Consider the following 288,358-nt stretch of genomic DNA (forward strand, 5'->3'; position numbering starts at 1 on the left):
TACTTTACAAGAGCTCATCCTTGCTTGTGGAACCAGATTCTCAGTCTGGGATGGCTAGATGACATGAAAGGAAGTCAAAGCCAGACTAAGTGTGAGTCAAAGCAGGTATCTGTAAGTCAGCACCGTTGAAGGCAGATAAGGGTGTGGTCAATGTAAGAGAATGCACAGAGACTTACTGAGATGAAGAGGATACTGGTTAGAAGAAACAACAGGTGCTGGGGGCACTCCAGTTCAGGAAAGCAAATCTCAAGCATAATGATGCTGTAGACTCACCCTTCTCAGAATTTAATGTGCATAAGAATCACCTGGAGATTTCGTTAAGATGCAGATTTGGTTCAGTAGGCTTGAATTCTTCATTTCTAATAATTTCCCAGGGACGTGCGTGCTCTTGGTCTGTAGATCATGCTTGAATAACAAAGCTGCAGAACAAACAGAAAGATAGGTCTTTGTAGCACTGGGTAGGAGAAACTGGGAGGCACACCAATTCCCTAGCAGTAATTAAAAGGGCAAATGCTCAGCTAACTTTTGAAGGGAACACACTCATAGGATTTTATCCTCAAAGCCAAAGTATATATTCAGCTGGCTGTAGGTAGTCACCCAATCTTGTGCAGCAGAGCGTCAACCCTCCGCCCTCTATATAGAAGGGATGTTGTGGAGAATAGTAAGAGCACGGGCTCTAGAGTTACATAACATGCATTCAAGTGCAGTTTCTATTCTATCTACTTGCCATTTTGCCTTGGTCAAAGTTTCCTTTCTATGAATCATTCTTTCTTTAGTTGTAAATCTGGGAAAATAATACCTCTTCGGCTATATTAATCAAGGAAGGCTAATCACTTTAAGAAACAACCCCCAAGATTAATGGCTTAACATGATAAAACTTTATTTCTTATTTCCATAACAGTTTGATAATGGTATTTGGTTTTCTGACACTGCAGTTTAGGAGTTCAGGATCCTTCCACCTTGTGGCTCCGTTCGAACTTCTCTATATCTTCAGAGTTCAGCCCAGTGGACAGGGAAAGCATATGGAAAAGCACACAGGAGGATTTTATGAGGCTGGTTGAGAAGTGGCACATGTCAATTCTACACATGCTCTATTGACTAGAACTTAGTCACTTAGTCCCACTTCATTTCTGGGGAGGCTGAAAAACATAGTCTATCTTTGCGGTCAGGACAAAGAGGAGATGAGTTTGGAGAATGTCTATCCTATGCTTTCTCAACCAGAGGATTAATGCCCTATGACACCCATGACACGTAATGAATTAACTTTTCTCCTATGCATGTAGAATGGAGGTTTCTATGTATTCTCCTTGGAAAACTTGAGAAAATCATCACTCAGATGATTTTCTGCAGTGCTTGGTCAATCTTTGCTATACCTGCATACCACTGAAGGTGGCTAGAAGATCAAATGAGAAAATATATGTTTATCTTCTTAAGCTACATGGCACTATATGAATGAAAGCTGCTACAGAAGAGAAAAATACATGGATCAGGCTGGGGTGGGGAGAATTAGAAGTAGCAGTGGTAGGAGAGGTACCAGGTGCTGTGCAAAATGATTTCCTTTTTCTGCATTTCTTTTGTAATATTTTAAACTTCCTGGTCTACCTGATGACCTCTCAATCCTTCTAGAAGTCTCCCCCTAGAATTTCTTTCTCCATAAAGCTTTATTGAACCTTTCCCTCAAGCCCAATATGTTATCAATTCCTCTATAAAATCCAAGCAACATAATGCATTCCTCAACTGGCATATTGCATGTGTGCAGTTATTTATTTATACACTCGCCTCCAACTAGGAACAGAAGTCACTTTATATTCCTCCTTATTTGCTTGGCACATATAGTATTAGGCATTTAATTCACATATTCTGAAAAGCTTTAGATTTTTTGTCAGAGCAGAGAGTCCTGTTTTCTGTTTGGACTAACTGGAGGCTACATAAGCATGCTCAGATCCCCTGAGTTTCCAGGGTAGTGTCTCCCGGAGCTATATCATATTTCTTATCCAGATACAGTTCATTTTTATTGGTGCAATCCTTAAACTAGTCCTTAAACATCCTTAAATTGAACCTGGAGAAAAAGCAATCCATGGAATTTGGGTTCCTGTAATTGTCAAGCATAGTGATGATGATTTCAGAAACTGGGCTAAGCTGGTGCAAATGATCCCTGGGGACTAAGAAAGTTTTCTTAATGCTCCCCAAATCATACTTCATACACATCTACCTACAGCAATAAATATGAGTACATTATGGCTTGGATATGATGGAGAAGAACATTCTTTCATCACTCTTCTTGTCTGAGGAAACAATTTTGTTTCCCAGAATGGTTTGGAACTACAGTTTGTGTCTCTAGAAAAGCTCTGTTGAAAAGATGAAGATAAAGGACTGCTTTCTCTATCGCTCACTGCTGAGCAAAAGAGATGAGAAATCTGTCTTGCAAACCACCTTTCCCAATTTAGTTACCCCAGAGAATCAAATAAATGTGTGTTTTATCTACTTAATCTCATGAATTCTATGCAAGCCTAGCCCAGTGGCTGACTGTGACAAGCCATCAGAAATCTCTTTTTAATTTTATATTTTCCCATTTCACAATTGCTTGATAAAATGATTATATCTGACAGCGTTTAATCCATGTAAGAGTCATCACTGGCGATGAGGGCTTTGGAAGAATTGTATGTATATTGCCCTTCTCCTTGTGTATCCCTTTACCTGCTTTTTAATCAACAGATATGCCACACACTGACAGAGTCTTTCATTACGTGCTCTATTCAGGGCTTTGGTACTCTTTACGGCTGGTACATGATAAACAGTAAAGATGCGCCCCCTACTACAAAAACAGATTTATTAATAAATAGCTGACATTTTGTACTTCTGCAGAATATCAAAGCAATTAGTGACAATAGTAGAATGATTTTCAATGCCTAGAGAGCACAATATCATATTGATTCAAGCTCAAAGCATTCTCTAAATAACAGCTAAGGAATTGTCTACTGCATTTGATCAATTTTTTAAGTAACAGGTGGTAAAAAAGAAAACACATCAGTAAAACTGCTTTGAATTGTTCAACTAGATATATTAGCCAATTTGCAAATATAGAAAAACTGGTAGACTAATGGCATAAAAAATAATTTTGGTTTCTTTTTTATGTTTGTATATATGTGTATTATATTTATGTTTATACATATGCATTTTTAGTAACATGTTTATATAGGCATATGTATATGTATGTTACTAACATATATATATCATCAATAAAGTTCATCATCTTCGGATTTCATGTAAAATTGAGATATTCATTTGATTTAAAAGCAAAGGGTTTGGGATGACCTTCAAGATGGCGGAGGAGTAAGACGTGGAGATCGCCTTCCTCCCCACAAATACATCAAAAATACATCTATATGTAGAACAACTCCTACAAACACTTACTGAATGCTGGCAGAAGACCTCAGATTTCCCCAAAGGCAAGAAACTCCCCACGTACCTGGGTAGGGCAAAAGAAAATAGAAAAACCAGAGACAAAAGAATAGAGACAGGACCTGCACCTCTGGGAGGGAGCTGTGAAGGAGGAAAAGTCTCCACACACTAGGAAGCCCCTTCACTGGTGGAGATGGGGGGTGGAAGGGGGTAAGCTTCGGAGCCACGGAGAAGAGCACAGCAACAGGGATGCAGAGGGCAAAGCGGAGAGATTCCCGCACAGATGATGGGTGCCGACCAGCACTCACCAGCCCAAGAGGTTTGTCTGCTCACCCGCCGGGGCGGGCGGGGCTGGGAGCTGAGGTTCGAACTTCAGAGGTCAGATCCCAGGGAGAGGACTGGGGTTGGCTGCATGAACACAGCCTGAAGGGGGCTACTGCTCCATAGCTAGCTGGGAGGGAGTCTGGGAAAAAGTCTGGACCTGCCTACGAGGCAAGAGACCATTGTTTTGGGGTGCACGAGGAGAGGGGATTCTTTCCCTGTCTGCCCACAGAGGGCAGAGCACCGCCTAAATAAGCTCAAGTGATGGGCGCGAGCTGTGGCTATCAGCCAGGACCCCAGAGGCGAGCATGAAGCGCTAATGCTGCTGCTGCAGCCACCAAGAATCCTGTGCACAAAAAGAGGTCACTATCCACACGCCCCTGGGAGCCTGTGCAGCCCGCCACTGACAGGGACCCGTGATCCAGGGACAAGTTCCCTGGGAGAACACACGGTACGTGTCAGGCTGTTGCAACATCACACCAGCCTTTGCTGCCACAGGCTGGCACTGCATTCCAATTATAACTACCATAGCCCTCCCTCCCCTCGCCCTGAATGAGCAAGAGCCCCCTAATCAGCCGCTGCTTTAACCTCATCCTGTCTGGGCAGGAACAGATGCCTGAGGGCAACCTACAGGCAGAGGTGGGGCCAAAACCAAAGCTGAACCCCAGGAGCTGTGCGAACAAAGCAGAGAAAGGGAAATCTCTCCCAGCAGCCTCAGGAGCAGCGGATTAAATCTCTACCATCAACTTGATGCACCCTGCATCTGTGGAATAGCTGAACAGACAACAAATCATCCCAAAATTGAGGTGGTGGACTTTGGGAGCAACTGAAGACTTGGGGTCAGCTGTCTGCGATTTGTTTCTGATATTTATGTTTATCTTAGTTTAGTTTTTAGCACTTGTTATCACTGGTGGATTTGTTTATTGGTTTGGTTGCTCTATTTTCTTTTTTAAATTATTTTTTATGTTAATAATCTTTTTTCTTTATTATTTTTTAATTTTTATTTATTTTCTTTCTTCTTTTCTCCCTTTACTTCTGAGCCATATGGCTGACAGGGTCTTGGTGCTCTGGTCTGGTGTCAGGCCTGAGCCTCTGAGGTGGGAGAGCTGAATTCAGGACACTGGACCAACAGAGACCGCCCAGCCCCACATAATATCAGTCGGCAAGAGCTCTCCCAGAGATCTCTGTCTCAACACTAAGACGCAGCTCCACCCAACGGCCAGCAAACTCCAGTGCTGGATTCCCCATGCTAAACAACTAGCAAGACAGGAACACAACACCACCGATTAGCAGAGAGGCTGCCCAAAATCATAATAAGGTCACAGACACCCCAAAACACACCACCAGACGTGACCTTGCCTAAAAAGACAAGATCCAGCCTCATCCACCAGAACACAGGCACCAGTCCCCTCCATCAGGAAGCCTACACAAGCCACTGAACCAACCATACCCACTGCGGGCAGACACCAAAATCATCAGGAACTACGAACCTGCAGCCTGCAAAAAGGAGACCCCAAACACAGTAAGGTAAGTAAAATGAGAAGACAGAGAAACACACAGCAGATGAAGGAGCAAGGCAGAAACCCACCAGACCTAACAAATGAAGAGGAAACAGGCAGTCTACCTGGAAAAGAATTCAGAGTAATGATAGTAAAGATGATCCAGAATCTTGGAAACAGAATGGAGAAAATACAAGAAACGTTTAACAAGGACGTAGAAGAACTAAAGAGCAAGCAAACAATGATGAAAAACACGATAAATGAAATCAAAAATTCTCTAGAAGGGATCAATAGCAGAATAACTGAGGCAGAAGAACGGATAAGTAACCTGGAAGATAAAATAGTTGAAATAACTACTGCAGAGAAGAATAAAGAAAAAAGAATGAAAAGGATTGAGGACAGTCTCAGAGACATCTGGGACAACATTAAATGCATCAACATTCGAATTATAGGGGTCCCAGAAGAAGAAGAGGAAAAAAAAGGGTCTGAGAAAATATTTGAAACAATGCAAAAATAGATGCAAAAATCTTCAACAAAATACTAGCAAACAGAATAAAACAGCACATTAAAAGGGTCATACACCATGATCAAGTGGGGTTTATCCCAGGAATGCAAGGGTTCTTCAATATATGCAAATAAATCAATGTGACAAATCATATTAACAAATTAAAGGATAAAAGCCATGATCAACTCAACAGATGCAGAAAAAGCTTTCAGCAAAACTCAACACCCATTTATGATAAAAACTCTCTGGAAAGTAGGCATAGAGGGAACTTACCTCAACATAATAAAGGCCATGTATGACAAACCCACAGCCAGCATCATTCTCAACGGTGAAAAACTGAAACCACTTCTTCTACAATCAGGAAGAAGACAAGGTTGCCCACTCTCACCACTATTATTCAACGTAGTTTTGGAAATTTTAGCCACAGCAATCAGAAGAAAAAGAAATAAAAGGAATCCAAATCAGAAAAGAAGTAAAACTGTCACTGTTTGCAGATGACATGACACTCTACATAGAGAATCCTAAAGATGCTACCAGAAAACTACGAGAGCTAATCAATGAATCTGGTAAAGTAGCAGGATGCAAAATTAATGCACAGAAATCTCTCGCATTCGTATAGAATAACGATGAAAAATCTGAAAGAGAAATGAAGGAAACACTCCCATTTACCACTGCAACAAAAAGAACAAAATACCTAGGAATAAACCTACCTAAGGACACAAAAGACCTGTCTGTATGCACAAAACTATAACACACTGATGAAAGAAATCAAAGATGACAGAAACAGATGGAGAGATATACCATGTTCTTGGATTGGAAGAATCAACATTGTGAAAATGACTCTACTACCCAAAGCAATCTACAGATTCAATGCAATCCCTATGAAACTACCAATGGCATTTTTCACAGAACTAGACCAAAAAATTTCACAATTTGTATGGAAACACAGAAGACCCCGAATAGCCAAAACAATCTTGAGAAAGAAAAATGGAGCTGGAGGATCAGGCTCCCTGAATTCAGACTATACTACAAAGCTACAGTAATCAAGACAGTATGGTACTGGCAAAAAAACAAAAATATAGGTCAACAGAACTGGATAGAAAGCCCAGAGATAAACCCATGCACATATGGTCACCTTATCTTTTTTTTTTTTTTTTTTTTTAATGCTGTACGCGGGCCTCTCACCGTTGTGGCCTCTCCCGTTGCAGAGTACAGGCTCCGGACGTGCAGGCTCAGCGGCCATGGCTCACGGGCCCAGCCACTCCGCGGCATGTGGGATCTTCCCGGACCGGGGCACAAACCCACGTCCCCTGCATCAGCAGGCGGACTCTCAACCACTGCGCCACCAGGGAAGCCCTGGTCACCTTATCTTTGATAAAGGAGGCAAGAATATACAATGGAGAAAAGACAGCCTCTTCAATAGTGGTGCTGGGAAAACTGTACAGCTACATGTAAAAGAATGAAATTAGAACACTTCCTAACACCATACACAAAAATAAACTCAAAATGGATTAAAGACCTAAATGTAAGGCCAGAAACTATAAAACTCTTAGAGGAAAACATAGGCAGAACACTCTATGACATAAATCATAGCAAGATCCTTTTTGACCCACCTCCTAAAGAAATGGAAATAAAAACATAAACATACAAATAGGACCTAATGCAACTTAAAAGCTTTTGCACAGCAAAGGAAACCATAAACAAGATGAAAAGACGACCCTCAGAATGGGAGAAAATATTTTCAAATGGGGCAACTGACAAAGGATTAATCTCCAAAATATACAAGCAGCTCATGCAGCTCAATATCAAAAAAACAAACACATGAAAGGATGCTCTAACATCACTAATCATTAGAGAAATGCAAATCAAAACTACAGTGAGGTATCACCTCACACCAGTCAGAATGGCCATTATCACAATATCTACAAACAATAAATGCTGGAGAGGTGTGGAGAAAAGGGAATCCTCTTGCACTGCTGGTGGGAATGTAAATTGATACAGCCACGATGGAGAACAGTATTCAGGTTCCTTAAAAAACTACAAATAGAATTACCATATGACCCAGCAATCCCACTACTGGGCATATACCCTGAGAAAACCATAATTCAAAAAGAGTCATGTACCACAATATTCATTGCAGCACTATTTACAATAGCCAGGACATGGAAGCAACCTAAGTGTCCATCAACACATGAATGGATAAAGAAGATGTGGCACATATATACAATGGAATATTACTCAGCCATGAAAATAAATGAAATTGAGTTATTTGTAGTAAGGTGGATGGACTTAGAGTCTGTCATACAGAGTGAAGTACGTCAGAAAGAGAAAAACAAATACCATATGCTAACACATATATATGGAATCTAAAAAAAACAAAAAAATTTTTCTGACGAAACTAGGGGCAGGACAGGAATAAAGACGCAGACATAGAGAATGTACTTGAAGACACATGGAGGGGGAAGGGTGAGCTGTGACAAAGCGAGAGAGAGGCATGGACATATATACACTACTAAACGTAAAAATAGATAGCTAGTGGGCAGCAGCTGCATAGCACAGGGAGATCAGCTCGGTGCTTTGTGACCACCTAGAGGGGTGGGATAGGGAGGGTGGGAGGGAGATGCAAAAGGGACGGGATATGGGGATATATGTATACATATAGCTGATTCACTTTGTTATACAGCAGAAACTAACACAACATTGTAAAGCAACAATACTCCAATAAAGATGTTAAAAAAACAAAAAACCTAAGGGCAAGAAATATACACAAATGTCAAAAAAAAAAAAGAGTAAAGAGATGGCTGTCTGGGACGTGGGGGTGAGGGAAATGTGGAGATATTGGTCAAAGAGTGCGAACTTCCAGTTATAAAGTGTAGAAGTTCTGTGGTTCTAATGTAGAGCATGGGGACTAGAGTTAACCATACTGTATTATATATTTGAAAATAGCTAGGAAACTATATTTTAAATGTTCTTACCACAAAAAGGTAATTATATGAAATGCTGGATATGTTAACTAATCCTAGTGTGGTAATAATTTTATAATATATATCTGTATCAAATCATCATGCTGTGTGCTTTAAAATCACACACTGTTATATGTCAATTATATATCAATAAAGCTGGAAAAAGTTTATTTGAAGTCTCAAAAAAAAAGTAAAGCGTTCGCTGTAGGAGAAAATGGAACATTTAGATCATGAAATCTTAGATTCACAAAGTCATAGGACTATGAACCAGAAGAAATTCAAAGAAATGGACTAGTCTATCGTCTTCCCTGGGGAAATATGATGTTATTCCTACTCCCAACCTGTCCTGACCCAGACAATATTACAGATGACACATTGAAGTCAGTGAAGAGAACCTGATTATCCAGCAAATAAGAATTTGTGATGGATGAAGAATTCTGCCCTCCCCAGTTCTCAGTGCTTTCCCCCAGGAAGTTTGCCTTCATTCATTCAGTGCCTACTAAGTCCTGGGCACTATTCTAAGCACTGGGAGGCAGCAGAGAACAAAGCGAGACAACATTCCTGCCTTCATGGCCCTTTTGTTCTACTCAAAAGAGACAGACCATAAATAAGGAAATGGTATTTTGGGAAATGATAAATGTTATGTAGAAAAGCAGGGCAAGCAGATTAGAGTATACAGAGGGATGGGGAAATGGACCGCTATGCTTTGAATATGATGGTGAAGGAAAACCTCACTGATAAAGTGATGAATGAGTAAGGACATGAAGGAAGGAAAGATGGGAGTCACGGGGTTCTCTGGAGAGTGAGCAGTCTGGACAGTGACCCCAAGGTGGAAGCACACTTACTATGCTCGCATGTGCAAGCTGTACACTTATTTTTCCTCAGATTTATTTTATCACATTCTGTCCCTTTCAACTTCTTCATAGAAACTGTCTTTTCTTATTTCTGTCGGAGACCAAGATAGAGCCACACATCATCACCTGCTTCCACCATGGCTCCCAAATCTTGGAACTGTGCCATTTTCGAGTCACTGCCTCTACTTCTATTCCAGCCTCTCAGCATAATTTTCAACCTCCCTCTCCCCTACGCCTGGTTCATCCCAGGACACTTCACAGTTCCTTAGCTCAGGGGAGTCAAATATATTCGCTGCTGTCACATTCAACACCTGAGGCTTATTTGACCCAATTTCTTCTCTCAAATTTTAGTTCCACCTTATGCCTAATCATCCTTTAAGAGAACAATGAGGTGAAAGGACCATAGAGATGCAAGTTACAAAGTGGGTCTATACCTTAAATAGAATTGCAAATAAAACAGGCCTCTATATTTGCCAATTACCGGTACCCACTTTGTGCTAGGTTTCATGCTAGATGCTGGGAATCCTGAGATGCCCCTGTCCTCAAAGTGTTGGCAAGAGATTTTTTTTTGCCATAGACACCACGTGTCTAAAGGCAGCACTGCAGGGCTGCCCACCACCCAGCTCCAATCCAGTCCCTCCACATATGAGTGGGGGGTGTATCTTGTGTATGTGTGTGTGTTTTAATGTGGCCAGCACTGTGCTAGGTGCTATACAACACAATAAAAAGTAAAAGGCATGATTTCTCCTAAGGAGTTTGCTGCTTAGTTGGTACGACAAATTATAAATATATACCTGGAAAGTTATTTAGCAATGCACCATGAAAACCATAGTTCAAAATCACACTAAGAGTATTATAAAACAAAAATTACTGATTCTCGTCCTCCAGCCATTTCCTAACATTACACTAATCTACTTTCAGGTAAATCAGTAACATGCAAAAGGATCAGCAACAGTACTGCTCACATGGATTCATATATCCTATCAGTGATTCTTTTGTTGTTAAAAAATAAATGCTATTTTTGGAAATATCCTTCTTTATAAATCTAGACTCTAACTATATGTCCTTAAAGCGTAGGAATCCATTAGCCAATTTTCATTTCTACTAATAATCTTAGCATTTCACCTACATTTGTGTCTTTTCTTTTTTAATCCTACATGCTCACTATTTGGTAAAGGTTGTGGAAAATGTCTGCTGTTGAACTTCCTGCTATTTTTTAAAAAATTCTTCTCAAAATACTTAGCTTCTGACCAGCTTTCCTATCTGAGAATCTTGCTCTGCCTTTTACATTGCTCTTGTATAAGGAACACTGTCACTCTCCATCTTATTTCTGTTTCTTTCCTTCCACTGCTCTGCTCATTCCTGTTAGTATTCCGTACATGCGAACTTCTCCACCAAGCTTCAGTCCTGTTAAGTTTGAGGGAAATATGCAGAATAATAAATTCAGGTATTAGCTTTTCTGGTTGAAAAGCTCTAATGAAAAAGAATACCTGTGCCAAAGCAGGAACATTAAAGTCAGAAATGGAGAAGCAGCTCAGCCTATATGGTGGGCCCAATTTTGCTCAAAAAGATCGGATTCAAATAGGTGCAGTTTCCAAGAGTCATCATTTATTTGCAGGCTAACTAGCAAATGTATTATTTATTTATCCTCATGACAAATTATTCTCTCTGATGTGATTTTGAACATCCTAGGCAATATTAAGTTTGAATTCTTATCTGCTAAAACCCAGGATTCTGTGTGCATAGCCATTATTAGCTTGTCCCCAAAGCAGCAGATATGGTCTAGGATCTTCAGGGGACCAGATCTTTCTAATGCTCATTCCATGCAAATCCCAGTGATTGGCCCTGGATAAGTCAGATCCTGGAGCAGATGATAACAAGTTTCCTTTAGAATGTGGAAAAATCCTGATTCCCCTTGCTCACGATGCTACATGAACAGACACTGCAGCTCACAGGAGGAACAAGTAGGGGTTCTGGACCTCTACTTATGGGTAAAGATAATCCATTTAATGTTTTAGTGCCTAAAAATCACTCAGTGCTTATTAAGTGAGTAGTTTAGCACCCTTTTATTTATACCTTTATGTACCTTAAAAAAAAAAGTCAGCTTTCCCAGATTTTACTTCACTAGATACATTTCAAAGTTTTAGCGAAGTCCAACATAAATTTGGAGTTCATATGCTGGCCCTACGACCTCCGTGTGCCTGTGTTGCCCTAGTGTGGGTATGAGGCCCGTTTACGTGCTATGAAACACGCTATCTCTGTTTCAAGTGTTCCTGTCTACATCACCAAGACTATGTTTTCCTCAGGTCCTAAGAAGCAGAGAAGAACCCCTTGACTTTTGAGAAGTGTAGGACAGCTACCAGTCTTGCAGGTCATGCATTCTGCTGGGGCATTGTCTGTCCTCTCCACTTTCCACAGTTTTCTCTCTCAACACACTTTAATCTTGGGGGTTAAGGAGACCCATGGTTAACCAAATGGTGAATTTTGATGACTCAAAGGAGGAAGTAGAGGTGGAGATATTCTTTGCCTGCCTGTAAATATCTTCTATTAATTAGGTTGACAAATTTTAACTGAGAATGTACTCTTGGCCATGCCCTGTGCTAATAAGCTCCATGGGTATCTTCAAAAAGCTTTCGATCTGTTACAGAAATATGCATGTGAATTTGACAAACAAGCTCATCCACGTCCACTGTTATTCCAGGCGTTTAATCACTTTTCAGCCACTTCATCATAATTACCACTCCTTTTTATATCCTCTTGTATCTCCTAAACTGTGGTGTTTCCAATTTGATGTAGTATGCCTACAGATGGCTGACAAATGTAACTTAAGATCTGTTTGTTTAGATTCTACTATTCATCCAAGAAACATGTATTAAGTACCTAGTAGGTACTAGGCTTTTGCTCCAGGTGTTCATAACTAGTTGTGGGGACAAAAGAGATAAGTATGAAACATGGTGTAGACATGAACACAGTGTAATAATAGAGGTGAGTCTCATCTGAGGCCAGACGAGGTAGAACAGGTATGCGTGTTGCAGAGGCAGAGAAGGCTGCATGGCAGATCTGCAAACTGAAATGTTCCTTGAAGAAATCTGCAGAACAGAAGAGAGGCTGTAAACTTTACTGCCTCAAATAACATTAGGCCCTAGTGTGGTGGTATTTATTGTTGTTGTTTAGTGAGGTATACACTGATGGTATTCTCCTGTGATTTCTCACATCTACCTCAAAATGTGTTATATATAACAAGGTATCAACATTGGGGATATTTAAAATGACAGTTTTATCTTCTAAGTTGTAGCCCTTTCTCTTGGCATTTTTCAAGATATTATAGTTGGGCTAACAGATGAGACCACTAAGCATACTTGATTTGGGAATACTATGTGATCTCTAAGGAAGAAGCCTTCATCAATTTAACAAGTATTAGCTTAAACTCTGAGCTTTATCCAAGGCTGTGGTAGGTGCTGTTAGACATACAAGAGAGGAAGACATAGGCCCGGTGGTATCAGAAGAAACACCAAACTAGGGTCCTTGAGGTTGAGTTCAGCAGTGGGTCTTGCATGACTAGCGTTATCACTTTGTACAGATCATTTCAACCCCCTCAGCCTCAGTCTTTTCATCTATAAATTAGGGACTATTACACTGGCCTACCTTCAAAAACATAAGATCTATCACAGACATTAAAAGTGTTGTAATTACTGAAGTGTTCTCAAAATTTTTTTCTGATTTAAAAACCTACTTCCATGAGACTGGAAAAAACTTCATTATCCTTATGGATGAACTTTTCAGTTGGAATACACACACATATACACATACATATATTGTATATATGTGTATACATATATTTTGTTTTATATGTATTCATATATATTCTCAATTCTCTATAATATACATGCATATATTATATATACATATATATATATATGTATATATATGAATGAAATGACTGGGACTCAATTCTAGGTTTAAATTTAATTAATATGCCAAAGCAATGACAGATATAAAACAGATATAAAAGTACAAGAATGAAATGTGTGGGGAGAATGATGCCCAGAATCCTTCCTGGCAGAGATACAAATCCATTCAGGCCTCACAGGAAGGGAAAGGAGATGGCTCACCCCACCCAGCTGGGAATACATCCTACTTGAACCTTAGTCACTGGACTATGGTTATGTGTCCCCAAAATAGTGTCTTAATGCCCTTTCATAAGATCTATTTTTCAACCTCCATTTGGATAAAGAAGTCAGCAGCCTTCTAAGAGGCATCTGTTTCATGTGTTCAAGATGGCTATATTCTTAGATAAACAGGGAGGAAAAAGGCTTATGACAGAGTGATTTTATAAGGGCAGAGTCGCCTCAGTTACAGACTTAAGATTTAACTATCTGAAGTGAATTCATTATAACTCTATTCACCTAGAAACAAAATGCCATTTCCCATGACCCAATAAATGAAGTGTAATTACTGAAAGTACATAAATGATAGAACTGAAAATGTCCTCCTCCTGATCATGCTCATGACAAGAAGCAAAAACTGATAACTGGGAGAAACACCCTGAGACAGACCAAACACTATGGATAGAACGTCGACAATAAAGATCATGCTAAATAATCAGTCTTTTGAGAGATAATTGGGCTTTTGGACAACTGCTAAAATCCTAATGTGAGTTTCACTGCCCTTAGGAAATATTTAACTCACTTTGAAATTTATTTGCAGAGACAGGAACCTGGGAATATGACTGAAAATGTCTAGGATGGCACCTTGCCTTCTAAGCTGAGCTTTGACCCTTTTAAACTTTACCAGTGGTCCCCTACTGTTCCTTCCTTTCAGGGATTCCAATCCTCTGTGGTGCAAAGATTATAAACAAACAATCCTCTGATTGCTTCTAATGAAAACATTTATAAAATTCTTCATATGATAGTCAAGTGGAGTCAAGTATGCCATTCTGGGGACTTCCCTGGTGGCACAGTGGTTAAGAATCCACCTGCCAATGCAGGGGACACGGGTTCGAGCCCTGGTCCAGGAATATCCCACATGCCGTGGAGCAACTAAGCTCGTGTGCCACAACTACTGAGCCTGCGCTCTAGAGCCACAACTACTGAGCCTGCAAGCCACAACTACTAAAGTCCGTGCGCCTAGAGCCTGTGCTCCGCAACAAGAGAAACCACCGCAATGAGAAGACCGTGCACCGCAACGAAGAGCAGCCCCTGCTTGCCGCAACTAGAGAAAGCCCATGTGCAGCAACGAAGACCCAATGCAGCCACAAATTAATTAATTAATTAAAAAAAGAAAAGTATGCCATTCTGTGCTTATCCAGGAACCACCAAATCAGTCCTTTACCTCCTTCAGGTTTGGACTACTGGATGCTCAATTTTTAAGCATTATTAGAAAAAAGATTATTTCTGTGAAGCACTTCTCCCAGAGAAAATCTGCCTAAATGACTTCTAATTCTTAAAATGATGCCAATTCCTTTCCTAAACCTGTGTGCACCACTCAATGATATATAATTAGAAATTATGAGGCCAATTTTCCAAAGGTGTTTCTTCATTTGCATAAGCAAGAAAAAGAGTACTTATAATTGTCCATGCAAATCAAGGACTTTCATATGCAGATGCTTATATGTGAATGTAATTATGCTGCTCCAACATACAGATTAAGGTCTTAATCTATTATACAAGTAAGTGTGTAAATATGCATTTGTATATATTTTTAGTTAGAAAAAAAATAGTGTCCATATGTGTAACTATTGATAGGAACAGAAATGAAAGAGCCAGTAAGAGCAAGAGTCACCTGTTGTATTCCAGGTGACATTATTCCCACCAGCTAACACATTACAAACAGAATTGTTTCTTTCTTCTCACCCTCATGCTCTCCTGCAGAATCTTGATCATTGAGCCAAACTTCATCTTTTATTATGATCAATTCATTCTGTGGAACATATTTACCCTGGCTTTGCATTTTGGCTACCAGTGAGTCTACCCATCCTCCAGCCTTCTAGATGTACCTGAACTCCACTGTTGTTTGAGTTGGATTCCCAGTGGGTGCCTCAACCTCATATAAATCAAACTATGCAACTGATGCTAGGGAATGGGTGTTACTTGCTCTACTAGCCCAGTTACAGTCCAGCTGAAATGCATTATATAAATGTTTACCAAAAGCTGCCTCATCTGCCATATACTTTTGAGAAATTACAGTTACCCCAGGGGGAAGAGATTTTAAAGGGACAATCTTTTTTTCTAGAAATCGAAGCCATGTGGCCAACACAGAACTAAAGACTTGTGTACCACAATAAACTAACAACTCTCACTTTGGGGAACCTTTTTCTCCACACAATGGAGCAGTACAAAGAGACAGACCTATTTACTGGAGAGGACGCCAGTACTGACAAGGTGGCTCATTTCAGTTTGACCCAGACAGGATATTTCACTGGATGGGTAAATTATGCAGGGTTGTCAAACCAGGAACATTTTTCCTACTCCCTATTCTTCCAACAGACAGTGAAAATTAATGAATGGAATAGATTTGCCTCATTTGACTACAGATCATATCCTATTTTATAAAAAATCTGAAAAAGAGAAAGATTTACAAGTAACAACTAGTGATCCTCTTACTGGAAAACATGATGATATAAGCTGTGACAATATTTTCAATCTGAAAGTGTAGCTCATGGTCTGAATAATTATATTTATCTTGCTTTCAGGGGCAAGAAGAAGCTGGGATGATGTGACCTAGATGAAAGATACTAAAATTACTAGAACATTTAAATGGTTTAATGGGGACAGCAAGACAGAATATTGAAATAGCAGACATCATTAGAGCAAGCCATAGCATAAGAGGAGAAAAATGGCTAATTCTTTTGAAGTTGCTAAGAATACTAACTGGTCCATGGGTTACATAAAAGATTCTGGAGTTTCCCAGAAATGTTGGGGGAAAGGGAGAGGAAGGACTGGTGAATGTACAATTGCTTTTGTAAATTTATTGCAGCATTATCCTTACCTGCACACGGGTGTAGCCTGAAGTATGTGAATTACAGTAATAGCAATATTCCCAATTTCTACCCAATCAGTAAAATTAAACCTTTCAAGGCATTTTCACTGGTAAAGCAACATTATTAATTTTGCTGAAATCTGAAAATGGTCATTGGACATTCAGACCTGGTCCTACTTCAATCAAATTTAACCCTGGGCAACAGGACAAAGAGTCGTGATTGGTTGTTGCTGGAAGAGCCACAGGGTTTCACAAAACTCAGTAAATGTAAAGTGCATAAAAAATACTGCGGAAAGACAGCAAAAATATCATTTAAAAATGTTACTGAACTCAAAACTTTCACTGTTGCTTCTGATCCCTGAGGCAGCAGCACTAGTCCATTATCTCATAAATCTGGGCTGGAAGCTACAGAGCCCTGTATGGACGGTGAAGAGAGGGTTAGAATAAAATAAAGATCAGATGGTAAAGGAAATGCATGTGTTTGTCCTTTCAGAGGGACATAGTGGATAAATACAAACACAGCGCTGAATCAGATATCATTCTGTGTAGGCATGTGCATTTTTCTTCACAGTGAGGAACATTTGTAATATGGTATCTTGCAGATGATATAAACAAAACAGAAGGAGAATTCTGACTTCCTTATAGTGTGATATGCTTGCTCTCCAAGGAACTAGGGAAAACCATTGGCTCGACTTCACTAATTTAAGATGGGGAAATAATATAATTGCAAAAGTACAGAGCAAAGCCTAATCCCCAGTGTGAATCTTCCCCTCTTTTCACGGACAGCTATGGAGATATAATTTATCATCCATTCTTGTCATTTAAGTAGATGCATTCAGATAATTTCCCAAGATTATTCTTAATGGAACTATATGAGTGTCAGTCAAAAATATCACAAAATCTAATGTTAATCCCTTGTCTGATACAAGTTAAAAGAGAGTTTGATCTTGCATGCTGCCAACTAGCCCCCAGCCCTGCATTGTGCTCTCCCCTCCGATTTCCATCATAGACAATTTTATGTCTCAGAAGAGCCTGAAGTATAATCACATTGCAATACAACAGGGGTTGTGTGCACTTGTAAGCAAATACTTCTCCTTGGGAAAAACCTCTCTTGGTCTTATACCCAACTGGGACTGGCAGGCCCACTAGCTCCTGCCACTCAGCACAAATACATCTCAGCATCAAGCAGTCAATAGATACTGACACATGAAGCACTTTGCCTTAATAGATCTGTATTTATATCTAGCTTGTTTCAAGTTCAATTTGCAAGGGAGCCTTATCTTAGTTGCTATCAAATATGCTACTTACCCTGCTGTTTCCACCTGATAGCACCTGATGGTACAGATTTCATTTCAGTGAAATCCACAGCTGCCTTTCCCACTTGCACAAGCCTTCTGGGTTATAATATTAGCATGTCTATACTTACACTGTTTTCTGTTCCCTTCCCCTCATCTCCCTGGCCAAACTTATTTATCTTCAATGCTCAACTCAAAGGTTACCTTCTCTGCCAACCCTTCCTTGACCTCATGACTGATTGTGTAATTGACCACATCCTCCCTTGGAGAACTACCTTGAACACATTTCAAACACAACACCTGTGACACATTTTGCCTTTATTTATTTATGACCTTGTCTCTCTCTAACTAGTATTTAAGATGTTTGAAGACAGGAAGTGGCTGCATCTATGTTTGTACTCCTAGCACAAAGGACTATGCCTGCACATAGTGCTCAATACATGCATTTCCATGGATTCTTTGCAGAAATAAGTTATATTTTTGCTCTATTAGAATTTAGTTTTAAAAGAAACACCTAGACTAAAATCTGTTCACACTGACCATTTTCCTGTACCTTTTCTATCTGCATTTTTTTTTTTTTTTTTTTTTTGCGGTACGCAGGCCTCTCACTGTTGTGGCCTCTCCCACTGCAGAGCACAGGCTCTGGACGCACAGGCTCAGCGAGCCTGCTCCGCGGCATGTGGGATCTTCCCGGCCGGGGTACAAACCCGTATCCCCTGCATCGGCAGGCGGACTCTCAACCACTGCGCCACCAGGGAAGCCCTATCTGCATTTTTTGTACTGTCTAAACTTTCATAATATCTGTTCATAAGGTTTTTCAAAATACTTAATTGGTTCCAAATAGCACAGTCAACTTAGCAGGGCAATATGGTAAACTGTGTAATCACAGATTTAGTCCCAATAACAAATACTACAAACCTTGTAGTAAAAGTCACTCATCACTTATCCAAAAAGTACAATTTATCAGTCCTGTCTCTCCACCAAGTGTATCACTGTGAACTGAGTATGAATGAGCACATGATCTCATTTCCCTTCCTCTCCCCTCTGCACATTAAGTCAGCAAACAATTGAGAGCCTACTGCGTTTCATACACAATTAAATTAGAGATCCAAAAACCACAGATTCAAAAACTAACAAAACAGAGTCCCTGTCCTAAAGGAGCTCATTTTTTAAAAAGTGAGTTTTATCACTAAATTATTGATATGTATAGTAAGAGTAGTCCCTATTCTAAAGGAGCTCATTGTCTAGAAAAGGAGTTCATTGACACAAAAACCCATTATGATATCTATGGTGAGAGTTACGATGAAGATAAACACAGAAACCAAAGGGCAAGGAGCAAGGGTACTTCAGGGCTGCCTTGCAATTACAATCCCCTGTAGAGTTCCTAGAATAATATCTGTGTGAACAACAGTAACTATTTTCTTTGGTTCTTAAATCCAATTCACACCAAAAGGTCTCTTATTTTCACTAAAATGCTAGTGGACCTATCCAAATGATAAAATAAACAGGAATTCTCTATTCTGTGGGGTATCAAGGTATTTTCTGCACCTTAATTAAATCTATGAGTTTTCTTAGCCCATGTTATTTTACTTAATCTAAATACTCTTATATTATTTGCATTGGTTGTCACATTGGATTGATAATGAATCCAGATACTCCACTCGATTTAATTTCATTGTCAGATTGGAAGAGTTCAGCTGAATTGTTTGATGATCAGCTACAACACGAATGACTGTTTGTCCAATATTTCTCTTAGGAAGCCTAGCAGTAGGGACACTATCACTATACTAGTGGCATCCAAAGTTATAAAGCTGATTACTGCCTCAGTCTACTCTGGTGCTGAGTCTTGGGCCAGCTCCACCAGTTGGCTATGCAGGTATAAGACTTGCATATGGAGGGATCTTACCCAAGTACACTTATACTCGGGGAAAAACAAATGCAGCAGTCAATGGAAATGTGTATGTGAGCACTTGTAGTGTGTATGGATGTGTGTGTACAGATGGGTTTAAGTACAGAAAGAGATATTTGGAGTCTAACTAACACCAGAGGTTTGAAGATTTTGGAAAGAGAGCAGAACATGCCATATGGTGGTATAAATGAACCACTGACAATGCTTGGATTTTATGTTCTCTCTAAAGCTTGAAATGTGGGAAGGATAACTATGGTTAAATGGCTATGCAGACAATTTTAGTGACAGCTTCTAAAACTGGTAACTCAGCGTCTGTTCCATGCTTTCTTGCAAATCTTAAGCATTTTTATTTCAGAAAAAAAAATCCATAAAACTTCAGCTGTCAGTGTGGGTAAGCTAAACCCAAGTGTAACCATTTTATTTCATGTATTTGACCTTTTATGAGGCCAGTTATTTATTTCAATATTCTTTCTTGTTCAGAGACATAAGCATATTAAACTGGTCTGGCTGTGTTTGAGTTCCTGGTATGAAATAAGAGATTTTGGTATTCAATAAAAATTTTGAATTAGTAATCCTTCTTCAACCAACAACTAGTACTGGGAGCAGAAGTCAAAATGGAAATGCTGCCTAAAGCACTAACCACAATTCCCTTACTTTGAATAATAGCTGGAGTCTGTCTTAACGAACATGAGGTCTATAGATGTATCTAAGAACTGTCAGAAACTGGCATGTATATACAACTTGTTGCACTTTATCTCTAGGGACCGTAAGTCTTGTTAGTTAATCATTCTCAGTTGAAGACCAATTATCTCCAGATTACATCTCTTGTACACTCTTACAAAAAACACACCAAAGCCATTAACTTATATTTGGGAATCCCTGAGCTGCATGAGGTAACACTCCTTTTCCTATTACCTTAGTTAATGTATTAACTCAATAAAATTTAAGAGTCCACTACAAGCCAGAAATTGTGTTAGGCATGAAGAAAACAAAAATGTATAAAAGTCTAGCATGATGGAGTGAGGAGGTCAACACGTCTCCTCCCCAGTAAGCAACTCTGAAGGTATACAAAACCGTCAAAAGAACTTTAGCACTCTGGACATTGACCAAAAGCATAGAAAAAACCAGAAATATTTATTTATGAAAACTATCAAACTGCAATTAGGAAAATGAAATCTGTGACATTCTTCCCCAGGATTGATCTTATTCTTGGTTCCCTAGTGTGACTGTTCAACCAGAGAGGAGAAGGCCATGAAAACCAGCAGCATCATGGCCACTGTAAGGGGTGTGGGTGATCGCTTGCTTTGGAGTGCTGTTGCTATGGGCTCACAAACTAGCTGAGGGTGTTAACAGAGGTTTCTACAAGATTAGGTGGTTATGTTAAGCTTGATAATTTCTCCACATATCCTGGAAAGACCCAAGGCTCTGTGCACATGCACTACAGTTTAGAGTGGGTGCAAGCCACTAAAATATCGCTAGCTGATAGAACCTAAATGCATGAACAGAGGAGACATGAGAGAAACTATCATAAAATAAAAGCAGGAGAGAGTTGAAATCAGTCTAAATCTATGAATGTACTCCCCAATCCACACACAGATCCATTAGGAAAAAAAAAAAAAAAAAAGGAAGACACTGGCTTGAGGTAGTTGAGCATAACCTCTTAAAATCTGTCTCTGAAGACACAGGGCAATGCCTTTCAATCTTAACTTAAAACTACGAAAAGGAAAAAGAAAACTGATCAGAGACATCAATGACTACACATTGCAGGGGAGTGAGATTTCACAGATTTAGTCCAAGCAAGTTATGTTTATTAACATAAAAGTAAACAGAAACAACAATCCTCAAGGAGAAAGATGGATCAGAACCCAGAGTTACTACAATGTAGCATCTAAATGTCTAGTATTAAACAAAATGTTATGATATGTGCAAAGAAAAAGAAAGCATGATCCATGCTTAAGAAATAAAAACAAAACAAAACATTCAATACATAATGTTTCTGAGTGTTCCCAGATGTTGGATGTAGCAAAGGGGGCTGAAGTAACTATGATCAGTTACTTCAAAGAACAACAGGAAATCATGTTTAAAGAATTAAAGAAAAGTATGTCAAAAAATTGACAAATGGAAAATCTCAACAAAAAAATGGAAATTATTTAAAAAATGAAAATTCTGGAATTGAAAAAATCAATAACTGAAATTTAAAATTTACTGAAGTAGCTTAAGAGTATATTTGATATGGCATAAGAAAGAATCACTGAGCCTAAATATAGAGAACTAGAAATTATCCAACCTGAAGAACTGAGTGCAGAAAGATGAAAAATGAATAGAGTTTCAGAGATAAATGGGATAATAGGAAGTAAACCAAGAGATGTATAACGGGAGTCACAGAAGAAGCAGAGAGAGAGAGATGGGGTGAAAAAAAAAGGGACACAATAATAACAAAAATATACTAAATTTGATGAAAACTATTAGTCTACAAATCGGAGAAGCTCAACAAAACTCAAGTAGGATAAATGCAAAAGAGTCATACCTACACATGCTATATTCAAATTACTGAAAGACAAGGACAAAGAGTGACCTTGAAAGCAGAAAGAGAAAAACAACTCATCACATACAGATGCACAATGAAAGGATGAACAGCTGATTTCTCCTCCAAAACTATGGAGTTCAGAAGACATTACAATGACATATTCAAAGTGCTAAAAGAGAAAAAATATAGACATACTTTGGCGATACTTCTGGTTTTGTTTGAGAATAAGACAATAGAGCAAATATCACGGTAAAGCAAGTCATACAGTTTTTTTAGTTTCCTAGTGCACATAAAGGTTATGTTACACTATACTAGTTTATTAAGTGTGCAATAGCATTATGTCAAAAAATGTACATACCATAAATAAAAAACACTTTACTGCTAAAAAAATGTTAACCATCATCTGAGCCTTCAGAGAGTTATCTTTTTTGCTAGGGGAGTGTCTTTCCTCCATATTGATGGCTGCTAACTGGTCAGGGTGGTAGTACCTGAAGGTCGAGATGGCTGTGGTAATTTCTTAAAATAAGACAAAAAATCAATTGACTCTTGCCAACTGATTGACTCTTCCAAATCAATTGACTCTTCCTTTCACAAATAATTTCTCTATAGCATACAATACTGTTTGATAGCATTTTACCCACAGTAGAGCTTCTTTCAAAATTGGATTCAGACATCTCAAACCCTGCCACTGTTTAATAAACTAAGTTTATATAATATTCTAAATCCTTTGTCATCATTTCAACAATTTTCATAGCATCTTCACTGCAATACATTCTTTCTCCAGAATACACTTTCTTGATCAGGAAACTTACACAAGCCTCTTAGATAGCCTCATCCATCAAGGGCATACAGAAAAAGCAAGAAGAATTACAATCCTGCAGCCTGTGGGGAAAAAAAACACATTCACAGAAAGACAGACAAGATGAAAAGGCATAGGGCTATGTACCAGATGAAGGAACAAGATAAAACCCCAGAAAAACAACTAAATGAAGTGGAGATAGGCAACCGTCCAAAAAAGAATTCAGAATAATGATAGTGAAGATGATCCAGGACCTCGGGAAAAGAATGGAGGCAAAGATCGAGAAGATGGAAGAAATGTTTAACAAAGACCTAGAAGAATTAAAGAACAAACAAACAGAGATGAACAATACAATAACTGAAATGAAAACTACACTAGAAGGAATCAATAGCAGAATAACTGAGGCAGAAGAACGTATAAGTGACCTGGAAGACAGAATGGTGGAATTCACTGCTGAGGAACGGAATAAAGAAAAAAGGATGAAAAGAAGTGAAGACAGCTTAAGAGACCTCTGGGGAAACATTAAACGCAACAACATTCACATTATAGGGGTCCCAGAAGGAGAAGAGAGAGAGAAAGGACCTGAGAAAATATTTGAAGAGATTATAGTCAAAAACTTCCCTAACATGGGAAAGGAAATAGCCACCCAGGTCCAGGAAGCACAGCGAGTCTCATACAGGATAAACCCAACAGAAACACACCGAGACATATAGTAATCAAATTGGCAAAAATTAAAGACAAAGAACAATTATTGAAAACAGCAAGGGAAAAATGACAAAAAACATACAAGGGAACTCCCATAAGGTTATCAGCTGATTTCTCAGCAGAAACTCTACAAGCCAGAAAGGAGTGGCATGATATACTTAAAGTGATGAAAGGGAAGAACCTACAACCAAGGTTACTCTACCCGGCAAGATCTCATTCAGATTCGATGGAGAAATCAAAAGATTTACAGACAAGCACAAGCTAAGAGAATTCAGCACCACCAAAGCAGCTCTACAACAAATGCTAAAGGAACTTCTCTAAGTGGGAAACACAAGAGAAGAAAAGGACCTACAAAAACAAACCCAAAACAATTAAGAAAATGGTCATAGGAACATACATATCGATAATTACCTTAAACGTGAATGGAATAAATCCTCCAACCTAAAGACACAGGCTTGCTGAATGGATACAAAAACAAGACCCATGTATATGCTGTCTACAGGAGACCTAGTTCAGACCTAGGGACACATTCAGACTGAAAGTGAGGGGACGGAAAAAGATATTCCATACAAATGGAAATCAAAAGAAAGCTGGAGTAGCAATTCTCATATCAGATAAAATAGACTTTAAAATAAAGAATGTTACAAGAGACAAGGAAGGACACTATATAATGATCAAGGGATCAATCCAAGAAGAAGATATAACAATTATAAATATATATGCACCCAGCATAGGAGCACCTCAATACACATGGCAACTGCTAACAGCTATAAAAGAGGAAATCAACAGTAACACAATAATAGTGGGGGACTCAACCACCTCACACCAATGGCAGATCATCCAAAATGAAAATAAATAAGGAAACAGAAGCTCTAAATGACGCAACAGACCAGACAGATTTAATTGATATTTATAGGACATTCCATCCAAAAACAGCAGATTACACTTTCTTCTCAAGTGCGCATGGAAAATTCTCCAGGATAGATCACATCTTGGGTCACAAATTGAGCCTCAGTAAATTTAAGAAAATTGAAATCATATCAAGCATCTTTTCTGACCACAATGCTATGAGATTAAATGAATTACAGGGAAGAAAACGTAAAAAACACAAACACATGGAGGGTAAACAATACGTTACTAAATAACCAAGAGATCACTGAAGACATCAAAGAGGAAATCAAAAAATACCTAAAGACAAATGACAATGAAAACACGATGATCCAAAACCTATGGGATGCAGCAAAAGCAGTTCAAAGAGGGAAGTTTATAGCTATACAAGCCTACCTCAAAAAACAAGAAAAATCTTAAATAAACAATCTAACCTTACACTTGAAGGAACCAGAGAAAGAAGAACAAACAAAATCCAAAGTTAGTAGAAGGAAAGAAATCATAAAGATCAGAGGAGAAATAAATGAAATAGAAACAAAGAAAACAATAGCAAAGATCAATAAAACTAAAAGCTGGTTCTCTGAGAAGATAAAATTGATAAACCCTTAGCCAGACTCATCAAGAAAAAGAGGGAGAGGATTCAAATCAATAAAATTAGAAGTGAAAAAGAAGTTACAACTGACACCGCAGAACTACAAAGCATCCTAAGAGACTACTACAAGCAACTCTATGCCAATAAATTGGACAACCTGGAAGAAATGGAAAATTCTTAGAAAGGTATAACCTTCCAAGACTGAACCAGGAAGAAATAGAAAATATGAACAGACCAATCACAAATAATGAAATTGAAACTGTGATTAAAAATCTTCCAACAAACAAAAGTCCAGGACCAGATGGCTTCACAGGTGAATTCTATCAAACAGTTAGAGAAGAGCTAGCACCCATCCTTCTCAAACTCTTCCAAAAAACTGCAGAGGAAGGAACACTCCCAAGCTCATTCTATGAGGCCACCATCACCCTGATACCAAAACCAGACAAAGATACTACAAAAAAAGAAAATTACGGACCAATATCACTGATGAATATAGATGCAAAAATCCTCAACAAAATACTAGCAAACAGAATCCAACAACACATTAAAAAGATCATACACCACGATCAAGTGGGATTTATCCGAGGGATGCGGGGATTCTTCAATATACAAAAATCAATCAATGTGATACACCATATTAACAAATCGAAGAAAAAAACCATATGATCATCTCAATAGATGCAGAAAAAGCTTTTGACAAAATTCAACACCCATTTATGATAAAAACTCTCCAGAAAGTGGGCATAGAGGGAACCTACCGCAACATAATAAAGGCCATATACGACAAACCCACAGCAAACATTCTTCTCAATGGTGAAAAACTGAAAGCATTTTCTCTAAGATCAGGAACAAGACAAGGATGTCCACTCTCACCACTATCATTCAACATAGTTTTGGGGGCTTCCCTGGTGGCGTAGTGGTTGAGAGTCCGCCTGCCGATGCAGGGGACACGGGTTCGTGCCCCAGTCCGGGAAGAGCCCACATGCCGCGGAGCGGCTGGGCCCGTGAGCCATGGCTGCTGAGCCTGCCCGTCCGGAGCCTGTGCTCTGCAACGGGAGAGGCCACAACGGTGAGAGGCCCGCGTACCGCAAAAAAAAACCAAAAAAAAACCCCATAGTTTTGGAAGTTTTAACCACAGCAATCAGAGAAGAAAAGGAAAGAAAAGGAATACAAATTGGAAAACAAGAAGTAAAAGTGTCTCTGTTTGCACATGACATGATACTATACATAGCAAATCCTGAAAATGCCATCAGAAAACTACTAGAGCTAATCAGTGAATGTGGTAAAATTGCCGGATACAAAATTAATGCACAGAAATCTCTTGCATTCCTATACAGTAACAATGAACAATCAGAAAGAGAAATTAAGGAAACAATCTCATTCACCACTTCAACAAAAAGAATGAAATACTTAGGAATAAACCTACCTAAGGAGGTAAAAGTCCTGTACTCAGAAAGATGACACAAACAGATGGAGAGGGATACCATGTTCTTGGATTGGAAGAATCAATTTTGTGAAAATGACTATACTACCCAAAGCAACCTACAGATTCAATGCAATCCCTATCAAATTACCAATGGCATTTTTTACGGAACTAGAACAAAAATCTTAAAATTTGTATGGAGACACAAAAGACCCCGAATAGCCAAAGCAGTCTTGAGGGAATAAAACGAAGATGGAGGAATCAGACTCCCTGACTTCAGAATATACTACAAAGCTACAATAATCAAGACAATATAGTACTGGCACAGAAACAGAAACATAGATCAATGGAACAAGATATAAAGCCCAGAGATAAACCCATGCACCTATGGTCAACTAATCTATGACAAAGCAGGCAAGGATATACAATGGAGAAAAGACAGTCTCTTCAATAAGTGATACCGGGAAAACTGGACAGCTACACGTAAAAGAATGAAATTAGAACACTCCCTCACATCATACACAAAAATAAACTCAAAATGGGTTCGAGACCTAAATGTAAGACTGGACACTATAAAACTCTTAGAGGAAAACAGGAAGAACACTCTTTGACATAAATCACAGCAAGATCTTTTTTGATCCACCTCCTACAGTAATGGAAATAAAAACGAAAATAAACAAATGGGACCTAATGAAACTTCAAAGCTTTTGCACAGCAAAGGAAACCATAAACAAGATGAAAAGACAACCCTCGGAATGGGAGAAAATATTTGCAAACGAATCAACGGACAAAGGATTAATCTCCAAAATATATAGACAGCTCATGCAGCTCAATATTAAAAAAAAAACAACAACCCAATCCAAAAATGGGCAGAAGACCTAAATAGTAGACATTCCTCCAAAGAAGACATACAGATGGCCAAGAAGCACATGAAAAGCTGCTCAATATCACTAATTATTAGAGAAATGCAAATCAAAACTACAATGAGGTATCACCTCACACCAGTTAGAATGGGCATTATCAGAAAATCTACAAACAACAAATGCTGGAGGGAACCCTCTTGCACTGTTGGTGGGAATGTAAATTGATACAGCCACTATGGAGAACAGTATGCAGGTTCCTTAAAAATCTAAAAATAGAATTACCATATGACCCAGCAATCCCACTACTGGCCATATACCCAGAGAAAACCATAATTCAAAAAGACACATCCACCCCAATGTTCATTGCAGCACTATTTACAATAGCCAGGTCATAGAAGCAACCTAAATGCCCATCAACAGACGAATGGATAAAGAAGATGTGTTACATATATACAATGGAATATTACTCAGCCATAAAAAGGAACGAAATTGAGTCATTTGTTGAGACGTGGATGGATCTAGAGACTGTTATACAGAGTGAAGTAAGTCAGAAAGAGAAAAACAAATATTGTATATTAACACATGTATGTGGAACCTAGAAAAATGGTACAGATGAACCGGTTTACAGGGCAGAAGTTGAGACACAGATGTAGAGAACAAACATATGGACACCAAGAGGGGAAAGCCACGGGGGGGGGGGGGGGTGTGGCGATGGTGGTGTGTTGAATTGGGCGATTGTGATTGACATGTATACACTGATGAGTATAAAATTGATGACTAATAAAAACCTGCTGTATAAAAAAATAAATTAAATTAAATTAAAAAAAAAAAGGAATGGGGCAAAGCCGTTTCATTTCCCCCCCCCCTCAACTGCTACCATAAATGAAAGCAATCACCTAATTAGTCCTGAATTACAAACTGGCAGGGTAAAGATCTGCTGGAAATCAAGCTGAAGTGCGGAGTCTGAAGAAAGGGATGTGATTTCTGTGGGAGGAGGGGAGGGGTAGGGTGGGGTGGGAGGGGCGGGGAGGGGAGCTGAAGGCCTGAAGCCCATTATGGGGAAAAAAAGAAAACACTTTCTTTGCTCATCCATAAGAAGCAACTCCTCACCCATTCAAGTTTTATCATGAGATTGCAACAATCCAGTCACATTTTCAGGTTCCACTTTTAATTCTAGTTCTCTTGCTATTTCCACTATTTCTGCAGTTGCTTCCTCCACTGAGTCTTGAACCCCTCAAAGTCATTCATGAGGGTTGGAAACAACTACTTCCAAATTCCTGATAATGTTAACATTTTGACCTCTTCCCTTGAATCACAAATGTTCTTAATGGCATCTAAAGTGGTGAATCCTTTCCAGAAGGTTTTCAATTTACTCTGCCCAGATCCATCAGAGGAACCACACTCTATGGCAGCTATATCTTTATAAAATGTATTTCTTAAATAATAATACCAGAAAGTTGAAATGACTCTTGATCCATGGGCTGCAGAATGGATGTTGTGTTAGCAAGCATGAAAACAGCATGAATCTCTTACATCTCCATCAGAGCTCTTGGGTAACTAGGTGCATTGCCAATGAACAGTAATAGTTCAAAAGGAACCTTCTTTCTCTAAGCAGTAGGTCTCAACAGTGAGCTTAGAATATCAGTAAACCATGCTGTGAACAGGTGTGCTGTCACCTAAGTTTTGTTGTTCTATTTATAGAACACAGGCAGAGGAGAGTTAGCATAATTCTTAAGGGCACTAGTAATTTTAGAATGGTAAATGAGCACTGGCTTCAATTATAGTCACCAGCTGCATTAGCCCCTAACGAGACAGTCAGGGGCTATCCGGAAGCTTTGAAGTCAGGCACTGAATTCTCTCTAGTTATGAAAGTCCTAGATGGTATCCTCTTCCAGTATAAGGTTGTTTCATTTACACTGAACATCTGTTGTTTAGTGGAGCCACCTTCATTCATTACCTAAGCTAGGTCTTCTGGATAACTTGTTGCAGCTTCTACATCAGCACTTGCTGCTTCACCTTACGTTTTATGTTATCAGAACAGCTTCTTTCCTTAAACCTCATGAACTAACCTCTGCTGGCTTCTAACTTCTCTTCTGCAGGTTCCTCACCTCTATCAGCCTTCACAGAATTGCAGACAGTTAGGACCTTGCTCTGGATTAGGCTTTGGCTTAAGGGAATATTGTGGCTGGTTTGATCTTCTATCCAGACCACTAAAACTTTCTCTGTATCAGCAATAAGGTTGTTTCTTATCATTACTCTGTTCACTGGAGTAGCATGTTTAATTTCCCTTAAGAACTTTTCCTGTGCATTCACAACCTGTCTAACTGTTTGGCACAAGAGGCCTACCTTTTGGCCTATCTCAGCTTTTGACCTTCCTTCCTCACTAAGCTTAATCATTTCTAGCATTTGATTTAAAGTGAGACACATACAACTCCTCCTTTCACTTGAACACTTAGAGGCCATTCACTGTAGGGTTATTAACTGGTCTAATTTCAATAATGTTGGGCCTCAGGTATTAGAGGCCTGAGGAGAGGGAGCAAGATGGGGATACAACTGGTCAGTGGAGCAGGCAGAACACAAACAATATTTACTGACTATGTTTGCCATCTTATGCTAGTATGGTTCATGGCTCCCCAAACAATTATAAAAGTAACATGAAAGATCACTGATCACAGATTACCATAACACATTTAACAATAACGAAAAAGTTTGAAATATTGCAAGAATTACCAAAATGTGACACAGAGACATGAAGTGAACAAATGCTGTTGGAAAAATAGTGCCAACAGACTTGCCCATAACAGGGTTGCCACAAACCTTCAATTTGTAAAAAGCAAAGAAAAAAATGTTATGAAGCAAAAACCAATAAAACGATGTATGCCTGTATATTAAGCAAATATTCTATATGAAGCAAAATTATCATTCAAATATGAAGCTGAAATAAATATATTCAGAGACATACAACATCTGAGAGAAAAATCCATTTCTAGCAGACTTAAATCACCAAAAATACAAAAGGAAATCTTTCAAGCTGAAAGGAAGTGACATCAGAGTGTAGCTCAAATCTGAAAGAAGAAGAGCACTGGAAATGGTAAATGTTTTGCTCTACAAATATATGTTTTAGCATTTTTTCTCTTAAAATTTTAAAAAAGATTGAATAAAAGAAAAAAATATAACAGTGTTTTTTGTGTTTATAATATATGACAACATATATTTTTGTGTGCTATATAACATAACATATATAGAAATATTAGCACAAAAGAGGGATGAAAGGAGACATATTATAGCAGACATTCTATATTTTACTACAATTAAGTTACTATTATTGGAGAAGGACCTTCAAGACGGCAGAGGAGTAAGACATGAAGATCACCTTCCTCCCCACAAATACATCAAAAATACATCTACACGTGGAACAACCTCCACAGAACACCTACTGAATGCTGGCAGAAGACCTCAGACTTCCCAAAAGGCAAGAAACTCCCCACGTACCTGGGTAGTGGAAAAGGAAAAAAGAAACCACAGAGACAAAAGACTAGGGACGGGACCTGCACCTCTGGGAGGGAGCTGTGAAGGAGGAAAAGTCTCTACACACTAGGAAGCCCCTTCACTGGTGGAGAAGAGTGGGGGCGGGGGGGGGGAAGCTTTGGAGCCACGGAGGAGAGTGCAGCAACAGTGGAACAGTGGTGCGGAGGGCAAAGCAGAGAGATTCCCACACAGAGGGCCAGTGCTGACCAGCACTCACTAGCCCTAGAGGCTTGTCTGCTCACCCGCTGGGACAGGTGGGGGCTGGGAGCTGAGGCTCAGGCTTTGGAGTTCAGACCCCAGGGAGAAGACTGGGGTTGGCTGCGTGAACACAGCCTGAAGGGGCTAGTGCATGACAGCTAGCCGGAGGGAGTCCGGGAATAAGTCTGGAACTGCCTAAGAGGCAAGAGACCATTGTTTTGGGGTGCGCTAGGAGAGGAGGTTCACAGCACGGCCTAAACAAGCTCCAGAGACCTGAGAGAGCAGCGGCTATCAGTGTGGACACCAGAGATGGGCATGAAATGCTAACACTGCTGCTGCAGCCACCAAGAAGCCTGTGTGTAAGCACAGGTCACTAACCACACCTCCCCTCCCAGGAGCCTGTGAGGCCCGCCACAGCCAGGGTCCCGTGATCCAGGGACAACTTCTCCGGGGGAACGCATAGCGTGCCTCAGGCTTTTGCAACATCATGCTGGCCTCTGCCATCGCAGGCTCACCCCGCGCTCCATATCCCTCCCTCCCTCCAGCCTTAGTGAGCCAGAGCACCCCAATCAGCCGCTGCTTTAACCCCCTCTTTCTGGGAAGGGAATAGACACCCTCAGGTGACCTACACACAGAAGCAGGGTCAAAACCAAAGCTGAACTCCAGAAGCTTTGTGAAAAAAGAAGAGAAACGGAAACTTCTCTGTGCAGCCTCAGGAGCAGTAGACTACATCTCCACAATCAACTTGATGTACCCTGCACCTGTGGAATACCTGAATAGACAAGGAATCAACCCAAAATTGAGGCAGTGGATTTTCGGTACAATGCAGATGTGGGGTTTGCTGTATGTGACTGATTAATTTCTGATTTTTAACTTTATCTTAGTTTAATTTTTAGCATTTGCTATCATTGGTGGATTTGTGTATTGGTTTGGTTGCTCCCTTTTTTATTACTTTTTTATCATTTTTATTTTAACAATTTTTTTTATTTTAATAACTTTATTTATTTTTCTCCTTTTTTTTTTCTCCCTTTTCTTCTGAGCCATGTGGCTGACAGGGTCTTGGTGCTCCAGCTGGCTGTCAGGCCTGAGTCTCTGAGGTGGGAGAGCAGAGTTCAGGATATTAGACCACCAGATACCTCCCGGCCCCACGTAATATCAATCAGGGAGAGCTGTCTAAGAGATCTCCACTTCAATGCTAAGACCAAGCTCCACTCAATGACCAGCAAGCTCCAGTGCTGGACACCCCAAGCCAAACTACTAGCAAGAGAGGAACACAACCCCACCCGTTAGCAGAGAGGCTGCATAAAATCATAATAAGTTCACAGACACCCCCAAACACACCACCGGACGCAGTCCTGCACACCAGAAGGACAAGATCCAGCCTCATCCACTAGAACACAGGAACCACTGCCCTCCATTAGGAAGCCTACACAAGCCACTGAACCAACCTCACCCACTAGGGGCAGACACCAAAAATAGCAGGAACTATGAACCTTCAGCCTGCAAAAAGGAGATCCCAAACACAGTAAGTTAAACAAAATGAGAAGACAGAGAAATACGCAGCAGATGAAGGAGCAAAGTAAAAACCCACCAGACCAAAAAATAAAGAGGAAATACGCAGTCTACCTGAAAAAGAATTCAGAGTAATGATAATAAAGATGATCCAAAATCTTGGAAATAGAATGGGGAAATACAAGAAATGTTTAACAAGGACCTAGAAGAATTAAAGAGCAAACAAACAGTGAAAAACAACACAATAAATGAAATTAAATATTCTCTAGAAGGAATCAATAGCAGAATAACTGAGGCAGAAAAAAGGATAAGTGACCTGGAAGATAAAATAGTGGAAATAACTACCGCAGAGCAGAATAAAGAAAAAAGAATGAAAAGAATTGAGGACAGTCTCAGAGAGCTCTGGGACAATAATAAATGCACCAACATTCGAATTATAGGGGTCCCAGAAGAAGAAGCGAAAAGGAAACGGGCTGAGAAATCATCTGAAGAGATTATAGTTGAAAACTTCCCTAATATGGGGAAGAAAATAGTCAATCAAGTCCAGGAAGTGCAGAGAGTCCCATACAGGATAAATCCAAGGAGAAACACACCAAGACACATATTAATCAAACTATCAAAAATAAAATTCAAAGAAAAAAATTAAAAGCAGCAAGATTAAAGCAACAAATAACATACAGGAAAATCCCCAAAAGGTTAAGAGCTCAGGTTAACAGCTGATCTTTCAGCAGAAACTCTGCAAGCCAGAAGGGAGTGGCAGGATATATTTACAGTGATGAAAGGGAAAAAACGACAACCAAGATTACTCTACCCAGCAAGGATCTCATTCAGATTTGACAGAGAAACTAAAACTTTACAGACAAGCAAAAGTTAAGAGAATTCTCCACCACCAAACCAGCTTTACAACAAATGCTAAAGGAACTTCTCTAGGCAGGAAACACAAGAGAAGGAAAAGACCTACAAAAGCAAGCCCAAAACCATTAAGAAAATGGTAATAGGAACATACGTATCGATAATTACCTTAAACGTGAATGGATTCAATGCTGCAACCAAAAGACATAGACAGGCTGAATGGATACAAAAACAAGACCATATATATGCTGTCTACAAGAGACCCACTTCAGACATCGGGATACATACAGAATGAAAGTGAGAGGATGGAAAAAGATATTCCATGGAAATGGAAATCAAAAGAAAGCTGGAGTAGCAATTCTCATATCAGACAAAACAGACCTTAAAATAAAGACAATTACAAGAGTCACAGAAGGATACCACATAATGATCAAGGGATTAATCCAACAAGAAGATATAACAATTGTAAATCTTTGTGCACCCAGCATAGGAGGACCTCAATACATAAGGCAAATGCTAACACCCATAATAGGGGAAATAGACAGTAACACAATCCTAGTAGGGGACTTTAACACCCCACTTTCACCAATGGACAGATCATCCAAAATGGAAACAAATAAGGAGGCACAAGTTTTAAGTGACACATTAAACAAGATGGACTTAATTGATATTTATAGGACATTCCATCCAAAAACAACAGAATACCCTTTCTTCTTAAGTGCTCATGGAACATTTTCCAGGATAGATCACACCTTGGGCCACAAATCAAGCCTTGGTAAACTTAAGAAAATTGAATTCATATCAAGTATCTTTTCCAAGCACAACACTATGAGACTAGATATCAATTACAGAAAAAAAAAAAACTTTAAAAAATACAAACACATGGAGGCTAAACAGTACACTACTAAATAACCAAAATATCACTGAAGAAATCAAAGAGGCAATCAAAAAATACCTAGAAACAAATGACAATGAAAACATGACAACCCAAAACCTATGGGATGCAGCAAAAGCAGTCCAAATAGGGACGTTTATAGCAATACAATCCTACCTCAAGAAACAAGGAAAATCTCAAATAAACAACCTAACTTTACACCTAAAGTAATTAGAGAAAGAAGAACAAAAAATCACCAAAGTTAGCAAAAAGAAAGAAATCATAAAGATCAGATCAGAAATAAATGAAAAATAAATGAAGGAAACGATAGCAAAGATCAATAAAACTAAAAGCTGGTTCTTTGAGAAGATAAACAAAATCGATAAACCATTAGCAAGACTCATCAAGAAAAAAGGGAGAAGACTCAAATCAACAGACTTAGAAATGAAAAAGGGGACGTAACAACTGACACTGCAGAAATACAAAGGATCATGAGAGATTACTAAAAGCAACTATATGCTAATAAAATGGACAACCTGGAAGAAATGGACAAATTGTTAGAAAAGCACAACCTTCCGAAACTGAACCAGGAGGAAAGAGAAAATATAAACAGACCAATCGCAAGCACTGAAATTGAGACTGTGATTAAAAATCTTCCAACAAACAAAAGCCCAGGACCAGATGGCTTCACAGGTGAATTCTATCAAACATTTAGAGAAGAGCTAACACCTATCATTCTCAAACTCTTCCAAAATATAGCAGAGGGAGGAACACTCCCAAACTCATTCTGTGAGGCCTCCATCATGCTGATACCAAAACCAGACAAAGATGTCACAAAAAAAGAAAACTACACGCCAATACCACTGATGAACATGGATGCAAAAATCCTCAACAAAATACTAGCAAACAGAATCCAACAGCACATTAAAAGGATCATAGACCATGATCAAGTGGGGTTTATCCCAGGAATGCAAGAATTCTTCAGTATATGCAAATACATCCATGTGATACACCATATTAACAAATTGAAGGATAAACACCATATGATCATCTCAACAGACGCAGAGAAAGCTTTTGACAAAATTCAACACCAATTTATAATAAAACTCTCCAGAAAGTAGGCATAGAGGGAACTTACCTCAACATAATAAAGGCCATATATGACAAACCCACAGCCGACATCATTCTCAATAGTGAAAAACTGAAACCATTTCCACTCAGATCAGGAACAAGACAAGGCTGCCCACTCTCACCACCATCATTCAGCATAGTTTTCGAAGTTTTAACCACAGCAATCAGAGAAGAAAAAGAAATAAAAGGAATCCAAATCAGAAAAGAAGTAGTAAAACTGTCACTGTTTGCAGATGACATGATACTATGCATAGGGAATCTTAAAGATGCTACCAGAAAACTACTAGAGCTAATCAGGGAATCTGGTAAAGTAGCATGATACAAAATTAATGCACAGAAATCTCTTGCATTCCTATACACTGATGATGAAAAATCTGAAAGAGAAATTAAGGAAACACTCCCATTTACCACTGCAACAAAAAGAATAAAATACCTAGGAATAAACCTACCTAAGGAGACCAAAGACCTGTATGCACAAAAGTATAAGACACTGATGAAAGAAATTAAAGACGACACAAACAGATGGAGAGATATACCATGTTCTTGGATTGGGAGAATCAACATTGTGAAAATGACTGTACTACCCAAAGCAATCTACAGATTCAATTCAATCCCTATCAATCTACCAATGGCATTTTCCACAGAACTAGAACAAAAAGTTTCACAATTTGTATGGAAACACAAAAGATCCCAAATAGCAAAAGCAATCTTGAGAAAGAAAAATGGAGCTGGAGGAATCAGGCTCCCTGAGTTCAGACTATACTACAAATCTACAGTAATCAAGACAGTATAGTACTGGAACAAAAACAGAAATATCGATCAATGGAACAGGATAGAAAGCCCAGAGGTTAACCCATGCACATATGGTCACCTTATCTTTCGTAAAGAAGGCAAGAATATACAATGGAGAAAAGACAACCTCTTCAATAAGTGGTGCTGGAAAAACTGGACAGCTACATATAAAAGAATAAAATTATAACACTCCCTAACACCACACACAAAAATAAACTCAAAATGGATTATAGACCTAAATGTAACGCCAGACACTATAAAACTCTTAGAGGAAAACATAGGCAGAACACTTTATGACATAAATTACAGCAAGATCCTTTTTGATCCACGTCCTAGAGAAATGGAAATAAAAACAAAAATAAACAACTGGGACCTAATGAAACTTAAAAGCTTTTGCACAGCAAAGGAAACCATAAACAAGATGAAAAGACAACCCTCAGAATGGGAGAGAATATTTGCAAACAAAGCAACTGAGTAAGGATTAATCTCTAAAATATACAAGCAGCTTATGCAGCTCAATATAAAAAAAATAGACAACCCAATCTAGAAATGGGCAGAAGACCTAAATAGATATTTCTCCAAAGAAGATATACAGATTGCCAACAAACACATGAAAGGATGCTCTAACATCACTAATCATTAGAGAAATGCAAATCAAAACTACAGTGAGGTATCACCTCACACCAGTCAGAATGGCCATTATCACAATATCTACAAACAATAAATGCTGGAGAGGTGTGGAGAAAAGGGAATCCTCTTGCACTGCTGGTGGGAATGTAAATTGATACAGCCACGATGGAGAACAGTATTCAGGTTCCTTAAAAAACTACAAATAGAATTACCATATGACCCAGCAATCCCACTACTGGGCATATACCCTGAGAAAACAATAATTCAAAAAGAGTCATGTACCAAAATGTTCATTGCAGCTCTATTTACAATAGCCATGACATGGAAGCAACCTAGGTGTCCATCGACAGATGAATGGATAAAGAAGATATGGCATATATATACAATGGAGTATTACTCAAAAAAGAAAAGAAACTGAGTTATTTTTAGTGAGGTGGATGGACCTAGGTCATACAGTGTGAAGTAATTCAGAAAGAGAAAAACAAATATCCTATGCTAACACATACATATGGAATCTAAATAGAAAAAAAATAAAAAAGGTTCTGAAGAACCTAGGGGCAGGATAGGAATAAAGACGCAGATGTAGAGAATGAACTTGAGGACACAGGGAGGGGGAAGGGTAAGCTGGGATGAAGTGACAGAGTGGCATGGACTTATATATACTACCTAAATAGATAGCTAGTGGGAAGCAGCCACATAGCACAGGGAGATCAGCTCAGTGCTTTGTGACCACCTAGAGGGGTGGGATAGGGAGGGAGACACAAGAGGGAGGAGATATGGGGATATATGTGTACATATAGCTGATTCTCTTTGTTATACAGCAGAAACTAACACAAAAGATTGACAAATATACACTAATATGTATAAAATAGATAACTAATAAGCACCTGCTCTATATAAAAAATAAAGTAAAATTCAAAAACTCAAAATAAAGGAAACTAACACAATATTTTAATGCAATTATACTCCAATAAAAATGTTTTTAAAAAGTTAGTATTATTTTGAAGTAGACTGGGATATGTTCAAAATATATATTGTAATTCTGAGAGCAATTACTAACTGAATAATTTAAAATGTATAGTAAAACATCAACATAGGAATTAAAATGACAGTTGTAAAATATTCACTTTAGAAAAAGATAGTAAACAATCCTGAGGGAAAAGAAGAAAGCTGGAGGCATAACCCTCCCAAACTTCAGACAATACTACAAAGCTACAGTAACCAAAACAGCATGGGATTGGCACAAAAATAGACATATGGATCAATGGTACAGAATACAGAGCCCAGAAATAAAGCCACACACCTACTGTCAATTAATCTTTGACAGAGGAGTTAAGAATATACAACAGAGAAAAGGCAGCCTCTTCAGCAAGTGGTGTTGGGAATGCTGGACAGCCCACAAGTAAATCAGTGAAGTCAGAACACTCCCTCACACCATTACAAAAATAAACTCAAAATGGCTTAAGTACTTACATATAAGAAATGACACCATAAAACTCCTAGAAGAGAACATAGGCAAAACATTCTCTGAGATAAACCATACCAATGTTTCTGCAGGTCAGTCTCCAAAGGCAATAGAAATAAAAGCAAAAATAAACAAATGGGACCTAATTAAACTTAAAAGCTTTTGCACAGCAAAAGAAACCATAAACAAAACAAAAAGATAACATATGGACTGGGAGAAAATATTTGCAAACGATGCAACTGACAAGGGTTTAATCTCCAAAATATACAAACAGCTCAGGTAACTCAATATCAAAAATACAAATAACCCAATCAAAAAATCGGGGGAAGATCTAAATAGACATTTCTCCAAAGAAGACATACAGATGGCCAAAAAGTACATGAAAAGATGCTCAGCATCACTAATTATTAGAGAAATGAAAATCAAAACTACAATGAGGTATCATCTCACACTGGTCAGAATGGCCATCATCATAAAATCTACAAAGAATAAATGCTGGAGAGGGTGTGGAGAAAAAGGAACCCTCTTGCACTGTTGGTGGGAATGTAAATTGATACAGCCACTATGGAGAACAGTATGGAGGTTCCTTAGAAAACTAAAAATAAGGTTACCATAGGATCTAGAAATCCCATTCCTAGGCATATAACTGGAGAAAACTCTAATTTGAAAAGATACATGCACCCCAATGTTCATAGCAGTACTATTTATAATAGTCAAGACATGGAAGCAACCTAAATGTCCATCAACAGATGAATGGATAAAGAAGATGTGGTACACACACACACACACACACACACACACTGGAGTATTACTCAGCCAACAAAAGAATGAAATAATGCCATTTGCAGCAACGTGGATGGACCTAGAGATTATCATGTTTAGTGAAGTAAGTCAGACAGAGAAAGACAAATATCATATGATATCACTTATATGTGGAATCTAAAATATGATACAAATAAACTTATTTACAAAACAAAAATAGACTCACAGACTTAGAAAACAAACTCATGGTTACCGCAGGGGAAAGGGGTTGGGGAAGGGATAACTTAGGAGTTTGAGATTTAGCAGACTATTGTACCCTTAGGTAGACTAAGAAGAAAATTAAACAAAAGTAAAGTATCAAAATTAGTAATGAAAAAAGAGCATCATTACCTTCCCTACAGAAATTAAGAGGTTTATAAGGAAATATTAGCTTAATTGAATGCCAACAAATTAGACAAATCAGAAAATAAGGACAAATTTCTTAAAAGATACACATTACCAAAATTCACTCAGAAAAAGAAGAAATAGAATATAAATAGACCTATAAAATGTAAGGAAATTGAAACAGTAATTTAAAATATTCTCAGAGAAAATTTTAGGCATGAGTGGTTTAACTGATGAATTATACCAAATGTTTAAAGAAGAAATAATACCATTCCTTCACAAGTTTTTCCATAAAATATAATGGAAAGTAATACTTCTAAAGTCATTACATAAGACCAGTATTACCATGACAACATAAACTTACAAAGACATCAAGAAAGGAATACTACAGACCAATAGCCATCATGAATAAACATGCATACACATCCTTAACAAAATATTAAACACTGAATTCAGCAGCATTTAGTAAAGATTATACATCATGACCAAGTATAATTTATACCAGGAATGAAAGGTTGGTTAAATATCTGAAACTCAATTATGGTAATATACCACATTAATGAAAGAAAGGACAAAATCCACATGAGAATCCCGTTAGATGCAAAGAGCTTGTGAAAAAATTTCAACACCCTTTCACAGTAATATTTCATTACAAACTAGGAATAGATGGTATCTTTCTTAAAATACAAAAGAAACCCAAAAAAGAACAAAAAAAACTTAACATCTAAAATTATACTTAATGGTGGAAGACTAAATGTTTTCCCCCAGATATGAGGAAAAAGACAAATGTGTTCTGCTCTGTTCTCTTCATCTCTTTTGAACATTGTACTGGTGACTTTAGCTAATACATTAAGGTGAGAAGAAAGAGGAGGGGGAGGGGGAGGGGAAGGGGGAGAGGAAAAGGGGAGAAGGAAATGGGGAGAGGAAAGGAAATCAAATCTGAGGAAATAAAACTATTTGCAGATGATATAATCCATATAGTAAAGGATCCTAAGGAATGCCCTTCCCCACCACACAAAACTTACTAGAATGAATAAATGAGTTTAGCAAGGTCATAAGATACAAGATTAATACCTAAAATTAACTGAATTCTATATACTAGCAATGAGCAATCAAAACATAAAATCAAGAAAACAATTCTACTCAGAATAGCATCAAAAAGAATAATATGCATTGAAAAAAAAATTAACACAAGATGTACAAGATTTTATGTTGAATACCACAAAACATTGCTGGAACAAATTTTAATGAGGACACATACCATGTTCATGGATTGAAATATTTTTCCCCAAATTGATGCAGTTCCCCCACCATTGATCTATAAATTTAACAAAACCTTGTCCAAATCCCTCCAAGATTTTTTATATAAAATATCAAGCTAAATTTAAAATGCAAAGACAGAATAGCCAAAACAATTTTTGAAAAGAACAACAAATTTGAAGGGCATAAACTACTATATTTCAATATTTACTATAAACCAACAGTAAAGCGGACAGTGTAGTTTTGTCATAAGAATAAGCAAATAGATCAATGAAACTGAAATGAGAGCCCCAAAGTAAATCTTTATGTTTATGGTCAATTTTTTTGACAAAGGCAATTCAATTCTCTTTTAAACAAATTATACTAGTATACTTAGTTAGCCACATGCAAAAGGATGAATTTAGATGCTTACCAAAAAGGTACTCAGAATCAGTCAGGGACTTAAATGTAAGTGTTAAAACCATTAAAACTCTTCAAAGAGAACATAAGAGTAAAATTTCAAGATTTTAGGTTAGGCAAAGAGTTATTAGATACAAAACCAAAGGCTAGAGACCTAAATATACATGCATGTAAAGTAAAAATAATTTATAATATATAATATTATATATCCATTATTTTATTATATAACTAATATAATTTATGATTTTATATATCATGTAATTCATTATTTTATTATATAAAATAAATACAATATAATAAATATTATATATAAGTTATAATATATAAATATGTGTAATAAATTATACTTCATTAAAATGAGAAACATTAACATTTCAAAAGACACCATTAAGAAAATGAAATGACAAGGCACAGACTGGGAGAAAATATTTGGGAAATACGTATCTGATAAAGGACTTCAATCCATAATAGGAATTATATAACATAGTGTAAAATACAGAATTTAATAATAGCATAATATTGTATAGCATAATGCTATATGACAACTCAAAAATAAAAAAAAGTTATCTAAAATTGATAAAAACTTGTACTTTATAAACCAGAGAACACATGCAAAAGGCTAATAAGTACATTAAAAGTTGCTACACATTCCTTAGGAACTAAGTTAAACCTACAGTCAAATACCACTACACACCTACAAGAGTGATTATAATCAAAAATGTCTGACCATACTAAGTTTTAAAAAAGTTGTAGAGAAACTTTCTACCTCACACATTGCTGGTAGGAATGTACAATGGCATAGCTAGTTTGGAAATCCGTTTGGCAATTTCTTAAAAAACGAAACACAAACTTACCATATGACCCAGCAATTCCACTCTTAGTAATCTACCATAGAAAAATGAAAACATACCTAAAATGATTTTATACACAAATGTTCATAGAAGTTTTTATAATGGCCCAAAACTGAACAATCCAAGTATCCATCAAATGTTAAATGGATAGTATAATAAAATGTGGTATATATCCATACAATAAATTATTTAGTAATATAAAGGAATGAAATACTGATATATGTTGTGACATGTATAAACTTTAAAAGCATTACAGTAAGTGAAAGGAGCCAGGCACCAAAGACTACAAATTGTAGGGTTTCATTTACATGAAATGTCTAAAAAAGGTAACTTTACAGAGACAGAAAGCAGATCAATGTTTGCCTCTGACAGGGATACTCTTTGCAGGGGAGAATGACTGCAAATGAGCTCATGGAGAATTTTTAGAGTGATGCAATGTTATATAACTGGATCAAAGTGACAGTTGCACAACTCCATAAATTCAATAAATATCACTGACTTGTATACTTACAAAAAATGAATAAGCAACAGTGGTTTCTGCCCTCAAACCCCACCATTAACCTATTTTGATGAATGCAGAATGAGGTACCCAGATACAATCTTGCACAAAGACAAGGAGCTGTATTTTTTACAGAATACCACTAACACTGGAATTTAAATTCAATATTGAAAATGGCAAATTAGCATGTGCAAATCCAATCAACATTATTTGAAGCCATGCAAATAAGAGTCTTAGAGATGCCCCCAAATATTTAAGTGGCATGCTACTTCTCTCTGAAAGGATATAGTGTAATAGAAGGTAGCTACATTTTGAAGTTAGGTTAGCTCAGTTTAGCATCATTCAGGTTAGCATCATTCATTGAGAACCAAATGAATGACAAGGACTAAGGACATTCTAAGCATTTGAACATGACAAAGTTCAGCCTCCTTTACAAGTCCTGTTCTGCTAAATACTCCTTATGGACCTCGGGCAAAATACTTGACCCCTCTGAGTACCAGTTCCTTTCTCTGTAAAATAGGAATTCAATGAGAAAACATGTGAACTGTATAGTAAGCACTTAGGAAATGTTTCATGCTAACTATGTTTCCAAAGTAAGTGCTAAGTGGAGGAGGTATATGCTTGTGATTTTAATAATTGTGGGGTTTTCAGGGAGTTGCAACTAAATGCTGGCTTCATTACAGGAATTTAGAAAAAGTAACAGATGTTCTTTGAACAGAAACCTGCTGAGATAAGCCATCCAAAGTGTCCAACCAGGTAAATGAAATGAGTCATGATTGACATTATTTCTTACATATGGAGTTTCACTGGTGTTTTACAAATCTGATGCCTTGTTTCTGAAAAGAAGCACAACAGAATGTCAAGGAGCTAGTTCTCTCAAAGCCACAAAGCTGTCTGGGCTTCCTGGAAATTTCTGAGAGTCAAAGCTCCCAGGTTGGGAATCAGAACACTAAGGAGGAACTTCAGTGACATTAGAAGTGAGAGATCCTAGGAAAGGGAAAGAGACAGATGCCTGGCAATTCAGTCAAGGCACAATGCAAAATCCTGAGGAGACACTAGTGCTCAATTAAACCCAACTGAACAAATATTTCTGAAGCTTAAGTTGCACCTAAAACTGTTCTAGGATCTGAAGCTACAGAGTCAAAAATAAGACCTGGTCCCTCCCTTTACGAAGCTCACAGATATGTAGGAGAGGTAGATGTTAACAAATAATTATGTGTGCTATAAATGCAATAATTGGAATATGTACAAGGAACGAACAATCATTCTGTTTAGGCCACCCACCCAATTTTACAAAGTCCAGCAATCGAAAAGGATTTTTATGCATCAAGAAAAATTCTCAAAACCTTGCAATATGACAAAAACTGAGAGTTGATTTAACAATTCAGTTTCCAGAGAAAATTTCCTTTTTTGCTATTAGTCAGGACTTTGGGGCTGAGTGCTAGAAATACAAATACAAATTAGTTTCAACAAAACAGACAAGCTTTGAGAAAGGCAGGGGGTGTCTCTGGGCCTCAGAGATAAGCAGATGACTGAGTGGTCTCAAATACCACCCAGGATTTCTTTCCATCTCCCCTTCTCTCTGTATGTCAGTTTCTTTCTCTCCTGTGGGCTTCCTCCATGCAAACAAAACCATGCCTACTGATACCTCCAAAATGTATGCTTCAAATTCTCCACGGAGAGAAGGTCTGACACTTGCACTTTCTAAATTGAGTGAAGAATCTGGAGAAACATGATTCCAACGTGAGTGGGGTTACCACCCTTATGGCCCAAAATGTGAGGTCATTAAAAATGTAGTCTTCACACCGGAACTACATGATGGGCCAGGAAGAAGAAAATTTCTTAGAAGGAAGAAGGTACATTTTCCAGAAGAAAGGCCAGCTGTGTACAAGCAGAAAAAGTAACACTTTCCCACTACATTGTTTTGCTTTAAGTTCTGATCCATCCTTTTTTACATTTCTTGAATCTTGCTCTCAGCCCAGGCCCCATTCAATCCTACTGCAAATTTCCCCTCTCCAGCTCCACCCACACAACATGAGTCTGTTTTAAAAGTCAGGTTGTGGAGGGAGATGGCAACATGCCTTCTAGATTCTGTGCACCTTTGGGAGTGTTAATTAAGAAAGAGATCACGGGCTTCTCTGGTGGTGTGGTAGTTAAGAATCTGCCTGCCAATGCAGAGGACACGGGTTCAAGCCCTGGTCAGGGAAGATTCCACATGCCGCAGAGCAACTAAGCCCGCGAGCCACAACTACTGAAACCTGCGTGACTAGAGTCTGTGCTCTGCAACAAGAGAAGCCATCACAATGAGAAGCTGGCGCACTGCAACGAAGAGCAGCCCCCACTCACCACAACTAGAGAAAGCCCACGCACAGCAATGAAGACCCAACACAGCCAATACAAATAAAATAAATTAATTTATTAAAAAAAAAAGAAAGAGATCACAAAGGACTGAATTGCACCAGAGAGGGAGGTTAAGGAGCCAATACTTGAGAAGCTAGTCAAACATGGAGGAAATGGAGTACAAGGACACATCCAGTAATTAAAGAGGCATGTTAAGTGATCTAGAGAACACAAAACCCTCTTGACAGATATTTTGAATAATCAACTTTCTTTACCAAGTATAACCTCTGAGTGCTTCTGATAAAATACATTACATTTAATCATTTTTCCCTTTCACACATAATGGCACATTAACCACAAATAAAGAATAGTAGTAATTATCTTCCCAATGAAATATGGAGTAAAAACAATTTCTGCAATCCCAATGTCTTGTTTATCTATAATAAGACAAGTGCATGTGGATGCATGTGTGTTGAGGAGGGGCGATAGGCAATGTCAATCAATTGTATTCATAAACACAGCTCAGAGGCAGACCCTGCATAATTTAGACTCTCGCCTGGCTTGCTGCATCTGCAAGCAGGCATGCTTATGTTGCATTACCATTTTGATTGAATGAACAGGGTCAATAACGTCACTTTTTCTCTTCCAAGGAAAGAAAATTATTCTGAATCCAATCATCAATCAATGGATGTAATCAGTCTGTTTAAAACACCCTGGTTTCTCACACAACTGGCTATTCCTAGGAACACATTGTAAAAGACATAGTTTGGGCTGACTTATTAATACTACTACAGCTGACTAACATGTTAAAAGGCCACCTAGGATTCAACATGTGCTCTGCTATTAACAAGATTATGGCAAGGGATTCATTTGAGAAGTTACAGTCTGCACTCTGAGACCTCTAGTATCTGCATTCATTTGCATATAATTGCTTATCCATTACTTTGCCATACCATACAGCTACACTATTTTTCTATAATTTCTGGAGGTTAATGGCTTTTTTTCCCCCTCTAAATTTAAAGTCAACACAAACTGACACTAAAGTCAAGCAAATGTGCTTTTCAGACTGCTGTAACAACAGCTGGCAGTCTGTACATTGTGAAAAATGTAACTGATCAAGGAACTTTTGCTAGCAGCATGCCAACGGATCCACACTGATTTCCTTGAGAAATAAAGAAATTAATCCTCATCTTCCATTTAGGGATAGAAAACAGACTGAGACATCTTGCACCATACAAATCTCTGACTTAGGCTTCACTCAGTCTTTTGTGCAAGTAAATATAATTACTGAGTAAAAGAGAGGAACAAAAGAGTGGATTTTCAATCTCTCTCTGAAGGGCCAGAATAACCAGCATGCAGCTGGAGATGAGTGGGTGTCAACTGCAGCTGTCATGCTCGTGAATCCTGACTAGGCACAAGGGTTGGGGCATGATTCAATGATGCGGCTAGGCAAACTCACCCAACACTATTTGGATGTCTGCTCCTGGTATAAACAATAGATACTTCCTTCCCTTCCCTTCAACCATTGCTTGTGTGCTTTCTGATTCTTAAATATCTCCAGAGAAAGAGTATTTCTAAATATGTTTCAACTGAGTGCCTCAATATTGGATAAAACAGATATATATATATATACTAAAACTTATTTTTAAAACATACTGAGGCAGAGGTAAAGAGGGCAAAACTCAGAGGCCAGAAATGCTGAAAGCCATTTATGAACTAGCACTGGAGTCAGAGAATGCGCTGAGGACCTCTGCTAACATGTGAGGGCCAGATTCAGCTTTTAATAAATTATTTAATTAAAAATATGCCATTTTAACCAGTTTTAAGTGTACAATCCAGTGGCATTAATTACATTCACACTGTTGTACAACCATAATCAGTATCTGTTTCCAAATCTTTTCCATCATACCAAACAGAAACTCTTTTAGCCATTAAGCAACCACTCCTCATTACTCCCTTCTCCAGCTCCTGGTAACCTATAATCTACTTCTTGTTTCTATGAATTCACCCATTCTAGATATTTCCTGTACATGGACTCAAACAATGTTTGTCCTTCTGTGACTGACTTACTACACTTAGCACATAGTTTTCAAGGATCATCCATGTTGTAGCATATGTCAGAACCTCATTCCTTTTTAAAGCTAAGTAACATTCCATGTATATGTATGTACCACATTTTGTTTATCCGTGTATGTGCTGATGGATACTTGGGTTGTTTCTATCTTTTAGCTGTTGTGAATAATGCTCCAGTGAATGCTGGTGTACAAATACCTGTTCCAATCTCTGTCTTCAAGTTTTCTGGATCTACTTCTACAATAGATTCAGAATATTAATGAGCCACATCAAATAAGAGAAAGGAGGCATAGCCTGGAGCCCCAGTACCTGGAAAGAGCTTATATTAGGGAGTCCCTAATAAATCTGAGACCACCAAAGGGCAATACCCTCAGTAAGTGAAATGGAAACAAAAAAATTCCTCCTGCAAAAAGCTTGCTTCATAGATCTTGGTTGTGAAAATATGGAACAGAGAGAAAAAGAAAAAGTAATTCAGAGAATTCCTAAACCAGAGACCTGGGTCACATGGGTATGTGTGGCTGCTAGTCACACTCCCCATGTGGCCTGAAAAACCGTAAGGCAAATGATCTGGGGTTTTTTTGCTTTTTTTTGCAGTAACGCGGGCCTCTCACTGTTGCGGCCTCTCCCGTTGCGGAGCACAGGCTCCGGATGCACAGGCTCAGCGGCCATGGCTCACAGGCCCAGCCGCTCCGCGGCATGTGGGATCTTCCCGGACCGGGGCACAAACCCGTGTCCCCTGCATTGGCAGGCGGACTCTCAACCACTGCGCCCCAGGGAAGCCCCAAGCCAAATGATCTTGACTTGGTTGGGCCACTGAGTAACTAGCAAAAACAAACAGATTTTCTTTGTTAACCATAACTTTTCAAGAAATGTGAACTAACAATAAGAAATCATTGGGACTTCCCTGACGGTCCAGTGGTTAAGATTCTGCGCTTCCACTGCAGGGGGCACAGGTTCGATCCCTGGTCAGGGAACTAAGATCTCGCATGCTGTGCAGTACGGCAAAAAAAAAAAAAAAAAAAAAAAAAGAATCATTAAACAAGTGTACAAAAAATTCACATACAAATAAAGTCAGCAGAAAAACATGAACAAACTATAAAATCAACCCCAAATGGCTGCAGATATTAGAAGTATCACATATTTTCCAGATCACCTAAAAAGTAGAACTGAAAGAATTATCCAAAAACCAAGCTGAGAAAAATGAAGAAAGAAAAAATATAAAATTGAGGTGAAGATATAGAGTAATAAGGCCCAACATATCATATGAGAGAACAAGGAGAGAACACCAAAAAAAAAAAAAAAGTGAGTAGCAATACTTAAAGATATTGTAGTTACGAATTTTCTGGAGTAGACTAAAGACAATAATTCTTAAATTCTAGACAATCAACAAATCCCAAACAGAATAAAGAACAAGAAATCAATATCAAATTAAATCAGGATATATCTTAATGAAGCTGTAGAACCTCAAATAGATAAAGGATAAAAAATGAAATATACATAGTTTACTTTTAGAAAAAGGACAATCAGATTGACAGCCAACTTTTAAACAGCAAAAAAATTAAAGCTAGAGTTGCTGTGAGAAAGTAACCTAAATCTAGACTTATGTAACCAGAAATAATGTCTAAAAATATAGAGTGAAGTACATACCTTCAAACAAAAACTGAGAGGTCACTAACAATAAACCTTCATTAACAGAACATGTAAAGGAGAAAACAAAGGGAGGAACAACATGATACCAGAAGAAAGATCTAAGACGCAAGAAGGGATTGTGAAGAATGAATGCCACATATTATAGGCACATCCAAATGATGATTTTCTTTAGAAAACAACAACAACGACTTCTAATTTGGGTGTAGAAAAATCAAGATAGAACTAACGTCTTGAATAATAATTGTATGTAAAGAGGGTATGGATAAAAGTTTACAAATTGTTAAGTACCTTGTCTTATTTGGGAGAAAGAGATTAATATTAAATTTAAGTCAAATATGCATACTGAAATTTCTAAGGTGATGGTGGTAGGCAGAATAATGGCCTTCCAAAGATGTCCATGTTCTAATCCCAGGAACCTGTAAATATGTTACATATGAAAGAGGAATTGATGCAGCAGATGGAGTTAAGATTGCTAATCAGCTGAGCTTAATATAGGACATTATCCTGGATTACCCAGGTGGACACAATGTAAACACATGCATCCTCAAAGGTGGAAGAGGTGAATAGAAGAGCTGGTGTTAGAGTGATGTAATGTGGGAAAGACTACCAGCCATGTCTGTCTTTAAAGATGGAAGTGGGCCATAAGTCAAGGAATGCAGGCTATCTCTAGAAGCCAGAAAAGGCAAGGAAGCAGATTTGTCCCTAAAGCATACAAAAGGAAGCTCAGACCTGCTGACATGTTGATTTTAACCCAGTGAGATTCATTTCAGACTTCTGACCTCCAGAACTGTAAAATAATAAATTTATATTGTTTTAAGCCACTGTGTGTGGTAATTTGTTATAGCAGCAGTAGGACACTAATACAGAGACCACTTGAAAAATATAGTGTTTATTAATCTCAAATTTGTAAAATATAGAAAAAATATATGATACAATATATATAATACAAGATATACAGGAAAAAGAATAAAATTCAATGCCCTATGATATATACCATAAAGCATACACAGAAAAAATAATAAAATCAGAAGGAAAATAATTTAATGTAAAAAAAAAAAAGCCATGAAATAAGAGAGAGAGAGAAGAGAAACAGCAAAAGCAGGACAGAGAGATCCCAAAATAACATGGCAGATATAAATCCACACATATGAAATTAATGCTCAATGTTTATATGTAAGACACAAAATTCATCAAACTGGACTTGAAGAAGTCCCTCCATATGTTGTTTGCAAGAGACACATTTAAAATTAAAGTTCTTTGGATAAAAAAAATTGATAAACCTCTGTCAAAACTGATCATAAAACAAAAGGAAAGAAGACCCAAATAACTAATATTAGAATTGAAATTACAGATGCAACAAGAGATTTTAAAAGGTAACAGTCTATTATGAAACCTGTGTGCCAAAGAAATTGAAAATATAGGTTCAGTGAAGTCATTCTAAGGAAAAAACAAATTACAAAATCCTACTGAAAAGGAAATTTAAAATACTAAAGGTTCCTTAAACATTAACAAACTTCAATCAAGTAAATAAAAAATTTTCCCACAAAATAAAACCATCAGGCCTCCATGGGTTTAGAGAAAAGTTCTAATAAAATTTCAAAGAACAGATGAGAAAGAAAGATGCCTTTGTGACTCTGCACATTTTTAAAGAACAGAAAAATACTACTACCCAACTTTTTTTTTGAGGGTAGTAGAACCTTGACATCAAAACCAGACAAGGACAATGAAAGAAAGAAAATCTACAAGTTAATCTCATTCACATAACTAGATGCAAGTTTCTAAATATATACCAAATTCAGCAATAGATTAAAAAATATAACACATCATGATCAAATTGGGAGTATCCAGGAATATACTTTTTAAAAAACTATTAATGTAATTACCTCACAATCATATTAAAGAAAAAAAAACCATATATAATCATCTCAGTTGCAGAAAATATATTCAAAAAATTTAATACTCAGACTTCATAGTTAAACATAGTTAGCAAACTATGAATAAAAGAAAACTTCCATATCCTTACTATCTTAAAAACCATTGCATATACATAATTCTTAACAGTGAAATATTAAAGCATTTCTTTTAAAAAGTAGGAGAAAAACAAGAAGAAAATACCCACTACTGTCAACCGACAAGTTTTTTAACTTTGCAGTAAGACATATATAAACTGAAAGTATAAGAATTTGAGAAGGGAAAAAAATTATATTATTATCACAGATCATATGGCTACCTACATAGAAAACCCCAAAGAATCTATAGATAAACCATTAGTGTTAATACGAGAAAACATTAATTACTTATGTTTCTAGATGCACTTTTATAAACCAGCAACAAACAAAAATGTAAATTTTGAAAAGATCCCCTTTTAAAATTGCAACAAAACTATAAGGTACATAAGCATAAATCCAACAAAAGATTATGAATCCTTTATGTCAAAATTTATAAAAATTAATTTAAAAAATTATAAAAGACCTATGTAAGTAAGGAAGAATGACATATTCATGAATAGAAAGACTAAATAGTGCAAAGATTCTGTCCAAATTGATCTATAGCTCCACTGCAATTCTAATCAAATGCTCAGCAGAGACCCAGAAACAAAATAGACACACATATGAAGAGGACATATGAAAGAGCTGGCATTGCCCTTCAATAGATTTTTCAAGTAATTTTGTTGGGAAAATTGTATTCCATATTTAAAAAAAGAAAGTGAATCCACACTTTCAGTTGTACCTTGATGAGTTAGAAACTTAAATGTAAATGACAAAACTTCAGAATATTTAGCAGAAAATCACTGAAAATGTCTTTGTGACTTTAGAATGTCTCAAACAATACACAGAAAAGCATTAGGCCAAAAGCAAAACATAATTAAAGAAAAAAAAAAAGATTTGGGCTTCCCTGTTGGCGCAGTGGTTGAGAGTCCGCCTGCCGATGCAGGGGACACGGGTTCGTGCCCCGGTCCGGGAAGATCCCACATGCCGCGGAGCGGCTGGGCCCGTGAGCCATGGCCCCCAAGCCTGCGCGTCCGGAGCCTATGCTCCGCAACAGGAGAGGCCACAACAGTGAGAGGCCCGCGTACAAAAAAAAAAAAAAAAAAAAAAACAGATTTGATTACATTAAAATTAGTAACCTGGGGCATGTGAATTAAATCCACACAAGATGTCATTTCACATATTCCTTGGCACCTTCAGATTCAACCTAGTCCACTTGCTCATTCTTCTTGCTTGTTACCACAAGAGACGATTTCCTAGGTCCCAGGATATGCACACACTGGCACCTTCTATCCGTGCCTGGCCTCGAGTTTGGAGAGTATGGCAAGATCCTGACTACTGCTTGGATTTTCTAACTATTAAACAGTGGAAGGTGACTCATCACTAGCAACAGTCCTTAAGAGAAGGGAGTCAATTTTTTTCTTCCATTCTCCCTTTCCCCTACATGTTGTCCTCACACTCCTCTTCATCCCACTCCACCTCTTTTAGGTAACCAGTGCATGGATGCCCTCTTCTCTTGTCTTGAAAAGTTTACTATCAGGAAGGAGTATGTTTTCAGACCTCTGTACCACAGGGTAGTTGTGAGCCTGAATGTTGTACTCTCTAGTTGGATGCAGACAGTTAGCTAGGAAGACAATGAACAAGATGTTAGACCTTTTCCAAAGAGCAACTTGCCCACAGCAGAGGGAAAGGTACCCGATTCTCTGCTTGGGGCACAACTTACTATTCTGAATCCAGGTACAAAGAGTGGGAAAGATTGAAGAGGCTTTATATCTACTACTTTAAGCAAAATCAGCATGTAGTTGAATCAGGGTTTCCATCTCACAGTCTGGTTTTACATACCACAGAGTGAAAACCTTCTCCTAGATTCCAACAACAGGTCAACTGTCACTATTTGTTGACTAAGTGTTTCCATGAGTAATTTATCTTTGTTGGTATCTTCCTATGTATTTTACTGTAAAATCAAAAGAGGCAGAGGTAGTGCATCAGAACCTACAGCCATACTCTGCATACTCACTTTTGAAAGTAAACTGTCAACTCACAGAGATGACTCCTGGGCCATACAGATTAATCCTAGTCCTGAAACCGGTCTTGGAGAAGAGCAAAGCCTCAGGGCCACCTGCCAGCCTCCTCCTCTCTCATTACTCTTGCTAACAACATGACATTAGTTACATGGCCTTGTCACCAGGCCACAGATGCCCCTGATTCGTGGTCTTCACACTCTAAAGAACTTTAAATGTTTGGTAGACATTGATAAACAGAGCACCCTGCTCTGTTTTCCTCATCAGATGAATACCAAAACCCTTGTCAAGGTGACAGAGCTATTAAGTGTCTATTCACACAGCAATCAGAAATTGGAGCATCAGTCAGTAATCATAAAGTCAGGGGCATTTTCTGACAAAGTCAGGAATTCAGAGGGCTTTCATAAGCTAATCAGCAGGCATCAAATAGACAATCAATCTAATTAGCTGCTCACATTCGGATGACAATCAAAGCAAGACAGTGTGCTTCATTAGTAATGATACCGAAAATTGTGATCTGTGCCGTATTCAGCTAGGAAATGAATATCCTTTTTTGTAAATAGGTAAGGAGGATATAGCTGTACTGTGTGTACCATGTGCCAATTCAAAGATGCAGGCACCTGAAACTCAACTGATGCCTACTTTTGCTTTTCTGTCGGCCTAAAAGTGAGGGAGGTGGGTAGGGTCATTTATCAATAAGTCTGACAATAGCAAATCAGTAAACTGGGTGACATGACCCACCTTAGAGGAAAAGCGAGGTTGATGGAGGTGATGAGGATGTCAATAAGCATGGAAATGTACTGTTTTTATGAAAATGCCATTGTTTAGCTCTAAGTTCAACCCCTCTTTACTTTCAAAACCTGCAACATTTCTACTCTGTATGCCTTCTTTGGATAAAATGGGCACCAAAGCACTCCATTGTAGGGATCTTGAGAATCATCTTTCTTAAAGTTAAGAGCACTCCTCTCCTTCCACAGTAAGCACCAGCCAAAGAGCTGTTGGCCACACTGCTGGTAAAGGCCTTCTAAGACAGAGGCTGTGTCCTCTTCCTAACCCAGAATGACAGCTGTGTATCACATATTTTGCCAGGCATTTTGAAGGTAATTAAAGGGATAGACACGGTCACTGTTCTCCAGGAGCTCTTCTTATCTTTGGGTAACACTAATAAAAACAAACAAACTTTAGAAAACAGTATGTCGTTAACAGCTAACTGCTATGTTACAAATCTGCATATTTTAGAATTTAAGAATTGAACAGAAGGAAGAACACTGATAATATTGAATGTCAGAAGAGTCTTCCGGAAAAAGCTAGAGGCCAGGAGCTGGTTGCTTTCAAACTGGTATATTTCTGGGATTCCCTGGTGGCGCAGTGGTTGAGAGTCTGCCTGCTGATGCAGGGGACACAGGTTCATGCCCCGGTCCGGGAAGATCCCACATGCCGCGGAGCGGCTGCGCCCATGAGCCGTGGCCGCTGGGCCTGTGCGTCCGGAGCCTGTGCTCCGCAACGGGAGAGGCCACAACAGTGAGAGGACTGCGTACCGCAAAAAAAAAAAAAAAAAAAAAAAAGGTATATTTCTAAATTGTCAGTGTCTGAAGAGAATTGATAGCCAATTGCAGTGAAGGTTAGAATATGCTTCAGAAAGCTGGTATAACATGGTCACATAATAGAACTTAAAAAAAATAAAAAATAAACCACACATTTTGCTCAGTTTAGCACACTGTCACTCTCAAAGCTCTGGTCAATACATGTTCATGAGTGAGCAATATTAACAATATTCAGACACCATGTCATAGTATGTGCCCAGGTGGGCCCTAAGTAAGTTCCTTAAAAGGAAAATCTCCTAAAAAAAGGAAGAAAAATCTCCAATGTCCCACATGTCTTGATGCATCTACATCAGAGTTAGGGGTGGAGGAGGGTCTGCATTTAAACACCCTTGTATTTCAAGTCTCTGCTCCACGGTCGCTTCCTCTAAAACGGCCCCCTGACCCTGTTCCACCTCTCCTGGTGGCTATCTAATACCTCATCCATACTTCCAATTTCTATCTTCTACCTTCTACCTTCTACCCCAGACCTACAATGCTTTCTTACACATATTTATTTACATTTTTGAGCCCCTTTATTAGATTGAAAACCCGTTTAGAGCAAACAATGCTTTTGATTCAACTTTATAACCCCATCCACTAATATGTGTCTGATGAATAAATTTATGATTTTTTTCCAATTAGTTTTGGTTTACGTGAAAACTTGGAAGTTCTATGGAAGGAAAGTCATTACAGGGATATAGCAAGAACACCTAGTGCCCAGATGCTGTGTGAGATATAAAACCTCACGTCTCTGTCTCTGAGGAGTTTCTGTGCCTATGTACGACAGATCACTCATGGAGTCACACTGCAGGCAGTTTAATATGAGGGTTGGAGAGAACAAACGTTCAAAGGATGAAAAATCTGGTTGATGATCAAGAAAACTCGTAAGGGGTGTTCAAGGGACTTGTTATAAAGAAAGAGAAGTTTAAAAGGCAGGGAAATAAATGAGGACATGGTATCTTCAGGTAGAGAGCAGGAACAGGTCTTTCTTTTTACAAAGGAGAACACCAGAGTCTTAGAAAATGCATAGTAATTCCATTGAAGATATTTAAGCTTCTACATTCCAAGATAAAATTTTTCAGATGAAAAGTGCCATAAACGAACTAGGAAATAAAATCCCTGTGAGTAATCGGTGAGTTTCATTGGGTTTTTTTTTTCCTTTTTGGTGTCTTACTGCACAGAGCACTTGATTATATAAGCCTCTGCTGCACCTGACAGTGGTACTAAGCAGTAGGAATCTGGAGTCCAGAGCCCATGGGCACTGCAGCTGCAAACCCCAGTGGGTACCCCCCACTGGTGGGCACTGAAGGAGGTGCTGCAGGGTCTGCGTCTGGTTTGTGTTTAGATGCTTGTCATTACAATGTGCCCTGAGATGAGTGACACTTCACTGCTGCTCTGCACAGGAAAACCTGGATGCCCTACAGAGGCCTGTTGATTAGTAGTTGCCCTGGCAGATATGGAAGGGCTACGGCAAGAGGCTTTTTGTATGGGGTGCATATTAGTTTGCTAGGGCCGCCATGACCAAGTATCACAGACTGGGCAGCTCAAACAACAGAAGCTTGTTTTCTCACAGTTCCAGAAGCTAGAAATCCAAGATCAAGGTACTGAAAGGTTGGTTTCTTCCAAGGCCTTATCTTCTTGGCTTGCAGATGGCCGAATTCTTTGTCCTCATATGGCCTTTCCTCTATGCATGCACACTCCTGGTGTCTCTCTGTGTCTGAATCCCATCTTATGAGGACACCAGTCCTATTAGACTAACGACCAACAATTTTAACTTAATTAAAGTTAAAGGTCCTCTTTAAAGGTCCCATCTTCAAATACAGTCACATTCTGAGGTAGTAGAGGTTAAGAATTCAACACTGAGTTTTGAGAGGACACAATTCAGTCTATAACAAGGAGTAGCAGCCACCCCTCAATCGTCACCTGCAAAATTTATTCAGAAAGTACCCTCTCTATTCTTCTCAGAGATATATTCTTTCGTTGATCCAATACTAACAAAAAAAGTTGCTAATATTTTAAGAGGGTTACTACTGCCAGGAATAATTCTAAGCACTCTATATGGGTTACTTGTTTCATAACTGCAATAATCTTTTGAAAGAGGTATGGTTATTGGTCTCATTTTCCTTGGGGGTTCCAAAGTGGTTTGTTTTTCTTTTTTTAATGTTGCCCACTTTTTAAAAAAGCTTTTTGAGGTATAATTGATGTAAAATAAACTGCCCATAGATAAGTTTTGCCATATGTTTTGCCATATGTTCACACTTGTGAATTCATCATGCAGTGAAAAGTTTCTTCCTGCCCCTTTGTAATCCTTACCCCCTGTTCCTTTCCACAATCCACCCACCTCACCTCCAGGCAACCATGGTTCACTTTCTATCACTATAGAGTTGCTTGCATTTCACAGCATTTTATATGGATGGAATGGACAGTATGTACTCTTTCCTATCTGCCTTCTTCCCCTCAACATAATTACTTATAGAGTCATCCATATTGTTGGGTGTATCAATAGTTTATTCCTTTTATTGCTGAATCATTACAACCAGTGCCACCATCTTCCTACTATAAGATTGCTGGGCTTCCCTGGTGGCGCAGTGGTTGAGAGTCCGCCTGCCAATGCAGGGGACACGGGTTCGTGCCCCCAGTCCGGGAAGATCCCACATGCTGCAGAGCGGCTGGGCCTGTGAGCCATGGCAGCTGAGCCTGCGTGTCCGGAGCCTGTGCTCCACAACAGGAGAGGCCACAACAGTGAGAGGCCCGTGTACCACAAAAAAAACGAAAAAAAAAAAAGGATTGGCAATGCTCTTGTCTTGGTATTAAGAAACGCCCTTTATCTTGTTTGGAATCTGTTCTATGTTATCTTCAAGTTTTATCTCATTGTCCCTTAGAAATTCTAAAGAGTTATTCCTATTCCCAATAATTACACCACAAATCAAAAACTGTTAGATCCACTCCTATTAGTAAACGTAATAAATAGGAGCCAAGAGCACTTACAATATTACTGGGAAAAAGTGTATTTTCAGTTTTCAAATACCATGCATGAGCTACGGAGCTAAAGGACTTGGTGTAGGGTTTTTATATCTGCACATCCTTATTAATGACATAAAATCCTCTTCCTCTTCCCCAACTCTGTTTAAAATCACTGTACTTTTTCTGTCTGCAGTGTAATTTAACCTCCTACTTGAATATAGAACATAATTCAATTGAGAGGTGTGTTTATCACATGAAACACAATAAAGCATGATGAAGTACTTCTTAAATTGCTTGCAAATGAATGGCTGCAATATTCCCACAGTGCTCTTTCCTGCAAACTCAAAGCAACTGTGGCTATTTATTAATATATGGATCCCAAATGCCTTTTTGAGACATTTAAAAGCTGGATGATATGAGAGTGACCTAATGGAAAATTCACAGAGAAAAATATTGAATGGAAGATGTGTCCTGAGACTGGGAGAGAATTTTCTGATGGAGAATAGCAGAGACACAAACTGTTATCTAATGCCATGATACAAACTAGATTAACAGCCAGATAAAGTGAGAAGAAATGACCCAGGAACCTCAGAGAGGGCCAATGCCATGACCAAAGTTAGAGGCAAAATAATACCCAGGTCTCCTAACTCCAAAGTCTATGCAGCATGGCGGGTGGGACCAAGAGAGAAAGAGAAATCAACCGAAGCTGTGCATCTGCTCCCTTGGTTCAGCTACAACTAGGAGCCCACCACTCCTTAGTTCTTTGTTATGAGAAACTATTGTTCTGCCACATTAGTTATCTCAGTGCTTCAAGTATTGTATTTTTCCCTCAGTAGCTATTTTTTCTAAATCAAAATACATTATTTCATTTTTCAGTGCAAAGTTACTCATGTTTGTAATAATGGTAAAATACTGTTTCAAGACATCCATGTAAGTAATTCTTTAAAAATCACCTTAAACGCAGCAAAGGCCTGAAAAGATAGTAAGAAACTATTAGGCCAAAGTGTAGGAGAAACAGCAACCCTGAGTGGTAATCAAGAATTGCAACTCTGGCTTCCACCCGTCAACTGCAAAGACACCCCTCCTACCTCATTAGCAAAGTAAGGGTAAAGATAATTTTATAACCTCATATGGCACAAGAAAAAGTATTTGACAAAATTCAGCATCCATTATAATAAAAATAAAGACTTTTTAGCAAGCTAGAAAAAGAAGTGAACTTGTAAATCTATTAAAAATAATGTCTGTACACAAAAAACTTGCAGCAAAATGAGGAACAAAACAAGGCTTTACTCTCCCACCTTCTATTCCATATTGTAATAGAGATTCTGACCACGACAAGAAGTTAAGAAACAGAAATGTAAGGCCGAAGGATAAGAAAGGAAGAAACAAATCCTTCCTGATTGGCAGATGATTTAATTTTGTTAAAAGTCCTAAGTGAGTTTAACAGGTTTTCTATATATGAAATCAATATACAAAAATCATTTTTACTTCAATAAATCAACAATTAAAAGGAATCAAAAACATTATATATAGTATTACTAAAAATGTAAAATAGCAAATAGTAATTATATGACCAATGTGCAAGATTTCTACAAATCAAATGATAAAACTTTACCGATACGCATTAATGAGAGTTAAACAGAGAAGATACACGTTGACAGGCAGGGAGATTCCATATCTAAAGCTGTCAGTTCTCAGGAATAAAGATGCAGACATAGAGAATGTACTTGAGGACAGGGGGAGGGGGAAGGGTAAGCTGGGAAGAAGTGAGAGAGTGGCATGGACATATATACACTACTAAATGTAAAATAGATAGCTAGTGGGAAGCAGCCGCATAGCACAGGGAGATCAGCTCAGTGCTTTGTGACCGCCTGGAGGGGTGGGATAGGGAGGGTGGGAGGGAGACTCAAGAGGGAGGAGATATGGGGATGTATGCATATGTATAGCTGATTCACTTTGTTATACAGCAGAAACTAACACACAATTGTAAAGCAATTATACTCCAATAAAGATGTCAAAAAAAAACCCCAAAAACAAAAAACTGTCTGCTCTTCCCAAATCAGTCTATAGATTCAATGTATTACCAGGAAGTCAGTCCAAGTATGTAACTTGACAAGTTGCTTGTACAACTTCTGCAGAAATGAAAAGAAATAGCCAAGACTCACTTAAAGAAGAACAAAGTGGGAAGATTTGCTTCTCAGGGATCATGCCATATTATAAAGCTCTGATAATGAGAAAAGGCAAATAGACAAATGTCAAAGAGTAGAGAGCCTAGAAGGAGACCCATCTACATGTGAACATTTGATTTATACAGGGCGAAATTGCAGAGCTGTAGGGCAGGGACAGATTTTCAATAAATGTTTCTGGGGTAACTGAATAATCTATAAGGAAAATAAAATAAAATTAGAACCTGCTGCATACCATATAGAAGATATTAACTTTAGGTAGATCACGAACCTAAATAAATGTTAAAGGAAAAGCAGTAAAACTTCCTCAAGTCAATAGAGAAGAACATATTTATAAATTTGGATATAAATTGATTTCTTAAATAAAACAAAAATGTAGTAACTATAAATAATGACAAATGCCAATGTATTAACATTAAAACGATCTGTTCCTTAAAATATATTTTAAAAAGAGAGAAAACAAAACAGAGACTAAATTTGTTACACATATAAACAAAGGACTGCTATTCAAAATACATAAAGATTTCCTACAAAGACAAGACAAATAGGCAAGAGTTCTGAAAAGAAACTATTAAAGAGGAAAGCTAAATGGCCAATAAAGATATGAAAGTGTGTTCAACCTTATTAATTATTAAGGAAATAAAAATTAAAACTAAAATGTGGTACCACTTTACATACAGCAGGTCAGCTAAAATGTAAACTGCTGATAATACCAAGTGTTGGTGATGATGGAGAAAATGGAACTCATACACAGCTCAGAATATTGATTATTTTAACCAATTTGGGAAACTGTTTAATGGTATTTTATGGCTAAGCCTGTGCATCCCCTGTGATCTTATAATTCTATTCTTAAGTATATAACCAACAAACTTATGTGTGTGTGTGTGTATATATATATATATATATATATATATATATATATTCACCAAAAAATAGGTAAAACAATTTTATAACAGCATTATTTGCCAGAGTCAAAAACTAGAATACATAGGAACTGTAGTGTCTTCATTAAAAGAACACAAAATAGCAGTGAAAATGAAAGATCCATAGCTACACATAACCAGCATGGATAAATCTCATAAACATAATGTTAAATGAAGGAGTGAAGACAGAAAATAACATGCACAATATAACTGCATTTATATAAAACTCAAAAACAGACTACATTGTTTAGCAATGCAGACTATATTGTTTGGTGATATATGGTAAAGAAAAGGTCATTCTTATTCTAAATGGGGGAGGGGAAGGAATACTGACTCTGAAGGGGCATGAGGGCTTCAGGGGAGCTGACATTGTTATTTCTTGATCCACATAGTGTTTACAAGAGAGTATACTCTATGATGTGTTTGTATAATATTAAACAACATTTTTCAAAAGTTTTAAAAATCCTATTTAATCCCCATCAACAACCACTTTCAACACTTTATATATTGAATTTAACTGCCACACAACTTGTTTTGGTTATCTACTTTGAAAGATCTGGATCATCTGACCTTCTGCATGATGTATCTTGCAACTCATGTTGGCATGATATTTATTTCTATGAGTTCTTGGGTGAAACTGCTAATTAAGCTTCATGTTTCATTCATTCATGTAATTAAATTTCACCCAATGGGATGCAAACTTTTGTTCATATTACACAGAGCCTAGTGACTCTTTTGATCTGCCTTCTCGGGTGGTTTACCTTATTTTATTTTGTAGTTCAGGAAATAATTTCTTTCTCAATCTTTTGATTTGTTCCAAATGTCTTGAGTTCTGTAGAAATAATGATCATGTTAATCATAGATCCTGGATCACTCCTTTCTCTTCCATCTTCTCTCACAATATTGTCATTTATTCATAAATTTCCATCTACTATAATGGAGTTTCTCAAATGTATGCTCCACATTATTATATGTTTCTACAGTATCAGTTCTTTTCTTTACTGCCTCCGTTGTGAACTTTGTTTCTGCCATTTTCCTTTTAATTTTCTCAAAATCATTCCTTGCTCTCCCACCTTTTAAAACAAATCTCATTTCTTGTCATTTTCTGTCCGTATGTTACCTCTTGGTTGTCTTCAAATACGGGAGCAAGAATGACAGGTTTTGAGGCATTTGATTTAAACATTTTAAACTATTTTCCTTCTGTTTCTTCTCATAAATGATCTTTATAAGTTAAGTTCTTCTCAATCTTCAGGACGACCTTTCCTTCCTGGGCTATGTAGTACATTGTCATAGACTCCACGTGATATTCTTCTGTGTCCTCATCCTTGGGTGAGGAACTATCTTTCTAGGTTTAACATTCCCTAAAAAATCACGATATGTGAAGTTTCCCTCACTATATTGCTGGATGTCCAGTTGGATGGCAGTTTTATGTAAACATCTCAAGACTTTTCCTAACCCCACTGGTTTGGTATTTGTATATTATGCTATATATTGACTCAGTATAGAGCAAACTGAAATCCCCCAAATGTACTGCTATCAATGTTTTTCTTAATTCAATCCTGTATATACTGCTTTTCTTGAAGGTTCATGACTCTCAAAATTCAGCATGCTTTCCCTTCTCCACATACTTCATGCAGTTGTATTTTGATGATTTCATTTCTTTACTAGGTGCTGAAAGAGAAGCAATACACGTGTGGGTTGGAGATGAAGTTGGGATATGGAGGAAAGTGGGAAGCAAGAGAGAATAGCTTCTTACCTAACAAACACACACACACACGCACACACACACACAAACAAAAAGCTGTCATGCAGTAGAGAAAGAGACTTCCGGTTAGTAGAGAGCTTGTGTTTCTAATCAGGAGTACAGAGAATGTAAGAAGGAGGAGGCACGGATTTTCTAACTACGCTGGAATGGGCAGATTTCTCACGAGTGTAGAAAATGGACCATCAATTACACTTTTCAATCCAGTTCAATCAACCTAATAGTAGAAATTACTTCTAGATTTGGCAATAGACTTACTGTCAGTCTTAATTTATCCTGTTGTGAGTTAATATTAATTCAGATAGAAACTGGAAGTCTCGTGGCTTAAATACTGGTTTTTAATAAAACATTCATTTTTTTTAAATGTCAACTGACTTTATAGGATATGATGTTCCAAGAAGATGGTGGACTCAGCCAATAATGAAAGAGTTCTGCTTACACACAGAGTTTGGTTACATATATTTTATAACGTAACTTATACTTGAGCTCAAAGGAAAGAAAGGGAAATTCCTAAGTATCATAAAAGAGAGGAAACTTAAAGAAAGTATAGTAAATAAGAAATCAAAACTATAGTGACCCAAGTAATACTGTATGGTACAATGGACTAGTGGATGTAGGAGTTACAGGGCTGGGTCTTAGAACCCACATAAAAAGAGGATAGGTGATATTTCGCACATGTGAAGTAGGATGCTAAAAATAAGAAACCTCAGTGATAGTGAGAACAGAAGGAGAACACCCACTAGCCTAGACACCGAAAAGAGAAAATGCACCTTAGGAACAGTGTGTGAAAATATAAAGGATTGAAAAAAAAAACAAACATATAAACCAAAAAGTAATTTTACAAGATCTGTAATTAAAAGACTAACTTTTTGTTTGGTAACATAACTTGTGTCACGTCAAGTTGTAAAGCCTAAATTTTTTTCTACCAATATGAAATGAATATCTCCTGAGTAATAAATGAATCAAAAAATTGGTTCTAGACCTATAAAGCCCCTGGATAACCTGGAAGTTAAAACAAAAGAAAATAAACACACTTCATGGCAATATGTCTATAACCAAGGGTTTATGGAACCAGATACCCTGAGAATAAGACAACACATGTAAACATAAGCTTACAGTTTAAAAAAAAAGCACAGGAGGAAGTGATCATAAGGGAAATATTGACAAACAGGCATACTCAATCCCAAAGAACCTGAGAGAGTAGAAAAACTAGACTCCAAAAACAGTATGATCAAAGTGAACACAGAGGCAAAAGAAAAAAGAAGTATAAGGGAAAACTGTTTTACAGGACCTTATGGAAAAGAACTAGCAGCTCTGAAAGTAAAAGTTAAATGTAATGTCTAGGGATTAAACACAGAAACACATACACAGTGTTTGTTAGAGAAATTAAACATTCAGTGGATAAGCAGAGCTGAAAATTGAATTAGGGAACTAGAAGTTCCCCACACTGATTAAAATATGGAAAATATTAAATAAAGCTTAAGAAATATGGATGATAGGAGACATCCAATTTATACTTAATGAATGCTCTACCAAGGTTAGAGAGAACATTGAAAGTCAGTATTTAATATAATAATGTCCTAGGAGTTTCCAGAATTGGTGAAAGGCGTAAATCTACTGTACCCCAACATAGTCAGCATACTTTTTAAAAATCCATACCTAGACACATTGCTATAAAATTGCAAAACCCCAAAGACAAGAAGAGAATCTTAGGAGCGACCAAAGAAGAAAGGCAGAATATTTACAAAAAATTAACAATAAGACCTTTCATTAGCAAAAACAGAGATCAAAAGAAACTGAATTCATATCATCAAAATACTACAGGAAAATAACTAATTTAGGGTAATTAATCATTCAAGAGAGAACAGTAGAGGCATTTCAGACAAACTTAACAATTCATAGAATCTTACGGAAAGAAACAATAAAGGATGTACTTCAGTAGGAATGAGACTGAATTCAGAAGGAAGAGTTTGATATATATATATATATATATTCCTCCATATTTTCTTTCCCATTCACATACTAACATATATACTGGTATCAAGCAATATATGCAGAGTACTTAGGTGCATAATAAGCATTCAATTAATGTGAGTTTTTAGGAGGAATACTTTTAAATTGTGTTTTCTAGTCTTTAATTTTAGGAAGTATAAAAACACAGGGGATTTGCATATTGATCTTGGCGCTGGCCATACTGTTAAACTCTCTTATTATTTCTAGTAATTTACCTGCAGATCCTGATAAACTTTTCTGAGTTATGAATTGATATAACTTGAAAATTAAAGGGATATGGTTACTAAAAGGTAGAGATGTCTAGTATGATTTCAAGATTTCTGAATTGATTCAATAAATAGCAACTATGTCAAAAGTGGAAATAGGGTAATTCTGAAAGGAGCTGACATCACAGGACACTTTCAAAAAATATCTTTATTCTCTGTGCTTTAGTATCCTCTTCTGAAATAGGGATATGATAATTTTATCTACCACATGGATTTGCAATTCTCTCTAGCCCTTTCATTGTCATCAGAGTGCCTAAGATTTAAATGTATTGTGTCACATGGTACCAAGTACAGCACCAGCTCTTTATCAAACAGACCATTTGAGGAGAGCCATTAGAAGGATTCTGTATTTCAAGTGTCAACCACGAGGGCCATGATTTGAGTTCAGATTTAACCAGCTTTCCTTGCAAATAGGTTAAAGCTTTCCTCATTCGTTTACTATGTTCCTTTGTAGGATGTTCCTATGACCACAATTAGCAAGCAACCCTTAGCCCTACATCATAGATAGCAAAGCAAAATGTCTCCAATGTAAGACCATTAGGGTGGATCCTAAGGAGTCAATATTATTTCTACCAGACTAACATTTCACCCCTATACCTGTTTTATTTCAAACATGCAGCCTCTAAATAACAAATGGGCAGAGACAGCTGAATTCAATTATTCACATTCAGCCCATTTCTCTCTTTTTCTTCTAGATCAACTTTCGACTTCATATCCTGTAGGATGGGAGGCTGGGAGCTGGTATAAAGTTCCAAAAGCATCCTAAGTTTCCTTATGAGTTGAGATCTAAAGGCTTGCTAAGGTCAATTAACTGTCCCTCCCCACACCATCCATGGTGGCTCCAGGCCCCACATTTCCTTGGGTAAAATCCTCGGGCCTACACATGGTGATCCCTACCGGCTTCCACTCACACTGCTGGCTGTCTCCATGACAAGACCTTTTCAGAAAACTTAACCCTTAGGCCAGGTCTGAGTGCCATAGTGACTAAATTTTTCCCATCTATTTCCTGCGGGATGAGTGCCCCAGCACAACAGAAGCAGGTCCCTGTGCCATTTCTATTTTGCAGCAGGAAGCTATGGGAGGTCTCTGGCTTTGTGTTTTCCATTTTAATGGTTTTAGCCATGGCATCCGAAAAGAGAAGAGGCTTGAGGAAAGTAGGTGACGTAAGTGAAATTCTTTAATTTTCTATGCTAGAGACTCTTCCAAACTGTCAACTGGGACCCAGTTCCCAGAGGGAGCTGTGGGAGCGGAATCAACCAACTAATCAGTCTCTGTCGCGAAGGTGCTCCCTCCTGGTGCTCCTCCCCAACCCTCTCAGCAGGATTTTCAGAGGCTTTTATCACTGTCTTTCATTGTCTGAAAATCCTATAGCCCCTGTAGCCTGGCACCTCACAGTTAACAATTATATTTTCTATAGATATAGGTAATCCTTTCCAGATATGATATCTTGTTCCCTTAATGCTATTCCAGGTAGGGTGTGGTCAGACCAACTCAGCTTCCCTTTCTCTATGTTGCCAAGTTAGTATAATAACAATTCTCATTTATCTAATGATTTGCTTCTCTGGAAATCCCTTTCACCTCTATGTTTTAATTCTCACAACAGGTGTGCAAAACAAGTCACATTCTAATTGTAAAGAAGAGGAAATTGGAACACATAAATTTTGGTGGCCCATCCACAGATCCTCATCAAGTTAAATACTAGGAGCACTAGACCCCAAAACCCCTTTTGTTCATTCAACAGTGTTTTCACTATAACATGCTGCCTCTCTGTCTACTGATTGATTTGGCTGACAAACCCCAGACCCTGGAAGAGTGATAAGGACCAAAAAGCAAATTACTGAGAGTCATGCATCTGGCCCTGACTAAGCCCAGCAGAGCAGATGCTGATTTGCTGGAGACAGAGTGTCATTAAGGAAACAAGATTTCACATCTGGAGCCACCAGAGAATCACATATAACCACAGACAATATAATTATTCATTGTGTGGTACCAGCTATAGGGGCTGTAGGATTTTCAGACAATGAAAGACAGTGGTAAAAGATGTCTAAAAATGTTTCAAATTGATCTTAACAGATGGAAACACACAGAAAGTCTGAGGTGACGTAGGAGGGCAAGGGGATGGCAAAATGCGCAAAGGAGAATCATCTTGTGGCTAGAGATTGGTCCTTCCTGCTACTTCTCCCAGAGTGTTACCCTCAGGGCCTCCTGGGGGCTGAAGGAAAGAGCAGGAGATGCCCATCACCCTCAAGGGATGCTCCCACCAGGCAGTCCACCTGCCATGCACCGTTCTACACTGGGCACTCAGCCAGGTGAAGCAGAGCCCAAGGATGTTGTGAGGAGTCACACCATGAAAACATCTGGCCTCAGGGACTGCTCGCCTGTGTTCTGCCCAGCACACCTAACAGTTTAAAGTGATCGTTATCTCCTTCAAATATGCCACATATATACTTCTACAGAAGTGAGTCTGCAGTGGAAAATCATCTTCTCATCCTGTAGCTTTGCATTAAAATTGTTACTTAGGGACTTTCCTGGTGACGCAGTGGTTAAGGATACACCTGCCAATGCAGGGGACACAGGTTCGATCCCTGATCCGGGAAGATCCCATATGCTGCGGAGCAGCTAAGCCCGTGTGCCACAACTACTGAGCCTGCACTCTAGAGCCCGCGAGCCACAACTACTGAGTCCACATGCCACAACTACTGAAGCCCATGTGCCTGGAGCCTGTGCTCCCCAACAAGAGAAGCCACTGGAATGAGAAGCCCGCACACCACAACGAAAGAGTAGCCCCCACTTGCCGCAACTAGAGAAAGCCCGCATGCAGCAGCAAAAAGACCCAACGCAGCCAAAAAAAAAATTGTTACTTAGAACCACCATGAACTGGGGTCTCAAAATATCAATCTAAGCATCTTTACCTCTCTTCAAGGATGTCTCTACATAGACATTTTGGAGAGGGAATTTATGGAGGCAAAGATACCTCTCACCTGTCGACAGCCTGTTTAAACCGCCCTGCTCTTTGTGCCGAATCGCTCAGAGACGGCTGTGGGGCAGAGAATCAAATCAGAGCAACTGCACAGACTGAAACTGCTCATAGGATCGGCCCTATCTCAGAGGTTTTCTCCATCTCCTTTGAGGGGTTCTCATGCCCATGCTCTTCTCTGCCCTCTAGTGGTCATTCTTCTCTTGCCTGCTCCTCTTGCTCTTTCTCTTCGTTCTTGGATGACCCGAGGTGGGGCACCAGCCAGGATACAGACCCATGTTCTCCTACAGGCCCTACTGCTAAAACTCCTAGAAAGATACACACTAGCTTCTTTCCAGACCCCAATTTGACACTGCACATTGCTTTGAAATTTCTCACGCTTCTAAATCATCTGTTAAACGGTAGGTTTTATAAGGCACCTTGAACAGTGTTTCATAAGGCACTTTGTAGGCACTGCCTTTAAAGTTAATTGTTTGAATTATCATTAAAAGGGATACCTCTGAAACAAAAGTCATTCTCATCATCTCTTCACTCCAGAGCAGCCTATCATCTACTGGCTTAGCATCTGCTTTAGAGCCAGGGCTCTCACTGTAGCCAACGCCTCCTTCCTGTAGCAAAGTGACTCTGTTTAGCACAGCATCTGATGTGCATTCTTGGCCCATTGAGATTTTTACATACGTATGCTGTCCCAGATTTATATGAGAAGACTGAAACTAGATTTAGATGGGGACTTTTCTTCTAGACTCTCTTTTCTCTTGTTATTACTGACAGCAAGAGGCACTGTGATTTAGGGGGTTGGATGGCTTCCAAATCTTTTATACCAGCCAATTTCTGGGATTCTTTTGGAAGCCATTGTTTCATTTTGTGTCTCTTAATCACTCTAAGAAGTGAGTCCCTTTCAGAGGGAAGCCCTAGGAATCAGGATGAACTTGAGTTGAAAAGGTACAGGGTACCTTTCTATGGAAGGACGGGGAATGGTGTGACAGAGCAGGCTTAGGCGCTGGGGGGCGGGGGGTGGGGGAGGGGATGGAAGGAGAGGAGAGAAGTGGCCAAGGGACACTAAGTGAGGAAGAAAACTTGGGTTAACCAAGACCAAATATTGACCTCAAGACTTTGCACTGGGCCAGTTCTGACTCCTAAGTCTTCGATTAGTAGTGTAAAATTTGTTTTCTTCTAGGCCCACCTTCTCAAAGAGATTCAGTCCCCAGGTTTACCTTTGGCACTCAGAAGTGACGCTGCTTCCAGAACACACATTCTGTTCTGGTTTAATGGCTACGGTGTGTGACCTCAGCCATGTCACTCAACCTTCCCAAATCAGTATTTCATTAAGTGTTGCTGAGAGACTACCTGCATCAGATCTTTGCTAAAATGCAGATTCCTGGACCCTGCCACAGTCAGAATCTTCAAAGGCAGTGCTCAGGGAATCTGCATTTGTTTTAAAACTCCCTAGGTAATTCTCAGAAACAATGAAATTGTCAAACCGCTCACCTAGCTTACAAGAACACTGCCACTTATGGCGTCCAAATGATTTCAAAGCACTGGTTTCAACTGAGACATCAGACAAAGCACCATCTTGCCATTTCACTAAAAGCCCTTCTTCCCAGGTGAACTTTGTCAGAACAACCTTGAAATGCTGACATGAAAAATGAAAATGCCATTAGGCCCCCATTTAGTAACTGTGGAGTTACTGGGTAGTTTTATAGGTTTTTTTCAAGCCATTGGGTACAAATTGTATTTTCTACCATGTCAGCATTTTTCTAATTCAAGTTTCCACTAGTAATCTGTTTTGCTGTGAATACTGGGTAAACTTCATGCCCAGCAGCTAAAATTTTTGGATGCAACAACTCATTTACTGAATTCTTATATACTCATCAAGGAATGAAAGCATGATTTTGTAGAATTGAATTTTAGAGCTCTCATGCAACTGAAAATTATATGGACCAATTTCCTCATTTTAAATTAGAAGCATTAACATCCCTTCCCCATCTCGGTCCCCAAATCATCATAGCTTGCCTTATTCTAAATATCCTTCAGCTCCAATGCCACATTCTTAGCCTTGCCAGTTCTGCTTTTTCTCTCTTCCGTGCTGCCTCAACACTTTGTCTCAATCTCTTTAAAGCATGTACCACATCAGTCTGATATTAGTTTCATTTATATATTTTTTTTATAGTGAATCATTGAAAACAGAAACTGCCTCTTATTCATCCCTATAACTTGCAGGCAGTGCAGGGTCCTCAGTAAGTATTTGATAAATTTTAATTGGAAAAACCTGGCACAGAGCATGCTGGGAGGTAGCAGAATAAATGATATTCCTATTATTACTATTAATTGCAGATATTTATTTAGTTCTTGCCATGCACAGTTCTAAGTGCTTTATGAAGGCATCAACAGACCAAATAACTTGCCCTCAATTATATGACTAGAAAGGGAGTTTGTCTCTGTTCCCATAATCTGCACAGAGAAGTCTGAATCCAGAGACTCTTCTCGTTACCATGCTACACTGACGCTCATACTGGCACATGAGGATTCTCCTTCCACAGCCATCGTTTCACACTACGCACATAATCACAGTCAACGATGGGAAACTTGAGGTCACAAAAGCCCAGTGCCCAAGGAATCGCATTCTGTTACAGATTAGAGTGACTGAATTTCACAACAAGGCCACAGAATCATGCAATGCCAAAAACAGGACATAATGGATGTATTTTTAACATCTTTAGAGATTTCTCATGACATGAGCATATGAAGCTTGAGATAGACAAAATCAGCCCATCAATAACTGTTAAAGGTATACAAAGTACATAAATACTCATTTTGGTATCACTCCAGCAACTAATTTGGAAGGAAAAGGCTATGAGAGAACCATATGGGAATGCCAAAGTCTTTCTGGGGATATGACAAAGCAAATGTGTATGGAGAGGACAGGATACCAATGCATAAGGTAGGTATGTGATCGCCATCTACATAAACCATCATAGTTCCATGATTTAACCCCAAAACTATTAACTACTCTCTAGTAAGGATTTCAGTTGTATTTACTAGGTTTTCAGCTACCAGTGGCCTTTTCTCTACCTCCATCTGAGTTGTTATCCAGTTTTATTGCTTCTTGTCCTGCAATCTATTAAATCCATCTCACCACCAAGTGGGTGGTTGGTAGATTAATCTAACTGATCGGAAACCTGTTCTCACCTGCTTTCTCTGTGACCCTCTAAGATGCTAAAAAACATTTACATCTACCTGCTTGCTTCTGACATCTCACCCTCACCAGACGGATGCCCACGTTTCAGGTTTCCTGACTCTCTACCTTAGCACAACTCAACCCACCTGGTACAGTAAATGCCACACTGTTCTTGTCCAGTTCTTAGAGCAACATGTACGTCATCCCACAAGCCCTACAGGCATCATTATCTAAACTCTCCCTTTTTCATACTCTTTATTGTAGAACATCACAATATTGGTGATGTTAAAGACAGTATGTAATAACTGTCTGTATGTCTGTCTTTCCCACTACAGTGTGAGCTCCTAGAAATCAGGAGCAATAACTTGTTTTGTAAACTGGTCTTCCCCACAAACTGCCCAACAGTACCTTGCTTATAGAACTTGTTTAATAAACATATTTAATTGAACAGAAAATATAGAATAAAGATCCTTGATGTGAATACTCAGTTTACTTCTTCTAGCACCTGCATGACATCTGGTAGGTTTGCGGATTCAGGGTTTTACTGTAGATTTTTTTAAAAGCCCACTGTCCTTCATTGCTCCTTATGCCATTTGTGATGTATTATAATGTGATGCTGCAGCTCCTTTCATCAAGAAATGGAGTTTATTTCCCCTCCACTTGATTCTGGGCTAGCTTTGTAACTTGCTTTGACAACAGAATTTAGTGGAAATGATGGTGTGCCAGTCCTGAACTAGCCCTCCCAAGGCCTTGCATGCTCTGCTCGCTTTTTTGGAATCCTGGAACCACCATGAGGACAAGCCTGGCTTAGGCTGCTGGAGGACTGGAGACATTTGTCCTAATCATCCTGCTTTGCCAGCCAACAGCCAACCAACCTCAGAAGTATTGCTGCCTGGCTGACCTGCAGTTGACCTGAAGACACTTGAGAGGGCCAAAATGAAACAAAGCTGCCCAGCTGAACCCAGCCTAAGTTATAAATAAATAAATGCTTGCTATTTAAAACTGCTAAATGTGGAGTGATTTGTTACACATTAGTTAGATAACTGATACAAGTTCTAAGTTTTGACACCCAGTAATATTAATCCCTATTTGCAGTAAACAAGAAAATACAGCTGAGTCCTCAGAGGCCCTAAACTGCAGGCTGGACCCTACCCTGGCTCTTTATCAGCTCTGGTGTTGGGTGTCAGACAGATTACCAATGCTCCTCACTGCTTTGGCTTCTGCTGCTACTCTCCGGGTTTGCTCAAAGTTGAGAGTTTTAATCTCATGTTAATAAATATGTGTCTGTTCAGGCAATTTGTTTGGGTGTAATTATGCCAGTCTCCTAGGAAATTACTGCCACCTAGGTTATTACAGATTCACCTTGGAGACGCTGCATCTGGCTGGTTCTTGTTCAGTCAAGTGATCCCTTGCCAGAGACCAACACATAATGCTCTAAAGCTCTCTGTTTAAAATCCTCTGCCTTTTTGGCATGACTCTTGCCAGCAACACCCAGCATAAACACAGCTCTGGAGAATCAAAAGGAGCTGATATGTCCAGAGGCACATTGCAGCAAGAGGCTCACAAACCTAAAAAGACAATACTAGCTTGAACTCCAGTTTTAATTTTTCTTGTCTTCTTACTGTCTTGAGAAAATGAGGCTATTCTTGCTTCCGTGGAATGGCTTGCCTCATAGAAGAATTGACAGAATGTCCAGAAATTAGACATCTTGAATCCCCAGGGACTTTGTGGAAATTCCTTCACTGGAAAGTCTACTTCTATTGGGTCCTTTGAAGAATAGTGATCTGTGGCCATAATAAAGTGGATAACATAAAAAAAAGACCTTTGTGCCTTCAAGCAGTGTGGCATACCAAGGCCAGAGTATTGGTAGATGTCCACCCCAGATGCAAGTAATAAAAGGGAATATTGCTTGTAGAGAATTTTAAAACAATAATAAAATGGCCAAAAAGTCAGTGTGCTTTAGTTATTACTGTGGACCAGCACTTCTAAACAGTGTGAGTGATAAGATACTGTTTTCTGCTGGGAGTCTATCACTCTGACCTTACTGCACCCCATCTCCCAATGTGTGTTCTTCTCTTCAGAGAAGCCCTTAAAGGAGCCTGCAGACTTAACCTAATGATTTTGCAAAATGAAACCATTTCAGTAACCTCCCTACAGGAGCTGCCTTCAGTCATTCTTCTCAATTAACAGTCTCAATAGGAAGAAATATGTATTCTTTGAGGTTGGAAACAGTAACTCAGCATGTAGCCAGCAGGGATTGTGAGGGTTCTTGGCTCTCCCATGAGTGGAGAAGCAAAGATGGGGAACTTAGCCACCCAAAGTTCCATGTTCCAAATCTATAACTGCATACGTAATGATGCGAGGAATCTCAGCAGAGAGACAGAAAATTCAAAAGACAAAAGGAATTAAATAAGTAAACTGGAAATGAAAAGAGATACAATATTAAAAATTAATAATCCATCTGATGATATTAACAGTAAATTGACACAACAGAAAAGAACCAAAGAATATAATATTGGAACATATGAGTAATCCAAACTAAAATACAAAGAATAGTGGAAAAAATTCAACAGAGCCTCAGAGATCTGTAGGACAATATCGAATAGCCTAACATATGTGTAATTCGAGCCCTGGAAAGAGAGTGAACATAGGTCAGCAGAAATATTTGAAGAGCTACTGGCTGAGAATTTTCAAAAATTGTTGAAAAATTTCAAGCCATAGATTAAAGAAGCTCACTGAAACGTAAGCAGGATAAATGAAAAGAAAAACAGAACAATACATACCATAGTCACACTTCTATAAACCAAAGATAAGGAAAAATTATTAAAAGCAGCCAGTGGAAAAAAGATTATAGACAAGGGAAAACTGGTATTAAAACAAACAAATAACTAGCTTGTCACCAAAAACAATGGAGGCCAGAAGTAAAAGAAACAGCATCTGTAAGAGGTTGAAAGAAAAAAATCTCGTCAACCTAGAATTTTATCTTAAAAAAATGAAAGCAACATAATGACATTCTAGACAGAAAAAAAATTGAAATAATTTTTAAATTTTCAAATTGATTTCAAAAGGTCTGAGCTACAAGAACTAGTAGGAGAATTTTTTCAGGCTGAAGGGAAGTGATAATGGATGGAAACACAGATGAGCAAAAGGCATGATAAAACTTGAATAAGAGGGCTTCCCTGGTGGCACAGTGGTTGAAAGTCTGCCTGCCGATGCAGGAGACACGGGTTCGTGCCCCGGTCCAGGAAGATTCTACATGCCACGGAGCGGCTAGACCCGTGAGCCATGGCTGCTGAGCCTGCACGTCCGGAGCCTGTGTTCCGCAACGGGAGAGGCCACAACAGTGAGAGGCCCGCATACCACCAAAAAAAAAAAAAAAAAAAAAAAAAAAACTTGAATAAGATTTGTATATTATGTATTTTAGACAGCAATATTGTATCAGTGTTTGTTTTTTTCAGTTTCATATTGTACTGTGGTTGTATAAGACTTTAACATTTGGGAAACTGAAGCATATTCTTTGTATTGGTTTTATAATTTTTTTGTAAGTCTGATAAAATTTTAAAGTTAAAAAACAGATTAAAAGAAGGAACAAAGTTGGCACCTGATTTCAAAACTTACTACAAAAATACTTTCAAAACTTAAAGCTACAGTAATCAGACCCTGGTATCAATGTCTTATAGACAGATCATGTCTATAAATGATACAGATCAACAAAACAAAATAGAGAGTCCAGAAAGAGGCAGCCACATACGTTAGATTAATTTATGTTCAAGGTGTCAAGGTAATTCAACAGTGAAAGGATCATCTTTTCAATAAATGGTATCAGAACAACTGGATATCTGTATGAAAAAGAAATTAGCTAAAACCTTTACCTCACACCATACATAAAAGTCCATTTGAAATGGATCATAAATCTAAATTTAAAAACAAAATCTATGAAACTTCTAGAAGGAAACAGGAGAATTTTGCAAATTCAGTGAAAGGAAAAATTATTATATAGGATACCAAAAGCATAAATCTTAAAAGAAAACAATTCATAAATTGGATTTTACCAAAATAAAAACTGTGAGGAAATGTAAAAGCAAGCCCCAGACTGACTGAAATATTATATATGAAAATATTAAATTTATCTGGCAAATAATTTACATCCAAAATGTAGAAAACACTGCTACAAATCAGTAATAAAAATAGAAACAATGCAATAAAAATTTGGGCAAAATACTTGAACAGACATTTCATAAATAGAAGATGCACAAATGGCCAATAAACACGTGAAGAGATACTGAACATCATCAGGGAAATGCAAATTTTAAACATTTAAAAAATCATTTCACAGTCAATAGAATGGCTAAAGTTTAAAAAAAAAAAGACTGAAAATACCAAATATTGGTGAAGATTTGGAGCACCTGGAGTTCTCGCACTAGTGAGAACAGAAAATCATTCAACATTTTTGAAGAACTGTTTGGCAGCGCCTGCAAAAGTTAAACATACACGGACCCTGTGACCCAGTAATTATATCTCCAGGTTTTTATCCAGGAGAAATGAAAATACATGTCTACAGAAGACCTATAATAGCCTTATTCATAACAGTCAAAAACTACAAACAGGCCAAAGGTTCCTCAACAAGAATATTGATAAATTCTGGTATACTCCTACAATGCAATACTACTCAGCAACAAAAAGGTACAAACCAGTACATCAACATGAATGAATTTCAAAAACATTATGTTAAGAGAGAGAAGTCAATAACAAAAGGTACATGCCATATATGTAGATGAAATCAAAGAATAAGCAACACTAAAATGATGGAAATCAGGACACTGGGAGCACTGGGAGCCTTCTGGATTGGAAAGGAGAACAAAAGAGCTTTCCGAGGTGAAGACGATATTGTATATCTTATTTTGGGTACTGGTTACATGGGTATATGTGAATGTCAAAATTATTCAAATTGACCACTTTAGATCAATGCATTTTTTATAAATAATTAATAAATTTATTTATTTTTAACAACTTTATTAGAGTATAATTGCTTTACAATGGTGTGTTAGTTTCTGCTTTATGACAAAGTAAATCAGCTATACATATACATATATCTCCATATCTCCTCCCTCTTGTGTCTCCCTCCCACCCTCCCTATCTCACCCCTCTAGGTGGTCACAGAGCACCGAGCTGATCTCCCTGTGCTATGCGGCTGCTTCCCACTAGCTAGCTATTTTACATTTGGCAGTATATATAAGTTCATGCCACTCTCTCACTTCGTCCCAGTTTACCCTTCCCCCTCCCCGTGTCCTCAAGTCCATTCTCTACAACTGCATCTTTATTCCTGTCCTGCCCCTAGGTTCTTCAGAACCTTTTTTTTTTTTTTTAGATTCCATATACATGTGTTAGCACACGGTATGTGTTTTTCTCCTTCTAACTTACTTCACTCTGTATGACAGACTCTAGGTCCATCCACCTCACTACAAATAACTCAATTTCATTTCTTTTTATGGCTGAGTAATATTCCATTGTATATATGTGCCACACATATATACTTTATCCATTCATCTGTGGATGGACACTTAGGTTGCTTCCATGTCCTGGCTACTGTAAATAGAGCTGCAATGAACATTGTGGTACATGACTCTTTGAATTATGGCTTTCTCAGGGTATATGCCCAGTAGTGGGATTGCTGGGTCATATGGTAGTTCTCTTTGTAGTTTTTTAAGGAACCTCCATACTGTTCTCCACAGTGGCTGTATCAATTTACATTCTCACCAACAGTGCAAGAGGGTTACCTTTTCTCCACACCCTCTCCAGCATTTACTGTTTGTAGATTTTTTGATGATGGCCATTCTGACTGGTGTGAGGTGATACCTCACTATAGTTTTTTTTTTTTCTTTGCGGTACGTGGGTCTCTCACTGTTGTGGCCTCTCACATTGCGGAGCACAGGCTCCGGACGCGCAGGCCCAGTGGCCATGGCTCACAGGCCCAGCCGCTCCATGGCATGTGGGATCTTCCCGGACCGGGGCACAAACCCGTGTCACCTGCATCGGCAGGCGGACTGTCAACCACTGCGCCACCAGGGAAGCCCCTCACTATAGTTTTGATTTGCATTTCTCTAATGATTAGTGAGCATTCTTTCATGTGTTTGTTGGCTACCTGTATTAGATCAATGCATTTTATTATATGCAAATCTTATCTCCAAAAATGAAAGCAAGAGGGAGGAGGATGAGGAAGGGAAGAGGGAGAGATGGAAGAAAGGAGGTAGAGCTGGAGGGAGGGAGGAAGAAAGGATGGCAGCACAGTGAACACAGAGCATCTGAACACAAATGTGCCAAATTAATTAAAAACACACTCTTCAAAATTCATGTATTTTGAAAAGTATTGGATTTTTCAAAGAACAAACATTGTTACATATTTTTCAAGTTAACTCACCATTACATCTCCAAGAAAATCAACAATCCAACTTTCAAATGCGTTCTCTGGGGCTTCCTGGGTGGCCAGCGCAGGGGACACGGGTTCAAGCCCTGGTCCGGGAAGATCCCACATGCTGCGGAGCAACTAAGCCAGTGCCACAACTATTAAAGCCCACGTGCCTAGAGCCCATGCTCCACAGCAAGAGAAGCCACTGCAGTGAGAAGCCTGCACACCACAACCGTAGCCCCCATTCACCACAACCAGAGAAAGCCTGCGTGTAGCAATGAAAACCCAACACAGCCAAAAATAAATAAATAAATAAATGTGTTCTCTTCACGTGTGGACAGAGTATCCACATAGAAGCTGATTTTCTTTTTTTAATGTTGAGGTCTTAAAAATCAGATTGCTGGCTGAATTTCATGACAAAATGAGTGATTATTTCAAGGTTTGAGATTGCTCATAGCAGGGCCTCTGCCCTCTCTGTCGGGTACCCAATAGCTAACAAAGCTTCTTTCTAACCCCCAGCAGGATGTAGAAAGTTTCCTCAAGAACATGAATTCAAAAGTCCTATTAAGAAGTTTCTGGAAACATCCTAGTCTAAAAATTAAAATTTCAGCCTCAGCAGGCTCTTCTCTCTCATCCTTTCCCCTCTTAAGAAAAAAATTCAACAGTGAGGACTCTGTGCTCTTAGAGAGGTTCCATTTTTGAAAGTAAATACCAGGTTTAATTACTTGGAGGTCACCTATTTTAGCCTCATCTTTCACCCTTTAGCAGATAATATAGGGAAATTACAAGATTTGCTTGAAAAGAACATGTGTATTAGTAATGTTAAAGTGTTCTTCTTCATTCTAACAGAAGTAGCCACTTATTTCTCTAAGCTGTTTTTTTTTTAATTTAAGTTTCCCAAAAATGACCATGATCAGTTTCTGATAATTAGATCTGGAGATTCAAGCACTTCTGTTATTTTTCCCTAAATTTGTTTATTCCTCTTTCAATCTCCCAGGAAGAAGGAGCAGGAAACTTTTTTTGGAAATGTTCAATTGAATATGACATTGCATTGATTTATTTATTTTTGGTCTTTTTGGAGAAACAGTGTCAATTGAGTCCTTTCCCTCCTCACTTCTTCCCTGGGGTGACAGCTAAATTCTAGGGGACTTTTTCAGGGCCCAGAAATCATCAGGGAGATGAACTCTCATCTAAGACTATCCCATCAACTTAACTGGTATCCCCTGAGATGCAAACTGTCCCATCGGTCTTTGGCTGTAGACGCATCTTGTTCTCAGGGATTGGCATGCCCTCAAAGACATTTTCTGAGCCAGACGCTTCCTGCCTCTACACTCACTGTCACTGCCAGTCTTTGGCTCCGTCCCTCACCCAGCTGCTAAACTCCTAGACCACCAGATCTCTCCCTCAGCTAACTTCTACCCCTGCTCAGGGGTGAACATAACTGGTTTGGCTGCGTTGCTTTTCTTTTTCCTTTTTCTTTGAGGGAGAAGAAGGATCTTCGTAGCTGTGTAAGCCCTGTGCCTTGATAATGGGTAAACTAATGTAATGTAAAAATAGGATAGAGATTTAAAGTCCGGCTCTCAAGAGAAACAGTCATTGTGATTATAGGATTCAGCAAACGAAGGTTACTGACTGAGACCAGAAGTGCCAAATGTGTGACCTTTCAAATATTATTTATTCACGCAACACATTCTAACCGGATGTGTATTATGTGACAGGCACCATTCTAGAAGCTGGGGCCACACAGACCAGTGATAAGACAGACATAATCTTTGCCCTCTTAGAACTCACCAACCAGAAGGGAAGCCAAAGAGTGGACAAGTAATTCCAGGTTTTGCATTGATTCAGGGAAGAGCACATGAAATGGGCTTAATTAACTCTTGGGGGAAAGGGGAACATTCAACAGTGTTCTTTCCTCGCTTTTATTAATTGATTAATCACTAAATAGTTTTACACTCCATATAATGTGTCCAGAATTGCACTAGGCATTGAGATCCTTAGATTTGAAACTCAGAAGGCCTACCTTAGAAAATAGAAATGGTGATCCTAATTACATTATAAGTGTCAATAAGACTTTAATTCATAAATTTGCTAACGGTTATCCCTGCTGCTCAAAAACAAATATAAATGTGATTTTCTCTCTGCTCAATTGCCCTCTGTTCCGCCTTTCCACTGAGACTTCTCGGCAGCATCTACCTGTGACACTCACTCTATAAAGAGTCGACAGCAGTAAGAAGTTGGACTAAACTCCTAATCATTTCGTAGCTAGGCACACTCGCCCTCCTGCTTCAGAGTTAACCAGTGCCCAGACAAGAGTGAGCTGCAGATCAAAATGCAGCAATTCCAAAGGTACAGTGACCCCCAGCCCTTTGAGATGGTAGTCTGCTTCCTCAACATAGGGTCAAGATCATTTTCCCATCCTAAGACCAAGGCAACTCCTTTTTGGTGCTCACACTATTCACAGCTGCCGTTGACATCCCGTGGTGCCTGCTCCAGAGGTCTGGCTGCAACTTTCGATTCACACCATTTGATTAAAAAAAATCAGAGATGTGTTGCCCTTGGAAATAGGCTGCAGTGAAAATAGATCAAAATATCCAGTGTCTCCAGGAAAGCTTGGGTTATTGTCTCTTTATCCAATTTCTTTAAATTTGTAAAGGCAGGAAGAGCTCTAGGTCTCTGAAGAAATTGTACAGCTAAGAGTAAATTTAATAATATAAATTTTTCTTCTGCACAAAAATCTGAACTCACTGAACATTTAGGGTTGTGACATCCTGGGGAAAAGCAAGAAGTTGGAACGCATATTTATCTCTCCATAATTAGACTCTGCTCTAGCTGTCACAAGGAACATCGCGGTGCTCTGCGATACCAGCAGCATTCAAATCTGGAGTGATGCTAAAAGTGAAGGCAGATTCCGCTTTCAAGCAAGCTCATCAGTTTGGAGAACTATCCGCAAAGAAGGCATGCCATTCAGAGTGCTCTTTAAACTCAGTGGTTTCTTTGGAGTTACTTCCACCTCTCAGGCAAACCCATCAACTTGAAAGAGACACAGGCTGCACATTAAATATCTCCAAAGACCTTTTTGGAAAGAGAGATTAATGTGAGTGGTCATTAAAAGCTGTGTCAGGGCCTCGTAAACACAGGCATCATGCAGAGTTTACAGAGCAATCCATCAATCAGCAACTATCCTTGAGGGCCTGTTCCAAAGGCAGTGGGAGCCATGGAAGGACCTTGACCAGATGACTGGCATATGGAAAAGGCTGTCTGTCTTATGGAGATGATGAGCTGGCAATGAGGGCAGCTGGAGGGGAAAGCCAGTTAGAAGACAGAGTGAAGGGGAGGGGCGGTTTGAAGCTAAACTAGGCAGGTGACAGTGGATGAGGAATGGACGACTATTAGAGTCCTTGGAAACAGAAAGAACAATCCGATTAGTGTTAAGTACAGGGCCCAGAGCAGGTGGAGGTAGGTCTGGAATCCAGACCACCATGTCCAGGAAATGAGGGAGCCTATGCAAGCAGCAGATGTAGAAAAGTTAGGACTTAGAGCAGCCCTGGGGGGGAAGATGGTGCAGAGGTTTAGGTAATTTCAGAGCAATCTGAAAAGTAAGGAGTCTTCAGGAGTCTTGGGGAATGAGTAACAGCTGGGTGGCCCAGAGACCACATTTTGACGGTCCCACCCCACTCCCCCATTCCACACTTCCCACCCTCCCCTGAATTGCTTAGTAACCACAGGTCCCAGAGAAGCTTCTGCGAGCCTTATTCTAATTTTTGCCTGCTCCTGCGTTGAATCTAAGGCAGGGCAGAGGAAGTCGTCTGTGCACAGAGCCATCCCTATCTACGTATCCCAGGCACTCCCAAGGGAGGAAAAGCAAAAAGTGTTTCAGAAATGTAAACATGTTCATGGAACAGTCATCTATCAAGGCCACAAGAAGTACTGCGGATCCATGAAGGCACAATTAGCAGCTGCAGAGATTACTGCACCAGCAGTGTAGCACAAAGACAATTACAAAGACACAGGGACATGGGAAGAAAGTAAATCAGGGAGGCAAAGAGCAAACTTTAACCTTTCATAGTGAAGCTCTTTTCCTACAGAGTTGGGCAGAGCAGATCAAAAAGGTGCTTCAGTTAATTTTGTGTTGCTACTAGGATCCATCTTATCCTCTGCGCTAACACTTATTTTCATTATACTTATTCCGTCTGTGTCAAGTCATTGCTGTTGTTTAATCTAACAAATGTTTATTGAATGCTTTGTGTTACACAGTACGCTGCTAGGTGCTAAGTGGGGCCAGGTAAGGGCTGAGGTAAGGGAAGTTGGAGGACAGTATAAAGGAGGAGGCCTGGTGCTAAGGAGGGAAGCTTGGTTCAAGGTTCCAGGTTGAGTCCTTAATGTCAGGGTTTGAAAGAACTCAATTCTTAAAGTCCATCGCAGCAATCAAATGGATGATAGAGAAACAAGTGATAACTGAAGGTGGGAGAACAAGCTAGATGAAGTCCCACTGGAAAATACTGCAGAATCAAGTGATGGACATGTCCTGAGGATCCTCAGAGATGAGTGAAAGTTCTCAGATCAAGTAATGCAGATCACAGGTAACAAAGCCCTCTCACAGTGGAAAGGGCAATGAACTGGGCCAGACACTAACCCTGGTCCTCGCATCAGCTCATAAAGGACCTTATAGCAAAGCCTCCTGGGCTTTAGTATTCCCAAATGTCCAAGAAGGGAGGTGAGTTGCATATTTCCAGTCACTCCAGACTAGCTCTGCCTTTTATCACTCTGTTTTGCAACAAAACAGGGCTCTGCTCTTCCTGACAACATTCTTAGTGACATTCATTCTCTGCTCCCAAAGGACACTTTCCACTTCATCTTTGCCATAAAGCTTTTTTTTTTTTCTGATAAGTGAAAATAACATATGATTATCCAACTACTCCAAATCCTACCTGATCTCACCCATAAGCAAAATCATAAATTAAATCCACCCTAAAACTTGCCTCCATTGTCCTTCAAAAAGAGAGTCATTGCTAGAGTGAGTCATCTATAGGCATTCATCACTTCACAGTGCAAACTTTCTTGGTGGTCCCTGGGGAAAGAGGAAGCAGAGGAAACAAGGCAAAGGCTGATTCCTTAGGTGAAACCCAGAACATCTTAAATCAGATATGATCTACCTTTGCAATATGTCATTTCCGAATCTGTTTGCACAGATTTTCCTGATGTTATTTCATCATGGGCCTGATCATAGAAACCTTAGAAACAAAACAAATACAGTTCAGTGATTCAAAGGGCTCTCTGACTCTCTAAAGCCCATTTGGTGGGGCTCAATCTTTCTCTAGGCTACCTTAGAGGTACTTCTGATGTTAACCTTATCAGTCAAATGCAGTTACTTCTCTGTGAGACTATTCTAAAGACAGAGACCACATCCAAATTGCCTCTGTATTGCCTGTGCCTAGCACAGTATGTGGCACTGAGTAGGCACCCAATAAAACTTGTGTAGCAAGTGAACAAGCAAATGAGTAAACAAGCAAATGAGTAAACACAGCAAGTGGGTAATGTCCTAGTTTAATAAGTCACCAATGGCTACTTTAGAAATTCAACAACATGTGCTATTGGATTGTTCTCTGCCAAAGAACTCATCTGTGTGCTTCACAATTATTTCTAAATGGTGTATGTATGATAGTAAGAGCCATGATTTGAGCCTCACAGGATGCCAGATTGCAGGCCGTTAGCTCACTTAATTTGCACAACAGCCCTGTAGTCACTATCATTATCTTCATTTTATAGAGGAAGAGGAAGGAATATAACTGGCTGAAGGTTATTTCCTGAGCCTGATTTTGAAAATCCAGAGTCATCAAACTCCAAATCTTGTGCTCTAAACCTCTATGACATATGCCTCTCCAGAGGCAGCTTAACAGAATAGGTCAATGTTCCAGCATGTGTTACCTCACAGAGAATTTTATGTTGATGAATCAGAGTAGCCAGTCAAAAGGTCACCAACCCAGAGTGTTCTCCAAAGTTGCCTAATGACTTTCTAGGTGACCAGGATAAAATGCTTACTTTTTGGATTTCAGGCCCCTTGTTGGCAAATAATGGGTATTAAACTCTGAAATCTCTTCCCAGAATATATTATGACTCTAATAGGCCATGTGTTTTAACACAATTTTTTCCCTCTATCAGCTTTTTCTCACTGGCTGCATTTCCTGTCACCAGTCCTTGCAAATGCAGACATGTTTTTCAGTTTCAAAAAGGAAGACAACAGTAAAAACTTTGGGCTAAGTAGAGTATGAAAATGAACAGGAAACGACTGTTAACTGAGTTTGACGTTGGAGGTGACATTGCTAATTTCTACTGCCTCTTCTGCCTTTATGAAATGCACAGAATGACAGAATATCTGGCAAGGAGTGGCAGAATTCCCTGTCTTATCACAGATCTGTAAAAATTTAAAAGCCATGCAGAAGGTCAGTGAAAAAGAGGAAAAAGGAAGGGTAATGTATGCCAGGTAATAAATAGAGCCAAAGAAGAAGTTTTAGTGAGTTTCTGTGACATAAAAGGAAGGAATCAGAAATATGAAATAAATATTCATCTAGAAAACAAAATGCAACCTCACCCTCTGGCTTATAGGAATTTAGAAAATAATAATAAATCAGTGAATAGCACTGGGATTTACTTATGCAATTCAGTTGATACGCTACTACCATCAGTCTTCTCCTTGCAAAATACTGTGCTGGGCTATTCTAGAAAGGATGTAGGGGAACTATCAGTTGCATCCTGTCTTTTGGAAGCTCACAATCTCACAGGTAAAACAGCATTAAGACATGAAATAAACAAAAAAAAATCATAAAGTACACGATGCAGTATTCCTGGACCCAGCACTTGACCTGACAAAAAGTAAATATTCAAACAAGTGTTGAATGAAATTGAATTGAAACGGAAACCAGTGTAGTACCAATCCCAAGTGGTGAAGGTCAGAGTATGACCTTGTCCAGAAGGGTTTCACAGAGAAGATAAAGTCACCCTGGGTTTTCAAGTATGGTTAAGATTACAGATCAGTTGATTTTTAACATAGTTAGACAAATATCTCCTAGGATTTATGGCTTTTTAAAACCATGGTCGATAAAACTTAGACATGTTCATCTCTCACTTGACATCCAAATTGTACCTGACTTGGGACAGTTCAAGTGCAAAATTCTGTGAGCACGATTGGTCTATGAGAGTTGGGTGGCAAGATGCAGAGGCAGATTTCCAAGTCATCTTTTTGTTGGAAAGCTTTTAATACAGATTATTTGTAGATGCTCACTAAACAGTTGCCCCTGAATGAAGGAATGAGTGAATGATTCCATTCAAAATAGTGTACTACAGAGAGACACATAGTAGCTGATAGACACGACGGGAGCTAGTATAGCTCCTTGGGATAACCCATCCCACCTGTGACCTTCCATTGCAGCACAGGTCCAGCCAGAACTACCTGTTCAGCAGTGACTCCCACCCCTTCTAAGTGATGGAGCCCCTTCTATGAAATATACAGATCGACCCTTCAATAGCAAGTCTGATTGCTTGCAGTTTTCAGTGGCAGGAGATCATTAAGCTGCTGATATTAACTGGGAAGTGGGCTCCAAAATATTCCCTTTATTCTATCTGCCTTAGTTACTATATTTGTGAAATGGGAATAACAGAGCTGTTGGAAGAAACAATTATTAAAAGTGATTACGAAGAACTTTGTAATATAAAGTGCTTGTTAAAATTGAGAAGTACTCGATGTACCCTTCATAATTCCCCCCAGACTATGAAAACCCCACTTGTAGAAATATCATAAGCTTGCCTAGACAGCAAGTATTTTGAAGCTTATGCTTCACCATTTAAATCTGTCATCTCGCAAAGCAGCTCATTATTTCAGAAATATGAGCATTTTAAAGATGCTGCTGCAGTTCTCAATCACAAGTTTTCACTGCTTTTATTTAAAATAAGCCACCTTGAAATCTGTCTCCAAATCTACATCGTTGCATATAGGCCTTAAACAGCAGTTACGTGTGTGCATGTGTGTGTATATTTTAAATGCGATGTCTAGGGGATGTCTCCTTTAATTATCCCTGTTACAATAGTTTTTCTCCTTTAGAATTCCCATTCGGTTGAACAATAAGTGGGAGAATTCATTTTCTCTTGTACACTTCATTGAAATGAGCTTTAGTAAGAAGTTAACTTGGCTAATTTGTTTGCTTTGCATAATTATTATAATCACCTACTAAGTACTACCAGTAAGTAAGCACTAATATCCTGCAAGAACATCACAGGCACTTTTTATAAATTCTTCCTTTTAGTCCAAAGAGTGTATTTTTGCTTCCTTCCCTATCACAGGGAAACAAAAGGACTGAGAGAAAGTGAAGTCTGGTTAAAACTCTGAGCATAAATAAACTCAGATTTCCCTGTGAGAGGGTGACAGCGAGCAGAAGGGTTAGAGATAGCAACATAAAGAAAACTATAATTCAAAAAGATACATGCACTGCAATATTCATAGCAGCTCTATTTGGAAGCAACCTAAATGCCCATTGACAGATAAATGGATAAAGAAGATGTGATATATATATATATATATACACACACACACACACACACACACACACACACAATGGTATACTACTGAGCCATAAAAAAGAATGAAATAATGTCATTTGCAGCAAAATGAATAGACCTAGAGATTATCATACTAAGTGAAGTAAGCCATACAAAGACAAATATCATATGATATTGCTTATATGTGGAATCTAAAATTAAAAAAAAAAGCTACAAATGAACTTATTCACAAAACAGAAAGAGACTCATAGATGTAGAAAACAGATTTGTGGTTACCACAGGGGAAAGGTGGGGGGATAAATTAGGAGGTTGGGATTAACAGATACACACTACTATACAGAAAATAGATAAGCAACAAGAACCTACTGTATAGCACAGGGAACTATACTCAATATTTTGTAATAACCTATAAGGGAAAAGAATCTGAAAAAGAATGTGTGTGTGTGTGTGTGTGTGTGTGTGTGTGTGTGTATGACTTAATCACTGAACCACTGAATCCTGTGTTGCATACCTGAAACTAATGAGATACTGTAAATCAACTATACTTCAATTTAATAAATAAATAAAAAGAAAACAGACTGAATGCGGTAGAGAAGGAAGTGTTTTCTAACAGTTACGCATTAGGCAACCAGGCTCTGGAAGCAGATTGCCTGGATGTGCCACTTGGCTCTAAAACTCATCACGGAAGTTTAGGAATGTTACTTAATTTCCCTGGTTCCCAGTTTCCTCATCTGTAATGGAGGACATAATAGTTCATACTTCAAATTTATGCTGTGAGGATCAAATGAGATAATAGGTATGGAGTACTTATAAAAGTTCTTGACATATTTGAAATGCTCACAAATGGTTAGCCAGTATACATGGCACATATTTGGAGGGACTCCTGGAAGCAGGCACGAGGACCCCTTCTCAGGAGGGCACTACCCACCTATGCCAAACTCTCCTCCACCATCCCCGTACCCCCATGGAAGGCAGTGGGGGAAGGCCTGGTAGTCAGAAAACCTAGCTTTAGCTTCCAGCTCTGCTACATGCATTATGTTCTTACTGTAGTCCAGACACCATGCTAGTTGCCTTACACTGAGATTTAATTCCGTCAACATAAAAAAGGGGAAATAGTAACTCTTACCACAGATTTGTTGTAGGAATCAATGGCAAGAAGGCACATGAAAGTCATGAAAGGCCTTGTGTGCCATGACAAAGAGGTTGGCTTTAATTTTCCAGACCAGTGCTCCTCAAATTTGAGTGTTTATTCAGCTCGGTTCACCATAACAAAATGCCACAGAGTGGGTGCTTAAATGACAGAAATTTATTTCTCATGGTTCTAGAGACTGGGGAGTCCAACAATAAGGTGTCAACTGATATGGTTCCCCAGTGAGGGCTCTCTTCCTGGCTTGCAGATGACCATCTTCTCACTGTGTCTTCACATGGTGGAGAGAGACAGCTCCGAGCAACTGTCCTCTTCTTATAAGGACACTAATCCCATTGTGGGGGCCCCATCTTCATGATCTCATCTACATCTAATTGCCTTCCAAAGGCCTTACTTCCAAATACCATCGCATTGGAGATTACCACTTCATTCAACATATGAATTTTGAGGGAACACAAACATTCAGTCTGTAACAAGTACATATACAAATCACCTGGGAATCTTGTTAAAGCACACATTCTGATCCAGTAGGTCTAGGATGAGGCCTAAGATTCTGCATATAAGCTCCTAGGTGATGCCAAAGCTGCCGGTCCAAGGATCATTCTTTGAGTAACTAAGTTCAGAACCACGGCAGGAAGGAGACAGTACAAGCAGATTCAGACCTCCTCTCTTTTTTTTAAACCTTCTCTCAGAAAAAAATTAAAAATACAGAAACTCAGAGAGGATAATACAATTTAAAAGCCCATAATTAAAAATTTTTGTCTTATTTATTTCCTTTGTATTTTTGCTATAATACTTAAATGTAAATTATAGCCATCATGATATTTTAGCATGACACATACTCAGTATGTATCTTCAAAAATAAGAACATTCCCTGTATTACCACAATATCATTGTCACTGCTAACAAAATTAATAATAGTTGCTAAATATCATCAAGTAGCATGGTTGGATTTATTTGTGTTTTAGGAAGGTAATTCTGGTGACTGTGTGAAAAGTGATATTTTCCCCCTATTTTTATGAAAAGGTATATAAGAGTGTAAATATATATGTGTAGGAAAATTTGTGTATATGCACCCATCTATACATACGTTCATGTGTACACAGATGCGTTATCTGTGCTGGTGTGTGTTTGTGTTTGTGCGTGTTTAAGTATACAGAGAAGAACACATAACACCAGCGACTTCCCCATCTCCCTGGCTCTCAGGAGGCAGTTGCTTGCTCCGTGGAGCCGGCTGCTCAGGATGAGCTGGCTGCTGCTTTTCGGCGTGGAGGGGGGCTAGGTCATGTCTGGAACACCAAGCGGTCCTTTACCAGATGTCACAACTTCTGTGTGTCCAGTGCATTTTAACCTCAGCAGGAAAGGAAATGTGACAAGAGATATAAATGTGCCAAATACATGAGGGTCTGAAAATCAGGGAAACATCTGGAACCCAGCTAGTTCACGCTGAGCAGGCCATTTGCATGAGACTAGATTGTTGCAGGGAGGTTCTGCAGGTGAGTGATGTGGGTGAGACTGGCCTCCAGCTGCCCTCCTGCCTCAGGGTTCTATGAGATGCTCAGGGTCCACAGAGACAAGACCTCTAAGAGAGGGGCTCAACTTGCCTATTATCAAGAGAGACCCCTTGGAGAAGGGACTGGTGTATCTTCCTTCTCCCCATGCCTCCCCCAGACTGCTTAATAGAGTCACACCTTACTGAAGTCACAGCCACTAGAACTGAGATGTTTGAGGCACTGCAGAGAAGAAATTTACTGGAAATGATGAGCAGTTGCAAGTCAGCTGATCTACCATAGCCAACAAGTATCAACTCGCCCCATGAGTGCCCAGAGAATAACTTCTTGTCTTCTCCAGAAATTGTTAGAAATGGCCACAGTCCCATAGAACCAATCCAGGAATGACTTATTGCTTTAATAATATTAGAATGAGGCTAATTCTGACCAGGTGGAAACTATGTCTAAAAGCCAATCAGCAGCATGTTTCAGGCAGTGTCCCGGCTTGGGGGGCCAGACCTCTCTCTTTCTCTTAACTGCTCACTAGAAGCAAAACCAATTCCACGCAGCACTTCATGTATTCCCACACATACTGACAACGCAGAACATGAAATTAAATACAGGCTTGCAAACCAAACAGATGCACGTTCAAGCCTCAGCTCTGCTGCTTCCAGATGAGGGGCTTCAGCAAACCACTTCACCCCTCCAAACCTCTTTGCCTCTTTGTATAAGTGGAATGTCAGTGTTGACGAGAAAATTAACTGAGTTAGTACTTACTCTTTGGGTTACAATAATTACTATTTCAAACTGAACTAAAATTCATGGAGGACACTGCCTGTAGTTAGTATTTTTCTGTATATCCATAAATCAACTCAATAAGAGTTTAATAAATGCTTGTTGATGTATTGATATGTTTACAAAATTTGCAACAATTTATTAGAAAGTCCATTTATTCATCGAACAAATGATGTTAAGTGCTTACCATGTATAAGCACACTGGGGAGGGAACCCAAGGGAAAGCCTGACGGGGAACTCCCAATCTTTGGCTCTTTCAACCAGAGCATTTCTTCCTTTACCTGTCTTATTATGTATTAGAGGTAGCGAGTATATTTTGTTTGAAAAATATTGTCCCTAAGACACGAGTTAGGGGATGAGGAGAGACGTGGTATCTGGATTACCTGACTATAGCAACTGCTTTATGTAGTTTTGGATCATCCCACAATCACACAAAGCTTAGGTCTCAGCTGCTGGGCAGGTCAACTAAGGTATCTCAATTTAGCACTATGTTTAATGGGTTGCCGTGAAATCCTGAGCACGTTTTAACCATAATATTCCCCGCCCCCTGACAAGACAGCTGCCCTAGATACACTGAACTGCCACAGGTCCCATACCCCTCCCTTACTTCCTGCTCGTGAGGGCTGTCCCACTGAGCTCTGGGCAGCTAGTGACTACGAGGCAAGGGTGCTAAGTGCCAGCACTCCCACAGGAGGGCCTGTGGATAATGGACCCCGGGAAAAGCAGAAAAGAGACTGGTGGGACCCCTGCACTTAGATATAACCACACAGCTCAGCTCTGTACAATCCAGAAGATGGAGGAGCCGCAAAAGCGCCTAGCTTGATCCTTCTCCATGAAGCACTTCACTGGCTCCTTGTGGTCTGTTTCTCCCCTGAGGGCCATGGTTGTTTTTATAAATCTCTACTCCCTACTCACCTCTCTTCAGTGTCTGCCCCCAGGAGCTGGGAGGAAGGAGATCACTTTAGTATGTCTTTTAGTTTTAATTTATTAATAAGAATCATGCAGGACACACTGGCATAGATGAGATTTTCTCCCAGAGCTACTATTGATCAGCTTATTTGGCACAAAATGTGGACATTATTAAAAGGACTACGCGAGAAATAATTGCATCCGGGGGGATTGCACATACTTTCAATTTAGCCATGACCTAATACAGAAATTGGCCTGTTTTACCATTATAATAGCCAACAGCCTTGGCTCCTTACTGAAACTGGATTTCAAATCTGCACATATGGTTATACCTTTTTTAAAGTTTTACTCTCACAAGTTGAAAAAAATCTCGAGATATTCTAAAAAAAAATGTGTACGTAACCCTTGAAATTATTCATGGGAGCAGCAACCTGCTGGGATGTTGGCAGGGAAGATGAAGCGGCAATGTACAGGGAAGGCTATTCTCTGCAGAAACTCCATGATGGATCCCCTTCCATTATCAGCACAATGCCCAAACGTGGGCCCTAAAATGTTTTAGTTCCCAGTCATGGAATAAAGAGTGCTAGGTTAGCTTTTACTCTTATATATAAAATTGCATTTGCTGCCATGTAACTGCTGAAGTCAGAGCAAGAACATTATGAGAAAGAGAGCAGATGTGACCCAAAGAACGCATGTATAAGCCATTTAGAATTTGGTGAGCATGTCATATTAGAATGGCAATTTTTTGGAAAACCCACTTGCCTCCAGATAAAGAGACTTCAAATTTATTTCCAAACCTCACTTGTAACCTGGGTTAAGACATTAACAGTAGAAATAGATAGACACTTGTTAAGACAGTGAGTATATACCTAAAATTGAAAACTAGAAATATGATTAACAGGAACCCTAAAAACCATCATTAATGTCAGAGACAGTACAAGAATGTCTACTAGTTCCATAATTATCTTTAAGCAGGGACAAGTCAAGGCAATTAGGAAAAAAAAAAAAGGAAGACAGCAATAAAGGTGTAAGATTGAAATCAAGAAATGTTTCCATTATTTTGTGGATGACTGACAGTTGTTACTTTTCAAAACTCAAGACAGTCCAGATAAAACCCATTAAAACCAAAAGGACACGGTCACAAATTTATATAATTAATATTAAGAGAAGTTTTCTTAGGACAGTAGATGGGCAGCATAGTTGCAACAAGATTCAACAGGAGTTAACAATTGCTGCATTATGAGGACATGGGAGTTCATCAGACTCTTCTCTCTTCTTTGGACTGTGCTTTTGAAGTTTTCTGTTATAAAATATTTATAATACAAAACAAACAAGAAAAAAAAGTTTTCTTATATACAAAAAAAAACCATCAGAAGATACAATGAAATAAAGGATACAATTCCTAATGCCACTCCCCAAAATGAAATAGTTTAAAATTAACTTCAGAAATTCATACAATCCATATGAAGCAAAATGTAAAACTACTCAGTAACGTGAAATAAGACTTAACTGCATGCCATGCTCTCACATAAGACTCAGTATTGAAAAAAATATGCAAATTTCCCCAAAACTTATATACAACTTGCACATGGTCCAAATTAAAATACTAATGGGATTTTTTTAGTAAAGTGACAAATAACACTAAATAGCACTAATAAATAGCACTAAATAACACTGCGCCACCAGGGAAGCCCTCGAAGAACATTTTAACAACATACATATCAATTTCAGAAGATGTGATATCTTCTTTGTCTCAGAAATTTCACTTTTTGAAATTTACTATAAATATATTTTAAGATAAAAATATCTCTAGCTATCTAAATGCTTGTTAATTATGTACTGGTTAAATTATGTTACATGTATAATAGAAGGATATGCAGTAATAAAGAAGGAAAAATATCCATATAAGCTAAAATGGGAAAAGATCACCAAGATGTATTAAGTGCAAAGAATGAAGTGAAGAGCAGTGATTACATGACTCCTGAGTGTTTGAATTTTGTAGCGAGAGTGGATGTGTGTCTCTGTATGTAAAGATGTATGTGCAAAATTTTGTAAATCTACACAAGAAACTGTTACCCATAACTACCTTTCGGTAAGGGAGCTCAAGCTAGGGAAGGCAGTCGGGCCTTTACTTTTTATTTTTGTACCATTCTATGTCTGCATTGCGTTATTTCCTTTTAAACACAGTAAAGGAGGTGGTCCTAAAATTAGGGATCATTTTATCTTCTCCCCTCTTTTTTATGGAAATAGATTTGTTTTATTCCTTTTCTGAAATTAAAAGGTAATATTCAGGGCTTCCCTGGTGGCGCAGTGGTTGAGAGTCCGCCTGCCGATGCAGGGGACACGGGTTTGCGCCCCGGTCCGAGAAGAGCCCACATGCCGCAGAGCGGCTGGGCCCGTGAGCCATGGCCGCTGAGCCTGCGCATCCGGAGCCTGTGCTTCGCAACGGGAGAGGCCACAACAGTGAGAGGCCCGCGTACCACAAAAAAAATAAAAAGAAAAAAAGAAAAAAAAGAAAATTAAAAGGTAATATTCAAGTATTTGTCAAAAAAATCATAGAAAAAATTAATATAAAAAAAGGTAGAGGGAATAAAGTTAAAATCCACCTATCATCCTCTCACCACTTAGGGCCCCTCTGCAAAGGTTAGAGCACATCTTTCCTTAATTTGCTAAGTGTACAGAGCTATATTATTTGTCAATGGGATCATATCTAACTTGCTGTTTAGTACAATTTTTATATTTGATTTATCACAAGCCTATATCTATTTCCAATATGGAGTCATTTTATCACTTTCAGTGCCTACACAGGACTACAATGTGATGGCTGTTCCATAATTTATTTAATGTATTTAATTATGGAATCCACTGTATTAGTCAGGGTTCTCCAGAGAAACAGAATCAACAGGTTAGCATACCCCCAAATATACATGATGCTCTGTCTATATATTCTGAAATTGGGAAATTCCATGAGGTTTTAACTATATTTGGTATCCTTTCCATGGTGTTTACTGGAAACACAACATTCTCTCACAGATCTTTTCCATGCCATTGTCTTCAATCATACTTTCCCCTTGTTTCTGTTCTCCCTGTTCACACTCTCTGGGATGAATTCAGTCTGTTTTCATCTCTGTCTTTTTCTCCTGATGTCCTGAATTTCTCACATTCACTCTTCTAATTCACCAGTTTGATCTGATACAGTGTCCAATTTGCTTTTCACCTGTTCCACTGTTACTCTGACTAGTCTGATTCTCATTTCCATACAATCCCCCATGATCCTCATGACTTTTTCCCTCAACATCATTATGCTTGCACCAAACCTTTGATCTTGTGGAGAACCCATATTTTCTATTTCCTGCAGTAATATATTTCAGCTGGAGGCTGTTGTTCTTGTTTTCAAGGGTGACCTGTTTTTTGTTTTGTTTCAGTTTTAAACCTATAGTATTTGCTGACAGGCCTCATTTACCCCATTTTCTCTTTTTGAGAAAGAGAGAATCTAGTGTATCCATGACTATTTTTAGCCAAATAGGAAATAGGCTGCCTTCTGTCAGACATTTGTGTCACTGCTCTAGAAAAATTAGAGAGGAAAATAATATATAAAATTATAATCTTCCAGTGCAGCTTGGGCAGCCTCTGCAGAGCAGTGGTGACAGAGCTGGGCCTGAAGGAGCTCTGACTCTCTGTGAAGGGCTGCAGCTCCATATTGAGGGAGACTGCCCCAGCAAGGCATGGAGCCCAGCATTGCTAGGCCTCTGCAGGCTTTCAACGCTAGAGACAAAACCTGGAGTCATCCCTTTGCCACTGGTGACAAATGGCCTGGAAGTCACAGAAGTGAGAAGTGGTTGTGCAGCCTTGTCTTCCAGCTCTCACCCACGTCTGCAAGGTTGTGCAGCCTTGTCTTCCAGCTCTCACCCACGTCTGCTCCCATCACCGCTACTTTCTCCCATGATATGCTTTTGTTCCCAGAGAGGAGTCACGTGCTCATCCTCTAAACTTCTTTAGTAGGGTGCCATGTTTATTTTCGCTGGCAGAAATTCCTTGAAATCCCTGCTGTGTAGTTGATACCTCTTCTTGTCTCCACAGTCGGTGAAAGATTTTGCACCATTTGTATTTTCTATTGGTTATTTCAAAAGGAGAGGGGGCGATATGCCGTCATGCCTTGAACATGAATGATTCCTCTCCATTAATTCTCAATTTTCTCTTCTCTTTCATTGCCATCAGAAATAGAACAGTTATTATTATCTTCATTCCCTCCCTCTGCCCTTCATTTATTGGCATCACTTGAAAAATCTCTTCTCTCGGTGGAAGAACTGTCATTTTTTACCTTCAATGAAAACACCCTGGGGATTTTCCTCAAATAACTGATTAAACTGTACTTAAAATAAGTTACCATTTGATTTATTTCTCACTGTTTTGATGCACCTAAATTATCTCTTAGTTCAAATTTATCTTTAGTATTTTAGTATCTTTTAGTAATTGCATCTACATTTGATGAAATGTGGAAGAAGCTTATATTTATTAGGCTGTAAATTATTACACAGTGTGCAATTTTGATTAGCAAAGTGCACCATGGTGTTTTTATGGATTAATAAGGGGGAAGATGTGTGGTATTAGCCAAGAGAGATGAGATGAAAATTTTAGTTCACAAAAATAATGGAAACAAATGACCTATCATATATGTTAAACTACAAAAAGAATTATTGCTAACATCTCTACCACCTGGCTCTTGAAACTACTTGAATGATACTTTAGTATTTTTCTCCCAGAATATGCGATTTATAGCTGACTAAACCGCCTGTACCCTTTTTTCCATTAGCTTCATGGAATGCATATTTATTCAAATATATTTTATATATATTTGGCTATGAATACAAATATATACATAAAAGAATATAAAAATAATGTTCCTAAGCATGACTTAGTATGATCTGGGTTTGGTGAGTTGGAAATGGGGTTAGGCATATTGCTATGAGTTCAGCAGGACAGTAACCGAGTTATAAGATAATTATTTCTCTTCAATGGCTCTCACCATGACAACTCAGTTCTGAAATTCAACTATTATTCAGCTCAAATTACTGTCAAAGTTTAAAGCTTGACTTTTATTGACCTCCTTCTGATGCCTATGACATCTATAATCGTCTGGGTATATGAAGTCAGATTGTTAACAACAAGAGTAGCTCAAAAGATTCTTTACTGTACACACCTGGACAGTTCCTTCCTTAAGCTCAAGTGATGATTCAGTATCTCAGCTCTGTTATACATGCATAACTACCTTGGGGCAGAAATTGAACACGGCATTCCCATCTCCCTTACTATTAAGCTGCAAATCTTTCACAGCCCAAACATCCCAGTTTGTTTTATAGTCAAATATAGGTTGTCTTAAATTGCAAACCTCTGGTCAACTCTTAGGAAAGAAAAAAAAAAAAAAAGAAGAAAGAAAAGAAAGAAAAATAATAAGAACAAGAAATATACAGAAGGAGTCACTGGATTTTAGTGCCAATGGCTCTGATAAATTCCCCTCTGGCTTAAGACTATGTGGGCAAGTATCCTCCCAGTTCAACCCATTGTCTGATTTTGACCCATCTCTAGAATTAAAAGGAAGAAAAGTATTGTTTTCAAATGCAACTCCAAAAGAAGTATTACTTCTCACCCCCAAATCTGGTCAGTAACAGTTAGTATATTAGTTTTCTAATGCTGTCATAACATTAGAAAACAGTCATAACAGTCATGATAGTATTAGAAATGCTGTCATAACATACCACAAACTGAGTGGCTTCAACAACAGAAATTTGTTTTCTCACAGTTCTGGAGGCTAGAAGTTCAAAATCACGGTGTTGGCAGGTTTGGTTTCTTCTCTCCTTGACTTGCAGAAAATTTCCTTCTTGCTGTGTGCTCACATGGTTGTCCCCTCAGTCTGTGTGTTGTCTCTGTCTTAATCTCTTTTTACAAAGACACCAGTCATACTGGATTAGGGCCCACCCATATGAGCTCATTTTATCTTAATTACCACTTTAAAGGGCTTATCTCCAAATACAGTCATATTCTGAGGTACTGGCATATGAATTTTGGCAGGACACAATCAGTCCATAACACCTAGTAAAGGAACCAGAAATAATTCTAGGCCATTTTTTTGTAACTACCATTACAAGTAAATACTACTGGTCATATAAAAAATACATAGACTGCATCTTCAATAAATTTACAGACTCCTTGGTGACATCAGACCTAAACATGAGAAGGATTAGTAATTAGAGAGTATTTAAATGAGTTATTTAGATTCTCCCAGGGTAAGATAATACCCTCTCTCTGTCCACAGAGAGCTTACTACCTAAAAAGGGGGAACAGATACATAGACAACTAATTATAACTAAGCCTGCCAGTTATTCTCAATGTCTGAGCAAAATGTTGTGGAAACTCAGAGGTGGGAGCTATTTCTTCCAAGTTGTTGAGGGAAGAAGGAAGGGTTAGAAAAGTTTTGCTGAAGAGGTGATGGGGTGAGTGACCATTAGCCAAAAGAAAGTCAAATCAGCTCCCATTTGGGGAGCAGTATGGAGACAATGATTGGGGGCATGTTCAGTGTGTGAGCATGAGTAAAGCTGCTAGTGTTTAGGCTGTTGGGAATGTAGGTCTAGAGATCAGAAGAATGATTCCTGGCATAAAAAAAAAAATGTGATCATAGAAACACAGGCATAGAACTGGATATGGGTGCAGTGGAAGCTATGGGCAAGAATGAAGCAAGTGTCAAAAAGTATAGCACTGTTGGGAATTCCCTGGTGGCGCAGTGGTTAAGAATCCGCCTGCCAATGCAGGGGACATGTGTTTAGGCCCTGGTCCGGGAGGATCCCACATGCTGCAAAGCAACTAAGCCCGTGCGCCACAACTACTGAGCCTGTGCTCTAGAGCCCGTGAGCCACAACTACGGAGCCCGTACGCCACAACTACTGAAGCCCACGCACCTAGAGCCCGTGCTCCACAACAAGAGAAGCCACCGCAATAAGAAGTCTGCACACCACAACTTAGAGTAGCCCCGGCTCGACACAACTAGAGAAAGCCCGTGCACAGCAATGAAGACCCAACGCAGCCAAAAATAAAATAAGTAAGTAAATTTATAAAGAAAAAAAAGTATAGCACTGAGAATAGAACTTTGGCGAACATTTGTATTTAGGAGTCAAGCAGAGGAAGAGAAGCCAGTGAAAGGGACTCATCAAAGGGATGGAGCAGAGGCAGGTACACAGAGCAGCGCAGATGTAAGAGGAAGCTAAAAGCAAAGAGATGAATCACATGAGAAACAGGCGGATGGCAGGCTGTGAGCAACTGTGGTTGTTTGCTATTTAGGTGTCCAGTGCTACAGAAAGAGCAAACAGGTTCCAGACCAAGAAGAGACATCAGCTTTGAGAACTCGGAAGTTATAGGTGATCATGCAGGCTGGGTTTCAAGGAATAACTGGGGTGGAAGCCAGACCAGAGAAGGTTAAGGAGCAAGTGGTCCCAGAAGACATGGAGGTAGCGGGGCCAAGTCTTACAAAACAGCAGCACTAAAAGGAAAAGCATGAATGTCCAGCTGGGGCTGGAGGACAGCAAAGCAAGAGGAGAGGGATCGGAGCAGGATTTGGTGATCTCTTAGAGTTGTGTCCTGTGCAAGGGATTTTAAATATGTCACCTCTTTCAGTCTTCTCAGTGGTACCCTGTTTAACCACGAGGAAACCAAAGCTCCGAGTGATGTCCAAGTTTGGATAATTAGTAAATAGACAAACTGAGACTCAATTCTAAGCTGCAGTTGCCAGTGTTTTGTTTCTGTCTCTACTGATGGAATTTCTAGTACTGGGAAGAAATGGACAATTAAAACAATGGGGACCAGAACCTTCTCACCTCACAGAATAGTTATAAAGGGAGCTTAGGAATAGGAAATGCCCCAACATGTGAAAGGAATTACTCTATCAAATTTAGTGTGTGAGTTTGTGAAAGTCCCCAGGAATCTGAGGTTACAACCTCCTAAATGATGTGACAAGCAGTGACCGAGACAGGCCCACCATCAGTGCTAGAGATGGGCCTCTGGGCTCCAGTGGTTGTATTCTGCTGGTCCCAGCCATCTCTTGGTGTTGCACACCCACTCTAGTGGAGAGGACCTTTTCTGGTGACTTCAGATGAAATTGAGCATCAGGAAGCCCTAGAATTCTGGAGAAAAAGGTACCTTAAACCTCACCTTGGCCAACCTTATCATTTTACAGGGAAAGAATATGAAAAATTCAGAGGATAGCAGACTTACATTAAGTCACCAAAATTTATTTTGATCTAATTCAAACATAGACATTGGTTTAAACATCATTTTATCACCTGCCCCAGGTTTGGCTTGGCAAGAAAGCATCACTAAGCCTCCCAAAGGGTTGTTCTAATGAACAGTCTTTAGACTCTGGCTCTCGTGCTTTTGGCCTGTGGAGGCAGCAGGGCAGGGACTGACTCTTGACAGCCAAGCCTAATATCTCATTCTGGTCCTCAGGCCATGAATGATTCAGAGTGATGGGCAGCCAGCTCAACAGGAGACCGCAGCTGGGAGCAGAGTAAAGCGAGGGACATGATGTTTGGCTGTAGAATTTAAGCACTGAAGAGCGAGTTCTAACTACATACAAAAAAAAAGAAACAAAAATTGTGGTTCCTAAACTTGATTTTGATTATGGTATTCATTTCAGGGTCAGCTGCTGCATGAGCTATTGGCATGGCTTAGCAATAGGAAATGGTAAGGCAACACACAGTTCTCAGCCTTCTGCCCTGGGAAGGAGCAAGCCTGTCTCTCGTTAGACATCTGACCCATAGAGAAGTGCAAGTTCAGCAGGACTGTAGAGAAGATAAGCAAGCCACTCACAAGAGTGTCTCTCCCAGTCACAGTGATGGGGAAACTGAGGCATACAGAGACCAGCTGTGTCACACCTTTCTTTATGAACCCCCACTGCCTCCTACTGACTGCAGGTTAACGTCAAAACAGACTGCTGGAGCCTTCTCAATTGGTTTTTCAGTTTTCCCTTCCCAAATTTCCTCCGTGTATCTTCCCCTCAGCTATCCTAAATGTATGACCATTCCTGAACCTCAACTCACCAGAACTTTCAACTTCCCTGGGCATTCACCCATGGTGACACACCATCCCAGAATGTCCTCCAAAGACCAGTTCCAAGCACAGGGTAGGTTCCTGATCCACGTTTACTGAACGGATAAAGGAGCAGTGGAAACTGACGTTCATTGACAACTGACTACAGTGACACACTGTGCTAAGTGCTGTGCCCACTTTCCCTCCTTCACCACACAGACACTATATCTGGGTCATTCTGAGTGCACAAGGCAGGCCTGAGCCAGCAAAGCCTCACTGCTTTTCTGTTGCTGCTTTGACAGGAGCACTCAAGAATGAGGAAGATGGTGTAACATCATTGCCCGATTCTGAGAACTCACAAGATCTCCCTGACCATCCAAGTGCACGTATTAGATTGCCGTGACCTCCTCCAGACCCCTCATTTCCCTGAGGTTTGTCTTTTATCAGTGAAAATGCATCCGTACACCACCGGAGCGAGCTAACTGCAGCTCCTGTCTCTCTCCCCGCCCTCCACAGATGCCCTCGGTTGGTTCTGGCCTGGCGCACACCCCCGGCTGCAGCCTGACCCCTGCCGTTAGCGGCACCTGCATCAGCATTTCACACCCCCGATGGTTCTCCAGGCTTCCCCCATGGTCTTTCACCCCCAGTTGCCTGGTTCTCCCTGCCCTCCTTAAGGCTTGGCATTTGTCTATTTTCAATTTGTCTACTGATCCCCCTACCTACTTAGAAGTCCAAAGTTCATGATTTCATTTATTGGGAGAATAAATAACCCAAACAGAAGCACACGTAAACATTCTAAAATATCCAAATAAGATGCCCAGCTCACATAGCACCGGAAAGACATTTCTAGAACATGTTTCCATCTTTCTGAAGGGTGAAGTAAAAGCAAAGCCTAGCCCGCGACTAGAGTGAGGTAGGAAAGTTCTCATCTTACCTTACTCATGACTCCAGGTACCACCTGGCTTACCAGTTACACTGTACTCTTATGCACCTTTGAGAAATTCAAAGAGCCTCAAAATCGCTGCTCTGAAATATCCATCATCACTTTAAGCAGGAGATTGAGAGATTTCATGTTGCTAAAACACTATAATGGACAGAATCTTGAATGACACTTTTTAAATCAGCAGAAAACTGCCTTGATTTCCATGTCCAACAACCACAGGCTTGGGGAAGCATGCAGAGACAGGCAGCCAAGGTAGAGCTGACTGACACTTGTGGCTGTATCTAAGGACAGCCAGGCGCTGCAGGCAGACACAGGGTGCCCGAGCTCATTGATTTTTGTAACAGGTCACTCCCACCCAAGCTCATTGTTCTTTCTCCTATGAACATATAGGCCCAGGGGCAAAGGGAGGTCTGCATCATGTTTCAGTAAGCACTACCTGAATCCATATAAGCATATGATTCTATCTAAAACTCAATAATTCACTGAACTGGCATCCTTTTAGCATCTCTGCAGTCAATGCCTCTCAGAGAACAGCGCTACAATTGAACTAGAAAATTAGAGCTTTTAGCTGGACTCCCTGGAGGTGCATATGTAAAACAGAATGATAAATGATTGTCATTTCCATTCAGAACATAGAATTAATCAAGGCAAAAGACGGAGTCTGAAGTCCTGTGGGAAGGGCCACGACGGGTCACTGGTCATCATCACTTGCCGGCAAAGAGGTAAGCAACGGAAGAGCCTGTCTCCTTTGTTACCTGGACTGAATGGCGTATCTATGGTTGCAGGTAACCTTTACAGAACCTACCAACAGGAAAATGATTTCCCAGTGCAGTTTTTTTTTTCCTGCTGAAAAATTCAAAAGCCCAGCCTCAGGCAGTGGAAACACAATCAGGCCACAAACATGATGAACATACTTGTTGCTCCTTCCAGGAAGGGAGGGGGCAAGAAAGGCATCCCAGAGCCCTCAGGGAGGCAAGGCAGAGGCTGTGAGAGCTTCCAGAAGCCTCTCTTTGACCAGATCAATTAGGTCACTGAAAGAGTATCAGTCCTGACTCTTTTAGACAGAGAAACCTAATAGCCAGCAGCAATAGGAATGGTGATGCATTTTGAGAGCTAGTTGGAGTATGTGTCTATGGGCCTGTCAGCTTAGGGGCTGACAGGATCCCACCCTCACTTCCCAGATCCCTCCCCCAGACCCTAGGGCTTCCCCAAGACCCAAGCTCCCACCAGCCCCACCTTCTCTGTCTGCTGATCTACTACCTACCTAGGCTCTGAAGCCTCCTTCATTTCTCAAAGCTTATCACAACCTCCACCTCCTCTCCCAAGGGACAGCACTCCTAAGTCTGGGAAGAGATATGGGGAAGGCCTATTTAAAACAAAAGAACATCTCCCAGAGGCTTCCCAAGTCTCCCCTCCCTCCCCCACCTCACCACCGCCCCCCCACCCCCCCCTTAAGCTTGTAAATGCTACCGAAGTTGAATTGAAGGAAAGGCTAGGCATGCAAAGAAGGTGGAGGATCTAGAGCTGGCTCTGCATGCTCAGACTCCACGTGAAGAGGATCCTTGGGAAGAAGAGGGTGGCCCTGCCCAGGGAACAGACTTTCTCTGGGATCCACCCACAAATGGCTTCCAGGCCCTCTTCTTAAATATTTGTATTATTGCATTCTCAGGCCTGGCAGGAAGAAGGGCTGTAGGGTTCTCATTATAGACCTGTATATAACCAGATACGCTCCTACTCTTCTAAAACCTTGCTGCTTTTGATAGCATTTGGGGTCAGATATATTGGGGTTTGAGTCCCAGCTTCACCCTCTATGAGTTTTCCGACTTCAAGCAAGTTGCTAAGCCTCACTTTGCCCTTAATTTCTCCTCTGTAAAATGGAGAATAATAACAGTGATCTTATAAGGTTACTTTTTGATGAACAAAATAACAACAGACATTCTCTGGCATATCAGAAAGTCAGTAATATTTTTATTCCATTAATTATATCCAAAGGATAACGTCTCCCAACATATTTCCTGTACATTGGAAGTCATCTCCTAACCTCAAATGGTTTTCAAATAACTAAAGGCTAAAATTTGAACTTGAAAGTTTATTGGTTGAATGGTAGGAATAAAGGCTGACATGACTTCAGACTTTGGAGACAGATTAAGATAATTTTTTACCAATACAAATTTTGATAAAAGTAGAACCGTCAGAAGAATAAACTGGTTGAGGAGAGAGAGGAGAGACAAGTAGAAGCTCTGTGACATTGTGCTTCGTAAAATGCCTCTAGTACAATAAGAACCAAAGGAAATCCAATATTAACATCATGAAATAGCAATAGCATCATTAATCTCCCTCTCTTGGTGTGTATTATCAAAGCTAGGCATCTTGCTTATAGGCAATAATTCATTAGAGCATTTGCTGATTTCAACTCCTTGGTACTAAGTGTAGTTCTTGGGTAATGCAAACATAATTTTTGAAATGCAAACATATGTTCATTTACCAGTAATCCTCAATTCGTTAAAATGGAATCTACCTGCTTTTATCGGCATCTTTGGGAATCAAATCCTACTCTTACCATTTTTAGATAAATCATCTCCCAGCTATAGTACTTAGCCTTCAGTCATGATCAATACATTGGCTAAAATATTTACAAATAAATGTATGTTTTGCTATGAATGACTGAGTCAGATCTAAAAATAAAGCATTATATTTGTGCATTCACAAAATGAATAAAATGTGACAGCTGAAAAGTGTATATAACTCAAAAACAACCCAAGGTTCAAATATCGTTCTTTACTGAGTGCAGTTCAATATCAAGAAATGCCACGCCAGAGAGTGTAATTTTGGAGTTTTCACCTGAGGGGAAACAGGGTGGGTCTGAAAAGAGCTCAGATGCATTTTCCACTACAGTGTTCACTGTTGCCAACATGACAGCAACATATTAGAATTTAAGAAGAGGAATAACACAGAGAGAGAATATGAGAACAAATGCATCTAAGGGTTTCTTCAAACCAACACTATGTCACCAGCAGCTGTTCTCTCTAGGGACACAAGAGACAGACAGATGTTCTCAACCTGGTTACTTAAAGGAAAGGACTAACAGTGGAGTTTGCTGCCTTAAACTGCTCTGTTCACACCTGCCTATCTCTAGGGGCTGAGTGACTCCTGAGGGAGGGACCCCTTCTCTTGTTAAGAACCCTGTGGTTTATTTATGAAAATCAACATCTTCCAAAGGAGGTCTTATCTATACTGTATGATGCCTAGGGCTGGAATGCTCACTACTGGATGGGAGAAAAGATACTGAAGAGTACCTCTGGGAGATTTCTGGCAACCCATTTAGAATATGCCAACCACACATATTTATTAAACACCTAGTGTCTAAAATGCGGCTCTGAGCTGCGGGGGGACAAAGAATCAGAGAGCATCCACTGCCCACGAGGAATGTGCCAAGCAGGAGCCGATGGATTCTCTCTAAATTTGTATGATCAGAGAGAATTTCTAAGTATTTCTTCAAGTGGGCTGAGTAACTGTGTCTTTGTCCAAGTGTAATAGAGACCATTCCATTAAGCCACCTCAGCAAGAAAAGTATTGCTAATCGTCACCGTTAATTAAGCCTCTGCCATCTTAGTTCCTGGAAGATAGCGTTATGACATCATGTAAATGTAATTCTGGTACTTCTTCAGAGGTTTATGGGCGTTTTGGCAGGTGAGGTGTATGCTGGCTGGATTTCGGGCAACATGAATGGGAAAACCTGAAAGAAGCTCTTCATTTCCACCAAGAAGAAGGCAAAAGGTCCAGACTGGCTTCCGCCAGCCCTGAGCAAAGCAGAGACTATGTCACCAAAGGCTCTCCACCAACAAGGTTTGGACACCCACTCTGAGCTCCTTGTCCACTGGCTGATCTGAAGGCTTCTGACCACTTCATCCACCCCACACGATTGTGTTCTAAAATCCATGTGCTGCTGTTGAAACAGGAGGGGCTTCAAAGATTATTCGTGGTCAGCATCCTTCCAGGGGCAGAGGACAGCTACTGATGAAGGCGCCAGTGGCTGCTATGCACAAAAGACTCTTTTCACTCAGAACCCCGCTGCCTCGTCTTCAGTTCTGAGCATGGGCTACCTTGGAGTAATAAGCACTGCTTGTTCTCTATTTGTATTGTCAGCATATGGATCACCTACAGGACACGTGCTCAGCACTGAAAGGAGACTCATTATGCACAGCCAGTTAAATGGAATCTCCTAGAGGCCTGATTGTGCTTCTCCACCTTGGATCCAATGATCCTTTCTTCCAATGCTCTGTCTCAAACTCTCCTAATCTTCCGCTGTGATGCGTTTGACTTGAAAGCCTAGGAAATCAAGTTTTGCCTCTGTATTAAACTGCTCTAACAATCTCTGGTAGGATTTAGTAGACATGCAATACATTTAGGATGTCACATTTTATACCACTTGGATGGATTTGCATTTTAAGTTTGAAAGAAACTTTCAAATCAACTAGTTCAACCTCTCATTTTACTTATGGGAAACTGAGACCTAGAAACAGGAAGTGACATGCCATGGTTGTCAGATCACCTGAAACCCGGAATCCTAGTCTAGGGTCCTTTCCACTATCCAGTTACTAAGAAGCCAAATGATCCATAAGGATCTGGCATAAACAATAACATGAGCAGAGTATCATGAGGAAAATAGTACCTAGAAGCCACTCTGTTTCTAATATGAATGCTTTAATTTGGACATTAGAGACTCACAGAGAGACCAACGCAACTGCCCACTACTGTCCCTGTAGAAATTTGGCCTCTCCTTCTCTGCCACCTTCCAAATGTCACGTGAATGTCACTCCTGGGCAGACTCTTCCCCAAAACCCTAGGAGCAAGAGTAGCCTGTGCAGGGTGACTCAGCTTCTTTGGAGGAAGGAAGTGGTGAAATTGTGTTGATAATAGACAACCCAGCATTGATGGATTCATCACTGTTAAAACTCTGTGACAGGACAGGAAAGCGGTGACTAGATAAGCAAAGGGGATGAGCTATTAACCAATTAACCAGAGAAGTGACTGATTAGAATGAGTCTTTTCTGAATCACTTCTCTCCCTCTCTCTCTCTCCCACTCTCTCTCTTTTCTACAATAGCTGCTTGTACCCAAATTACTTGGAAAATGTTTTCCCACCCAGTACAGACCATGTTCAAGGAAAATAAAAGTATCATTTCAGAAGTTTGAGGCTACAGTGGGTGCTTGTGCTCTGACAGGCACCCTCCTACAGGAAAAGGGCTGGGATATGGGGTGGGAATGATGAGTGGAAGGGAACACACTAGGAGAGCTAGGAGCAAACCAGGAGGAGGGGCCCATAGCTTGGATACAAACTGATCTCAAAGTTACTCAGACTAAATGGCTAACATCTGTGAATCAGTTCAGTGATGCAATATGTTGTGCCTTGTTCCTCATGAAAAACAAAACCAAATCAAAGGACAGATTTTGTTTTTTATCTCACAAATTTGCCAGATGTCAGGTTTTATATGTATCTTGTAATAACTCAGTCAATCTATATTTGTTGAGCACCTACTATATTCTAGGTCCTGCACCACTGAGTAGAAAATTCATTGATAAGTGACACAAAATCTCTGCCTTCAAGAAGCTAGTCTAGCTTGGACACAAACTTAACAGACAAACCAGTGCTATAAAGCACACTAAGTGCTATGACAGAGAAGCAAAGGACAATTGTAAACAGAAAGGAGTAAGTGTCCAACTCCCTGTCAGAGCGACAAGCTTTGCAGAGGAGGAAGTGTCTGAACTGAGTCTTGCAAAATGAATAGGCCCTCAACAGGCAGAAGAGTGTGTGCTGTGTGTGAGAGCACGGGGGTTCTAGACAATGGGAAGATATGTGCAAAAGCAGACAGACACCACGTAACATTAAATTATATGAGTCAACTGGGCCAAGCTATGGTACATCACACACTAGTCTAGATGTGGCTGTGAAGGTAGTTTGCAGATGTGTTTAACATAAAAGAGAATACCCTCCATACTGTGGGTGGGCCTCATTCAATCAGCTGAAGGCCTTAAGAGCAAAATCTGCGGTATCTGGAGAAAAAGGAATTCAGCCTCAAGACTGTAACACAGAAATCCCGCCTGAGTCTCCAGCCTGCCTTACAGATCTCAGACTTGCCAGCCCCCTCAATCACATGAGCATATTCCTTAAAATAAATCTATGAACATATATTCCATTAGTCTTATTTCTCTGGAGAATCCTGATGGACATACAGCAGATGCATGATGTTCCCAGGCAAGAAGAGGAAAGTCACCGTGGCAGATGTTCAGACAGGGACGTTGTCACAGTTATGAAGAGCCTTGTACACCAAACTCAGTAATTGCGATTTTTATCCTGAAAGTGAATAGGGGCCATTGAAGGATTTTAGGCAAGGACTGCCAAGCCTATTAGAAAAACTCTCTGGGATCCTCCAAATAGAGGATGGATGGGTTGGGGCAGAACTGGCGGCTGTGGAAGAATGGCCTTGTGGACACTCTGTCTTTGTCAGTCTGGGCCCTAGGATTTAGCACCCACTATCACTCCTTTGTATCTATTTAACCAGGTCTCTGTAGCTTCTTCACCTTGTTTTTGCAGTGTGTGCCAGGTGAGGTATACGAGCAAGACAGGCTGTGCTAGTCCCCAGAATTTCAGGTCATCCACCCCTATGAAGGGCCTCAGTGAAAGACCCATGAACACAGATACTTTGCCTGTTGCCTACCTCCCCAGATCCATCAGTACTGCAATCGTCATCATCCTGAGTGACACCCTTGGAAATTCATCACCAAGTCACATTTGGCAGCTGAATCAACAGGCACCTTTTATTTATTTATGAGCTGAGCACTGGGGAGCAGTGAAGCTCCATCTCCAGTTCTATAGGGCTGTTGATTTTGAGAGAACAGCATATTTATTCAAAACCATCCTCAGCTGCGTGAGACCTTTACACTTTTGTAAGTAAATAGACTGGGATTATTCATGCTTCCTCTGCAGACCCCCATTCATTGCCTTCCCTAAAGGCTGTGGGCAGCTCCACAAGTGAGAAGCTTCCAGCCAGACAGAAGGGTAGCATTCATCACCAGGTGATTTGTTTACCGCCTTTCCCCTAAAGGACTCCCAGCTGCATTGTAAAAGAATCTAACTGCTAATCTGCCAGAAAAAGGTGGCCACCTTCCTGCTCCTGCTCAGGAGACAACCCCCTAGCAGGTAGCACCAGGGGTTGAGCAGGGAGGGAATTCAATACCTGCCCCTGAAACAGCATCACAAAGGGCCACCCAGGCTCGACTTTACCGTCAACCCAGCTCTCAACCCAGAGAATGCACAAAATCTAAAGTGCTTCCTCTTGATTCCCAAAAGCGTAACAAGCTTCCAGGCTGTCTGTCTTCACTCTGAGGCTCTTAAAAGGGGTGCGGCCAAGCTAATCAGATTTGGGTGCATGAAATACCATGAATGGAGCCTAAAATCAGATTCTGAAGTCTGGGGATATTCAAAGTGCTTTTGGCCTGTGTTTTTCTTCACTTTATCTCTTTAGGGAGGGCTTTACAGTTCTCTTAAGGATTAGGTAATCTAGTTAAAACCTGAACCATTTTTTTCAGACAAATCAAAGCTGTAAGGAATGACTGAAATGGGTGTTTAAAAAGTCTCTTGACTGGTAGAGAAGGGGAAAATATGACAGGGTGACAGAGGTGTCCCCCAAAGATTTGGATGCCTTCAGTTTCACCCATAGATGCTTATGGGCCCACCTCCATGAGCTCCTTTAATCACTGGGAAGAGAGGTGGGGGATCTAGAGCACAGGATGGGTTTTAAATCAAACACATTTTTGCAGAGATCTAGTCTGTGGTTAACAACTTGAACCTTTGCTCTTGTCCAGCAAACGGCAAACCATGACTCAGGTCCTTTAATGGAGCACAGGGTGGAGGCCAAGTGCCCAGAACCCTGTGTGACCCTGAGAACACCGTAAAACAGAGTTAGGCCCAATATTTTTCAAAGAGAAGAGATCCGTGGGGCAGCATGAAGATCTGCAAACTCTGCCTCTTGCTCTTCAAAGCCCAAGATTTACAGCCAGTATTTCAGTCTAAGACTTCCTGGTGGGAGAGTTGTTGGCCGTTTGTGGTTGTTTTGTTTTAATGACCTTTTCTATACTGTTTGTTAGTGTGAACTAGAAGCAGCACATGAGTGATGCTGGGTGATGTCTGACAAGCATTATGCTGGCTTTCAGTACTTTGTCTTGGAGACATCATTCTCTCCTCCGCTGCAACCTCCACTGCTCCACTATTGATCTTTTCCCAGACACAGTCTCTGCTTTGACCACGAGCCCAGAGAATACAAAAGCATAATTGATACATACACCAGCTCTGCCTGGGAAGAAGAGGGACCACTTGTCCTTCCTCACCACTCAGCCCGCTACTCAATAAGCTACTTCTATGGCACTGATTTATAAGTGCCAGGGGTCAGAGGCTGTCACATAAATTTAAGTGTACAGATGCCACAATCTGCATATTCACAGAACCATTTTAAGGCCACACACAAATCTGCGAAAGCACAATATATTTTGAAGATGGGTCACCAATAATGCACATGTTAAGGCACTTTTTGGAAGCATAATTAACTCAAGGACCCTCTATAAAGTGCATGTGAGACAGACATTTGAGGGTTGTTTTTTTCTTTTCTTTTTCTTTGGTAACAGAAAGAAATGGAAACTAATTATCATGAAGTTTCCACATTTTGACATTCCCAGAGAGCAGTTAATATTACTTAAAGTTGCTTATGACCCCTACCAAAGATAAGGCCAAATGAGTTAATTCAATAAGAAAATAGTGTCAGAAGGAGTAAGTTGCCATTCCATCTTAGAATTGTTACCGTACCTAAAAATAAGTAGGAGATGGTGTGATTTAGAGGACAAAGTACTCTGAGTTGAGGCACTTTCATCCTCACCAAACCCTGGATCCACCTGACCTCAGCCACTGGGCATAGTTTACTCATCTGATGTTGAAGGAGTTGTGCCAGAAGATTCTCTGAAGAGCAGAGCATTAGGAAAAGAAATTTTCAAGAGGGTAAACTTGAAGGAATGGGCAGCAGTGGCTGGAGGAGACACTTGAGTGCGACCCATTTCTTGGCAGTCGTTGCTGAAAACTCGGAGGCTCTGACTTGACTTTAGCTAATAGTACTGGGCATAGGGGGAGCAGTGCCCCAGAGCTTCTAACAAGGGTCAGAAGTCTGAGTATGGCTGGAGATGGCCAAGTCACCGAGAGGCTCTAGCTGGCAATAGCAGTTGGGTCTTGTCACCCGCTTGGTAATCACTGCAACTGCTACAAGTTGCTCCAGGAGGGTGGCTAAAATGTAAGCAAAAGGGAAAATTTAGTGGCTGTTTTATTGAATTTTTGCTAAGCATCTGTGGAATGTTCTACCTAAGGAGGACACTGAGATGAGTAAGTTACCACCCTACCCTTGAGTTGCTCCCAGTCTACAAAGGAAGGCAGACACACGTGAGTAATTACACAGAGACAATGAAGTGTGGCAATGTCACCTGGATGGAACTTAGAGAGAGTGGTGGAAGATAAATATGGAAAGAGTTGAAGATAAATGACATTGGTATGTGTTGATGAGTCAGACTTTGATTTTGGGTAAAGCAGGGAAACACTGAATATTTTAAATGTAGAATTAGGGCTCTGCATTTATATACAATTGCTCTGGCAGTGTCTGCAATGGTTTGATACAAGGAATGAGTATTGGACAGAGGCAGGACTGATAAGAGGCTATGGCTAATACAGTAGACCAGGAAAAGGTGGTGAAAAGTGTGGCGAGAGTGAGAAAGGAGAAAAGAGGTAGGCTCCAGAATCTTTAAGAAGAAAGGTACTTCTGCACAAACTTGGTGAGTTCTGTAGGTGACCTTTAAGGAAAACTGCAATAACATTTGTTTCCAGCACATAAAAGTGACTTGGGATACTCAAGAAGAGGTATCCAGCAGGGAACTGGATCAAGGGAATGAAACTCAGGAAGATGGTCTGTTTTGAAGATCAGGATTTTGGAGCCCTCAGCCTACAGGCGTTGTTTGAAACTTTGGAAGATCAAACAACACACCGTACACAACTTTGCCCATGGCAAGTCCTAATGGCCAAGGCTGGAATAGCAGCTCTAGGGGCTCAAGTCCCTGCTCTCCCCTTTCCTTGTAATTTAAAAACTAAAAGAATATAGGCCCCCAAGCGTAGGCAGAACCATGTTCCCCTCAAAAGATATCCACATCCTAATCCCCAGAACCTGTTTTAGGTTACATGGCAAAGGGTAACTAAAGTTGCAGGTGGAATTAAGGTTGTTCGAGCTTCTAGAGGCCACTTGCATTTCTTGGCTTCTGGCCCCGTCCTCTGTGTTCAAAGCTGTCGAGTTTGGGCTAAGTCCTTACACTACCTCTCTCTGGTTCTGACCAGATCTGTTTTTCTCTTCCACTTATAAGGATCCCTGGGATTATGTTAGGCTCACCCAAATAATTCAGGATAATCTCTCTATTTTAAGGTCAGCTGACTAGCAACCTTATATAGCCACACCAATGTAGGTTTGTTTGATATCTGATTGGTGCATACAAAAGAGAAGTGGTGGTGCTGGTGAATTTAACCCCAAAACAAGGGGAATGAGAGGGGTTGCAGTACACATATTTCTGGGGTGTGATAAAATTCTCCTGCTTCCAACACCTGGACTCTAGGTAAGCTGCCGCTGCTTCTGCCCTGGGAGAGAAATCTCTACCTGGTTTTGCTGCAGAATGAACACAGCACCGCTGAATGAGCAGCAAACCCTAAAACTCATCCGGCACCAGAAGCAGAGCAGTTAAGACGTAGGACTCCCGAGTTTGCCTTTCTCCACTTCTCAGCCACGGTCCTTCCAGCTAAATTGCCTCTCAATTATATGTGACATAAACTTGCAGGTCCTTGGTTCCCTGTTTAGTAGTCAAACAAATAATGGTCTTCATTGCTCGTAAAGAGCTAGAAGATTTTAAAAAGAAAAGCTAATGAAATAGGAAAAGAGTAAAGCTGCTCTGGCTTGCCCTACCAGCATAAAGAGCTGCACTGGTTTATATCAGGTGACCCCTGATTTTTCCTTTATTTTTCTTACCTTTTCATTTTGTTGGTTATAGCTGCAGGGGTGCCAGAACAGAGAATACCACTTAGTGAGCTGTTATTGGCCTGAAACTATCTTATTGCTTTGTGGAAAGAAATTGCAGGAAGAATTTTTAGATATTGATATCTGTTTGTCAGAGAAAGTACAGTCATTCATAGAGGGTTTTTTGACAGGCCAATTTTGCAGACAGATTCAACCACCTGGAATCTGTGTTTTCTTATTTTCAAATGTCTGGCTTCACCCAGATTTATAAGATGGGCCCTGGAATCTCTGACCATCTTCTCCCCCAGACCAGCCCTGCCTCATATTTGGGGAAAATATTTCCATTGGTTTTAGATCTGTGTAATCACTCATTCTCCAATTTATTTCATTTGTAAATGGGAACTTAGCTGATTTCATTATTCTGCATCATTAAACATCATGTTTCCAGATGGTCTGCGGAGCAGGTCTGAGCTGAGAGTGTGTGTCTTTGGGCCTTTGCTAATCTATCACTGGGGGCACATGTTCTGCAGGCATCACTTTCAATAAGTGGTCTGTGTTTTTACAAATGGATTTACATTTTTATGTTCAACTGATGACTTCTCTAGAGACACATACCATGAACGTCTGGCTCACCATTATTACATGTACAAGTCATAAAGCTATGTAATAAGACTCATAAAAACATGCAAATAGTCCTTTTCCAGGGAGTAAAGGAACATGATCAGCCCTAAAATCAGAAGCTTTGCAAAGCTGATTGCTCTGCCGGGAAATGACAGAAAGGAAGATGAAACTTCCTCTGGGATGTCCATTCCTAAACAGTAGACAGATAGACAGATAGATAAATAGGGCCCAGCAGCTCCAGAATTTTGTGTGGCTGGGAAGCCACCTCCAGCGGTCAGGAGAAGAGGGGCCCTGCACTGTCCTGCCCCAGGCTGGGATGTGCCCTTGCTCCACACCATGGAGCCCTACAGGAGCCCCATCGTTCATGCTCTCCACCTCTGTGAACTCAATCTGGAGGCCCCGACTCCATTTAAAATTCTTTCTTTCACTCCTCCAGTCCACAGTGGTCCCTCTCCACTGGAGCTTTCTGACTCATCACACTCGGCTCTTGATTTTATATTCAGCCTGTGCTTTTTCTTCTCTGGGAGGTTCCATGACTATTTCCTCAAAAAGATTTCCAGCTCTTCAAGAATATACACTTCTTGGGACTTCCCTGGTGGTCCAGTGGTAAAGAATCCACCTTACAATGCAGGGGACACGGGTTCGATCCCTGGTCAGGGAACTAAGATCTCACATGCCGTGGGGCAACCAAGCCCGCGCGCCACAATTACTGAGCTCGTGTGCCTCAACTACAGAGCCCGCATGCCCTGGAGCCTACGCACCACAACTAGAGAGAAGCCCGTGTGCCGCAACAAAGAGCCCACGTGCTGCAACTAAGACCCTATGCAGCCAAAAATAAATAATAAAATAAATAAATAAATAATAAATCTTTAAAAAAAAAGAATATACACGTCTTCCTCGTCACCCCCACCCCCCACCACACGCCCTGCATCCTCTAGAGGTAATCCAATAGTTGCTACAATCAGTAGACACTCAATGAGAGCCGCACGGTTTAGGTGTTCAAAGCACGTTCACAATGGATTCTCTGCAGCCCTTCAGGCTACCTTCAATCCATTCTTCATACTGCAGACACAGTGAATTTTTAAATGCAAATCTGATCACACCACCCTCCAGTTTAACAAACCACCTGACAAAGCCCTCCTAAGTCCCGCTGAGCCTAGCTCCCGTTCCTCCCCAGCTCACCTTATATCTCTCTGTCACAGCTCTTTCTGCTCTAAACACACAGAGCTGTTTCACTTCCCCACAAGCCAGGATTCCTCCTACTTCACACAACTCAGTCAGGCTATTCCTTCTGTCTAAAGGGCTGTTCCCCCTTCCTTGAACAGTTAACATCTACTAAGTGATCTACTCATCATTCAGTTCTCAATTATTAAATATTCCTTCTCTCTGGAGTTCTTCCCTGATCCTCTAAATCACTTTAAACCCTTCTATCCTGCATTCACATAGCACCTGATACTTTTCTCCTCTGTAGTATTTTCCACAGTTACAATTAATCTGTATAATTATTGAACTAATTTCTACTGACCTCTGCAAACTGTCCCATAATGTCAGGGACTTTAGCTTTATTTACCACTGCAGCCTAGAGCTTAGCATAGATTCTGGAATACAATAGGCACTCTATAAACAGAAAGAAAAGAAAGAAAGGAAGGAAGGAAGGGAGGTAGGGAGGGAGGGAGGGAGGGAGGGAGGGAGGAAGGAAGGAAGGGAGGGAGGGAGGGAGGAAGGAAGGAAGGGAGGGAGGGAGGGAGGAAGGAAGGAAGGAAGGGAGGGAGGAAGGAAGGAAGGAAGGAAGGAAGGGAGGAAGGGAGGGAGGGAGGGAGAAAGGAAAAAAGAAACACAGTATGTGATACATTTTAATTTGTCCCTTAATCCCCCGTCTTCTTTTGGCCCAGGCATCTTGAATCTTTGGTAATATGTTGACCATAGCTACTTCAAAACAATGCCACACCTACACCAGCAAGCCCCACCATTGCCCCAGGGAGGCCCAGATCACTCTCAGTACCCCATCCTTATAACCTCCCTCAAGCTCATAACTGAGCAACAACAAGGAAGCCAGAAGACCCTAAGAGAGAGCAGCAGTGCATGGGAGGCTCGCGACACCGCTGAGAGATCTGGTCTTCCTGAAATGTCCTCTGCCCTTGGCTGCCCTGCTCCCACACTCCCCTAGACTTCCCCCTCCCCGTCTGACCTCGCCAGCTTCCTTCACAGGCTCACTGACATAGGTCTGTCTTGTGTGTTGTAATGATCTATTCTTGGACCTATTCTTAGAGCTCTCTTCTCACTTTGAGCCTCAGATCTACATGCCCACCTACCTCCTGCACACTGGCTCTCCCACAGACATCTCAGTTCATGTAAAAATAAATGTTTCCTCTTCATTTTCCACTCTCAAACAAAACAAGACAGAACAAAGACACTTCTCCTCCCCCTGGGTTCCCCATCTCTGGGAATGAAACCACTTTGGGCTCTTTGTGATTCAAGCCAGCCAACTCAGAGTCATCCTTGACTACGTCTCAATCCCTGCAACCAATTCATCACCAAGTCCTACTGATATTGCCTCCTAAATATCTCTCAAATCTGCCCCATTTCCTGCCATGCCCACTGCCACTGTTCAGTTCAGCAGCAGCATCTTTCACCTGGACAACTGAAACAGCTTCCTATCTAGCTACCCTGCCACCTTGTAATTGTTTTAAGTACAAACCAATTTCCACATTGCAGCCAGAGTGATATTTCTAAAATAAAAATTGGATCATGCCACTTCCCTGTCCAACCCATCATTGACTCTCCATTGCTCTCCACATTAAATCCAGTAACACAGCATGGCATTCTCCTTCCCCTTCCTCCCATCAGATTCTGTGGCCCAGCCATGCTGAACCACTTGCTTCCTCAGCATGACTTTTGTCCTCTCTTAGTTTTACATACATTCCTCCCTCTACCTGTTCATTCCTATTTGATCTTCAAGTGTGAACATAGATAATTACATTTTCTGTAAAGATTTCCTGATTCTGCCTGGATTAGGGCAGTTATTCCTCCTCTGTGCTCTCACAGCAACCAGCCACCTGGTTACCCCAACTCCCCAGCTCTGGGAGTTCTCACCGTTTTAATTTCTGCTTGTGATCTGCTCTCAAACCCTTCCCTTTTTGCTGATAAATATTGAGTCCATGTTGCTTTGGGCTTACACCAAAGGCAAAAAACCCTTTGCTCACAAATCTACAACCTTAAACCCATCAAGATAAAGAGGTCAAGCGAAACTGATAATAGGTAAAAGGACAAATTAAAATGTCATCTGTGCATTAATGCTTATTTAGATTTAGAACATACGAGTATGGACCTTATTTCACATGGACAAAGGGGCAAATGATAAATCATAGGTAAGACTTTGAAATGGAGACAGATGTTAAACGCAACGCCCAAGGCATGTTATGTGATCCTCGTGCCACTAGGCTGGCCAGAGACTATGTCTGCTTGCTCACCACTGCAACCCGGTGAAATAGTTGTTGAAAGAATGGATTATAATTGTAAAAGCCACGTCTAACTGGCAAAAATCAAACTGCAGAATCCATCGAGTTTGAAATATCTTTCCTCAATACCTCATTGATTACGTATATCTTTCGAAACAAGCAATTTCTGCATGAAGGGTAAACAGACGTAACTAAGGCATCTCTTACGGGTCCACCGTGTGTCTGGGTTGAGCCCCGGCAGAGTTTAGAGCTGAATAAGGAACGGCTGCAGCCCAGCAGACGAGCACTAAATTGGTCCTCCCTGTAGGACCTTCACAAGCCTCATTTCCTTTCTGCAACTTGGTTTCCTTTCCTGTAAACCTGGGATAGTCATATGTACCTTGTGAGGTTGACATGAAAATTGAAGGAAAAAACATTTCTGAAATCGCATTTCTCATAACAGATGTTCATAAATATTAGTTTTATTATTTATTTTATAAAATATGCCTCCTTTCCTTAGCTAGTTCAGCAGCTGGCAGGCGAGATAAGCACATACCTACATAGGCCAAAACGTAATGTGGGTGGGATCCGAGCCTCCAGGAAACGGAGTAGATGCTTTCACAGAGGGGGCTGTCCTGAGACTAGGAAACCGTGTGCAGCACTGCAGTGGGTGCCAGCCACCTGCCAGGTTCTCCCTTGCTCCTGTCCATCCCAGACTGAGTTGATGAGCTGCTCTCTGCTGGTGTTGCCAATTTGTTAGGCCAGAAGTATAATATATTCCATGTGAAACTAATGGAAGCCTTTCTAATGTCTCCACTTTTATTATATTAGTGAGTCTTCCTTTGAAATATAATATTATCTATAGCAATAAGGCCAAACTAAGATGTGAAGTCATAAATAAAATTTGGTTCCCTGACTCTTCAGGCGATTTCTTTTGAAAAGTTTATTTCCTTAGCAATCTATTTTTCCTCCTACACCCTTCCCCGGTGCACTCCCCCGTCAGCTTCCCCTCCCATGCCAGACGCCTGGCCTTTAGAAGAATGCGAAGCACTCCCTTCACTCCGGACAACATGCGCCTCGTCTTCCATGTGAGTAAGGCAGTAGGCGGAAGAAAGAGCTTGTGCAAAGCCGCAGCCCCACTGCAGCAGGACAAGCTGCATGCCCTTGCCTTCTCTGATCCTTTACACTGAAATGTGCTCCCCATATCCACACACCACCTCTTCCCGGCCTCCACCTACCCCAGTCCATACCCTCCCTTTGCCTAAAGGATTTCTATTCAACTTACAAGACAGAATTTGTCACCTATTCTGAGAAACCGTCCCAAATCCCTTCTGAGCCATGTTATTCACTTTGGCCAGTCTTCACCAGCCTGTGGGTACAAACTAGTGCTATTCACAGTAATGGCTAATATTTTGTTTCCTCTTACCACCATCTACGTGATGTAGAAACTTGGCCTCCTGCCAAACACTCCCACCAAGATTTTCTGGGGGTGGGATAGGGAGGGTGGGAGGGAGGGAGACGCAAGAGGGAAGAGATATGGGAACATATGTATAGCTGATTCACTTTGTTATAAAGCAGAAACTAACACACCATTGTAAAGCAATTATACTCCAAAAAAGATGTCAAAAAAAAAGAAAAAGATTTTCTGGATGTTCCCCACGCAGTGTCTCACAGTGCTTCACGTATGCTCTTTTATAAGTCTGCCCCCAATGGGAATTCCATCTCCACCTCTATCGTGGGCAGCATTTCCATCTAGCTCCACTGCTTTTCCCCTGAAAACTATGGTCTCCCCAGGCCATGTCTCGCTCCTGTGGACCCAGGGCCTCCATCCTGCTCTGGGGACACCGCGGTCTCCACCAGGACTTATTCGCTCCTCCCCTCCCCCACATATCACCATTGTTCTATTTGAGCGATGTTTCCAAAGCGTAGTCCCAGGATCAGAGTTCTGCAGAACACCAAATGTACTCTATAGATTTCTTTTTTAACACTCGATTCCATAATTAAATAAACTGAGGGATTCTAAATTGTTGTTTTTCAATGTGTGGTCCTCTTAGACCATCAGTATCAGCATTACTTGACAGCTTCTTAAAAATGCACAAACTCAGCCCCAACCCGGACCCAAATTTTAACAATATCCCAGGTGAATCATACACACATTAAAGTCTGAGAAGCACTGCTCTGAATTAAACAAAATTAAGCATGTTTCCTATGAAAAGTCTCCAGAGGCTTTAATATGTTTGTATGCATTATAAACTAAAATAGGTATATAAAGTATGCACGGGTAGTGTTCTGCAGTACACATTTTGAAAAATCATGTATTGGAACTTCACTAAACCCAAATGTATAATAGTCTGGGACTGCTTGGGAGACAAGATCTTCTCTTTCACCCTGCTGGTTAGGTTCCATTAGTGGTATGTTGGTAAATGTTTAATAAACATCTATCTGGAGACAAAATAGCCCTATTTGCTTGCCAATTTCCATGGTGTACATACTCCCACCATGGCCAATTTCAAGCTACCATTCAGCTTGAGATATGTACAGTCAGCTCTTATGGCCCAGTAAGAGTTGGTTTGAGAACTCTACTGTTTAGGAAAACACTGTAACTGTACTGCTTGCACCCCAGTGATCCATGCATGCTTAAGCTGAGTCCAGTTGTACTTCTGTCCTCCACTCACCCTTCAGTGATAGATACCAGACTATACTCAGAATTATCCTTCCTACCATGACTAAGGTTTTCTTAGTAGGACCAACCTCATCGTGCATTTCCTCATCATCCTTCTCTCAGAATGAGCTCTCCCATGAGGTTCCTTATTCTTCCAACAGACAGATTTCTGTAGTACCAACCTCATCAATTTGACAGATATGGTCTGAAAGTTTGACTCAGGCTGAGAAACACACACAGAGTTGGAGCGCCCCCTGCACTTCCTTGGGCTTCATGACAGCACAACTGTGGTATACAGTGTTACGAGTTCCTTCAGGGCAGAGACTGTATGAACCAGCTTTATATCCTTGGTGCCCAGAAACAGGCACATGGTAGGTGCTTAAGTAGTGCTAGTAAACGCAAGACTGCATGTTCATGCTATAACCTGAACTCTCACCCTCCCTAACTCTAAATCTCACCCTCACATATACAGTATTTCTGCTCTAGGTCACCATGACCCTTTAAAGAAAACAGAGGTGATGCTTCCTCACTCCTGGCTACCTGAAGAGTGACTCAGACTTTTTCCCAGCAGGTTGTGCTGGGATCAAGCACATCCATGGGACAGACATGGTAAAAACAGAAAAGTTTTTTTCCCTTTTCATCACTACCAGTTTGGAAAAGACTTCTGATTCTGGCCTGCTCGATTCTTTTTTTTCTGAAACATTTAGTATCTCCCTCTCTGGGGGCTTTTTAAGTTGCCTTCACTGAAAAGTTTGCAAATAAAGCATTGTTCCTGGACAGAGAACCAAGGAGACAAAGGATAAGTTAAACAGGGAAAAGCTTTGAAGGACTGGGATAGCTTCTATGAGGCAAATGATCTGTTTCCCAGCAGGGCTTCTTAAACTCAGTAAAGCCAGAGTGTTCCAAGGATCTGAGATCAACCAGAGAGTCTGGGGAGTCCTGGCCTATCTAGGAGGGCCACAGAAAAGCCAGTCTGCTGCAGTGACAGTGTGAGATCTCAGCAGCTGCTTCAACACCAGGACTCCTGATTCGCCTTCTGCATCTCTGAGGGCTCGGGCTTCTAGATGGAGCATTGAGGTAGACATGAGTTTCTCTGCCGAAAATAAGAATCTACGCATAAAGAACTTCCACCAGAGCCAGAAAATGATTAGATGGAGAGGGACAGGGGATCCCTGGCTATAATATTGTGTCACTAAAGATGAAGGGAGATGGTTTACCCTGCGGGCTTTATCTTCCATCCTCTAAGCCACACCCTCTCAACTTTGTGGGCCATAAGGAGTCCACTCCTAACTCCTCTTATAGCTGTCATATTTGCTGAGCCCCTACTACGGGCCAGACCCTCTGAGCTACACTGAGATAAGTAAGAGTCAGTCTCATCTCATAGGGAGCTAGAGTGGGCATGGCCAGATTCACACACTAAGTCACACGGTGGGTATAAAAATACAGACTTATGGACTCCCAGCCCAGGGTTCTTCCTTCACAAATCGCTCTTGGGAGCTGCCCTTTGTATAAGTGGTAATACTCCTCAGTTCTCTTTGCATGTACATCATTTTGGGTCTTCCATAGCCTCTCTTGTAGCCAAAATAGCTGTGAGTCAACTTACTAAATTTATTTGCTGCTTCCAGACTTTTATGAAACTAAAACTGGAATTACATTACCACCTTCTTTTTCACAAGAAGGGAACTTTCTCATTCATTCATTCAGCATATACATATTAAGTACCTACCATGTGCTCAGTACTATCCTAGGTACTTGGAAACAGTAGTACGAAAGAAAAAGGAATCTCTACCTCTTGATGTTTATACTGTAGCAAGTATAGATAGAAACAGACAATAAACTTAATTTAAAAGTAGGTTGTATATAATGTCAAAAGGGGATAAGCACTATGGTTTTAACTTTTGTCACCTGCCCATCCCATCCAATTATCCAGCAATCTGCTTTCAAAGAACTTTTGTAAAATGCAAATCTCACCATGCTACTCCTCTGATTAAAACCCTTCAATTGTTCCCACCATGCGTAGGATAAAGCCCATGACTCAGGTTCCTGTTTAACCCTCCAGCTGGGTCCTTACCACAGATCCCGTTTCCATTTAGCCTCCAAGTTTGCGATGCCCATAGACACATCATGCTGCTTTCATGTTTCAAAGGGTCTAGATGAAGAATCTGTCACCCATTCCTCTGGGTCTGCATTGTACTCTGTCCCTCATGGATCCTTCGTAATACTTAAAGAACTGTACCACCCAGACTCAACTCTCACTTCCCTATTAGCCCCTAAAAGGCATGGATGGTAGTTTATATACCTAGGATCTGTACACATAGCATGTTCAATGCACATTGGTTAATTGGGAGAACTAACAAATGGATAGGGTGCCTAACTGGCTAGTCCATGATTCCAGGCACACTTATGGAAGGTCTTTAATTCCTGGCCAAGGAGGACTAGTAGGCATCTCACTTCATAGGCTCTGGGTATTATTTAGTTCCAAATATGGCCTGTAGGCCAAATCTGACCTAACACCTGTTTTTGTAAATTAAGTTTTATTAGAACACAGATCCTTTTATTCACCCTACAATAGCAGAGTGGTGTAATTACAACAACAGAGGTCATATGGCCTGTGAACCATAAATATTTACTATACGAATCTTTACACACAAAGTTTGCTGACTTCAAATCCAGGCTATGCCAGACAGAGTAGGTTTGATCAAATTTCTAAAATGTACACAATTAGTATAACTTCTCCTCAGGTTAGTCCAGAAACAGGTACAAAGCAGGCCCATAATTACTGGTTGTTGGGCAAACGAATCACAGCACAGGCTGAAGGAGATCCATTAAAAGACCTGGTACTCTGTGCTGCTCTTTTCTAGGGAAGGCACTTTTTTTTCCCTTCTGTCAGGATGTATGTGACTCTGTTTAATATCAGAGTTTGACACCTTAAAGAATATTCTTTAAGGGCATTGTAGTAATGGGCATAAAAGACACCCTGAACATTCTTCATTGTATCCAACATGTATTTATTGAGCATCTACTACACAGTAATTATCAATATAAGATACTATTGCCTATGCCAAGCTCAAAACTTTAAAAAGTACTCTTGCAGGTCAGGTTAGCCGAGAAGCAGACCCTGAGATGGAGGTTAGCATACAGGAAATATACTAGGCAATGCTCTCAGGGCCAATATCTGTGGGGGAAGGAAAGAGAGCAGATTTGGGGAAGGGAAAAGTTGGGTTGCAGTGCAATCACAACAAAAGCCTCAGCTGGCCCCACAGGGAAATCTGAAGCCTGGAGGTTCTTTCAGAATTGCCCCAGTCAGGATGAGAGGGCTGGCCTTTATGCCTCTGCAAAGACCAGTCCTTGGAGGCACACTGCTTATGGGAAGGGGGATCTCTACAGTAGAGGGAAGTTCCTGGGAAGAGCTGACAGCTGAAGGCTAGAAGCTGTGGGAAATAAATCCTCAGTCCCGAGGGGAGGGTCTGGGCAACGCAATCCTGTGTTTACTACAGATTCCCTTCAAATGAGTTCTGAGATCAGCTCCTCCAGGCTTCTTGGGGGCCTTTATTCCTGGAGTAAACTTATAAAAGTAATGACAGTGGGACAAATTAAAGCCTCTGTTGCTGCAGCTGGTCTCCAGGTGCTACTAATCATCTCCCTCCTTTACTACACATCCTAGATGCCCTTTAGCCTCAGCTAGCACCTCGGCTATCTGCCTGGCATGACCCAGACCCCCTCTCTAAGGGGTCTGAGCTTCAGGTCACCATGCCTTTCTTAGAACATGGCTGCTATACAGGATTTGTATACAAACATACATTTACTATTAAAATTAGGCAAAGAGGTACCAAGTAGATCCAAATGCACAACATATTTTCCCTGTCCCTTCTGTGTAGCAGCAGCCCTACCTCCCTCCCCCTGATTCATCAAGTTCAAGTGCCCCTGACATGATGGTAGTTCCTCTCCTTGTCTGCTAATATTCTGGCACAGGGAGCAGAAAATGCCTGGGTAACAGCTGAAGTTCAATGTTCAACGGAACCCTTGTTAGGTCCCCCAGTGCAAGCTCATCTCCTCTGGGAATCAGGACCTCTAAACCTACAGGGCCCAGAGTTGTGAGAACGAGAGGTACTAATTCCCCCGAATAGTTTTCTGGAACTGACAGTGAGATGGGCCTTTCCTTCTCTTCTCTCTTGGTTCCCAGACCCATGTATTTTACCTACTGGAGGCAAAACATTCATTTGCCACTCTGACCTTACCCCATTACCAGAGTTTTACCCATGTCCCCTCTGAATGCTAAGCACCATGACCTGGCCTCTATGATCTGGGGATCTTTTCATCCTATTGCCATTAGTGAACCTAACTCTCTAAATTCTCCAACTGTCAGCCATTGTCTTTAGAGAGAGCTATCACTGAGTTCTGGGAGATGATGGTGCCCTTCTTTCTAGTATATCTCTTATTGCTTTGAGAAATGGAGCATACTCTGGGTCCTCCCACTAAATATAACCAGCTGGTGAGTTTCCTAGCCTTACCTGGTACTCTAGCATGCTCATTTTTCTGAGACTTTTTTTTTTTTTTTTTTTTTTTGGTACGCGGGCCTCTCACTGTTGTGGCCTCTCCCGCTGCGGAGCACAGGCTCTGGACACGCAGGCTCAGCGGCCATGGCTCACGGGCCCAGCCGCTCCGTGGCATGTGGGATCTTCCCGGACCGGGGCACGAACCCGTGTCCCCTGCATCGGCAGGCGGACTCTCAACCACTGCGCCACCAGGGAAGCCCTGAGACTTTTGATCTACCATCTGCCATAGAACTTCTGGCATTCTTACCTTACTTGATTTAAGCCATCATTTTCTCCATGCTTCTAAGAGCCATCCTAAGAGCCAATATGTTAGCACCATCTCTTGGGGGTCCTGCCAGTTTGTTAAATCCTGTATCACAGAAAAGTGCATCTATACCAATAAGTTCTCCCTCACCCAACTTTATGTTCCATCCCCCTTGAGTTAGCACCTTCAGAATCCACTTGCATATGTATGCTACTTTCCGGTTCCTATGGGTATATATTCATCCTAGATTTGGTTATAATCTCCATAGCCCCTCTGAACTTCCCTGTCCAGTTAATCCAGACTTTGGATGAAAGCATTAGATGAAGTCTGCCTCTATGTGGGGGATTGGCAACCTTGGGAGAGAGGGCTCTTTTCAGCCCAGGGCAATGCTGGAAAGAGCTAACAGCTGGAGACTTTCAAAACAGGACTCCCAACCTTGGGAGGAATAAGTTCTTCTGTAGCAAAGGGGGCTAGTTCTGAGTGGCACAATCCAATATCCACTGCAAGCGCTTTCCCAACACTCTCCTGTATGCCTGGATGAAAGTAAGACCTGTCTCCAGGAGGTTAATTCCTGGCAGCGAAGAGATCTAACAGGTATAAAACTTATAAAACTTCTTTAAGGGGAAATTTTACATCAGACTATTACAAGAGAAAGAGCCTTCAGGCTCCATTCTTACGTCATGATGAGGAAGCTAATGCTTGGAGGTCAGCTGACTTGCCCAAAACTCACAGATGGCGTGTGGCTGAGTCTAGACGTTGGACTGATCCTTGATCCTGCTCCAGAGACCTCCTCCCAGCAGTTCTTATCTTCAGTTTGCCCTTCTCGACCCTCCATGCAATTTCAGAGGTGATGTATAAACACTGAGACGAAGACTCCTGGGCTCCCAAATCTCCATCCAGTAAACTACTAATGCCAGGGGTGGGGAGTGATTAAGTCACCCATCAGCATGCTTCTCACCAATGGCAAAAGTACTGCATTCAAGTCTGACAGCTCACCCAGGTGTGTAAACGCTGGTCCCTGTTATGCAAAGTGTTGGCTGATTGTCCTACAGGGAGTAGCTTTCCAGTAAAAGTAGGAAGGAACTTGACCCTATCCAATCTCCTCACTTGACAGGGGCAAAGGACTTATCCTAAATCACACTGAGAGCTGAGGACAAAATCAGAACTGGAAAAGGTAAAGTTTTTTCCTCCTGTAATTAACCATAATAGCTGGAGGGAGCACATCTAACTTCTATCATAGGAGGTAGTAGGAACCAAAGAGTAAAGGTGACACACTAAAGCACAGCTGCAAATAGAACCCAAATGCTGTTTCCTGCCAGCTAAGAGCCCCTCTGCAGGGCAGACTAACAGTTGCTGGTGGTGTCCTACAAGATGGAAGGTGGAAAAGGAGAACAGATTACATTCAGTGCTCCCCACTGACCGTATCACAAGGGGTGTGTGCCTGTGTGTGACCACCAGCCGTCCAGAGCTGCTCTTTTCCCTGGGGCATTAGTCTCATTCTCTTGTATATAAGCCAGCTCCCGCCAGCCATCCACAGCAAAGTCCAGACTTCTTCACTTTATGTTTCCCAAGGATAGAAGCCTCCTTCAGGGTGACCCTGGGTACTTAGGTTTTGATTATTTTATTGGGTTGGCCCAAAAGTTCGTTCGCGTTTTCCAGGTGATGTTACGGTAAAACCCGAACGAACTTTTTGGCCAACTCAATACTTTAGAAACAGAAGTATGGCATGCTTGTAGGAAACCTCAGTACACAAATGGAGCTTACTGAATGGTGGGTCCCCAGAATGGGGGAAGATCTGAAACCAAAATCTTGATGAGAAACTTCGAGAAGGGAAGACCTGGGCCTGACGTGGGTCAAGGGTGCTGGTTTCGATTCTCTGAAGAGTAGTCATGGAGACCTGTCTCCAAAGAGCATGAGTTGGAGTTACAGGGAGGCAGCTCTCAGCTTCCTGATATCTAGAGCTATTTAGCAATGCCGAATGGCATAGTCTGTCCTTGGAAGTAAGTAGTGAGTTTGTCAGCCCTTCAAATGTTCAGCAAACCACATGTCAGTGACACTATCGGTGGGGTTTCTAAATTGTGAGGAAGTCCTCAAGCGGTGGAGAGTAAGGTGCCTGCCAGCAAGAGATTCCTCAATGCCGGCTGGCTCGGTGGAGAAGCAGAGCGCAGATAAGTGGCCCCCATAAATAATACAAGCTTGTCTAGACTCCAGCTATTATTAACAGAAAATTCTCCTCAGTCTCTGATCTGTGACTGGCATCCTCCTGGGCAGCAATGAGCTGACAATCATCCGCGCCCCTACTAACACACCCCAGGAATTATGACTCCGACCCCCTTGCAATGTTGTGGCAGTGCCCTCACCACCATACAACCCAGAAAGTGCCCCCCACACCCTGCCGAGTCACCAACATTTCTCCAATTTTGGATGTGTTTGTCAATTTAACATGAATTTAAATGACCACTGTGTTCTCTGTTCTCTTTCATGATATGCTGTGACTTGAGCAAAATAAAACAGAGAAATCAGAGGTTGTATTTTAAGAAAATGGTATGTCCAGGCTTCTGCTGCCAGTGTTCATCTGAGGCGCTAGATGTTTATGAAGAAAAGGGCTGATCACTTGGGGATATTCCAGAGTCTGGCAGTTTTGGGGGAGAGCGGATTCAACCAGGAACCCAAGCCATGCTCACTCCCACTTGTCACTTGCTGGGAAATTACTTCAGGAAAAAGAAAATGCCAGTCATTTCTAACATTAAAGTAATTCAAACAAAAAACTCATTAATTAAAGCACTGGGGAAAGATATGTTGCTGGCAGTTTGAAAACTGGGTTTAGGAAGGAGGGACAAAGAGAGAGAGAGGTGACCTACATCAGAGTTTGGCAGATGACTAAATCCCTGGTGGTTACAGAGGTCTCACTCCCATAGCCAGAGCCTTAGTGTGGAGAGTTGAGCTAAGCTACTCCATGGAACTGCTGCCTCGGCATCGGTTTTGCTTGGCCAAGTGCGCTGCAGGAATCTTAAACTGACACTAGCCCCCTCATGCAAGCACATGCCCTAGATAGCAGCCGCAGGATCACAAACAAATGTTAAGTTCCCAGTAGGACTTCCCCAGCAACCCTTGTGACCTACGGTCCCCCTGCCTCCCAGTGCCTGGCCTTGTCTGCCTTATTGAACCCCCATGGGGCTCACCAAAAGCTCACCCTTTTGGTTTGAATTGACCAATCCAGCCATAGCCCGGAATCCCAAAGCACTCCACCCACAGACCCTAATAAAGGTACGTGGCCCAGGTCCTGCTTCTCTGCCTGTCTGCACTCTGCCTTGACCTCCCCATGTGGCCCCTCGAGGCATACCGGGTACTTCCTCCAGAACCTGTGAGTAATAACCTTCTCTATTGCATTTTCTCTTGTGGTCTGTTGCTGAACTGTGGCTCAGCATCCAGTACCTTGTGCTCTATTTAACGAATGTTAATTTAACAAAGTCATAACCCTTGGGCCAGGAGCTGGAAGTGAATGCTGTTAGGACCCCGAGTCACCTGCAGCTCAGGGTTCCTGGGCCCAGAAGACAAGAAGCATCTGCCACCCAGCCCAGCACCCAGTCTGGCAGTTTTATAGAAATATGGCTGTTTCTTAGAGTCATAAAATACTATGTGTAGGACCCTAAGAAGCTGAGAGCAATTCCCTCATCTGACAAATAAGGAAACTGCTTGGGGTGGTGTGACATCTTGTCAGGATTCCTAAGGGAGTAATTGGCAGAACACGACTGGATCCCATTCTATCTGACCCGAAGTCCGTGTGTTGAATCCGTCATACCACAGCATCTGTCTAAGTGCCGCTCTGGGTAAAGCTGACAATTTAGACAGCGTTCTAAGGTAAGGCCAGAATTATAGGTATCTGTCACCATCGTGCCTCCCCTTCTGTGACCCTCTCCCACACACAGGACCGGAAGGGCCTGCTCTGCCTCCCGCAGCCTCCTTGCTCCCTGCAGCTCCACCCCAGCCAGCTCTTCCATGAAGGACTGGTCATTATCCCTCTCCAGTTTTCATTCAAGCACATTTCTTAAAGGGAACGAACCTGAGCCAGGTGATTCTAATAGTTCTCACTAAGGTGGGTGCCTTACTGAGCTTAAGCTTCCCCAAAACTTGTTAATGCAAATGCATCTCTGTGGCTAAAACACAGAGCTCCTTTTGAACAAGGGCACTTGCCCTGTGGCCCTTGTCAATTCCCACAATACTCCCAAGTGGCAGCGCTTCAGGGTGTGACCCTTCTAGATGGCCCTTCCACAGTGCAGAGCATCTCTGCCAAGACAAATGCCACCAAAAGGAAATGTGACAAAGAAAGGGGCCCTTGAAAGCCGGCTTCTGCCAACACCAGCACTGCCAGGGTGGAGCCAGGAGCCAATGAGGAGGAGTAATAGACCCTCCCTCCCATGAGGTAACTACACAGCCGTCACATCTAGGAAAAGGAAAATGTCATGACTGCCCTTGGGAGAGTGTAATGACCCAAATCATGGCCTGTCAGATGAGGCAGCACCCGCCCCAGGAGGGCCCCTGCGGCAAGCACGGCTCACAGAGCAGGTGGGAAAGAGAAATGTGCTCGGGGCAGCCTGGGTGAGTGGGGACGTGGGCTTCGGACTTCTGCTTTCACCCTCCGAGGCTGCTCCCCTGGGCCTCCCGCGTTCCCCAGCAGCGGGCATCAGAGCAGCCTGGGCTGGATGGGGGAGGGGCAGAAGCAGGCACATACACAAGGTACCCTTCAAACAAGGCCAGGTATCCAGTAGCCAATCTCTTGACCAGAATCCTTAAAGACTTCTTTTGTTTTGGTTTGGTTTTTTACAGATTTTTAATTTTGCTGATTTTTTATGAAGGGTGAAATCATATACAATCCCTGCTGCCTGAAGTGATGAGGGGTAGACATGGTGAAAATCACACACACACTAAGGTCAAATAGGGCTGAGTCTCAGACCCAATTTTATTACTGGGCCAACACAGGCAGGGCATTTTCCTCTCTGAGCCTCATTTTTCTCTTAATAGGACTTCATACAATGGCTCTGAGGACTGGACATTCAATCAAATAGTATTTATCGAGCATCCATTCTGTGACGGATATACTCTAATGAGTAAATATTAGTAATGGTTGTAGTAGTAATAGCAGTAGCTGTTACTGCAGTTGTAGAAATTGTAGAAGAGTAGCAGGAGTAAGAATTCATTGAGTGTCAGACACAGTTGCGAGAACTTTACATTATTAACTCATTTCAGACCCCTAACTAGGGGAGGCCTTAATGGTAGACCACTTTTCATAGTTGAATAAATTCACAAGGTAAGTAACTTATCCAACAGCCATAACCAATGTCTTCAAATAACTTATATTCTATGGGATTAAGAGATGATAAGCAGATCATTACAAACCTATACCAGATTAAAATTTAGAAAATAGCAGGAAAGAGGCCTATTTAGAGCAAGCGGTCACGAATGACACTGAAGCTAGGCCTGAGAGATGAGAAATCACCAACCATGAGAGAAGCATGGAATAAAGTCAGGAAGCACTTAACACACTGTCTAATGCATAGCAGTTGCTTAATAAATGCTTGTCTCCCCTCCATTATTAATTCCCTGTTAAAGAAACTTGACATGAATATCCACTAAAATGTTTAAAATCATAGTGAAGACAACCATATTCCTAAGATTGAAAAAAGTGACTAAAATCAGAGTAGACTTGACCTCTGAGCCAGGAAGCCTACATGAACATGTAAGACCAAAGGCTACTGCAATCCCAGGAAAACTAGAGAATATCCTGTCCCTCACCCAAAGGGAAGGACCCGCCAAAAAGCCTGATCTGGAACTATGACAGGAAAGCATGTAGAATGTGACGGCATCAACCATCCATGAGACACTTGAGAATAATAAACCAATGAACTTGGCTAATGACACTCCTTTAAGAAACTTAGACAGTTGTTCTACAACCAGTTAGGGCTCTTAACTCTTTATAACAATTTTGATGGATGGATGGATGGATGGGTAGATGCATGGCCTATCTCTATGACATCTCTCAGTGACTTATTCCAATCATCACCTTCCTATTATGGAACAACCAATTCATCCTTACAGTAGCTGGGCTTAGAGTTTAATCAATATATTTCCCAGCACTCAGACAGGGGACCTATTAGGCTTGTAATGGAAGCTGTACTTTCAGACAAGCTATTTGTGGCAAAATGAGTGCTCAATACGTTTTGAAGCTCCTTGATAATCCATCTAGTGCATCTTCTATATTCTGTGGAGGCCCTGGGAAATACTTCAGGAGACAAGGAAAAAGCTAAGATGGTTACAAGTTACATCAAGGGCGGACCCACTTTTATAGATTTTATATGTTGGGGTGCTGCCTAAGAATTTATTTGAACTAAGTTATGTGTTGCTAAATCAGGGATTGAATGTAAGTTAACATGGAGATTCTTCTTCTTAATGTAGACCTGTAGAAAGTGGGTGACAATAAATCTATATTAAGGGAACTCTGAAAAGCTTGGCTGTTTCAAGAATTTCACAATAAACTGATAAGAAATATCATCATAAGCATATGATTCCAGTAAGTAAAGAGTTTTAGAATATCTTAAAAACAAGCCAGTAATTTAAAATATTTCCCCTGCAATCTTGTTTACTCACTGGGGCTAAGTCACTTTGAATTCCATTAGCACTTCTTTTCTCTTTAATAAAATGAAAAGGTTTATGAAGAAAAGACCTAAGGGTTTTAGAGAACAAACAGTTCAATGTGAGCTGTCTGTCTGATGTATGGACTGGAAAATTGGATGGGTCATGGGCTGAATTAGTAGAGGTATATATTTCAAGTTAAAGGAGGTGAGGTCACTATACCAGTAGCTACATTTTAAGAATATTCATAACCTAGAACATTCCTAAAAAAGTAAGCAAAATATTAAAGAATATAAACACTGCAATATATAAGAATACGGTGATGGACCTAGAAATATGGAGACTATAAAGGAGAAGATTTAGAGAGAAATGTGATGATTGTCTTTATATATTAAAATTTGTTCTTTGCTTGAAGTGAGCAGCCCAAGGAATGAGGGGTGAAAATGAGAAGGAATAAAACTTCAGATATAAAATTCCTTTCCACTAAGGGAATCATGTGGCCTTCCTTTCCCAAAAGAGTTTGGGCAAAAGACAGTAAAGAAAATTTTAGGCACGATGCAGAAAATCATGGCAATGGGTAAAGACTAAACTACCAAGCAGACCTCCAGCATGCCACTGTGAGTTCATTGTTGGGCTTGTTCATAAGAATACTTCAGAGAGCTTGTTTAAAAAACAGGGAACCTAAGTGGGGCAAGTAATGTGGGCCCTCATGCTAAGGCGAGGGTGCATGATCAGACAGGAAACAACTGAGGTTAAGTAGAGAGAAGAGGTATTGGCACAAGGGAGAATGATGAGGATGCAGGTGGAGACAGCCCAGTGTTGGAGTCTAAATGGGTCAAAGAGGATACCTGAGCAGGGGGAAACAGGGGCAGTGGCAGCCCCATGTGGAGTGTCAGGGCCCAAGCAGGGTGAGGAGCTGAGCAAGAGGTAATAATGGCAGTCTGGCCTCTGTTGTTAGAGCCCAAACAGGGGGAGGAAAGCTTCTGCACAGTCTGGCAAGGGGTATGGAAGCCTAGCTGGGTGGAAAAAGTGTTTGTCAAGGGCAGAGGGGCAGTGATGGCAGCTCAGAATGGAATGTAGGAGCACAGTAAGAAGGGTATCAATGCAGGAGAATGGCGACGGTAGCAGCCTGGGTGATGTGTTGAAACCCCAGAGAGGCAGGAGGAGCTTCTGCAGTGGGGGAAAGAATGGGAGAATGGTGCTAGTGACAGGATATTGGTTGCATCCTGGAAGAATTTTTCAAATAAGTAAGTATATGGAGGATCACAGGAAGAGTAAACTTCTCATAGTTGGGGAAAGAAATTACAAATATGGAAAAAAATATATACGTAACCTAGAAGTGTCCAATTTTAATTGTAGTTTGGAGTACGAATTCATGGTTTTCAGTATATAGATATATTGAATCAGATAAATAAATTAGTATACATGTGTATATATACATGCATATATTCCCTAGCTCTGCCCACTGAGAGCTGGCAGCAGCGACACCCAATAACAATGAACACACCTAGCACTGAGATTTTGGTATCTAAACACCATCCTCCACTAAAAGAAACCAGAACTCCTTGGAGAAATAGCTGAATCTAGGGCTGGGGCAGAGGAAGAACAAGATGAGACTGGAGCATCTTTTTGTGCCAGAAAATAATGAGATGCTCAGTGAATAATGGGAACATGTCAAAAGGGCACCAGAGCCAGCTCAAAGGGGCTCCTTCTGCCCAAACCTGAGACAATTTAAGTATCAAAATAAAGAATACCACATTATAACCTAATGAATAAAATAGGAATTCATGAGTCCATCCTGATATAGGTAAACTAATGAAGAGAAATTTTTTTTACAATGGAATGACAACTGATAAACATAGTAAAAATGATGGAATTCAAAACTCACCATATAGCAACCATTATAGCATTAATTAATTCAGCCAAGAAACATCAATGGACACTAAAACTAAAGTGCAAAAGTTTCATGAGGCTTTTGATAGCTTCAAAGTACCTCACCTCAAAATACTTATTGATTATAAAGGGAAGAAAAGTAATTTTCTGGTGGAAAAGCTTGGCAGCCATGACCTTAGTCAAAGGTGATAGTTAATATCACCAGTCGTAGGACAAATTGAAATCATGTGCCGTCTGATAAAATGGAATGAGAAGAACACAGCATCACTTACGTGATATTTCTGGAGGAAAAATTGGCAACCTGAATCTAATCATGGAGAAACTTCAGACAAATCCACACTAAGGGACATTCTACAAAGTAACTGGCCTGTGGTCTACAAAAGTGTCGAGGTCACGAAAATTAAGGAAAGCCTGAAGAGTTGTTCCAGATGGAAGGAGACTAAAAGAGACATGACAAACTAACACAGCATTGTAAATCAACTATACTCCAATGAAAATTTTTAAAAAAGAGAGAGAGACATGACAGCTAAATGCATCCTGTATTGGATGCTTTTCCCATAAAGGATGTTATAGTAAGAATTGGCAAAGCTCAAAAGGTGTCAAACAATTAGATATTAGTAATAAATCAGTGTTAACTTCTTTATTTTGATGGTTGCATTGTTGTTACAGAGAATGTCATCAACTGAAGGAAATATACACTACAGTTTTCTGGGAATGATGGGGCTGTATGTCAGCAATTTATTCTCAAATAATCCAGTGTGTACACCAGGGGAAGGGTGTTTTTTAATATTCTTGAAACTGTTTTGTAACTTTGAAATTATTTCAAAATTAATAAATAGAAATTCCTGGACTAATTATAGACCTACCAAAGAATTTGAATTTACGGAAGTGAGGCACAAGGAAACGTACGTTCAAAGGTATCCATGTCATTTATTGCCAGGTTTGGAAACTCCTGAACTATACCAGTGCTTATCAAACTTTAGTGTCTATACAAATCACCTGGGGACCTTGTAAAATTCAAATTCTAACTCAGTTGTTTTGGACTGGGATCAGAGACTCTGCATTTCTAACAATCTCCCAGGTGGTACTAATGCTGCCGGACCACAGATGAACTTTGAGTGAAGAAGCAGGTGATATTTGAAAGCATATTGCACCTGGAAATCTATGAGAATAGGATTCTTCTTCCAGCCTTCAAACTATTTGTGGCAGTAGAATTCATAAATGTGAATGTACTTTCATGAGCGGCCTGTGAGATAAATTGGCAATGGACTTCATATCTGTAGATGATCTTGCATGATCTAACAAAAGAATAATCTTGCCCCTAGAGAACATTCTGTCAGGCTCTGAACATGTTTCAGAAGGTAACAAGAAGAAGCTTTATTTTTTTTTTGCCAACATGACCAAAATCTAGGCAATGAATTCATCAGAAGTCTAGAGATGCATTGAAGAAATATGAAAAGTTCTTTGGATAATGTCCCACTATCTCTTATATCATCATTTACTTGCAGTTGAAACTGAATTTAAAATTTAAAAATTTTTCTTTTCCTCAGAGCAAAGGGGAAGAAAGGCTTAGGAGTCCATGCCAAAGATGATTGTCTTAGCTACTTGATGGATATTCAGTTCTTCCTTACATCTATATCAAATCCTAATAAACTGATCCCTTTACCATCTTTGTGTGGAATAATAATTATTTTTATTAATTGCCAGTATGTGCCTAGCCACGGACTAGGGCTATTACTTGGGTTTCATTTTTTTATATTTTTTATTAAAAAATAGGTAATTTATGTCATGACCTGCCCGTGTATCATGCCAGGTTCACAATTTTATGCTTTTTCTACATACAGATGTGTCCATAAAATAACATATAGTAGTGTTTAAGTATGTTTTAAAGATGTACTTAAATGCTATCATAGTGTACCTATCCTTTTGCAGCTGTTGTTCTCACTCAAAATTAAGGTTTTGAGCTCTCTAAAGACGGACAGGCAGATAGATAGATGGAGTATTTCATTCTATGAAAACTCTACATTTGATTTACGAACCATTAATTTGCCTTCGGTTTTTCACTACTCAAGCAATGCTGTAATAAGCATCTTTATGTATGCTTCCTACTTCACATGTGCAAGAGCCTCGCTGGGTACGTAACCAGAAGCCAAATTGTGAGTTCATAAGGTATGTGAATTGTCAAATGAACTAGAAAATGTCAACTGTCTCTCCAAAGTGTTTCTACCATTTACACTCCCCCTGGCAGTATAGGGGAGTCCTCATAGCCCTACATACATGCCAACACTTGGAATTCGCACCTTTTAAAAAATTACTGGCTGATCTATTGATTATAAAAAGGTACTCTGTTGTTTTAATTTATATTTATCTGATCTCTAGCACGATTATTTATCTTTCCCTATTTAGGTTTCCTCTTTTATGCACTGGCGGCTTTCATCCTTTGCCCATGTTTATTAGGTTTTTGTCTTTTGCTTAGTTACTTGTAGAATTGCTTTTAGTACATTCTAGACTGTCAGTTACATGTGTGGCATACATCTTCTCCTAACCTGTCATTTCACATTTAGGTTGTTCATGGCATCTGGTCATGTAGGAGTTATCAATTTTGAGTCAAATATATCAACATTTCCTTGTGTAACTGTGTATGTGGGATTTTGCTTAAGAAATCATTTTCTTCCCCTAAGGTCACCGAGATGTTCATATAAATATCTTCTAAGAATTTTAAAGTCATCGTTTACACAAGTAGCCTTTAATCTACTTGAAATGTATTTTGTTTATGAGATAGAAATGCAATTTATTTTTATTTTCATATGGAAAGCCAATTGTTCCAACCCCAGACCATCCTTCCCCACTGATTTGTAAGGACTCCTGTGTCATCCACCGAACTCTTATACAAGCTTCAGTCTGTTTCTGGACTCTCCATTCTGTTCCAGTCATCTATTTGCTCTTCCCTCTGCCAGTGCTACTGTTTTAATTATTACAGCTTTACAAAATGTTTAACATTTGGTAGTGTGAGTCCCATCAACAGCTTCTTTTATCAGTCTGCACATGATTTTGGGTTTTTTAAAATTTCTTTTGTTATCTATGCATGGTTAATTTTAATGCATGTTCTGTATATCTTGAAAAGAATGCATATTCTCTAGGTCTGTCTATGGTATCTATGAAATCAAGCTTGACATTCATGTTATTTTAATCTTCTAAATCTGTTCTAAATTTTTATTTCCTTTATATGATTGAAAGGTATGTTGATAAGTACCTGTAACTGTCGTCTGTTTACTTCTCAGTGATATTCCCTCTTAATAATGAAATGTCCCTCTTTATGACTCTTTATGATTTCTATCTGAAATCCTTTTTTCTCAAAACTAACTTTGTTTTTCTTTACTTTTTAAGTATTTTGTTCTTATTCTATCAAATCAATCAAGTTTTTGTTATCCCACTTTTTAAATCCTACTGACTTGGAAGTTATTTTTTGTACTTCTACTCAAGTTTCTACACTATTTTGAAAACTCATCAAAATATCCACTATCATCACTTTTTCTAGTTAACATGTATGTATTAACTCATCAACATGTACCCAACTGAATGTAAAGGTCTCAGTACCTCTCTCTCTCTCTCCTGCTCACCACCACCTCTCTCTCTACTGCTTTACCACAGAACAGATGCATTCTGTTCTATTTCTGCTCCCAGTTGGAGGTCTGCAGGTTAAGAACCCATGACCACAGGTATCTCACTCTCTTCCCCACTAAAGCAGCTTGACAGATGTGAGGCAGGAAATCCAGATAAAAGCATCTATTTGTTACGTCCAGCCTCTCCATGATGTGGGTAGATGCAAAGTCTAGACTTGGAGGGAAATACTAGAAGGTACAATTAGTAACTGTCTATCTAATCCACATTCTTACATTCTGATTTATGATTAATAAAGTTATCATTTTAATCTCAAGCTCTCTGATTCGTTCATCTATTTTCTTAATTGGTTCTAAACTCAGACAAAGAAAAAAAGTAAAATATTAAGCCTGACCTCTGACCTCTGGCCTGGGCAAAGTAACAAAGACAGCAAAATTCTGTCTGTTCATTGGGATCTCCATAACACAGGACACATTTCCTAACTAGGGCACTGGAACTCCAAGATCCACTTTGGGTGAGAACGAAAGCAAAAAGAGAAGTTAAAGGGAATAGAACAGAGGCAAGGATGACATCAAAAGACAGGTTCATTTTGTCCCTGGCACTGGATTTTGATGCTGAGAAACTCAGCTCTACAGGAGCCCAAGGTTCTCAGCTAAGTAACTGCTTTATGTTTAGCTCAAATTAAGTTCTTTCTGTTTTGTGGGTGGGGAGGAGAACTGATGATTTCTTCCTGGAGATGTTCCTGACTCACCAGGAGAACACAACTGCAATGGTTCCTGCCCCACTGACTGGAGTGGAAAACACACTTTGGTTCCCACAGCAGGGACACCCCAGGAGCTCTGCTGCACTGTCACTAATACTGTGGTCTTTCCAGCCAAGACAGTGGAAGTAAAAGCAAGATAACCAGCCGTTCTGGAGTCAGGACCATGCCAACCAGCTTCTAGCCTCCAGACGGCTTGACTCTGGCCTCAGCTCTGCAGCAACTCTCCATAATTCCCCGCTCACCACACAGGCACTGAGGCAGGAGGGTACGCGGGCAAGCTTCACAGAAAGCTAACGTTTGAGAAGGGTACAGGGTAGCAAGGAAACTGGTCAGGCACAGGAAGGCAAAAAGGCACAAAGGACGTTCAGTGACCACTGAAGTAACATCTCTGTCCAGAGTAGACATTTTGAATATGGAAGAATTGCACGATCAGCTTGACAATATATTTAGAAGCCCTCTGCTTCTGTGTGCTCAGAATAGCATACTATTATTTATTACTTCACAAATAGTCAAATTGCATAATCCTCCTAGCTCTCACCAGTCTGTGCTGTTTAAGTTTGAACAAATTGTGTCCACTACAAAAAGTCTCAGGTAAAGAGAAAGTTTGTTTTCGAGGAGTGTATTCAAATATTTTTAAAATGCAGAAAGCATGTGTACAGTTTCCTTCTGTAGCTGTGTGTTCATTCTTAGTATCTGTAAAGAACTTATTCATGATACACCTTCTAGAATTGACAACAGTAATAGAGCAGGTTTGTATTTGATTTCACTTGGTCACTGCAAAGAGTCTTGTATACCATTGTTAATGTGCTATAGCATTTTATGCAAAATAGCGCTGCAGAGAAGGCAGGGAGGGCTTTCTCATGTCCTCCAAGGGGAGCCTCGGCCTAGACCAGAGGAGCTCTAGGCACAGGGGGGAAAACTAAGCAAACGCCCATGTGTGAGATGAGTCGATTTTATGTGAAATGGCTGTGTGGAGAGTCCCATCAGCTCCCTTGCAAATGGACAAGTCATAAATCTGCCTAATGACTTGGAAACTCAAAATTGCCCCTTTCATTTTAAAGAATTTTTAATGCTGTCCTCTCCAGTGGGCACCATTGACAAAGAAACCCTCTAGTCCTCCACATGGTTTCCCTGGTAGGCAAGTGTGTTTTCAGTAAGACCAGAGCGGAAAAGAACTCTCGGTGGGGGAAAGATGTGTATGGAGAGAGGAGCACTTGCTAATTTCTCCAACCCACCCCATCCACTGAGGTGGAGAGATGGCAGGGTGTGCATACCACAGAGAAAGTAGAATTTATCTCAGCTGTGATTGCATCTTCCAACCATTTTAATCTCTCTCTTTTTTTTTTTGACACTGTATAACAACACTTTCTTCAAGGAATGTTCTTTAATCTCATATTTTGAAAACAAATTCTATTCCAGCTGTCCTTCTGGTAGGCGACCTTTAATGGTTTTGCTATAGGTAAAACTCTGTCATTATGTTCTTCCTCCCCGCTCAGCTTTCTGGATATCTAATTGCTCAGATGCTGCAGTTTTCACCAGTGATAATATTGCCCTTTCAAAATTTTCCTGCAAGCAGCCTGAAAGGATTCGTTCAGAGCAGTGGTTTCATTAATTTATTTAAATGCATTTCTCAAACAAAGCAGGTTACTTGTTTTGAAATGTCAGGGTCCAGGAGCAGATTTGAAAATATTCTGCAAAATACAATTGTCCAGGCTTTCTGAGAAAAAGAAAGTAGGCACTTGTGAAGGAAGCAAACTGATGAGTGGCTGCGTGCTGTTCCCAAAGAGCCCAGCGGTCCAGCTCATGGAGATCACCAGCATTCATTCCAGCCTCCGTGCTGGGAATCATGCGTACAAAGTGGTTTTTGCCGTGGAAGATAATTAGCACTAATCTCTCAAGTATGAAGGGCCCCTCCCTTAAAAGAACAGTTTGGAGGCAGATTGTTTTAGGTTAGCAAAGTGACTGGGCCCACTGGATGGGCACCAGGATAAAGTGACTCCTATGTGCTCTGCTGGGTGAACCGGGGCCTAGGGAGCATCACGTTGGAGGAAACAGAGGGCTCTGGACCAGGCAGGGGAAAATGAAATAACATGTGTTGAAAACCTGCATGAAATGTTAACAGACGGTTCAAAAGTGTTGGTTGGTATATGTCATTTAAGGAAGAATAAACTATATCTTCTTCAAACATAGCTCTTATCACTGGATTTTAAGTCAGCCAGATGTTTTAGCTTTCTTCACTCCCTGGCTGACAAAGCAATGACTCCCCATTGTCTACTGAGTAATATCTAATCTTCTCAGAATGAAGCTCAAGACCTGCCACAGGCTGGCATCCACTTGTCTTTGTAGTTCTTTACCACCGCCTCCTCCACACCACACGCCCTTCACACACACCAGTGAAACTAGGCACCCTCCATTTCCTAATCATCTCCAGCATTTCACCCACCTTTATCCTTTTATGACAGCTGCAGACCCTGTCGCTTCTCAGGCATCATGTCAACCCCGACTGATTCTTTAAAGCCTGGCACAAATGACTAAAAACTCACCCCATGCTGTGAGGAGGGCCTCTGCCTTCTGGATCTTCACACACTTTGGAAATCTCTAACGCCCCTGCCAACGGACTGCTCTACATACACACTGCACATCTCCTCCCCCTCCCCCAGAGGTTGTCCTCACCCATCGCTCCACTCCAGTGGTCCTCAACCCCGCCTGACACCTCAGTCACCTAGGGAGCTTTGTAGAAGCTCCAGCTCTGGGTTCCTATCCCAGAGGCTCTGGCACAACGCTCTGAATCTGGAGCCTGGGCATGGTATTTTTTTTTTTTTACCATCTTCTTAAACATTTTTAAGTGTACAGTTCAGTAGTGTCAAGTATATTTACACTGTGGTACAACCAATCACCAGAACATGTTTACCTTGTAAAATCTGAACTCTTTACCCACTAAATAGCAACTCCCCATTCTCCCCTTCCCCTAGCCCTGACAACCACCACTCTACTTTCTGTCTCTGTAAATATGACTAGTCTAAGAATCTCAAATAAATGGAATCATATATTGTCTTTCTGTGACTGGCTTGTTTCACTTAGCATAATGTCTTCAAAGTTCATCCATGTTGCAGCATGTGACAGGATTGCCTTCATTCTTAAAGCTGAATAATATCCCACTGTATGTATATACCAAATTTTCTTTGTCCATTTATCCACTGATGGACATTCAGTTTGCTTCCACCTCTCGGCTATTGTGCATAATGCTGCTGTGAACATGGGTGCTGAAATATCTCTTCAAGACCTTTTCGATTCTTTTTTTTTTCAGTTATACATATATATATTCTTTTTCATTATGGGTAATTACAAGATATTGAATACAGTTCCCTGTGCTATACAGTAGGACCTTGTTGTTTATCTATTTTATATATAGTAGTTTGTATCTGCGAGACCCTTTCAATTCTTTTATATATACCCAGAAGTGGGTTAGCTAGGTTATATGATAATTCTGTTTAATTGTTTAAGGAACCATCATACTGTTTCCCATAATGGCTTCACCATGTTACATGCTTCAGCAGTACACAGAGTTTCCAATTTCTCCACATCCTCACTAACACTTATTTTCTGTTTTTTTTTGTTTTCATAGTAACCATCCTAATGGATGTGAGATGATATCTCAGTTTGGTTTTGATTTGCATTTCTCTAGTTAGTGAAGTTAAGCATCTTTTCATATGCTTGTTGTTCATCTGTATATCATCTTTAGAGAAATGTCTATTTAAGTCCTTCATCCATGTTTTTATTTTTAAATTTTTTTTTGATTTTTTTTATATAGCAGGTTCTCATTAGTTATCTATTTTATACATATTAGTGTCTACATGTCAATCCCAATCTCCCAATTCATCCCACCACCACCACCCCCTGCCCCCACTTTCCCCCTTTGGTGTCCATACGTTTGTTCTCTACATCTACTTCACCCATATTTTAATCAGGTTATTTGGGTTTTTTGTTGTTGAGTTGCTGGATTTCTTCATACATTCTGGATATTAGCCCCTTATCAGCTATATGATTTGTGAATATTTTCTCTAATTCCAAAGTTTGCCTTTTCACTTTATTGACTGTGTCCTTTGATGCACAGACATTTTTAAGTTTGATGTAACCCCATCGGTCTAAACGTGCTTTTGCTGCCTGTGCTTTTGGCATTATATCCAAGAAATTATTTTGAAACCCAATGTCATAAAGCTTTCCCCCTGTTTCTTCTAGGAGTTTTAAAGTTTTACGTCTTATGTTTAAGTCTTTTATCCATTTTGAGTTAATTTTTGTATATGATGTAAGGTAAGGGTCAAATTTCATTCTTTTGTATATGGATATCCAGTTTTTCCAACACCGTTTGTCGAAGAAGCTGTCCTTTTCCTTTTGATTGGGCTTAGTACCCTTGTTGAAGATTATTTCACCACACAGACTAGGGTTTATTTCTGGGCTTTCTATTCCATTAGTTTATATGTCTATCTTTAGGCCAGTACCACACTGTTTTGATTACTATAACTTTATAATATGTTTTAAAATCAGGAACTATAAAACCTCCAATTTTGTTCTTTTTCAAGATTGGTTTGGCTATTCTGGGTCCCTTGAGATTCCATAAGAATTTTAGGGTAGATTTTTCTATTAAAGCAAACATAGGAGTTTTTTGTTTGTTTGTTTGTTTGTTTGTTTGCAGTATGCGGGCCTCTCACTGTTGTGGCCTCTCCCGTTGCAGAGCACAGGCTCCGGACGCGCAGGCTCAGCAGCCATGGCTCATGGGCCCAGCCGCTCCGCGGCACATGGGATCTTCCCGGACCGGGGCATGAACCCGTGTCCCCTGCATCGGCAGGCGGACTCTCAACCACTGTGCCACCAGGGAAGCCCAAACATAGGAGTTTTGATAAGGATTGCACTGAATCTGTAGATTGCTTTGAGTTCCATGCCCTCTCAAAGCAATCTACAGATTCTATTTTATTATAAGCTCCTCAGGAGTTTCCAATGCATAATCTAGGTTAAAAACTACCACTCCCCCTCTACAGTGGTTAACAAAAGGCCTTGCAAATAGTTGTTAAATGAGAATTTGTTTTAAATTATTAATCAGTTATTTAGCACACATTTGGTAACTATTTTGTTCTCTGGAGCAATGTGACAGTAACTTTGATTTAAAAGAGAGTGAGAAAGAAAAAAAGGGCCAGGAAACGTGGCCATGATCAAAAGCAGCCAAACACTGTAAAACAGTGAACCATCAAAGCAAACCACGTCTGTAACCATGCCGCCTTCCCAGAAGAACATCCTTCACTCAAAGAAGAAAGCATGTGCCTCCAGTGAAATGAGGAAAGGGGAAGTTATAAGCGAGAGATGTGAGGCTAGGCCCCATGTCTAGAGCCACGCCTGCTTATGCTGAAGTCTCCCAGGGATTCTTGTGAACTAGATATCAGTGGAAGTGTCTTGTCCTTAGGAATTCAAATAAAATTGGTTTGGTTTAATACACTTATATATTGCAAAATGATTACCACCATAGTGTTAGCTAATACCTCTATTATGTCACATAATTACCATTTCTTTTTTGTGGCGAGAACATTTAAGATCTACTCTCTTAGCAACTTTCAAGTGTACGGTATAGTATTGTTACCTATAATCACCAGAAATTATTCATGTTACAACTGGAAGTTTGTACCCTTTGACCAATACCTTCCCATTCCCCACTACTACCAGCCCCAGCCCCTGGTAACCACCATTCTACTCTGTGTTTCTATGAGAAACAGAGCTTTTTATATTCCACAAGTGGTATCATACCGTATTTGTTTTTCTCTGTCTGACCTATTTCACTTAGCATAATGCCTCAAAATCCATCCACGCTGTCACAAATGACAGGGTTTTCTTCTTTCTCATGGCTGATTAAAATTCCTATTCTTTACATCATGGGGGCCCATAATTCTTCCCAATTTCCCCATAGATAGAATTTTACCAAAGACCTCTAGCCTCCTACTCTACCCACCAGAAGGAATATGCAGCTCCACAGTTCCGGTTTAAAAGTAAGTTCTTTCTCTCTCTCCCTTATTGCCCTTTCTCCTGGTTCTCCATGCTTTCCTGCAGCTTGCAGTGATGGGCATACTGGTGCAGGCCTTCTTTCAAGGAAGCCAGCATCGATAAAGCAAAAGGCAGGGAAATGGTTGGGGGAAAGGGTATTGCCTCTAACTTCCCAGAGGAAGAAAAGTGTCTGCAAATATGGTATCTATGAAAAGCACAGAAACCTCTTATCAATTATGAAACATTATTTTATACTTTAAAAATTATACATTTTTCATCAGGATGAAAAAATAAAAATCTAGTACTAATACACTCAAAGCCTTCTGCCTGTGTTATCTGTCGAGTCCTGGAGGCTCTGATGAAGCACACCAGAGTTTACATCCACCTAGGAACACAATTTCCTCTGAGCTACCTTGACTGAGGGGAGCTTACAGTTCACAGCAGTAAATGGATGAGCTCTCCAGGCAGGACCAGAACAATGACACTCAGCAATTTGGTTGTCTTAAAAGAAATCCTCTTGAAAAATGATAGCAGGCTCTCTTCTAGAAGGAATATTCAACCTTGGTTCAGAGATGAGAAAGAGACAAAGAATGTGTCCTTCGTTGGAAGTGCCCCAGTTGGGTCTTCAGCCATAAGTGTTCCTTCTGAAGAGAGTCCTGGCACTGAGGGAATTTCAGGAGCCCAGAGGAGATACTATTCCCTGGATAGGAGGCAATCAGCCACCCCAGCTTCCAGAGTCTCAGCTTTTAACTGTAGAATGATGGCCTTGACAGTCCAGCATGTCCTGGTTGGTGTTGTTCTGGCCCCAATCACCATGACCAGGGAGGAAAGAGGCTGGAGTGTATGCAGGAGAGTGTGGTTATAAAGGCCTAGAGAAGGAGAGTGAAAAGAGGAGGGGAGGGGACAGAGGGAAAGGAGAGTGAAAATGGAAAAGAAGAAGGAAGAAGTAGAGAAGGAGAAAGGGACCCACTACTGGGGGTGGTACTGCCTCTGGCCCTTCAGCCTAATCTTTGCAGGCTTTGGGATTGCTGTAGGGTTGGAGAATCCCACAGTGAGCAGGGCCAGAAAGTGGGAATGTTGACACATATTTCTTCTTTCTTAAGATATTGATAGTTTTCATATATTTCACTCTAGGCTAGATAATCAAAATCAATCAGTTAACTCCTGAAAAACACCTCTGCACTTTCACTCACATGGGTCAATCTGCTCCCCTTACCTATTTACTCATCCTGTCCATCCTTCTGAATGCAACTCACATTAGACCTTCAGGCTACAGCCTTTACTAACCACCCAGTGTTAAGCAGTGATACCATCCCCTTCCTTTTCTGAATTTCTAGAGTAGTTATGAACTGTAAAATTCATCTGGCAATGAGTCATGTACTACACGAGACATCTATGTCATTGTTCTTTCAAAGTATTATTAAATATAGGACAAACATATGTCCAGGTTTAGCCCAGACGGTACTGGTTTATGCAGGTTTGTTCAGAATAATAATAACACCCCTGTTTACTCTCACAACCAACCCAGGTTGGGAAGATAAATACTACGGTAAGGCCATTTAAATGTTCAATTCTATGTCATTTCAGACCCTGATGAGACTCTAAAAGCTCCTCAGGGCTCCCTGTCATGCTCCACAGCAGCCTGGCTCCTTACACACAGCGCCCAACGGTATTTTTATTGCGAGCATGCATTGCCCTTTTCATTTTAAAAGATGGAAAATGAACAAGCCCTACAAACTTGTGAACACGTTGAATATAAGGGGAGAGGTTTTAATTTAACTTAGACCCTCACTGTTTTCATTTTGTAAGACCTAAAACCCGTCACATTCCAGAACTGAAGATGAATGTTATTCTCAGATTTGCATCTGATTTTTAAAGATCACGGTGAAGGAGAAAGTGCCACTTCAAACACAGACATGCTGGTCTTCCCCTCCTGATGCCTGAAGACTGCTCACCCTCTACAGGCTCAGGCTGCCCAAGCCTGCAGGTCACCTTGGCTCACCCTGAAATGTATTTATTCAATTTCATTCTTACAGGAATATAAGTGATACTGTCAAATAAAGTGAGAATTTAAATGACAAACATTCTGAAAACAACAATCCAGAAAATGAAATCTCTTCTTTCTTATTGAAACATTATGTTCTCCAAGTGAAACTGAAAGTCTTCTCTTTTTCCTCCCTCTTCATTTCCCTCTAGTGGGGAGAAGCCAAGAGATGATTGTTATCGTCCACCTATTCATCTACCCATCAATCAATATTTATGAAGGATGTGTTCTGCACTCAGTGCCGGACATGAATGATGACTGAAATGAACACAGTCCCTGACCTCAAGTAGTTTATAGTCTGACATGCAAAAGAGTCATCAAATGATTATGAGATAATCATATAATTAATATTTGGTGTTAAGTACAAAGGATTATTTCAGCAATCTTGTCAGAAATACTTAACCTACTCTAGACAATCAGAAAGGACCTCCTTAAACAAGAGATACTTAGGCTGAGACCCAAATGATGAATAGGAATTGGGTAAGCAAAGAAAACAGGAAGAATAATGCAGACAGAGGTTGCAACTGGCACACAAGCCTAGAGATGGGATTGAATGTCATGACTTTGAGAGGAGAAAAGTGTACCAGCGCTCCTGAGCACGGGGGAGAGGCAGCAGAAAAGGAGAAGGCTCCTCTAGGCTTGGCGCACGTATCCAGGGTTTGGTTTCTTACTGGTCCCTTTGATTAGTCACCCTAAATCAGTTACTAAAGCCAACACCTAACCAGACAGCTGAGTGAACATCAAAGTCACCGCCAGGTCTTAAGGACTTTCAATCTGACTCATATCATAACAAAGGATGAGAATTAGGCTTGGTAGAACTCAGGGCCCACGTCACAGCGTTACTTGAAAAGACAAGTATATATGTCTAACCACCATCACTTCTAAACCACCTGGTCCACTTCTAAGCACTCCTTATTCCTCCCAGTTCTATGTTATGCTTCAGGAATAACCAATCCAGCTGCTATCAATCTTCTTGAATGCCAGCCTGGATGTGGCTGTAGGTTACTCTGTGAATGCTACCAAAATAAAAGGAAAAGACACAGTCTGACCTCATGAAACTTCATATGGGCAAGGGACATACTGAGAGTAGAGATGTGGCATGGTAATATGGACTTTGGAGTCACAGAGGCTTGGGTTAAAATGCTGACTCTATCACTTATGAATTTTGTGACCTTATACAATTTTATTAACCTCCCTGAGACTCAATATATTAATTTGAAAAATGAAGGTAACATCCACCAACTTCCTAGAATTGCTGGGAAGATTGAATGAGATAGTATTTTCCATTACTCTGTGTGTGTGTGTGTGTGTGTCTGTGAGTGTGTGTGTCTGTGAATGTCTGTGTCTCTGTGTGTGTCTGTGAGTGTGTGTGTGTCTGTGTGTGGGGGTGGGTGGGTGTGAGTGTGTGAAGAGGGTAGGTGGTCTTAGGGAGAAGGGAGGCAGAGCAAAAAGATAAACAGCAATTGTTCATGCTCTTATATTTACAGACTGATAGGCATATAGACATATAAGTGAACACTATAATCACAATATAAAATGAAAATTTACAATCTAGAAAGAGATGATGAGTGTCTGAACTAAAGGAGAGGCAGAGATGATGTGGAGGAAGAGACAGGTTCAAGAGTTATCTCATGTAAATTCAAGTTACATAAATTAGAAAATGTGATATAAAAATATTGATAAAGTTTTGTTTTCTACAGACGATTTGAAATAATGTGAATTCCCTGAATGTAAAATGCACTGACATGTTGTTGTTGTTGTTTTCAAAACTATCAGGCCAAATATATTTAAGTTTTGTTTACACTCTAACCATAAGGCAGTGACACTTTAGCTGGTAAACAGAAATGCCTGCCTTTCTACATTTTTAGTCTTAACTTATGCAAGCCTTCAGCCATGCATGGTCTTAGAAACCAAATCCTTCCCAATATAGTGTAAATTACCTTGCATTTGGGGTGGGGTAGGAGAAATCACTAAGACTTAAATGAATAAAGGGTAAAGAAATGATATAAGGGAGACGAAAAGGTAGACTTTTAGATTCCTAGCTTATGTGACTTGGTACCTGACAAAGTCATTTAATAAGATCACGTTGGCTTGCTTCAGAAAGAAGTGAGCCCCCCATGAGAAGTATGCAAAGATATGTTGAACAATTATATTTCAGAGATAATAATTAGATTCACGTGTCTTGTCGGGTACTGGATGAGAAGAACACTAAGGATCCCTCCAATCAAGGGACTGTAAAATGAGGGTCTTCCCTATCCTTCTGCAGAGTTGCCATAATCCTCAATGTGAGTACCTTCCCTTTGGAACTGACTCTGCTAACTCTTCCCCTGTTTTACTGTTGAGCTTGTAATATGTTCAAGTGTTGCCTCCTGTGTGGACTGTGATCTCCTAGGGTTCATGGGCGTAACAGTTGTAGTAAGTGGCAACAATGGCAATAATGATAATATCCATATGGTGCTTATTACTCTGTGCCAAACACTATTCTAAATGTTTTTCATATATTAACCCATTGAATCCTCGCATAGACCTTTGAGGTAGATGATGGTTTTATCCTCATCTTACAGAAGAAGAAACTGAAGAACACAGAGGATAACTAACTTGCCCAGGGTCACACAACAGAGCCAGGATTCAAACCCAGGCAGCCTGTCTCTAGAATCCATGCTTTTATCCACCATGATATCCTGGCTCTCCAAGGGATGAAGGTTCAGAGCTTTGTGGCTCTGCAAGTATAGTGATGCTAGGAGTAGGGGTTCTCTGGGGCACAAGACTCTGGTGAGTCTTTTTCCGGCACCCCCTTCCCTGTAATAAGTGGCCCTGGCAGCACTGAAGCACTGTAGTTCCAGCAAAACTTGGAAGTGACAAAACCCAACTCTCAATAGCTTAAGTAACTGGAGAGATTAACATAGAGGATATGGCTGGACCTCAGGTATTCTGTCCATTTCTGCAGCCACAACACCATTCCAGCTTCTCTCCTAAGACCATACTGGCTCTGACTACCTCAGGGCTGGGGTACCTACCTTTATTCCTTCATTCCAATGAAACCAATGCAGAGAAAGAACACTAATATACATCTTAAAACTCATGGATACGCTCTCTGCTGTGAGTGTAATGATGATGACCAGAAAGCCCAGGTGGGTGTAATATCTGTAATATCTGCTAGATACATGTGCTGGGCACCCTCCGTGGTATAACATTTATGGAAGAAGGTATTACTTGGAAGTTTTGTGGTTACAAGTAACAAAACCCAACTCTCAATAGCTTAGGTAACAGTAGAGATTAATTATTCAAAAACTGTTGAACTATTTCAAGGAACTCAAGCCTAGCAATATGGCCGGATCTCAGGAATAAATGGAATAAGGCATCACTAAGAATTCCCTCTCCAGCTTATACCCTCAGTCCTCTCTGCACATTTACTACACATTTCTTCTCTTTTTTTTATTTTTTATTTTCTTCCTTTCTTTTTCTTTCCTTATTTTTCTCCAGACCAAATTCTGCTTCCCAGGTCCTCATGGAGAGAGGCATGGCCGCTCATGTCCCTTGAGCTATCAATCTTACTGCTACAGGACAGAGAGAGAACCTGACCCAACACTCCAGGCCCCAAGTCCAAACCCTAGACCACTGTCTAAGGAATAGAATCACCGTACCAGAACAGTGACTCTTACAGACACATTAAGGATGAGCAGGGGCAAAGCAATTTACTAGAAAAGGGGGACTGAAGGGACAGCCCCATGGGTGTCGTCTACAAGTAGCTAGCATGCCAATTAATGTACATGGCAGACACCCTCCACGAGATGAAGTTTGCCGAGGGGCTCTGTCTTAAGTAGCATGGAAGTTGTAGGCACCATGCCTTGGTTAACATGTACACAGCATGTATACAGCTGGTATTCTACAACAATAGTTAATATTTATTACATATTTAATATCTTCCAAGAGAATTTAGTAGCCACAACATCTCTATTAAGATCGTACTGTAATTGTCTCTGTTTTAGAGATGAGAAAATTCAGTTTTGGAGAAAGGAAGCATATCTGCTCAAGTTATACAGCTAGTAAATTTCAGTTTCAGCACTTGAATGTGGCTCTGTCTAAACTTAGACCCAGCACTCTTGCCACTAAGATGTTCTCTCGCTCTCTCTTGTAGAAAAGATGTAGTATGCACTAAGCCAGATGCCAAGTGGGAAAATTCCAAATGCACATTCCAGGTGGTTAAAAGAAAAAATGTAAATAGAACCACCAGCCTTGAAAATGCACTATTTTGACTTTGATGTCCCTCATCCACTAAAAAAGAAGAGCTGGCACTGCTCAGCATTTTAACCTCAAATGACTCCACATTCCAGGACAGATGTGTAGCTACTCAGCAGCCTTAAGAAGAATCCAATGCCATGTACCTTTTGTTTTGGTTTGGCTTTCCGGGAAGGTCTTCCAAGTCCCTAAAGATGCAAGAGATAATTCTGTGACATGAACTGTCACAGACAAAGGCCCAATTGCTGCCTAGTCCCTATGTGATGCCACTCGTGGCTCAAGAAGCATGTGCTGGGTTTGGGTTTCTAAGCACGCTGCATGACTGAATTCAGGTTTTGTTGCTACTCTAGTTTACAGGTGAGAAAAATGAACACTGGGATATTTCATTTGGCCTCTCTAAACCCAGAATCACAGACACCTCTCAGCTAAATAACTATATAAGAGATATAAAAAAAAAAAAATCGGTGCTGAAAGATTTCAGAGGAAACACCCATCCCTGCCTGTCTGACTCCTCCTTGCACCACAGGACCCTGTCCTTGCTCCGACAGAGGTAGTCATCAGACTGCCCTAAGTTGCCTGTTTTATGTCTGTCTCTTCCACTAGACCGTCCCCTTCACCACAGTATTTCCAGCATCTAGCATACTGCCAAGCATATATTAACTCAAGAGGTGCTCACCCTGGAAGGGAAGAGGAATATAGAGAAGAGGGCAGGGAAAAAGGAAGGAAAGGAAGGAGGGAGGAAGGAAGGAATAAATGAGGGAAGAAGGAAGAGAGGAAGGGAGGGGAGTCCAGGGGATGGATACAGTTCATCTGTCCTAACAGCAGGCAAGTTTTTGGAGCAAGTCATCTATAAACCTAGATGAAGATCTATTAACACCTGGAGATCACTAGTTTCAACAAGAAGACACCCTGAGTGGTCAGTAGACTCCATCAATCCTCACGGAGAGAAGAGCAAAGTCCTTCCTAAAGTCTCACGAGGCAGAGTACTGGACCACTTCCTTCTATGAGAGGGGACACCCTCAACCAACACTGTGCAAGCGGAAATGGCTGGCTGAAGAGAATGGCCGTTTATCTCTCATTCTCGGCCCGGCAAGGAGGTCCTCCTAATTATGCCAATTAAATTTCTATTTCTCAATACCTTCAACTACTGTCTTAAGAAAAACCTGAGCCTACAAAGCAGGCACTCCGACCCTCACCAAGGAAATAGTGTTAATTGTGTATCTTCGGGCCACGGAGCTTCAGCAGTGTAAATTGGAAAAGTAAACCTAATTTGAGGGATATGTAAATGACAAACTGAAAAAAGAATTAATATTTAGCTTTGTAAAGAACACAGCTCTCCTCCTCATTATGAAGGCTGTTTTTACTGTAACCAGAGGAAAAACGAACTGTTAGAAGCTCCTCAAAATGTGCAGCTGAGAATGCCTTTATATTAATGAGGAAAGTGATGTTGATTAATGCACAGCCCAAAAGCAAGAAAGAAGCTTTCCTCCCTTCTGTCTTCCTGACAGCCAGGGAACGGGTAGCCCACTGAGGTCCCCAGGCACAGCAAGAGCATGGTCCCCTGTGCCTGCTGCTGGCTGGGCACCACATAGGCTGATCACGCTCCTTTCAATTATACTGTCAAACATGTCTAGGCTTGAACAAATTGGCCCCTGTGAATTAGGCTGTTATTATAGAAAGCCACATCTTTCAAGCCTCCCTGACCTTAATTGATCAGGATCCTTCCAGCCTAGTCTGGAAAAAGATTTTCTGAAAGTTTAGCTAAATGACTGTATTGATTTTTACCCTTAATATTTTCCTATATTCATCACATTTCTTACATTTGCTTAGTACCTTACATGTTTCCATGGCTTTATGGCCAGCATTATGTAATAAGTCCTTTAACACAGTCTAGCAAAGGACCACGATCCCTGTTTTACAGAACAGAGTCCGCAGGGGTGTGGAAATACCTTAACCAAGGAGTGAGAAGTGAGGTCTTTTGGCTCGTAGATTAGCAGGGCTTCTCCTTAATGCTGGCTTTGAAGACAACATTTATTTGGAGCAAGGGTTTCTGACTTTGCCACCTTCTGGTTCACACAAGCCACAAGCCATCTAGGAGTGAGAAGCCCACCTTCTTTCCTAACAAATCACAAGGAGAACAGCCTCCTCTGGCTGGTATGCACACTGGCCATTCTTTACTCCTCTCTGTACAAAGACAGGGGTTTCTGTGAAGGATCAGAGGTCAGACTCCATATGCCGCCCAGCTAGAGGCATCGCCGCCTGTGCTCAATTTCAGGCAGCCTTTCAGAACTCAGTGTCCTCTGTACCTCCTGAGACATCAGACATCAGGCCACACAATGGAGGAGTGGCCTAAACAAGCAGGCAAGCTTTGGTGGCATGTGGAATCATACTTTTTTTTTTAAAACTTTTTTTATTGCAGTATAATGGAATCATACCCTTTGGTCAAGAGTCCAACCTTGGGAGGAACAGGTTTAATGAGGTCTGAAGCTTATCCAGTTTTGAGGGTTGGCTTTAGAAAAGAAGGTATAGTTACAAAAAAAAAATTTATATGAAGGTAAACATTAATTTACAAAGACAAAATATATCACAATATGCACACCATAGAAAACTGATAAGTATCATAAAATCAAGGAATATAACACATTTGCGCTAATTAACTCCTACCATACTTTTTCAGTATGCTTTCCTATATTTTTGGCTGTATATGCCAACAACTTCATAACATCATTTTCAAGGCAGAGAAGAGAATGAAAACTCAGTCTTTTCCTCTACAGGTTTCTCCTCCAATTCCCACTCTAGAGGCGGTGGGCAGTGCTGGGCACCAGAGGGCACATTCACACTGCAGCAGAGCCTCTAGCCTTGCACCCTCTGCCAACACCAGGCAGGTCATCTCAGCAGGTAGTAGGAGAATCCTGGAAGCCATTCCTACAACATGACAGCCAACTACAACTCACTTCTGCAAAGAAGGGACCGTCAACTACAAAACTCCAACTCACCGTAACCTCAAGGCAATTTCCCCGTAGCCGGATCCCAAAACTGTTTGCAGCTTCTCCACCAACAGCACAACAGTAGGACATGTCTGGAGAAGCTGGGGAGAAAGAAAGAGTGGTCTTAACTGATAATGTTTAAAATATCTCAATTTTGCAAATTAAAACAAAAGGACAATTTGAACATATTGCCAAGATCCCTCCCCAGACCTTGAAAGAGACTGTGCAAGAGTGGAACCCTAAGCTGAAGCTTCATTATCTTCACAAAGCCACCTGTGGGCCCATTCTCAGTCTTCCTGGCCAGCTGGAGTGGGGAGGGAGGAGGAACTCTGGAGGAAATCACCATCTCGAACACACCTGGGATTCAGATCACCTAAAGCACCCGGACTCTAATCACAGGAAAAGCTGAAGCTGACTCCAGCACGTCTGGTCTGAACAGACGTTAGTTACATTAGACTGCCATCCTTAACAGCAAAGCTGATGGATGTCCCTCACTTGAATTTCACATCACTTTCCCAGGAGCCAGAAGGCTCGCTCATACCTCTCACAACCACACTTTTTCTTGGAAAGAGGCAATTTGGGAGTGTATGTCCAATATCTAAATGATTTAGCCCCAAACTTGACTCTTTATTTGGTACCTGATGACTGTATGAATAATAGAGTTGCAGTTGCTTATAACAAGACATAACATGTCATTCCCAATATGAACAAATACATGAATGTGTCATAGAACAGCGAGGCATACTATTCAAGTGCAATGAAATCATCCCTTCTGGAAGCAGAAGCATCTCAGGATTCTCAACCTTCCCCACAGTCATCAGTACAAATTTGATAGTTTTGTTAAAGGTAGAGGATTTAAAAAGCTGGACATCTACTGATATGCTTCTCTTTCATTTCTGTCTTTAGTTAACTCAGTGATTTTCACCAGGTACACAAGGAATACCACATAGGATTATACATTTAAAACCTTGTATATTCTAATTGATGGGTAGTATAAAAGATTTTCATGTGTAGTTTTAACTAGCATACATGACTTTCACCTTACTCGTTGATTTTTGAACCTAAGCCACATAGATGTGACTTCACAGAATTTTTGTTCATTAAACCAAGAAAGTAAATAATTTTCTTTTTAATGAATAATTGTATGACAGACACTTTTCATTCTATAACCTTGGGGTGAGGGGGAGCAGAGTGAAAACAGTAGTGTGCAGTATCCTGAGAAACGTCCCTAGACACAAAAGGAAATTGCATCTCTAATCTCAAAATCTGATTAAATACGAGAGAGAGAGGGGGTAGGGAGAAAGCTTCACATACTCTTCGGTAACTTTTGAAAGGAGCGCTTCTGAGCTCTACATCATAGGACTTTTAATTTGTATTCCACATTTCTCCCACAAATATGAACCTGTACATTACATTTGGTTATAAACATTGAAAAGACTTGAGTTTTTATTTTTCAATATCTGTGTTAATCAGATGGGAATGAAAGTCAGAAATTTCAAGCTGGCAAATAACAGCTAGGAAGGACGAAGTGGAGATCAATGTGTTTACACGGCTGGCTGGTCAAATCTCAATAAGGCAACTCCAAGAGGTCACTCCCTGCCTCCTTTCTCCCTCCTATTCCTAGCAGGCTCTAAGTTCAGGTTTCCTTTCATTTTCATTACGAATTCTTCTTTTACTCATGGGTTGTTCAGATGTGTTTTTTAATTCTCATCTGGAGTTGTTCTACTTATCTTTTAATGATTGGCTTCCAACTTAATTTCCTTCATTCATCCCATCAAAAAAACCTACTATGGACCAGGTATTATTCTACGTATTAGACAGACAGTTGGGGGCAAACATCTCCATGACATCTTATTACCTTGAATCATATGAGACTGATACTTTTATAGGTCAAAAATGGTCATGTATCAACAGTCTCACGTGGTTAAGCCTACACTGGGGAAACAGAAAATAAAGATAACTGGTAAGAACTTTGACAGTACATTAGAACCTGTTCTGAGTTTACAGCCCTCAACAACTGGCCTCTTACTAGATTCCTATCCCAGCCTTGAAAACTGAAGCTCAAGGTCCCCAGGAGTCAGCAAAGGGCCTCAGGGAAAAAAAGCTACATTCAATGATTTCCCCACCCTCTAGCTCCTGCTTTCACTGGGTTTTTGGCCTATGATGAATCCTAACATTCTTACTGGCTCAATGATGGGTTATCATTCTTTATTCAAGAGTGTTAGTTATTTCTAATAACGAAGTTTGACAGAAGGCTGGTTTATTTTATACTATCTGAAATAAAGTTAGGTCACTGGTGAGTACTGTGAGGATTTTCGGTATCCTATTACCCTCAGTATAATCATAGCCCATAAGCTGGAACTTGCTCAGTTCTGATGCTTATGGCTTTAGTCGGGTTTTCCTTCCAACAGAATTGTGAAATAAAGTTCTGACATTTTAGGTGCTTCTACGGCCCACTGATGCGCGAACATCTACGAACCTTCTGAGATTTACCACACCCATATTCTCCCTGAGGGAAACTGTGCCTGGTTCCAAGAGGCCTCCTGAAAAAGGAGGAGAATATGGCTTCACAGAATTGACAGATACTAAGAGCCTCATGCAGGACTGAAACAGCGGGAAAAAGCCCTGAAGCTGGGGAGAAGTGACTCTGCCATTTATTAACTGTATAAGCTTTGATACATTATTATCTACCTAAGCCTCAGTTTCTCACAGATAAAATGAGGCTCTACCCTCCAGACTGTTAAATGAGAGAACATGAAAGTGCAGGTAAACGTGCTTTGTAAACTACAATATACAGAAGGGCAATTTTCAAAATGAGGAAACAAAAATTTTAAAAAGAACACCTGATTCATCCCAGGAATTAAAGGCAGAGTCCCCAGATGACTAGATAGAGAATTTTAGACAGCTGGGGATCAGTATACTTCAGCATGAATTCCTGAAGAACAGCGCAGAACCTGTATTTATACACTGTTCGTGTTTTAGGGTTTACAATGCACCGTGGCAAAGTGGGAGCATGCTAAATGGAAAGAGCACTGGTTTGCTAACAAAACGTCTGGAGTTCACATCCTGGCTCCACCACCTCCTAACACTGTGAGCCTGGGCAAGTTAAAGGACTTGTCAGAACCTTTGCTCCTCCTGTATTAACAGGTGATAAAAGTGCATGTGGATTAAATACACTCAAATTTATAAAGTGTCTGCAGTAGAGTAGTAAATTCCTTATGCCATTGTATACATCATCAGAGTTAACCCTCATATCAACCTCATGAGTTGTATTTTTGCTGTTTTCATATTAAAAATGAAGAAACTGACCTGTCCAAGAAAAGACATAGACATAAGCAGTAAAACTATGGTTTTCAATATTGACTCAGGCATTTATTTCCACTGCACTACTGTTGCCTCCACTGTAGTAGATAAGGGCTGTATAACCAGTAGGGGTGGGAGGTGGTAATTTTAAATACAGTAAACAGACATCACTCTCCTGGAGCAGCTGGAAACACATAGGTTGCATGGAAGTGCTATCAGGATACTTAGAAGATTGAGCCCCTGGCCACAAAGGTACAGACTAATGACCTGAAGTCATCCTAGAGGTGGGATTTACTTCTTACTCCTGGCACACAAAGTATCTTGGGTTATTGCTATTGATACACTCAACTCACCAGGTTCAAACAGTGTGATAGCAGCAATGTAATAAATCAGCATAATCTGCCTGAAAACTAGATTATGACATATGGCTGGAGAGTTGAGGTAGTACCATGAAGGTATATTGTTGGTCCCACCAGATGCCAAACAACTTCTGACGATCTTTAGTAACAAAAGTATAGAGAAAAGGGCATTTGCCCGATCCAGGTGCCAAGGAATGCATTGATTTGCTCTAGGAATGAAACCACATCTGGAACAGCAGCTGCAGTTGAAGTCACTACCCAATTGAGTTCATGATAATCCACTGTCATTCTCCAAGATCCATCTGTCTTGTGTACAAGCCAAAGAGACAAACTGAATGAAGATTTGGTAGGAACTACAACGCTTACATCTTTCAGGTCTTTAATAATAGCACTAATCTCTGACATCCCTCCAGAAATACATGGTGCTCTTTCTCTCTTAGCCAGAGCTTATACGTCCTGGAATAAAGAGTTTTGAAAACAAGAGCGGCTCCTCTCATTGATTCCCACAGTGATCCACAAGAGAAGGTTTTGCTTTCCTACCACCTTGACCTTTTCTGGTTTACAAGACCTAGTTCCCAAGGAAGCAAGCCTCCGGCAGGGGGCATAACAATGCTATACTGAAACTGGTAGTTGAGACATCCACCAACCACTCTGAGCTCCTTCGGGTGGTAAATCAACAGGTAAAGAAGGCAATTTACTGTCTGGGATACTGATGTTTCAAGAGGATACAGTAGCAATTGCTACTCATATGGGAGGTAAGGAAGAGTTCATCTGGAATTTATGAGTCCCTGGGGCTTCTCTTAGTACTTCAGGTCTTACAATTAAAGTCAATGGAAATTTTCAACAACCCTATACAGGCAGGAATTTTAATGCCCTAAAACCTTCAGGCATAAAGGTTTGGGTCTCCCTACCTGGCAAGGGACCAACACCAGCAGAGGTATTTTGTAGAGGCAAAGGAAATATGAAATAGAGAACATGTGGTAGAAAGAGGTAGTTAAAAACGCCAGGTATAACCGCATGGCCAATTGCAGAAACAAGAACTATAATAATTTTTAGTACTTCTTCCTTATTTTAATACATGCTTCAGTACATATTAACTATTTTTTTTCTCTTCACGTCTCCCATTCCCCTATTATCTAACAGAAGGTATGGTAATGGTAATTAAGTTTATATCGGTACCTAGCTTACAAGATACCAAAGGAAGAATGTGATTCTGCAAGAAGAGGAATACACATTAGCCAGAGATGAATTAAAAGAATTTGTATCCACTTTTGAAGGAGATCGTGTATTTTCAGTTGTACAAGGAAGGGATTGCTGCATTATGTTAGGCTGCAACATGGTTTTTCAGTTGTATTCACTTGGAAGATGAGTGGAGTTAAAAGATGACTATATGGATAGCACACAGAAAGGGTGTGTCAGTTTAGCTAAGCTGAAGCTATGTTTCCCAGAATTCCCTTTCCTGCATAGTTTCAGGTTAGTATAGACTAAAGGAGAAATCTGCACAAGATCTGGAAGGCAGAATGAAGCAGTAGACAGAAGGTCAGTGCTGGGCAGCTGTTGCAGCCTACGTGCATTTTGCTGATCTGCTGGCTCATGAGGCTGGCACAGGGGCAGTGGCCAGGCTCCCAGCAACTCCGGATCCCACTATATCTCCTCCTTTAGTTTCTGACTCTTGGGCCAGGTGTATGCTTATCTCTGTGAAGAAGGAGCCAGCTTCTCCTGTAAGTCACCTGCATCACCAAAGATGAAGTCCTAGAGGTAACGAGGGACTGATGTGTGTTCTAGCCCATCCTGTGGACTCCAGCACACTCCCATGGGTTCTATTTTGTCCTTGCTCTCCTCTATTTCACACCCATCTTTCTTCCCAACTGACTATCCTGCTATTTCAGGCCCAATATACACAGAAGTAATATACACTGTTTAAGCAGCTCCCACAATTGCATAGTTCAAATCTCTACAACGAATCCCTTGTTGTATAATTTTATATTATATAAACCACTCCTAGTGGTTCTGCTTCTCTGATCTACCCTAACTGAAAGGTACAGATGGAAGCGGCAGAGCTAGAGCTCATACCTAACTCATTTTAATGCTGAGAGTGCCTTGTACGATATTGCTGCCTCCACTGTAACAACTCAGGACCATATACCTAGAGGGTGTTGGTGGTTTAAAAGGGTGTATTGGCCACTACTGCCCCTCTTAGGGAAATGGAGACATACAGGCTGCTTGAAGAGTTTTAAGATATTAAGATGATTGAATGCCTGGCCCAAAAGGTGCAGATTAATGAACTGACGTCAGCCTGCAGGGAAGGTCTCTGGGAGCAGGTTCCATCCCAGGTGCTTCCTTCAACTTTGGCCCATTCAGCACTTTTAGCTGCAAATTGCATAATAAAGACAGAATGTGTGTTGATCAAATTTTCAGATGACACAAGGCTCGGCTGGCTAGCAAATATGCTGAGTGATAGAATCAAGAATCCAAAAGGTTTGACAGGATGAATAATGAGTCACAGCTAACAAGATGAAATTCAACAGAATGGATATCAAGTTTTACCCTCCACAGCCCTGTCCTGGATAATGGTGGTACTGACACCCTTCCTACACTGGAGACTGGTGCTGGGGTATTGATTGAGCTCAGTGTGGGCAGAAACACATGATATTGATGAGAGGTCAGCTTCAAGGGAATGCCCCTGGGTTCAAAAATCATCTCTGCAAATAGAGACTTAGAGAAACCTGGCTTAATAGCAGCCTTTGTGAAAAAGCCATTGAGCTCACTACCAATCAACACCGTGACTACGTTAAAGAATTCATTAGTACTTGGGCATCATTATTCAAGGTGTGGTGTTCCAGTACAGGTTGAAGGTAATCTTAGAACGTCGCTCTGCTCAAAACCACACAGCTGAGGTTTAGGGTACAACCCTGAAGGCCATACTTTAGTTACAAACTAGCATTTGACTAATGTGGGGAGGATATATAATTAAGTCATATGAAGAACGTATCAAAGAGAGTGATCCTGAGAGTTGGTTCCAAATAAGTTTTCACATAAGCAAAAAATAGAATTTTATTCGTACTTCTAGAAGACAGATGGGCAGAAACTACAGAAAGGAACACTTTGATCACTAAAAAGAATATAGTGGTTAAGTTGGGCTCTGGAGCCAAACTACTTGGGTTAGAGCTCATGATTCACTGTCCAGCCATGTGACTTGAGCAAGTTACTCATTTTCTCTAGCCTCAGCTTTCTCATTTAGAAAATGGGAAATATAAGACCATCCCCCTCATACATGTGTTGTGGAGATTAAGGTGAACAAAAACAAATAGTATCTACCTCACCTGGCTGTTGTGACTCTGAAATGAGGCAACACACACTTGTAAGGCATTTAGAAGAGGTCACGTGGTCAGAGGTTAATAAATATCCCCGAGTCTTTCTATTATAAGGAAGCACATTCTGATGCTTAGCACTACTTCCAAATAGAATACCCTGCAGTAAGAAGCACCTTGTGTCTGAATGTGTTTATGTTGTCTTTTGATCAGGGATCTCTTAGAGTGGTGTTGCTCACACCTCAATGTACATGTGAATCACCTTTGCATCTTATTAAAACGTGTGTTCTAACTCAGCAGGTCTGGCATGGGGCCTGAGACTCTGCATTTCTAACAAGCTCCCAGATAGTGCTGAGGCTGCTGGTCTAGTTACCACATTCTGAGAAGCAAGATTGGAGAAAAAATCCTCCACCGGGTGAGAAGAAAAGGAATAAGGTCCCTACTAGTCTAAAACATTCATATTTTATAATGTTTTAAATATGAGAATATTAAATATCTTGAAGCCACACTGTAACTGAGTAATCTAGAGCAAGTGACCTAACCTTGTATCTTGCTTTGATTTATTCTGCAAAGCACTTTTAAGAAATGAGTACTTTTTACAGCAAAAGCCGAAGTCCTCAGATGGAAGCTGATCTACTTCTGCAGAGGGTTTCATTTCCTAATTGGCTAAACATCTGTTCCAGTTCTAAGCACAGATTTATCTTTATCAAATACTGATTGGTCTCTGGCTCCTGCCGGCTGCTGTGCCCTGGTGTGATGGAGAACAAAGCAGGGCAGCTGTGGAATGTCAGGAAGCCTCAGGAGGAAGGCAAAGAAGGGCCAGGGAAGCATAAAAGAGAGAGACTCACAAGTTACTGGCAGGAAAAAGCAACAGCAAACTCTGCTGGCTTCAAGGCTGAATGGAACCAGATCTGGTGCTAGGAAGATCCTTAAAGATCATTTGATCCATTCTCTGCAGTTTTCAGATAGTGAAACAAAATTCCTGTGAGAAGTTATGACTTTCCAGAAGTAACACATGGATGTAGCTCCAGAACTGGAAACCAGGCCATGCAGCACCTGGTCCAGTGCTCACCCCACTGGCCCATGACTGCCTCCCATCTCCTCCTGAGGACTCTTGCACCAGCAATGCTGCTTTGTCTCCCCATGCTTTCTCTTCATGCTTCAATTGCCCTCCAGGATAAGGAAGGTTGAGGAAGATTCTGGGGAGGCTGTTATAGAGAGCAGAGAACTACTGGTTTATTTAGGTTAATTTCTCAAGATGAAACTGCTCCAAAAGATCTGAAAAGTATTTCCATATCATTCACATTGCTCTCTGTCTCTGTTGTATGAATACATTAGATAGCAAAGAGGCTATGACTTTCAGGAAGTAACACATGCAGGTAGCATCAGAACTGGGAACCAGGCCAACCAGCTTGCCTTGACACTTTTTCAAGAGCCAAGGGGCCAGAGTTCAGCCCTGGTTCTCACTATTTCTCCCCTGTAGGCCCCTGGGTTCAATCCTACCTCCTCTTCCATTCATGAGCTGTCCTCATTGCAATAAAGTAAAATTTTAAAGGGCACATATACCCACTTTCCTTTTTGTGAAGATCAGGTCAGGAAAGGGGCCATGAATGACTCAGAAGCTCTGGCCAGGGAAGCAGGGAACATGGAAAGCCACAGGGAATTACTTCAGACCTGGAAACCCTCTTTTCTCCCAATCCCATATCTTCATATCGTTGAGAGCTTTAGACATCCTTGGGAGAGGACTAAAAGTCATTAATTCATACTAACATGAACTGACTAGCATCAGGACTTCTCCTGAGAGGCTGGGTTATACAGCAGCTGCTAAGCCACCTCTCCTACATGGGGGAGGGTGTCTGTTTTGGTTTTCTACAATTCCCTGATAACCTAGGAGTATATTTAGTTTCTCCACTTTTTTTTTTTAACATCTTTATTGGAGTATAATTGCTTTACAATGGTGTGTTAGTTTCTGCTTTATAACCAAGTGAATCAGGTATACATATAGTTTCTCCACTCTTGACCTACATCCTGCACAGCAGTTTACGAAAGAAGTGTCATCTCCACCCTCTACAATGAGCCTCCATTTCCCTCTTTTATCGATTTGCTGAAATTAAAAGTAACAGAATTGGGAAGTCCCTGGCAGTCCAGTGGTTAGGACTCGGCGCTCTCACTGCTGGGGCCCCAGGTTTGGTCCTTGGTCAGGGAACTAAGATCCCACGTGCCACGTGGTGCAGCCAAAAAGAAAAAAAGAAAAGTAACAGAATTAACCGCCCATCACTTAAACAAGAGAAGATTCATTCTTCTTTACATAAATATATTTGTAGCAACAGAAATATTATACACATTGGTGAAAGGAGGGCCCCAACAAGTGGTGTTCGAGAGAGACCCCCGGGATCAGGCATTTATATTCCAGTGCTACACAGCATTGATGGTCCAGCGTCTAGAGGACAGCCAAAATCAGGAATCCAGAGGCCGCTACTCAATGGTGAGGTGCCATACGGTTCTCTGTATTTACCTATTTGGGTAATTTTTCACTGTTTCTATAGAATTGAAGGGCTGCCACTCATTTATAAATCTACCCAGGTCTGTGATACACGTGGATGGGCAGTGAAGACAGCTATAGGCAGCAGGAACAGTCTGATGAGCATCCAACTGTCCCACTGATTATCACCTAGGAGGCAACTGAAAACCAGAAAGGGTCTAGGGGAACCGCACATTGCTCTTCTCTGCCTCTTGCCAAGATGTCTCTCCAACATTACTTTAGATTGAAAATCATTTCCATGTTTAGACCAATGCAGAGAAGAAGTGATAAGAGTAAACATTTTACCCTACACGTTTTTAATGGCAAATGTGTTAAGCACTGGAAACAGATCGTGTTGACTATACCAACGAAACCTAATAAATTCTGTTGCCAACCTGCAGTTCTGTGTTTGTCAGCCCATCTTTGGCTTCAGTGTTCACAATGGTAGGCAATAAATAACAGGGCCAGTGTCAGAACAAGCTCCTACAGAGAGAGCCACGTATTTTGAGTTTAAAAAGTGCAGGTTTCAAAACTCCAACTGCCCTCAGTATTTAGGATTCCCTTATGGGTATTTTTCATGGAAGCCTTGGTACCTTCCTTCTTTGCTCAGGCTACGCCAAGTCCTAGAGAGTGACAGCAGGAAGGAAGATTGTACAGAATGATCTATGTGAAATGGTCACTATCATTTTGCTGTTAGCTGCTAAGTTAGGACTAAGAGCCCTCTTATCCATATTTGCATGCAATTTTCTGAGTTTGCTTTAATAGATATGACATTTCATTAATTCTGATTCATTGTGTATTCAAGCCAAAACACATGCAGTTTAGTTCCATTTTCTGACAGAAAATAGAAGCTGAAAAATTCCAAGTCAGAGTAATAACTGAAGGTGTGTAATTACTCATTACCCAATCAGCTACCAGGTTCAGGGGGCAAGAATGGTTTGGAGATAAATTGCAACTTTTGTGAGTGAATCTGACAGGCTGGGTTAGTAGGTGTGTTTCTTTTGATTAATGACACAAGGAAGAAAGGTTTAGAAAAGGTGTTTCTACTAATTCTGCTACTTCTAGGCTGACCCTTAAAATGTTTCTACCAGTTACTAAGAAAAACATAAATTATAGTGAGCAAAGTGTGAATTTTGTAAAAACATACAAAAATGTTACATCCATAACTTCTCTGCTCCAATTAAAAAGAAACTCAGGATGATAAGTCCTAGGATATGTCAGAATGGGTCATTAGGCTACAGATCTCAACTTTCTCAGAAAATGTACCTATCAAGATAAAGAAAAAACAAACACAGTTGGAGCTATTCATCATGATCAGTTAACATAAGAGTTTGAACACAGCACAGTCACTACATGGGTTTTGATGTCCTTCAGTATTTTTCCAACAGATTAGATTTCTGGGAGTACAGCAGGCATTTGCCTGGTTACTCATGAAATGGGCCCAAGAGAACACTTTCCAGGTCCTTGCCCTCCATGAGTTCCCTTCTTAGATGCCATGATAAGATATAGACACACACACACACACACCAGAAAAACAGCTAAAGAGCAGAATCTGATGGTATCCAGTGAATCGACACAAGGAAGGGCAGATATATAGAAAAGTCTTCTGATCTTTGGATTGTTTGTTCGGGAAGATTTCCCAAAGAGCATGAGGCTTGCGTGGGGCTTTGTGGATGAGCTGACATGGGTTCCCGAGAGAGAACAGTTTGAGCGGTACAGTGGCAGAAATTATCTTAATTTGGGGGAGAGGACTTAACAATAGTAAAGTGACAGTAAGGGATTCTTATTCATAAAGATCAGATAGGGTTCCCTTGGGGGTGGAGGGAGGAATGGAAGGAGATTCTGAATGTGAAGACCATTAGTTTGATACAAAGTCACACAAGTGTTGACTCCAGGTACTGATGCCCTGCATGACTTCAGAAACACTGGCCCCAAGCACTCTCCATGTAGGATTGGAGTGGAGGGAGAATGTGTTTGTGATAGCTGAGAGATAATGAGAGCCTGAACTAGAGGGGTGGCAAAGGCAAAAGAGAAACGGAAGCAAGGAATGATAAAAAGGAAACTTGTCAGGATTTGAGGACTGGATAGGTATTTGAGGTGAAGAAGGGAGCTGGGACAGACGGCTCCGAGTTTTTCAGTCTCACTGGGAAGTCAGGAAAGAGAACCCGCTTTAAAGTAAGATAATAAATTCTTCACAGACAGATGTGACACAGAGGATGGAAAGTATGTGGCAGATGTGCAAGCAGAAATCTGAAGCAGGAAGCTGTGGATGTGAGACTGAAGCAAGTGAGCATCCAGGTCTAGGTCTGGGGTGTTAACACTGATTAGCTCAGTGAGGTTAAAGTTGAGTCCAGCACTAAGTATACTTCCCCCAATTCTACTACTGAAGTGAATCCTACGTGTATTCTGCATGGGTGGGAGCTCCTTCCCCAACCCTCCCTTACTGTACAATCCTCACCCTGACCAAACACAGGACTGGCAACCAGGAAGAATGTCAGCAGCTGTCCACAGAGGATGAGAAGGAGGGAAAGTGAAGGGAAAGTGTCTCAGTCCATTCATGTTGCTATAACAAAAATACTATAAACTGGGTGCCTTACAAACATTTATTTCTCACACTTCTGGAGGCTGGGAGGACTGAAATCATGGTGCCAGCATTTTCGGTGTCTGATGAGAGCCTGCTTCTTTACTGCTAGCTGTCATCTCACTGTAACCTCACAAGGCAAAAGGCAGAAGGGTCTCTGGGCCTCTCTTATGATGGCACTAATCCCATTCATGAGGGCTCAGATCCTCCAGACTTAATCACCTCCCAAAGGCCCCACCTCCTAACATCATCACCTTGGGGGGATAGGTTTCAACATATAAATTTGGGGGGAATACCAACATCCAGGTTATGGCACAGAAAGCCCTGTTAATATTCTATTGTGAAAGCCCAGCAGATGGCCTGCTAAGGCAGAGCTGGGCTTAGGAGTCACTACAGTTGATTGCGATAAACTTAATCATGGAACTTGAGAGTCAAGGACACTGGAAGAGCATTCAACAGGCGATTTTAAACCTTTTTAGCCATAGAAATCTTTTTAAAAATGAAAACTTATGTGAAAATATAAACAGCTAAGCTGCTCCCGTTGGGGGCCCATTAGACACCTTCAGGAAGTACTGTTTGCTAAGTGGGGACTGTGACATAGGGCTGCAGACTCCCAAACCAGAACTACTAAACTGCTCTAAGGAGAGAAGGAGGGGCCCCCAACCCTACTCTGCATTACATCATCCCAAAAGAATATTGTTGAAAGCCTCCTTAGAAAATCAAATAAAAGCACATTTCAGTATCTTTAATGACACCAACCTCAACAACCACCACCAAAAGAAAGGAAGAAAGGAAGGAAGGAATGGAGGAAGGGAGGGAGGGAGGGAGGAAGGGAGGAAGGAAGGAAGGAAGGAAGGAAGGAAGGGAGGGAGGGAGGGAGGGAGGGAGGGAGGGAGGAAAAAAAAAGAAAGAAAGAAAAAAAAAAGGCTCATTCTCAGAGATTAAGCAGAGGGTGGGAGGAGGGAAAGCCAGAGAGAGTGGGTAAGGGCAGGGGCTCTGGAGTTCAAGTCCACCTCCAGTGCCAGATCAGAGGGTGAGGCCAACAACCACAGAATCATCAAGCTGCCCGAGGGCAGGGGCCACGCCTCCTCTTCTTCCCTGAACTCCACCAGGTTGTTCTCCTCAGCATTCTGCCTCCAAGTAGCCTTTGCACATTTAGTAGCAGATCCTTCCCTGCAGAATCCCTGCTCCAAAGTTCATCTCCACAAAGCGTTCTGCAGAGCTAGTGCTCCACAGCTCTAGCTTCACGGAGAGGTTTCCTGGGGCCTTCTCCCACTTTGAGAAGAAAGCAAGAGACTAATTTGCTGTGAACTGTCATGAGCAATAAAATGTTCATTAAGTTTAACTGTCAACACTTTAAGTCCCAATCACAGTAATGAAAGGATAAATTGAAAAATCAAGAGTTAAGTACCCTTTTAAAATTTCATATCTTCTATCTTCACCTGGCCTCTTAAACCAGACAAAATCAGATCAAACACAGGACTGCCTGCCCCCGATTCCATTTGACAAAACCTTTCCTATTTTTCAAGGCTCAGCTCAGAGAGCATCTCTGATCCTGCTCAATTGCAAGGAATCTGCCCACTCATAGTACCGCAAAACACTTCTCTGGTATTACTGAGAATGGCACTTGTTTCTATAATATGCTTTATTTGCCCCAAATAAACTGAGTTACTTGCCAACTGGAATCACATCTTTAGCATCCCTATTATTTCAGCCGCAGAAATAGTGTCTCCTGCCCAGCAAATGCTCCAAAATGATTGTTGATGGATTGAATTAATGGTTTAAATCTTTTTGAAAACCTAATAAAAATTCATTATGAGAGACTCAAAGATGCATTAATTTGTATAGCCTATATCTGCAATTGGATTATATATCATTCTGAAGAATTCTAATAGCACACATACATCATTTGGCTATGCAATCTCACATCAGACACTGCCCAATTATTTACATATTTCTAGCTGTGATATTTACACACTAAAGTAGAGTACCTGGGTTAAGAGACCCCATTTTAGACTTTAAATTCTTCTTTGTCTCTGCCTAGGATAATACTCTAGTGCTTATATAGTAGGCTCCAGGGAAAATCTGTGTCTTCTGAGGAAAGAAAAGGCTTGAAACAAATGTTTAAAATCTATGTTTCTAACCCAAAAGTATGCACACAATTCATCAGAAAAGAAATTCATTTCAATCATTTTTCTATGGGCGAAGTCAAGTGGGAATGGGCCCAGGAGCTGGGGTCTTAGCGTCTCAGTCAAATCAAATGGCACAAGTTATATTATTCCTGCTTTATTCTTACTGCGGTTAGAACAGTAATTGAAAGCTGTCTCTCCACAGGTTGCAAAGTCTTTATATGTGTAAATGATGGCTCTGGCTTTTTCTGTCCTGAAACTACCAAGATTAATTATCTACAGTGTCTAGACTGAATGATCCTCAACAAACCAGCTTATTTTTGTGCTGGCACATCTAGTTCTATAAAAATAGAGTTGTTGCATGTTATCAGTTATCAGTTCTGCTGCTTAGAAGAAAAGAAGGTGTGATGGTCTTCTGATGTCAACCTGGGTAGGCTAAACTACATTTCCCAGGATCCTTGGGAGATTTTCGAAGGAGGGTACAAGGGAGATAGCAGTCATTCTGTAGTATACACTCATTGTTACTGATGTGTTGATCCACCTCAGTGATGTGAAGCAGCATCTAGATCAGGTACAGGCACACCTCATTTTATTGTGTTTCGCTTTATTGTGCTTCACAGAGAGTAGTGCGTTTTTTACAGATTGAAGGTTTGTGGCAACCCTGCATCAAGCAAGTATATCAGCACCGATTTTTCCAATAGCATTTGCTCACTTCATGTCTCTGTGTCACATTTTGATAATTTTCACAGTATTTCGAACTTTTTCATCATTTATATCTGTTACGATCTGTGACCAGTGATCTTTGATAGTACTATTGAAAAAAGATGATGACTCACTGAAGTCTCAAATAATGGTTAGTGTTTTTTAGCAATAAAGCATTTTTTCATTAAGGTATGTATATTTCTTTAGATGTAATGCCACTGCACACTTAATAGACTACAGTATAAACATAACTTTCATAATGCAGTAGAAAACCAAAAAATTTGTGTGACTTGCTTATTGTGATATTCACTTTTTTATGGTGGTCTGGAACAAAACTTGAAATATCCCCAAGGTATGCCTGTATGTATGTTTAGGTCCATGAAAAAGGGTTTGAGCTTCTGCAGGATACCCTCATCACAAAAGGCAGAGGCAACAAAAACAGACACAGGTTTCAGGCCATAATAGTGGGGATCTACATAGCTCACGCTTGTAGGATTTAAACTTATGCTTATGGGATTCTAGCCTGCTGGTGATCTTCTTCCCTTCCTGTCTGCCATGTGGACTTCAAAATCCAACATTACATATGGAGACAGCCTTACAGGGACTGGACTGTTTAACCAGTCCCCACAATTGTATAAGCCAATTCCCTGTAAATGAATCCACAGACTGATGATTAGGTAGATGGGTAGGTAGATAGACAGACAGATTTCTTGATGGTTCTACTGGTTTTGCTTCTTCTGTTGAACCTTGGCTGACACATTAGCTCTCTTCAGAATCCCACGCTCATGATGACCCCATGGAGCTATACTGTGTGCATACCTGGTGCATAATATATGGCTCTCCTTTTATATAATGTACAAATGAGACTCTATAATCAGAGAGAGAGAAAAAAAAGTATTTAAATTCTACCTTCTTGGTCGAGATCTAAATTTTACTTTCCTAATGGACTCTTCAGTTTTGGGTTTAAGCACTGGTTCTATAATTATTTTAATCTGTGTAACCTTTGAATCCATGCCACTTAATTTCTAATGCTCAGTTTTCTCATCAGTAAAGTAGAAGTAATAATTTCCTGCCTTATAGAGCTAATATGAAGTTTAAGTGCCATACTGTATATAAAGTTCCAAGTGCACTGCCAAGCATAGAAGGAGCCCCCGACCTTCCTTTCCCATCTTTCAAGTCCCATCTTTCAAGTTCCATTTACAGCCTAAAGCCATCCCCAACAAACCCAGCCTCCCATGGCCTCCCTCCTCTTTCCTTCTATTCTACTGCACCACTGATGTTAACACCTTTATTTTATTATTATTTTTTTTAATTTTACTTATTTATTTATTTTTGGCTGTGTTGGGTCTTCACTGCTGCATGCAGGCTTTCTCCAGTTGCTGCGAGCCGGGGCTACTCTTCGTGGTGGTGTGCAGGTTTCTCATTGTGGTGGCTTCTCTTGTTGCGGAGCGCAGGCTTCAGTAGTTGTGGCACGCAGGCTCAGTAGTTCTGGCTCGTGGGCTCTAGAGCACAGGCTCAGTAGTGGTGCACGGGCTTAGTTGCTCCGTGGCATGTGGGATCTTCCCGGACCAGGGCTCAAACCCGTGTCCCCTGCATTGGCAGATGGATTCTTAACCACTGCGCCACCACGGAAGTCCCATTAACACCTTTATGTTGTACATTCTATGCACCCTATCAACTAGGTTTTGTTTTCAGATCAAGAATCAAGTGTTAATGTTGCATGTTAATAAAAAAGAATTGCATTTGCTTAGCACTTTAGCTTTCACAATGCACTATGACATACATCCCCTCACTGGATCCCCACAGTGAGCACAGTTAACACCTGTAGATACAACACAATGGCCACAGTATATAACCAAGCTATACTTTCAAAAGTATTCATCTTATTCCATCGCTCATCGTCATGAGTAAGTTGAACAGTCATGAACAAAGTAATGTTACTAACAAACATTACTAACTAAATGGGCTGGTTATTAACTAATAAATGCAGGTGATACAGCCAATATCTAATTTGGCCCATGAAGTTAGTAGCATTCATCCAGATTTTAGAAGGAAACAAACAATAAAAGGGTGTGGTAGAGAACACTTGGTGGAAGGATACTGCTAAATTGCCATGTGACCTGCACTTGTTAGAGGAAAAATTCTGGTGAGCTGCAGAGTGGAGCACTGTCTACTTTCTATGTTATCAAGTCCGCTCATTGACCCAGTATCTGTTACCAACTACTGAAATCAGCATAGACTTTTCAATAAAGGCAATATTGTCATTCCAAAGCAGAGATGCTGACTCTTCTGGGGAATAGGCCCCTTTACGATGTCGAAAATGTTCCTGAATTTTTATATTCGTTGATTTATGCATTCTGTTTTAAAAGATTCTATGAATTGCACAATTCTTTTAAAATAATTTGGATTTTAGTAATCACAAATTTATCAACATTCATTTCAAAAATCATAGTATAGTCGGCTCTCCATATCTGCGGGTTCTGCATCCACAGATTCAACCAACTGTGGATAGGAAGGGCTGACTGTACCATCATGTTTTATATAAGGGACTTGCACATCTGCAGATTTTGATATCTGTGGGAGTCCTGGAACCAATGTTCTGCAGATACTGAGGGATGACTATATGTGGATATAAAAGAGAATTTTTTCCCATCTATAGAAAATGCCAGAAGGGCATATGGATTTACAGAGTCTTTGCTAAATTTTCCATGTCCTTCTGGGGCCCTCAGAACACTCATTGGAAACCAGTGCTCCAAAGCAAATTACCCTGACCTGAGGTTACTAAAAGGGAATGATTGGAAATACATTTTTAAAGCCACTTAGAAGTGTTTACATCAAAGGCCATTCAAAATGGATTAACCCCGGATTTGAAAGAATTGTTTGTCGGGGATCAAGGACTGGTTTTAAGACTGAAACAGAGTAGGGATAGATGGGCGATTCTCTCTGCAGGTAGGTATAAAGAGTTACATAGCTGAGACATCTGTACTAAGGACAAATCTTATTTAGCGTGTTATGAATGGTAATGAAAAAAGAAATTTAGTGAGACCCTCACAATTTCAATTGACTATAACTTTTTGGTATTAAAGCTAAATTGATAGAAAGTATTTGGAGGTTTCAGGAGTAGACAGTCTGTGGACAGATAAATTCAGTGTGAAAAGTATTATGTAATACAATAGGAGAAATTATCCTAATTTGTCTTAAAGAGTGATGAACTCTGAAACATCAGCTATGTTATGTCTCATAACAAGAACCAGAGAGTTTCCAAAGAGCATTTCCTAAAATCCATTAGCCTACAGACAGCTCTAGGAAAAACAGTTGATTAAATATTGGACATTGTCATAAAAGGGCCTGGATTCAAAACAGAATATAGATACCTACCAAATCTGATATGTCCAAGGCATTCACACCTAGATACTGTTGGGTGTTTGCTGTCACCGCATCCAAAAACTAAAAATTCTAGAACTACAGGTCAGAGAAAGGAGCCTAAAAGTTTCAGTTAGCCAAAAAAAATGGGTATATATGCTAGTCCCTTCCCTCACTGGTATAATATACATTCACATGGTTTCATTATCATATTAATATGTATGAAATAAAGATCCAAACAAGGATGCATTTATCAAATAGTGGCTAGGCTTTGAAGAAATGATTTGCATTCGGGCATTCCTATTTGTCATACAGGATTGATTTTTATCCCCCTGAGAAGACCAGACTTTTCACCAAACCTCAAAGAAGGTAGATCTCAATTCTCTCCCAGAGAAAGATCTGCATTAGGAAGCTTATTTATAATTCCCCTGAGTCTTAACTTTTTCTTTGACAAACACCCTTCATCACAGGCCATTGTTTGCATGGGAAGTACATTGTGTCTCATGGCAGACAGAGAAAAAGGCCTATTCAGATATGGAAAACAATGTGTATTCAAATTCCCACTGAATATAATCAAGAGGACTTGTTTCATATTACAGAGTGATGATTCTGAAACAACTCCAAGATCTCTGGAGCATCTTCCCAGGCCTTCTCAAGACATGTGTGGTCTTTGGAGAGCTCATTAGATTACCCAACTTGTCCTCTCAACTTTCTCAGTGAGTACAAAGTATAACCCAATATCACTTCACTTTAACAGCTGCTGTTCTCTGACTGGCCCAAGATACTCACTGGGACTTTGACATGTGTGCTAGTGACAAGTTTGGCTGTTCAAATCTCACACTGTGGCAAAAAATACATTAACAGACAAAGAAGTTGGGAGCTGACATCACTCAGCCCCAGTCTGTATATTTAGAACTATGTCAGGGATTAGAAAGTTGAGAAAGGAAGCGGGGTGCAAGAAGGTAAACACAAGATAGTAACACATAAACTCCATGTCTCTATGCTTGTGAGCACAAAGGTCCTCTAACTATAATGTCCTCTTCCCAGATTTCTGGAAATCCTGAGCATTATCCAGGACTCTAAAAGTCTTCTTACCTAGTTCTCTAAGCATTTTCATCATCATCAACTGTTAGTCACTTGAATGCAAAGTTCAGGTCCAGAGCCCATCAGTGGAGGGGCATGCCATCTAAGCCTTGCTCAAAGAGGGAGTGACTATAAGGACACCGCCCAGCAGAAGCAGAGCTCAGGGAGGCCTCGTGGTAGAAGTTCAAGAGGGTGGCTGCAACAGTTTGACGGGTCTTGCTGAGACCTGTGTTTTCTTTTGGACAGAAATTCCAAGGAGCAAATAAAAGGGTGGGTAACACATTCAACAAGCACACTTGCCCCATGAAGTGATTTCAGGATAATGAAGTCTTGAAGGGAAAAAGAGGTCAATAAAGCATGGCAAGAAATAGCAAAGGATGGGCAAAGTGTACAGTCTCCCCTGTCTTACATTGGTAGTAGTGAAAAACAGCAGGAATGTGTATTTTTCAGGTTCTCACCCAGCAATAATTGACACTCTCAAATTGAGTAATTAAAGGACAGATTAATAAAGGAAACATTGGGCTTCCCTGGTGGCACAGTGGTTGAGAGTCTGCCTGCCGATGCAGGGGACACGGGTTCGTGCCCCAGTCCGGGAAGATCCCACATGCCGCGGAGCGGCTGGGCCCGTGAGCCATGGCCGCTGGGCCTGCGCGTCCGGAGCCTGTGCTCCACAACGGGAGAGACCACAACAGTGAGAGGCCCGCGTACCGCAAAAAAATAAAAAAAATAAAGGAACCATCAACGAGAGTGCAGGCAAGGTGTAGGGAAAACACACAGGATGGTGCAGTATACCAGGGCTAGTGAGAATGAGTCTTCCCAGTCCAGAATCTACAGTCCTAGTCTTAAAGCAGCAAGGGAAAGGAATAGGTTCTGTAACCTGCAGAAAGAGAGGCTATGTGGAAAGAATTGTCAGATACGAGCTGTGACCTTTCCTCCCAAGACCAAGGAATCTAAAATGATGCTACAGGGAAGAAGGGAAATAACACCCACACCACAGACTCTCCTTCCTCAGAAAACTCATTCCAAGCTGCCCACTAGTTGAACACAACCCAAAGCCAGAGAGCATGGGAGTCGGTGGAGGGAATCCATTCAAGCCAGCCTCCAGGAGCACAGAGCAGGAGTGAAGAGAGAATAGAATACACCTCGAGGGTTAAATGTAAGCTATTTGGCCTAGAGATCAGGGAAGGACCATTTGTAAAAATCCTCAGATAATGATAATCATCATATGGTGACATCATATGGTAATGATAACTTGAGACTTATCCTAAAGTACTGTACATGTATTAGCTCATTGAATCAAAACGTTTTTTTTTGTTAAGCTCAGCTGGCTGAGTTGCCATCTTTTCTCTAGCTGACTGATTCCTTCCCTGAAGTAGCTTAGAGCGCTCAATGCATGGGACCATGAATTTATCAGAGAGAGGAACTGCAGCTACAAATCAGATGTGAGCATCACACATCCAGGAATGCCTGCAGGAAATCAGTCCACAGCAACTATAGTCCAAAGCATCAGTTCTAATGCAGAGAGACAGCTCTATAAGGGAGCAGCAGTTTAAAACCTCCAAACAGCTGCTGCTGTGGTGAAGAATGTATTTGCTCACTTTGGCATAAGAAAGCTCTTCTAAATTGGTTCTTTGTCACACTCACTACTTTAAACAGTATATTCTGGGCTGCAAAGCCCCAGAGAGCAGTGACAGGTTGGTAGACTATGTTGTGTAGCTTGGGGCCTGTATAGGACACAACAGTAGTTGAGTAGTGTAGTGCACTGCACTGCTGGGAAGTTAATCTCAGGACCAGATTGTAGGTCCCTAGCAATGGAACCCTGACAGTTTATAGTGAGGGCTGGGATGAAGTTCCAGCCTCTTTTCAAATCCTTGCACAGTACCTAGGAAACCTCAAGTAAGGCAAGAATGACTACTTAGACTCACCTCTAGAGCACAATTCGAGACTCTTCTGAGCAAAGCAATAAATTTCACTTTTTATGTAATCTGAAAAGGATGACCTTGTAGTGATTTAAGTGAGATTGTAGAGGAAATCAAAGAAACGGGCCACATGAAATCAAGATGGCCTTTTTATCCCCTTATTTCATGAACACTTTTGGGGCTCCTACAATGGGCCAGGAATGATGCCTGTTTTCATGAACAGAGATACAAAAAATACATCCTATCCGTAGTATAACCTGTGAGATGAAGTTTTCATTTTCCCCAAAAACCCTGGGCCATATTTGCGTTTACGTTCACAATTGTAATGTACTTCATACTTGCTGAACTACAGAATATCATAAATTTCTTTTCAAATGACAAAGATTATAACTGTTCTCAAAAGCAAATATTCAATTCTGAAATTGCACTTGCTTGATAGTTTAGATGGATTTTTTTCATTGCCTTATGCTTTTGGTTTCCATGAAACACTTTCTTACTCAATCTCCAGAGATTCCAAGATTTCACCATATTGTCCCCCAAATTACTAACATTTTAATTTTATTTTAATTAACTCTTAGTCCAATGGGATAAAACTGACAGGATCCGAGTTTGCAAACCAGAAGCTGAAAATCTGGCATACTTGATTAGCAGCTCAAAACAACTGTGGAGACCAAGGTAAATCTCCAAGCAAATGTAACCACAGTGGGAGGAGATGTATAAAAACTGTCAGTTCTCCTCCCATCATCACCCTACAACACCTCCCCAAGCCATGTCCATCACCATTATATATTTGAAGTGAGCCAGGTCCCCAGAATCTGAAATCAAGAGACTTTCACCTGACAGGGAAGGACATTATGATGTCATCTATCATTCAGAAGCTGAAGATGCTAACACTGTTCTTCAAAAAATGTGAAGTATTAAAAGAACTGACCCTCCATCCTCCACCTAGCTTTCAGGACACAACATACTCTCTTTTCTCTTACTTCACTGGTTTATCCCTCTTCATCTCCTTTGCTGATTCCTCCAATTCTACCTGGAGTCTTAATTCTTTTTTTTTTTAATTTTTTTTAATTGAAGTATAGTTGATTCTTCTTAATGCTTGTGTGTCTTAGGGTGAATTCCTTGGTTTTCTCATCTTCTCTCCATATAAGGTAACTCCCTTGGATGACCTCATTAGTCTCGTGGCTTTAAACAGCATCTTTATATCAATGACTCCCAAATTTACATCTTCAGCATAGACATTTCTCCTGAACTTCAGACTCATGTATCAAACTATCTACTCAATAACTACACTTGAACATCTAATAGACATCTCACATTCCACATGTTGAAAACCAAACTCTTGACCTCCCACCTCTTCCATCATGCTCCACCTATGTCTTTTCAGTTGACTCTTCTGGGTGCTCAGACCTAAGAACTTTGAAGTCATCATCATCATCTCATTTCCTCTCAATGTGAATTGTACATTTAACTTTGGCTGTAAAATATATCCAGAATCTGACTACTTCTTACTAACTTCACCGCTACCAAGTGGCCCAAGCCATTATAATTTTTTGCCTAGATTGAGTCACCTCCTAACTGGTCTCCCTCCTTCCTACCTTGCTCCTCTGCTACCTATTCTTCAACCATCAACCAAAGTGATTCTTTTGAAAAGTAACTTGGATCATGTCTTTCCTCTGCTTAAAATCCCTTCGTGGATCCCCATTTTACTCAGCCAAGGCTCTTACAGTGGCTTCCAATGCCATATTTAATTTGGCCCTTCATTCATCACCTTTCTGACCTCTTTTTCTCTGCTCTGTCACTCACTCCATTCCAGCTACACTCCTGCTTCAGGTTCTTTCCACTGACTGTTTCCTCTACCTGGAACACTTCCCCCACATACAGCTGCCTAGGTGGCTCCTTAATTTCCTTTAATTTTTTTTTTTTTCAAATGCCACTTCTTTATTGAAACCTACCCTGACAACATAATTTAAAATTGAATTCTCTTGCACTCTCCCAGAGATCAGAAATAAGACAAAGATGTTCAATATCACCATTTCTATTCAAAATTGTCCAGCATATTCTACCAATACGGCAAGAAAACAAAATAAAAGGCATCTATATTGGAGAAGAAAAAGCAAAATTATCTCTACTTCCAGTTGACATGATTTTGTATACAGAAAATCCTAAGTAGTTCACCAAACAATAAAAAATATTTTAGAGCTAAAAAAATGAGGTCAATTTTATTTCTATACTAACAATGATGATCCAAAAGTGAAATTAAGAAAATACTTCCAATTATAATAGCATGAGAATAAAATACTTAGCACTAAATTTGCGTTTAAAAGAAATACAAGACTTGTACACTGAAAACCACAAAATGTCATTGTAAAAATAAAGAAGACCGAAATAAATGGTAAAATGTCTCATGTTCCTAGATCGGAAAACTTAATATTGTTAAGGATGGCAATTCTCTCCAAATGAATGCACAGATTGAACTTCATCTCTATCAAAATCCAAGCTGCCTGTTTTGCAGATATTGACAAGCTGATCCTAAAACTCATATGTATATGCAAGGAAACCAGAATAGTCAAAATATTCTAGAAAATAAGAACACTTCCCAATGTCAAAATTTACTGCAAAATTATGTATCAGAACAGTGTAGTATGGTACAAGGACAGACATATCGTTCAATTCAATGGAACTAAAAGTCTAGAAATAAACCCACATACCTAATGCCATCAGATTTTCAACAAGAGTGGCAAGACAACTAAATGCGGAAGTAACAGTCCTTCAACAAGTGGTACTGGGACAACAGGATTCCAAAAGCACAAAAATTTACTCAAAATGAATCAAAGACCTAAATATAAGGACTAAAACTATAAAATGCTTTGAGGAAAACACAGGTGTAAATATTCATGATCTTGGATTAGAGAATGGTTTCCTAGACATGACACCAAACACATAAGCAAAGATTAAAGACTTAAATGTAAGGCCAGACACTATCAAACTCTTAGAGGAAAACGTAGGCAGAACACTCTATGACATAAATCACAGCAAGATCCTTTTTGACTCACCTCCTAGAGAAATGGAAATAAAAACAAAAATAAACAAATGGGACCTAATGAAACTTAAAAGCTTGTGCACAGAAAAGGAAACCATAAACAAGATGAAAAGACAACCCTCAGAATGGGAGAAAATATTTGCAAATCAAGCAACTGACAAAGGATTAATCTCCAAAATATACAAGCAGCTCATGCAGCTCAATATCAGAAAAAACAAACAACCCAATCCAAAAATGGGCAGAAGACCTAAACAGACATTTCTCCAAAGAAGATATATAGACTGCCAGCAAACACATGAAAGGATGCTCAACATCACTAATCATTAGAAAAATGCAAATGAAAACCACAATGAGGTATCACCTGACACTGGTCAGAATGGCCATCATCAAAAAATCTACAAACAATAAATGCTGGAGAGGGTGTGGAGAAAAGGGAACCCTCTTGCACTGTTAGAGGGAATGTAAATTGATACAGCCACTGTGGAGAACAGTATGGAGGTTCCTTAAAAAACTGAAAATAGAACTACCATATGACCCAGCAATCCCACTACTGGGCATATACCCTAAGAAAACCATAATTCAAAAAGAGTCCTGTACCACAATGTTCATTGCAGCACTATTTACAATAGCCAGGACATGGAAGCAACCTAAGTGTCCATCGACAGATGAATGGATAAAGAAGATGTGGCACATATATACAATAGAATATTACTCAGCCATAAGAAGAAACAAAATTGAGTTATTTGTAGTGAGGTGGATGCACCTAGAGTCTGTCATACAGAGTGAAGCAAGTCAGAAAGAACAAAACAAATACTGTATGCTAACAAATATATATGGAATCTAAAAAAAAAAATGGTTCTAATGAACCTAGGGACAGGACAGGAATAAAGACACAGACATAGAGAATGGACTTGAGGACAGGGGGTGGGGGAAGGGTAAGCTGGGACAAAGTGAGAGTGGCATGGACATATGTACACTACCAAATGTAAAATAGATAGCTAGTGGGAAGCAGCAGCATAGCACAGGGAGATCAGCTCGGTACTTTGTGACCACCTAGAGGGGTGGGATAGGGAGGGTGGGAGGGAGGGACAAGAGGGAGGGGATATGGGGATATATGTATATATATAGCTGATTGACTTTGTTATACAGCAGAAAATAACACAACATTGTAAAGCAATTATATTCCAATAAAGATGTTAATAAAATGAAATAAAATGTAAAACAAAAGAAAAAAGAAAAAATAGATAAATTGGACAATAGAATTAGAAAGTCTTGTGTTTCAAAAGACACTACCAAGATGAAAATACAATCCACAGAGTGGGAAAGAATATTTATGAGCTATATTATAATCTGACAAGAATATATATAGAACATATACATATAAAATACATAAAGAACTCCTACAAATCAACAGTAAAAACACAAACAGTAAAAGACAACCATATATTTTAATGGGCAAAGGAGTTGAAAAGACATTTCTCCAAAAAAGATATACAAATGGTCAACATGAAAAGATGTTCACCATTATTGGTCCTAAGGGAAACACAAATCACAACCACAATAAGATACCACTAGGATGGCTATAATAAACAAAGATGGACAATAACAAGTGTGGATGAGAATGTGGAGAAACTGAAATACTCATTGCTGCTGGGAATGTAAAATGGTGCAGTCGCTTTGGGAAATAGTTTGAAAGTTCCACAAAAAAGTTAAACATAGAGTTACCATTGCACCCAGCAATTCCACTCTTAGGTACATACCCAAGAAAATTGAAAACATACGGCCGTATAAAAACTTGTACATGAATGTTCATACAGTCTTATCAACAGTGGTCAAAAGGTGAACTTTTGTTCAACTCAATCCATCAGTTGACGAATGGATTAACACACGTGGTACATACGATTGACTATTACACTGCCACAAAAAGCTACAACATGGAGGAACCTTGAAAGCATTATGATAAGTGAAAGAAGCCAGACAAAATTGGCAACATATTTTATGATTCCATTAATATGTAACATCCAGATTTGGCAAATCCATAGAAACACAGAAAATACAGGAGTGGTTTCAAGGAGCTAGAGGAAAGAGGTGGGGGGAGGTAGGTAGTGACCACTTATGGATACAGGGTTTTCTTGGGGAGATGATAAAAATGTTCTGTAATTAGACAGTGAGAATGAATTATACAGTTTAAAAGGGTAAATTTTATGGCAGGTAAATATCTCAATAAAAAATTATATGATGAAAATATAAAATGCATCAGTGAAAACCTTGATTCCTCCACCTTAGTACACCTACCTATTCCCTTAATCTGCTTATGGTTTTTTGGTATCACATCACCTTCTAACATGTTACATAAATTACTTATTAATTATATTAAAATGTAGCTTTCCCCACAGACACTAGAAAATAAACTGTATCAAGACAGAAATTTTTGTCTGTTTCTTTCACTGTTGTATATTCAGGTGCCTAGAACAGTGCCTGGAATATAAGAGAGCTTCAGAAATATTTACTGAATGAGTGAGTCAGTTGAACTTTGTTAAGTTCTTAAAAAATATACTTGGGCTCACTCAAAAGAAAACTACAGTGATTATGTCCCTTCATAAAAACAAGTTGTTCTCAGCTACAGAAACATGTTAGTTGGGCTCTTAAAGAGTCATTTATTTGTCTGTGCTTTTTTTTTTTTTTTTTGGTCCTTGTTTGCTGGGAGTTCTGAGAAATCTAGGACACACTGTCCACTATCCCCTGGCTATGCAAGGCCCAACAAAAAGTTAATCTAATACTTAATCAGCTTTGTGGTCTGCCATATGCTAATTTTTAGGGATGTAGAGATAACTTCCAAACTGGAATTCCAGTGGACATTCCAACTTAAAGCACTAGTCCAAATTGTTTTCTCAGTTTTAAGTTGCTCTCTACTTCCCTCTCTGCCTATCCTATTATTCTATGCCTAGTCCCACTGCTACCTCTTCCAAGAAGCCTTCCCAGCTACTGAAGTCCACACTGATCTATCTCCCTCTTATCTGATGACCAGGTGGTGTTAATGTGACTTACAGTCTCTGACATCAGTATGTGTATTCGTGTGTGTGTGTGTGTGTGTGTGTGTAACACTATGGCTCTCTGTTATTTAAAAACACTCTGTAACCAGCAGTGAGCTGGCATGTAGTAGGTCCCTAAATGAGGTGGATGGGTGAAAAGGAAGTTGAAGATGGTGACTTGTAAATTTTGTGTTCAGATAATGTAGGAAATCAGTCTTTTGACAGCAAAAGAAAAGAAAAGGAAGAACTTCATGGTCTGCATAGAAGTGTGACTGTTACAGGTGGCCCAATTCCAAGTTACTTTGTTCCTGACACCAGAGACCTGTTTTTCAATCAAAATTGCAGCAGCTGTGGAGCTGTAAGGCTGGGCTGGCATCTGGGTCAGAGGTTCCCCATTAGTGCTGGCAGATTTTTCATAATCAAGACACTTCTGAAATACTGAACCCTACTCAGTGCCAAAGGTTAACGATTCAGTGTGCAGGGACTGAAGCACAAAGCAGGGCAGCAGACAGCTCAGAGAGAGATGCCACCAGTGGACCCGCTCTGGCTGCTCTCGTTACATCCTTGAATCTATTGGACATTTGCCTTCTTGCCAAGGAGTCATTCAGCAGAGAACATTCATTAAGCAGACTACATTAATCCTGTTTTTCTAACCCTGGTTCATGTTTTTGCATTTGACAGTCAATGTTTTTGAGCAATCCCTCTGTCCACCATTGAGAATGGTTATGCACAAGCAAAGAGAATTGGAGATTGAAGGGGTCACCTGTTGAGTTCAGTGTAGACAGGCAATCTGGATAATTTTGCGTGACAATTACAACTTGCTGTCAGTTGCAAAACACTAGTAATATATGAGAGACTTCTTCATTCCACAGCACTCCCACTAGTGTGGGATGTTTCAGATCGTGAATACTGTGCAAAATAAACTAAAATTAATTTTGATTAAAATTAATTTGCTGACATTCCTAAAGAAAACTGATGATAACCTGTAGTGTCAGAGATGGAGATTATTGTTTTAAACAACCAACTTATTTAGAATTCATTAGACTTTTATATCATACTGATTTTCTTGTTAAAGAAACATTACTGAGGGTCTTTTATAGATCCACTCCCAGCTCCTTTTGGATATCTTGCTGTTGTTCCAACTCAACATACTTCAAAGAGGACTGGCCAATTCCCTCCTTCCTTTGCCCATATCATCCCTGGCCTTCTATATTTTCCCATTTTAATCAATAATTCTTTTAGCTTAAAAACCTCCATTTCCTTCATCCATCATACCAGCTTAGTCTTTTAAGTCTAATCAAAGTCTAGACATTTTTCCTGTTATGTGTATATTAGTCTTGTGTGTATATGCACCCACAGAGAGAGGGAGAATGAAAGAGAGAGAGAGAGAGAGAGAGAAAGGGAGAGGAAGAAGGGAGGGCCGGGGGTGGGGTGGGGGTGGATGCGGGGAGACTGATTGAAATCGATTGATTTATTATAAAGAATTAGCTCATGCAATTACAGAGGCTAAGTCCAAATATCTGCAGAGGTGACAACCCAGTTTGAGTCTAAAGGCTGGAAGTAGCTCTAGGACCAGGAAAAGCCAATGTTCTAGCTTGAAGTCAGAAGAATTCTCTCTTAGGAAGGGTCAGCCTTTTGTTCCATTCAGGCCTTCAGTGGATTGGATGAGGCCCACCCACACTATGGAGGGCAATCTGTTTTATTCAGTCTACCGATTTAAATGTTAATGTCATCCAAAAACACCATCACAGAGACACTCAGAATAATGTGTGGCCAAATATCTGGGCACCCTGTGGCCCAGTCAAGTTGATATATAAAATTAACCATCACAGCATGTCTCTAAAGACTGATCTTTCCATCTTGTCTTTTTGGCTGCCATCAGAATCTCTCCTACACTATTATAAGAACTCTGGCTACTCTCCCTGCCTCTAGCCTTCTTTCCTCTCTCTACTCCACATAGCACTTCCAGACTACACCCAGTCAATCCATCTAAGGAACCTTTGCAGGATCCCATGGCCCAACAGATATACCACACTGACCTCAGATGTCCTGCCTCCATCTGGCCTCTTTTCCTCAGTGCCCTCCCTGATTCCAGTCTCTCTGTGTTATTCTTCTTCCCTGAAGTTTTATAATTTCTTGGAACTTTGCTGGAAGCAAGGCCTCCCTTAAATTCCAGTATGACCAACCTGTGCTTTTATTTTTCTAAGATAAAAGCAATTTATACTTATTGCAATTACTATATGCATTTCTACAGGTAAATAATAGTTCTCCATTCATTGTATATACTCCTCTGTATACAGTCATACTCATATAGGAAGAGAGAGAGATAAATAGAAAGTATAGAAACAGAGAACACCCAAGTGAAAACAAGCAAAGAGTATTCCAAGCTTGCTACAGCAAGAGAGTCAGCCACTATCACCTGAATTTCACAGAAACTCAAAGGCAGACAGGGGGGTGTAAAAGCTGTATACTGGAATAAAGGGAAGTCTCAGGCATGCTCTTCTTGGAGGTTGTTGGCATCGGGGAAACCAGAGGCAGGATAACCCAAAGCAGAGCATCCTATGTGATTGGTTAGGGGAGCATATTTGGCTCCCTCTGGTTGGTCATAAATTGGAAGCAGAGGCAAAAATTAGGGTAGCTTTCAGTTATTGGTTAAATCCTGACTGCTTTGAGCCAATTACTACAGAGGTTATAGTTTGTCTTCCCAGACTGACTGCTGCTGTGAGTCAGAGTTCTATTTTTTAGATACAATACTGGCAGTTTGTAAAATTAGTTTCTCAAGATAGAGACAGAGACATTCTCATGAGATTAAGATGGTATTAGATCAAGACCTAAAATCACCCAATACTGTACTAGACCAGTTCAATGTGAAAAGTCTCCAAGTGAATAAAACACATCCAGAGGACAAGATGTATGCCAGATAATGTTTTTAGCTGATGTGTGGTCTCAATCCCTAATCTATGACTCTGATAAGCTAGAGGAAGATTGTTTCTTCTTACTACTCTAGGGAGGCCTGAGTCGCAGACCTCTCGTTTCCCCTAAACCCAAAGGGGATCTTGCCTCATACCACTATAATACAAGGAGGGGGACCCAATACCCTCCACTCTAGCAGCATCAGAGGAAAGGACTAAGAGAAAAAGATAGTAGGAGAGAATATTTGCCCCAATGACTGTAGTCTCTGCCCCCTCTTCCATGCCCACTTACTCGGCTATCCCCCACCTCTAAGAAGAGACAAAGGAGGTCAGCCAAACATAAAAATTACTATTATAATTCTGGCATGACAAAAGGAAGAGAACAGTCACTCCCATCTGAACATGACCTTATAATTATACAAAGTTATTCTACCTGCTAAAATATTACTCAATAAAATATTCCCAGATTTAACTATTATATTCATCATTCTGCCAGAAGGTGTAGGGTAGATTTAAACTTCCTCCCCAGAAGCCAATATTCAGATTACTTTAGTGGTCTTAACAGCACATACTTTCTCCATCTCATTTTTCTTCAAAAAAGGTGGTTTATTAAGGTTTTACAGAACTACAGTATAGGGCTAAACCAAAATTTATTTTAGCAATCCCTTATTATGGGCATTTATATTGCTTCTAATTTTCACTATAAAAGATAATGCTGTGTTGAGCATCCTTATACAGTAATCATTACACACATCTCTGATTATGTCCTAAAGAAAATTTCCTAGAAGTGAAATTACTTATTGAAAGGTTCTGGACATTTTAAAAATACATATCTTTAAGACTGTTAATACGTGTTTCCAAATTGCCCTGCAAAATGATTACATCAGTTGACATCCTCAACAGCAGAGCAGAAGAGAGGTCGATTTACCACGACCTCTCCATAATTTTTATCTTTGCAAAATAAATAAATGAAAAATACATTGTTCTTAATTTTTTGTTTGATATTTGGTGAAGTTGAACATTTTTCACATTCTTACTGTTCATTTACATTTCTTCTTTTACTAATGGTTCATAAATTTTCTACTAAGGTACTCACCTTTTCCTATTGATTTATAAGAGGACATTTAATTTAATTGAAATGGAATTCATTTGTTAAGGTACATGAGGTAAACAATTAACTTTAGTATTTTTCCAAAGTTTAATCAATTGTTCTGATTCTAATTGTTGAATAATTAATTTTCCCCAGGGATCTGAAATACTATCAATATCACACCATTAACTTAAATGTATTCTACGGAGGTTTTACTTTTGTTTTTGTTTTTTTCATTTGTTTTTCTTTTGTCATCCATGTCTCTTTTTCTTCTTGAAAGGTTCTCTCTGCACTTTTTTTTTTTTTGGTTTTGTACATTTTCATAAATGGTAAGGCCAAGTCACACATGTCTTTTTTACAATTTTATTAAATAATCTTCCTTACCTGCTCTGCTAGGTAGACTTTAGAATAATCTTATCTATTTTTAAAAAATAAACTTTTGGTAAACTGTATTAGAACTATAAATTAATTTGCAGAAAATTGACATCATTACAGATCAGTCTTTCCTATCTATGAATAAGGCGACTCCATTTATACAAGATACCTTTTATGTTGTTCATTCATGTTTTGTGATTTTTCTTATAGATCTGATTTATTAAGATTTCTTTTAATTGCTAATGTGAACGACATCATCTTTTATTTTCCTAATGTTTGATGTTAAAATATGGGAAAGGTTGTGCTTTTTTGAATTTTTGCTTTATATCTAACCAACTTGCTAAGCATTCTTATTATGTAGTTATATATTAGGTTCACTAGACAAAGACTGTATCATCAGAACATAACGATAAATTTGCTAGCTGGTTTCACTAGTTCTGCCTCTAATTTTTTGTCTTGCCTTATTTCATTAAAAATTCCAGAACACATTTTAATAATAGTAAACATGCCTGTCATATTCCTGTTGTAAAAGAAATGCATCTAGTGTTTAATCCTCAGGGATGATAGTAAAGATCGGTTTGCCACAGATTTGCAGCACTTCCCACTGTTCCATATTCATCTCGTCTGTTTAATAATCTCAGGATTGGAAATTTGTGTAACCAATAAGCATAGACTGTCCATATAGTTGCTGTAGGAATTTTCCTCTCATATTTTAAGCTTGTTGGTTTATTAACATACATAGCCTCTAGTTCAGTGGTTCTTAATCCTAGCAGTACATTGGATTCACTGGGGAGCTTTTAAACCTGCTGATCCCTGAGGCCTCTGCCTGACCAATTAATAAAAATAAAAATCTCTAGGAGGAGGGGATCCAAATAACCAAGATTTTTTAAAAGCTCTCCAGGTGGGTCTAATATGTAGTCAGCATTGCAATCCCCTGACATTCAATTTCAGACGTAAGTGAGCCTAAGAGGCAGCTGGTTAAAAATGCAGATTCCCAAGACCCAACTCCCACCCCCTTCCCAGAGATCCCGACTTGGTATATGTTGGGTGAGGGTCCATTATCTGTATATTTAACAAGTATTTTAAAAAACACTACTTCCCTGGACTGCAAAATGATTTGATTCTACTTCTAGCCTAAAGGAAAATGTATTCCTAGATAATCTGCAACAGGATTGCAACCCGAGCTCCATACTGTACTCACCTGCAGAGCTTTGAAACCATCCTGCTGCCTGAGCCGAGCACACCCCCCCCCCCCCCCCCCCCCCCCCCCCCCCCCCCCGCTTCCAGATATCTGCATGTGCCGGCAGATCAAAAACTCCAGCTCCTGAAGCTCCTCCCTTGGCCTGCTTCTGTGACTGAACCATATAGTAAAATAGGGATTTATATGGTCTGAGCATATGGAGAAAACGAGATACTATCAGGAGAAATGAACCATTCTTAGTCCTTTACAAGGCAGTTTTTGCTATGGGCTTTCCATTTGGTGCGGTCTTCTTCCTCATCACGTGCTTCTCCCAACCTTTCCTCGGGGCTATAGGTGTCCGGGCTGTCCTTCCAAGGGCAAAGGCATCAGCTCCAGGTGATGATCTGGATCTCCATTCAGATGTATACCTTCTCATAATTAATGCAAATCCATCTTTGATGCCAGCATAGCACTTTCAGGCTATTAGAACTTTTCAATGTTTTTTCTGAATGGACAGATATTTTACTGTGCACCCTGAGGCTGAATCACTGACTTTTGCCCAACACCATCTTAAGGAGAAATCACAATTTATTTCTGTAACCAACATTTATTTAGAGCTACTCTGTGCCAGATACTGTGTTGTTTCATTATAAATGTTATTTCTCACCAAAAAAGTCCTGTATTTTTACGGATGGGTAAATTAGAAACCCAGGACTCCGGCCAAGGTCCTCCTATTTCAGTACAATTGTCACAAGCCTCTGTGACTTAGGGCACGGGGTACAAATGGACCAGGGTCCCTCATCCTGTGGTTCAACTGCACATGTAAAATCTTACCTGCCTGCTGTGCTAAATGGAGCGGAGAGGAAACGTATCTGAGCAATTCAGACAAAGTGGAATTTGTTTTGCTGCAAATGATTCAAATCATTAAATTCAACAAATACCCATTAAGCCTCTATTATGTGTAAGGCTTCACAACCCTTTGCAAGTGCCAACTATAAATTAGATTTGGTTTATGTGAAATCTCCCGTTATTTCTAGGCTGCCGTGCCATATTTTCATGTGTGCTCCACTTATTCAATCTTTTAAAACAGAGATATACATTTCTAACCTGTGTCAAGACTGGACACCCCTGATGAACCAACTGCTACTTCAGGAAGAAAGAATAAGGGCAATGTGCTGGTTTTGTAAAGCAGCCAAAAGCTCCGCAGTGATGATTCTTCAGTGCCTCCCTCATCCTCCTCTAAACTCTCCCAAGCTGGCTGGATCGGGTCCCTCCAGAGCTCTTTGCTATCTGGAAATGCTGATTTCTCATTAGGCCACAGTGGAGTAGCCACAGCCCCATCTGTTCAACCTCAGTGCTCTCCATTCCCAGCTCAATTTAAAGATTTAGAAATTCAGAAAACAGCCTCTCCCACCTGTGAGGCCAGTACAGGACCTCCTGGGTCACTGTGTCCTGCCTACCAGACCAAGCCACATAAGCAGCTCCATGAAAAAGGCCCTACCATTGGTCCTGGTCAGTGCTCTCCTTCCAGTACGGTATAAGGAGATTAGGGTTTAATCAGATCTGATCCAAATTCCTCTCTTGATCTCCCTTTTGAATATGCCCCATTGAGACCTTGGTTTTGCCACTTAATATGCAGAAAGACAGTAAGGAGTTTAAGAGATACATATCTAAGGCCCCTGTGAACTTGAGAAATCAAAATTGCAACATGCCGGGGCTTCCCTGGGGGCACAGCAGTTGGGAGTCCGCCTGCCGATGCAGGGGACACGGGTTCGTGCCCCGGTCCGGGAAGATCCCGCATGCCACGGAGTGGCTGGGCCCGTGAGCCATGGCCGCTGAGCCTGCACGTCCGGAGCCTGTGCTCCGCAACGGGAGAGGCCACAACAGTGAGAGGCCCACGTACCGCAAAAAAAAAAAAAAAAAAAAATTGCAACATGCCTCCCAACTAATCCTCAGGAGCCTGAGGCATGAGCGGAGCCAGACTGGGGAAGATGATTTGTTTCGTGTCCTCTCACACGCCCTGTGGAGGCTATCAATAATGAGAGCCTGCACTTTGGCCCCCTTCCATGTCCCTGAGATCAGGAAGCCAAACCAGAGAAGGTGCCCAGGACAGTAGATTGACACCTTGATCTCAGCTCATTTTATCCAGGCATCAAGAGCCTCATACGTGAAATTTCACTCAGAACAGTCAATTTTCAGGGAAGAAAACAGAAGTCTTTGACTCTGCCCATTTATTTACCTAATAGTTATTTCTTGAATGCCTACCTTCTGCCCCACCCTATGCTAAGTCAGACTGCCTTCCTGAATATAGACAGAAACATCAGGGACCAAACGCGCCCACCCAGCAGTTCCCATCATAGTGAGTGGTAACTGAATACAAGGCTATCTGTGTCAGAAGGCATATGAATAGAATCCCAAAATAGGGCTGAAGGAATGTGAGGTGAAAGAAACCTCAATATGCTGGCAGATCAGAAAACAGCTTGCTAGTAAAGAGGGTATGATCCGGTGGAGAAGGATGGATGGGAGAGCTGAATGCAGAGAAGAGGGCCTCTGGATGGTTAATTTGTCCAGCCATATGGCACCCAGATTGAACTACCTGCTGCAAACATCTAAAAGGTTGACTTTAACTCATTTAACTTCTTGATTAAGCAAGAATAGTCAAAGTAAGTAATTCCAAACCAGAGAATAAGTGAATAAGAAACCTTTAGATTTAAAATAATCACTGAAGCCAACTTTAGCTTTAAAAGCATTTACCATACCTGGTAAGCATGAATATCAGGTATATCAATACAATGGAATATTATTTGCCCATAAAAAGAAATAAAGTACTGATATATGCTACGATATTGATGGATCTTGAAAACACTATGATAAATGAAAGAAGCTAGTCACAAAAAACAAAATATTGTATAGTCCATTTATATGAAATGTCCAGAATAGGCAAATCCATACAGACAGAAAATAAATGAGTAGCTGACAGGAGCTGGGGGGTCAGGGGGGGAATTGGGAGTGACTGCTGATGAGTATGGGTCTTTTGTTTAAGAGGGTGAGGGAAATATTCTAAAATTAGATATTGATGACGGTTGCACAACCCTGTGAATACACTAAAAATCACTGAATTGTACACTTTAAATGGGCAAATTGTAGGCTATGCAAATTATATCTCAAACCTGTTAAAAAAAAAAGAAAGTAAAACAGGAGAGGGACATAGGAGTGACTTACGGCATCACTGTTGAGGAAAAAGGTCAAAATATTGATTAACCCTAGACTTCAAGTTACATATGCATATTAAAAACCTCTGGTAATCACTAAAAGAAGAAAAATAGCCTGCATAATTTTTAAAATAAGACAGAAAATGTAACAACAAAATATAAAATCACTCAAATGTAAGGTAAAAAAGGAGAAAAGGAAATAGAAAATAAAATAGAAAAATAAGATGCTATAATTAGAAAACACAAAAGTAACAGATTGTATATATATGAATATATATGAATAAATACAAAGAAATATAGTGTGCATAAATATCAGCAACTATCATAAATATTGATGCATAAACAGTTATAGTTAAAAGATAAATATTGAAGATAAAAATAAATTCAGCTCTATATTGTTTATAAGAGATAAATCTAAGACATAGACCATAAAAAGATTGAAAGTAAAAGAATGAAAAGATATTCTAGGTAAATAGTAAAGAAGGGAAGCTACTATATCAACATCAGATTAAATTGACTTTAAGGAAAAACATAAGTAGTAAATAAAAAAATAACTAGACATGTTAAGCTTTTCCTAGTTATCTTTTATAAAGGGTCACTATATAATTTTAAAGTTTCAACTTATCAAAGTCATAATCATTCATAATATGAATGTATCTAATAACATATTGTGACAATATTTAAAGCAAAAAATTGTTATAACTATGGAGGAAAAGAGACAAACTACTATGTTAATGGAAAAGATTTTAACATAGCTATCTTAGTAACTGTTAGCCCAAGCAGGGGGAAAAAAAATTAAGAATACCTATTGAAATCACACTATTAACTGCATAACCTAATGGGCATTCATAGAACATTCCACCCAACAATAAGAGGCAACAAAATTATTTCAACCAAAATCGACAATATATTGGACCATAAAGAAAGTCTCGAGGGAGGAAAATGCCCAAGAGGGAAGAGATATGGGATCATATGTATGTGTATAACTGATTCACTTTGTTATAAAGCAGAAACTAACACCATTGTAAAGCAATTATACCCCAATAAAGATGCCAAAAAAAAAAAAAAAAAGAAAGTCTCAACAAATTTCAAAGGATCTGGTGTCACGGTAAGTTCACTAAGCATAAAGCAGTTAGTCAAGAAATGGTAGCTAAAAGATAACTAGGAATAGCTTAACGTATTTGGAAATTTAAACATGTTAAGCTTTTCCTAAAGCTTACTCCTAAATAAATCACTCACACACATCAAAGAATACATCATATTATAAATTAGAAAACATCTAGAGTTAAACAATAATGCTACGTGAGAATTCCCTGCATTTTGAAATGCAAGTAACGCAGTACTGATAGTGAAAACTATAACCTCAAATGCTTATGTCTGAAAAAGAAAAAAGGCTGAAAATTATTAAACTAAGCATCTGTCTTAGTTTTAAAAAAAAAAGAGAGAGAGAAAGAGAAAACAGCAAATTAAACTCCAAGAAAGTACAAGGGGGAAATAATAAAGATAAGAGAAGTTAATAAAATAGAAAACCAACATACAATAGAGAGGATAAAACAAAAGCCAACAGCTGATTCTTTGCGAAGAGTAATAAAATTAACCTCTAGCAAGGCTGATCAAGATAAAAGGTAGAGAAAATATGAATAAACAAGACTAGGAATGAAAAGGGGGACTTAATTACAGATGCCACAAACAGTAATAAGATGAGATTATGAAGAGTTTCATGCTGATGAATGGGAAATCTTAGATGAAAGTTAAATTTGACTCAACAAAATTAGCTAACATTTTAAAGTGAACAGAAGAGAGTATTCCAAGTAGAGAGCATTATGTGAGAGAAGAGCGAATGGTAGAGATCGCAATGACTCTGGGGGGCACACTCACTGATCTGCTCCACAAACATTTACTGGTAAGGAGTCTGTGTTGCACTCTGGGCTAGCTGCTGTCTAGGAGACCTCATGAATTGGCATGAATAGTACCCCTAAAGAGCTCACAGCATAGTTGGAGGTTTTAGGGATGTACATACATGTGTAATGGAAGGAAATTAAAGTTCTCTGGAGGTTCACTGAGGAAATTAGTGAAGATGGGACCTAGATTTTGTGTTGGACTGCATTAGGAGGAGGATGAAGAACTGGAGGAGGTTGGAAGGAACATGAATGTGAGACTGAGGAATTCAGACTTTATTCTGGACCAATAGAAAACACTAAAGTTCTTGAATAAGGGAAAATTATGAATGGGATTTAAGATTTATGAAGCTAATATAAATACACGTGTATGAAGAATGCGGTTTTGGAATGTTGAAAGATGAAGCATGGCGACAAGTTCAGAAGATATTGCAGTAGACAACATAAGCTGTGATACACTCCTAAATTAGGATGGTGGAGGTAGACACAGAGAGGAAGAACATTATGCAGAAGCACTGATAGGCTTAGTTATTGATTAGATGTTAGGCCTAAGGTAGAGGGGAGACATGGGCATCCTAAGATGTCCAGCCTGAACATATAAAAATTAAATAAATTAGTGACCATTCAGTCATTTCTTTGTTTCAAAGACATGGTTGGGAATCAAATAAATAAAATCTTTAATGAGTTCTAATTTCTCAATTCAGGTAGTATGTGCCCCATGAGAGAACAGAAAGGCTAGTTCAGATGTGAAGACTTGGCAATAATGTCAACTGGTTCTTGGCTAAGAAATCTTTGAAACTGCAGCCAATCAGCCAACAAGCAGTATGAAGGGTACACTCAAGGTCAAAGGGAAATGACAATGGACATGGCTTCTTAATGCCTCCCTTTGATCTTCACCAAAGTCTACTGCACGAAGTGTGGGAACCACAGAGTCAGAGACACAGAACTCGGGGTCACTGCTTTTCATGCTGTTTTAAGCTGTGGATGTTGGGTACACAGGAGTTTCAGCAAGCAAGGGGTCTACCCTATGACCATATATAAAGCTTTGTGCTGTGTATTTACTGCTTCATTGGGCTTAACACAGATGCCAGTGAAACAGACAGAGCTATGGACTACAATAGCACAGCAAGAGGAAATGGCGAGGAAGAACCTTGCTTGCAGAAAGTGTGATTTCAGCCTTCCTGTTTTTCAGATGGGGAAACTGAGATCCCAAAAGGGAGTATCTCACCCAAAGCCTGTAGCTTTGGAGGTATGAATGACAGCCAGGCCATCCCCTACCAGTTGAGCTCTCTCCACACCGCATGCTGCCTCCCGTCTGGTAAAGATTCTCCTTGGAGCATCATGAATTGATGCGGGACCTGGGAGACAATGGTCTTGATGTAACCTTTCTAACTAGGTTGTGGGCGGGGGGGTGCGGGGTTGATTCTGATACCCCTTCCAATCCCTTCTCTGGGTTCCAGGGTGGACTTCATTTTTTACAGCTCTGAGAATCAGAATCACGGAGATTTGCCTTGTAGAACGGCCCCAGATGGCAGAGCAGTCAATCCTTTGAGTGAAGAACAAGGCAATGGTCACTAAAAGGCCCATGAGGGCTCCTGGAGGAACAATCAATACCCATCGTCTGTGCATGTAATTTTCACTTGCATAATGCACTAAAAACTGCAAGCACCTTGGGAACAGGTACTATGTCTTAATGTCTCTATGGGCCTGACACAGAAAAAGTAAGCAGCAGATGTTCAATTAACTTAATTCTTAATCGATATTCTCCAGGAATGCAGCATTCCACGTAAGTTTACCATCATAAAGTAAAATTGCACCTCCATTTTGTAACTACTTTAAATGGAAAAATTTTCACAACGTGTGACACCCTCACTTCCCTCTTTACTAAAATAATCCAACCTTTCTTTGATGATCTGTAATCACTAAATTGAGTTTGTTTGTTTTTTTGCCATACGCGGGCCTCTCACTGTTGTGGCCTCTCCCGTTGCGGAGCACAGGCTCCGGACGTGCAGGCTCAGCGGCCATGGCTCACGGGCCCAGCTGCTCCACGGCATGTGGGATCTTCCCGGACCGGGGCACAAATCCGTGTCCCCTGCATTTGCAGGCGGACTCTCAACCACTGCGCCACCAGGGAAGCCCTGAATTGAGTATTTTTTTAATGAGCCCCATTATAATGTAGGAGGAAGATTGAAAGGTTTCAGACTGTTTGTTTATGCGATAAATAGCCACAGACTGCTGCTCTTTTTGGGTTCTTTATGCCTTTATGTCTTATGCTCTTTATGTCTACATCTGATGATTCCTGTTTCTCTTTTGCAATGTGGCTTTCAGCTGTCACTTTTTGGTGCTCTCTTCTTCCTTACCCAAGCATCCCAGAGATGCCAACCCCCAGAAACTGGAAGGAACATCTCACCTGCATATTGTGAGAGACAGTGGAATTGTCCAAAAGATAGAATAACTAGGACAATCTGTATGGGTCAGAGTAGGGTTACATCCTATTACAGGTAGTTGTACCTCGGGGCCAGAGTGGCCCAATGCAGCAGGAGGCCAACAGAACACAATGGGGAAGTTGAACTTAGCATAGAGACATTCCCCCTGGAGAACACAGAACCATGGGTTTTTGTTTGGTTTTTGTGGGCTTTTTTGTGGAATTTTTTGTTGCTGTTGTTTCATTTTTTTTCAAGGTATAGAACCGCATTGTTTCCTTACACTTGAGAGACACAGGCCAGACAAGCATTGTTTTCTTCCAGTGAAGCCAGTATTCTGCTTTCATACACTGTCATATTAACCCTGCCATGCTGTAGCTTGATACTATGGCCGTAGATCAACAGTCTGTGTACCTCACTCATCCAGAACACAATTTTTTAAAAAGAAGCAGAAAGCTGTCTGTAGCCCGGATTTGTAAAGACCTAGTATTCGTTTCACTGTTTTCAGCCAGAAAACTATATATAATAAGTGAAGACATCCATTTGCCATAGATATTTATTAAGCTCCTACTATGCATCAGGTGCAGCATTGTGTACAAAGATGCTGCCATCGAAGAGGAACCAAAAACATGCAGAGTTGGCCAGCAAGTGTTGTGCTTCCGGGTGCCATAGGCTGAGGGAATTGGATGTGATTTTTTTTTTAATCCATTTGGTTTGAATTATGCCAGCTCTTCCTTCTTTCCTATTCCACATTCTAGTGGCACAAAGAAGATGATTCTCCTCCCTGAGGTTAAAAAGAATAACTGAGCAGAGGGCTATAAGGAGACCTCACAGAAGGAAAATTCAGAAGAATAGACAACGGAGTAAGCATTCAGCAAGCGGCACTGGGACCAGGGCAGTAGGAAGATTCTCAGAAAGAGGCAGGCGTTTGAAGATAAGAGAAGCTTGGGCTGAGGAGCTCAGAGACAGGCAGCAAGAAGACAAAGTATACTTCTGGATAGTTTGAATCACTTCTATAGAGAATTAGCTGCCGGGACTTATTTTCAAACTTAATCATGTTCATCTTTGTTGTCTGACTTCACCTGGCATGCAAAAAACTGGATAGGGAAACTGCATGGCATGCCACCATCACCCTGTAGAAATAATACATTCTCTGCAGGCAGGGACAATGTCATATTTATTTTTACATGCTCTAAACATCTGGCATAGGACCTTCTTTGCACTGAATAGATGCTTACTAGGTGTTTTCTGTTTTATTTTTTCAGTTATATCTATATGCATATAAATATATAAGCAATATTGCAAAATACGTGTAACATTTTACAACATTCAAAGAGCTGTCCCACCCATTAGCTGGTTTGACTCCTGCAACATCACAAGGGTAACTGGCTTTGTGACTTGGCAGCAAGCAAGCCAAAAGTAACTTTATTCTGTCTCAATGCCATACCTTTAAAACTAACACTGTAGAATCAATCTTCTCTGTCACTGGATAAAACCCCAGCGAGTTCCTGTAGCTTTTCCTGCTACTTCAAGATTTTTGAAAGCCCCAGTCCAGTCTAATATTAAAGTTTCAAATCCTCATTCAATGTCAAATTTCTCCCCTCCCCAAGCCTGGGTTTGTGCCAGGCTCAAAAACCTACGTCAGGGAGCTGAAGGTGCACGGACAACTCAGCTCTGCTTTTGCTCTGCCTCCTCCTGCACTGACCATTTCTGGCCACTCCAAAGTCATGTAAAGGGAAGGAAGAAAAGATAAGAAGGGCAAGGAAAGGCCTCTCTTGTTAGGCACAGGTGTAATCTGGTGTTACTGCCTCTCCCTGGGTGTGGCAGCTGTCCAAATGTGGACTTGATCCTTTCTTTCCTGTGACGCTTTTGTGGGCATGTGGAGATTCCCCTCCCTGTCCTCACGCCGTGACTGTGACTGCAGTTCTCTGGTTCCATCCCCAGATAATCCCCACCATGATCCTCCACAGCTTCTACAGCTAATGGTGCACTTTCTGCAGAGCTCATCTCACTCCACAACATGATGCCCTAGTGGCCCTCCCAAAGCTCAGTAGACATACAGCAAGCTTCCTGGATCATTCTCTGAAGCCCCTGCCCACCTGACTTTGAGGAGAGGAGAAGAAGAAATGCATAGCACACTAACAGTCTTTCTCCAAAGAACTCTTCACTTTCCATTCTCTCCTAATTCTTTCATACATATATGCATCTATCTATCTATCTATCTATCTATATATATCACCTTTGAGGAAGTTGATGACCAAGAGTGACCCACTTATCATGGAGTTATTCTTTAGTGTGGTCTCTCTCCTCTCTCTAGGGCAGGGGTCCCCAACACAGTCCACAGCCTGTTAGTAATAGGGCTGCACAGCAGGAGGTGAGCGGCGGGCGAGGGAGCGATGCTTCATCTGCCTCTCCCCATCACTTGCATTACCGCCTGACCCATCCCCATCCCATCCCCCACCCCCACCCCAACCCCGGTCGGTGGAAGAATTTCTTCCACAAAACTGGTCCCTGGTGCCAAAAAGGTTGGGGACTGCTGTTTCAGGGTATGAGGTCCCCAAATGCAGTCAACAGCAAAAGCCCTATTTTAACAGTCTGTTTCAAAAGCTACGCCCAAAAAGGCGAACAGAGTAGATGTTAATTTTCTTACTTCCGTATCACAGGTGAGGGAACTAGGCTCCTGCCTCAGGTCACATGGTCATTCAGAGGCAGTACTGGGACTCAAACTGATGGTGGCCTCAAGCACCACACTCTTTCTACTGCCCTGTGCTCTCTCAGCCCCCAGCCTCACAATGGGACCCCTGATCATGCTAACTCAGTCAAGCACAAGAGAGGAGAACTTGCCTCGTGATACCCTGCCTAGTCTTCAAACTGGGAATATTGGTTTTCACAGGGAAACTCTTACAAGCTGAATCTCCTGCTACGAGCAATACTACTATTAACAGTGCTAATAATAATAATACAAAACAGCTACATAGCACTTCCTAAGCACTAGTCTAAGCAATTATCATATATTAATTACCTATATTAATTCACATGATCCCTGCAACTACGCCATGAGGTAGCTACTATATCGTTAGATGACATTTTACAGATGAGGAAATAGAGGTACTGAGAGGTTAGATTGTCCAAGGTCATGCTATTAAGTTAGGGAGGCAGGACTCCAGCCACAATTTCTGATGCAGTAATTCTCACACTTTAGTTTCCATAAGAATCACCTAGGGAACTTGTTAAAACACACATGCCAAGCCGCCTATTTAGATACTGACTGTGTATCTGGCTCGGACCCTGAATCTGCATTTTAGTGCATTCTCAAGTCATTCAGGTGAAAGCCCGTATACACTAGGCCTGGTGTATCATTTACAAAGGGATAAACATAGAACTGTGAGACAGTATGGTAACTCAGCCAAGGATGGACCCTTCTCCAGTTATGTGCCAAAGAGAGTCAGTGTGAAAGGGCAGCTGGAAACGTCCTCAATTTGCTCTCTTCCTCTACATTCATAGTACTGTGTGGTGAATAAGTGTAATGTTTGTTGAATAAATAAACCTGTTCCCAGGATCCTGAAGACTGTGAAAAGAAGTTTACTTTTAATACACTTCAAAAATCACATAATCTAAAAAATAGCTCACACTATTGAACAACTTCAGCAAATCCCCTGCACTACCTGCCAAGGTCATAGTTTCGATCTCACCTTCAATTATTGATAGATAGCCTGATAATTTGAGAAGAGAGAAACAGATTTTTTTCAAGCTTTGGAAAAGGAAAGTCCTTTTAATAAGAGATTCCATCCTGATTACATAGTTCTTATCAGGAAATCCCTTGAAAGCTGAATTCCAGAAGGCAACTATTAAAAATGCCATTGAAAAACTGGAAATCATCTGCTTACACAGCTTAGAACAGACCAGGAGGGATTATATATTTGGTGCAGAACAAGAACTAAAAATCATTCTTGTGGCCAGAATTGGACTGAATTTTTGAACTACCTTTGCCTCCACAAGTAAACCTCCTTTCAAATTTGACTAGAAAATGCTACAGCAAGCAGACAAGAAGGAAGGAACCCAGGCATTTTTGACTAAGGTAGTCAGTGTACCATTAATGACACCACCAGTCAAGATCTCCAATAAGAGTAGATCAAACTGTATTACAAAGGAAAAGGGGGCTCGAGCCCAGGAGCACTTCAGTGGGCAGGTCTTGGCCAAAGGACAAGGAAGAGATGTAACAAAGCAGGGGCCCACAGACACTCAACAAGGAGTTAATCCCTTTAATAAAGACTCAGTCATGAAAGTCCCAAGGCTCTAGAAGGACCAAGTCCAGGCTAGTGCTCCAAAGCAGGACTCAAGAGTTTGAGCAGGAGAAGACACATGCTACGTGTACAATTACTTATTCATGACATGGGGACCAAAGATACTGGTAGACTTCTGTCAACAAGATTTCAACTGTAGGTCAGCTCTGGACATAATACCCTTGAACATGGCCCAAAATTCACCTGATTTAGGACTAATTATTTTTAAAACTTCTTAAGCTCACTCTGATTTAAAATGTTTTATGGAACTCTTCTAAATGCAAGACCAACCATGGAAAATTAACAGAGATCTGCCTGTGCTCCTCCATCTTCCCACCTTCAGTCATCACTTTACCAAGTGTTGGACTTTACCTCCCTTCATAAGTACTTCTGACTACATGATGGGTGCACACACTTCCAGGTTTTCAAGCTGACCTTGGAGAAGTTACTGTCTCATTGGAGCATACAACAGACACTGATAGAACAAGTGTCCGCGAAGCAGAGAAAGAACCTTGTTACTTTCTCTTATCTACCTGCATTGTCACTCAACCACTGAAACAGGGGAAAGGGGCCCCGGCAGAACCTGTTAGAGATATAGTCATGCTGGTTCTACTCGGTGTTTTGGGATTTTTGGGTGATCGAAAATTGATGAATGATTTGTCTAATATCTTTACCAAGCATTGAGATTAAGCTACAAATCAGGCTTATTATAATCTCTTATTTCTCACTATGAAATACATAAACTTATTATAATATCTTGCTAAGAACCATTTCAGCTAAATATGAATACTGATTTTATCTAGGATTAATAAAGTGAATATTTTAAACTATACTGTCAGGAAAAATTTTGTCTCTGGGGCACTAAAACAAAGCAGTCAGGTTCTGGATCTTTTCCCCTGTTGCATCAACAGCTCAGTGAAAGGAAACTCTATATAAATATATATGCATTAATATTTTCTTTCTACTGAAATATATATTTATCATATATGTATTCATCAGCTTTCATGCATGCTGCCAGACATAGAAAATTATCTTTTTTTGTTTACTAACTCATTCATGGGAAAGAGGTCCCTCATGTGTTAAACAAGAGAGCTTTATTATTTATGAGACTGAAAACTAAAGGTTGCCATGGCTTTAAGATCTGGTGACTGGTCATCAGTTTTTATAAATGACCATGAATCACTGTCGTGCTGGCTGGGCTTTGTTTGAAATGTGAGATGGCTGTTCTGCCTTACAAGAATGCAATTATTAATGTACCCTCCTCCCTGGAGGGTTTCAATTTCACCCGTACAAGTAGCTGTATATCTACCAAGTGTATGTTCGGTGTGCCTATCTATGAAATTTAAAATTATATGCTTTGTGTAAAACAGAATATATAATAGACTCTGAAATTGAATAAAACTTATTGCACTCATTTTTTATCCTTTGTGACATTTTTCTAGTAAGAGAGTTCAGACAAAAGCCATTGCCACCAAGGAGCCAGGAATGCAAAGTCTTGTCCAATTTAAATAATCACTCCATTCTGTCATGTTTCACAAAGAAATGTATTCAAACATGCTCTTTGAGCATTTCTATGTTCTTGTCTTAGCTTTTACAAATATGGGCAGGCAAAGACACCCCACCCCCATTTGTGTGTTTTTGTTACTTGAAAAAAATATATAATCTTGGCAAGTGTCTCATTATAATAATGAGAGGGCTTTCTTCTATGATAAATAGGACAGAGGCCTGGCTCACACTTTTAGTTCAGAACTTCACATTCCTCCTCTTCTCATCAAACAAGGTAAGAAGTAAAGTCCAAGATAATAAGAAGTTCATGGCAAATCTGATGATGTCACTTGCCTTGTTAAAACCCTTTGTTGGTTGCCCATATCCATACGGCCAAAACTTCTTAGTATGGATAACAAAGGCTTTTCATGACTTAACTCCTTGATGACCTCTCCAATTTCATCTCCCAACTCCCTTTTTCCAACTCCTTCTCTGGTTCTCCAGGCATTCATGTGAACTCCCTTCAGTTCTGGGAATGCAGAATTCTCAATATTTCTCTTCCTCTCTCTGCCTCCCCCCTCCTCCCCCTCTTCCCCTCTCCCTCTGTCTCTCTGTCTCTCTGTCTCTGATATAAGATTACATAAACCCATGAGTAGTGGGGCTGGCTGAAGCCCTGCAGGCAGAAAGGATATACCTAAAACAAGTTATATGTGCCTATTCCTGTGAAAGTGAACTAGCCTCTTAGAATGAAAGGGGCGCAATGTTGTCATACTGATCAAATGGCCACTTGATATTTTCAAGGAACAGTGCTCATTTGGATGCTCACTCAGCACTGGTCTCTGTTGCTGGCATGACGGACAGCTGGCAGCAGCAACAGACAGATCAGTCTTGGAAAATCTGAACTCATGCTGTTGAACCCGTGCGTATGCGCCATCACAGTGGCTATTTTGTTCATGTGTCTATCATGCCAATATTCAGGTGGCTGATGACAGAAGCTGGCCTACATCAACTGGATCAGTAATTTTGCCCACTTGGTTGTTTAGTGTCTCTTCTGTGGTGCACGCTCTCTGGTGGGCATTAACGTGCAGTATAAAAATCTCCACACATCATGACAACTCCCATTTGTCTATCTATATGCCATTAACCCAGACTTCTTTGTTCCTAACCTTTCCATCTGTTTCTATTCACCATTGCCCAGTTATAGTTTGTTATAAAATAGTATGAAAATCTAAAAAAACAGATATTTTATAAAAAGTGACAGATCCTCAATTAAACAATTATCATTAGAATAATAAACTTTCCCAACAGTATCAAAAATCAGTTGATTCAAAATTTGTAAAATTCAAGTGCTTTTCATTAGCTTTAGATAGGCCATGCAATATTAAGAGATACCACCCAATCGATACTTTAGTGTATTTTCTCTCAATTCTCCTTCCAAATTTATAAACACATATCAATTTGCAACCTAAAATATCAGACTCATGGCATAGATATCTCTAAATGTTTTACATCTCTCAAAGAATATTTTTATCTAGACATGAAAAATTAGTTTCTAAGACTATGAATGGTGCTCCAACTATGTTAAGTCAAAATTGGATTTACTAGAATTTTGAAACAAGACACTGATATTTCCCTGTAGATTTATCCCACTGTATGACATATATTGGAGATATTTGTGTTTAGTTTTCTGAAACAAACTCTAGGAAAAGTACCACTAACATAGTTGTTAAAAAATATATACAACAATAACTTTAATGATCTTATTCTCATTGGTTAAGTCATGGAAGAATTGTACAAAGATTTCCAGAACTATAACTTCCAATACTAATAAACTATAAACCCCTTGAGACAAAAGGGATGCTTGCCAAATATTCAATAATCAAAGGCAAACGTTAGCAGTGAAATTTACACTTTCTCATTGATACGGTACTGCATATGAATAAACTAACTTTGAAGCTCCGAGAAAAAGAAAAGTTTATTTGTGACCTAGCTGGACTTGCATGCAAATTTATGTTGAAACTGAAAATTTTTGTAATGTAAATCAATAAAAATGATTTTACATATTTTTCCAACATTAACCAACATGGAAATTTTAACTGTAATTGACAGTGTATGTAAATTGTTTGCAAAACTATAAAAAACTTTGAAGAACACTTTTTGATATTAATAAATGTAGCTGCTTTTCAATTTGTGTACTATACTTTTGAATTAAGTTTTAACAATAATGAGTTGACAAAATAATTTACTTAATTTTAAGAATCGTAGTTTTGAAACATACACATTTGCTTCACAGTCAACTCAATTCTTTAAAAATGATAAACCAGTTCTGTCGATGTGGATCAAGGTATTAAAGGAAAATTACTCTTTTTGATAGTTGATTCAGTTACTGGCCAACTTTTAAGGATGTTTAGAACAACTTATGCATGTGAATCTGCGTTTTCAACTATAAATTTTATGAGATAAGTATATCCCATGAAAATTTAACATCTGAATTGAGATATGCTGTGAGTACAGAACACATCTTACAAATAAATCTCACTAATAATTTTTATACTGATTACATGACGGAATGATAATAATTTGGAAATCTTGGGTTAAATAAAATATATTATTAAAATTAATTCACCTGTTTCCTTTTTTTAAAATTTATTTATTTAATTTATTTATTTTTGGCCGCGCTGGGTCCTCGTTGATGCACGCGGGCTCTCTCTAGTTGCAGCGAGCAGGGGGGCTACTCCCCGTTGTGGTGCGCGGGCCTCTCATTGTGGTGGCCTCTCCCATTGCGGAGCACAGGCTCCAGGCACACAGGCTTCAGTAGTTGTGACTCGCAGGCTCTAGAGCACAGGCTCAGTAGTTGTGGCGCACGGGCTTAGCTGCTCTGCGGCACGTGGTATCTCCCTGGACCAGGGCTCGAACCCATGTCCCCTGCATTGGCAGGCGGATTCTCAACCACTGTGTCACCAGGGAAGCCCCCACCTGTTTCCTTTTTACCTTTTTACTGTGGCTATTAGAAAATTTAAATTATATGTGTGACTCACATTTTATTTATATTGGATAGCACTGGTCTAGAGCTCCTCAGCTTATATTGTGATAAAGAGCAGGAAAAGTTGGCACAGCCCTGGAGCAAAATTATAAATGCATGCAGCTATCCCTTCCCTATCATGCGAATGTGAGCTGTTTCTAAACCTTCCTAGTAATAGTGATAGAAGAGAGCCAGTCACCAAATCAATAGCTGCATACCATAAACCTAAGTCTATACTAATCTGCTCTAGCAAAGATAACACATCTGGAAAGGCAGCTGTGATTGTGGCTACTGCTTTGTTGAGCTTGCAGTAATCCACCATCATTCTCCAAGCTCCATATAGTTTTTGCAGCTAGACTCATGAACTAAATGGAAATACAATGAGGACCACCACCTGCATCCCTTGGATGCTTTAAGTATGACAGTAATCTCAACCATCCCCTCTAGAATGCAATATTGGGTTTAATTCACTATCTTGGCTATAGGGGCACAGAGGGGTGAGGGGTAGGTCAGACGTTTTCTCTATGGTAGCTTTGACCCCACAGACTAATGACTCAACATGCTGGCTACACCAAACTGCCAACTATGTCAAAACAACTGTATATTCGAGGATGGGAAAATGAACATCAGACCTTGTATAGGACCCCACAGGCCCCTCTTCTAACAGGAGGACCATATAATTTGGGTCTCTGGGAATCAATATCAATTCAAATCCTGTGCCCAACAGTCCTTGGAATGTCTTGGTATTCCTCTTTCCCCAGAGCATAGTTACCCATGTAAATGACCTTAGATCTCTTTGGAGAAGGACTGGGGAAACAGTTACTGTATATGTATGCCATGGGGCTACATGGTTCTTCTTCCTAGAGACTTAACCACCTCTTCAGGCAATAATCGTGGTTCTGGGTGGACTTTAACATAACAGACCTGCCATGTTTGGGCATTTAACAGTCCTTGAAGTTCAGCCACTATCACTGTTAAGTCCTAGTTCTGTTTCTTGGTTTTGAAAATAAGAGCTTCTTTGTATGCAATCAAAGATGCCCTCTGGCTTTCATACTTGGCTTTATATTGCCTTTACTCACCTTCAGCAGATCATTATCTTTCTGTGAAGCATCAGTGACATTTGACAATAGCCATCTAATCCTATCACCCTAATAGAGACTATTTATACATCTCATACATTGATCTCAAAAGCCTGTTATATCCTGCATGCTAGTACATTCCCTTCCACCAGTTCACCATCTCATTTCACCACTAGTGAAAATTTTAACAAGTGGAGTGATATCTTTGGCCAAGGGCTATCTGTGCACTTGTGACTGGGTCTTTATTGCAGCCTGGTAGCTAGTGATCTAAAACTTCATCTTATCATCTGCTTTCCTGGATCACTCCCAGTACCAACATTCATAGGTTGGATTCTTTGGAGCAGATGCCAAGATGGAGAGATGGGAGTTTTGGGTGGGAATTTTTGCTTCCTACAGGAGGTGGAAATGGAGATGGTCCTTATAATGTAGGACTGAGACAGTAGAGAGAGATACAGAGACTATTCCATGGATTTCTTTTAGTAGAGTAAGGACAAAATCAATGCTTTGAGAAGATTGGCATTTGAGATCAGGATAGATTTGTGGGTGAGGAAAAGGAATTAGGGACTGGTCACATGGCAATGGAATCAAAAGAGAAAGAGTGAAAGGAGCAAAACAACAAAGAAATGCAAAAAAAGAATTGGTGTGACCTAGAAACAGTTTGAATGACATAGAGAAAGATTTGGGACCTGGATGTCCAGGATGATAATAGCACCCCTGAAAGAGAATGAGAATTTGGGAAGACAGATAATGAGTTGAGATTCCAAATGAGTTTGATGAGAAGACAATAACTGTACATTCCAGGAAAGGTGTTCTGTAGGTATGCCTCTGGTAGTAAGAGTCTGGATTCTGGGTCAGAGAAAGGAATGGGCTATAGAGGTTTGGAAATAAATAGTGAAAGCATGAAAGACAAACCTTTGAAAGAACTTACAAGCTTGAGAGTTGAGGTTTGGGGAACACTCACTCAGGGACCAGAGGAGGAAAACAGAAGGAGCTACCGAGACAGGGAGAACCTAAGCAGTGCCTGGAGGGTGCCATGTGAGGAGGATTTCATACAGACAGATCATCAGTGAGACAAACCTACTACAACTCCCATGAGCCAATCTGCACAAGTACTACACTGATACTTAATTTTTCCCAATTATTTTTTTTAATGTTTTTTCATTCATTATTTATGATAAATGTTGCCAGATCTTTGATTCTATCTTCCCTCAAGGTTAGAGCTTATTCCTTTAAATACACGAAAAGAGAAAATGTGTCTTTGCTGAGGAAGTCTCTGAAAAAGATCTGGAGATAGAAAGAAATCTTTTCAGGGTGAGTTTTCCTGGTGACTGCAACACCATATCTAGACCTATCATCATTATGCACCAATTAGAGGGGTCAGTAATACAGCCAACAGCTTGTGCCCAGGACACAGATCTCGAGGTGCTCTATGGGTTGCATCCTTGATCTTTGATAAGGCCAGCTGGCAGCACCACAAAGCCATGGCTCCAGCTCTAAATATACAAAGTCCACTTAGGGAAACTGGTAGCCTCTTATTTTCACATTTAATAAAAGTATGCATAGCTAATCCTCTCCAAAAGTTTGAGCAATCCTCTCCTAGCAGTTTTAGAAACCTTACAGTCATCAAACCCCACATTCCTCATATCCCAGTTAACTTTAGTTACCCAGCCTGCAGCTCCCCCTTTCTTTCCTAAACCTGTGTTCTCCAGAACCCCAATCCAGGTCTTTTCAACAACAGCTCCTTTCACCTTCTGGCCTTATGTAAAATGTGGCTTTCTCCTGAGGAATCACTTCAATTTGAGACAAATCATTCTTGCACATGCTCTGCTAGCTGCTCAATTCTATTTCTGGACCATTTCTCCACTGTTTTCTCACAAAAGCCCTCTGCTCCTTCTAGATTTGTGTCATTCTGTTTACGGACCATTTTCTGCCCCTCATCATCACCTCTCCACTCCCATATCATGTCTTAGTCAACAGAGACTGTAGCAGCTGGCCCTCAAGTTCTCTTCTCTACCTAGAACTCTCCCAGGCCCAGGTGGATGGCCTTCCAACTGTGCACTCACTCAGCGCATGTCTCCTCCACTGGGCTCCTTCTCCTCCATTTCTCTTCCCCACATCATGGACAATTTATTATTGCCAAGAACCACTCCACTTTTAAAATAAAAATTAAATTAGATACGCCTTCTGAGCACCATACTCTTACAGTGATCCCTCCCACACCTCCCACAGCCAATCTTCAATCTTGGGGAGCTTTTCAGTCCTTTCCCACCAGCAAATCTCACTCTCTGTCGTCTCTCTCTCATCCTTTCTTCCTTATAGAATTTAAACTCCACTGGCCTCCTTTAGTTCCTGTCATGACAATGTCCTCAACTCTCTTGCCGATAAATATCATAGTTTGGGCTACCATCACCTCTTTTCTAGACTACTGAAACAGCTAACTAATTGATCCACAGGGTCTCCAATCAACTCTCTAGAGTGATCTTTCTTAATTTTAAGTCTGATCACATCACCTCCCTGCTTTCAATATTTCAGAGGTTCCCCTATCCTGAGATTGCTTACAAGGGCCTGTTTGATGTAGCCATCACTTTCATCTCAAAGGTCCTCTCCTCCAACTCTCCTTAACTAACTTCTGCTCCCATCCTACTGCCATACTCAAGGACTTCCAGCTCTGGGAATATATCTCCTCTCCTCCTGTCCCCCTCAGCCTTCCCATCTTCTCCTCTCCCCTCCCCTCTCCTCTCCTCTCCTTCCCTCCCTTCCCTTCCCTTCTCTTCTAATTCCTTACTTTCCCTCTCCTCCCTTCCTCTTCCCTCTCTTTTCCCCTCTCTAACTCATCACTTTCTACAAGATGGTCCCTCTTCCTGGAATAGTTGATTTCCTCCTTGCTTCCTCTGACTCTATTTATGCTTCAGGTATAGACCCCTCCAGAAAGCCTTTCCTGGCCCCTAGTTAGGATAACTGGTCCTTGTCTTTCACAACTGCTACTTTATTTAGGTTATAAAAGGTCTTGTTAACTGAATTGGAATTGCAATTCCTTAGCATTGCCATCTCCACATAATGTTCTTTGCTCTTATCATCTGTGCACTTCACTCTTGACCCTGGCACCCAGGCTCCTTCATGGCTCAGAGCAAACCACCTTTCTCACCTCATCCTCTATCCCTCTTGTAACCTGCATTGTTCATTATTTTCATGAGGTCATCCCTCCTCTTTAGCCACAACACAATCCTGGACATTCCTCAGTACACCAATCTCTTTGATACCTTCATGTCTACACATTTTTTGCTTTCTGCTTAAAGGCACCCTGTCCACTCCTCTCTACTTGGACACTTCCAACTCAGCTTTGAAGATTTAGCTTGGGTGTCAGCTCTTACATGAGTCTCGTTCTCTCCCCTGTGCTCCCTCAATATTCTGCCTAAAACTCTCTCAGAGCACAGGACACTGTAATTCCAGGTTTATATGTGTGATTCTCACTGAGACAATGGTCTTTAATGTACGAAACCATCGATTCAGCTTTGCATCCATTTGGCCTTGCGCGTAAAGAAAAAGAGAAAAGGTTTCACTAATCATTACACAAGTGTGGTATGGTTCAAAATTTTTTTCTCAAGTTCCACAATTTTCTTTATTTCCCCAAATTCAGCTGCATTTTCAAGCAATCACAATTGTCAGTGCATCGTACATTAAAATGTATATGCCATATATTTTGCTTCTAACTAGTCAGTCTAAACTGAACTGTTTATGTTTTCATGAGGCCACAAGAATTTGCTAAAGGCAAAGTTGGTTGTTTTGACCATACACTTCATATTTCACAGAAGATGATAATACAATATCATTCTGCAATAAACCACAAGCCTAAATAAGAATTTATTAGGATAAAATTGTGGTTCTGTATGTAAATTATTTCTTCTCATCTTACCAAATCACATTTCTAACTTGTATTTGCTTTCTCTCACTGTCATTTGAAGCGAAATTAGTTCCCTGAATCACATATCATTCTGGGTAGTAGCCAAATACACATTCTCAGTGGATCTAATTTGATCCCAGCCCTCTGACTTACCCTGAGTCTAAAATATTGGGGGCATCAAAGAAGAAGATATGAGTATGATTGGAAAATCCTGCTTTACTTTTGCTGGAATTGATCAGAAAGTCAAAGGCAATAAAGCATTTATTTATTTATGTATTTATTTTTATAAATTTATTTATTTTATTTATTTATTATTTTTGGCTGTGTTGGGTCTTTGTTGCTGCACGCGGGCTTTCTCTAGTTGCGGCAAGCAGGGGCTACTCTTCCTTGCGGTGCACGGGCTTCTCATTGTGGTGGCTTCTCTTGTTGTGGAGCACAGGCTCTAGAGTGCAGGCTCAGTAGTTGTGGCGCACGGGCTTAGTTGCTCCGTGGCCTGTGGGATCTTCCCAGACCAGGGCTCGAACCTGTGGCCTCTGCATTGGCAGGCGGATTCCCAAGGAATCCGCCACCAATGCGCCACCAGGGAAGCCCAGCACTTATTTTTTTAATCAGTGAGTATTTGTTGGGTGCTTATTAGGTACATAGAAATGTGTGTAAGCTTTAGGGATACAACAATATAGAAGGGAGACACCATCATTGCCCTCACAGAGCTTCCAATCTAGCAGGGGTGACAGGCAATTAAAGAAGAAGCTACAATGCAGTATGATAAGTGCTACTATAGGGGAAGTACTGGGTGTCACAGGGTGACATATAGTAGGGTGTCAGGGAACCAAGTATTTCCTGGTTCTCAAACCACTAGATGTCAGTAGGTATGCTAAATGTACTTTAAGGAGTAAAAGGGAAGAATTAGGTGTTCAAAATCCATGGTATGTGCTCAAAAATATTTATTGAATATACAAGTGAATAAATGCAGAGGCTTTCAGTCAAGGCAAAGGTAGTGTCCTTGGGTCACAATGACAATGCCTGGAGTTGGGACCAGTACTATATAATGGATTGGCCCAGAATACAGCAGCGCAGTGAATGTGGAGCTCTTGGGTAAGGCTGGGACTTCCACTTCACCCCTGTAGGGTAAAAGATCTCACTAGTACAGCTACAAATGGAAAGTCAGTATCCCATCTTTATCCTTCCCTAGAAGTGAGAGTCTACAGAGCTGACCCCTCAAGTTCTCCTATAGTTCAACAACTCGGGGAAACTGCTGGCTGCATTCACAATTGGATTACCCCAAACAGCCCAAATGTGTTTTTCCTACATTTTACTGAATTTACACTCACATTTGATTTCCCCAAAACAAAGATGACTTGGAATCCTAAAAAGGATCCATTTTCTGAGTAAATATCTGAAAAACCTGTCAGTAGTATGATACATTTTAGAATCTCCAAAGCAGCTAAGCCCTCAGTATAACGCTGTTCTATATCAGATTTGTAGTTTCTAGACTTTACTTGGCAAAAGGATCTGTGTCTTTGCCAAATCATTTAGCAAGTGTTCACAGCACTTCAATCTGTCATGGGTTATGTTTAATAAGGCGTGTGCTTCCACAGCTACCCCTCTAGGCTGACTGGAGCTTGTCACCTGCTCGGTGGTTGCCATCACTCTTTTCCAATGAAAGAGAAATGTGTGTATAATGAAGGGGGAGATAGGAAGTGTTCTGCATCAGCAGTGAGCTCCTGCTTCTTTGGGGGGAATTCCAAAGAGGACAATCCAAAAACTTGGTTGAATGGTATAGAAAATGGACCATACCCCCAATGCTCTGAGAGTTCTTCCTTATTTTCAAGCCCAGTGAAAATTAAAGAGCCAAGAGCTCAGAGATGTTCAAGAGATCATTTGGTTCAGCCTGAAGCATCCAGACAAATAAAACTTTATTTCAGCTTTACAGGTGCAGTGCAGGTAAAGAGAGGATAGGTGTATTGCTCAGAGTCAGACAGCAAATCAACAACCAAGCCTAGAAACCAAGCCTCTCACCTGCAAATGGTCTTTGTCAGAGCTCTCAAACTTTTCCAACTAAATCTCTTTAAGTACAGAAGAAGGTATACATGCACCCCAAGGGAAGAGTATACATAACCCATGCAGGTGACTTCAAGCATGGAATTTCCTTGAACTTACATGTAGGAATTTTTTTTTAATTTTTGTGAATTTTGTATTCTGCTCAGTAAAGTAACTGTTTGAATTAATATAAAATCATTTTTGCTTCAAAAAGATGCCATGTTTGTTCTGTATTTTTGCATATCTTCAGGGAAATGGGCACCCAAGTTCAAGAAGCATGCCCTGATTCATGAAAATACAGTTGTTGGTTCTCTGGCTACCTTTACCCCATCCTAGCAGAGTCTTGTTATACAAATGCCATTTTCCCACCCAAGCCATCTAAACCCATCTCCCAAGATGCATTCATGGGGGGACAACAGAAAGAAAAGCCACTCTTTTCACATAGTTCTTGATTTTTAAGCTCAGTCCTCCAATCTGTAAGGTTCTCTAGGTCTAGGCCATGATACCTCTGGCTTGCAGATGAGGATACTGAAAGAGTCACTATTCCTTACAAAATCTATCCAAATAAATTGGCTCTTCACCTTCCAAATTTGTATATACTAAGTACAGTAGCATGGAAGGCTCATGGCAACTCTATGAGTTGTGAGAAACATAGAATCAAGGGGGTTATTAGGGATTCTGGTTCCATTTGCTAACTGAGTCTATTCTGCTGGAAAAAAGCAACATTCTATAGTAGGAATCAAATTCTTTCTTCCAATATCAATTCATGTTTTTTAAAATGTATTTTTAATACAAATTATACCCAGACATCTAGAAGAATTACTTAGGTGCAAAATATTGGATAGAAGAAAAATGCATACTGATAAGTTAAGCCATCAGTGCCACGTGCATACCTTATGTTCAGCCCCAAGAATTGTTTTTGAACGTTATGGTATTGTACAGACATCACATACCCACCCCTGTAAAATCAGGAGTTCTTCCTGCCCTGGAGCATTCAAAACCCTGTAAGCATTGAAAACCCTGTAATGGTTAATTTTATGTGTCAACTTGACTGAGTCAGAGAGTGCCCAGATATTTGATTAAACATTATTTCTAGGTGTGTCTATGAGGGTGTTTCTGGGTAAGATTAACATTTGAACCAGTAGACTGAGTAAAGCAGATTGCCCTTCCCAATGTGGTAGACTTCATCTAAACTGCCAAAGGCCTGAATGCAATAAAAAGACGGAGTAAGAAAGAATTCTCTCTCTCTGCTTGATTGTCTTAAAGCTGGGACATAAGTCTCCTCCTGCCTTCAAACTCGGACTCAGACTTGGACTGGAACTTACACCACTGGCTTTCCTAGGTCTCCAACCTGCCAACTGCAGATCTTGGGACTTCTCAGCCTCCATAACCATGTTAGCCAATTCAATATATATACTATATATATATATATATATATATATAGTATATATATATATTTATTTATTTATTATACATACACCTCTCTATATATTTATATATATACTATATATCCTACATCGTTTCTATGTATATACATATATACACATCTATGATGAGATATAGATGTAGATACAGATATATAGATATATAGATGTAGACACAGATCATTGGTTCTGTTTCTCTTGAAAACCCTGAGGAACAGAGCTCCCCATTGTTGCCATTAGATCTGGAGCTGCCCAGAAATGACTTGTGGCTACTGATTACATCACTGTCATTTCCCCAGTTGCAATTATATAGTAAATGTCTTTTTTCTCTCATTTTGAAATGTTTCCTTTAAAATGGCAGCATTTTCTTGGTCTGTGTTCTCTCTTAGGACTGTCGAGTAATTGAGTTTTATGGTATGTCTATTACTAATATACTTGGATCCCACAGAGGAATTTATGTGTGTTTCTTTAAGTTTAATATTATACATATGCATTTTTATGTTTTTGGCAAGATTTCCATCACATTGGCTTGGTGCAGTTTATACATTTTTTATTTTCTATTTTAATATATAGGCTTTACTCCTTGGGATTTCTATTAGTAATGCTGGAGGACTTGGAAAAGGCTTTTAGAAGTAAAAGTTGTTATTTAAACCCTTCCACAATGCATAAGTAAATGCACGGCAGTGAAGGATGATACAGTACGTTTAATAGATGAGGCCAATTACTGTGGCAACTTTAAGGAAAAGACCTGGCATTCTAACCCTGGCACTGGGGCCTTAGAAGGTCAGCTAGTTACCCATCATTCTACATTTATAGCAATGCCAAGGAGGCCACATGATCTAATAAAGGAGGCAATGACTACTGGGCTATGTCTCTAAAGGGACCCATTCCAACATTAAGAATAAAAGGATGCCCCCAAATAACTTGGGGAGTCAGCAAAACTCCTGCAGATTACAAAGGGGCCACCAATGTCACCAAGCATAACCTATGAGCAGCAGCTCTTTGATTGCTGAGGAGAGGGTCTTTGTCTAGGATTCCTGACACCAGTCTGCCTTCCCCTTACCCCATCTAGGAGACCTTCCTGCTTCCATAAGCCCAGTGCACACCTCTGCTGGCGCTACAACTGCCCCCCATGCCCCTGCAAAGCTAATGTAGCAGGCTAGGCCCACGTCCCAAAATAGCAGCTCCCTCTTTTTTTGCATTCCTTATCAAAACCCCAGAAGGAAACTATCACTTGAGAAAAATCCTTCACCCTCTGCCCCATGTCGTCTATGACTATGAAAACTTTGCTGTGGTTCTGCTGAGAGGGCTCTCCTGGATACCAAGCCCTAAGCCCACATCAGATTCCATACTTATTAAGTACCTACTGGACCAGGCCCTGTGCCATATGTCAGGGATACACATGGTAATAAGACAGTCCCTGCCTTGGAAAGGAAATCGGACATAAGCACATCATTTCAATACAATGTCATGGGTGCTAGAAGGCATATGGTGCTGAGGGTCACTAATTCAGCCTAGAATTCAAAAATGACTTTTGGGTCAGCAGAAAACCTGAACTGTGTCTTGAAGGAAGTTGGAAATGTTAAGACAAGTGGGAGGCTTCCTTAACTCTCTCACATAGTACCATCTCCAACTTGTAATTTGCTTTTCCAAAAATAGCCCAATGATGTAAAATCCAGGTCCCAAAGCCACAGGGCACAGCGTGCTAGTTCCTGGAATCCTCAGTGGTGACGACCACTCTAGGATACAAGCCATGAAATCACCTGCTTGATGAAGTTTACACCCCCACTGTCCTCCCCTGCTCTCCATCCACGTGTCCCCAAGACTCAGCCTCTGGCATCTCATAAGGGCACTGTGTTCCCTCAACCCCCCAAGTTATAAAACTTAAAAGTGGCTTCTCCTTCTGTGGATGAGGCAGGGATATTGGGCAAACATCTAGTCACCTCAGAGGTATTTCTAGAAAGACAAAATAAATAATGCTCAAGTATCCTGATTGTTAGGGGGTATTTTCCACTCTTTAGGGAATGGTTACAGCATCCAATTTAGATTTTCAATCCCACAGCCTTCCCTGCGTGGGAAGACAGAGAAAGAGCCTCAATTTCCAGGTTTATAAATGTCGAAAATGGGATATTCTCACTAAAATTGTGGTGCACATTTGTGTTCATTAAATGTGATTGCTGCAATAATGATATACACCTAAAACTCCTTTAACCATTTAAGAGAAAACAGGCTCCAAGAAAACCCCACAGCACTGCATTAAGACCCAAGGGTTTTTTCCTCCATTTTCCTTTTTAGCAAACCAATTACAGGGCTGGAGTGGGTGAAACACCCCAAGGAATAGTCTATAAGATCATATAATAATTGGGCCAATTTATAGTGGGTAACTGAGAAATGCTTGAAACTGTCATTTCTCCTGGTTAGGGCTGAATAGGAAAGAATATGATTAATAAATAGCTTAAGCAGCAAAGAGAAGGTCCTTACAATGTATGAATGCTCTGGGGAGATGAGGTATTGAGAAAATCATTACAATCAAGTACAGGCAGGCATTAAGCTTAAAGAGGCTGAAACAACTTTTCAAAACATCACATTAGGGGGATATTTGGGCTGGAATTTCTTATTAAGATTTCCTTTAAGTGGCCATTCAATTATAAGGTCAAACGTTAGGTATGTAAAGGTGAACTGAAATCAAGGAGGATTTTTCAGGGTGGATAAAAATCCAGGGTTCCAGAGCCAGGACCAGATGATAGCCTCTCTTCCCAGCTTCCGTCTAGAAGACAGTGTTGGACATCATCTCAGTAGCCTGTTGACATACTCCCTACTCTGTTGGAAGAATGGGAATCATCTGAGTGATGGTGGACACAGCCAAAATGTCCCATTATCTATCCTGGACAGAACCTCAGACTCCCAGGAGCCTGCTCTTATACAAGCTGTTCCAGGAAACACACCCTAGTGCTGTGTGGGTGCCATTCTTGAAGGAGCAGAGTAAAAGTTTTAAAGGGTCAGACCTCTGGCATTTAAAACTAGGCTCTTCCAATGACTTTGGCTAAATTGTGAAGTTTAAGAATAAGTTTATCTGGCATTCCCTTCAGTCACTCTCTCCACCTCTGTTTCTTCCTCAATCTCTGTAGGGAACATCAATCGATTTTAATGACAAGGCATCCGTTCCCCCTTCTTCTGGAAACCGCTCCTCTTACTTTGGAGGACTTGCCTTTCCCCTACTTCAGACCACAGTGTTTCCCCCGCTCCCCACCTACAGGAAAGTCTGACAATACAGGTGTCACCCAATGTGCTACCCCATCCCTCTAGTCGCAATGATAGGCTCAGGGATGATGTCATAACCCAAGTCACATCCATCAAAAGCTTTCTTTCGGGTTTTATATTTGAGTGCCTCTTACCAAATGAGTTATCAATGCAAAGCTGGAATGAGGGCAGCCTGCAGTTGACTACTGTCTTGCTCCCTCCCCACACTGCTACATTGCAGAAGCCTGTCTGCAGTGTAAGAGAGAGACCTGAATGTTAACCCATCCTCCCTGTCTCCTTTTCTTATCCTGTGCTTCTTTCCCTCAGAGCTTTGCCCCTCAGATCACTGGCAGATGATGTCCACCAGGTTTATCGAATTATTTATAAGAATGCTAATTGCCCCATCTAGATGGGCCCACACTAAAAAGAAGTATATCAAAGAAAACTGAAAATAGTAGAGAGATTAGAAACCACATAGTTTGGGAAATAATCCCAGGTATGGAGGATGTCTACCCTCAGGAAGAGAAGACTCTGCAAAACATGAAGGTTGACAATGAATATGCTCAGTTCTGTTGTGTTCTAGTAGGTTCAGAAAATAGAATAAAATTCAATGTATGCAAAGTACAAAGATGTAGATTTTTAACAGTGTAAGTAGAGACAGATTATCCTAATGTAAGAAGTTCTTCCTTTAAATATAGTAAGTTCCCCGTTGATGGACATTTTCAAGCATATGCTGGACATTAGCAAGGATATTCTTGGAGAGATTTTCATATTTAGGTATAAGAAGAAATCACTGGTCACAGATTCTAAAATTTTAGGAAGAATCAAAGTAATAGCTCTAAACATGGGGTTACCTGACAAGCAAATTTTACAAATGTGCCCAACGCTTGCTGGTGGAAGCGGAGAACAACAATGGGCATCCATTTCTCATAAGGAGCATTTTGGACTCGATTCTAGCAGCTCCTTGGAGCCTCTCCATGTGCTGTAAGTGTACCTGGAGATGTCAGATATGCTGGGTGAGCAGCTCAGGATGAAGCGGAGAGATACAGAGCACCTACAGATCAGGCCCTGAAAGTCACCCTGGATCAGAGCCATGAAAGGCCTTATGAACAAATAACCAGGACAACCAACAACACAGTATGATGTTAGGGACCCTAAAATGCCTGCATTCTCCTGAAACTACTGCTCCACTCATTACTGATTCGTGACATTTTAATATTGAGGTTGACCTTTTATCACAAAGCTTTGATCACTGCTTGGGTGGGGAGGGAGATAGCCTGCAATGGAATCACAGACACCTCAGCAGAAATGAAGAATTAGAGAGCACAAGAACCGAATGGGAGAATGGGAGTAGCATCTCTTCCTCTCCATCCCATTGCTCTAGCTCAGGCCTCAGTGTCTCTTTTTTTTTTACCATAAAATAAGTTTTAATAGCATTCAGAAGGTTGAAATTTTATAGAGTATTTCTCTGATCACAAAGGAATTAAATTAGAAACCAATAAACAGTGAGCTATCTAAGGGAAAAAACAAATAATCAGAAATTAAATAATATACTTTTATATAACCCATGAGTCAAAGAAAAAAATCACAAGAGAAATAAGAAAATATTTTGAACTGACTGCTAATGAAAACACAACATATCAAAATTTGTACTATGCAGATAAAACAGTGTTTAGAGGGAAATGTACCACTTTAAATGCCTATATTATAAAATAATCAGTTATCTAGGTTTCCACATTAAGAAGCTAGAAAAAGTAAATAGAAGAAATTCAACCCTAAATAAACAGACGATAAAATAATAATTAAGGGCAGAATTCAATGAAATTGAAAGAGATAAAGGAGAAAGTAAAGACAAAAGTCTGTTCTTTGGAAAGATTAATGAAGTTGATAAACCCCTAGCTAGACTTATCAAGAAGAAAGAGAAAGTACAAAATACCAGTATCAGGAATGAAATGGGTGATATCACTACAGATCCTACAGACTTTAAAAGAATAATGAGAAAATATTGTGAACGAATTTTTTAAATGAAATAATATCAATCTTAAACACTCTTTTGGAAAATAGAAGAGGAGGGAGCACTTTTGTATCATTCAGGGTCCAATCAGGAGGCAGAAACTACATGGTGATTCAAATGGTAATTTGAAGTTTAATATAAAGAAGTATTAACATGAGATTGGGGGAAAAAAGGGGAAATTGTCTAGTAAGAGTGAAAGAGAACCCTAAAGAATACTGGAATAGCAAACATAATGAGTAGCCACTATTCCTAGGGGCTGAGCTAGGGCAATCATAAATATCCCCCTCCCTGGGCTGAGATCCAGACTTCACTGAAGAGGACATGGCATGGCACGTTGGATGGTGGAGAGGGCTAAGGTGCCTGAGGTACCATGTGACCTGATGGAAACCTGTCCTCTGAGATGCAGAGGGAAGTCATCCACAGGGGGCCTCAGAGTCTCTTAAGGACCTTCCTGCATCAGCTTCCTAATTCCTCAGACTCTTGTTTTCAATTCCATCCTCCACATTGCAGCCAGAGTGAGTGACCTTTCAAAAATGAAGACCTGACCATATTACACACCACCACTTAAATCCCTCCAACATTTCCTCATTAACTTCAGAGGAAAGTCTATGATCTTTAGCACCACCTAACAGGTCCCCAATAATTCAGTCATAACTCTGTATCCTCAATTCTATCCACTCCTGCCTCCCACTTATTTCAAGGAAATTCTCCATATATTCCTTATTATTTCTCATCTCCTTGCCTTGGGTTAAGTTGTTGCTTCTACCCAAATCATCTTTCTAATCTTATTTGTATAAAGAATTCTTACTGACTCTTCAAGTTCAGCTCAGACATCACATTTTTAGACTCTTTTTGGTTCCCTGCTTCCAACCCTCCAACCAAAAGCCAGGTGGCATCACCAAGGGGATAAAAGTGGCATGGATCCAGAAGCAGAGTGGAAGAATGGTAGGAAAGGTATAGGAAATTATTAAGTGTGGTCTCATGCACATGCTTGGGCCTGTTTGTTTAACCCTTTCAGATCACATAGCCACAATCTAAGCCAGTTGCTACCAGGCCCTCTCAGAGCCCATGTCCCAATTTGAGAGCCCTTATAAATGTATTCATCTGGGAGACAGAATCTCATCTGAGATTCTAGAAGCTACCTTATTCTCCAGGGTGCCTAGCTTTTGCAGAAGACTAAGAGCCACCCCAACACAATGACAGAAACTCTGCTACCACAGACTGATGAGCAGCCACTGAGGGAGCTACTGCTCTAAGAATGAAGGCCAGAGCCCACAGAACACACAAGATTTGGCACAGCCCATCCGGCCCTGATGACTCCAGCAAAGTACAGCAATGCCCTGAGCAGGACAGACCCAGTGGAGAAATGCACCATAGGTTGGTCCTTATCTGCATCAGTCTTGAATTGACAGCATAACTAGTGGATTACAGAAGTCAAGAAATCAAAAAATAGAATAAATAAAAGTATTTTTTACTCATGCCATAAGAGTTATTGAGCATTCATTTTGTGTTTAGAGCTGGGGCTAAAGGCTGGGTTAAGGAGCTTACTGCAAGCTTACTGTACCCAACACTGTCCCAGCCCCTTAGGAGCCAACACCAGAAATGAAGGTGATGCTGTATTTGCAGTTTTCACTTGAGTCCACAAGGCCAGGGATCAGTGAGACTCAAAACAGTCATAAGAACAAGCCCATGTCCTTAACCAGGGCTCTTCTTGGGTTTACGGGTGCTGGCTTCACCTGCAAAGCAGAATGACTAAGGAGGGGCCCACTGTTGCCCAGCAACTTCTCCAGAGTTACCAGAATAGAAAAACGAGGCTCTGGCAAGAGATGCTGGGGCCACGGGAGCATAAAACAGAAGACAAAAAAAGCAAAATTACTAAAGTGAAATCTGAAAATTATTTTGTTTTATAGAGAAAAATGCATTGATATCAGATTTTTGAAAACCAGAATCCATTGCATGCCAGCATCAACAGACGCTGATGTTGACCCAGGTATTGAATATGGATTTATTATTGAGGCATTTTTATTATGCTTTAACTGTATATATTTTAGGACAAGTTTTCTTTTAAATTCAATAAATGTAATGCTTAAAAATGAAAGACCTTTCATAAATGAACTCAGGTTCTTAGAGTCATTACAATCACTGTCATAAGGATGAATTAAGAAGGTTGTTCTGGTCTCCAATTTAATAACACTTTTGACTGCCTCGTAAATTGTGTGATATATGATCATTTGGCAACCAGTATTTGATTGGCTTTTGCTCCTCCAACCCTTCCTCATAAATTAATGTCATCATGAACACAGACATGTTCTTCCCTACTTTCTCTGGGTCCTTTTTAAATAGCTATTAACCCTTGCTTGCCACCAAGACAGCATTAATTTAACAAAAACCAACCAAAAACTATGGCAATTAAGATTCAAGAATATCTCTAATAATCTGCGTGACTGGTTGCAAGCATTTAAGATTGGAAATACCTGCTTTCTTTTCAAATAAGCAAAAGGACAATTTTTTAGTATGTCTTCCATGCACTGGGCTCCATGGAGGATCATAATAACATAAGGCCCAAACACCATGCAGGAAAGAATTCCATAGACATCTAGGTTTTAATGGATACATTCTAATCAGTACAGTGAGGGAGACAGGCCACTAAAGCAGAAATTCTAACACTTTGCTGTGATGGGGGAGCAGAGAGTGTTAAAGAGGACCTTGAAGAGGACCAAGTCCAGTCTTTGTGAGGTCAGAGAAAGTGTCTCAGAAGTTTTATCTAAACCGAGATACAGCAGAGGAGTGACCAGGCAAAAATGTATGCGCTGGGGAAGGGGAAGAAGCAGTGCCCACAATATGTGGGAATGAGCATTGCTTATCTAAATAACTGAATGGGGTTTAGAATAGCCAAAGCATAAAGGGTAAGAGGGAGAAACTGTGAAAGATATGGCTAGAGAGGTATAAAAGACTCACCCAAAGAAAAGGCATGTAAACCACTTGTTTAGATTTTATCCTAAAGGCAATTTCTGAGCTTGAGAGTTTTCTGAGCAGGAGACTGACGTGTCAGATTTGCAATTTTTGCATTGCTCCCTCTGATTCTAGTATTGAGGATCAATTTAGATGAGGCAAACCTGGAAGTCTGGAGGTCAGTTAGAAGGAAGGCTGCCATGGTAATCTGGGTGGCAAATGATGGTCACCTGGACTTGGGACATTACAACAGAAATGGAGGCCAAGTATTAGATTTGAGAAGTATTCAAGCAATAGACACAACAGGATTAAATGAATGGATGTAACAACTGATGGAGCAAAAGGAGTCTGGGATTCCCAGGGGGAGATACTTAGTAGGCAGCAGGATATATGGATCCAAAGCACATGAAGATCTGGGCTTCTGGAACAACCTTCTTTTCAGAAGCACATAGTCTATAATAAGGTAGGTGCACTAAGGCAGTGTGCAATCAGGACCTTAAACATAGAACTGTCATGTCAAAAAAAGAGAACGTTCACATTCAGTTGTGGGATCAGGAATGGCTTCACAGAGGTAATATTTGATTTGAGATCTTTAAAGGTGGGTGGGATTTTAAGAAAATGTGGACTATTTGAATCTGGGGGCACCTGACTGAAAGCACAGAGTGAGAAAAATTGATAACACTACAGGGAATTATTAATATTTACATTTGGCTAAGGTTTAAGGTCTGTTTGTGGGTAAATAGTAGGTAAGGTAGCTAGAAAGAGGAATTGACTGAAAGACAGGAAGACTATATTCTATAAGTGATATAGATTCTTCAGAGGTGTTTGAAGTACAAAATGACAGTCTTTATGAATTTCACAGACCACATCTCATCTTGCTAAGCCTTTATGAAGAAAGTAGGATTAGAGAGGTACCAGAACAAGAAGGAAAGGTTTTAAACTCAGACAGCTCTGGGTCTGGTACTCAGCTCCTAGCTTGGGTACTCAGAAGTGATGAGTCCTGTTGAGTTCGTTCCTCTCTCCTTGGGTATAGAGTGAGCAGTACGATACCCACTTCTCATGGTTGCTATGAACTTAAAGATCATAGATTTAAGGTACCCAGTACATAGGAGTCAATTACCATATGAAGAACTGCTGTTGGTGATGGTTTAGATAGTTGTAGCTGTGTTTGCAAGGCTGGCCCCTCAGAAGTAGGACATAATAATACCAGCTACCATTTCAGCTGGAGAAGGGGTATTCCCAGCTGGAGAAGACCCATACTCCTTCTCAAAACAAACATGAGTATTTCCTGCTGGAAAATAACTGGAAGGGAGAGAGGCAATTGCTCCTCAGCTCATCCCTGTGTGTGTCCACATGTACCTGTAAAACAACAGCAATGCCTACAAATCAGTGTCTGGTGCCCTGCCATCAAAGTAACTTCCAAAGACACAGCTTCCAGAGTAACCTGAATCTGAATTTGAGGACAGGGCCCAGAAGTACGTACTTAATAATATACCTGAACTTCTCCTCACCAATACATGATTTCAAAAAATTCGACATGTGAGACCCAGGCAGCGAGCATTAGCCACACATCAGATTCTTTCTACCCTGACAACAAGGGGTGAATAAATCAAGACTTATCAAGTATACCCATGACAGAGAAGACCTGGCACAATCGGGATTTATGCATGGCATTTTATTTCTTAGAGGCCAATAACAGACTATGCTTCTTGAGATCTTTAGAAAGAAGGCTTCTACTCAGACTTTGGCCTACACATGAGGATGGTATACAGTAGTAGGATATTCCAGCAAGAAGAACTATATCTTCAGAAGAGACAGGGGAAGGAAAAGGCAACCACAGCATTACACATTAACTGTCAGGGTGTGCAAAGGGTCTGAGATGTTACCCTATCTGCAAGCTAACAATTTAACTTGCCACAATTTCATGAATGCTTTCTTGAGTCAGAGACAAATGACTTTGTTACTCACAACAAAAGCAGTAGCCAGAGGGTTAGCATGGATCACAGAGCCTCAATTCCCTCAGGGGCAGAACAGGTGGACCTAGATGGATGCACAGGAAGTGGGTTGCATTACAAGAGAGGAATACTGAGCCAGAGGAACCCATCTCTTTATAGAAACGTGTAAGAAAACCTGCTCTCTATCTTGGAGGAGACATTACCTCGTCCCTCAAGGTTACATGCTGCGAACAAACCTTGAAAAATGGCCTAGATAAAGAATGTTCAAGGCCTCGCAATCTTGGCACACCCGGCAAGATGTATAGGAGCACAAGAGACCCATAAATGAGTGTCTCCCCACACTAAACCTTATGCCACTGGGGCCGGCCTCTAGCTGTATAACTCAGCATCCCAATGCATTCTCTCTCCTTTGAGACAGGAGTTTTGTTCTAAAGACTAAGTGTGTGTGTTGCGGCGCCGGGGGCGGGGGTGGGGGGGGGGTGGGGGTGGTATAGGCGGTGCTTAAGGCTCCCTAGGACGATGCCCCTGTAAAGGTGGCTTTATTTAATCAGTCTCCTTAATGACTCCTTAGTGACTAGGACATGATAACCAAGGGTCAAACACACACACACACACACACACACACACACACACACACACACACACACACACACACACACACACACACACACACGGTGTAGGGGAAAGGGGAGAAAAAGAGAGAAAAATGATTTAGCTCCCTTTCAAAACTGTCCCTGGCTCTATAATTCTGAAATCAGAATATTCCAGCCCTGAGGAAGAAACTTCTGTTAATTCTCGAGTTCACAATCTGCCACATCAATCGAAGTAATACGGTAAGCTGTGATAAGCACAGCAACACACGTGGAGTTCCATTAAGTCTTCTGTTCTCCCTAGGGAAAGGAAGAAAGGCTTCTTTCCATGATACAGCAATATCAAATTATTTTTTTTAATATTGGACATCTTAAAGTCATATCTGGGGTTGTTTTGTGAAAAGTGAACTGATGAATAATTTAGAATGGTATCTTAGCACCTCTCCTTGCATATAAAAAATGTAATCTGACTTAATTGTATGTTGCCATGATAACATTAAGAAAGTCCCCAAGGGGTAACTGGGACATGCCCAGCTTAATGAAAAGTCAAAGGACATTACTTACATTTATATGAACTCTGTTTTCATGCTTGCACTGCATGTTTTTCAGGATGTGGTGCTGGCCTCCTCCTGAGAGCTTGGAGTGCACAGCAGTGTCTGTGATGGCTCGCCTTTCCTTAAAGAGCTAATTAACTGCTTATCATGATTTTCTCATTTGGAAATCAAGAGGCTTATGGAAATCCTTTGGAACCACGAGCTGGAATTCATGCAACTTCATTACTCATTGAAGTTGGAACTCTTGACTGTGACAGTTTTTGTGTTGTGTTTTTTTCCTGGTGCATCCATAACACTGAAAACCATCCCAGGCATTGAAACTGTGTGCCTGCATAACAACAAAGTAAGTGCCTGGAGAGAAAAACACGCAGTAGAAGCAAGAATTTCCAAGGCAAAATACGTCTCTATTTATATGAAGACACACTCCACTCAGGGCTGGCCACAGCATAGAAGAATCAGGTCACCACTTACATGGCAGAGAACTAGATGCTGTAAAACTAATCAGAGTCAACAACCTAGACAAGAACTGGGGACTAGGAAGGGTCATGATGGTTCACATCATCAGGGTTCAATGAATGAAGAAAAGACAGGGTGAGCATTCAGAATTCCAGGAGAAAGAGAGATGATCAGAAAGAACTCAAACAATAAAAAACCCACAGGCATGGACAGCTCTGGGTCCACTCACAGCTCTGAAAGCAGCCTTTGAATTTGTGTGGCTTCTACTTCCTGGCCACAAAAGGATACCTTCCATATCCCTCCTTCCTTTCTCAAAGGCTAACCCTGTGCTTTGCACAAATGTTGGCATTTATTGAACATTAAACCTGAGGCCTATTCAACCTCCCTTTGATGCTGCACCTCCAGTCTCCCCTCCCACCCCAGACATCTAGACTCCACATTCTTGTTTTGCCCCCGGTCCGACCATAGCCTTTTTCTCACACTGTTCCCTCCCCCTCTAATCCCTCTCCTCATCTCTGCCCATCTAGATATATCTGTTCTTCAAGGCACAGCTCAAATGCCAGTTCCTCTAAGACATTTTCCTCAATCTTTGCCTGCCTATTTCTTCGCCAGAATTCCTTATTCCTTCATCTGTGTTCTCATGGGTTTTGGTTATTATTTGTAGTATAATACTTGTTACACTTTTCACTATTTATGGGCATGTGTACATTACTCTCTAGGTCACTAATTTAAGTTATTTCTTGAGGACAGTATCCATGTCTTTTTTGGTTCTGTATATACGTGCCTAAGTACGGTGCTTTAAATTTAACACATGCTTCATAAACGTGGGCTAAATATTAAGGTGAATTTAAGCGAACACTGACCATCTTAGAATGGCGGGATCATTCTGAATTTCCCAGAAGACTATGGTATGAGAATCCACAAGAAAAGTTGTGCCCTGCAGGCTTGGAGCTCACTGGGGTTCCTGAAAGAGCTGAGGACACCTCCAAAGTAGACCCACTATCCTGTGGGCTACACTGTGAAGACTGTGTTACATGCAAGGCAGGAGGAAGGAATTACATATAACGTATGAGAAACTCAAGTACCAGGCTCCAAAGGCACAGGTCTGCAGACTCAAAGCCAGCTCTGTCACTGGCTGCAGCTCATCACCTGGGACTTCACAGTGGGCACAGAGCAGTCCATTATGGTGATATGCAGTGACAGATCCAACCCAAAGTAATCTTTTTGCTTCTTAAATGTCACAATGTTTATTTCACTTGAGCTGCCTCTTTGTGAGTTGGGGCACTTAAATCTCTCAACCTTTCCAGGTGGCAGTCACAGTAAATCCCTGCTTAGAGTCTCCTCAAGTGACAGAGGTGTCTTGGATTGGATAGATGAAAAGACACAACACTCAGACAGGTGGGATCATGACATCCAATTGCTCAAAAGATCCATAGCTCCCCCAAATCCAGGCTTCCCTTGAGATGCAGGTCTGCTTCGTTCATTGACCTTCTTTAGTCATCCTTATAACGATGGTACTCTTTGAGGAAGGAGATGGCACGGCAGACTCTGAAGAAGATAAGGGCATATGGAGTCTTGTATACTGATTTGAGAATCTTTGACACACAAATGGTGATGAAATTCAGGCAATGAAGATTCAGATAAATTCAAAGTGGATTCAATTCAATTTGAAGAGTAGAAGCTATTGGCGAGTCCAATTAAGACTGAGGGAAGTTCAGTTGGGTAAGGAAGTGGGGAAGAAGGGATGTATGTAGCTTGTGGCTGGAAAATCCTAATTCAGGTTCAAGGTTTTAGGTTTGTCTAGTGATAGTGAAAATTTAGATACTGTGATACCTATGGGTAGATTTTAGGGACTGGAAACAAAAGAAACCATTCTGACACTGGGATACCAAACAGCTGTCGAAACCAAAGAGGAGATAAAGAGCAAGGACAAAAAAACTGATTCAGGAGATGAATTAATAGTTGAAGAAGTGGCAATCAGTTTGGGGGGGGGGCAGTAGAGGACAGAGGTGTGGTTGTAGAAATGAAGGGGTAAACAGAAAGCATGAATAAGCAGGTACAGAAAAGAGTAAAGACGCATTGGTCTGTTAGGGACACTGCCACCCTGTTCAATTGCAAATATCCTTGAGAAAGATCATGCTTTTAAATGATGTCAGTCATTTACCTTCACGAGGAAGGCTTTCATATTGACTTTTGACAGCAAGATTGGGTAGAATATTAATAAACAGGGGCTGGGGGTGGACTCTAAAAATCTGAGGTAAAAACGAGAGCTGGGGTGAGGAGGTAGGCTAGACAGAACCTGAATTCACACCTTTCACCAGGGTATGTAAAGAAGGGAGATGGGACTGAGCAGACAGGATATATTTGAAGGTCATGACCCACGATGGAATGAACAGGGAGACAGGTATCTTCCTTGGGTCTCTTTGTATTATGTAACACTTACAGAGGAATGGAGAATTGGTTTCCTGACCTCAGCATGTCACCTAGGAGTCAAGTGGCGCCTACAGATGCCTCATGACAGAGGCAGAGCCTGAAGCAAAAGGCACAGCATAAAATGTTAAGATGACTCACTTTGTTGCTGGAGCTCCACCAGTGTTAGGACATGACCAGAAGCCGGGAACCACTGCTATATCCTGACCAGTGACAGAGTGCTTCTCTATTACTGGGTTAGTCACCTCAAGGAGAGATCCAGAATGGTGGTCCAGCCATTGGGCACCACTGTCCCTCCAATAACACTTGAATCATGACAAACCTTTTGAAAAACCTGTGGGCCCTTTAGGGACAGCCCATCTTCCTCAGACGACTCCAGACAACAGGATGCCTCATAGCCCCCTGTCGGCTGCTGCCCCCCATGCCCAGGCTGTCTGACAGGCTACCCAGACCCAAACAAGGGCAAACCCTAACCTGGAGCCTCATTCTGACTTGCGGTCTACTGTCTCTCTCAGAGTTAACGCAGCTCAGGAATTCCCCACCTTGAACACTGACTTCTGACTTGTTTCCCTCAAATACTAGTACATTTCTTCCCGATGGTGATCCTTTTGCACAAGTGACTGGTCTGAGATGACATAACTCTCCAGCCATCTCCTCTGGTTTCACGTGGAACCAGCAACAGAGAGAACTGAGGCGCGGCGGGACCCTGTGGAAACTCCAAGCTGGGGACCTGGGCTTTTATTGGCTCTCACTGATCAGTTAAAGCCTTTTGTTCTTCTTTCATCCATTTCTATTCACCTCTGGCTAATTTCTCCAGAGGCACGTCTCTGAGGCTTTATAAAGCAGAATGGCTGCTCATGTTGCTTATGTTGCTCTCCTACATGTTGGGAGACATTCTCAGCGGTGCTGTCATCAATTCAAAGGTATTTGGCAGCACGTTTCTGAAAAAGCCATTTGCCTTTTCTCCCATTCTGCCAGAGTTCTCCCTCTGCTTCTGAACTTTCTTTCCTACTAATATGGGTCCTATTATTGAGTCAAAAGCCACAATGTGCCTCTTCTCTCAGATAAGAGGGGCAGAGAGAAGAGTGCAGCAAATTGAAATTTCTAAATGGTTTGAGTTCAGGGCATGACCTAATTTCTCCTTAAGGCCTCACTGTTTTCAAAGTAGACCCCTATTGGGACTTCCCTGGTGGTCCAATGGTTAAGACTTTGCCTTCCAGTGCAGGGGCTGCGGTTTCAATCCCTGGTCGGGGAGCTAAGATCCCACATGCCTTGCAGCCAAAAAAGCAAAACAGAAAACGGAAGCAATATTGTAACAAATTCAATAAAGACTTTAAAAATGGTCCACATCAAAAAAAAAAAAAAAAAACTTAAAAAACAACACAAAAATCAAACAAAGTAGACCCCTATTTAGTAACATAAAACATTGAATAATCAGGTATCTTTGGATAGGCAAATGGGGATCTTGTGGGTTCCTGGCAGTCAATGATGAAAAATAAATAGCCCTCTCTGGTGGGGAGTACAAAAGTTTCATTTCTACCAGCACCAGAAATGGGACATGAATGCAAGTGCTGAGTATTGAAGACAGCAAAGCTGAGTGATTTGGGTGACAAATAATAATGGTGATAAAATCTAATAATATTACTATGTGCTTTACTTATATAATTCCCATACAATAATTCCATAAATAGATACATTAATTTACCAGATGAGGAAACAGGCCCAGGGGATTAAGTATTTTTTGCAAATTTGCACAGCAGCCCAAGAGGCCATTCTATGTTGGAATCCACAGTTCTTGGTGTCCAGAGCCAGGCCCCTCCTCCCACGACACCATCCTGTTTCTTATTTGGTATCCCTTGACCAACAATCAAATCCTCCAGCCAAACAGCCCCCAGCAGTGTCTCTGTCTCTTGGCAGGCCAATGTAGGTTGCTCTTCGGAAGAGCAGAGTATTTTTGAAGCCAAGTGTATATGACCATTCATAGGTTTTTGTGTTTGAAAAATCCTGACAGCATCACTGGTTTGACTACAAATTCAACTTGTGTACTTAGTAAGGGCCAGAAACAGGGTCTTTTGCCCAGGAAATGTTTAACGATGGAGTCAAATCCCTGTTTCAATAACTTTTAGGATATCTCTGAATACAGAAGCAACCAAATGACCTCTTAGAGAAATGTCTGTCGTCAGTGCTTGCCAACCGAATGAAGTTGGAGTTCAGTGGAGGCTTATATGGAACGCAGCAGAGCACAGGTGAAAGAGCACCTGCTTTATGGTGAAGCAGACGCACATATGAATGAATCTTGGCTCCCTCACTGATGAGTTGCATGGAGTTAGTTATGTCACTTATACTCCTCTGCACCTCAGTTTCCTTATCTATAAAATGATGATAATAATACCTTCCTTTCAGGGTGACCCTAAGGATTAAGTAAGTTAACTTGTATAATGTACTGGCACATATAAGGCCTCAATAAATGTTAATACCCTTTACTACTGTTCCCTTTTCAAAATGAATTTAAAGAAAATGATTAGCTTTTTTTACCACATTAATATAATACTTATAATGTTAAAGTTCACTTCAAATAACTTGTATCTGATTCAATCTAATAGGCTAAAGCAAAATGATGATCCAGAAAATTTTTTAAATGGACTGTGTTTTTACAGTATTTGTCAGATGTCATTCAAATACACAGGAGCTGCCACATGGAGCTGTCCTCTTCCAGGCCTGCAGGTAGAATGACAGCTCAGAGGCCCCAGGAGTCAAACCTTCCTCAATAACTAGAAGGTTAGAGCTTTGAGGATGGTCTGGATAGAGCCTCCAGGCAGCACTTTGTGTAGATTTGTTCCAGGCACAAGAATTGGGTTCAGCGTGTTGCCCATGATGGCATGATGTCATCTTTAACTTTAACCACACAGCTGGCTGACTCAGTGACAAAGATCTATGATTAAAGGATGGATAAATGAAGCTGTCAGAGCATTGATAGTATAACTCTGTTTGCAAACAGCTGAACTGTAGGTTTAGCCTTTGTTACCTTTTCAAGCACTTCTGCTCATTGTATTTTGGAGAACTCTGTCATGAATTCAAACAAATACATCTCTCTCCATGGATTCCCAGACAGAGCTGGGGAAGGGAGAAGATAAGGAGGAGGTTTTCTTTTTGGAGTAAACGCTGGTCTTTTGGGATTATTTGTTTCACTTAATCAAATAATGGTCTACTACCTTTCTTTTATTTCCTGTACTTTTCCCATAAAGGAAATAGGTTAAATTGCATTTTACTTTCGGATACTCATCAATAATCACATTTTCTTTTAATAGTTGTTGTTTCTTTTCAGTTCCCGTTTGTTATCTTCTACCATTTCTCGCCTCAAAAATCTAGTGCTGAACCATGATATCTGTGATTTACCTTTAAATTTAGTTCCAGAAGTAATATGTATGCATACATTTTTCCCTAAAGGGTGTATTTATTTCTTGATCTCAATATAATTTGATTGGCTTTGGTTACAGTTGTAAGAAGAACATTTCTAAGAGAGACAATCAGATCAGACAGAGAATGTGTTAATATAATCAGGGCTTCTAAGAAAAAGCAATTTTGACACATTAGAAATTGTATCTTTGTGTGGATACTGCCCAAGTTGTCAAGCCCTCTTCCCATGGTGACAGCAGCTCCCTCAAACTTCTGGGACACCGTCTTCTCATCACATTATGGAAAGCCAGCCTGGAGCTATATTTGGACCTTTCTGTCAAAGACTAAGAAACAAGAAGTAAAGCTCCCTACTTGAAGTTTCCAGTAGCTGTTGCTGATGCCTCTAGATGGTACCACATAAGTTCCATGCGGAAGTTGAGGTATAAAGAGGAAAAGTAACGTAACCTACCCTTCTGAAGGAGGGGTCTCCGTTCTCCTGCATATGAAATCTGGCAATGTTTCCGTGACCAATTTTGTCTCAGCAACAAACAAAATTTTTACATTAGCTTGGAAGTTACCAGTGAGTAAATCTATCAGAGCAGACTGGGAGCCCAGCTCATGCCTGAGGAAGATGTGGGAAGGCAGATACATTTAGCCTTTACCTCTCTCTCTGCACAGCCATTAGGGACCCTTGTGAGAAACTAGCCACCAGCCCAGGGAGAAAGGGCAGAGCAGTGCTGAGTGAACAAAGCAGATATTTAGTGCTTATTGATAATATCCAACTCTGGCATCTGCAGAGAGCACTGCCGGTGGGGGCATCTCCTAGGAAACCATCAGATAACACTGGAAGAGACAGGTTTTAACATAAAAAGAGCTGCAGGGGAAACAATGCATGTTAGCTAGAAATGAGCCGTATTTCATAATGCCGCAGTCACTTCTTGCACAACAACTAGGCCTGCACTGCTCATGTGGATATATCAAGGTTCAGAGCAAGGAATCCTGTGCTCCAGACTCTCTGGAGGTCAGCATCTCACCTACAAGGTAGGAGAAGCAGAGCTTAACCTGTTAGAGAGCTAACAACCCACCCCCAGGCACTGTGGGGGATCAGCAGTGATCATGTGAACTGCAGAGAAAGCAGGATGCTGGAGTGGAGGATGGCTAGGCTCCTGACCTGCAGAGTGACCTGCATGGAGGCATATGTGGTTGACAGGATGGTGACTGCAAACAGAACCCACAAGCCCTCAAACCTTTCTCTTTCTCCCCTTCCCATGACTTCACCTTTCCCCTCCCTCTCCTCCTTCTCACACACACACACACACACACACACACACACACACACACACACACACTCCTTTCAAAAGCCTACTCCACTCTTTCCTTTTTAAAAACCACTTCCAAGATTCATTGGGAGGTTAGTTTAAAAAAAGTCAGATGCTTTTAGGACAATTCTTCCTTCACTCATCTGAGTATTTGGTCAGGAAGGCATGTGTGTAAGTGACTACTGTTTGCTAAGCAACTTTCTGGGATGAAGCAGAGGCCAGCTGAGTATCTACTGTCCAGTGCCAAGCCACACACTGATGCCAGTTGAGCCAGACAGAGGACCTGGAAATGTTGGTCCTCGCACTGATGACTGTTCAAACTCTTGGTTGCCAAGCAACAGGTGGTGCTAGAGCAACAATAAACATACTTCATAATAATCTGAATCTTGTCGTTTAGCCATTTAAAAAAATTCTTCCTTGGAGAATTGCAGAATAAAGAGGATGTATATTGTTTCCACACTGCAGTTGTTTCCTGGCTGAATGTGTTGTTCCTGCCTGGTTAGGGACATGTTTCTATCCAAATGCTTCTCTTGCCCAAAAGTTTCCCACTGAGATTCTCAGGATATATACTAAAATTATTTCAGGTAGTATGCACTGGTTACTGAAGACTTAAGCTTTCATAGAAGCAACCAACCCACACAGGTGCTTTGATTCAGAGTCGCAGCTCTGATCTGATGAAGAAATCTTCCTGAAACTTATCTGAACCCCTTTCAAGACAGACATGGTTTGCTAAATTAAGCAATAGTGTAAACAAAATCGCCAAGAATTAAAAGGACAAATCACTGTCATATACATTAAAAAGAAGGTAAAAAATGATACCTTTATGAAGAAAGGGGTTAGCGCCATAGACTAGCATTCTGGTGGGAGGGGTTTCATAGTATTCACATTCATTTATTACAGGAGTGGAAAAAGCATTTTATGATCAGACAAATCTAGCCCAATCCTAGACCAGTCACTTAAAGTCTGCAAGTTGAGCCTCACCTTAATCCATTAATACCCAACTGTTGTAAGACTAAATGAGTTAAGTAATGAATCATGCAAATTCCAGTCCTGGCTCATAATAAGTGCTTAATAAGTACTCCCTCCACTGACTTGCCTTATACTCAACAGAAATGTCATCGGCCCGTTTCAGTTACAGTAGCTCTGACTGCTTAAGCAGCCTGGTGCTGCACTAAAACAGACCTCTAATTCAGCCTCCTCACAAATGCAAACTGACCGCTCCCATTAGCACACGTTAGTAGAGCTCCTGGTACTAACAGTGAGAGATGCACATACTACATTTTTACAAACTCCTTAAAAGCCTCTCATCTCTCTCAATCTGTACTGGCTACTCTGACTTGAAGGCCCTCCCCTCACTCACTCTTCTCTTTCTCACTGCCCCCTGCTTGTCCACTGTCTCTTTTATTCTGTGTCCACCTTCAGCCCTCACCCTGGACACCCTGACCTCCCCTTCCCCTCCTCCTGCTAAATTTAGAGGCTGAGCTGTCTCCCTGGTGTGAGAGGTTGGAGAGCCATGGCAGCGGGCTAGAGAGCCGGTCTTGAGTTGGCTGTCGGCGGTGAGGGAAGGACAAATGTCAGGGAGACCTACTCCCCGCAGCCCTCCCCCAGTCCCAGCATTCACTCCTCCGCAGCCTCTCTTGACAGGCAGGGTAAAAGGAGAAGGGCACCAAGGGCCTTTGAAGTCTGGCTGCCTGTCACCGGAGCTCAAAGAGACCAAGGGCTTGTCAGAGCACAAGTCACTGGGGCTCTCTCCCTTTCCCAAATTCATTCAGTTGGCTACGGAGGGAAAGGGACCGTGATATGCCCAGACCTGAGTCAAAAGCACAACTTAGTGGTACAGTGCTGCAGCACCTAAAATCTTTTCTGAGCACCTGATCCCAGGCATGGTAGGAGAACTTTGTTCACTCCTCCAAGAGTAGCAGCCCCTAGGCAATGGGTCCAGAGGTGGGAACCCAAAGATTCTTTCCCCCTGACCCTGCCCTTGGCCTCACATGCTGGTCAACGTCAAGAATCCTGTCACCAGAACTTTCTCTCTTTATTTGGGTTTTATTTCTTTCCACCTCCCCCCCCGCAACTCTACCTGAAAACCAGACCCAGTCATTTATAAGAATCGATGAATCTCTGGGTTTTGAGAGTATGTTTGGAAAAGGAAAAGCACAAATCCTCTGAAAGTGGGTGCCAGGAGCATTGGAGATGTAGCCAGGAGAGACAAGAGACCCCAAAAACAAATGCCTTAGCTCACCATATAGCCCATTGTTCACCTTATAGTGCTGTTTTGATTCTAAAGTTTTAATTGAACTAATGTTTATTTAGTCCCTGCTGTGTGCCCAGCCTTGCAAAGGTGCATTCGCCCATGTTCTGTCTTATAATCCCCTCTCCAAAGAGGAGCCAGACAGGACAACCCACACACTCACTCCCCAGGCCTTGATATGTCCAGGATCCTCTCAAAGGACACATGGAGGAGCAGAGAGCAGAGGAAGGGATCAGGAATAATCTCATTCACAGGGCTGGAATGGCACCCAGAAAGGCTGGAGAGTGTTGAGGGACAAAACTAGCATTTACTTCAGAAGTTTTGAAGATTTTGATTGAAAGGATTTGCTAAGGTCAAGCATCATTAGGGAAAACTTGATGTTCCTTTTCACAAAGACAGTTTTTGGGTTTGGATGGCAGCATGCTGGGCAGTACAGATGACACTGGATTAGAACTCAGAAGTCCAGATTCTGGTGCCAGCCCTGTCTCCAATCAGCTGGGTGATTCTGAATAGGTCACATGACCACTTTGAGCAGTAGTTTCTAGATCTGTATAGACAGAGGAGGATAACGGTCACCTGGTCCCCCTCACAGGTGTGGTGTGAGAAGCAAGGTCACTGTTGGACAGTGAAGTGCTTTGTAACGCAATGTAGGAGTTTTGGTCATGCAGCTGGTATCAACACTGAGAACAGAAGAAAGCACAGAAGATGTGGGAGGACAAGTAATCCCTTAAGTTATATGTTGAGACACAAAGTGAAGTTGAGGTGCTTTGATGGCTATAATACGCCTCTTCACATTTCACAGGAAATGGCTGGATGTGGGGTGACTTGACCACATCCCTGACTACCATTCTATGTCATTTTGTTACAATTAAACCCAGCAGTAGTGCCGGGGTGAGGAGAATTTGTCTGTCCAGTGTCCAGCTCTTATAAAGAAATAGAATATATACAGGAGAGTCCAAATGCGTGTGAAATGCTGGGATGGACAGGTGTTTTATCATCTTGTCTAAGACATTTCAACATCCTATGCCCCCAAATCTGAGCCTCTTTCTCATTCAGTCATTACCTTTACTCATTTGACCTCAGATGACCTGTGCAGGGATGTCACTCTAATAAGATTAAACAAGGAGATATAAAACGGTTGAGTGTTTATGGTGAGATGCTGAGGGTGCTGCCCCAGATCCAGACTCCCTGATCACTCCAGAACTGACACCCTTCCCAGTAAAGGTGATTGGGTACATACAGGAAATGATTCGACTTGATCAGCAATTCCATAATGTGTCCAAGTACCAAGAAACTTTAGAATTTGGGGGTACTCCCTAGGGGAAAAAAACCTGCATTCAGCTTATGTCACACTGTTATAAATTACAAGCAGTTTCAGTAGCAAAGCAATTCTCTTCAGACAAGAGTCACTGCCAGCTGAGGACCACACACTGAAGATGGCTTGGCTGGTACTATGTGGAGACTGGGTGCCATGCCCCCTAATCGCAGCCCTCACCTCCAGCAAGCGAGCCAGGATCTGGACTGCAAGATGGGGAAGACATGAACGAGTAACTCTGTCATTTCACTTGACAGCGTGGCCTCATTACTTGGTCTTTCTGCAGCATATTTTATTTACAGCCCAGTGTTAACTCACTTGTGAAAGCCAGAGCCAGTGAAGAAGCAGCTCTTACATGGGAGAATCCTTCAGTAGTTCAGCGAATGGGTATTGACCACTCGTAAGTTTCAGGAGCTGTGGCAGGCCCTGGGTTAAAGGGAGAGGTGAATACCACCTGCCCGGTGTGTTAGCCACCGACACGTACGTGTAATGCAGTAACCAGGTCTGACACCAGAAAACGAGAGAGGAGAAAAGAGTGCACTGAGGTGACCATGGGCAGTGGACACCAGGAACACTGACTGCAGGCCAGCTCTTTTGGCCTGGCGCTGTCACCCTTGTCGTTCAGTCGGTCACAGGAGGAGGTGACTCTCCTCTCCCAAGGGAGCCGCTGTTAGGACTGCAGGGATCGGCACCCACCAGGACTCGTGGAAACACAATCTGACTTTATGTCCTCATGTAGAGCGATGGAAATGCATATTTAAAGGTATGGGATCATAAAACTGGGGGATATGAGAAAACATCCGCCGTGGAGGCCTGGTGGCAACATACTGCTCCATAACATGTACATGTTTATGGCTCCCCAATTGCTTTTGCCTCATCCACAGAAATGCCACACCTGAAAACTGGCATCGTGCCCTTCACCTTGGGAGTTTCAAAGTCACAGAGAGCAGTTCTTTTGACTGAAGAACCCAGTACAGCAAAGGCACATCTACCACCCACTGGACCCGAGTGAGCCCCAGAGCCAGCCCTGCTCATGCTGCCTGTGTCCGTGGCTCCGTGCATATGAATGTCGGTGCCCAGGATGGTGAGACAGGACAGGCAGGAAGCAGACTTTGTGGCAAGTCAAAGTACTGGTCAAAGGGAAACTGATTTGATTTTACGATTTATTGTCCTGTTTAAATGATCTTCTCATTAAGGTTAGTTAAGAAAATATTTTCAACTATAGGTGCACAAGAAGTAGCTCAGTGTTTTCTTCTAGATTTGTATGTAGCTAATCTCCCAGCTACATTGTTTTGTATGTTTTAATACAGATCCATACATGCATGGGTGGGTCTTGTGTGCACAGACACACACATGCACACATACATGCACATTTCTTCCCAAAACACTGGCACATGCCACATTTATTTCCATAGATATGTTAAAATAAAGCTTTAGTTTCATCCTAACTTCTCCCGTGCTGCCTGGATCATTACATCTCTGACATTTCAATATGATAAAACTCTGAGAATAAAAACCCTCAGTCTACTTCAGCATTACCAGGGCTACGGTTTTATCAGGAATATCAGTGATACCCACTGTTCCAGCAGCAGTGGCCGCAGGACTCCCTCAGGGCACAGACCCCATGGAGCTGAGTCAAAAGGACACCAGCAGAGTCTGAATTTAGACAAAGTGACCAAGGTATAAAAATTCCAGAGGTACAGGCTGAAGCTGAGAACTTCATTTCCAGGAAACATCATTTCCTCTCTGGAGCAATCAGGCTGAGAATACTGCTCCTGGAGCAGGAAGACCATTCTCCTAAAGTGCAAAGGACCTATGTTGAAGCCCTTGCAGAACACAGGATCCCCAGAGGGGAAACGTGGGCCCTGTGTGCCTCCAGGTGAGAGAATCAAGGATGCCCAAAGGCACAGATAAGAGGGCACTGAGAGTGTTATGGACTACATGTTTGCGTCCCTCCAAAATCCGTATGTTGAAGCCCTAATCTTCAAAGAGATGACAGTCCAAGATGGGGTCTTTGGGAGGTAATTAGGTCATGAGGGTAGAGATCACTCGATGGGATTAGTGTCCTTATAAGATACACAAGAGAGCCTGCTAACTCTCCGTCTTTCCACTACAGGAGGACACAGCAAGAAGACTGCAGTGTGCAAACTACGAAGAGTGCCCTCATCAGGAACTGAAATGGCTGACACCTTGATCTTAGACTTTCAAAACTATGAGAAAATAAACTTCTGTTGTTTAAATATGTATAAAATGGATAACTAATAAGAACCTGCTGTATACAAAAATAAATAAAATAAAATTCAACAAAAAGAATTTCTGTTGTTTAAGCCACCCTGTCATGGTATTTTGTTATGGCAACCAGGGAAGACAAAAAGGGAAGGCCAAAGCTGCCAGCTGTGAACACCAGTGGCTGCTAATTTCAAGCTGCCTGGTGGAGAGAGAGGAAATCCCTCTGAAGTAGGTTCTGTGTCTTTTAATTCAGACAAGGTGGGTTGGGACCTGCTGAGTACTCAGACTCATCCTCCGCTCTCTGAACTCCAGAACCCTGCATTCCAGCAGGCCAGACACCCTGACTACAAGATTAAAGAAGAACATAGAGAGATGTTAAAGTTCTCAAATGCATGGCCTGAGCGGAAAATTGAGACCGTCTTCAAAAATGCCAATTCTAGCCTACATGCACATTGCTCTTAACTCTAGTGATTTCTCAGAATAAAATTATTTCAGCAGAATAAAAGTGAGTGCAATTTCCCCCCACTCTTGAGTTCTCTGTCCTTTCCCATCAGGACGCCACAGCCCACAACTGACTCTGCAGAGAGGATCACAAGACCAGTGTCACCAGCAGCTGTGGCGAGTTCTAGGCAGAGTCAGCCTTCTCCTTAAAGGTTGCAAATTTCCTAAATCATACGAGACTCTGCTCTAATAGTAGTAGTAGTCATAGTAATAATAATAATAACAATAAAAATCATCACTAGCCCTGGCCAGAGAATGATTCTTGAGAACAGACACTGGGTCTTTTTCTTCACTGTATCCTTGACAGAGCCCAAAATACTGTTCAACAAGAATATAAATGCATAAAGTGCTAAATGAAGGAATATATACGTAAATGCAAGAATTCCTAATTTCCCATCTTTCAGTGTCACCAGAAAGACCATATCTCTTAGCTGGTCCCTTCTCTTAGTAGTGCCGTGAAGCCCAGGAAGAACGGGCAGCCGAGGACCCCCGGGGCTGCTCCTCACTGCTCGGTCCACAGATGCTCTGAGCTCCTTCCTGCTGACTTTTATCTTTGGGTCCCCTCCCTGGGCTTCCTGCTTTGCTTCTCCCACATGTGGGCACCCTCTCTCCTGTCACTCCCCATACCAAGGCTGACACTCTGCTCTAGAATTTCAGAACTCAGTGCATTCTGAGGATGTGCCAGTGCCGAAAAGGAAAGTCTCAAAGTTGAATATCAGAACCCACAGCTTCTAGTGCCTGTCAACAATGCAAGTCCGTGGCAGAAGGCAGATTCCTGTTTAGGCAACAAAGACGCTCGCAAACAAGTCACACATACACCCGCACACTCCACTGGATGCTGGGGACACTTCCAGATGGCAGTTCACTGAGGTTCTCTCCTTGCTCTCCAAATCAGGAGTCCCACATCCTGCTTTCCACTCTGCTGGTCCAAACAAGCTAGTTCCCCTGTAGCTCTTGCCCTGACTGCAGCCAGGGTACAGCCCTTACATCATCAAGCAGAGCAGCTATAAGGCCTCCTCTGTCACCCTCTTCCTCCCTGGTCGGGCCCTGGCCTTGCTTTTGCGTCACCAAAGAACTCACTAAAATGTTCCCCAGGCCATAGAACACGGTTCCTTCAAAGACAGATTCTGCAGCCATTCCTAGATTACAGATTAGTTGTGCCTATGTATACTTTTCAGCCACATAATTGTCAGGGATCTGCCCTGTGAGGCCCCGCTGGCCGGGGCCCCCCACTAAGCACTGTCGGGTGTGGCCTGAGTGCTCCTTGCCAGCCACCACCCCTTAGTGTCCCTTGTCCTTTCTCTGCCCTGCTCTGTGGAGAGGCCTGAGGAGGAGGACAGGGCCGGGCAGCAGGAAGGCAGCAGCAAACTCTTTCTACCGCTGACATCTTAATAATCACCAAGTTTTCAAAGAAACTTCCAACCACAGGGAAACTTCCAGACGAAACTGACTTCCAGTGAAATGCATTTACCTCTCAGGTCTTCTCCACATGTACTTTATGACAGCATCACGAGTCTCCTGCTTTGGGTTGAAATCTTGTCAGCTTGTAAGAGCAAAGCAGGATGGAAGTGAGTTAATGTTGAGAAAAAAATGTCAGTCAGACTCCTAATTGCCTCAGAAGCTGCTAAGGAGGTGTAGGGTCCCCAGCCTGCTCCTGTGCTGCCCACGGTGGGCCCACTGACCTCTCAGAATGGCTGAGGCAGTGGCCTCTGTGGCCAGAGGTGACAGGCTGCACAAGGGAAATGAGCAGGTGGATGGCAGCACTGAGCCCCTGCACTAGGCCCACCCCACTCTGCGGCCCGCCCAGGGCCAGACAATTCTCTGTAGGGGAGCCCCATCAGCTCCCTCTTTCAGGGAAAGGTCTGATGTCATTTATACCCTCACATCCTCTCCCCTAGGGGACCTGCTTTCTCAGCCTGAACTCTCACTGGCAGCAGCAAGAAGATGGGAAAGGGATTTAAGAGAGAGAGAGAGACAACTGCTCTTTCCCACCACTGAAACTCTTCTTCACTGCAGCCTCCCTCTCCCCAGTATCCTATCTCTGCCTTCCACACAAAATATTGACTGTTTATCAAAGCTCTTCTCACACTTTTCCTTACCGAGAAAATTATCCTTGATTTTTCCAGCCAACCAAAATTTCTCCCTTCCCTGAACTGAATCCTGTTACTCAGATTCAGCCTCAGATTCTGGGCCTGGGAAGGCCTCTGGCTTCACCTCACAGTGTAACTGAGCACAGGACTAACTGCTCATACACATCAGGCAGGGTGTGTAATCCAGACCCACAAAATACAGAAAGATTTGAAATATCATCCCTTTATCTTAGAAAGACCTCCCCACATGGATAAAGACGTCCTCCGACCAAGGTAAAAACCCAAAGCCTTGCTCCAGCTGCTGATGGAGGCTGGTGGCCTGTCAGCGCTGGTTGTGACAACCCTGCTTCCTGACCTGCTCTTGTTCTTAAAGTCCACAGCTTTTCTGGAAGCCACAGGGGACAGGACCATGGTATTTGTCAAGAAAATCACATCTGGACCAAGGGGCTGAAAGAAGGCTGAGCAAAATGTGCCACCATGCGGTACCAGAGGCTCCAGAATGACAACTCTCAAGGCTTCTCCGCCCATCCCTGAAGTGACCTGAACACTCCGAGGAGGGCCTGGGAGTCACTGTAGGGCCAGAGGTTGGGCTGTGGGTGGAAGAGCTGAGGAGACGGAGATTTTAGTTGAACCTGGGCCTCTAAGAGTAATGGAAAAATGGGGAGCTACACAGGAAAAGGCACTGGTCCTGAGAATCAAGAAACCTGGGTTCTAGTCACAACTTGGATATATACTGTAGGACCTCCAACAAGTCAATGAACATCCCAGAGCCTCTGTTTTCTCAGTTTTATTGTTAAACGAGGTAACAGCTGGACACTCCTGAGCTTTAACATATAATGAGAAAAGAGAACACTGTCCAGACTTGGGGTTAGGAGTGGGGGGTGCTATGATGAATCTGAAGGCCACGAGCCAGAGCCAGAAAGCATCACGGAGGAGGAAAGGCCAGGCATGATCTTGCCTTAAGAGGTGAGAAATGAAGGAGGGGATCTGGCAGGACAACTGCAAAGGCAGAAGCAGAGGAAGCTTTCTTCTGGAGCAGCTATGTGGTGCTGGATCTGGGGAGGGACATGCAGGCAGGAATATACATTGGGGTTCTTCACATGAACATGAGAGTTACAGCTGGGAGAAGAGAGCAGTAACTGAGGTGGGGAGTAAGTGTAGAAAAGCAAAGAGGACCCTGAAGATCACCACGAGGTACTGAAGCTGGCTGGAGCAACTGTGTACATCTTCCCAACTCTGCTCAGTGACTTCGTGTTGAAAAGTAGTTTAAAATTGGGGGGCTGGGGGGGTGGGCACAGCATATATACCGCAGAAAAATGCAAACTGACTGGAGCTTGTTTTCCAAGAGCTGGTTGTTAGACATTTACCACTGACCAAAGGCATCTAATTTTAAGGAAGGAGATAAAAGGCCAGTAAAAGCACAAAACAGCTTCAGAGATGTAGGAGCAGAACCAGAAGGGAACAGTGTCCTGAGTCCAAGGCAGGAGAGAGGGCCCAGAGGAAAGGGTCTTCATAGGCATGGGGCCAGTTCAGCTGAGCCACCCACACTCTGGTTAGTGTGCCCTGAGACTTTGGTCACGTGCTGCTGGCCCCATGCTGCAGGGGAGGTGACCCTGGTGTGGGCTTCTGTGCCTGTACCACCTGGTCAGGCATCACCCATGGCCTCATCAGGCTAGTGACAGCTCAGACTTTTTCCTGACATTTCCTCTATACCCTTGGCACTTCAGGGAAATGAAGGCATGATCAGGAAGCTATTTTCACAACATATGAATCCTCCTCTGACAGACAATATTTAGCCAGAAATGGTAGAAAAACTTCATCCTTCCTAGAGCGTAGACATGAGAGCAACATGGAGAATTAACAGCCTCATTTCACAGCCAGATTGCACTCAGACCCCACCCATGCACCCACCACCCCAGACTCATGACTCTCCCAGTTCTGGGAGCTTCTTGACTGTTCCCTGACGGCGGGGCCCATTCTCTCCAGAATGCTGGCAGGCAGCAGTTACCTTATGTATCTGCTCAGTGCTCAGGCAAGAAACCATTATGTTCACGGATCATTATTGACATCCTGACATTTGTCACTTTCTTTCACAGCAGTTAAATCTTGCTTTATCTGTAAATGTCACCATGTCATTTATTCATGAAAAGGGTCACATTCCCGAAATAGCATACTTCAGTTTAAAAGGGGAGCTTGCCTTTCTTCCCAGTAGGTAATCCTCAAACAAACTTTACTGCTGATAAGTGCTTTTTTATTGGAGTTTCTTGGCCTTAAATGACATCCTCAAATGTAGAATGCAGTTCTGTGTTTGTGGAAATAAAATCTGAATGTTGAACAAGAGAGAAGATTGCTGAGATTAGGAAAAAAATGAAGGTTTTCTGTTGCTACCATATGTAGTAAGTTGGATGTAAACAGATTTGAATTTATTGAGAGTAAGCCATGATTTTAATAAGATTGTTATGCTTCTGGAAACACGCCTCTGCCTTTTTGAATCATTTATGCCTCAGATACCTCAATGAGATTAGGGACTTTTTAACCTTCTTAGGGTGATCCCTTAGCTGGGGACACTGGAGGGGAGAGCTCAGCACATGTGATGTGCTCATTCCTCCTGCTCCCAGATTCCAAGGACACTGGCTGGAGAGATGATTAACTCATCTCCAGAACTTATGCTGGCAGGAAGAAATGTCTCTTTCCTTTACAAAGCTTGTTCAAAATTCACTTTAAATTAGGGAAACTATATAATTTATCATCCAAACCCAGACACTTTTCTGAGAGGGAGAAGAGGCACTAAAAATAATTAACAGGTATTAATTGATCTACAACAGCCGTGAAATCAGACAAAACAGGACATATGACCAGCCAAACTTTAAGGCTTTATCAACTGTCTTGTTGACGAGGTTTACATCCACCACCTGCTAATTAACTATTATCCAGGAAAAGCTGTTCTCTCCGTGCATAGGGTCCTGCAGATATCTGCTTCTAACTCATTTTTCTAACCCAGTGGTTCTAAAAGTGTGGTCCACAAATGGAAATGGCCTGAAGAAGTTGTTCAAACTGCGGGTGCCTAGTCTCAACTTCAGAGCTACTAATTCAGAATCTCCGAGGATGCAGATCACACACGTGGATTTTAACACCACCTCTCAGGTACTGGAGGTGTAACACACACTGAACTTGGAGAGCCAACTGCTCTGATCCAAATCTTTTGTTCTCCCTACCTACCTCTGTGTTCTGGTCACACTGTGGTAATAGGAAGTGGGTGGGTAAATTCTGCTCTTTTTGCCTAGAAAAGTAACCTGCAGATGGGGTGGGAGCTGAAAATAGATTCTCCGTTGTGCACAAATACGGAGGCTGTGGCACTTCCCGCAGAATGTCATTAAACATGAATCTACTGTCCCGCGCAGAGTCATGTGTGTGACCATCTCACACCGACTAGGTACAGACAACATGTACAAATACTGTCGCAAAGCAGCTGGAAGATATGAAAGTGGTTAGAGACATCAAGGTCATCAAATAAGGTGATCGAATGTAATTAAAACTGTGCACCGCTAGAAGAGAAAAGGGCCAGGGAGGAAGATTTCCCCAGGCGCTAATGAGATCCTTTTCTAGTGTGATAGAGACTATAGCAAAAGTGTCACAGACCACAGCTGAACATGAGTTTCTGTCTGTAAGCCCAGGCCAGGGTCATGGTCAGATGGCTATCACTGCCTCAGATAACATCCTCATTAGTTCACTACAGTCATTACTGCTGTGGCAATGGTAGGATGCCTTCATCCTGCTGATGGCCCCTGAGAGAGACCAGGTGGGTGGCTGGCAAATCAAAGCAGCAGACAAAGGCAGACAAAGAATTAGAGCACAGACTATTCATGGGTGCTTTCATGTGCATTTTCTCATAGCAGGTGAGTCATCTGTGGGGCTGGGCCTAGAGCCCACATATGACCCACAGCCCCAGGTGCAGCCTCTACCTGTCCTCTCTGCCCCCTGGAGAAGCACCTGGCACTACAGAGAACACGTGTTAGGGCAACATCTTCCACGGTGTCTTGGACTCTCACAAAGCTGAAACCTTCCCACCACAAAGGGGCATGGGGATTAGCCATCCTGCTGGGCTCCAGCCTAGGCTAGCAGCCATCACTGACCAGTGGTGAGAGCCCAAGGAAGAAACTGTCATAGGTCCAGGAGATGCTGACTGAATGTCTACTTTGAGTCCATCTTAAATTTGGTGAAATCTCAGAACCTTTCCATTTATAATTCTGTACCCCATCAACTGAGGTCCCCTGTCTGACCTTCAAATGTCTCTGTTCTCAATCTCCCATTCTCATTTAACTGCACAAATTCACCCTCAGGTTCTCTCCATCTACCCAGAGACTGGCTTTTCACTGAGTCTTAAGGTAAGGAGAGACAGTTCTAGTTAAAGTTCCAGACCAGTTTCAAAGCATAATAGGCCAGATCTACCCAGCACCCCAGAACTCTCCTTGTGGGTTCCTAGCAACTCACCTACTCTCAGCCACCTCAAGAGCCCTGCCCTGCCCTGGGCACTGAGTGTGAGGGGTGCCAGGACACAGTTCCTAGTCTGGTGGAGGTTCCAGCCTAGCTGAAAAGACAGAAGAGATGCCTGTGGGGTTAAGAAGGGAGCAGACCTACACGTCAGACCATCTGACACCAGCTCTTCTCAGCTCCGGGCCTCATAACCTCTTAAGGACTATGTGGTTTATTTGGAGAAATGCCCTTACCTCCCTGAGCCCTAGTTTTTTGTTTGTTTGTCTTTTTTTCTGCTGCGCTGTGAGGCATGTGGGATCTTATTTCCCTGACCAGGGATCGAACCTGCACCCCCTGCGTTGGAAGCGCGGAGTCGTAACCACTGTACCGCCAGGGAAGTCCCTTAGTTTCCTAATAGATGGAGAGAATTTTGATCCATCAGATTCACTGTAAAATTGAGTGAGAAGATGTATGTCAAGCCCTTCACATAAGGACACCCAGTAGGGATACTTTAATTCCCTTCCTTCTTGAATAAAAGTTAAATGTAAATGTGGTCATCGGCTCCCAACTGGGAGTAGGATTTTACTAACTGCAAACAGGCTCATCCTCTGACTTGTCCAGTGCCCGTGAGAGAGCAGATTAACCTGCAAATGCTTCAGGTTCCTCATCTGTGGACAGTAATTGCTGACCCTCCAGCTACCCAGCTCCAGTTATCATTGAAAGAAATGCACAAGGCATGGTTTAGAATGTCTGGGAGCTGGCTGGGAGACAGCTTTCAGAGAGGTGCAGGGTGGGGTTCTATTATGACCACTGGGATTGAAAAGACAGCTCTATTTTCTATTCTGTCTTTCTGTTAAATTGAACTTCAGCCCTGGAAATTAATATCCCCACTGCATTTTAGTGAGGTGGCTCTATTTTTACACGCGCCGCAGAATCAAGCCCTGATCTGTTATGCTGTGACCTTTTTCTGGGCTCTGCATCAGGGAATCATAATTCAGGGCCAGCCTCGGCTTTGGAAACATCCATAGGCCTTTTATGACCAGAGTGCTATTGAATATTCTATAAAATCTCCTTGGAAAACTGGCCCACATTTCTTTATAATCTCCCCAGACTGTTTCTGAAGTCCCTCTATAGATTTTTTACTCTAAAAATCCATAGTGTTTCTTAATCAGGATCTGGTTCTCTCATAAAGGGTTGTGGAGAGGATAAGGCTGGAATGGGTCCCCAGGGGAGGCCAAGGTGGAGCAACAGAAGCTACTCTGTTACTGTTAAGCCCCTGGATGAGGATTCTGAGCTTAAGAGGCTGTCAGCAGGATACAGCCATTTCCAGTAGATGGAGATGAAGGAAAGAATTGGGAAGTTGAGTCATATCCACCCCCTCACTCCACTGGATTCCATGTTCTCCTAAGCTTAAGGAGGAGAGGTCGTATACAGGGCTCAAAGCCCCTACACCTTCTCAGATACCCTCAACTGTCTCTTTCTTTCTCTTGGTTGAACCCCACCTGGGCCAAGTCGTCCCCTCACTTTCACATCTGTATGAAGTACTGTGTCATGGGGCATGGGATCTGGCTTTCTGAGCATCTTCTAGGGGCTAGATGACACAACCTAAAAGTGCAATTTGGTCAACTCCCTCTGGATGTAACCTTGACCAAAGAGAAATAAAAATGGAAGGAAACTGGGCACATAAATGCCCTCATTTCTCCTCAATGTTAATTGCTTCAAAGTGTGTATTTTTCCCTTGCAAACCTTCTCAAGAAGTCCAGGGTGCCAAGGAAACATACCTGTGAGGACCCAAAGCAGCTCTAACACGCTTATCATAAGCTTCCCGCCAGCACAGTAACACATGACATGGCACTGATTTGCATCTCTCCTTGCCTCACTTCCCCCTTTCTGCCTGCACTCTCATCACCTTCGGCTTGCACCTCCCAAACAAAGTGTTAGTACTTTATTTTTATTTATTTATTTTTGTTTGGTGGGGTTTTTTTAACATCTTTATTGGAGTATAATTACTTTACAATGGTGTGTTAGTTTCTGCTTTATAACAAAGTGAATCAGCTATACATATATCCCCATAACTCCACCTTCTTGCGTCTCTCTCCTACCCTCCCTATGCCACCCCTCTAGGTGGTCAAAAAGCACCGAGCTGATCTCCCTGTGCTATGTAGCTGCTTCCCACTAGCTATCTATTTTCCATTTGGTAGTATATATAAGTCCATGCCAGTCTCTCACAAAGTGTTAGTACTTTAAGTCTTCCACAAGGAGCTGGGCTGAAGTACATGTGGCCTTGCCAAATGTGAAGGTCAAGTAAGTTGTGATAGGCCCCATCAGAGCCAGAATGTAACCGTGGGGGACAGAACTTCTATATGACTTATCTCTGTACCACATTACACTGCCTTTGCTTAGCACAGGATTTGGCACATGGCAGGTATTCCACAAGGAGCTGAAATATATTGTACTGAATTAAGCATATTAGAACCAGAAATAAACCTGAACCCCCTCCCCCCCAAAAAAAATGTTTTCTACTTAGAGGAATGAGTTATGAGATTCTAAGCTTCTGCCAGCACTGGCTGTTAGGGTAACTACACTTCTAAGAACCCCTGGAAAGGGTCAAGCATCATATACTCACCTGGATTAGTCAGGGCTTTCAAGAGAAACAGAACCAAGACGAACTCAGAGCAAGAGAGAGAGAGGAGAGAGAGAAGAGAGAAAAGAGAGGAGAGAGAGAGAGAGAGAGAGAGAGAGAGAGAGAGAGAGAGAGAGGGAGAAAGAGAAAGAGAGAAAGAGAGAGAGCAAGAGAGATTGATTTACTCTGAGGAACTGTGTCTCATGATTATGGAGGCTGAGAAGTCCTGCAGTCTGCTGTCTGCAAGCTGGAGACCCAGGAAAACCAGTAGTGTAATTCAGTCTGAGTCTGCATGTCTGAGAACCAGGGGAGCTGATGGCATAAATCCCAGTCTGAGGGTAGGAGAAGACCGATGTCCCGGTTCATGCAGTCAGAGAGGAAGGAGGATGAATCCTTCCATGCTCTACAGTCTTTTCCTGACTCAGTAACATTCTAAAAAATCCACTCCACTTGGAGCACAGATGTAAACCCAGAGACATTAAAAAGGCCTCTGGATCTAAAAACAGCCATCAAAAAGCCTGACTCTAAAGAAGAGGTAGTACCACCTTCACGTAATTCCCTGTGGACTAAAAAGTAGGTTTTAAAATAAAGACGCCTCAGTCAGTTTTCCTGATCCCAGGGTTAAAGAGGGCAGCGACAAGGGGTATCACTAAAAGGAACAGCATTTAGAAATTAGGGGCAACAGGGACAGTTTAGGATAGAAACTGACTGGTACAGCTTCGTACCAGAATGTGTCACAATATTACACCCCTAGTTGATAATTGAGAGATATGGAGGGACCAAGCACTTAACTACTTCATTTTACAGAGAGGAAAACTGAGGCTCAGGGAGGCTGGAAAACTAGGGATAGAGCCAAAGTATTCTCATTCAAAGCCCACCATGCCCACTTCTTCCCCAAGATAAGTCACCCAAGCTGAAATGGTGACTGCTGCCTTAAGGAGGAAGGGCAGGGAGCAATCTATCTCTTCCAAAGAGTTTCAGAAAGCATGTACATCTAACCAAGGAGACTTCTGAGGTCTGGAAAACACTTTTGTAGGGCAGCTCCTTCCCCAAGGACACAAGACAAGCAGGGGTGCTGGTGCCTGTAGGAGAGGGGGCAGAACTCCAGCTGTGCGAAAGGCAGGTAGCCCCCCCCCCCCCCCCAGCACTGCGAGTCAGCTCAGCCAGAAGCAGCAGATCTGTCTGCCTAGGATCTGGACTCCTTCTCTGCAGACCTAAAGAACTAAAAGTCGCATATGGCCAGAGGCAGGGAAATCACCCAGCAAGCCTTGGGCACGCTACCGGATTTGGGAAGCTTCTCTGCTGAATTTTAATGAAGTAATTAAGAGCTAGATAATAGAGATGGGGCTCTGCAGAGCAACACTCCTGGACCTAACCTCTGTGATGCATTCTTGCATCAGGAAGCAACTCTATCACTAAACAGCTTCATTAATATTCCAGCCAGTTCTCTGGCTCTTAAAGTGATCTATGCCAAAGTTTGTTAGTCTTTTAAATTACCTGATGAAGTCCCTTGATAAAAAAAAAAAAAAAAGAATGAATGCATTCTGGGGAAAAAACAACATCACAGGGGGTGCTAGAAGAAGCAGATTCATTGGGCTTGTTCAAATTTCCTTTTCAAAAACTAGTCTGGGTTATAAAGAACAGGACCACTTCATTCAGACTGATGGGGAACATGGACTAGGGCATGGCAGCCAGAAGAGCAAGAAGCCTGTCTTCACCTGGGACGCCTCTTTAAGTGTCGGCTACTTGACACATACCTTGACTACTGGACAACAGAGCTGTTAACTCCTTGACCCAAAACAAAGATAAAGAAGCTGAATGCTTGGTCTCCATGTGGCCCAGAGAGTTCTCTGTCACTCAGGGTGAGGGAACAGAGAAAAGCTGGGTCTACTTTGGCTCGCCTCGTGTGTTCTCCCCTCTCCCCTTTGCCTTCCTGTTCCTCAAGGCCCATCTGAAACCTCACCTCCTCAAGAGTCCCTTGCTGTATAATCCTACAAGCTTAGAGTTGGGACCTCAGAGTTCAATTTACCCCAGTCCCTTTCCTGTATAACCACATTAAAGAATACCTGATAAGGAGGAGCCAGCTTCTATTTGAATGCTTCCAAAGACAAGCTTACTATTCCACAAGTTCAGTGTCAGGCATTTCTTGCTATAAAAAACATACTTCCACTGGGAAGAATTCTGTTTCCTGACTACTTCAATGAATTAGAAATACTTGTCTTGTCTGGCTAAAAGGAGGTAGCAAGAGGGGACTTATGATGACTATACAGTTCTGTATCTTGACTGTGGCGATGGTTACATGAAGCTATGCATGGACCTACACACACACACCCCCACACACACACACACAAACAGGTACACGTAAAACTGGTGAAATCTGAACCAGCTCTTTAGATTGTACCAGTGTCAATTTCCTGATATTGAACCACAGTTATGCAGGATGCCAACTCTTGGGGAGGCTGGGTGAAGAGTACACACAAGACCTCCCTACATATTTCTTTCCAACTTCCGGCAAATCTATGGTTATTTCAAAATAAGAAGTTTTTAAAAACTTCTTGAAATATTACTCTCTGCCATGCACTACTTAAATACTTTTTTGTATTAACACTCAGGTATTTGTTTTAGGTATCAACTCACTTAAATCTGACAACTGCCATGGAGGAAAGGTAGGTGGTGACAGTGGGATTAGAACCCAGGCGGTCAGGTACCAGAGCATTCCTGCTTGATCACTACTTTGCCTCATGATGCTTCATGTGGCAAGGTGAAGTAAACTGCATCGGCCTTAATACACTATATTAATCTCTATAGTCGCTCTATTAACAGCTAACATTTATACAGAATTTTGTCCCTCAGAGGGCTTTCACATGCTATGTATCTCATTTGATCTTCCCAGAAACCCTGTGAGACAAGCTATTCTTTCCTAAAATTCCCAGATGAGAACACTGAGCTTCCAGCCTTCAGATCCTGAATCTTAGGCTCCTACCCCCTTATGTTCCCACTCTTCTGCTGTTCTCCTGAACTATCAGAAGGTAACACAGTTGCCTTGAAATGCTAACCCTTCATTAATTCTAGTCAGCCTTTACCTGGAAACAATGACCATAATATCCAATTCCTCCGAGGGGCTGGCCAGAGGAACAGGATAGGGTGATAGCATCTAGGCATCAGGACTGGCTGCTTAACAAAGTAGAAGGATGCAAGTCTCCAGGTCTCCCCTCCCGGAGGAGACCCAGGGCATCCTCTTACCTTCCAATAGCAGTGTCAGCACAACCAGACACTCTTAAAAACCTGTAAACCCTGAGATCCCCCTAGTAATTTTAAATAGAACCAGCCTGTGCAAGCCACTGTCTGCCTGTCTCATTCCAAACACAGAAGAAAAGAAACTGAAGTCATAGAAGCAGATGAACAAGTCTCATACTAATACAGGAGGATTTAGAGAATCTATATAGAGGGGCTAGGGTGGAGGGGTAGGGGGAGCACATAGAACTTTCCATCCAGAAAGACTGACAGGGGGACCTTCAAGATGGCAGAGTTGTAAGACATGGAGATCATCTTCCTCCTCACAAATACATCAGAAATACATCTACATGTGGAACAACTCCTACAGAACACCTACTGAACGCTGGCAGAAGAACTCAGACTTCCCAAAAGGCAAGAAACTCCCCACATACCTAGGTAGGGCAAAAGAAAAAAGGAAAAACAGAGACAAAAGGATAGGGAAGGGACCTGCACCAGTGGGAGGGAGCTGTGAAGGAAGAAAGGTTTCCACACACTAAGAAGCCCCTTCACTGTCAGAGATGGGGGATGGGCGGGGGGAAGCTACGGAGTCACAGAGGAGAGCGCAGCAAGAGGGGCGCAGAGGGCAAAGTGGAGAGATCCCCGCACAGAGGATCAGTGCTGACCAGCACTCACCAGCCCAAGAGGCTTGTCTGCTCACCCGCCGGGGCGGGCGGAGGCTGGGAGCTGAGGCTCGGGCTTAGGAGGTCAGACCCCAGGGACAGGACTGCGGTTGGCTGCGTGAACACAGCCTGAAGGGGGCTACTGCACCACAGCCAGCCGGGAGTGAGTCTGGGAAAATGTCTGGAACTACCTAAGAGGCAACAGATCATTGTTTCGGAGTGCGTGAGGAGTAGGGGTTCAGAGCACTGCCTAAATGAGCTCCAGAGATGGGCACGAGGTGCACTGATAACCAGAGACAGGCATGAAACGCTAAGGCTGCTGCAGCCACCAAGAATCCTGTGTGCAAGCACAGGTCACTCTCCACACCTCCCCTCCCGGGAGCCTGTGCAGCCCGCCACTGCCAGGGACCCACGATCCAGGGACAACTTCCCCAAGAAAACACACGGCGCGCCTCAGGCTGGTGCAACGTCATGTCAGCCTCTGCTGCTGCAGGCTCGCCCCGCATCCATACCCCTCCCTCCCCCAGGCCTGAGTGAGCCAGAGCCCCCAAATCCGCTGCTCCTTTAACCCCTTCCTGTCTGAGTGAAGAACACACGCCCTCAGGAGACCTACACGCAGAGGTGGGTCCGAATCCAAAGCTGATCCCCAGGAGCTGTGCGAACAAAGAAGAGAAAAGGGAAATCTCTCCCAGCAGCCTCAGGAGCAGCGGATTAAATCTCCACAATCAACATGCTGTACCCTTTATCTGTGGAATACCTGAATAGATAACGAATCATCCCAAATTGAGGAGGTGGACTTTGGGAGCAACTGTAGACTTGGGGTTTGCTTTCTGCATCTAATTTGTTTCTGGTTTTATGTTTATCTTAGTTTAGTATTTAGAGTTTATTACCATTGGTAGATTTGTTTATTGATTTGGTGGCTCTCTTCCTCTTTTTTAAACATATATATATTTTTCCTTTTTCTCGTTCTGTGAGTGGTATGTGTAGGCTTCTTTGTGTGATTCTGTCTGTATGGGTTGGCTTTTACCATTTGTCCTAGGGTTCTGTCTGTCCATTTTTGTTTTTTTTAAGTATAGCTTTTAGACCTTCTTATCATTGGTGGATTTGTTATTGGTTTGGTTGCTCTCCTCTTTATTACCTTTTAATACTTTTTATTTTAATAATGTATTTCTTTATTTTTTATTTTAATAACTTTATTTTATTTTTTATTTTTATTTTTAAATTTTTTTCTCCCTTTTCTTCTGAGCCTTGTGGCTGACAAGGTCTTGGTGCTCTGGCCGGGGGTCAGGCCTTAACCTCTGAGGTGGGAGAGCCAACTTCAGGACACCGGTCTACCTGAACCCTCATGGCCCCACGTAATATCAGTCAGCAAGAGTGCTCCCAGAGATCTTCATCCCAATGTTAAGACCCAGCACCACCCAACGACCAGCAGGCTCCAGTGCTGGACACCCCAAACCAAACTACTAGCAAGAGACGAACACAACCGCACCCGTTAGCAGAGAAGCTGCATAAAATCACAGTAAGTTCACAGGCACCTCCAAGAACCCCACCACAGTGCTGCCCACCTGAAAGACAAGATCCTGTCTCAGCCACCAGAACACAGGCACCAGTTCCCTCTAACAGGAAGCCTGCACATCCCACTGAACCCACCTTACCCACTGGGAGCAGACACCAAAAACAATGGGAACTACGAACCTGAAGCCTGCAAAAAGGAGACACCAAACACAGTAAGTTAAACAAAATGAGAAGACAGAGAAATATGCAGCAGATGAAGAAGCAAGATAAAAACCCACCAGACCAAACAAAGGAAGAGGAAATAGGCAGTCTACCTGAAAAAGAACTCAGAGTAATGATAGTAAAGATGATCCAAAATCTTGGAAATAGAATGGAGAAAATACAAGAAATGTTTAACAAGGACCTAGAAGAAATACAGAGCAAACAAACAACGATGAACAACACAATAAATGAAATCAAAAATTCTCTAGAAGAAATCAATAGCAGAATAACTAAGGCAGAAGAATGGATAAGTGACCTGGAAGATAAAATAGTGGCAATAACTATCACAGAGCAGAAAAAAGAAAAAATGAAAAGAACTGAGGACCATCTCAGAGACCTCTGGGACAATATTAAATGCACCAACATTCAAATTACAGGGGTCCCAGAAGAAGCAGAGAAAAAGAAAGGGACTGAGAAAATATTTGAAGAGATTACAGTTGAAAACTCCCCTAACATGGGAAAGGAAAGAGTCAATCAAGTCCAAGAAGCACAGAGTCCCATACAAGATAAATCCATGGAGAAACAAGCCAAGACATAATCAAACTATCAAAACTAAATGCAGGGCTTCCCTGGTGGCGCAGTGGTTGAGAGTCCACCTGCTGATGCAGGGGACACGGGTTCGTGCCCTGGGCTGGGAAGATCCCACACGCCGCTGAGCGGCTAGGTCTGTGAGCCATGGCTTCTGAGCCTGCGCGTCCGGAGCCTGTGCTCCACAACAGGAGAGGCCACAACAGTGAGAGGCCTGCGTACCGCAAAAAAAAAAAAAAATTAAATGCAAAGAAAAAGTATTAAAAGCAGCAAGGGAAAAGCAACAAATAACATACAAGGGAATCCCCATAAGGTTAACAGCTGATCTTTCAGCAGAAACTCCGCAAGCCATAAGGGTGTGGCAGGACATATTTAAAGTAATGAAAGGGAAAAACCTAAAACCAAGATTACTCTACCCAGCAAGGATCTCATTCAGGTTCGAGGGAGAAATTAAAACCTTTACAGACAAGCAAAGGCTAAGAGAATTCAGCACCACAAAACCAGCTTTACAACAAATGCTAAAGGAACTTCTCTAGGCAGGAAATACAAGAGAAGGAAAAGACCTACAATAACAAACCCAAAACAATTAAGAAACTAGTAATAGAAACATACATATCGATAATTACCTTAAATATAAATGGATTAAATGCTCCAACCAAAAGACACAGACTGGCAGAATGGATACAAAAACAAGACCCATATATATGCTGCCTGCAAGAGACCCACTTTAGACCTAGGGACACATACAGACTGAAAGTGAGGGAATCGAAAAAGATATTCCATGCAAATGAAAATCAAGAGAAAGCTGGAGTAGGAGTTCTCATTTCAGACAAAATAGACTTTAAAACAAAGACTATCACAAGAGACAAAGAGGGACACTACATAATGATCAAGGGATCAATCCAAGAAGAAGATATAACAATTGTAAATATTTATGTACCGAACATAGGAGCACCTCAATACATAAGGCAAATGCTAACAGCCATAAAAGGGGAAATAAACAGCAACACAATAATAGTAGGGGACTTTAACACCCCACATTCACCAATGGAGAGATAATCCCAAATGAAAATAAATAAGGAAACAGAAGCTTTAAATGACCCATTAAACAAGATGGACTTAACTGATATTTATAGGACATTCCATCCAGAAACAACAGAATACACTTTATTCTCAAGTGCTCATGGAACATTCTCCAGGACAGATCATATCTTGCGTCACAAATGAAGGCATGGTAAATTTAAGAAGATTGAAATTGCATCAAGTACCTCTTCCGACCACAATGCTATGAGACTAGATATCAATTACAGGAAAAAATCTGTAAAAATTACAAACGCATAGAGGCGAAACCAAATGCTGCTAAATAACCAAGAGATCACTGAAGACATCAAAGAGGAAATCAAAAAATACCTAGAAACAAATGAGAATGAAAACACGACAACCCAAACCTATGGGATGCAGCAAAAGCAGTTCTAAGAGGGAAGTTTATAACAATACAATCCTACCTCAAGAAACAAGAAAAATCTCAAATAAACAACCTAACCTTATTCCTAAAGCAATTAAAGAGAGAGAAAAAAAAAAAACCAAAGTTAGCAGAAGAAATCATAAAGATCAGGTAAGAAATAAATTAAAAAGAAATGAAGAAAACAATAAAAAAGATCAATAAAACTAAAAGCTGGTTCCTTGAAAAGATTAACAAAATTGATAAACCATTAGCCAGACTAACGAAGAAAAAAAGGGAGAAGACTCAAATTAATAGAATTAGAAATGAAAAAGAAGTAACAACTGACACTGCAGAAATACACAGAATCACAAGAGATTTCTACAAGCAACTATATGTCAATAAAATGGACAACCTGGAAGAAATGGACAAATTGTTAGAAAAGCACAAACTTCCGAGACTGAACCAGGAGGAAATAGAAAATATAAACAGACCAATAGCAAGCACTGAAATTGAGACTGTGATAAAAAAATTGTCCAATAAACAAAAGCCCAGGATGAGATGGCTTCACAGGAGAATTCTATCAAACAGTTAGAAAAGAGTTAACACCTATCCTTCTCAAAATCTTCCAAAATAAAGCAGAGGGAGGAACACTCCCAAATACATTTTACGAGACCACCATCACCCTGATACCAAAACCAGACAAAGATGTCACAGAAAAAGAAAACGACGTGCCAATATCAGTGATGAACATAGACGCAAAAATCCTCAATAAAATATTAGCAAACAGAATTCAACAGCACATTAAAAGGATCACACACCATGATCAAGCAGGGTTTATCCCAGGAATGCAAGCGTTCTTCAATATATGCAAATAAATCAATGTGATACACCATATTAATAAATTAAAGGATAAAAACCATAGGATCATCTCAATAGGTGCAGAAAAAGCTTTCGACAAAATTCAACACCGATTTATGATAAAAACTCTCCAGAAAGTAGGCATAGAGGGAACTTACCTCAACATAATAAAGGCCATATATGACAAACCCACAGCCAACATTGTTCTCAATGCTGAAAAACTGGAACCATTTCCACTAAGATCAGGAACAAGACAAGGTTGCCCACTCTCACCACTACTATTCAACATAGTTTTGGAAGTTTTAGCCACAGCAATCAGAGAAGAAGAAGAAATAAAAGGAATCCAAAAAGAAGTAAAACTGTTACGGTGGGCTGCCCTGGTGGCGCAATGGTTGAGAGTCCGCCTGCCGATGCAGGGGACACAGGTTCGTGCCCCAGTCCGGGAAGAGCCCACATGCCGCGGAGCGGCTAGGCCCGTGAGCCATGGCCGCGGAGCCTGCGCGTCCGGAGCCTGTGCTACACAACGGGAGAGGCCAGAACAGTGAGAGGCCCGTGTACCACAAAAAAAAAAAGTAAAATAAAATAAACTGTTATGGCTTTCAGATAGCATGATACTATACATAGAGAATCCTAAAGATGCTACTAGAAAACTACTAGAGCTAATCAATGAATTTGATAAAGTAGCAGGATACAAAATTAATGCACAGAAATCTCTTACGGGACTTCCCTGGTGGCACAGTGGTTAAGAATCTGTCTGCCAATGCAGGGGACATGGGTTCGAGCCCTGGTTCGGGAAGATCCCATATGCCGTGGAGCAACTAAGCTCGTCTGCCACAACTACAGAGCCTGTGCTCTAGAACCCACGAGCCACAACTACTGAGCCCATGTGCCACAACTACTGAAGTCCGAGCCCCTAGACCCATGCTCCACAACAAGAGAAGCCACTGCAATGAGAAGCCCGCACACCACAATGAAGAGTAGCCCCCACTCACCACAACTGGAGAAAGCCCACACGTAGCAAAGAAGACCCAATGCAGAGAAAAATAAATTAATTTTAGAAAAATAGTAACTATCTTTAAAAAGAAATCTCTTGCATTCCTATACACTAATGATGAGAAATCTGAAGGAGAAATTAAGGAAACACTCCCATTTTACCCTTGCAATGAAAATAATAAAATACCTAGGAATAAACCTACCTAAGTAGACAAATGACCTGTATGCAGAAAACTATATGACACTAATGAAAAAAATTAAAGACGATACAAACAGATAGAGAGATATACCATGTTCTTGGATTGGAAGAATCAACATTGTGAAAATGACTCTACTACCCAAAGCAGTCTACAGATTCACTGCAATCCCTATCAAACTACCAATGGCATTTTTCACAGAACTAGAACCAAAATTTCACAGTTTGTGTGGAAACACAAAAGACCCCGAATAGCCAAAGCAATCTTGAGGAAAAAAGCAGAGCTGGAGGAATCAGGCTCCCTGACTTCAGACTATATTACAAAGCTACAGTAATCAAGACAATATGGTACTGGCACAAAAACAGAAATATGGAACAGGATAGAAGGCCCAGAAATAAACCCACACACATATGGTCACCTTATCTTTGATAAAGGAGGCAAGAATATACAATGGAGAAAAGACAGCCTCTTCAATAAGTGGTGCTGGGAAAACTGGACAGCTACATGTAAAAGAAGGAAATTAGAACACTCCCTAACACTATACACAAAAATAAACTCAAAATGGATTGAAGACCTAAATGTAAGCCCAGACATTATAAAACTCTTAGAGGAAAACATAGGCAGAACACTTTATGACATAAATCACAGCAAGATCCTTTTTGACTCACCTCCTAGAGAAATGGAAATAAAAACAAAAATAAACAAATGGGACCTAATGAAACTTAAAAGCTTTTGCACAGAAAAGGAAACCATAAACAAGATGAAAAGACAACTTTCAGAATGGGAGAAAATATTTGCAAACGAAGCAACTGACAAAGGATTAATCTCCAAAATATACAAGCAGCTCACGCAGCTCAATACCCAAAAAACAAACAAACCAATCCAAAAATGGGCAGAAGACCTAAACAGACATTTCTCCAAAGAAGATATACAGATTGCCAAGAAACACATGAAAGGATGCTTAACATCACTAATCATTAGAGAAATGCAAATCAAAACTACAATGAGGTACCACCTCACACCAGTCAGAATGGCCATCATCAAAAAATCTACAAACAATAAATGCTGGAGAGGGTGTGGAGAAAAGGGAACCCTCTTGCACTGTTGGTGGGAACGTAAATTGATACAGCTACTATGGAGAACAGTAAGGAACCTCCATTCCTTAAAAAACTAAAAATTGAACTACCATATGACCTAGCAATCCCACTACTGGGCATATACCCTGAGAAAACCATAATTCAAAGAGTCATGTACCACAATGTTCATTGCAGCTCTATTTACAATAGCCAGGACATGGAAGCAACCTAAGTGTCCATCAACAGATGAATGGATAAAGAAGATGTGGCACATATATACAACAGAATATTACTCAGCCATAAAAAGAAACAAAATTGAGTTATTTGTAGTGAGGTGGATGGACCTAGAGTCTGTCATACAGAGTGAAGTAAGTCAGAAAGAGAAAAACAAATATCGTATGCTGACACATATATATGGAATCTAAAAAAAAAAAAAAACTGGTTCTGAAGAACCTAGGGGCAGGACAGAAATAAAGAATCAGATTTAGAGAATGGACCTGAGGACACAGGGAGGAGGAAGGGTAAGCTGCGGCGAAGTGAGAGAGTGGCATGGACATATATACACTAACAAATGTAAAATAGATAGCTAGTGGGAAGCAGCCACATAGCACAGGGAGATCAGCTCCGTGCTTTGTTTCCACCTAGAGTGGTAGAAGAGGGAGTGTGGGAGGGAGACGCAAGAGGGAGGGGATATGAGGATATATGTATATGTATAGCTGATTGACTTTGTTATAAAGCAGAAACTAACACAACATTGTAAAGCAATTATACTCTAATAAAGATGTTTAAAAAAAAAGGACTGACAGCTTAATGCAGCTTTTGGTATTTTATCACTGGTGATTCATTTCTTTGCCTAGAGAAGTCATTTGCAACTTCTAGAATTCCCTTTAAAAATACAAATATCTCTGCGAAGGATTATTTCTCATGTCTATATGGAATCAGGTTAGTGGGAACCAGCTGACAGCCAGCCTTTGCTGGGACAAAACATCATAGTAGTGCCTGATTGACTGATTCATATGGTGAGCGGAGATAGGGAGACAGCTCAGAAAAAGGAGGGAGCAGGGAATTTAACTACACAGTCAAGAGTTGTTTCTAGAAGGGGAAATATTATAGATTCAATGTTTGTGTCCCCCCAGAATTCAATGTTGAAAAAACCCTCATCTCCAATTTTATAGTATCTGCAGGTGGGGTCTTTGGTATGTATGTAATTAGGTCATGAGGATGGAACCCCTGATGGAATTAGTGCCCTTATTAGAAGACACAGGCAAGAGCTCTCTCTCTCTCTCCCCCCCCCCGCCCTCCCTCCCTCTCTCCCTCTCTCCCTCTGCTCTTAGCCATGTGAGGACATCAAGAAGACATTCATCTGCAAATCTGGAAGAGAGTTATCACCAAAATCTGACCATGTTGGCGCCCTGATCTCAGATTTTCCAGGCTCCAGAACTGTGAGAAAATAATTCCTGTTGTTTAAGCTACCCTATTTATGATATTCTACTATAGCAGTTGGGACTGACTGAGACAGAACACAATGCATTTCTAAGTGTATTCTCTAGCAACCTTCAGAGAACAAAAGTTACCAACATTTTTCAAAGCCTCAGGGCATTTCTAAAATTTCTGTTGGAGTTGGCCTTGCCCTGGATGGCCTAGGTCTGTACTTCTCATGGCCTTTTCTCTGATTTGCATCTTGGATGCTCCTCCAGAAAGCCTTGTTTTCAGAAATAAGCCCTCCTAGCCTAGCCTGGCTATGCTTCAATTAATTCCAATAAGATCTAACATGTATTTATCAACTCTCTACTCTGAAGAGGGCACCAAGTAAAGGATTGGGAGCAGAAAGGGGACAAACCATGCTCAACCTGTGCTCTCTACAGTCTCTTCCAGGAGAAAAGATAATTGAGCATTCTAGTTCAGAAAAGTCTGAGTCTTTCTCCAAGGGACTTAAAACAACCATTCTGTGGCGATCAGATTCTCCTGCTGATCATTTCTTTACTAAAGAATCCATGTGTCAGTGCATTAATCAGCTATTGTTTCAAAACAATGCTGCATGACAATCTTCAAATCTCATTGGCCTATAACAACAAACATTAATTTTTCTCCTTCACTGGTTTGCGGGTAGGGTGGGATTCAACTGATCTCACCTGGGCTCTGCTAGGCTTGGATGTGGACTAAGGATAGAGTTCAGGTATGTTCCATGTAGTTCATCATTCTCTGTGAACCAGAGCTATCCAGAACATGTTATTCCATGGCAGATACCAGAAATACAAGAGGCCAAGCCAAACAACCCAAGCACATCCATAGCCTCTGCTATATATATCATATATACTAGTTCCACTGATTAAAGCCATGCTTAACGTCAATGGGGCACATATTCCTACTCTAATGGGAGGTACACAGAAGTCATTATAGGGGAGGAGAAAAGAGTTAAGATCAATACTCCATCTGCAAGTCAGTAATAACTAATTTACTGTTTGTGACAACTTCCCGAAACCTCAGACGCCCCTGACACAGCAGGGCCTCCAGGGTCCAAGACATGAGACAGAATCAACTGGCCAATCAGTTACACTTCCCTTCCATTGTGGCCTAGCACAACGATTGCCCATTGTAACCAGGAAGCAGCTGCAGACACAAAGGGAAACATCCTTCATTGTGTCTCCCTGACTTTGTTCCAGGTCCCAGTAGAATGCAAACCAGAATCCCAGGCAGCCTTGGCACTGGACAAAGGTGAATCATCTCTGTAGCAAGTCTGGAAACCAGAGAGAACAGAGTAATAGGGTCAAATATCATGGGGCCATACCTCCTTGTCAACCACCATCACTATCCTCAGAGGTTGTGGTGTCCTGGCCCTCAGGAGCAGCTGTGGTCACCCAGTCTTCACGATCAAAGCCTTATATTAATAACTGCCATTTTCGGAGGAGCTTACTACATGCCAGGCACTATGTTCAAGCTTTTATTTTGATATACTCTTCTGAAGACCCTGCGGGATGGGTATTAATAACCCCTCTTTACAGATGAGGTTCAAAAATGTAAGATAATTCTCTCAAGGCTACACAACATAAGGCCTGACATGGCAGAAGCATAAAGATAAATGAGACAGAGGCCATGTGGCTGGACCCTAGCTCTTCTGTTAAACAACATCCAAGGGATTATTTCTAATTCTAGGGTCTCAGTTCTACCATCTGTAAGTTACCACCATGAAACTGAAAGAGGGCTAACAGTGAATTGGGTAAGAGCTTTGTGCAGAACTCTGTGTCCCTAGGAGAACACACAGGAGTCTTTCGCCTATGACTTCAAATCCTACCTTATCTCTGATGGTCTATCTTCAGAACAGCATCTCTGAGCTACAGCAAAGCTCAGTGGCAAGAAGTCTAGAGAGGAAAGCCTAGAGCAGAAGGGGAGAAATGCTCTCTTGGGTCTGACTCTAAGTTTCCTATCCTTAGTGGCTCAGTGTGGCTTCCCCAGACTCCTTCCCACCAGGCTGTTCTATGGCAGTCTGTTCTAGGAGGAAGAAGACTGCCCACCCTCTGCTGACTGATTTGTAATAGTGCCTCTGGCCCACGTGAGTAATGCAGCAGGAGTTGCCTCAGTCACACTGCCACTGAGGGAGAAATACACTGCCACTTTTCTCAGTTATACCAGACAGAGCTCCCCAGCCAAGTTGTCCCTGCCCCTCAGAGCTCAGGGAGCCAACTCCTGTAAGAATAGGGGACTTAGAAGAGACAGGGGTTTGAATGGCTAGACCAGATAGAGCCCTGATCCTCTCCAAGGGCCTCCTTTCCAGTCCTGTTGGATTACTCAGAGGGAGGCCCCACATCCATTACATTCGGAATCCCTGTGTTCCTTTGGTAGACAACCTCCAAGGGTACCTGGAGCAATAAAGCTATCATGAAACCACTATCTCTGCCCTCCGATGTTAATCCTGCTGATACCATGTTTTTAGCCAATGCTGGAGAATGGAGCTGGTTGTTGATGAAAGTGAGAGGACAAGTCTTCCTGAGAAGGACCCAGAAGGTCCTCAGTAGACAAGGAGAACAAAAAGGTGAGCCAGATCCCAGGCCAGGTCAGGCCTGTATCCAGAGAATGGCTCCCTCCTCTGAGCTCATTCCGTATTCTGTGTACCATGTAGAAGGACCGACACGTGTAAGAGGAAGGAAGGGAGCTATGGGCGCAGCTAGGAGACCTTCTCTTTGGTAAAGGGCTTCAACCACAGCTGCCAGCATCCATGTAATTGAAGAAGATATTGGGGGCAGCCTAGGCTCCTGTGCAACTCCTCCTTCAGTGTATTTTCTGTGATAAAATGGGATTTAGGCCAGAGAGAGCCCCAGAAGTTTCCTTCTTCACCAAGTCCTCATAATAGGTTATTTGACTTTGGAAAACAAAATAAGAGAGATGAAAACACTTGACCCAAACTTTCTGGAACAGTGAACAGCTCTTTCTGTCGGCACTCTGGCTGATATTCTTAATAAGTTTGAAAAAAAAGGCATTTTGGCGGTCTTTTTCATGCCTTCTGTTTCTTCAGCTCCAGGAAGCCTCGGCTGGTGAAGTGTCCTGCCTGGGGTGCATGCAGCTCCCACACTCTCCACAGCACAGCTCATGTCACACCATATTGTTACTCCCCCTGGTTTCCTCCCCCTCAAGGAAAGAATGTTTTCAGTTTTGTATATTCTGGCTGATGAGAGTTCACTAGGTTTACTGAATAATAAATACATAAAGTTCCACTTTCTCTGATGCTCCTACATGTCTCCCTACTCTACTACATGCCTCAGAGATCTCCTCCTCTTCTTTGCATTTTGGGGCTCAGAAGATATGTAGCCTGGCACTGGGCTCAGATTTAGTCCTCCCAGGTGAAGGGTTCAGCAACTCAAAGGCAGGGGCCATACTGGACAAGTCTCTGTACCCCAAACCCCAGCACCTCCAACAAAACAGGACTCAAAGCGTCAGACACCCTTGCCTCACTGATGTGCAGCTGGTGGTGACATCATGGCTGCAGGCACACCAGTTCTCCAGCTCACCTGAGAATACTGAGCACCAAGGTCAGGATCACAAATACTGTCTCCTGCTCTGAATCAAAGCAACACAAGTTCCCTACAAATGCTCTAATCCTATCCTTTCCATCTCTTTGCAGGTGACTCCAGGGGAAGGCCAGAGTGTCCCTCATGCAGGGAGAGCAGGGAGGAGGAATGGTGAGTGTTCGTGGTAGAGTCAATCCCTGCTCTCCAGGGAAGGAAGCTGCAGTGCCTAGGAAACCAGTGAGCTCAGCATGGACCATGAAGCTCAGCATTTGGACTACGAGGCACAGCTGCCCCCACTCTACCTCACCCCCACCTGCCAGATCACGCAGTACCTTGAGCTGCTGGGCTCACTGACATCTCCCCGGAACGCACTAAGGCCCAGAGGGAACTGGAGGGAAAGAGGAGAAAAGAAGTTCCTCATGCTATTATCTAACTAACATTCTAAGGGTCCTCATGTCAGGAATCCATAAAAGTACCTACCCTTGCACAGACAAGGCTTCCTCTTTATGGAATCAATTCATCAGCAGGCGTTCTCTGTCAACTAAATGAAGCAGATGGAGCCCTCTGAGCCAAAGTCCCAGCCTTCACAAAGTGCCCTATTTGGATGGGGAGGCAAGACTCAGAAGCAGCTGAGGACCATACTGTGGACGAATAGAGCCAAAGTCCCTTTGAGCCAAAGTCCTTTGAGCCAAAGTCCCAGCCTTCACAAAGTGCCCTATTTGGATGGCGAGGCAAGACTCAGAAGCAGCTGAGGACCGTACTGTGGACGAATAGACTGTACACGTAACACAGGCCTTCAGAGCAGCAGGAATTCACATGAAGGAGAGAGTTCACCTGCGACGATAAGTTCCTAAAGGTGACAAAGCCTGAGCTGGCTCCCAAATGAGAGAGACATCAATTTAAGCAGAGAGAAGGCTCAGAGAATTTTAAGTTGAAACACCACATAAGCATGGATTTCATGGTAAGATATGCAAACTGTAAATTTTCAGCAATGGCAGAATGGGCCATTCAATCCCATTGTATAAAATGATGCTGTCTCCTTAGGCTTGATATTAGTTTAAAATAAAATAAAACCATTTCCCGCTTGATTACAGTTAGAATCAGAGAAGGATTTTCAGTCTGACCCTCAGTAGTGTTTAAAATAGTGGAAAAGAGCAGATAAGGCATTGAATAAAATAAATGTTTCCAATCTCAATCCAGTTACTGCTGAATGCAGCAGCGGATTGGAAAGGTAGGTCGCCTCCGGCATTCTCAGCCATAAGAAATGTAACGATGGATGAAAATGGATAAAATCAAGATGCTCTGATAGAATAGGGAGGCTTCAGTATCTCAGAAAATTAGGATCCTTGTAACCAATTTTACAATGGCTGGATTATAGCTAAATAGGATTTTAAGTCTACTGTAAATGAAAGAAAATCTAATTTAACTAGGCCACATCATTTTTACTGAAATGCGATAAATGCTAATTTCCTTGCCGGGCACCAGTGACTTGGTTTGTGATAGCTGTTTGCAAGGTGCTCAAGTCTGACCAATCTCAAATTGGCCTTTTCCAGTCTTAAGGTTGAGCCAGGAATCCACACGTTCAGGATGAGGTGGGCAATTAAGGGAAGCAATCAAAGTTTTACCTACTTTGCTCCAGAGCCTCATCTCTATGTGCCCAAGGTCATCTGGCCACTTTTACGAACCACCTCTCTTTACCAACATTAGCCTGACCAGAGCTGCAAGATAGTATGCCAAACACCTGATTTTAACAATTCCCCCATTTGCTTTTTTAATTATCCCTGTCTATGTTCTAAGCAAAGTAAAAAATATCCCCCAAAATATCCAAAGGCATTGTTTTCATATACACAAGAGACAGAAAAGGACAGGCCAGCACGGCAGACAGTGAGCAGTGAGCGTGGCTGGCGCACAAGATACCAGATGAAAAGCAATAGCATGTGTGTATATTACTGAAGCGTCCCCAACATTCCAATTCCAGAGTCATTCTTTCCTTTAATATTCAAATAAAATCATTAGAGTCCCTGTTTTGTTTCCCTACCATACAGTTCCCTGGGAACGTAAACACATGGTTGCTGCTTGTCCCCAAGGCAACTGCAAACCATGACTGACAATAGATTGTAGTACTTAAGGAACTTTCCTGAATGCTTGAAGATGTCACAATAAATTACAACACTGAAAAAGAAAACTTAAAACTTAACTTACTTAAAACTTAAGTACTCCTAAAACCTACTAGCTATAACACATTCCAAACCTTTACTGACTCTTTCCCTCCTTAGCCCTGGCCCTGTTAGTGCGGTCTACCCTTGCTCATAGCAGTTCCTTCCACTGACTTGTCTGTGCCAATTTCCTGGGCCCCCAGTGCCTGTCCCCCAAACCATCTAATAATGATAATCATGTTCATAACTATAGCTAATTTACTAAGCACTTCCATATGACACTGTTTTAGGCCCTTTATCTGCATTAATTCATTCAATTCTCCTAATAGCCTTATGAGACGGGTTATATTATATACATATTTTATAGCTAAGGAAGATAAAGCACACGTAGATTAATTATCCAAAGTCTAGAGAACTGGTACATGGTGGAGGTTATAATTCCAACCCAGAAGTCTGACTCTAGAGAGAATGATCTGAACTTTCATATACTGCATATCCAAAGAATAACCTCTGTACCCAAGGAAGACCTGGTTCATCTGAATATACAAGGCAGTTCAGTGAGCACCCCGTGATGCTTAGCCTTATGTGTCAACTTAGCTAGGCTATGGTGCCCAGTTGTTTGGGTAAACAGCAGTCTAGATGTCTCTGTAAAGACATTTTTTTAGATATACACTGTAAGAAAATCATTAAATCAATGAATGAGTAAATAATAAGTAAATAACTAAATAACAAGTAAATAATTAAATTGGTAAAATCAATAAATAACTCAGTAGACTTTGAGTAAATGAAGCACCAAACTACCCTTTATAACATGGGGGCCTCATCTAAGCACAGAAGGCCTTAAGAACAAAGTGAGGTTCCCTGAAACAGAAGAAATTCTACCCAAAACTGCAACATAGATTGCATCACATACTTAAAATTTACTGAGAAAGTAGATCCTAAGTATTCTCACCACAGAGAAAGAAAAAAAAAAGGTGTGTCCACTGAGGTGATGGATGTGTTAAGTTGATCGTGATATTTCACAATGTATACATATGTCAAATCATCACACTGTACATTTTAAATGTCACAATTTGTCAATTATACCTCAGTAAAGCTGGAAAAAATTAATATAGGTGTGTGTGTATGTGTGTGTGTGTGAGAGAGAGAAAATTTTTTTAAAAAGAGGACTGCAGCATAGAAACCCTGCCTGAGTTTCCAGCCTGCTATCCTGTGGAATTAGGACTCAAGACTTGCAACATCAACTCTTAGCTGAATTTCCAGCCCACCAACCTGCCCCACAAATTTCAGACTTGCCAGCCTCTACAATTGAATGAGTCAATTCCTAGAAGTCTAGGTGTAGATCTACAGCTTCTAATTGGCTTAGGTCTTTCAAGACTAAAATCTTGCTTCTATGGGATGCCAATCCAAGCCCAATTTTCACATTTGATTGTACTGAAAGAAACCCTCCCCACACAGGATAGAGGCAGGAATAAAAGGGGTGAGGGAGAAATGAAGCCCAACCTTCCATACCCTTCCCCAGTGGAACTTTCACTAAGGGGAAGATGACCCATACTCCTTCCATCCAGAGAGAATCCTGGGCAACACTCTGATTCACAAGTGAGGCAACCTCTGTTACATCCAGAGGGGTTTTCTCAAGGCACATCCAGCTCACATAGTGCCCACTGTGAGGACCTGTCACTTGCTTCTCTATTTTGAACACTGCTATGGTCTACCTGAATGTTTGTGTCCCCCCCCAAATTCATGTTGAAACCCTAACCCCCTAAGGTGATGGTAATAGTAGGTGAGACCTTTGGGAGGTGATTAGGTCCTAAGAGTGGAGCCCTTATGAATGAGATTAGCACTCTTATTAGAGATCCCACAGAGCTCCCTAGCCCCTTCCCCCATGTGAGGATATAATGAGAAGCCTGTGACCCCAAAAAAGGCTTTCACAAAACTCTGCTAGCACCCTGTTCTCGGATTTCTACTTCCATAATCGTGAGAGATTTCTGTTGTTTATAAGCCACCCAGTCTGTGGTATTTTGTCATAACGGCCCAAAGACAGTCACCAAGATCTCCTTATGCTTGGTGGCAATCACCACATCCTGCCCAATGCCATTAGCCACATCATTCAGCTTAGAGGCTGAGGCATGGGAACTGACATCTGCTGAGTAGAGTCCAGTGGCCTACCCATAAGGGGTTAAATATGCCACTCACATTTGGGAAAACCTTATGTCTCCACTCCCAGATTTTGTTAGTCCCTCACCTTTTTCCAGCTCACTCTCCAATTCCCACTCTCAGCCATCAAGGACAAAGACATACACCCCTCCCCCACTCTCTGAATACACTCCCACTCACTCATTCCGCTCCAGCCCACTGGCCTTGCTGGTGTTCTTCAAAGAGCCAAGAAAGCTGCTTTCTGCCTGAGGACCTTTGTGGTCACTTGTTTCCTCCACCCAGAATGATTTTCTCAGGGTGTTTCATGCCACACTTCTTCCTTTTGCTAAAACTTCAGCCCAATTGTCACCTTCTCAGATAGGCCTTCCCTATCTAAAAGAACATCTCCCCCTATTCTCTTAGCCTGCTTTTGTTTTCTTTATAGCACTTTGACTAGGGAAAACTGAAATAGAATACGTGTTTGTATATAAATATATATGTATATGTGTATGTTTTATTGTCCACAGAACCCCACTAGGATGAAAGCTTCAGGAGACCAGCAGCTCACTGTCTCTTCTGCTCTCTTTTTCCTCCAAATCTAAAAAAGCGCTTGCCATATAGTAGTATATTCAGTTAAATACCTTAAATGATACATTTTATATGATTCAATTAAAGGGTTCAGCTTTTTTCCCTTCCAAATAAGGGAACCAGTATTCCTATTGTTTGCTACAAAATGAACCATCACTTACCTATTGGTTTTGTACTGCTGACTTTGTCATATGCCAAGTTCCCATATTTAAGGTACTAGATTTTGAAAAGGTAGGTTGAAATTATCATTGGAAATATAAATAATCTGAATAAAAATCTTTAAATCTAGTACCTTAACAATTAAGGTACTTTCTGTGGTATATTGTTTAAAACTTCCCTATGTGATTCCCATGTGTCCTCTTACCTCTACCCCACATGAAGAACTATTGCTCTAGCTATTTAGCACCTCATGTGGGCTCAGCACTGGAAGATAAAGAAATGGTGTAAGGCATAGATTTTGCCCTTGAATCACTTACTGTCTCAGTGGGGAGACAAAACATGTACTGGAGACCATCAGAATATTAAGTACTAAATTTTCCAGGAAATTATACACATGGAAGAGTATTAAGATAAACGCGGTAGGAGACAATCAGAAACAAAGAACAGCTTGGTCGTGTGTGAAGGATTCATTGTGACTATTAGACCTGATTTTTATAATAGACAATAAATAAATGGAATTCTGCCCTGTCCCTCTGGGAAGAAGGTTTAAACTGGCAGTTTCCTCCACTCACCACACAGTTGTTTTTTTGTTTTGTTTTTTTTCTAGTTAGGTATCTGCAAGTGAAAAATGAACCACATTGATGGGACAAGCAAAAATTATGTAAGAGCTTCTAATTACTCATTTACTTAAAATTAAATGGTTATGACACAACTGCCTGAAGTGAAGCACGTGGTGGATCTGGTACTCAATCCATCCCACGTGTGTGTGCCTATGTGTATGTGCACGAGCCTATATGTGTTTTATCTTCTTAGAATACATTACAATGGAGCACCAGACTCCCCCTCCCCAGGCTGGCCATGGAAACTCTGTCCCAAACATAAACTCTTGAGTAGTGTAGTGGTTCTTTCCCAGGTGCTTTAGGTGATTTCTGTTTTAAAATCATGCAGCATTTCTGGCAGCATAGACTTTCAAAAAACTTAGCACTATATTTGTACCCACCCCCACCCCTCAGCAACTGTATGAGATCCTTGAATTTGCATTTTTGCATTAGACTCATTTCTGGTTCCATGTCTTTCTTATTTTTTTCTCCTTTAAAAATATATTACCGGGCTTCCCTGGCGGCGCAGTGGTTGAGAGTCCGCCTGCCGATGCAGGGGACACGGGTTCGTGCCCCGGCCCGGGAGGATCCCACATGCCACGGAGACGCTGGGCCCGTGAGCCATGGCCGCTGAGCCTGTGCATCTGGAGCCTATGCTCCGCAACGGGAGAGGCCACAACAGTGAGAGGCCCGCGTACCGCAAAAAAAAAAAAAAAAAAAAAAAATTTACCTACTTTAAGTCCACACTGCAACAAGGCAGGAGCAAATAAATATATATTAATTTCTAGCATCTCCCAAGTGGTTCTCAGTGTGTGGGCTTGGGAACAGCAGCAGCGGCATCACCTGAGGACTTGTTAAAACTGCAAAAACTCAAGCTCCACCTCAGACATACTGAATTAGCAACTTTGAAAACAGGGTTCAATAATTTATATTATAATTAGGCTTTCCATTGATTCTGATGCAGGCTAAATGTGAGAGCCACTGTCCTAAAAGATGATCAACTTACCAGTGCTGCTGGAGTCATGAGAGAGGATCTGAAAATGAGAGTACCCAGGGCTTAAAGGGTGGGTTGACCTTGGATCAGAAGATTTGGTCATCTGAACACTTCTGAAAATTTCACCCTACCATGTGACTTCCAATGATTATATTGCAAACCATTCCCCAGATATCCCTCAAGCTCTGTTGAAATGTCAGCTTTTAACTGAGGCCATTGGTGTAAGTTATTTTCACTGAGAACTGAGACAACATTTCTAGAACTGCAGCAAAGCGTCCAAGTTTTCCGTGGTTAATAGATAGAAAACCTGACAATTCAGATGAGCAGTTTTCAATCTTATCAGACCTAATGCCCCTTTTACTATCCTGAAATGAAATTCAAAGACAATATACCTTTCCTGTGCACAATTTTAAAATAATAAAGTGTCTTATTGGTAATATAAAAGAGAAATAAAAAGAAAGCAATTTATAATAAAATAACATATATTTTAATAAATGAATGCTTGGGCATGCTTACCGCAAAATGCATAAAACATTCAGATGGTTGCCCCATGAATGAAACCTCTACGAATACAAATCTGTGCAGGAGTACTATACTGGCAATTCAATTACTATAAGCAGCATAGCTGTCAGTGATGGGCTTTTCCAAAATGGTGAACCAACACTCGGTAAAATTCCAAACAAAAAAGAATACAATTTTTTCTCAATTTACACAGTGGTTACATCCCTGGAGAATTCAGTACAGAGAAAAATGGTATAAAAATAAACTTTGTTTTTATACAAAGAGTGGAGTTTGCGTCTAGGCTCAAATGATTATGAACATGTCTTCCATTTACCTGAATATCTGGTGGATCACTCAAAACTCACATGAGACAGAGGATTATTCATTGTGAAGGACTGTACTACATATTGCAGGACATATAGTATAACTGGTTCATGTCTAGAAAGCGTCAGTGATTCTGCCAATCATTACGATAACCAAAAGTGACCCCCATAAATTTCCAAAACACCCCTTAGCAGGTAGTAATGCAACCAATGATCTAGACAAAAATCTGTCTGAATATTCATTCACCTATCACTTACTCAACAAATTACATACTTAATGTGTTTCCAGCATGGTGCTTGCTAAGTGATAGGACTACATAGCTTACATTCTATTAGGAGACATGTAGTATATACAATCATCAAGAGACCACAAGGCAGTGCATAATCAATGTTATACTTAAAAGAGGTATAAGAAGCTGCAGGAGCTAATGGAATGAGCACATCACTTCTGTGGGGAATCAAGGAAGACATCACAAAAAAAAATACACTTTGACTGGACATTGAAGAATGAGCAGATATAATAAGCAAATAGAGGCAGTGAAGGGCATTCTAGGAAGAGGTGATGGTTTGAGAAAAAATATTTGAAGCATGTGTGGGAAAGATTCAATCAGAATCTCAGATTTCTCAAGCAAGGACTCTGTTGTTTCTGACTTCCTGTTGAAGGTTCCTTAAAGTCCTATGGCCTTCTCTTTTCTTATTATTGACAAAGAGGCATCATAAACCTACCTATCTTTCAGACCCCAGTAATGTGTATTGCTCGGGTTCCATATACCCCCTTTCTTGTTTGTCTGCCCAAAGAAGGCTTAACAGAACAATCATGTTTTCAGGTACCTTCTAGTGACACATAGATTTCAATTACCCCAAGGATGCAGACTTTGCATCACAGAGGCCATCTAGCCCCTACAGGAAGGGAACATCTAGGGCATCATTTCTTCACATTTTCCCTATCACTTCAATTTGTTGAAATCTTACATATCCTGTAGGATACCTTTTCCTTTAAGCATCCTATGCCTCTAAGGGAATGTAACTCTCCTTACTCTAATCTTCCAGAGCCCCCTGCTTGCTCTTCACATTCTGTACCACACACTTGGTTATCTGTGTGAATGGCTTACTCCCTACTCTCTCCTTATAGGGAGATCCAAAAGAACAGAGCCCGTGTGTAATCATGTCTAAGTTGACACATTTGTGAGTTTTAACAAGTGGTGTCAGGGCTCTATCCTAGACCACAGCAAACTGGCATGAAAGACTCTACTTCTCACAGGAAGCCAGATGAACTTTACAGTATCCAATAAAGGAAGAAGCCAGGAGAGTTTCTGAACCCAAGGGAATCACAAGTGGGGTTGGTAGCATGGGTTCGAGAACCAGAATTCTGTCAATCTACTCAGGAGCAAAAAGCTAGCCCATCCCTGTAAGAAACTGCTGCTCAGATAAATTTTCCACTTTCCTATGGGCCAAAAGAATAAGTCTGTCACTTTCCAGGGTTTTTAAAGCAAATTTTAATTTTTTTTTAAAGGACAGGGGAGCCAAAAACTGAGGTGATACCAGAAGTGGGAATTTAAGGGCTCATCTGAACATACATACCCAAAAGGGCCACTAGGCAATCAGTGTGTTCAGGGAAATGCCACCTGACTCTGGTATACTCTGTGAAAGGACGGCATGTGTCTCAACCAGAGTGACCAAAGATAGGCAGTAGGCTGAACTCACGAGCCACTGTTGGGTAAGACATCATGTCCTAGTCATCTTTGTGACTCTCCATATCTGGCCTTAAAGAAATGCTCACCAAAATGATTGCTGAGAACCGACAAAGCAAATTTCTCAATGCAACAACAAGCTGCACTAAGATTCTATAAATCTTCATGGCAAATATATGCAGAAGAGGGATGTGACCTTAAAATAATTTTTATGGATTATTTTTATGGTTTTATGATTTAATTTTTTCAAATGAGAATATACCCCCCTTTTTTTAACTAAAGCAATGGATATTTTTTTATTTTAATAAATCCAAAAGATACTGATACATAGAGAGAAGGAAATACAAATCCCCAGAAATCCCATACCTCAGATATAATGATCATTAACACTTTTATGCTACTTCTATGCATTACTATGTACCTATATATGTTTTAATACCTATACATATATACTTTACAAATGGAGTTATTCTCTACATTTTATAAAACTGACTTTCTTAATATAACAATATATTACAGGCATGTTTCCATGTAGTTACATAAATAATTAACTTATTTTGGGACAGTTTCACAGAATTTCATTGTATGGATATAACACAATTCATTTAACCAATCCCTGTGGATAGATGTTTAGGTAATTTTCACTTTTAGTTAGTATAAGTATTGCTGCAAATGAAATTTTTTGCATAAATCTCTGCACACTTGTGCAGTTATTTCTTTAGGATTCATTTGTAGAAATAGATTGCTGGGTAAAAAGTTATGGACATTTTAAATATTATTGCACAGTGCCAAATTGCCCTCCAAAAACTGTATAATTTATATTTTCACAAGAAAAGCTGAGATGTCTACTTGCTTATAACCTTACCAATAGTGGATATTATCAAGCCTTTAAATCTTTATTAATATGAAAGAAAAAAGCTATATCTCGTTGTTTTAAAGTACATCTTTGATTATGGAGCTTTTTATTTTTTCATTTGTTTATTGGCTTTTTGTACTATAGTAAATTATGTTTACATGTACTTTGCCCATTTTTTCTCAAATTGTTCATCTTCTTTCTATTGATTTGTAAGAATTCTTTACACATTTAAAATACTAACTCATTGCATGCCATATTAACTCTATGGTGTTCCCACTCGTTCCTTGCATGTAGCAAATATTGGTTGATTGAATGAATGAATGTTACAATGTGTCAGACAGAAAGTCTAAACCTCATGAAGTCAAATTTGTGTTATTTTCCTTTGTAGTTTCTGGCCCTGGTGCCTTTTCCACTGACTAGAAGGAAATTTTCTCTTAATAATATATTATATTAAAAATATATATTTAATCTTTAGTTCAGCTGGGCTTTCTTATGTGTAAAATGTAAGATAGAGATCCAACTTAAATTTCTTGCTAATACAGGCCAATTGCTCCAGGATCTTTGACTGAATAATCAAGATTTTCTCCGATTAGAAGTGCTGACTTCATCATACGTAAAATTCTAACATAAACTAGACTCTGCTTATGAATTTTCTCTTCTCTTCCATTTATCTACTTATTTCTTTGCCAGTACCACATTATTCCCATTACATTTACCTCATAGCATCCTTTGATATCTATTAATAGTAGGGCATATCCCCCCAGTCTTTTCCCCCCAATTTCCTGACCATCATTATTTACTTTTTTTCTTCCAGATGAAAGCATGAATCAATTGGTCAATATTTTTAAATTTGTAATTTGGATTGAATCAGCATTAAATTTATGGGCTATTTTGGACAAAACTGACATTTTACAGTAGTCTTCTACTGTAGAGCATACATAAATCAAAAAGCAACTCCCAAAATTACTTTATACAGCTCTGAGTGTATTCTTCATTTTAAAGCTAATTACAATAGAGTCTAATTACTATTATCACTAAATTATTATATTCATTTGATATCAAAGATTGAATATTATAAATAAATTAATTCTGCATTGACATTTGTTTCAAGTTATTGGATGACAGCTTTGCTAAAATATGACATCTAGTTGAAGACAAATCCTCTGATAATTAAAATATTTGTGATCCCCATAGTAGATAGACTTCTTCCCCATCAAAGTGAGGTCATGATGGGATCTACACTTTCAAGTACAGATGATCGTAGTAATGGTGATGATAGTTAATATTATAGAGTTCTTGCAGATTTACAGGAGGCAAAAGTTAGAGTGTGATCTGATTAGCTTGCTCAGTCTTTCTAGAAAAAAATGAGGCTTATAGGAAATGTTGCCAATATCTAGGGGAACAATGTTGGGGTTTTTGGCATTTCTATATGGTCCAAAGTGAGACCCACCCTACAATCCTTTTATTCCTCTCCTGTCTAATAAGCATCCAGATATTGAGAAAAATGAAAGTCTCTAAAATATAAATTGAAACCTACCACATAAAAATCTGTACCCTATTGTAGTTAAAAATCCTACTGGAGAGACAAGTCTTGGGCACTAGAATTGAGAGACTTGTCACATTTCTCACTTTAAGATTCTGCTGAAGTATCCAATAATCTCTCCATTGCCAGTTTTTTATCTGCAACAAACAGGGGAAAAGTATATGACCAAGTGACAAGTTTTATGGCACAGCCTTCAAGCTCTGCATAGCTCTAGGAAAGGATAAGTAGGGACACAGACATGCAAAGTTCTAGCAGCAAAAATAAATAAGGCAAATATGTGAGAAGTAGCTTCTGGTTGGGGAGTAATAGAAGGTAAAAATTAATATACAGGATGATGTCAGATCATAGATGTAACTGAATCTCAGTCAATAAAATAAGGGAGGAAATAGTCTCTCAAGCAAAGAAATAATAGGACTCCATATAAGAGCTCCCTGACATGAGACAAGAGTCAAATGGAATTAAAGTATAAATGTTGAGAAACACTACTAAATATAGATACAACCATTCATTCATTTACTCAAGAAATAGTTATTGCAAGAGAATTCAGCGATGATCAAACTTGGCACAGAACTTTCATGAGGTAGGAGGAGAGTCAGGGTAATAGGTACTATACAGGCAAATACACAATATAGTATTATATTGTGTTAAGTACTATGAGGAACAAGCAGGATAAAGAGATAGAAAATGGAAAGAAGGTGCTATTTTGGACAAGGTAGTCCTGGATGGGCCCTCAGATAAGATGGCATTTGAACAAATTTAATGAAATGAGAGAGTGAGCCACATGAATATTTGAAGGAAGAACATTCCAGGTAGAGCGAACAGAAAGGACAAAGGCCCCAAGAGAGGAGCATGTACAGCATCTGCTGTGGTTGCTGGCAGTGTAAAGTGAATAGAATGGCAGGAAATGAGGCTAGAGATCTGTTATGGACCAGAGTACATAAGTCTGTGTAAGTCTTGGTAAGGATTTGAAAGTGATGAGAATACCCTGGAGGCTTCTGAGCAACAGAACGACATGATCTGATTATGTTTCTTAAAAAAACTACTCTGGCTGCTGTGTGGAAGGAGGGAAGTAGAGTGGAGAAAGGGAGGCCAGTTAGAAGTCTAGCCAAGGAGAAAAATCAGCTAAGAGTAAGATGGTAGCCATGGAAGTAAGAAGAAGTGAGATTTGGTATCTATGTTAAAGTTACAACCAACAGTATTTGCTGATGATAAGGATGTTTCAAAGGCTTGGCCTGAGCAGCTGAGTAAATGGCCAAAATCTCCATGTCATTCCTTACCGCTCTGTGGCTCTTCAAATCCTCTAATCTGACTGCATTTTCTACTCCTCCTCAACTCCCTTACACCGGGCCCTCTGTAACTCGTGGCCTATCATGAAATTTCTGGTATCTTCAACCCTTTCAGTGAACGTTCCCTATGTCTTCTTTTTTAACTTTTTAAACCACTCTATTGAGGTATGATTATCATGCAAAAAGCTGCATATATTTAATGTATACAACTTGATGAGTCTGGAGATCAGCATAGATTGTACTGATGGTTTCATGGGTGTACATTTATGACCAAACCCTATGCCTCCTTGTTCTGTCTTACCCTAACCCTATGCCTCCTTGTTCTGTCTTACCCTGGAAGGGAACATTGTTCCCCTGCAGCCTGCTTACATGACGATTTACTTTCTCATAACTTTCACACTTCTGACCCTGGAAGTAATAGGTATCCTACATATTCCTCATTGCTATTTCTCACTGATTAAAAATATGAGAAATTCAGTAACAGTGCCGCTAGAGAACCAACAAAAGTCCACTTCTTGCTTGTAAAATTCTTGTTGAGGTTAGGTATCATCTTTACATCAGGATTGACAGGCAAGATTGAAACTGATCCAAGAATTTAGGAACACAACATCTGGTTTGAGTTTTCACTTTCTCTTGTGAAGAAGGTTTCATGCACCAGCACAGATCTCAGAGCACACACTGCATCCCTAAAACGCAGGGATGCAGACTCCAAAGCCTAGGCGTTCACCCGTGGGGAATGGCTGTCAGGGGAAGATACAGATATTGAGATCCTAATCATGAGATTTTTCTCAGTAGAGTTTCCTCATTGTGGCAGATCATCCCTGCTATGTAAAATATTTGTGTGTATGTAGGCATGTCTTTTTTGCATGTCCACACATAAGCAATGGGTATTTCTCCAAAGGGAATAAATCCCTTGGGACCTTTCACTGTTAGACTCTACACAGTCAAGAAGATTCTGCACTTGAGAAGTGAGGAAGTTGAGGGCTCCCCTGACACATGGCTAATCCTTCAGAAAGCTGTGTGGCATATACAAGGCTGACCCTATGAGGAGTCAGGGGGAAAGCTGAGGCTTCCCACCATCTTCTCAGCTCCTTACTCTCCTGAATATCTCCTACCACTAATAGCACACTTCACGTGGTTATTAAAGGACAACCCATGCCTCTTAAGTATATTCCCACAGTAACCTTTACTTAGCCGTGTCATGGCACTCAATTTCATGCTCCTGTTTTTGTGACTGTCTCACAAACCATGAATTTCAAGCACCAGGGCCTCTCACAGAGGTGGCAAGGATGCATGAAAAGAAAGCATGATTAGTTATATGGAAATACTTAGTAAAACGCAGACTGCCAAGAGGCTGTATTTTCAGTCATTCTAGCCACAGCTTTCTATACTGAAAAACTGTCCTTCCTGGGAAGTTTCCATAACGTTTTCTTACTTTTCTTCTTTATAAAAGCTTAATATTTCTCCTTCTCTCAGATTTATGCCACATTTAACAGTAAGTCAATGGAAAAATTTACTATGAGATGTAAATAACTTGAAAATGAGAATTTTTTTACCCTTTTTTTCAGTTACGGTTCTGAAGTCTGATATCTGTAGGACTGTGAGGGTAGAAATTCAGACAGGATTTCCATGTTACAGTCTTGAGGCAGAATTTCTTCTTTGAGAAATTTTAGTTTTTGCTTTTAAGGACTTCGATTAATTGAATAAGGCTCACCCACATCATTGAGGGCAATCTCCTTTACTTCAAGTCCATTGATTGTAGGTGTTGGCCACATCTACCTAATACCTTCAGAGCAACATCTAAACTTATTAACTGAACAACTGGGCACCACAGCCTATCAAAATTGACACATAAAATTTAACCATCACGCCTTCATTCTGGGAATGGCACAGACCTTTTGCTCTCACCATAATCAAATAGAAAACAAATTATATGAGAAACCTGGTTTCAGATTTTGGGTGGGAACAGAAATTGACAAGCTGATTCTTAAATTTACATCAAAATACAAAGAACATAGAATAACCAGAACAATTTTTCAAAAGAACGAAGTTGGAAGACGACACAACCTTGTATCAAGACATCACAGGGGGCTTCCCTGGTGGCGCAGTGGTTTAGAGTCCGCCTGCCGATGCAGGGGACGCGGGTTCCTGCCCTGGTCCGGGAGGATCCCACGTGCCACGGAGCGGCTGAGCCCGTGAGCCATGGCTGTTGAGCCTGCGCGTCCGGAGCCTGTGCTCCGCAACAGGAGAGGCCACAGCAGTGAGAGGCCCGCGTACCGCAAAAAAAAAAAAAGACATCACAAAATTACAAGAATTGAGATACTGTCATAGTGGCATAAGGATGGACATACAGATCTTAGAATAGAATACAGAGTCCAGACATACAGTCACACATATATGCTCAATTGCTTTTTGCCAAAGGTACCGAGGTAATTCAATCTGAAAGGACAATCATTTCCTCAAATGGTGCTGAAAAAATTGCATATTCATTTGGAACAAATAGGAGCCTTGACTCTTCCCTCACCACATACACAACAAATAACTTGAAATGGAAAACTTACTGAAGAAAATATAGTAAAAATAAAATATTCATAATGCCAGGGTAGGAAACAATTCCTTAGATACAGCGATACTACTCTATATCTAAGAGTAGTAGATACAGAGCATCTACATGTACAATGTAGAATGATGGGGACACGTCATTATACATTTCTCCTAACCCACAGTATGTACAATACCAAGGGTGAACCATAATGTAAACTATGGACTTTGGGTAATTCTGATGTGTCATAGCAGGTCCATCAATTGCAAAAAATGTACCACTCTGGTAGGAGATGTTGATAATGGAGGAATTCATGCATGAGTCGGGGCAAGGGGTATAGGAGAAGTCTCTGTACCTTCCTCTCAATTTCATCGTGAACTTATATCTGCTCTTAAAGAAATAAAGTCTAGGGAACAACTCCTACAGAACACCTACTGAACGCTGGCAGAAGACCTCAGACCTCCCAAAAGGCAAGAAACTCCCCACGTACCTGGGTTGGGCAAAAGAAAAAAACAGAATAGGGACGGGACCTGCACCAGTTGGAGGGAGCTGTGAAGGAGGAAAGGCTTCCACACACTAGGAAGGCCCTTCTCGGGTGGAGACTGCCGGTGGCGGAGGGGGGAAGCTTCGGAGCCACGGAGGAGAGCACAGCAACGGGGGTGCGGCGGGCAAAGCAGAGAGATTCCCGCACAGAGGATCGGTGCCGACCGGCACTCACCAGCCCGAGAGGCTTGTCTGCTCACCTGCCAGACGGGCAGGGGCTGGGAGCTGAAGCTCGGGCTTCCGTCGGGTCGCAAGGAGAGGGCTGGGGTTGGCTGCATGAACACAGCCTGAAGGGACTAGTGCGCCACGGCTAGCCGGGAGGGAGTCCAGGAAAAAGTCTGGATCTGCAGAAGAGGTAAAAGACTTTTTCTTGCCTCTGTTTCCTGGTGCATGAGGCGAGGGGATTAAGGGCGCCACTTAAAGGAGCTTCAGAAACGGCGCAAGCCGCAGCAATCAGCACGGATCCCAGAGATGGGCATTATGGGACTCTAAGGCTGCTGCTGCCGCCACCAAGAAGCCTGCGTGCGAGCACAGGTCACTATCCACGCCTCCCCTCCCGGGAGCCTGTGCAGCCCGCCACTGCCAGGGTCCCGTGATCCAGGGACAACTTCCCCGGGGGGAATGCATGGCGCGCCTCAGGCTGGTGCAATGTCACGCCGGCCTCTGCCGCCGAAGGCTCGCCCCGCATCCGTACCCCTCCTTTCCCCGGCCTGAGTGAGCCAGAGACCCTAGGCCGCTGCTCCTTTAACCCTGTCCTGTCTGAGCGAAGAACAGACGCCCTCCAGCGACCAACATGCAGAGGCGGGTCCAAATCCAAAACTGAACCCCGGGAGCTCCGTGAAAAAAGAAGAGAAAGGGAAATCTCTCCCAGCAGACCCAGGAGCAGTGGATTAAATCTCCACAATCAACTTGTACCCTGCATCTGTGGACTACCTGAAGAGACAACGAATCATCCCAAATTGACGTGGACTTTGGGAACAACGAGATATATATATATATATATATATATATATATTTTTTTTTCCCTTTTGTCTGTACAGCTTTGCTTTTACCGTTTGTCCTAGGGTTCAGGTTGTCCGGCTTTTTTTTTTTTTCTTAAAATTTTTTTTTTAATAATTATTTTTTATTTTAATAACTTTATTTTATTTTACTTTATTTTATGGTATCTTCTTTCTTTCTTTCTTTCTTTCTTTTTCTTCTCCTTTTATTCTGAGCCATGTGGAGGACAGGCTCTTGGTGCTCCAGCCAGGCGTCAGGGCTGTGCCACTGAGGTGGGAGAGCCAAGTTCAGGACACTGGTCCACAAGAAACATCCCAGCTCAACGTAATATCAAATGGCGAAAATCTCCCAGAGATCTCCATCTCAACACCAAAACCCAGCTCCGCTCAACGACCAGCAAGCTACAGGGCAGGAAACCCTATGCCAAACAACTAGCAAGACAGGAACACAACCCCACCGATTAGCACAGAGGCTGCCTAAAATCATAAGGCCACAGACACCCCAAAACACACCACCAGACGTAGACCTGCCCACCAGAAAGACAAGCTCCAGCCTCATCCACCAGAACACAGGCACCAGTCCGCTCCACCAGGAAGCGTACACAACCCACTGAACCAACCTTAGCCACTGGGGACAGATACCAAAAACAATGGGAACTACGAACCTGCGGCCTGCAGAAAGGAGACCCCAAACACAGTAAGTTAAGCAAAATGAGAAGACAGAGAAACACACAGCAGATGAAGGAGCAAGATAAAAACCCACCAGACCTAAAAAATGAAGAGGAAATAGGCAGTCTACCTGAAAAAGAATTCAGAATAATGATAGTAAAGATGATCCAAAATCTTGGAAATAGAATGGAGAAAATACAAGAAACGTTTAACAAGGACCTAGAAGAACTAAAGAGCAAACAAACAATTATGAACAACACAATAAATGAAATCAAAAATTCTCTAGAAGGGATCAACAGCAGAATAACTGAGGCAGAAGAACGGATAAGTGAACTGGAAGATAAAATAGTGTAAATAACTACTGCAGAGCAGAAAAAAGAAAAAAGAATGAAAAGAATTGAGGATGGTCTCAGAGACCTCTGGGACAACATTAAACAAACCAACATTTGAATTACAGAGGATGCAGAATGGGATTAGGTTGTGTGCGCAGTAATCTTCAACTTTATGCTAAATGTTTTGTTACTTTAAAATCAAAGGCAAAGATAGCAAATTTTTAATACTGGCCAATGTGTATTTATTGTCCTCAAGCATACAATTTTGTATGCTTGAAATATATCTTAATAAAGTCCCGTGTTCCTGTACCAGGGCTAGACAGAATGAACCTTATAGCTAATTGAATTCAGAAATCATTTTCTACCATGAGCCAAAACTCATTCTGCAGTTGTAGAAACTTGTGTCTAGAAGGAAGACTAGACTTCCTTAAAGCCACACAGTGAGTTATTAATATAAATGGACTAAGGACAGTCTCGTGATAAGCCCTTTTCCTCTACACCTTACTCTTCAGGAAGATTTTAAAGTGTACTCTTGGCTGCATCTGCCTGACCCAGAGAGGAGTGATAGGTGTGACAATTCCTTCCAAGGCAAATCAGACAGATGAGAAAAGGGTAACTAGATGGGCTTTCAGGAGGGTGGATTATAGGCAGGAGGGTGGATTATAAACCCAGGTATAACACTGCCTAAGACCCCACTATTAAAGAATCATTCTTTCAACTTCAGTATTGCCTTCTCCATTGAACTCTGTTAGAAGAGAAAAATACCTACAGGAGATATGAGGCCTTCAATCCTCTGAGTGAGTTTGGATTGGTCCAGAATTGGCAACTTCCAGAGGAAAAGTGTGCGGGATGTGGAACCTCCATAGAGTTATCTGGCATTGTGCTAGAGCCCACTCTTTTTACCTAAGCTCAAACTACCTAGAGACCTCCCTCTAAACCTAGAGAAAATGGTCAACCATCACAGTCCAGGACTTTGATCAGAAAGTAGACAGGAACTAGCTTATATTTCCTCAAAAATATTTAAAATTTTGAAGTCTTGTAAAATAATTTAAGTAGCCTAATACTCATTAACTTTAACGTATTCTCCACAACTGCTTCTACGAAATGTTTCCTTCTAATTTTTTTTTAGCTTAATGAAGCTTTTAGTCTTACCGTGAGCAACAGCATTTATAATGAAAAATGGACTCCTTGGGTAAAACAACAAAATCTTTCTCATAATATTAGAAGAAAGAGGCAAACAAATTGTTTAGATCATCTCCCAGTTTTCTGGTCAAAGCTGTCTAAAACCCTGGCTTGGATCCTGGGTGTCTGAAGGACAGTACCATCCCTACAAACATCTATTATATAACGGCCACATATTCTACAAGGATGTTGCTTCACAAAACGGGAAGGTAGGCTGAAATACCCACTCTGACACAAATCACTAAGTGACCTTTCATAAGTAGGGGTAGCCTCCCTGAGCCCTTCTCTTCATTTGTCAAACTGGCATTATAATACTGACATACACTCCACAAGGCTTTCAAAGTTTACATATGGGAAAGGGTTTTGAAATACAACTGTCTCTGATTGCAAGTGCCTGAGAGATAGCAAGGATTCTACATTAGCGTGGGTATACTCCACATGTAACCGGGTCAGTCAAGAAGGAAAGGGAGGAAGGGAGAGAAAGCAGAACTTGGAGGCTCTTCAGATCTTTCCTCAGTGACCAAGGTACCTTCCTCATACTCCATCTCATTTCCTACTCTATCCTCCATTCATCAGCTTACTCTACCCCATCCTTTATATCTGCATCAAGAGAGGGTACTGGTTACTATACAAGCAAGGGTATCCATTGTCACTGGCCCAATTCCCCCACCCCCTTTATTTATTTCTCATGCTACTTCATTCTTCTAAAAGCTCTAGGATTTAACTGTTGCATCACATAACACCTTTCCCCCTCTTTTTATTCTCAATGTACATCACAGTAACCAAAAGGCAGGTTCTTCATTTTTTGGTGGAAACTGAACTCAGATACATTTATATTTATTATAAAAGCATTATAAGAATGCTTCAACATATCTTACAACTACTTCCCAATCCAGCTATGTTCAAAACTGGATTATATTTTCCTGAGTTTTCTTAATCTGCATTCCAGATTAATTAATATTCTGTGCCTTCGTCCCAACTGTTGTTTCACTGATGCCTGCAATAAACCTTAGATAGACTTTTTTTTAAATGAGGCACCATTCACTTATGAGGTGTTCCCTGGGGACAAAGAACATTATCAACCTTTGCACTACATTCTCCCACTGTCCAGAAAGAGATCCTGACTTTACCTATATGTGGACAGTAGCTTCCATCTCCTACCCCACAACAGTGTGCATTTTTCTATTTAAAAAAGTGATCTGGGGGCTTCCCTGGTGGCCCAATGGTTAAGAATCGCCTGCCAATGCAGGGGACACAGGTTACAGCCCTGGTCTGGGAAGATCCTACATGCCGCGGAGCAACTAAGCTCATGCACCACAACTTCTGAGCCTGTGCTCTAGAGCCCATGAGCCACAACTACTGAGCCTGTGCACCACAACTACTGAGGCCCATGCACCTAGAGCCCGTGCTCTGCAACAAGAGAAGCCACCGCAATGAGAAGCCCACGCACCGTAACAGAGTAGCCCCCACTCGCTGCTGCTAGAGAAAGCCCACGTGCAGCAACAAAGACCGAATGCAGTCAAAAATAAATTAATCGGGCTTCCCTGGCGGCGCAGTGGTTGAGAGTCCGCCTGCTGATGCAGGAGACACGGGTTCGTGCCCCGGTCCAGGAAGATCCCACATGCCACGGAGCAGCTGCGCCCGTGAGCCATGGCCGCTGGGCCTGTGCGTCCGGAGCCTGTGCTCCACAACGGGAGAGGCCACAGCGGTGAGAGGCCCGCGTACCACAAAAAAAAAAAAAAAAAAAAAAAATTAATAAAATAAAATTTTTAAAAAATCATTTAAAAAAATTTTTTAAGTGATCTGAATTTCTGGTCAGATTCTCATGAACAATCTGCAAACTCTTCCTGTGATATTTGACCATTATATTGGGAAGTCAGGCTCTGGGCATATTTTAATCAGTTAAGGTAAACTGGCAGGTAATCTGATGCTTAACCACTTGTTAAATTTATAACATCGTTTCTTTGAAATCAGTCTTCAGTTTAAATAAGTCACTTGTTCTTGATCTTTTGAATTCTCTTTAATACAAAATTCAGACTGATCTGCAAGAAATCTCAAGACTGAAGTACAGCAACAGTGAGATAGATGTTGCACTTTATGTGATATAATAATTATTTTTATCATACCACCTATATTTCACTAAGGGAATATAAGAAATAGGAGACAATTACTGTTAAGTAGGGAGTTTTTCTTATTTTCTACAAGGCTGAATCGTCTTTCCCTTACAGCTTCCAAATAGAAGCAAATGACCATATGCCTGATTTTACAAGGTGTTGGGCTCAGGGCTACCTGAAAGAGCTTCAGTAAATGTCTGTTGACCACGCACAGTGTGCCAGTCACTGTGCTCAGTGGCACTAAGGTGGGGAAGAAGGTACAGTCTCTGGACTTGAGCATTCTACAGTCTGATGGGGGAATGCAGTCATGTGACCAATTATAATTCTGTGTAGTAAATGCTATTAAAAAGGAAAACAGGACATAGAGAAGGGACCATAACCCATACTGGTCATGAGGTCAGAAAATACTAGTACCTGGTCTGCAGAAAGAGGGAAAAGATAAAGGTAACAGGGTGAGTGAGGAGGCCAGACACTGAGGGCCTTATAGGTTATATTAAGAAGCTGGGCCTTTACCTTGAAAGCAATGTAAAGTTATTACAGAATTTTTAATACACAGGGGGTAGGCATAATCAGATTTTTGAAAGTATGTTCTGTTTTGCAGCATGGAGATGGATTGAAAGAAGAAACAGTTTGGAGACATGAAAAATTAGTCCAAGAGGTTGTAGCAGCCTTACCTGGGGACTGACAGGAGTAAGAGAGAGAGTGTGGGGCGGCGGGGGGGGCTGAATTTGAAAAATATTTGGGAGTAGAATCAACAGGACGTAGTAGTTTACTGCATGTAGGAGGGAGGGAAAAGGAGGATTTAAAAATGATGCAGGCATAGAAGTAGAGAAGGATATGTTTTATTTGAAATGCCTATGGAACATCCCAATGAAGATCCACAGTAAGTTGTTAAATATACATAACTGAAGCCATGGAGAGAAACTGGGTCTGGAGGTATAGTTTTGAACACTGTCACTTATAGGTGGTAACTGAAATGAATGAGATTGCCAGTAGATGGTTGGGGGGGGGGGTATGTAGAGTGAGAAGATAATAAGGTCCAGACAAAACAATGAGAAGCATCTGTGTTGAAGGCATCCAATGAGGAAAAAATGTTTGCAAATAAACTAAAAGGGACTGGTTAGACAGGAAGAAGGAAAATAGTGAGCTTGGGTCCACTTAGAACCCCTTAACCATGGTAATATAAAACATATTCACAGAGGTAGGAAAACTGTTTAGATATGAATGGATAGCCAGCTAGGTAGCCGGAAAAAAACCTGAGAAGAGTGTCCTCTGCCAATGGTTGTGCATCACAAGTAATCAAGTTTCAGAAAAGCAGAATTCCCAAATATCAAAATTAATGTACCTACAATTAATAAGTATTCCTGCTCACATCTAACAATCCACCCACCAGCTCTGTGAAAGGAGATATACTTGGGACCAGGAAGATCTGAGTTAAAATCCTGTGCCTGTCAGTGACAAGGGATGTAATCTTGGGACACTGAACTGAACTCAGACTTTGCTCATCTGCAAAATAAATATAATACCCTCCACCTCACAGGATTGTTGCAAGGATTACAAATATAAAGAGCTTAGCACTGTGTTTAGTACACAGTAATGCTTATTAGCAAATGCCTATTGAATCCGAATGAATTATTTTACAGGAGCCCCTACCCTCCAGGGACTTACAATTCTTACACAGGGAGAGATCACTAAACTACCTAATGGCAGGCTTGACTTCTCTCCAATTTAACCTCTGATTCCATTCAAAAATGGTCATCAACTATAAAAACAGGAAAAACAGGAGGCTAAGAGTAAGGAAACAAGTCTTTCTAAAATATGTTCCAGCATTAGATCACCTACTGTCCTGGTTCTAAGTATGTAAGCCCAAAGGCAATCCATAGCAATGCTCACTTGTGTGCAGAGCCTACTGCCAGACCTGATAGGGAAGAAAGGCAAAGGAAGAAGAGAAAAACTGACACAGCACTAGTAACTTTGTGTCTGGTTGAAGAAAAAGTGATAACTACCAAGAAAAGTGCCTTCACATCATCACGTATCACATACAAATTACTAAAAATAGAGCAGTTGAGTTTCCTGGAAAGGAAGCAATAAAAGGATGTGTACATTTATCTAATCCTATTTCACTCATTCTCTTCTCCCCAGATTTATTAGAATCAGGTAGCCTAGAGTTCCAATCTAGTTCAGCCACTCTCCAGCCATGATTTTGAGCATATTACTTCATATTTCTAAGGCTGGGTTTCCTCAACTATAAAAAGAAGATAAAAATGAATTATATAGCACACATAAAATAATATACACTAAATACTAAGCACAATACTTGGACATATTTAGCACTAAAATTATTTATTAGTAGTTCATTAACATTGATTATGGCAGCTATATGAGTATAGCAATTTTGCCCCTTTGACCATATTCATCTTCCCCTCTGCACCATCAACAACCATTTCCCCTACATGCTCTACTTCAAATAGTTCTCAGGAAAACTCACACGGCTGCTATGAGCCCAACTGGCTATGTCCTGCACTACAGGCAGAGTCCTTTTCTGCTCAGAGAGAGAGTCACAAAAGACCAAAGGCTACTACGGCTTATTAGAAGCAGCACCAGCCTGTGTGACAGTCCCAATTCTGTCACTTAGGAATTCAGTAACCTCACACAAGTCACTTAACTCCTGTGAGTTTGTTTCCACATGTGTACAGCAGGAACTATACACCTACCTCCACAGGACTGTTAAGAGAATTACATGACAATATTTATGTAAAGGTGCTTTGGAAGCTGTAAAGCCTTCTATGAATGAGGAAATTACTATTAGTATTATCCAGGTACAGAGTGGTTGCTCTTTTTTGTTTTCATCACACTATCTCAGATCACACTATTAGAAAACCCAACAGATCACACTGGCACTTAAAGCATAAAAGTTGTCTTCTTTGAGCACTTAGTATGGATAAGGGTTACCGATTGTTCATACGGAACACTTCTGGATTAGAGTGCTTTTTATCTTTTGCTTTACTTTATTTTTTTATATTGAAATAATTATAGACTCACAAGAAGTTGCAAAATTCATACAGAGAGGAGGTCTCTCTACCCACCATCCCTCTCCCCCTAGTGGTGACACCTTACATAATGATAGTGCATTATCAAAACCAGGAAAATGGAGATTCAAGCTTTAAAAAAAGAAAAAAAAAAAGCTGATATTGTAAAACAGTAAGAAGAAAACATCTTGGAGTGGATAAAACCAATATCCTAGCAATCATAAACGAAAAAGATCAAAAAATTTAACTACATAGAAATATTTAAAAATTCAACATTTTTAAGGAACCTCCATACTGTTCTCCATAGTGGCTGTATCAAATTACATTCCCACCAACAGTGCAAGAGGGTTCCCTCTTCTCCACACCCTCTCCAGCATTTATTGTTTGTAGATTTTTTGATGATGGCCATTCTGACTGGTGTGAGGTGATACCTCATTGTAGTTTTCATTTGCATTTCTCTAATGATTAGTGATGTTGAGCATCCTTTCATGTGTTTGTGGGCAATCTGTATATCTTCTTTGGAGAAAGGTCTATTTAGGTCTTCTACCCATTTTTGGATTGGGTTGTTTGTTTTTTTGATATTGAGCTGCATGAGTTGCTTGTAAATTTTGGAGGTTAATCCTCTATCAGTTGCTTCACTTGCAAACATTTTCTCCCATTCTGAGGGTTGTCTTTTTGTCTTGTTTATGGTTTCCTTTGCTGTGCAAACCTTTTAAGTTTCATTAGGTCCAATTTGTTTATTTTTGTTTTTATTTCCATTTCTCTAGGAGGTGGGTCAAAAAGGATCTTGCTGTGATTTACATCATAGACTGTTCTGCCTATGTTTTCCTCTAAGAGTTTTATAGTGTCCAACCTTAAAGTCTTTAATCCATTTTGAGTTTACTTTTGTGTATGGTGTTAGGGAGTGTTCTAATTTCATTCTTTTACATGTAGCTGTCCAGTTTTCCCAGCACTACTTACTGAAGAGACTGTCTTTTCCCCATTGTATTCTCTTGCCTCCTTTGTCATAAATTAGGTGACCATAGGTGCATGTGTTTATCTCTAGACTTTCTATCTTGTTCCACCGATCTATATTTCTGGTTTTGTGCCAGTATCATACTGTTTTGATTACTGTAGCTTTGTAGTATAATCTGAAATCAGGGAGCCTGATTCCTCCAGCTCCGTTTTTCTTTCTCAAGATTGCTTTTGCTATTTGGGGTCTTTTAAAAGAGTGGATATATGTATATGTATAACTGATTCACTTTGCTGTACACCTGAAACTAACACAACATTGTAAATCAACTATACTCCAATAAAAAGTAAAAAAATTTTTCAACATGGAAAAATAGAAACAAAATAAGAAAATAGCAAACTGAAAACAAATATTTGCAACATATATAGCAAAATCATAATTTCCATAAAATAGAAAATAAATATTTCCTCCAAAATCTACTTATAAAAAGACCAAATCTTCAATAAAAAATAGGCAAGTCCATAAACAGATTTCATAGAAAAAAATGGATAATGGATGCTTAAGAAGACATTCAACTTCAACTATAATTAAATAAGTGATAGTTAAAATAAGAATTTTTCAATAAATAATTTTCGAAAAGATCAAAAAGCTTTACGGGAAATGAATTTTGCAAGTTTAAGGGAAACATGCTCTCATACACTGCTGGTAGGGGAGAAAATTGGTACAACCTCTTTGGAGGGCAATCTGCACCTGAGTGCAAAGGTTTTCTCTCCATCTATGTGTTCAATACTTCCATAGTTCCCAGAAAAATTCTGACTTGAGATTTAATAAATTTACATTGAGAGATTTAATAAATATACACATACATACATACATGGTAGTTAAGTAGTTGAAACCATCTCCCCATCCACCACCCCAAAATACAGCCAGACAGTGGTAAAATGTTTTCCATTAGTGACAATAATTAACATCTATATAGCAATTTACCATTTATGAAACACTTTCTTATGTTACTTTAACATTAACCCTCACAATATGCTATGAAATTGGTATCTTCATCCCCATTTTCCAGATTGATAAACTAAGATTAAGTAATTTTCTCAGGCTTATGCAGCTAGTAAGTGGTGGACTTGGGCATCAACTAGGTATGTCTTACTTCAAATCCCATGTTCTTTCTTTGACACCTGCATTTGTATATCTCCCCGTTCTGCTTTAACTTTTTACAATATGCATCTATTAATTTTTTAATTTTGAAAAAGAAACTAATAAAACAAAACTGTTTCAAAGAAAACAAGTAGGTAGTAAGAACAAGGAGAAATCATTCAGTCTGGGTATTAGCAAATGCTATGCCTAGAAAAATAATTTCTTCTTAATCAAGAATGAGTGTACAAAACAAAATACAACCACATAATGTATACAAAAAGAAACTGCAAAGTAAAAGAAGAACTCTATATTCAAGAAGAAGAGAAATAGTACAGTTTTAAAAAGTATTACTGGAGGGGAAAAAAGAAAATGAGTAAGTATAAGGAGGCCAAAGACAGAGACCTAAGTGGAGTGGTAGTCCCAGATCAGGCAATCTCCGCAGATGGGCAGCAGCCTGGGCCAAGTGAGAGAAGCTTGGCAGGGCTTAACTACAACATGTACCATGTGAAGTCATGCAGAAAACAGCAATAATGGATTACTGATCACCTTATGACAGCCCTCAGGAACCCTGCCGATACCATGGGGACATGGGACTGAGGTCCAACAGTTCACAGGTAGAACACTGTGAGCCAGGCACTAGACCGGGTAGTGGGAACATCTTCAGAAAGTACCACCCTACACTAACCCTAGGAAGTCAAGAGTGCCTCTGGGTTCTCTGGGTCCTACCAACTTTGTGAGGTTTTGCTAATTCAACAATAACATTTCATAACTAACAAATGAGAACATTTTCCCATGTACTTTCCACTTGGAGTTGTTGAATCATACAGCTGGTGGAGGCAGAGAAATAACTATAAATTGGAAGGAGTTATTTAAATATTTGGGATGTTTAGGGGGTTTCCTGCCAAATTATTATGATAGCAATTTTTTCCAAACCATTGTTTCTTATGTAAACCTATTAGTTTTCACTATAGAGCAATGAAATTTTTTGTTTTATTATTTTAAGTTTGGACAAAATAAACCCAGCACCAGTCTTAGTCCAACTGTGCTGGAGATACTTGAAAAATATATATATATACATACACACACCTGCTCAATTTCACTAACATGTCTTGTTTCATCTAAAGTTACAAAAATGATTACCTTTTATAAGTAGCAACTTCTAATGTGTGTGTAGAAAGAACATTTCCTGCTTTTGGGCAGATTCATTCTAAATTAAGAAGTTTGAAATCATCTTTCTTTTCCTATATACAAATAACAAAAAGAATGTGAAGACTATTAGACATGTTTTAATTTTCTGTTCAAATCACATGTATTGTCTAAGTAATTTAGTCTAATAGTACATGTATCTGTTTTGTTAAGGTAGTTAACACGTTTTGTGTAGAATAAAATGTAATAACCATAGAGTCTTCTTTAGTTAAATATGACAATATAAATATATTTGTTGTCATTATGGCATTCATTATCCTGAACACAGGATAGCAAAAATATTCTTTGGTTAAACCTAAATAATAATGAACTGGAGGTGGCTCATACCCAATAACTTCACAGGTATATGAATTAGACCTTTAATGCATTTATTAAATAAATAAATAGCTATTGAACACCTAAACCTGTAATTTCTTAGAGCAATGTCTCTAAGCTGTTCAGCCTTCTTCTTTAAACCAATACTATACAGCAAACCATGTAAGAAGCAATAGAAAATTAACTTGAGATTATCAGCCTAATGATACAGCCTTCACAGTGTGGAATGCTTTGTGAAAAGAATATCACTGCTGGAGAATAAGATGCTAACACATTTTCTAGGATTTCACCAGGTATCTACATCTGTAGATCTGTATGCATGTGCCAAGTTTTTGTTTGGTGTTTGCCTGAGCTGCTTAAGGCTTCTGTCCAGTGAAGGGACAATCCTGCCTAATTACTATACTCCATTTGTCCTACAGCTAAGAAGACATAGTTTCCTTCTTTATTAGCCTCTCCCAGCAAAACAGAACCATGACACAGAATCTGAACTCAACCCAATTAGGAACTTTCAAGTCAGGATAAAAGGCAGAAGCTCCACGCATACAACATACAACCTGCATTCCAGAAATAGATTTGAAACATCCTGGTGGGGCAGAGCCAGCAAGTTCACTTTCCTGTCACCAAGTCACCACTAATAGGAGAAAGGATGCTTCTGCATCACCTAGGAATATCTCCTATCTGCCAAAAGGAAACTGCATTTCCCTCGAGGAAGCCAACCCTTCCAATCTCAGAGGTTTAACGGGTATTCACTACTAATCTTCTACTGGCACAGCACATATAAGGAAGCAAGTGAGCAACCCACTCAGTTCTACTGAATGGATTATTCGTCTTTGTGTTTCCTTTCTAGTCTCCTTACACTACTCTCAATACGGAAGCCAGAGTATAAACCCTTCACAAAATGTCAAATCATATCAGTCCTCTCTCAAAGCCCTGCCTTGGCTTCCCATTCCACTGCAAGCAACAATGGCTTACAAGGCCTTTGTGATCTGGCCCCCCATGATCTCTGACATCTCCTCCTCTCACTTCACTAACTGTTACAAGAGTGCTGGCCTCCTTGCCTTTCTTCAAATAGAAGAGGCCACTCAAAAGCCCATGCAGGGAGACCTTCAAGATGGTGGAGGAAGAAGAAGTAGAGATCACCTCCCTCCCCACAAACACATCAGAAATACATCTACATGTGGAACAGCTCCTACAGAACACCTACTGAATGCTGGCAGAAGAACTGAGACTTCCCAAAAGGCAAGAAACTCCCCACGTACCTGGGTAGGGCAAAAGAAAAAAGAAAAAACACAGAAAAAAGAATAGAGACGGGACCTGCACCTCTGGGAGGGAGCTGTGAAAGAGGAAAAGTTTCCACACACTAGGAAGCCCCTTCACTGCCGGAGACAGGGGGTGGCGGGGGTGGGGGGGAAGACTGGAGCCACGGAGGAGAGCGCAGCAACAGGGGTGCGGAGGGCAAAGTGGAGAGATTGCCGCACAGAGGATCGGTGCCGACCAGCACTCACCAGCCCAAGAGGCTTGTCTGCTCACCCGCTGGGAGGGGCTGGGGCTGGGAGCTGAGGCTCAGGCTTCAGAGGTCAGATCCCAGGGAGAGGACTGGGGTTGGCTGCGAGAACACAGACTGAAGGTGGGCAGTGTGCCACAGCTAGCGGGAAGGAGTCCGGGAAGAAGTCTGGACCTGCCTAAGAGGCAGAGACCATTTTTTCGGGGTAGAGAGGAGAAGGGATTCAGAGCATGGCCTGAAAGAGCTCCAGAGACAGGCACAAGCCACAGCTATCAGCATGGACACCAGAGACGGGCATGAAATGCTAAGGCTGCTGCTGCCGCCACCAAGAAGCCTGTGTGCAAGCACAGGTCACTATCCACACCTCCCCTCCTGGGAGGCTTTGCAGCCCACCACTGCCAGGGTCCCATGATCCAGGGACAACTTCCCAGGGAGAACACACAGCACGCCTCAGGC

Source organism: Tursiops truncatus, chromosome 14 (genome assembly GCF_011762595.2).
Source record: "Tursiops truncatus isolate mTurTru1 chromosome 14, mTurTru1.mat.Y, whole genome shotgun sequence".
In the NCBI taxonomy this organism is placed as follows: Eukaryota; Metazoa; Chordata; class Mammalia; order Artiodactyla; family Delphinidae; genus Tursiops; species Tursiops truncatus.